Here is a 212,417-nt window from a genome sequence, read left to right as displayed (position 1 = left end):
ATGGATTTTAGAGGTGCATCTGTAATTCTACATTTTACAGTTGGAACTTTATATAAACTTTTTCATATATATATATATATATATATTTATTTATTTATTATTTATTTATGGAAATAGCTGGGGTTAGCTCATTAACTCATATGAACATATGAGCCTAACGACCCAGATTGAAAATGGGTCGATCTGATGATTGTGGATGTTCGATAATGTTTTAATTTTATTTATTTTTCTACAAATCCAAATCATTTGAAATTTTAAGTGTGTGTTCTTCTCATCAAGGCACACCTAATAAAAATATATATAAAAAAAATATTTGTAAAAATAAAAATAACCAAAATACCCCTCAAAACTTTTGGGGGTATTTTGATCAATTTATTTTATGTAAAATATTTTTTTGATATTTTTCGAAGATTCACTTATTTTTTATAAACACGCACCTAAAATTTCAAGTGATTTGAAATTGTAGAAAAAAAAAAAAACTAAAATTCAAACACTACCGGATATTTGTGATCGTCAGCTAGGTGCATATATATATATATATATGAAAGATAGTACAAAACACCTATAGGTGAAAATGAACAGTGATTTCGTCTACGCTCATCACCATCCAAACTTCATCGTACGATCACTATTGTGCGATAGTATTTTTCTTTTTATTTTTTATTTACTATTCATAGTGATATAAAATTTGGAGTGCGTGTACATCTTAGTGAGACGAACCTAATAAAAGTATGAAAAAAATAATTAATAAAATATAAATTAATCAAAATACCCTCGAAAAATTACGAAGGTATTTTGATCAATTTATATTTTACGAATTATTTTTTTATTTTTTTATTAGATGCGTCTGATGGAGGAGAGAGAAGGGCTAGACCTTGATTTAGTTGCATACAATACAAAGAGAGATAGACTCGGAGATGCTCTTTATCTCTACAGGATCATGTATAGGAGGGGAGTTGCACCCAACCTAGTTTCTTACGCTACCTTGATCACTTGTTTGTGTAAGGACGATAGAGTTAGGAAGGCCCATCGGCTGTTTCATAAAATGGTTGAAAGAGGAATAGTTCCTGATATGCAATTCGCTTATATGTGGGTATTGCAAGGAGGGGGAGATGAAGAAATCGAGGGCATTATTGAACGAAATGATTCATTCAGGTTTAGAGCCTGATGACTTCACTTGAAGGTCTTTTATTGAAGGGTATAAGAATGGGAAGAAACTGATTTCGGCTTTGAAATTGGTTGTATGGCTTCAGAAGCTACGTGTTCCGATCTCTAGTGAAATCAATACTTCTCTTATGTCTTCATTATGCGAATATAACGGGCCCAATGTTGCTAAAAGCTTTCTTAGAAGAATAATCGAAGATGGGTTTGAACCTGGTTTACCAATCTGTAACTTTTTAGTCAAAAGTTTGTGTGAAAATAATTACGTCACAGAGGCAGTTGGTGTGAGAGAGGAGATGATGGGTAGAGGTATAAAACTTGATTTTTATACTTACCAAACACTGATATGTAGCTTGTCTAAGGGAGGAAGATTCTTAGAGGGAGAATAATTGGTTAGTGGGTATTGCAAGAGTAGAGAATTGGATAAGGCAGAAATGGTTTTGTGCTATTTTTCCGGGAATTTTCAGATGCCCAGTGTGGAAAGTTACCATGAGATTATAGGAGCGCATATTAAAAATGAGAATGTCAAGAAGCCTTTCCAAATGCATGATGAGATGTTGAACTTGGGGTTGGTACCAAACTGTCAGTCATGCAAACTTTTGATAACTGGCCTATCCAGTAGAAAAAGAAAAAGGTTACCAAACCAAACTTATCCTATTCACTCATCATACATGTTTAAATCTTTCATTTAAGAAACTCAATAAGGAATTTGGAAATCTGAATGCTTCATAAGGAGCATACTTGTTGTTGGACCACTGTGGATCTTAATCGAGGGTTATGTTAGTCAATTCTCTGATGTAGAAATGTCAATAAAGGGAATATGCACCCTCGTCGTGACTGTGTCTAATTCCTCCACATCCAAGTTATTGTTCGTAAGACATTTATGTAAGCTATTGTTGGTGGGACATATTTATGAGTAGGAAGTTTAGGGTTCAGGTTTGGGCTTGATTAGCTAAGGCTATGTCCCAAGTTTGAATCTTACCTTTGAACTACCCAATTGATATGATACGAAAGTGATGACACCAAGGAGAAAGTTGAGAGCAACAACATATATCCCTATAACCACCTTAATGAGGAGAGATTTATGCGACAAATCACCCATTAGCCAATTTAGACATTAATCTCCCTCGCCATATGTTGTAAAGTGATAGGCCTGAAGCATCCTAGATCTGTGATCTAATCGACGATCATGAGAAGACCACCCACTTGCCCATCTATGACATTTCATCTGCATTTCATGAACACGGGTACATATTTCAGAGGCATGAGGCATCAGATTTCTCATGCAAAGGAAAAGAAGATTCTGAGACATGCCTATATTAAGAAGCGAACCAAATTGAATGTTGTTTTGCTTATATTCCATTTAATAAAATTCTGTATGTATGTTTCAAAGTCCATCTATGTGAAAAAGGGGAAAAAAACTGAAGTCTCTAAAATACTTAATTGATGCTTAGTCAACAAAAAGAAGAATCTTGAACAATTTGTGTTGATATGAGTCAGAGACAAGTACGACGTCCAAATAAAAGACTCCCATGCATAGTTAGCATTGTAGTTACCAACCTCCAATGTAATTGGTTCCCTGACTTCCAATATGCCAAGCTTGAAGCACCCAAGAGGTGTTTTAGAACTCAAGGATTCGAGTCGGGACTTGCCCGATTTGAAGCATCTCATAACCATGGGTAGTCTCGTGCTTTATGATGAAAATGGCCCAAGCCCAACCTCTTTAGGCTGTTTTACCAATAAACTCCCCGGCTAAGTCCAACAAGTTATTGGCCTTACTCAAGTTATTGTTCTTGCCAACACAAGGGAACAATCACCTGAGTCCACTGCACTAGGGTAGGTAGACCAAAGGGGGAGGATAAGAGTAGCTTAGTGAGTCTTTTCAAGGGCTATTCTAGGCTGCGTTTAATAACTGTGTAATAGGGCGAAAGTGCCTGACTTTCACCCCTACTGTACATTTCACCCATTTGGAAATGGTGTAAAGGGGTGAAAGTCAGAACACCCATTTCCCCCTTTTTCACTGTTGCTCCTAAAAAATTGTCTGTGTATGGGATGGGGTGTGCAAGAGTTTTCACTGAAAACTTGCATGCTATTTTCACCCTGTCAAAACCCTAGTGAGGTGCTCTTCTTTCCCATCTCCGCAATCTCCCTCTTGTTCAAACCTCCCTTCCCTCTGCTCTCTCTCTCACCCTCTATGAGCAAAAGCTAGAGGAACCTGTGCAAGCAAGATGAACCCCTGAGCGAGCACGAGCTGCAATGTCACACCCAAGTTCAATAATACTAACATTCCTGAGGTGTAATAGTCTATCCTTAATAAATTTGAAAAAAAATTAATGGAAAATCTAACAGTCTTGTGCAATATATAGAAGAAATTTAGATTTTGTTAAGGATATACTATCACACCTCAGGAATGTTAGTATTACCGAACCTGGGGTGTGACAAGCAACCTCTCAATCAGTGAGTTATATGCATATTTTTTTCTTTTCTATTTTCTTTTTTTCTTACTAATTTAGGTTGTCGGATCCTTTCAGGGTTTTCTTTTAGGAAACCCTGTAAAAAATGTAGGGCTTTCCTTATTTTTCTCTGTTTTGAATCTACTGTACAAAAATTAAAGGCTTTCTCAAATTTTCCTTGTTCTAAATCTCTTGGATTTTGTTTTGTTTTCTGGTTTCTTGCTTCATTTTTTTTTATACACAAGTGAACAAGATAATAAGATTTATTTCATTGATTCATACTATTTGATGCCCCAAATGCATGTCAAAAATCAACAACCTTGATTCATATATCCATGTATCGGTGATTCTAGTTTACTGATTCTAGAGAGCTACATTAGTTCTTTATTTCGTGGCTTGAAATGGGAATCACGAAATTTCAGTTTACAGCATGGAACTTTCATCTCTTGCTATTGTGCCTCCATAAAGACTTTTTGTTTTTTTTCCTTATTGTGGGTTAGATTTCTTCTGTTTATTTGGTGGTTTTTGGTGAAGTTCTGTACATAACAATGCTGAGATTGTTCCTGTTTAATCTGATTTATTTCCTTGATGCATAAAATTTGATGCCCCAAATGCATGTAAAAAATCGGCAATCTTGATTCATATATTTATGTATTGGCGATTCAAGATTTTCAATATTTTCTAAGTGTTGATAGAATTACTCAATTTGTTCTGTTTTTTTAATTTAAATTTCATAATTAAGGCTGAATATTGATATCCAAGCCATTTCCATCATAAAATTTCGAATACCGAAACTACATCTTCTGGCAAAATTTGGAGGTGCAACTTGGTGGCACATGATACAAACCTCACCCATTGAATGAATGTTGTAGAGAACCACAATCTTCTACATCAATTCAATGAGCTCACTAAAACTCCAAATGACCCAACTCTTGGGATTTTGCTAAACAACAAACATATAACCACCATTATACTTTCACAAGCAAAACCGAAATCCCAAGTCCCATTTAACACCATGAGAATACAAAATCAATATAGTCACATAATATTTCTTAACACAAATTTGAGCTCATCACTTAAACCAATAAATCCTCATATCACAAAACCTAAAACATCTATAGAGAGAGAGAGAGAGGCACAACAAGATTTCAATATTTCTGGAATAATTGGAAAGATTGGAAAGGGAACTCAACGCTTCTTCGAGACACCGACAGTCTTTCCCCTACAACCGGTTGTCTTTGTGTGCTGGCTTCTGACTCTAAGACCCCAAAAGTGCCTGAACCCATAGTGGTTCTTGCACGATACAATATTAAAAAGCACTCAAGATTAAGAAAAAATGAGTCACATTTTGTAAGTCGTGATCATGATTGTCAACACGCAACTTCATAGAGGAAGACACAAACAGAGACTACAAGAGCTTTTGGTATTGGGACAGTCAAGGGGGGTTAAAAGCTTTTGATGGATTTGGTGAGTGAAAAAACAGGACTCAAGGTTTTTCACACACATAACACAATACTCAATAGCAATGTAGGAAAAATCGAACAAGAACAGCTAACCAGACATGGGGCCGGAAGTGGTTCAACAAATGAATGATAAAAAGTTAAAAAGAAAAAGACAAAAAATGACATGCTCACAATTTTCATTGTGAAGAGAATCATAAGGAACCAAAAATAACAAAAGACAGGACACTGAAGACCATTAAACAATATCTTCATTACACAATAAGTCCATTATGACTCAAGCATGAGGATGATAAAAATGATGGTCCATACATAATGTAGCACATGGTAAAAAAAGTTTACATGCATATGACTCCATCTAAATGAATGCTCCAGTTGTAGATGGTTACATTGAGATCACAAGACTCAAGTGAATCCCAGAGTTGTTTAGAATGGTAGGTCCATGTGCTGATACACATGTTCTTGAAAAGGTTAAGACCTATTACCATTCCAATATCATTAAAACTACAATTATTAGAGCTATTGAGCATTTTAAAAGTATTATCAATGGGAAAATATTATAATCCTATGGACCACAAAAAAACCATTGCACATTTGGTCATGCCTCCCAATGAAAACATTGACAATGATGGACATGCACTGAAAATTGGGCTCATGTCATATTTTGGTAGGTCCCACTCTCTCCATATATAATTAGTAACTTTAAAAATTCAACAACCTGATGAACTATGGGTTTTCTATAGGAAAGAAGGGGGGCGAAGGAGCATAAAAAGATAATTATCTACAATTAGTGGAACATGAGCTTATTAGAATTATCCAAGACACCTTGCAAATAGTAACAATTGCATGATCTCATCGACATGCGACTTGGTGCTAAATAAAATAAAATTACATCATGAGTGCTTGGGCACATCATTTAAATACGCATCATCATCATCTGAGCTCTATCCCAACTAGTTTAGGATTAGCTACACGAATTATGTTCTACCATTATGCTCTATCAAAGACCATAGTATCAGTTAGAGCCTTCCACTTGAACCAAATCGTGGTCATTTAATTCAAAGCAAATCCAAAAATCTATATTCAAATAACTTTGCTTATTTCTCTAGAATATATTAAGTATTTAGCCATATGTCATTCATTTATCAGCCATTAAAAGAATTGAGCTATCACTTTGGCAAAAAATAGGGTTGGGGGTAACAAGTACAATGAATTCGAACATAAAAAAAAAAGGATCCATAAAACTATGTAGACTATCATCAATTATCATTGCATTTGAAATTCCAAATCCAGTATGATTTTGATTTACATCATAATCTATCTGATTAAAGAAACACTGAGAAAGTAGGAGTCAAATAAGCATTCCCATTTACAGTACATAATTGGACCACCAAATGCCAAATCCCTCAAGTCAAAGATAATCACCTCAAACTCACCAAATGCCAAATGCCTTAAGTCAAAGATAATCACCTCAAACTCACCAAATGCCATAAATGATAAGGAGAGAAAGGGGGTTGAGAGAGAAGTTAATAAGAAGAGGAGAGAGGGGAGAAAGAAAGGGGTGCATCTCGGCAATAAATCCGCATTCACTCAGGTCAAGATTCCTCACATGTTTGAAAGGTCAAGATAAAGACGGTTGGAGACTATCGAACCTACAAATCCTTCGTATGTCAGAACAAAACAACTTAACAACAAATCCAGTATACAAAGAGTTTCCGGCATTGAATCAAGAAACACTATGCTTGTTGCTCTTCTATTCAACAGGGGGTCAAGCTCCTGCCTTGAATGGAGATTGATGGCTCGTTTTGGCCCAAGAAGGTGTCTTTCGTGGCTCAATAGTTTTGATGTGGGATGGAGAGTAGTGAAAGATGGGGCTCTGTAAGACAAGGAGAAAAGTCAAATAGTGAAGATTGAGATAGAGTGGGCAAGGGTGAGAATGAATGATAGAGAATAGGGGAGATGGAGGAAGACATGAGGAGTAGGATGTCAAAGGCAATATGAGTGATAGAGCTTGGCCATGCTAACACATTCTATTATGAGACAAAGATCATTATTGTAGGACAAAAATCAACGATCATTGCTCTTTTAGTCCACCTAGGGATGACTTGAATGGATTGAGAGAATAGTGCTGTAAAACTTGGGGATCTGAGATAGTTTATAAGAAGATTCCAGACAATAGAACTTTGTTGATGCCAAGGGAGTTTTCAAGCCTGGAATTTGGAGGTTCAACAGTTCTTTAACATTATTGGGGCGGTGGTCTCCAAAATCAAGGCATTCATATTAACCCCTCAGCTATGTTGGCTAGGGATTGAACGCATTCCAATCCATGCTTTAGAAGTTTTTAGAATAATTGTTACTGAATGTTGAAAATTATTGTAAATGGATTAGAAAACATTGGGCGGCTATTATCTGGGGCTATTAAAGATAAATATTCAAAAGTTTACTGCAAAAGAGATAGCCAAAGACAGTCCTAAAAGGTGACACGTGGCTTATTTCAAATCCAAGTAAGGAGACTAGAAGAAAGAAGCTAAAGGTGTTTCAGAAACAAAGATATGGAAGGAATGGACGGTGTCCTAGAAGAACAGGGCTAGCTAAAGGTTTTTATAAAAAGAAGTAGAATTTCTAGCATGGGAGCAATGTTGAAGAGGGTACTTAGTGTCATCATTGTTGATCCCCGCTCAGCTTTTTTAAATGTCATCATAATATCAACATTATTTTGATGCCCTAATAAACCATTTGCATGGAAAGCAGGACTTGTCATTTTATTAATTTCTACATTGATAACCAAATCTTTTATTTTATTTATTAATTTTTACATTATAAATCATGTAATGTACTATTTTTCTTACAATTGTCAATAATACATTTTAAATTAGATAATATTATAAAATATTTTGAATTTGTTATTATTTGTATAATAAAATAACTATAAAATGTAAACTAAGAATTTTAATTTTAGTATATAATATTATAATTAGTTAGGTTGTAATAATTTTGGATTATAGTTAGTTATGTTGTAATAATTTGGGTTTTTTTAGCGGTTTAAGGTCTTTCGCCAATTCGAGATTTTAGTAGCCATTCTTTCATTGATTTTGTATACTCTTTATTATAGTCTATGTATAATTATATATTTTATCCATGGTAATTCTGTGATTTTTATTCTATGTCATGTAAATTTAATGGTTAACATAAGTTTATATAGGGAAAGTGCATCTCAATATTCACAAATTGATAAAAAAATGAAAGTTAATAATTTAGTACCCTCATTTCTTATTGGATTCATAAAAGAGAACATTTATAATGAATTTTAATAATTTTTTGGATTTTTTTTAAAGTTTAATCCTACCGATTCCCGATCCGAATTGCCAATTCACCGATGCGGATGGATTTTTGGAGGGCCCGATCTGAGGCATCGATCCATCGATCCATTTTTTAAACCACTAGTTTAACTAATAATAAAAAATAATAAAAAAAGGCATAAACCCCCTACTTAAATTTATAATTCCAAATAACCCTTTAACTCAAAACCTATCCAATGGAACTCCAAGTTAAGCAAAAAGCAAAAACCTTCCCTCACTACTTCCCTCAATACTTCACTCTCTTTCTAGCGACCTTCCCTCGATACATATAAAAGAAAATTTATTTTTTATGATATCTAAATGGTTTTTTATGTTTTTTTTATTCTTGATTTTTCTCATACTAAACATTAATAAATTTTTCCCTAATTTTTACCAAATTTTAGGATTTTTTTCATATTTCTGGGCTTTGTAGCCGGCTATTTATTAAGCTTGGGATGGTGTATGCCTGGGGGCTTAGTTTTTAGTCAGCTCCTATTAGCTCGGCTCAGCTAATATTGGCTTATATCTGTTAAATTTGGCTCAGCTCAGCTAAATTCGGCTCAGCTCGGCTATATTCGGCTCATCTCGGCTAAATTTTGATTAGGATTGCCTTGTTATAAGAGGAAATAAAAAAAGACAAGCCGAGCCGAGCATGTATAAGTCGAGCCGAGTTGATATGAGCCGAGCTGAGCTGACATAAAACGAGCAAAACCTATACAAGCCGAGCCGCACCGACCTAGCTACATCATTACCATTTTGATATTTAAATATAAAATTTGAAACTCCAAAAACAGTTATAATCATATGTCGAGATGTTTTTGAGGCATAAACTTTTACCTTTAAATTTTGTGGTAGAATGGATTGTTGGTTCAGCTCGATGAAGCACTCCATTGAAGGGCTCCATTCTCCCTCTGTAGTCTATTATACCTAGGCACATCCTCTTCTATCTCTCAAAACCCTAAACCAGATAGCGCATCGTGACTATCTCTTTTCCCCTGCTAAACCCTAACCCCTCTCTCTCTCTCTCTCCAATAAAAACCATTCTACCTCTCAACTTCGCACATCCTCAAGCACGTCTCAAAACCCTCACTATCTCTCTTCTCTGGTAAGCCTAACCCCTCTCTTTCTCTCTCTCTCTCTCTCTCTCTCTCTCTCTCTCTCTCTCTTTCTTCTCTAGCCCCAACCACTAGTTCGAAAATCAGCCTAGTAGGTTTTTTGAGTGAGTTGATGGTCATGACCATATAAGAGACTGCACGGGTTCTTGGTAAATTGGGGAAGTTGTCCAAGGTTTTTTGAGCGGGCTGAAAGAGATGCTTTATTATCAGATGATTATTGCAGCTCATTACTTCTTGTTTCCATTATGGAATAGTTATTTTACAACATATCGATCTCCAATAGGTCTTTTACGCTAGAAAATTGCAAAATAATCCATCTGTTTTATTCTTTAAAGTCTGATACACCGTTATTTGATTCTGCAACTAGAAAATGGAACTTTAGTGCCCTTCCATATGTGCCTGCAGTTTTGTGTTTTAGTATTTTCTTTTTTGGCTTCTCTTTTCTATGTTGAAGTGGAATCTGCGAGCATATGCCCTTTCATTCATTGGCTTGAAATTATATGCATGCATACACGTCTGATGCATGTGAGATGGGTTTCTTTTATTTGTAATGAGTAATTTTTTTAGTGCTTTTTATCTTTGGATATGGTAGTATTGTTCATGTGAGTGGCAAACCTGTTCTCGTGCATTTACTATTTGAAGAAGTTTCACAATGTGGGTTATGTATATATACTTATTATGGTTTTTGTTGGATATAGAATGATGTCTATAGATATAAAAGATTTGTTGATCAATCATCGTTTTTTCGTGATACCTTCAAAGCTAATTTAGCAATTAAAATGGAAGTGTGTTCCTCCACTAAAAACATCTATTTCCATACCTTCCATTATGGAAAATAATGATGCCATTCAATTATTAACTAAATAATTATAGGGAGAAGAGGGATAAATTTAACGCAGTATTTCCTAGCCGAAATGTCGGTAAAGCATTTCCCAGATTTCTTCCGCCAAACATTACCAATGTATTTCCTAGGTCGCACCTAGATGCTACCCAAACAGTAACAATCGATTTCCAGGTAATGTATTACGCCATTATTGTAGCCAGTAATATATTTCCCAGATAATATATTTCCAGGTATCAATCAATCCAATGGCGCCATCTGCCCTCAGAGAGCTCCAGCATGAGATCGAGACACAGGCCAACCTTCTCTCCAAGCTTCAAAAAGGCAAGTCTCGTCCAGAAAACCCTAGATCCCAACTACACTCTACACTGTCGTATATGTCTCCCCCTCAATAATAACTCATTTTTCTTTTTCCTTCTTTTGCGAAAAATATCAGACACAACTAAGAATCACCAAGTGAGGAAGCAATACACCATTCAACTGGGGGAAAACGAGCTGGTCCTCAAGGTATTATATTTTCTTTCAACAAATAAATAGTGAATTAGTGATGGTCTTTCTTTCGTGTTATTTGCAGCTTCTTTTACTACTAGTGTTTTTTTTCCTTTTTGTCATTATTTTCTGTAGGAACTGGATTTATTGAACGAAAACGCAAACATTTATAAGCTGATTGGGCCGGTGCTCGTGAGGCAAGACCTTGCAGAAGCCAATGCAAATGTTAGGAAGCGGATTGAGTACATAAGCGCTGAACTGTAAAACTCTTGCCTCTCAATTCTTCTGAATCATCTCTTTCTTTTATCTTTTGTATTTATACATTCCTTAAAACAATCAATTTTCTTCTTTATCTTTTTATTTTATTTGACATAATCTTGTTTCTTGGGTAACCATTTCATGGTAAGTTTATCTTGCCTGTTCAATTTCGAAATATCAACCTTGCTTTTATTTCTTGAAGGCCTTTTCTTGTTTGGAATATGCACAGAATGAGACCTACTTCTGAAGCTTTCGGTAATTTAATTAATAATTGCTATATCATCTTTTTTATTTGATTTATTTCTTAACTGTATTATTGTACTTATAGTTTGGTTTTTGGTTGATCATCTACTCACGCTTTATTTATTCAAGGTGTTCTAGCAGCAAGCTAGGAGATTCCAAATATGTGTCCTTTGTTCACCTTATGGATCTCCTTGTAAATGTGTCCAATGGGAGCTATATGTGGACTCCATTAAATTTGATTATTCTTTTAAAGATCTGCTGATTCACTGCTTGTAAATTGGGATTTCTAGTGGCTATAGCAACAAATGAGGGATTTAATAGAAGACTTCTAAAAAAAACCAAGCATTGAAGAGAAGATTGCTGCTTCCGGTTTGTTTACATGTTCTATGTGTTGGTTGGAAGCATTCAAGTATGTTATTACACTAGGCTGTTTTTAATGTTTGTTCATTTGAAGCCTTTACTTTTAGAATAAATTGAAAGATTGCTTCAAAAATTAGCGTCACCAATTTCAGTTTTCTTTAAAGAATTTAGAAACTGTCCTCAACCAATCAGGCTCCCCAACATGCATGACATGGTTTTAAAAAAAATGTGGTTGCATCATAACAGCAACACACAAAAGGCTTGCCCTTGGATCTACAGATAGAAACAACTCCAACCATATGGTTCTGTAAGATGGACCATTACTTTAGCGAGTGGATCTGCCTCAAAATTGGCTTCCTTAGAAATGGTGGATGGAACTGCATAACACCTATGGATTGACTAGTTTCATCTATCACAGCCAAGATGCAAGCAGTTAACCATAACGGATTGTCTTAAGTTGTTTACCTTAACAAAATTAAGTGTATCTCGATGCCAGTGGAGGTTCTTCATACCTGGATCAATTCACTTCTTCTCATTGCTTTCCTTATCCATCAAACCTGTATATCCCAGTGGAACAATATCTGAAGCCCGTGAATAATTGGTTGAGGCTTGAAGCCATGGAATTCATGACCCCAAACAAATATTCATACAAATGAAAAATGAATTTTCCCTCTCCTTGAGGATGTCAATGAATCCAACAACCTTAGATTCCATGTAGAACCTCCACCCCAATGATGCCTAAGCAAAACCTTCGAGCCATGCGCCTAGTAAGCTAAAGTAGCCAATTGACATTTTTAGGCTTCCTTGCGAACAGAATGCCTTAATGGAATTTAAGCTATTTTTTGCTTGTTCATTTGCTTAATTCATTTGTTGAAGTCCACACTTGCAAAGCAAATAACACACCCAAACATCCTGTCATGTATTCCCAATTTTTAATCATCCATCCATTATTCTCATGCCCATACTTTTATCTACCACTCTAGACCAGGGAGTGTTGTGATCTCTCCCTCAAAGCGCCAATTCATTTGCCCAAAGCTGTTCGATTCCCATGCCATCTTGATGTTTCAGTTTGTAAATATCCATCAACTTCATCAGTTAATGATCGTGACTCTTACTAATCTTCGCTTATATGAATTCCCCCTGCAGCCTCCCTAATGTCTAGTCGCACCTATGAAAGAACATGTAAGAGACTACAATATTATAAGATAATCATTCTACCAAACGGACAAGCTCTTTCATGACACTTTTACTCATTAAAACTTCTCAACTGTTAGGTCCCCAAGGCTTTTCTTAGGTATAGAGTGCGTAGGATAAACCCTAATATATTTTGTTGGAAGCTTCTCACCCTACAAGTAGCCTACCAACAAACTCCTCAATTCTTGATTCCTTGCAACTGACTTCAACACTTCATCCACAGCCTTGAGACTGACAATTACATCTTTGAGTACTCTGCTTACTCTTTGACTAGCATTGTTGAGATTAATCTATCAAATAGAACACAAATCCAAAAGTGGTCTGTGAGCTATTCTCAAAATCCTAGCAGGATGCAAGAGAATATTAATTAAATGTGGAACAATTTGAACTCATTAGTAATTGAGATTGTTATCATCTTAGTTATAAGAAGTTTTATGTATGTATCTTTCCTCTTAGCATAATAAGTAAGAGAGGTAGATACATGAAAGTGTACATTATCAATAGATTCATCTCTTAACTTTTACTTCAAATAATAGGATCACTAGACTCAAAATTTCCTAAAAGTACTTTTGATACTCATACAAAATTTACTAGCATTTAACTCTTTTAAAAACTTATACAATGTGGATTTCAAAACTCAAACACTTCAACTTCTTCAGTTTGTCTGTTTCATGGAATCTGGATTGAGAAGGGTGTTCTAGCCTTATATCACAATTTTCGAAGTGATGAGTCCCTCAATTGTGATGATGAAAGAAAAGGTATAAAGAGGATTTGGAATTCAAATATTGCAACACCATCCTTGGTCCTTCGTATAAACATTCAGAATTCCTGTCTTTCCTTGAATGAAATGGAGGGAAGGAAAACAACAACGCAATCAATTGTTGTATTACAGTAGACTATAGGAACGGGGAAAACATTTCATGGTGAGCCACTTATGGGCGCACAAGTTATTCTAGTGGTTGGAACATAAGAGTAATCACTCACAAGTGTGAGCTTGGTAGTAGAGAGATGAGAGAAAGCAGTCAAGGACCCAAAAATATCTTTAGAAGGCCTAATCAAAATACTAAGTGAAGTTTTCTCATTGTGGATTATTTTGTGACATTAATTGAATAACATGGTTCCCTTGTCGAAGAGTTCTGTACAGTTTGATTATGTCATGAGTTGTTGGTTTAGGGCAATGATCTTTTGCTTGGCAGCTTAGTTTTTCCTCCTTCTTACCATGGATTGTTTAGGCAGTGTAACATTAAGGTGTTGAGAGTCTTGAGCAAGATAGATGGAACTCCATGTAGGAAAGAACATTTTTCTATGATATCTTAACTTCTCGCATGTTGACCACATTGGCCTACTTAGGTTCCTGTTCTTTCTCTTCCTCTTTAATTGATATGATTTGGAAATCGACTTTTGCTGGTCTCACTCTTTGCCTTGAGCATTATCTTGAGTTGGAGTGCTCTTATGAGTGATGGCTTAATTTGGGTGGAGCTAATCTTCGATCTGCATGGGCAATAAAGTCTCCATCTTGTTAAATATTTTGTCCACTAAACATTTTCTGTGGCCTCCCCTTGAACAACAAGAGGCATAACTGATGCAGGAAAATAGTGAAAAGATGCCAAAAACAGTTCAACCACCATGAAAATATACCAACTTTTAGTGGATCTGGCTTTCCTTACCCAAAAAAGTGACCCCAAAACCCTATATAGGGCCTGTTGGCACTATTCATTGTCTGTTTTACTGTTCACACCCCAAAAGTGTAGAAGCCCTGACATCTAGGTCTTTCTATTATATTATGATAAAAAAGGACCAAATTTACCTCCATTTAAGTTAAAACATTATTAAAATACCTCAAAAGTCCCATCATTTAAATTAAAGCATAAAAGATTTTTAAACTGCCCCTAATTTTAATATAAGCACTAGAAATAACTAGAAAACTGTTAACAAAAATTAAGTTCCTTCAAAAATTCAGCCTTGTCATCCTAGATCCCCTTGTGACTTTGGGATGTGGATCTTCATAAAGGGGGTTGTCAAAGGATGGATTGATTGGATCAAAAGGCTTATAGGAACTTTCTTGACTAGTTGAAGGACTCCTTGGTGGATCAGTCTAACCCGGTTGGGAAGAACTCAACCTCGAGTTCGGCTATTCTTCAGTTGTTACTTCAGGTCCGTGGTACTCGAAAAGACAACGACATTGAACACATGTAACGTCTTCATCTCAGCAGGAAGGTCGATCTTATAAGTATTACTCCCCATCTTCTTTAGCACCCGGGGCAGTCCAAACTTCTTGACATTCAGCTTGTTGTATTTGCCCATACAATGCCTATCTCTGCGTAGATAAACAGTCACCGAATCGCCCACTTGGAACTCTTTTAATCGCCTATGTTTATGTGCCGCTTCCTTGTACTTCGTAGTGGCAATCTTGGATTTAATACCTTGAGTTGCACATAGCTACACCTTTATTTTTATAACCTTTCTAGGCCTTTAAAGCCCATAAAACCCAACATCTCCCACTTGGCCTTTGAAGGCCATATAATAACTCCCTCTCAATTTCTCTCAATCCCATCCCACGTACATGTTTGACAAAAACATTTGCCACCAATCCTTTTTGTCAAAGATCGGCTAACATAGCCTCTGTCAGGAGAAATGCAATCGTAATCTATCTTGCTTGGATCTCGTTGCGAATATGTTAGTTGCACGGCTTTATATGCCTCAATTTTTTGTGAAACCCCCGCTCTTTTGACATGCAAATAGCTGCCTGGTTGATGCAGAAGATTCTGACATACGGGCATTTCACTGGATCAAATTTGAGTTGATTTAGGGGCGTCTTCAGCTAGATTGCTTCTTTAGTTGCGAAATAACATGCCACATACTCGGACTCCATAATCGAGAGTGCAACAATATCATGTTTCTTTGAGCACCAAGAAACAACTCCACCTGCAAGCATGAAGATATATCCGGATGTAGACTTACTCTCATCTAGATCACCTAGATAGTTTGCATTAGAATATCCTTGTATATGTATATCTGAGCCTCCTTTATAAGTGAGTGCATAATTAACGGTTCCCTTCAAATATCGTAGTGCTCTTTTGATGGCCTTCCAGTGCTCCATGCCTGGATTACTCTGGAACCTGCTAATCAAACTCATGGCAAAAGAGAAATTCGGTCTTGTCCCTAACCTAGTATACATTAGTGAACCAACTACGCTTTTGTTTAGAATTTCTGCATGGCTTCCTTTTCTTTTGAAGTAGTGGGACACATGGCTAGGCTAAGCTTGGTCTTCTTATCAATGGGGGTTTAAAATGCGGGATGTGGCCAAAAGCTGTGGGGGGGCCGATGTGGCGATGCAGTTCGATGCAGTCTGGATGCTGGTGCACCGCGGTAATGCGGTCAATAAATATAAAAAAATTCTAAAAAATCTAAAAAATAGGTTAATGCATAGAAAAAAATATGGAGGTGATATATGTGATAGTAGTTATTTAGTTTATTTATTAACTCCAAAAGTATTAGCTGTCGGAGAGTTTGTATCCACTATCCTCTAATAGAAACTAGAAACTTGAAACTAGCTTCATAAAACATTCAACAATCAACAACCATAATCATAAATCTACAACCACAAACTTTAAAGTTACAAAATAGTAATACTACAAACTAAAAGTTCATGTCTCCATGAAGATTAAAGAGTTTTGAAGTCAATCTCAAGAAGAGTCATTACAATCATCACTCCATCATTTCTCAAGTCTTGAGAGTGAGATTCTACATTTCAATTTTTCAAATACTAATAAGAGAAGTCATCTTGAGAGTCTTCATGTGCATCATCATCAATATCATCCTCGACGGCCTCCACGTATTCTTCTTCCTCGGTCTCCTCTGAGTCATCCTCCTCCTCGACCTCTGGAGCTGATGTTTGAGTACAACTAGACCCAGCTCTACTCCTTTGTGCTTTAGTGTTAGGCCGTTCTTCTTCATTAGCCCCTGTTGCTAACTCGACATCAAGCCATGTAAGATCCTCACCCTCAAACACATGCTCTAGTCTTAGATCCATGGTCCACTTACTTGTGGAATCACCATCATCTTCATACAATTGAATAGGTTGACCTTCATGCGATTTTGATACCTCTCCCTAAGCCGCTCATTAAACCGCACGTAAACCAAATCATTCAACTTCTTCTGCTCCAATCTATTTCTTTTTTTGGTATGGAGCTGTGGTAGAAAATTGAAATTAGATAAATTAGATTTTAGATTAGAAAATTGAAAATTGAAATTAAAATTCAAGAAATAAGGATTAAGGAATAAGGACTTACATGTTCAAATGCACTCCAATTGCATTCATAACCAGATGAGCAACATGTGAGATTCAACACTCGAATAGCAAGACGTTGTGGATTTGGTGTCTTGCTTCCATATAATGCCACCATGCAGCTGTATAATATTTTATAATTTAGATTATAGATAAAATTTAAGGGTAAACAATGGAACTATACATAAAGTCATAGACAAGTAAGGGTACTTTTGGCCTTTATCTGGATCTGTAGTGTCCATATTTCGAGTAGCAATCTCTCTCCCAAAGTTTCCCAAGCTTAACTTGAACTTAATCAATTCATAGCTCTAGATCTCATATTGGATATTTTTTTTAGGCACCAACCTCTCAAGCACATCTAAGAACCCCCCATTTATTACACGATTTGACTCAATGGATGGGTGCTTGTAGTGAAGAGATGGGTTTAGAAAGTAACCGGCTAAATGGAGGTTTATGTGAAGTTGGGTATCCCATCTCCTATCAATAATTTCAAGTATAGCCTTGTGTTTATTTTCATCATCCTTTAAAATACTTTTTCTCTGCTCTTGCCCTAGTCATTGCCTCATGTCTGTGGCCCATGGCGGGCTTAACATCACCATCAACTAGTTGAAGCAATGTCACTAAAGGGCCAGCCACCTCCAATGCAAGAATTATTTGACTCCAAAATGATATATTTAGAATAATTTATTCAACCTTTCTCCCATCGCGATGCTTTGACCATTTACTTTGACTCCAGTGCTCTGAAGCAAGCATGGTCCTCAAGACACGTTTTTGCTTGGTTAGGCTTTGAAGAGTGAGAAATGACGTGGTAAATCTAGTGTTACCCGGTCTCACTAATTCTCTCTTCTTTGTAAAAGACCTCATCATGCATAGGACCATGGTGTGATTGCAAATAAATCCAACAACAAACATAGCTCTTGAAACCACCCCACTAAATAAAGATATTGTACCCATTTCCTTAAGCATAAGATTAACACAATGAGCTGCGCAAGGAGTCCAAAACATATGCGTCTTCTTCAAAGTCAAGAAATGCCCAACTGCAGCATAATTGACATTATTGTCAGTGACAATTGTACCACATTTTTCTCTCCAACAAACTCTACAATCTCATCCGTCATGCCACATAAGTATGTAGCATCATGTGACTTGTCTGATTCATCAACATACTTAACAAAAAAAGTACCTGATCGACAGTTAACCAAAAAAATTAATAAATGCCCTTGACTTCCCATCGGACAACCAGCATAGATAATAGTGAGAAATCAAAATTTTGTTGACATCAAATACAACGTCCTTCAATAAGGGCTCCCTAACCTCATGTAGTGACGGAGGAACAAGTCCTGGGCCATGTTACCCAATTGCTTGGACCATACATGCCAAACTATCGAGGGTTATCGTATTAAAAGGAATGTCGGTCGTGTAACGCCACTTTGCAATAAACTTACATACCGACTTCCTCTGTTCTTTCTTGTATCGATTTTCAATTGTAGTTTGTTTTATTTTTTTCCTCCTCTCCTGACCCACAATTTCGGGGTTAGGGGTGAAAAAAGCATCCATTGGCCCCTTAGAGGTTTTTTTTTTTTTTCCCAACACGGCCCCCGATATTTATAACCCTCTCTTTTGAGATTGGAGTTCCCCTTTGCCTCATTGCAACTTCTGATATATCATTATTATTATCATCAATATCATCATCAAATAATTGCATGTCATCAAGTAATTCTTTTTTTTCATTTTTTCTTCTCTTTTTCGGTTTTCAAGTTATCCATGTATTCTCTAATCTTCCTTTTTATCTCGTCAGTAGCTTGTGGGCATGCTCTTACATTCCTAGAAATACCTGCTAAGTGTTCTTTTTGTCGAAAAATACCACTCATATAAGTACACTTTCATAATAAATCACACAATTTCGATCTTTCGGAATTTTGAGTTTGGCATATTTCCAAGCCGGATTCTTATTACTAGAAGATTGGGAAGAAGACATTGCCCCCCAAAAAAAGTATTACTGTAGAAGGAAAAAAATGTTACCAATTCTTGAAGCAAGTATCGATTTCTTCATGGCCTTTGAAACCCTCGAATTGTCGTCACAAGTTCACCTAAACTTCCCCAAATCAACACCCAAAAGATACATCAATAACCAAGTATCAACAAATCCCCAAATCAAAGAACTTCAATAAAAAAAATTTTGGCTTAAAATTTTCTTTTGATCGATTTGATTGCAAAAAGCCACGAATGTGGTACAAAAATGTCATTTAGGGGGTTTAATACCCCCAATCCTTTTCCCCCAAATTTCAAAGGTCAAAATGACCTTTTTGCCCATCCTCAAGGGGCATTGTTTTGGAAAAAAGCTGTGGAACACTGTGCGGCCTGATGCGCCTTATGCGCTATGCGGCTCTGATGCGGAAAGATGCGGCGTGTGCATCTCTCCAAACCGCATATGCGGTTGTTTATGATGCGGTGCCCAGCGCATTACGCATGATGCCACCGCATTTTAAAATACCAGCTGACAATTATCATTTCAAGTCTTTGAAGAATTTTCTTACAATATGTCTCTTGAGATAGTTGAATAGTTCTCTCTTGTCTGTTCTAGGTAATTTGATCCCCAAAATATATGATGCTTCTCCAAAATCCTTCATTTCAAAATGCTGTGACAAGAAAGCTTGTCTCCAATATGAAATTCATCAAACTACTGGCAATTAAAATGCCATCCACATATAGAGAGATGAAGACAACACCACACCCACTAACCTTGACATATATATAGTAATCCTCTTGGTTTGGCACATAACCATGAGATGACAAGGTCTCCTGAAACTTAATATACGCCTTGATACTTGTTTAAGGCCATAAAGGGACTTATTAAGTTTACACGCTAGGTTTTCCTTTCTCTTTTCTATGAAGTCCTCTGGTTGTTTCATACAAATTTCTTCTTCTAACTCCTCATTTAGAAATGCAGTCTTAACATCCATTTTGTGGAGTTCGAAGTCGAAATGGGTGCTATAGCTATTAGGATTCTATGGAAGGAAATTTTGCTACAGGGGAGAAGGTCTCATCATAATCTATACTTCTTTCTGGGTAAAACCTTTAACAGCTAATCTAGCTTTGTATTTTCTAACTTCCCTTCTAAGTTTAATTTGCTATTATAAATCCACTTGCAGCCTATGGGTTTTCTATCAGGAGGTAGTTTCACTAATTCCCAAACATTGTTTTGTTTGATCGTGTTAAGTTCATCAATCATGGCTTCATCCCATTGGTTTGATGACAGGTTTTGACTTCTTGGTACGAACACGGTTCATGTAGGGATTCTTTTTCAATTCTCTCATAATATTCACCTAGGTAGGTGAAAAACTCAAGTTTTCTCCTAATTCGGTTCCTTCTCCTAGGATGCCGTGGTTTGGGATCCATGGCTTGACTTGTGTGATTTTTCATCTCATAAAACCTGGCTTGTTTCAGAGTGGCATGACCCTTGGGGAATTCTTCTTTAAGGAAATGAGCGTCCCTACTCTCAAGGACAGCCCCTGTGTCAGGATTATAGTTTTTATAATCCTTTATCATGTGGTGGGTATCCTATGAAGATGGATTTTACAGTTTTAGGATTTAATCTTGTCCTATTTTGATTTTTGTACCTTCAAGCTTTACCTTATTTTGATCGTTCAGAGGGTGATCACGGAGTCATTGAATGAAGTCCTTCGTTTCTTTCGGAGGTGCTGATTCGCAGCAAGGCAGAGATTGCTAAGTGACATGGAATATGGCGACGACAACAACATGTCGCAGTAGGAGATAACTAGTGGACGACTAACTAAGACTAACGTATCTGCTACTACATCCCCGAGTGACAGTTAAATGGGGGCATGAATGCAAGATGTTAGCGGAATGATCAGCCGGACAGAGGCTAGGGCTGCGTCCTTCCCATTGCATCCTTCCTTGTGTGTCGAAGATACAAAGCGAGTGCACCAATATTAGGACATGGGCAGAGCATTCCCACACTCTGAGGTGATCGAGGGACGAAGCACGACCAGTGTAAATCTCATGAGGAGTTAGTGGGACATAGTCCAATTAAGGATCTAGTTTGCCATTAAAGCAACTTCTCCTAAAAAATTTGGGGAGAGTTTAGCATGTCCCATCATGCTCCTCACTATTTCCATCAAGGTCCTATTCCTTGTCTCAGCTACCCCATTCTGCTGAGGAGTTTATGGCAATAGAATACTGATGAATAATACCATGCTCAGTACATAACTCTTTAAATAGTTTATGAGGAATATTCTACATCCATTTCAGGTCTAAGGACTTTAGTTTTTTGGTTTGTTTGGGTTTCTACCTTGGCTTTATACTCTTTGAACCGGTCTAAGGCTTCGGACTTTTCACTTAAAAGATAGACATTGCTATAATGGGAGTGTTCATCTATAAATGTGATAAAGTACCTCTTGCGGCCCTTAGTGGCTACATTCATAGGTCCACAAGTATCACTATGGACAACCTCTAATATGCTAGTAGCTCTCTGAGCTTTCGCAAAAGATTTCTTAACCAGCTTTCCTTGGACACATGATTTACATACTTTGGTTAAGTCTCTATTTAGATTACTTAATGGAGGATTCTAGGCCTCTCTCAACCCAAGAAATAACTGATAGATCCTCGGCCATATCTTTCTTCTCCTTGTCCTTAAAAAGGAAGAAACCTACTGGTCTAGAATCAAATGGCTAAAGGCAGGGGACAAAAACACCGTCTGCCACTACCCAGTTTTTTGTTGGACACTCTACCTTTTCCCACCCTGAGAAGGTGAATAGACTAATAATCAGTTACTTTAAAAAGCCCTTGGTCTTGATGGCTTCCCCATTGCCATCTTCCAAGATTTCTGGGACACCTTGGCAGCAAACCTTTTAGCCTTTTTTAATGAATTATTTCTTAGGAATCGTCTCAACTTTGCCATAAATTGCACCTTCATTGCTTTGATTCCTAAGATAGATGGGTTTGAAAAAATGAGACTTCTGCCCTATCAGATTCCAGAATTCATCCTATAATATTCTTGCTAAAGTCCTAGCCTCTCGCCTTCAATCTGTCCTTCAATTTCACCCTCTCAATCAACATTCGTCGCTAGTAGGCAAATCTTAGACGGGGCGTTCTCTGTCCATGAACACCCCAACCTCTTCCGATTAGCAGTCAATCAAGATGCCCGAATTGCACACTATGTGCGACGTATTGGCTCATCTTTTTCTTGGACCACAATTTTTGGAAGGAAACTCAACTACTCGGAATTCTTCCCCTTGAGCTCTCCCTTTCATCTTCTGTCTCATGTTTTCTCTCTTCTTGCTAGACAAGACTCAATTATTGGGACCCCAAATCCTTTGGGGTGCTTCTTGGTCGCTTCCTTTTACTCCAACCTCCTTCCTCATTTGACCCCCGTTCCTATTCTCCATAATGATTGGTCCTTAACTGTTCCTCATAAAGTTCAAAGCTTCTTGTGGATTTTGATCCACGGTAATACTCTTACCATCGATCAGCTGCAGAGGAGAACCATCTCCCTGCCCAACCAATGTATTCTCTGCCAGCATGAAGAGTACATCCCCCACCTTTTTATTCACTGCCCCTTCTCATTCTCAGTTTGGTCATCCTTTCTAAAACTTTTTGGATTCCATTGGACAATGTTTTAAAGTGTGGCCGCATTAGACGTTATGTGCTGCCCAGCGCATTGCAGATGATGGCATATGTGGTATGGAGAGATGCACCGCATCTCTCCGCATATGTGGCCGCATCGTGCATAGGGCGCATCACACCGCATATGCGGTCCATGAATTCTTTAAAAAATGAACCCCTTGGGCAGGGGTATTAAGGTCTTTTTGACCCCCGAAAAAGGGGGGAAAAGGTTTGGGGGGGTATTAAACCCCCCAAACATCATTTTTCAGCCACATCCGTGGTTTTCTTTGGATCAATTCAATCAAAAAATAAAATTGGCAGAAATTTAATTTTGTGAAGTTCTTCGATTTGTGTATTGGTCGATGCTTGGTTGTTGATTTGTATCTTTTGGGTGTTGTTTTGAGAAAATTTTGGCGAACTTGTGACAACAAATCGAGGATTTCAAGGGCCGTGCTTCAAGTAAAAGGTAACTTTTTTTTCCCTACTACAGTAATACCTTTTTTTGGGGCAATCTGGCAATGTCTTTTCTCAATCTTTTAGTAATAAAGATCCGATTTGGAAATATGCTAAACGTAAAAATCCGAAAAATCGAAATTGTGTGATTTGTATGCTTTGTGGAAAAACTTATATGGGGGGGGTATTTTTTGGCAAAAAGAACACTTAGCCGGTATTTCAGGGAATGTAAGAGCATGCCCACAAGCTACCGAAGAGATAAAAAAGGAGATTAGAGAATACATGGATAGCTTGCAAAAAGAAAAAGAGAAGAAAAAATGAAAAAAAGAAGATTTATTTGATGTGCAATTATTTGATGATGATGATGATGAGGATGGTATATCTGAAGTTGCAACGAGGCAAAGGGGTACTCCAATCTCAAGATAGAGGGTTATAAATATTGGTGGTTGTGTTGGAAAAAAAACACCTCTCTAAGGGGCCAATGGATGTTTTTTTCACTCCTAACCCCGAAATTATGGTTCAGGAGAGGAGGGGAAAAAACTAAAACAAACGATAAATGAAATCGATGCAAGAAATAAGAGAGGAAGTCGGTATTTAAGTACATTGCAATGTGGTTTTACATGGCCGGCATTCTTTTTAATACTATATTCCTCAGTAGTTTTACATGTATGGTCCAGGCAATTGGGCAATTTGGCCCAGGACTTATTCCTCTTTCACAGCATGAAAGATGTATTTGATGTTAACAAAATTTTGATTTCTCAAAGAGAAGGATGGGAGAAATATGTGATCACTATTATTATATGTGATGGTTGGTCCGATGGAAAGTCGAAGTTATTCATTAATTTTTTAGTTAACTGTCTAACAGGTACGTTTTTTGTTTAGTCTGTTGATGCATCAGACAAGTCACATGATGCTACATACTTATGTGGCTTGATAGATGAGATTTTAGAGTTTGTTGGAGAGAAAAATGTGGTACAAATCGTCATTGACAATGGCGCTAATTATGCTGCAGTTGGGCATTTTTTGACTTTGACAAGGATGTATATGTTTTGGACTCCTTGTGCAGCTGATTGTGTTAATCTCATGCTTAAGGAAATTGGTACAACATCTTTATTTAGTGGGGTGATTTCAAAAGCTATGTTAGTTGTTGGATTTAATTACAATGAAACCATGGTTCTTAGCATGATGAGGACTTTTACAATGAAAAGAGAATTAGTGAGACCGGATATCACTCTATTTTCCACATCATTTCTCACTCTTCGAAGCCTATGCAAGCAAAAAAATGCCTTGAGGACCATTTTTGCTTCAGAGCAATGGAGTCAAAGTAAATGGTCAAAGCATCGGGATGGGAGAGAGGTTGAACAAATTATTCTGATTGCATCTTTTTGGAATCAAATATTTCTTGCATTGGAGGCGACTTGCCCTTTTGTGAGAGTGCTTCGACTGGTTGATGGTGATGTGAAACCCGCCATGGGCTACTTACATAGGTAATGACTAGGGCAAAAGGAGAGAGAAAAATGTTTTGAAGGATCATGAAAATAAATGCAAGGCTATACTCGGACTTATTAACAGGAGATGGGATACTCAGCTTCACAGGGACCTCCATTCAGTTGGTTACTTTCTAAATCCATCTTTTCACTACAAGCTCCCATCCATTGAGTAATAAATGGTGGGTTCTTAAATGTTCTTGAGAGGTTGGTCCTTGACAAAGATATCCAAGATGAGATCCAGAGCCAAGAATTGATTAAGTTCAAGTTAGCCTTGGGAAACTTTTGGGAGAGATATTGCTACTCAAAATAGGGACACTATAGATCCAAGTAAAGGCCAAAAGTCTTGTTTACAAGTTTATGTATAGTTTCATTTATATAAATAATAAAATATTTATCTAAAAATCTAAATTATAAAATATTATACAGCTGCATGGTGGGTATTATATGGAAGCGAGACACCAAGTCTACAATGTCTCACTATTTGAATGTTGAATCTCACATGTAGCTCATCTGGTTGCGACTGCAATTCGAGTGCATTTGAGCATGTAAGTCATTTCTTGGATTTCAATTTCAATTTTCAATTTTCAATTTTCTAAAATCTAATTTATCTAATTTCAATCGTCTAAAATCAAATTTATCTAATTTCAATTTTCTACCATAGCTACATACCCAAAAAAAAATAATGTTGGATCATAAGAAGTTGAATGATTTAGTTTATGTGCGGTATAATGAGTGGCTTAGGGAGAGGTATCAAAAGCTCATGGATCTCAACCCTATTCAATTGCATAAAGCTGATGGTGATTGCACAAGTGAATGGACCACGAATCCACGACTAGAGCATGTGTTTGATGGTGAGGATCTTGATGTCGAGCTAGGCATAGGGTTAATGAAGAAGAAAGGCCTAATACAAAGGAGTAGAGTTGGGTCTAGTCGCACATTAGTTCCAGAGGTCGAGGAGGAGGAGGTTGACTCAGAGGAGACCAAGATCAGATGGTATCTTCCTTCTTTTTTTGGGCCCACTAGGAACTATGGACTCAAACATTGTTGAAGTCCTTACCTCATTGGAAGGTCTCAAGACGATACACCTAGCTCCTCGCCACTTTTTGGCAGTAGACATGGAGTGTGACTCAAGAAATGTAGTGTCATGGGCTACCAATCTGGTGCAGCCCCCTTGGAGACTAATGCCTATTTTTGACCTCATCACACGTATTGCAGCAATCTCCCAACTCTAACCTTTACTCACATCCATAGAGGTACAATGCCATTGCTAACGCTCTTGCCAAGGGAGGAACCCGAGGTACTTTCCCCACTTTGGAGTTTCTGTCACATACATTTGAGGATGTTTTCAGGGCCATCTAGCATGATTATCTACTTTGTTGTTGAAATCTTTTGGCTCTCCCCTCTTCTCTCCTCTCCTTCCTCAATTTGTCTTTCCCCCTCCCTCTTTGCTTCCTATATCCCTTTCTTCCCTTCCCAACCCATGTTTCTTAGATTTACCCCCCTCTGTTGCTAAGAAAAATGGGGAATAATAAAAAAAAAGAATGAAAAAATAAAGAGGGAAAAAATATATAAAAGAAAAAGAAAAAAAAGGAAAAACATAAAGAAAAAGAAAAAAAGGGAAAAAAGAAATTTCCTTCTAGAATGGTTCTCTGTCTTTCCCATGTTCATCTCTTTCTCTATTCTAGTTTCGTCCCTCCTCTCTCTCCTTTTCTTCTATCTCTTAACCTATATCCTCTTCAAACCCCCAATCCCCATGTTCTCTTTCCCCTTTTATCTCAGCAACCCCCTTACAACCCACCCCTTCTCTTGTTCTCTCTATATCTTGAGAGGATAATCCCTTTCTCCTCTCTCTTTGCAACCCCTTTCTCATTCCCTTTCTAAAACTCGAGAGGGGAAAAAAGAAAAAGAAAAAAAAAAAAAAAATAGAGAGGAAGAAAATTGGAAAAAAAAAAACCTCTCCATTTCTTTCCCATTTGACAAATCCCAAGCTACCCTATCCCCTCCTCTCTGTGTCCTCGATGGTCGGCCCTCCTTCCCGCCCCCCCTTCTTTTTCTTGTCTTTTCCCTCTCCACCACATGTCTTTCAGCAATGAACCAGCAACATATTGTCTTCATACAAGAGCTAAGTCGAAAGAGACACTCAACGGCCTAACTCAACCTAGGAAGCGTGCCCTTACCATTCGTACCTCAGGCCACTTGCAATCTCTCAACGATCACAATCGCCCTCTCTTGCGGAATGGGACATCTCAGCCTCGGGGACTTTAACAACGAACTTTCCAACCCAATCCCCCATTTCCATGGAGCTCCTTTTCCAACCTTGGATCCTCTTCACCCACCTCTTCCTCTTGGTCCCCTCCTCCTGTCTTCAACAGTTTTCACTCAGCACGTTTTTTCTATGCTCAATCTGCTTCGTCTTTATATGTAATTTTCTAGTTATTCTCCCCCCATGTAGTTTGAGCACCCAGCTTGTGGGATGCCTGTCTTTTCTTTTGCATGATCTCATGTAATTGAATATTTTTTCTTTCAATGAATTTTTTTTTTTTTTTTTGTTGAAATGTTGACAATTGTATTAGTATAAGAGAGGAGTTAAAAGTTGAGTTAGTCCGAGAGTACCCTCCTAGACGGGACTCTCGGCAAAAAAGAATAGGCCAGCAAGCCCTATACAAAATGGGGTTATAGGTTTTCCCCTTTACAGAGTATACAAAACTGGGTTAACCCCTTTATAGAGTAAAGAAAAAGTTTCCAAGAGAGTACAAAAAATTGCCCGTTCTATGAAAAGTGTTTCCCTTGCAGAATGATGTGTGGTCCGCCCAATGCAAATAGCAGATGAACGTCTAGTTTTCCTCATGGGCATTGGCTCTGTCCTTAGCCAGCAAATCCGCGAACGCGTTTAATGTCCTCGAGGTATGCATCCATGCGACGGGCATATCCCTGCAAAGATGTTCAATCTCACCATACAGAGGCATGAGGTACTAGGGGGGGTTAACTTTCCTAGAGGCCCAAGTGATGATATTTTTGACATCTCCCTCCACTATAAGATTTTGTCCTCAGGATTGATCGATGCTTTGCAGTCCTTTGAGAAGAGCCAATGCTTCAGCATACTGTGAATCTTGGACTCCTAGGTATTATGAGTAGGTGAATAGGATATTGTGTTGGTGGTCTCTAAATGCACCACCCGCACCTGCATGGCCGGGATTGCCCAAGGAGCACCCATCAAAGTTCAATTTGATTGCTCCTTAAGGGGGTGGTTTCCAGGTATTTGAAATTTTCGTCTTCTTTGGTTTGTGTAGAAGAATGTTCTCCCATTGAAATAGGAAGGAATTCATTGGGATTCCTTTGAAGTGGTGATGGTTTGACACTCAAAAGGCTACTAAGGATGTAACCTTTTGAAACAGAGCTGGGACCAGGTTGATTTTTCCACGAAAGATTCTGGTGTTTCTTTGCTTCCAAAGCGTCAATACTGTTGCTGCCACTATTGCCTTCCTCAAGATTTTTCTGGCTTTCGGCCATTGTGGGGCATGGTTCAAAGGCAACAAAAGCTTGATCGTTGGTGATATTACCCAGTGTACACCAAACAGTTACAACAGGAGACTCCAAAGTTTGTGTGCAACTTTACAATGAAGGAAGGTGGTGGTTGGATTCCTCCTCGCTTAAACACATGCAACACCTATTTGGAATAGGGATCCCCGTCTTTTGTAGATGATTAATAGTTAGTGCCTTATGGGATGCAGCTATCCAATTGAATGTTTGCACCCTGGGAGGTGCTATAGTTGCCATACCTGTGAAAGCACCAAATTGGGGCTGAGGGGGAAAGTAGGGGGTTGGGTGAGTTTGTTGTAAAAGGAGGCCACCATGAATTCCCTTGATGGGACGAGGGACCACACCAACTTACCTCTTCCCTGGATAGGGATAAAAGTACCGTGCAATAAAGCCGAGAGAGAGAGAAGTGGTGGTTTGTTTCCTCCTTTGACAGATTCCTTCTAAATACGGGCTGCCACCCTCTTCTATCTCCTTGTGAAATCAACTCTTCGTCAATTGTGGAGTCTCTATTAATTGCTATTGAGTAGAGAGAAGGGTAACATTCCCTCAATGGTGCGTGACCTATCCATAGATCAGACCAAAAACGCACTCTCGTGCCTTGTCTTGGGTGAAACCTAGTGAATTTCTTGATTAATGCGAGGGAGGAGAGAAAGGATCTCCATGCTCCTGGTGCATTGGACCATGGTTTTCTCTCAAGCACCCATGTATGGTCTGGGATGTTGTACTTTCTTCGAAGTACCTGAGCCCAAAGTGTATCCGTTTGGGTAGCGAAGCGCCACCACCATTTTCCTAGGAGGGCGAGGTTTTACTTTCTCAGAAGTCCGATTCCCAAACCTCCCTACTTCTTGGGTAAACATACTTTGTCCCAAGAAATGAGATGAAACTTAGTTTTGTCTGCCTGCCCTGATCAGAGGAAGTTCCTCATTAGTTGATCGAGGCGGTTGGCCACTGAAGCAGGTATTTGAAAGAGAGACATGAGGTACACAAGTGCGTTTGCAAGGATGGTTCTTCCCACTTGGGAGAGATGTCTCCCTTTCCATCCGGCCAACCTTCTATCTACCTTGTCGATGACATGGGACCAATGCCTGTCTTTCGGCTTTCCCAATCCCAGAGGTAGGCTTAGGTAGGTTGTTGGGAGGTCCTCCACTTTGCATCCCCAGGAAGGTATGAGCTCTCTGATTTGTTTGTTACCAATTGCTACACCCATCATTTTAGACTTGTCCATATTGACCTTGAAGCCAGTGGCCATTTGGAAGCACTTGAGATAGAGCCATAGGTTTTGCACTTCTGGTGGGGAGGTGTCTAGAAAGACTAGTGTGTCGTCTGCATATTGCAGCTGCGACACAATTGGCCCATGATGTGAAGTCCGATAACCCATAAGGAGTCCAGCTTGGTCAAGACGACCTAGTGACCGGCTGAAAACCTCAGCTGATATAGCAAATAGGAATGGGGATAGAGGATCCCCTTGACGTACAATACAATTAACCAGATTCAAAAAAAAAAAAATGTGTTTAATTTGCATTATACACAATTAAATTAAACTTTAGAAATAAAAAAATAAAATGATAAAGTTGATAATTTCAAATGTATATAGAAACTAAGATTGCAACGTATTAAATATCCCACTATATTAGATCCATAGATTGCACCATATTAGATCTTATATCCATAAGTACACCATATTAAATAACCACATTAAATATCCCACCATATTAAAAACTTTAAGATTGCACCATTTTAGATCAGGACGTGGGGCAATGTTAAAGACTTAACTCACTTAATTTGAATGGGTGTGTGTGTGTGTGTGTGTGTGAGAGAGAGAGAGAGAGAGAGAGAGATGTAAATGCAGAGAACAACAGAGAAAGAAACACATAGAACAACAAAGAGAGATGGGGGGGGGGGGAGCAAACGCAGGAGTGCAGGGACAGAGGAATAAGATGGTGAGATGGTGGACACAACCCCAACGAAGATGAAGACATTGGTGGACATGAAACACTAAACGAGGTTTTCTGTCGTGAATTAAGTTTGGGGATTGAGCCTTAATCTGGGTTCATTAAGCTTTTGTTTTAGGGATTTGAGATTTTGTATAAATTGTGATAATTTGGGTGGTCTTTGAGCTATAATCTAAGAGTTCTTTGAGCCCTTTGTCAACATTGGATGAAAAATCTGACCAAAATTTTGCGATTTTGTTTCAATAGTTTTTATTCTTTTTTATAACAATTTGTGAGGTGAAATTGTGTTGAGATTGTCAAATCTCTTTCAAGTTTCAACAGAGCTTATACCATAAACAATGTATTTCCATAATAACTATTAATCACAAATAAAATAAAATAAAACTAAAAAATCACAAATAAACCGTATTTCATCCCAATCCAAATAAAAAATAAAATGAAATTTAATTCGAGAAATTTGACCTTTATACAATGATTTCCATAATAACTAGTAAAATCTGCACCTATACGTTTAAGTTAAAAAAAATAAAATAAAATCCATACCTTTAATTTGCAGCATTGGCTTCAAAGAACACGATTTGAGCATAAATCCTAACGAGATAATAAATCCTAAATACATAAACCCAATACTTGGGGATAAAAATTTCTTTTGTAGGGAATATATATATATATATACATATATTGAAAATAATACGGTTTTTTAGAAAGTATGAAATAGAAGTTACATAAAATAGGAAAAATGTATACTTCTTTCAAAAATAAAAAAGTATACAAAAGTTTTTGGTTGTGTATGTGTTTGGGGGGCAAAGGGGGTGAGAGAGAGAGAGAGGCTTTGGGTTGCTGTGAGAGCAACTAGGTTTGTGGATTAGCAGATGGACAGATTGGGATTTATTTTTAAGAGCTGTCTCCTGAACATTGACGCAATTGTTTGAATTTGATTCTTGTCCAAGTGTCCAATATTTCAGACTAGATAGCCTGTATGACAAAGCACATCTCTAAAATAGGAAACTTTTGTGTATATATGATAAATAATTCATATTTGTAGATCACACAAGCTTTGCACAAGTTGTCTTGGGTTCAAAACCCCCTCTTGTTCCTCATAGCATTTTTCCTTTTATCCCAAAGTCCAGAAGTGTCTACACGTCGTCCAAGTGTCAACATCTGTCGATACGTGATGTGTCAGCATGAATGAAAATGCCTGCTTAGCAATGTAAAAGAGAGAGACAGATATTGGGTTTTATCTATTTGAGAGAAAGATTGTAATTATGCACGTATAGAACATTCTATTTTATATTATTGAAATAAATTGGGGGCTTTATGCTAGTTACCATTAGTCAGATTCAAATCCTATCCAATTCACTCTTTAAACATTTTTATATGTTTTTTAAATATGCCCTATATAAAACCAGGCTAGGTTCAGTCCTGTCTATACCCAAGCTAATAATAGGGCCAAGCTGGTCTGAGCCCATACCACCTAGTAACTATCAGGGCCAGCCCTAGTTCAAGGCCCTTGACCTCAGTACGGCTCTAGACAAGCCTGTAGGCTCCTGGGCCGGGCCGGTACAATTACCAAGCCTAGATTTGTGATAGAATGCTGTAAGGAAATTTACTTAGTATTTCATGTATACCAATTCACCTATGAGTGAACACCGTGGAATATTGCTTTCTAGAACATTTGATATATCTAATCAGAATCATGGGTGCTGATAATGATATTATTCTTTTTTTTCTCTGTATTTCTGAAATATGTGATAGAATTCCAAGTGTGTGTTAATTGTTTGGCGTTCAAGTTCTTACCAATTCTATGTTGTTTTTTAAGTTATTATTTTAAAGTTTGTTACATGTTCATTGAAAACAGAATCCTTCAAAGTGCCCAAACATTTCTGGCAACCAACAATACCTGACTAATGCCAATTGCATGACCTAATTCTGAATAGTACAATTGCCTTGCAATTGGGGTGATTTGGATCATTGACAAGATAAAAGAATTTTTGTTGTTGCGGATTAGTAGTCATGCATCTCACGTGCATCACTTTGAAGTTAGATAAAGGGAGATACTAAGTAGATAACTTTCGTATAGTTGTACTTGTTTCTTTAGCCCCTATCTCAATTAGACAAGTCAAGAAGAGGAATGCAGAACTTCATTGAAGCATTGGAATCATAACTTTCTAAATTATTATGAAACTATAATTTTAGTCATTATTAATAAAGAAGAAAAAAAAGGAGATTAGAATCCGCTCCATTCATTAAGAATGATACTTGCATAAGTTGTTGCAGAGAGAAACCACATTTTGGAGTGAATTTTTTATTAGACTCTTGATTCATTGTTAATCTTTTGTAAATTCTGCATTTGGATGGACTTTTTGTTGCATATACCAAACTTTGGTTCGGTTGCAAATGCTCTTATCAGTTTGTGTATGATATAGGAAGCGATTAGACGGAACTCTTCAAGGGCTTGAAGAACAACAACATGAAAAAAGAGAGGCGGTTAGTATTTACTGTATGACATCTTGCTGTGCAGTTTTCATGGTTTGTCATATCTGATAAAAATTTTCAAGAATTACTATAACAGTAGTGGGACTTTTTCTAATACCCACTACAACACCCTAGTACTATAGAAGGTGGAAGTTCTTTTCATATATATTAGCTCTTTTTTTCTGCAAGATGTGTCCAATTTCTTTGCTGATATGTATAAAATGTAATTGATTCTCTGTGACACTAAGCATATAGAGCATGCGAGATCTATATATTTTTCTTCATGGATATATGTTGTCGAAATTCTAGATGCTTTCATTTGCAATGTTGTAAAGCAGGACTTGCTCTCAAACCCCGTGGGTGTCCAAAACGTGTCAGCCCAGTGAGTCCTGCGTGGATTTGTCAAGTCTTGCCTGAGTCCCCCAAAAAAGGACTCATAAAATTCCCAAAATTTTGGGGAAAATAGGAAAACAATAAAAAAGTAAAACCGTGTAATTTTATGTAAAAAATAAAACAGCACAAAGATTGATGAAAAGTTCATCTCATTTTCAAAAATTTCGAACAAACTATTTTAAGATTCAAAGTCTTGTACAAAAACAAAAGATAAAAAAAATCAAAGTCTCGTAAATCTGAGATTTTGAGAGTTTCTTATGGAATATAATCTTTTTATTCATTAAAGAATAGAATTATAGGCCTAGGGTGAAATTTTGAAGTTGGATCGAGCTGTTGGGTTTCTATGGCCATTAAAGGCCTTATGTGAGGATGTAATCAATATGTAATATAGTGAAATATAAGCTCAGTGGGAGTGTGGTCCTTTGTGGGCCATGATAGACAAATGTTTTTTGCCAATACTCGGACTTGGCTTGATGAGCTAAGCCTGACAAGTTGGAAAACCCCTAAATACTTGAGCATAAAATAAAACCGATGAGGGTTTATGGGGTTATCCCTTGATGAGGTCGGAGTTGCCTAAGGGAGTGAGCTAAGGGACTATGTGACCCTTGTGTATGATTGATGGACTCTAGAAACGAGGGCGAAAGCTCATCATTGAACCATCACACGACATGTGCATATGATAACCGTATCGGGAAAGCAAGACACCATTGAGGGTGTAGTGTGCACATGTGCGAGAGATTACGCCTATGCACCATAGAGCTATGGTCGCATCCGGTCTTGGTGACTATGAGTTCGTCTCTAGGGGATAACATGTAATATTTAGGTTGGGATTATGTCTCTTTACCTATTGGATGACTTTAGTAGCCCAATCACGAACCCTTGCAGTGGTTTGTGGGTCATGGGAGCTGCTGAGCAATTTGAAAAAGCAAGTGTGGATTATAGTCCACAGTAGAAGATGGAGTGCTTCAAAAATATTAATTCCTAACTGTTAGGTCATGGGAATTGCTAAGTCAATTTGATTGGTGCAAAAATTCACAAAACTTACAGTTCTTGGATTTTGCAAGTTCAGGATTGGCACCTCAATGATGAGTCCATAACCCTCAAATTCCCCATGATCTCCCACTGAAATTTTACGAGAAGATCCTACTCTCAAAAACACAAAAAATCACTGAAGTATGCATTAGAGAAATACCTCGTCCTCTTGTTCATGTCAATACTCCAAAACAACACTGAATACCCTATTCTGCAGAATACCTTTTCGGTGTAGGAATCATACCATTAATCTTTCGAGAGGTTTCCCATACGACCACAAAGCCATTGTCTTTCAAATCTGTAACTTTCAACCGACCAAAACAATGAAATAAAGGAGAGATGGCAGCAAGAGACCTCACTCTGATACCAATGAAAGTTGGACAAATGTGATCTAGCACGGTGTATACAATTTTTTATTTTTCTTTTTCTCACCGACTAGAACTTGCCATGGTCCAATTACAATCAACTCAACTCAAAAGAAAGGAATAGATAAATAAATCGGCTCTTGGTTGTTACCTCTATTTACAACTTTATTTTATTGAGTAAAACCAACACAATACTTTATGGGAATAAGAAACTTCGCTACACTTGCTTCTCGTTACAGACTGGGCCTCCCTTTTTAGAGTACAGGTGGAGCGAGAGTTCGCTAGTCCCTTCCCCCGGAAGTGACTTCGCCACACTTGTTTGCTTTCTTACTTAAGAGAAAAAAAAATACTGCAAACCATAAAGCAAGATGCCAAAAAATTACCTCAACCGGATTTAGTACACCTCACACCGGGTCTCCTCCTCTAATGGTGCACGTGTTCAATGGTCAATCTCGGATCTTCCAAATATGGAAAAGCCCTGGGTAAATCACCACAAAAATATGAGAGCAAGAACTATTTGATCGAGCCAAAGCCTCAATTCCTTAGGCAATTTTATGAGTGAGGTGTGCCCATCTCTATGATCTCTTATGGGGGTGTGTCCCTCTCTCTTTAGAGAGGAGAGAACTTTAACAGAGAGAGAAGAAATTTCCAGAGGGTGACGTGCCACCTTAGGGAGTTTAGAGAGAAAGAGAGAGATATATATATTTTTGGTGGAGAGAATGAGAGGTGAGAAGGCCTCTATTTTATGGTCTTTTTAGGGGGATAAGGTTCCATAGGGATAACATTCTTGTAGATTGATCCTGACCAAGTGATCATAAGAGACCTATGGGTGAAAGATCTGAGTCATCTAATCATTGGATCAGTCATCATAATTCAAAGGATGATGTTGAACCTTATCCTTCAGTTTCCTAAACATTTATCCCATTAAAAATAAAATATAAAAAATATTTATTTTTGTATAAATCAGTTTTATTTATACCTATTCCTTTTAAAAGTCTTGATCTCTTTAGGATTCCATAAAGCATATATTGATAATTTATATTCCTTTAGAAGTACTAATCTCCTTAGAATTCCATAAGGCATATCTTGTTCTTAATTGATTTGGTCAACAAGATATGATCCAGATCAATAGATCCTAAATAAGTGGATCTCAAAATTATAGAGAATTCCCCACTTTAAGTAGGCCGTGCCAACTAGCGCTCCCATAGTGGGCGCACGCACATCCCAATGGGGTCTTGATGGCCCTCATCTATTGTATTAATTTCTTGAGTCTCTGAATATTTTATTTTTGTAAAATGAATTTATAAAATAAAAATTATTCAATTTTCATTATTTAAATAATAAGAAAAAAATAAAGTTTATTTCTCAAATGCTAAAAATCAATTTTTTATTTTAAAAATTAATATAATCGATGAGGGCCCATGGGGGGCCATCAAGACCCAATTGGGATGTGCGTGGGTCCTATTATGGGAGCTCTAGTTGGCACGCCGCACTTAAAGTGGGGAAGTTTTTACAATTTTGAGATCCTCTTATTTAGGATCTATTGATCTGGATCATGTCTTGTTTACGAAGTCAATTAAGAACAAGATATGCCTTATAGAATCCTGAAGAGATTAGGACTTCTAAAAGAAATATAAATAAACAAGATATGCCTTATGGAATCCTAAAGAAGTTAGGACTTCTAAAAGAAATAGGTATAAATAAAACCGATATATACAAAGATATATATTTTTCATATTTTATTTTTGATGGGATAATGGTTTAGGAAACTGAAGGATAAAGTTCAACATCATCTTTTGAATCATGATGGTTGATCCAAGGATTAGATGCCTATATCTCTTAGGTCTCCTATGATCAATTGATCATGCTCAATCTACAAAAATGGTTATCCCTGTGGAACCCTATCCCCTTGAAAAGCCTATAAATAGGGGCATCCTCTACACCAAAAATCTCTCTCTCTAGGGTGTCATGCCACCCTCTGGAAAATTCTTCTCTCTCTTGAAGGTCTCATCTTTCTAAAGAGAAACAGGAGGCACGCCCCCATAAGAGACTATAGAAGTGGGCAAACCTCACTCATAAAATTGCCTAAGGCAATGAGGCCTTGGCTTGATCACATAGTTCATGCTCTCATATTTTTAAAGGGGTTTAGCCATGGCTTTCTCATATTTGGAAGATCCGAGATTGACCATTGATCCCGTGCCCCATTGGAAGAGGAGACCTAGTGTGGGGTGTACTAAGTCCGATTGAGGTAATCTTTCGGGATCTTGCTTTATTGTTTGCAGTATTTTATTTCTTATTCCCATAAAGCATTGTGTTGGTTTTATTCAATAAAAGAAAGCTGTAAATAAGGGCAGCAAGCAAAAACCAATTTACTTATTTATTCTTTTCGTTTGAGTTGAATTTATTGTAATTGGACCATTGTAAGTGTTCTAGTCGGTGAGAAAAAGAAAAACTAAAAATTGTATACACCGTGCTAGATCACCTTTGTCCAACTTTCATGAGCTAGGGTTACTATGAAAAAGCAAGTAGTAACTGTTGCCTCATAGGTTTTTAGACAACCAGCAATGCAAACTAGTGACAACTGATTAGAAGGAAAATGCAATAGTAACAACTTAAAAAAAAAAAAATAGTGGAGTCATACATTGAATTGGTTATTGTTTGCCTCTTGGAAACAGAACAATTTATATTTCAATAGCATTTGAATTTACAAAGTGAACATAAGTTAGATTGCTAATGGGGAGTAAATGCGTGACCTTTTACATGGGTCACATTTAGGAGCTTGACATTGACGATAAGTAAACATTTACCCCTTTGGGAAATATTGAATTCATTTTTTCGCAATGACAATTGTACATATACAATAATGGGACTTATAATCGCGAGCATTATTTAAAAAACTGCATGTCGACTCCGAGTCCTGACTCCATTAAACTCATATGAAATCCCTGCAAACTCACATGCTTTGGTAGTGTTTTTGGTGTGACATGTTCAAGTAGCACCTGGTTGATTTGGCTCAAGTCTTCGTAAACTCCTAAGCTGGAATGTGTAGTTTAAGAGAGTGGTTTGCACTAGTTGAAGTGCAGAAAACATTTTTCTATGGAGATTTGTAGACCCAAAGGGATCGATTTGTACTCAATTGTTGTAATGCTTGTGACATTCAATTATAATAGTTTCACAGGTATTTGTCACCTATCAACAAAGAAAACTTGCACAACTGTCTGCATGTTACCCTCTGGTAGATGTCTTGAACTCTTGATAAATGGGGGCGCTTTGAAAAATTGGGACATCTATCCTCGACGTGAGCCGGTTCGCCTCAGATCCTCATTGAGTTTTATAAGGCTGGCTAGTCTCATTGATAAATGGGGGCTCTTTGACAAATTGGGACATCTATCCTCGACGTGAGCCGGTTCACCTCAGATCCTCATTGAGTTTTATAAGGCTGGCTAATCTCATTTATTGGTGGCGTTTTGGGGTGACTCCACCAAATCACATTGAGTTGACATAGGACTGTATCAAGTCCTTGGTTCAATTGGTATTTAAAATTTTCTCATAACAATTAAAAAAAATGGGGCTTGCATTAATTGAAGTTAAGAACACCTTTTTCATTGGTGATTTGTGGGAAGAAAAACAAAGGGGTTGACTTCCACTCAGTTGTTGTAATCCTTGTGACATAATGGCATCACAAATATATGCACATCACATGTTGGTAGATCTCTTGATTGAGGGGGTCCAATGGACAATGGAACTTCTATTCTCAAGATTAGTTATATTATGGCTGTATTGGCATTTTATATAGAAATATGAAATCTCAGCAATTTTTTTTACTGCAACCAAGAAGTAATTCAATCTACCATATTTTCTATTTAATTGCTGTTTCCAACGGTGCATTAGAATCATAGGGTGTATGAATATATCTATGGTCTACTTCCTCGAATCGGTGCATCTGTAACTACGTTGGGAAAAAAACATGTAAGGCTGCATTTAAATTTATGAGGTCGTGGAGAAGTGTAGGAGCTTAAGGACTTTGGAGAGGTACAGAATTGGGTAAGTTACAAATTTGGGGATAAGGAATGAGTTCCTCAACTTGAAACATTTTGGAATTTTTTTTAAATTAGGTCAACTGGTGAAGGTATTTTAGGAAAAAAAAAATTTTATTGTATTAAAATTCTTCTTTTTAAGATTTTGGAAATAAAAAAGATGGCCTACAGGTATTTTAGGAAAGATTTTTGTCTTTTTATTTTCTTGGTGAAAGGTTGATATTATTTAGTTACAAAAATGGAACCATTTTGTGTCCAAATATACAAAAAGGCAAAAGCCATGGCTCAAACAGTATATCAAGGAGGACAAAAATGGGGTGAGCCACCCACATCAGCAAAAAAGAGGGAAGGCACCCTTTGAAACAGCTCTAAAAGGGATATATGCTGCTAGCAAAGTTGTCCCTAGATCCCATTAATGGCGCCCTCCTGTGCGAGAGCATCAGCAATCAATCACGTTGGCCTCCAACCAGGTTTGCCAGAAACTGACTTGAAGGGGCCTGCAAAGGTCAAAATTGTTGTAAAAAATGGGCTTCAGTCTCCACAGACATTGAGCTAATTTTGAAGCCAAAACAAAAAAAATTACACTATGAGCTAGGTTCCCCCGGTAAGGTCTAATGCCTTTAGGCCTTCAAGTAATGCCTTTAGGCCTTCATGTAATGCCTATAATGCCCCATGGCCTTGAACTTTCCTGAAGGTTGTCACCAATGCCTGTGGGGCACGGATTACCAATGAAGCATCCAATAATTTTGAGTTTGATGGATCGTAACTAAGGTGGTTTTGGTAAGCTCATCTAAGGATCTCGGTTGGTTAGAAGGATAGAATCGTTTGCTAGTTCGTCGTGAAGTCCGCCACCAAGAAGGCAGTCAACTCTTTACAACTCTTGGCCTAAAATATTGTTAGCGATTTAATGCGGTCTACGATAGCATGTATGGTTTCTCCTTTGCCTCCAAAGGCAACAGTTTCTCTGAGCGAAATGGCCCAGACAGTAGCCATGGTTTGGGCTCTCCACAGAAATAAAACTTTCGGATAAGGGGAAAAAAGGGGGGAGGGGGGCGAGGGTGCTAAAATACGCTGAGAAGTTGCTTAACAGATTGAGGTGTTATCTAAATCCTTTTTTTTTCAGACCCATTAATGATTGTATTAAGTATAGAAAACGCATAAGTATTAAAAAAAAAAATAGGCTGCCAAAGATCAGGAGCTCTATACAAAGCCACCTAGGGAGTGGCCAGAGCCAAAAAGCGTTATACATCCATAGCTACAAGAAAATAAGAGCAGAAAAGCGGGAACCAAGAGCACAAAAAAAGGTGTCAAAAGGTTCCCGGACTGTCTGCCTAAGTAGCTCTTTCCTTAGCGAGTGTGTCAGCTCGAAGTCGGTGACAGAATTCATTGAAGATAGCAAGGATGTATAGTGTAAGGGCATCCCAAGATCTATTGAAAACGCCATAGAAACTGTCTTTTCCCTCGGAGGCCTTGTCCCGGCCAAGCTGTGTAATTGCTTGTCGAATTTTGGTCTTTGAGAAGTGTCTCTCAAGTGACGGCACCTTCTCACTAGGCAGTACAAGAAAGGAGAGAGCAACCATTTGAGGCTTAGCTCAAGTGTGACCTGAAAAGAATTTCTCCAAGAACAAAAAATGATCCTATTGACATCCAAATTTCCTCAAAGATTTGATCATCTGCCTTAATGGAGTGATGGTATTGCTCTGGCACCTACAATTTCGAATTTCATGAGGATGTGTTTTGGTCACCCACTTTATCTCTGCTACCAGAAGATCTTGTTTGAGGATAGAGTGGAATCTAGTTATGCGTTGGTTCTTCTATCTCTTTCCTCCTGTGTAAGATCTTTGCTTTCATCTACTGAGTCCAAATTCCTTATCTCTTTTAGTGTGGACCATGTGACCAGAATTCTCAAGCAGATTTTTACTCCATTGCCTTAGCGAGCCTTTCAGCAGTTACAGCTTTTGGCACATACTGAATAGGCCAACCCCTAACTGAATAAGATAACCACCATTGGTTTGAGAAAGAAGAGAGCCAAGAAGGATGTTGCCTATCCGTTGTGATTTGCGTAATTTTGGGAAGAAGACAGGTTGAGCACAAGAGACTTATGATGGTAAATGTGATTTCAGATTTCACTATATCATCTTGGAATGAGTTTTTATCGGAGGCTTGTAAGAAGCAATTATTTTCTATCAATATTGTAACGTTATTTTTATATCTAGTCTAACATATATTTTGGCAGGTTCTTTTTTATTTTCTTGATTGATTTAACCTAGTGTATTCTGCCTCATGAAAGCTGATATCCAACCTTTCGATGGTTTGCAGCAATGTTCAGAAAAATGAATTCCATTGCTTGGGCTGCCCAAAAGATAAAAGAGGAGGAGGGGGGTGGGGAATAGTTGTTTAAAGGGTCATTTTAATGGTATGCATGAAGGGGCTTTCACGCATTCACTATCTTAATTCAGAGAGAGAGAGAGAGAGAGAGAGAGAGAGAGAGAGAGAAATGGACATCAATCTATTCTGCATATGCGTGAAGAACCAAGCGACGCCCATTGGGGATGCATAAAGTATTATTCCCCTCCCTTTTCAAAATATTATTTTTCCCCAAACTCTTCCAATATATTACTTCATGACATCCACCAATAGTCTTTCCTCGTTTTCAGTTCCTCAAAAACACAATGTGAGGAATAGAATGTTAAATTGCAGTTTAATTTTTTTATCAGGCTGCTATTAGAGAAAAGATTGGAAGGAAAAGAGGGCATTGTTATAGAGGGTAAGAACAAGGAGGACAAAAGCTTGTATGTTCCATCATCAGAGGCACTGGAATGGGAGAAAAGGGACAAAAACCAACTTTTTTGCTGATCATATAATTAGTAGCCCCTGAATCAGTGATCCAAGATGCAGAAGAAGTGAATCGGAAGAGATGGTTTACAGATGCAGATGCTGATACACCACAACTTCAAGCCTAGGAAGAGAGGCAAATCTTAATTCTAGATTTGCTGAAAAACAACAGACACATTAGGGTGTGAAGTCTTGCTTTGATACATTTTTTAGTTTGAGTTAGAGAAGAGAAATATAACATTCCAGCACAACGATTGGGCAAAATATCTGTCTAAATCATGGGCAATGTGCCCTATCTATATCCATGTATCCATGTGGTTCTAGAATACATGCCAGCATACACAAAGGACCTTAGTCAACTCCGGCACAAATTGAGTTTCCTTTGTGAGGATTCTTGGTCAATTTGCCTTATCATCATATCCTCAACCATAGGAGCTTTCTTTAATAGCAGCATGGGGCCATAATAATCACTAGAGTTGGAGTGACCTGGTTTCATGATAGAAGCAGGGAAATTTCTGCTTGTTATTGTCTTTTGCCTGAGATCTGTCAATATTCAGCTTCCCTCTGTTGTTGTTGATTTTGATTGCTCGAGCTTTCAACAAAAATTGTTCTGTCAACGTGCTTTGACAGTAGAGTTTGGTGAGAATGTTTGCTCCAAGGGACCATCACTAGTACGGCTGGCCTATATTCGATTTGATTGAACAAGCATGCCATGTCATCAAGTGGAGCTTAGAAGGTGACTCGGAGCCTAGGAGAAGGTCGCTCGCGCAGATAGCTAAGACTCCTTGAAAGGAATAGCAACACCAACCCAGCTGGCTCGTCAATCTTAGTGATCTTATCAGCCGGCCAACCGGAGATGGATGACGATTTTTCTGGTGTACTCTTTCTCAGGCCTTAATTGTGGTCAAAACTCACAAGAGTGATAAGTCACGGTCAGAGTTACACTGAGAGTCAAAAACAGCAGGAAGTTGAATCAGATCTCGACCTCTATTAGAACAGTGTCTTATGAGGTTAGAGGGCAATTCTAGGCATTGAACTGTGGTAAAGCAGTTCAACTCAGTCTAAATCATTGAGAAGCCTTTCACTGCTTTAGTACTGTCTTCCACACCGCTTCAAATGCTCGAACCAGTGTAACATAGACACCTCATTTTTTTCCTGTATCATGTGTCGACGCAGCCAGACATACTATCAACATTATTCATACCTGTCATGAACTTTATTGCGACGACACTATGTAAACATGTATAACCAACATGTCTGATATCTAGACACAGAATCTTTTTTCTTTTCTCTTTTTCTTGTATTAGTTAAGAAGGCTGACCTCTGGTGGGGCTCGAACCCCCAACTTGTCATTGGGAAAAGTGCACAAGAATGCATTTATTAGTCATGGCAGTGCATTTGTTTCTTGAAAACTCAACTTGAATGAATTTAGGATGTTGTGCATTGGTTAAATTAAAGAACTCTCTTATATAAAATATTAAAGGGACTAATAAAAAGTTCTTTCTCATGCACAACACATTTGTTGAAATTGGAAATTGAAAATATTTAAATATTAATGTACTAGATTAAAAAAATATTTAATAAAATGTTGTATTATACATGCATATGCATATATTTGATATATGTATTTACTAATGTCATATTGTTGAGATTTTGATTGTGGTTTTTATTTTAAAATTTAAATTGCATCTTGTTGGATCCAAACTTGCACCATAATAGATATATGAAATTATAAATGGTTCTATTATGGAAGATGTTCAACATGTATTATGCAAAATATAGTTTTTGCATAAAATAAGGGTATATATTTTAATGGGAAAATTACAAAAAACCCCAAAGACCACACTTTCTATGCAACTCATGCCCAACCTAAGTTTTTCTCACTTTTTTCCAAAAAACACTTTCTATGCAAATACCCCCCAAGGGAAAAAGTTCATTTGTTTAGACAGAAATTCCCTTCTCGTACACAAAGTGTTGCACTGCCGGAGCGCGCTTACACGGTGCCGGAGTGCATCATCTACTGCCGAAGCGTTGTGACTCCAGATTCCACTACCGGAGCGTACTTACAGTGCCGGATCGTACATAGACAGTGCTGGAGCGTTGTGACTCTAGAGTGTTGCATTGTCAAAGCGCACTTATGCAGTGCCGGAGTGCACATCTATTGCCAGAGCGCACATACACAGTGCCGGAGCACTGTGACTCCAGATTGCGCTGCCGGAGCGCACTTACACAGTGCCGGAGCGCACATAGATAGTGTCAGAGCGCTATGACTCCAAAGTGTTGCACTGGCGGAGCGCACTTACACAGAGGAAAGGATAGGCATGGGTAAGGTAAAAGTAAGGGAGGGTAGTTTAAGCATTTTTTTATTTTTTATTTGGTTGGGGGTATTTGCATTGAAAGTGTATTTTTGGGAAAAAAGTGAGAAAAAGTTCGGTTAGGGGTAAGTTGCATAGAAAGTATAGTCTTGGGGGTTTTTGGTAATTTTCCCTATTTTAATTTGCTTGCAAACAATAAATTTATATCTTAACTTTTATATCTTTGATTTTGTTAATTTTAGTTTATTATTTTGTATATGTTATATTTATATATAATGGTTGTACGGGCGTGTTGGTGGCGTACGGGATATTTGGGCTGAAGTACTAGACACCCGAGACATGTACAAGATACGACTCCTGTGTCGTTGCCTATGTAATGCTCGCTCAAACTACCTGCAAGTTCACCAATAATGAGAACAGATTTTCGAGTTACAGCTTCCAAATTCTGTTTTGGTGGTGCATCACGACTACTGAAAAGACACTGCATCTTGTGCAATCTTTAACTACACAATCTTCAAGGCATTAGACGACCTCATCTTGGTGAACCCTGTGATTCAAACAAGTATTGATGAATATGCCCACAGGATATGACTGAACTGAGTGATGCATTCGCTCAAGTATTATCTGAGTTGTACCTGCAAGAGATCCTTCTGCAAGTACAGGGATCCTTTGTAGTTGCCACAGTTTGGCCCTTTGTTCTCACTTCTCAAATAGTTTAACAACAGCTTTTTAGTGAGGAACATTGAAGATCCAAGAGAAACTCATGAAGCTCTTCTAACTGCGGTCGAAACCCATAGGCAGGTTAGGGAGTCCCAATTTCTACAGTGTTTTCCCTCATGATGAATTTCTGTAACATTTTGAAATGAAATTGAACTGGCTAAATAAAGAAGAGAGATCATTTGCTATAGATCTGCTGTTACTGACTTGAAGTAGGTGATAAAAGTACTGGCAAAAGTACCAAGTGGTTGACAGCTTGTGTCAGCAATTAACTTTTGGGCTCACGTGAACCATGTCAAACTTTGTCTATGGTACGAGGTCAAGTGGCACCGATCAAATGACATCCCATCTATTGTGAAAGATCCGGTCTTGAAGCTGTTTGTGCTTGAAGATTCTTCTGCGGTCCAAAAACACAGGCACACAGTTTACTAATATTTGGGCTTCGGTTTGTTCTTAAATGTTTTGAAATCATGCGCAAACTAAAAAGTGCTAGCACAGGCATCGCTTTTTAAAAGTTCTACTAAGAGATTCGGCTCATTAAATTTAAACTCAGAGAGAGAGAGGTACTCGAGAAAAGAGGAGGCTTATTCAGCTGATGGGTACACCTTTTAGGACACGTTTAATGTTGACGGGCTAGCCATCCAGAAAGACTTCCCAAACTTTCTTTGGCAAACACATTTCTGTGTAAGTTGTCTTGGTTTTATCCCATTCTCAATCCATGATGACATGCATCAATTATTATTCTTGCCCTTAAGAAAATTATGCAACCCTTCTTTTTATTTTGAGATAGATGTGATCATTTATTTTTACCTGTGCATGCACACAAACATAGAAATGCTTGAGAGACTGAGCTTCTGGGTGCCATCTTATTTTATACGTACTACTCAGATCTTGAAGCTACAACAGAAGATCCAAGCTCTGCAGGCCGGAAAATCGAATTCCTAGCTCAGGCTTGGTGAGTAGCCATTCAGAATTGTATTAATTTTGTTCAAACTTCAAAGTTGAATTTGTTTCCGCATCTGATAGGAAATACAATAATTCTGACTGATTAAACTGGTGTTTTGCTATATCTATTTTCATAATTTGAGCAAACTATTTGAAATAAAAAAAAAAAAAAAATGAAGTGATTTGTTCCATTTTTCTTCTCCCAATGTGTGGAAAAGCGACAATTATCTGAGAAAATAGATCCCCTCCCCCTCTCTCTCTCTCTCTCTCTCAGACACACATGCAGCAGTGCCCTTTCTGTCCTTACGTACCCATGCTATAGTCTCTACTTGGAAAGTACTATTGAAACTAACTAGTTACATTATATATCAGTTTACAATGAGACGTGTTGTTAGAAAGGTTTTACCCACATAAAGCTATTGAAGCTGTGACAAAAGTTGGTAGATATCTTCACCAAATAATACAATTTTATTTGCCTTGTCAAATTCTGCGATGGCTAGTCCCAAGCTGATTATGCTTGTTCCAAGATAAAGGAGGCGGTATTAGGTGGACAGTCAATGTAAAATTTGACCACAACTTTTTATGAAGCTTGCTCCAAATAGTTGGGATAAGGTTCGGATGATAATAATTTTCCTTGTCACAATTTCATGTTATGTAATTGGTCCTTGTCACAACGTCATATTATGTAACTGCACAGATTATAGTTTCAGATTATAGTTTCAGCCAATCTGTAATCTGAGCTTTCTCCTAGTGATGAGGTAATTGACCTCTACATGAGAGAGGTCTTAGCATTCAGACTTAATAGGTTTGTGCCTCAAATCACACACAGCTGATTGCTCACTTTATATATAGTTCTGCTGGTTGCTAAGCTATATGGCAAAAGACAAGTTGAACTTGTTTGGCCTCTTGTACTCAAAATTTAAAAAAGAGGAAAAATTCAACCCAGTTGTCATCATCTTCTGTTGTTTATTTCTTTAATCTTCCCCTTTATGCTCTCACTGTTATGGATCACACGCTCTATAATGTTACAAATTGCAATGCTCATCAGATTAGCAGGAATGGAGGGCTTTAATGTGTTTGAAGATTTGGAGTATGTCACTTTCCTCGATATTCATTCTGGGCGGTGCTGCCGGGACTGTTGGTGGTTTCATTTCAATCTATTTACTTTTTGTCTTGGTGGGTATAGAGAGCAAACGAAGTGAAATTCGATAAGAGTGGTATGGTAGAGAAACGAAAGGAGGGGGTTTAATTTCTTTGGCTTGGCACCATTTTCTGGAATTGTTTTGATGGACCCTGCTCTCATTAGATCGCCTTGCCATTATTTCATGGGAAGGTGATGACATTGAAGTAATGCGGTTTAGATAATTTGTATATCCATTGTTACACGTATCTTCTTATTCGAGAGCTATAGGGCCAGGCGTGGCAGAAGGCGCAGATGCCTGGCCTAGGTCCAGTCTTGCCCCTGCCAAATAAGCACAAGAAAATTCTTATTCAAGAGCTATAAGGAAAAAATAAGAGTAATGATACTAGGAAAAATAAGAGTAATGATACTATGAGACCTTTCTACACCCATATGAATAAGATTTCAAATGATTATCATTAAATTTTGAAACGGATTTTTAAAAAAATTATAAAAATAAATCTATTCATCCAAATCTCATACTCGTGATAATTTTTTTAGAAATCTGGAACAAAATTTAATAGTGATATTCACTCACATGGATGTGAAAGAGTATCATAGTGTCATCACTCAAAAGGAAATTAAAAAAAAAAGTCTTGTAGATTTTGTGCAATAGGCTCTTGTTAAACTGATACATCTTTTTGGCATGTGTTGGCCGCTTTTTGTTTTTTTTTTTTTTTTATACAATCCAGCCACTCTAAACTTGCTTCCTCAGACATTTTTTTTTTATATAAAATATTGATATCAATTACCATTTGATCATCTTTAAAAAAAAAAAAAAAGAAGAAGATATGGTTGTTCAGCTTGAATTAGTATTTTAAAAATTGCCAATCTGAGGTGGAATTGTTGAATCCAGATTGAAAATCATCTTGGACATTCTAGTTCCCGTAATTTATCGGGAACCCACGATGTAAACACTAGAATTCTTAGTTCTTTGAACTTTGAACATTGTCGGGTTTACACCAGGGCAGCCGTGTGGCCCCATCCCACTTTTCCCTTGCGGGCTACTTATGCCACCGCGCGTGCCTCAACCTTCACTTTATTTACAGCCCATCTAACACCACTTCGATTTCATAATGTGGGATTAAACGTCCCTCTGTATTTTTCTAACGTCTCAATGGCCCTGTCCTCGTGTCTTTTAACATCCCACTCAAGGTTTAAAAACAGATCAACGACTAGGATTGGGCACCACAAAATTATGTCGGAATAGCAGATTGGTGATCTGAATCAAAGAATTGCGTGGATCAGTATGTTTAAGTCCCAAAAAAAATATCAAAATATCACAAAAAAATTCTAAAACTAATGTTTTTTAAGTTTTCAAAAATAATTAAGAGTGATGCATTATGAACTTTCATTATTTTATAAAAAAACGTGAATACAAAAATATTTTCTTATTTGGATGTTTATTATTTATTCATTCATATCATTGAAAAAAAAGAGAATTTATAATAGTCAAAGTTAGATATACAAAGTCTAAAATGACCATACAACAATTAAAATATAACTTAATATCAAAATGAAAGGCAACGCCGTTCTTCCTCGTCATCATGTTGATGCATCTCCTTGAATTCTCTTGACAATTCATTGGGTGGTCATCATGTTGATGCATCTCCTTGAATTCTCTTGACAATTCATTGGGTGAACTCATATACACTTCAAATTTTTGTTTTTACAAATCTCCCTATAACATGCAAACAAAAAAAATAGCATACAATAGTTCTAGACAAAGGAACCAAGTGTAACACTGATACTAGTACAGGTGAAAAATACTAACATATTCTCAACAAAATGGCACACTATAATTCTACACAAAGGAATCCCAATTACAAAGAGCATTGAGTGGAACTCATGACTGACACAGGCGAAAAATCTCAACTCTCATACATGCACAAAATCATACATGCACAAAATTTACATTTTATTACATTAAAAACAGTAAAGATAAAATTAAAAAATGCAAGTTTTTTCCCATGAAAATTGTAAATTCACGAGATAAAATTGAATACAACTACAAAAAATATGTATTCTTATACTGTATGTATCAAGAACCTATATTTGGCAAAAATCCCTAAATTAATTCAGCAAAATAAATTAAAAATAATTACTCTGAAAACCCTATAACGTATCAAGATGTATTCTCGCAAAATCGAACTAGAATGCTTATTTAATCAGATAAATCAACTCCACAATTTTGTGAAGAACATGATTTGCTTCAAAATGCCCCAAATTTTATAGAAACTGGTTCAACATCAAGCCCATAATCAAAATAATGGCGGTTTTTTCAAAACTCCATGAAACCACAGAGAAACTCATAAATAAATAAATAAAAAGGGAAATGGTAAATCATGATACACATAGATCTGCGAATTGAAGCAATGTGGATCAAATTACATACCTCAATTTGATTGAAATCGACCTAATTTGACAAAAATTTGCATTAATGCACCCAAATTTTATAGAAAATGGTTCACAATGGAGGCCTCAAATAATTTTTTGAAAGAGTATTTAGACCATCGATGTTATTTTTTTTTTGGCGGGACTACCATCCATCTTGGATGGATGGTTCATGCTTCGGGGGACACAAATGTAGGAACCCTAGCCAACCATATCTGCTGACTATCTTCCATTTTAACTACTAAGTAAATAAGAATAGACAACTTTTGAGTATTGAACTACTCAATGGGCCCCAAGAAACATTCAAAAACATTGTGAAATCCAGAAAACAAAGAAAGATAAAATATTATAATAAACAAGAATTCTTTTCATAATTAAAATAATTCATTTAGCAGAGATTGCCAGCTACATATTAATCCCAACGCATGATTAACATGTACCATTGTACTTGTATTCTTCAAGAACTGGCTACAAAAAAAAAAATGTAAATGAATTTAAGACATAAAGAGTACCTGAATATGGCAATGTAACATGGATACCAACATATGCGAGTATTTAGCATTTGTAGGGATACCTAGTACATAATCCCAAAAAGTCAAATACTTCCTAACATGTGTGTACAAATAATATTTTATTATAATTACTTATTGACATTACCGTGGAAACATCATAGTGGTTGAGGTCGCAGCTTGGCTCCACTCGAGCTCATGCGCAAGAGGTCATGTGATCAATCCCCAATGTTTTGGTATTTCTTTATTTTGAATAAGATTTTGTTATGTAAATTATGTAAATTTTGAATAAGATTTGTTATATTTTACATATAATACAATGCCTTCTTTTGCAAAGAATCTCAAAGAGATGGAGTGGTAGATCTCTTGTTTTAGGAACAAGAGTTCTTAGGCTCGAACCATGGCTTTGCTAACTTAAAAGATAATTGTGTAAATGATTTATTTTCTTTTAAATAAATTAAAATAATTAAAAGGAAAAAAAAGAAAAGTTTGTTGCCAAGATTCGCACGCCAATTCCTTAGCCCTTTGGATGCTCGCTCTACCATGTACACCATCATATATTAGCAACAAAAAAATTCAAGATACTTCTAACAAATATCTCAATACATGCTCAGAAATGTGACGACTTCAACCAACACATCAAATATCAATGACGTGTCTGTGCACGTCAATACGTGTCTAAGTGTCAACACGGGACGGGACGGGACAGGACGGGACGGGACGGGACAGTACGGGACAGCAAGCAAAAACGGAAGTGTCCAAGTAACACTGGAATCTGCTCTCGTCATAAATAATCAATAATGCCTACAATTTATCATTAGTTGGTTTACGATCTTGTCTGAAAGGAAATGGATGCTGCATGACAAGTCTAAAACTAAACTGCACTCAAGAAAGAGTGCAAATTAAACTCAACCTTGAGAGCGTGACAATTAAGATCTGTTCTTGGCAATGATTAGAAATCCTAATTTATCATATACTGCACAATCTTGCCATTAAATTGAACAAAAATAAAAACGCTTAAAAATAAAGAGGTATCATCTATTGAAGCACGAACATGATCTGAAAACAACACTATATCTTACCTCAACGAAGACCAAAGATCTCTTCAGGAGGATCATAAACATGTCTATCTGGAAACATCTCTTCAAAGTCTTGCTTGATTCTATTTCTTAATAAAGGATGTGGAAGAAGCCCTTTCAGTAAAACTCTATAGGGTAATTCTTCAGGTGGCTCAGGAGAGTTCTTCATATCCTCATATATATTCATTGCATCGGCAGGTGAACCATACCTTAGAAAACCCCTTATGACTTCAGTATAAGTCTGAGAATCTGGAAATAAGTCTTCTCTCCTCATACATTCCCATATTTGCATTGCATCCTCCATCCTTTTACTCCTGGCAAGTGCAATGATAAGGTCCTTGTACAAATATACATCAGGCTTGTACCAGTTTTCCTTTTGAATCACTCGGAAGATCTGAAATTGTCAAGAATCCAATGATGAAAATGTTTAAAAGCCCTCAGAAAATATATAAACAACAAGACAATGAAGCATTTTTAAACAAACCAAGTGTGCACCACAAGAGTGATTTGGAGAACCCACATTTTTCGTTTGCACACTTGCAAGATTCAGTACATAGAATAGTTATAGTCTTTTTTATAGCACTATGGGCCTTAGAACTATTTGACGAAATTCTCTGGTTATTTGCAGATCATCATGGAAATCACACATCTGGGACTAAAACAAGCGTAATCTAGATGGGGATGAATCAAGCGAACCGTCAACAAGCTAACTTGTTCTTTGAATAGATAAATGAGGCCAAATATTTCAGTATAATTTTTAGTATTTTATCAATTATCATCATCATAGCATTTTTCCAACTATTTGGCGTCGGCTACACGAATCCTAGTCCACCATTCTACTCTATCAAGAGTCATACCCTCAGTGAGGTCATAAGTCTCAATATCTTTTCCCAATACTTCCAACCATGTCCTTTTGGGCCTGCCCTTGCCCTTTTTTAACCTTCCACTTGAACCAACTCGCACGTCCTAATAGGTGTAGTACTGGATCTGCACTGCATATCTCCAGCCCATCTAAGTCTATTTTCTCTCATGTTATCACCTATTGGAGCCACACCTAAGCTCTCTCAAATGTATTCATTTTGAATTCTATCCATTCTTGTCATGCCACTCATCCATCTCAACATTGTCATCTCAGCTACACTCATCTCATGGGTATGTCATTTCTTAACTACTCAGCATTCTGCCCCATAAAGCAAAGCCGGTCTCGCAGTTGTCCTATAAAACTTCCCCTTCAACTTCATTGGTATATGACAATCACATAAAACTCCGGTTGCACATCTCCACTTCGCTGACCCAACTTTAAATCTATGTGCGACATCTTCGTCAATCTCTCCACTTCTTGAATTATTGACCCAAGATATCGAAAGTACGATTTTTTTGGTATTTCTTGGATGTCAATCTTAACTACTTCCTCGTTTCTATTCCCATTATTACTAATCTTGCATTTTATATACTTTGTCGTACTCCAACTAATTTTAAAACCTTTAGATTCTAGAGCATCACTCCAAAGTTCTTTGTATTGACACGGCGTCAGATCTCATTGATCAAAATTATGTCGCCGCGAATAATATACACCACAGTACCTCATCTTATAAGTACCTAGTTAAGACGTCCATAACTAAAAAAAGAGGTAGGGGCTCAACACTAACCCCTAATATAGACCTATTACCATTGAAAACTCATTCACCTTTCCACTAGTTGTTCGCACACCAACTCAATATAGTATTTGGAGACTCATTTCTTTTCCAATACCCATCAAATTAAATCTCGAGGTATTTTATCATAAACTTTCTCTAGATCAATAAAGACCACGCGGAGGTCTTTGCCCTTCGTCCTAAACTTCTCAATCAATTACCTAAGTAGGAAAACAACCTCAATTGTTGACTTCCCTGGCATAAAACCGAATTGGTTTTTTGATACACTCACTTCATTCCTGGTCATTGCTCAATCACTCTCTCCCACAGCTTAAAGTTTAGCTCATAAGTTTGATTCCTCGATAGTTCGCACAATCATGTTTGCCTTATTTGTCCTTATAAATAGGTATGACAATACTTTTCCTCCATTCATCTGGTATTTTCTTTGTAATCAACACCTCGTTGAACAGCTTGGTCAGCTAGTCAATGTTGATCTCCCCCATGCACTTCCAAACCTCCACATCATGATACCATCTGGTCCTAATGCCTTTCCTATCTCATCCTCTTCAGAGCTTCTTTCACTAATCCTACGAATGTACTATGCATTTGTACTATGCATTGTTTAAAAAAAGGGTCTGTCGAGCGCCTAGGCATTTTTTAACAAAAAATCGCACACCTCATGAAAAGGCGCCCGAAACGAGTATTTTACCTGGGCGCCCAGTGAAGTCAGGCAGAAATTGCTTTTTAAATTCGCCCAAATGGGCAGAATGGGTCATTTTGACCCCCACATCTGTATAAAAAGTTATGAGGTTTATTTTTGAACCCCCAAAGTAAAACGTATGTTGCGAAATGGAATAAATTACAAAATTTGACACAAATATATGCATATATGTACATTAGCATAGCAAATGTACAAGGCTAAAAATGAAAATTTTCCACTACAGGGCGCCTGAGGATCTGGGCGCCCGCTTGGGCGCTAGGCGCTAGGCTGGCAGCCTAGGGGCCACCTAGCGCTTCTTGATACCTTGGTACTATGACCTCCACCCTCATTTATGCCAATGGTTCATTTCACCACTATGTTCCCATTATTGTCATTTAATAATTTTTAAAAATAAACTCTCCACCTTTCATTGACGTCTTTATCCTTCACCAAGACTCTTTGATCCTTACTGATTAAATGCATTTAATATGGTCTAGATCCCTATACTTTCTCTCATTTTTGCTAATTTGAAGACATTTTTTTTTACTTTTTCTTGTTTCTAGTTTACTGTATAAATTATCATATACTTTAAATCTAGCCTTACTATTTGTTTAGCTTTTTCTTAGCATTTTCATATTCTTCTAAGTTTTGATCATTTCTATTACACTGCCAAGTTCAAGAACATGATCATTCTTCGCTAATGGCCTTCTTAACCTCATCACTCTACCACCAAGTTTCCTTATCGGAATTTTTTTCTCTCTAGTTTCTCCTAAAACTTCTTTTGCCACTTTCTTAATACATTGGGCCATCTCATTCTACATAACATTGACCTCATGTCCGGAGTTCTATTTTCCTTCTTTAACTAATTTATCCCTAAATAAGTATATTTTCTCATTTTTTAAATTTCATCACCTAGTTCATGGACACCTATTAATTTCATCATGTGTCTTCTATCTCTTTATGTAGACGTCCATAACTATGAGCCTACGGTGCGTAGTCAAACTCTCTCCTGGGATAATCTTACAATTTTTTTACACGATTTTCGATCTACCTTCTTAAATAGTAAGAAGTCTATTTGGCTTTTATATGATCCAATTTTATCAATTATTAAATGTTCATCTCACCTGTTAAAGTAAGTGTTTGATATTGTTAGATCGTAGACCATAGCAATAACCTCACCCATCTCATTTCTTTCACCAAACTTGTGTCCCTGAAATACCCCTTCATATCCTCTACTATCCTTCCCTACATGACTATTTACGTTCCCTTCTAAAAAAGTCCTCTCTCAATATCATCATAAAAAATTTAAACCTCCTCGGTTATCACTCAAAAAAAAAACTCAAACAATGTTTTAGTTACTCAAACAAAGGTTATTCAATGATCAGCATAATATCAAATTATACAGACAAATAATTATAATAGATGTACATGCATACAAAGTTACACACATAAAGCTATATGCACAAATAGTTGGGATAAGACTCAAATATCATCATCAACCGAGCCTTATCCCAGGTATTTGGGCTCAGTTACACAAATCATGTTCTGTCATTTTGCTCTATCAAAGGCCATACCCTAAGTCAGATCATAAGTAACATAACTTTTGTGGCTACTTTCATCCATGTCCTTTGTGGCCTTCCCCTTGCCCTTTTTAGAGCCTTCCACTTTAATCAAATCACCCCTCCTAAACGATGTGGTTCTAGGTCAATGTTGCATATGACCAGACCACCTAAGTCTACTTTCCCTCATTTGATTGCCTACTGGAGCTAAGTTACCTTGAATGTATGCATTCTGAATTCTATTCTTTCTTGTCTTGCCACTCATCCATCATAATATTCTCATCTCGTCTACATTCATTTTGTTGGTTTTTTTAATAATGTTAACATTGATCTCATCTACATTCATTGATGTGTCGTTTCTTGACCGCCCAACATTTAATCTTGTTAAAGATTAAACCATCATGTGGTTATGAGTGTTGAATGTACCATGGGATATCTTTGTCCTTTTTATAAATTTTAGGTTTTACTAAAGTATTTAAAGGGCATTTTTGTAATATTATCCTCCAATTATTACAAATAAAGTTTAAGAGGTGCATGTGGGCTATGCAATTAGTCTACACATCTCTCCCTCTTTTCTTTCATCTTTTCTCTCCCTTCTCTAGTTCTTACTGTTCATGGTACTGTTTATGACACTGTTCACATGGTATTAAAGCAAATATGAATTGATCTCCTTTCCTTGTACTTTTCAAAATAAAAAAGCGTGAAAAAATGAAGTAGGAAAACCCTAATCTCATTGGTATCCAGTTTTTTTGTGTGTGCAGGGCCAATATGAATGCCTGCACGTGCTGTGAATGTTTATGTTGTTCAAGTTTCCTCTCTTGGATGTCAAAAACAAGAGGAAGAGTTGCTAAAATATCTCAAAGTGTGTGACTGACGCAATTGGAGTCCTGTTGGAGATAATCGATACATGAATGATAAGTTTTCTCTTTATAAGTGATTGAAAATAGTTAGATGTGCAGTCCTTTGCCTTGCAAACTGCTGTTTTTGTGCTTCAGTGAATTTATAAAGTTCAATTTAGTGTTTTAGGGCTCCTAATTGTGCTCGGCCTGATATATTCTTGCATAACTTTTTGTGTTATTATCTTTCCCTTATAGATGAAGAAAGTAAGCCTGAATTTCTACTATTAGTGACATGATAGAAATTCCAGCAACTACTAAGAAATTAAATGGGCTTAATTACCTCTTATGGGCCCAGTCTATAAAGGTATTTCTAGGTGCAAGGGGAGAGATGAAGTTTCTGACTAAAGATAGGCCAAAAGAGTCAAATAATAGGTATGATAAATGGCTTAAGGAAAACTATCAAATTATGACCTGGTTATGGAATAGTATGGAACCCCATGTGAGGGCTAATGTCATTTTTTTTATATTGTAAGAGTACATGAGATGTACTCTTCTGATTAAAATATTTCTCGAATTTATCAACTCTATAAGAGAATGTTACTTTTACAGAAAGGTGACCAAAGTCTTAGTGACTATTACAGTACTCTTCGAGGTATGTGGGATGAGTTGAACATGTATCAACCTCTATCAAATAACTATTACAGTACTCTTCAAGGTATGTGGGATGAGTTAATGTATCAACCTCTGTCAAATGACACGGAGCTTCTAAAGAAACAAAGGGAAGAATTTAGAGTTGCAAAATTCTTGTCCAGCCTTAGTTCTGAGTCATTCTGTTCGTGCCTAGATCTTAGAGAGCAATGAACTTCCTTCTCTCAACAATGTGTACTCACGTTTTCAAAGGGTTACTGTATCCACTACCTCTACCAGTATGAATGATAGATCTGCCTTGACTTCCACAATGGGCAGAGGTGACAGTAGGGGCCATGGTGGTGGTAATAGAGGATGTGGCCATGATTCATGGGGAGGTCGTGGTAGAGGCCGAGGAAACCAGAAGCGCACCTATTGTGGACGGACCCATCATCCGGCTGAAAAATGTTGGGATAAGTTTTGTAAGCCAACTTGGGCTAATCAGGCAGCCTATGTTTCTGAGAGTGATGCAATACATACACTTGGCTCCAATAATCAGAGACAAGCACTTAATTCTACTAGTGATTCAATTTTGCTCTCGTGTGAAAAATATGACAAGCTAATCAAGAATAGTCAACAACCATCTACTCATCCATCCTTTTCCACCGCCACTCTGGCAAATACAAGTACTTACTGCATTTGTTGCGTCTCAGAGCATCTCCCTGGGTCATTGATTCAGAAGCCTCTGATCATATGACTACTGAATCTTTTGTGTTTTCTTCTCTCAATCAATTAGATTCCACTGCTTCTATTACATTGGCTGATTGTTCTTTATGTAGTGTGTCTGGGAAGGTATTGTTTATCCTACTTCTTCACTTTTATTAGCATATGTTCTCTATGTTCCTAAGTTTCCATTTAGTTTCTTGCTAGTCAGTTTCCATTTGGTTTCTTGCTAGTCGGTAAGTTACCAAATCTCTTTAGCGTTCAGTGACTTTCTTTCACATTGTATTTTTCAAGATCTAAAGACAAAGAAGATGAATGGTGGTGGTCGTGAGTTTGGAGGACTCTACTATCTCGATAGTACTCTTGTTGGTGTTGCTCTGCATTCCAGCGTTTCTCCCCTTCAATAGCATTGCCGGCTTGGTCATCCATATATCAATAATCTAAAGTTATTAGTTCATTAGAGTCTTTGTCAACCCTAGAGTGTGAAGCTTGTGAGTTAAGCAAGCACCATAGGATTTCCTTCCACCAAGAGTCAATAAACGGATGTCTATTCTTTTTGCAGCTGTTCATTCAGATATTTGGGGTCCTGCCAAAGTTCAAAGTCTGTCTAGTTACAAATATTTTTTAATTTTTGTGGATGAGCTCTCTCGAATGACAATGATATATTTAACGAAAGCCAAATTCGAGGCATTGTTTATTTTCCAATTGTTTTATAAAGAAATTTAGACTTAGTTTGGAATTAATGTTTGTATTTTGTGATCAGATAACGCTAGAGAATATTTATCCTAAGATTTTCAAAAATATTTAACCATACATGATATTTTGCATCAAACATCATGTGCACAGATCCCTCAACAAAATGGGGTAGCAGAGAAGAAAATTCGTTCTTTGTTGTTAAATATGCATGTTCCAAAAATTTATTGGGGAGATGTATTGACTGCCTCTTACTTGATAAATCGCATGCCTTCCTTTGTTTTGAAAGGAAAATCACCACACGTTACTCTTTCCTAATAGACCTTTGTTTAAAATTCCTCCTCGAATTTTTGGGTAGTGTGTTTTGTTCATGTTCTGAGCCTTGCGTTCCTTCATGGTGATCTACAAGAAGAGGTGTATATGGAGCAACCACCAAGGTTTGTTGCTCAGGGGAGTCAGACAAAGTATACAAGTTGAGGAAAGCAATTTATGGATTAAAGCAATCCCCACATGCATGGTTTGAGAAGTTTAGCAAAATAGTTCTGGCATATGGGTTTCGAAGGAGCCATGTGGATCATTCAGTATTTATTTGAAAACAATCCACTGGAATTATTATATTGGTGGTTAATGTTGATGATATCATTATTACAGGGAGTGAACAAGAAGGAATTAATAAATTGATGGGTTATCTGTAACCGTATGTTCAGACAAAAGATTTGGGACAGCTGAGGTATTTTCTTGGAATTGAGGTAGCTAGGTCCCAGTATGGTATCAGTTTGTCTCAAAGAAAATGATGCAGGGAGAAATAGTAACACGAATAATACAAATAATAAAAAAGATAAGGGTTGAGAGAATCTACGCTCTCTCAAGGTCTGCAAGGGAATCCACCCCAAAAACGATATTTTCACAAGATCAACTTTACGCAATCTTTTCACAAGTTCAACTTTACTCAATCTTTTCACAAGATCAGATCTATGATCTCTTTACAATGAGGAACCTCTTCCCTTTAAATACACTTCAAATAAAATAAATAAATAACTAAAAAAATCCCAAATAAAATAAAGTCTCCCACGAAAAAAATACGTACTTTCCATATCTTCTCTCTCTTAACCTCACGTGCCATCCTTATTTTCCATCCCCTCAACCTTTGATAAATCCAAAACATACCTTCCAATATCTAAATCTCATATCTTTCTCATATTTAAATCCCCCTTAAATCTCTCACTAAATCTATTTAAACCACCCTTAAATCTCTCTCTATATCTCCATAAAATCTCCCATTTAACAATATTTACCAAAAATCCTCCCTCCTCCTACTTAACTTTATCCTTGTCCTAGCTTTCTTCCTATTCCTAATTAAAAATAAATAAATAAACTCGAATTTTTATTTGCATCATTCACCCCGGGTTGGGAAAAGCTCGACCTCGAGCTTATCGAACTCAAATCTTTTAGGGGCCTTCTCAAAAGTTGGTGATGTAGTCCCACCATGCGCCTCGGGACTTTTCCTTCAATTTGTTCATTAAGCTGATTCATTGAATGCTTCGTGCTTATCGCGAAGTAGAACACAGTGATCTCGGGCTCAATCTTGACTTCTCCTTCAGACTCACTTGATTAGATTTTGAATACTGCATCACACATACCTTCTTCTTCATATTTGATTTTCAAAATTTCTTGCACATTGGGGTTATCGTCGTCATCTATTGTATCAAGATCTACCTCTCCATATTCTTCTTGCACATTGGGGTTATCGACATCGTCTATTGTATTGAGATCTACATTTTCATATTCTTGTTCCTTTGGTTCCGACTACAATCTATGAAATACATCTTGTAGATATTGTCCTACTACTTTGCTAATACTCTCTCTACTAGGTCTTCTTTGATTCTATCAAATCTTTGATCGAAGCTCTCCATAACTAGATCAAGGATCTTAGGGCTCTGATACCAATTAATGCAGGGAGAAATAGTAACACGAATAACAATAAATAAATAGGGTTGAAAGAATATACCCTCTCTCAAGGTTTATTCAACTCTCAATCTCTGATCATTCTCTGATCTTTTACAGTCAAGGGATATCTCCCTTTAAATAGACTTCAAAACAAATAACTAAAAAAACCCTCTCTCTCTCACACATTCACAAACTTTTTCCATCTCTCTATTCATCTCCCTATTTTCTCTCTATTTTTAGTCTGAAAGACCAATTGATGGAAGGAGAAATAGTAACACGAATAATAATTAAAAAAAAACAAAAAGGTTGAGAGAATATACCGTCTCTCAAGGTCTGCAAGGGAATCCACCCCAAAAATGATTTTCACAAGATCAACTTTACTCAATCTTTTCACTAGATCAATTTTTCTCAATTCTCATTCCTTGACAGTGTTTCAAAAAGCGGACCGCCCAGCGCTTGGGTGGCCGCCAGGCGGTCCAAAAGGCCTAGACGCATTGCGCAGGCCTAAGCAACCAAATTAGGCAGGTATCTTCAGGCGGCCGCCTGAACCCGCCTAGGCAGCCGCCCAGGGTTTGCACCCCGCCCAGGGGCAGAAATGCCGCTCGTTGAGGCCATTTTTTGGTCATTTTTTTTAATATTAAAGGTGCAAAATTGTGGGTTTTAAGTTTCAAATGAACCTAAAACCCATTAGAGGCTATTTTAGATAGAGAAAAACCCCAAAAGAAAAAATTTACTGGGTCGCCCAAGTTCTGGGTGCCGGGCGGCTTAGACCCCCCCGACCGCCTAGGTGCCACCTAGTGCTTTTTGAAACACTGTTCCTTGATTAGATCTGTGATCTCTTTACAATGAGGGACCTCTTCCTTTTAAATACACTTCAAATAAAATAAAATAAATAAATAACTAAAAAATAAATAAATAAAGTCTCCCTCTAAAAAAAATCTGTTATTTTCCATCCCCTCAACCTTTGATAAATCCAAAACATACCTTCCCATATCTAAATCTCATATCTTTCTCATATTTAAATCCCCCTTAAATCTCTCATTAAATCTATTTAAACCCCGCTTAAATCTCTCACTAAATCTCCATAAAATCTCCCACTTAACAATACTTACCAAAAATCTTGCCTCCTCCTACTTAACTTTATCCTTATCCTAGCTCTCTTCCTATTCCTAATTAACAATGAATAAAAAATAAACTCCAATTTTTATTTGCATCAGGAAATATGTAACAAATTTGTTGACAGAAACACAGATGTTGGGTGTTAAGCCAACCGATACACTTATAGATCCAAGTATTAAACTGTCAAAGGATCATTGAAATTTATTAAAAGACCCTAGCAGATACAAAAGGCTGGTAAGAACACTTATCTGCCCAACAATCACTCAGCCAGATATAGCCTTTGCTTTGAATGTAGTGAGTCAGTTTATGCATTCGCCCAAAGCACCACATTGGGAAGTCATTAGAAGGATTTTGAGATATTTGAAGGGGACTCCAGATCAAGGACTCATCTTCAAGAAGAACGGCCATTTCATTATTGAAAGCTATTCTGATGCTAATTGGGTAGGATCTCAATCAAACAAAAGATCTAATACAGGCTATTGTACCTTTGTTGGAGGAAATTTGGTGACTTGGAAAAGCCGGAAACAAAATGTGGTAGCAAGGTCTACTGCAAAGGTTGAGTATAGAGCAATGGCTCACATTACATGTGAGCTAATGTGTTTGAAAACCTTGATGAAGCAAATGGGATTCTTGATTATTGAACCGATGAAGATGTTCTATCATATTGCTAGCAACCCAGTTTTTCATGAGAGAACAAAACATATCAAGGTCGATTACCATTTTATTCAAGAGAAAGTGACAAGTAAGCATATACCACCTCCATATGTGAAGTCGAAGGATCAATTCGCACTTGGTCATAGCTAGACTCAACAGATTTGTTCCAAGCAGGGCATGGGTGATATATATGCCCCAACTTCAAAGGGAGTGTTAAAGATTAGACCATTGTGGTTATGAGTGTTGAATGTAGTACTGGATATCTTTGTCCTTTTTATAAATTTTAGGGCATTAAGTTTTACTAAAGTACTTAAAGGGCATTTATATAATAGTCGTCCAATTATTACAATTAAAATTTAAAAGGTGCATGTGGGTTATGCAATTAGTCTAAGCACCTCTCTCTCTCACCTTTCATCTTTTTTCTCCTCTCTTTTCCTCTCCTTTTGCCTCTCTCTCTCCAGCTTTTACTATTCATGGTACTGTTCATAGCACTATTCACAGACCTGTTAACAATACTATTCACACATCACATAGGGCGTGTTTGATAACAGGAAGTGTATTCCTGGAACTTGGAACTTACCTAATACTGTTCATGTTTTGTGTTAGGTAAAAAAACGGAAGTCAAATTGAGAACTCCACTATATTATTCATGTTCCCATCTTTGTGTATTAAAAAAGTTCCGACCAAAAGGTCAGAACTTGAAATTGGAAGTTTGGTTAAAACTTCATCCCCAGAAAAAAATTTGCCCTAGGATTTCTTCTTTTGTTCTTCGCTCGCACTGAGCCACCCCTCTCTTGGCACCGTCTCCTGTTCTTCGCTCACGCTGAGCCACCCCTCTCTTGGCACTTACAGCCAGAGATAACCCTCAGCTCTCGCGGCTTAAAGCCAGAGCTAAACCCTCATCCCTCGCTAGGGTGAGAAGGAGGTCAAAGCTAGAGAGAGAAAGAGCGTAGAGAGACAAAATGAGGGAAAGAGCATCAACATAGGGCAGGCGGGGATTCAAGTGGGGAATTCGTGTTGGGAGCTTTACTGTCTCGAGTATGGGATTCAGCCTGATGGGATCATGCCTAGGTTTATTATACATCTTCTTTGGTTAATAGATGATGAATGGTGGGGATCCTCTCTTCTCTCTCTCTCTAACTCTAACAAAACCCAGGGTTTCTTTCATCACTTTGGAGAAAAAATTGGGGTTTCTCTCAATTGAAACCCATCTCTCTATCTCATCTCTCTGTAATTTTTTTGTTTTGCAATGTGGTTGTTAACGATTATGTATCAGCAGTGAGGAAATTGGCTTGTGAGCTTCTAGATTTATTGGCAACAAAGATGGGAATTGAGCCAAGGAATGCATTTAGTGGGTTCTTACGAAACAAGAAGAGCAAGAAAGAATCAGTGTTCTGGATGAATCACTATCCTCAATGCCCTGAGCTTCAGTCCTCTTCTTACAACCTGATTGGCTTTGGAGAGCATTCAGACCCACAGATACTTTTAGTGACGAGATCAAATAGCATATTAGGCCTCCAAATTTGCCTCAAAGATGGAAGTTGGGTCTCAGTCCCTTCTGACCCTCATTCTTTCTACATCAATGTAGGTGATTCGCTTGAGTTAATGTCAATACAAAAACTTTCAAGCTTTTTAGTTAAAAACCATATGATTTTCCTTTGATTTCCACTCCTTTCCTGTGACAATTTTGGTGATCCCCTTTTTTATTATAAAAAAAAAACATCCACTAAATTTTCAGTTTTGGAATTGGGGAGCAAGCAAGAGTGAAGGTGGTGAAAGTAAAGGGTTGTGTATGGATATCAAACATGTCGTTGCCCTTTCTAATTGGGTTTTTTTCTCATTTTGCTAGAGAGAGAAAGAGAGTTCATTTCTTATTGTTTTTTTTTTTTCATTTTGCTAGAGAGAGAAAGAGAGTTCAAACATGTAATGGTTTTTATCACTGAGTTTTTCTTATTTTGCAAAAAGTGGGAGCAAGGGTTTTGTGTCAAATTCAAACGCGTTATTGCTTTTATGCGTAAAGCGCTTTGTATCAAATTCAAACACGTTTTTGGTTTCCCTCGTGAATTTCGTCATTTATCATTTTTTTCTTGTTTTAGGCTTCTGGGCGATAATACCTCAAGTTTGGATAAATTTTGATTTTTTGAGGTCTTCTTTTTGGGTTTGGATATTTTTGGGGAGATTGGATTTCTAGTCAAAATTTACTGATGGCCAACATTTTGTTTGTTCATTTCGGACCCACAATACAATTCAAATGGAATAAATTACAAATGGAATTCAAATGGAATAAATCCTGATCCTATATAAAATTTTGGATTCGGATTGGATCCAAATAGTCAAGATTCGATCATATCAGGATCTAGATCTGATGCATACTATTCGGATCCGGTGGATCCGAACTCGATCCTAAAAATTCTCACCGCTACCTATGATCAATGGTCTGGATTTATTCGCCATAAGGATGGCTAACCCTAATAAACCCTAACCCTAATAATGTATATAAATAGGCACCATGGGGACCTTATTCTCTACACCTTGAGCTCTCTCTCTCTCCCTCACGAGGTGGCACGCCACCCTTTCTCTGTCACTCTCTCTTGATCTCTTCTTTCTCTAGCCCCTCTAAGATAGAGAGTTATTTTTTAGAAAAGAAAAGAGGGGCACGCCCCAAACCCTAAAAGTTTAAGAAAAGGGGCATGCCCCAAGCCTGGGTATTGAGACCTAGCCTATCTAGCTTAGGTATTGAGACCTAGCCTACTAAGTCTAAGTATTGAAAGCTAGCGTACCATACTAGATATTAAGATCTAGCCTACCATACTAGATATTGAGATCTAGCCTATAGTTCCACTGTTGCTCTCTGATTTGAAAGGCTTGATAGCCTGAGGTTTCTCATACTTTAAAGATCTAAGAAAGACCTTGATCCCGTGCACCATAGTAGGAGGGGACCCGGAGTGGGGTGTGCAAAGTCCAGCTGAGGTAATCTTCTCGCAATTTATTTTCTATATATGCAATTATGTGTTTCATGATCCCAAGATCAAGTTTATGCAATTTTGTTGTGTAATAAGGAATTAGTAAAGTGGCAGCAAGTGAGAGTCCTTGGGATTCTTTGTGTTTTTATTGTTTTTCGCAAGTAATTCAGGTGGTGAAAATAAAGAAAATAAAGAAAAAATTTAATCAATATACACTTGTCCGAGTTACATAGTCCTACTTTCATATACCATCTCTAGTCTCACCAATCAAAACTGTCGCCCATAAATAACACACCACGGGACCTCATCCTATAGATGCCTAGTTAACTCATCAATAACGAAAACGAAGATATACAGGCTCAATACTAACCCTTGATGTAGGCCTCCTATCACTAAAATTCACATGCCTCTTCACTAATTGTCCTCACATTAGTTAGCAATACCTCGTACATATCCCTAACCACGTCAATGTATCCTCTTAAGACTCCTTTCTTTTCCAGCACCCACCAAATTCTCTCTCTATGTATCCTATAATATGCTTTCTCTAAATCACTAAAGACCATGTAAAGGTTTTTTCTTTTCTCCCCAAACTTCTCAATCAATTGCCTAAGTAAAAAATAGTGTGGCCCATAAGTTTGATTCCTTGGTCATTCGTACAACTCTGTATGTCTTCATTGTTCTTGTAAATAAATACCACAATACTTTTTCACCATTCATATGGCAATTTCTTTGTTCTCGAAATCTTGTTGAACAGCTTGGTCAACTAGAAGATGCCAATATTTCCCTTGCACTTGCAAACCTTTCTTGGTATTACCATCTGATCCTAAAGCCTTTCACTTCTCAAAACTTCTTTCACTTCAAATATCCAATACTACGTAAATTCTTCACCTTTCATTGACCTCGTCATCCTTACTAACACCCTCTAATCCTCGCTCCTAATGCATTTAACGTGATGTAGGTCCCTTGTCCCTACACTTCATCTCTCTGATTGTTGCTAACTTCAAGACATCTTTTTCACCTTCCTTTGTCCCCAATTTATTGTACAAATCATTATATGCCTTAAAGCTTAGCCTTATTTACAATTTTCTCAGCTTTCCTCTAGAAATTTCTTTGTTCTTCTAAATTTTGATCATTTCTATTCCCCTACCAAGCTTTATAACATGATTACTAGTCCCTAATAACACTTTGAACCTCCTCACTCCACCACCAATTTCCTTATATAAAAATCTTTTCCCTCTAGATTCTCCTAAAACTTCTTTTGCCACTTCTTTAATACAAGTAGTTATCTCAATCCATATAACATCATTTCATTAGAATTCCACTTTCCATCTGTCCTCAATTTAATCACTTTTTAACTTCCACCAACTAGTTCTTGGATACCCATTAATGTCACTCCTCTTCCATCTCTTCATGCAAACATCTATAACTATGAGTTTATATTGCATGATGAAACTCTCTCCTAGAATAATCTTACAATCTTCATATGAAGATCATTCGGTCTTCTTCTTAAATAAAAAAAGTTCATCTGGCTTTTATATGATCCACTTTTGTAATTTTAAATGTTCATCTCGTTTTTTAATTTTGAAATAATCAAATATGAACAAGAAAAATGAAAAAATCAAATTTACAAAAATCGAACAATGCAAAAGCCAAATGCCTGCTGTAGATCGACCCACGACGCTCAAAAATCAAACACCTAACTGAAAATCAAATTCGTACAAATGCGCGAAAATTGGTTGAGCACAGGGCTGGCAATGGGCAGGGCAGCCCAGCCCTATAAATGTAGGGCACCATAAACTGTGGCCCAAGGGGCAGGCTTGGGCCAGTGCTGGCCCGGTTCAGTCCGGCCCTCTTTTATCATTTTTTTTTTGTTATTTTTTCCTCATTTGTTTTTGGCCCGGCCGGCCTGGCCCTAATAGCGCTAGGGCCGGCCCTATGGGGACAAGGGCTGAGCTAGGGCTAAGGTTGGCCCGGCCAGTTGCCACCCTTAGTTGAGCAATTTCAAATAGGTTTACAGTTTTAAAAGAGTATGTAATATCCCCACCTAGGGCTTAAATTTGGTGTTGAAATGCCCCTAAATAAGCTCAAAAATAAAAGATACACAAATATTTTTGACAGACAAGAGAGTAAGGAAACAGCCTGACTTGCAAGTCTTGGCAAACTTGGCTAGGACACAAGACTCAAGCCAAATCCGACAAGAGTACTGGTGAACTAGCCAAGTTAGGGCGTTCATACCCTATTTGCTTTGGGACCCTCAAGATCCACCACCTCACTGATCCAAAGTAATATGACTGGATCTCAGACCAGATGAAGAAGACGGTGGCATCAAAGGAATGGGATTTTGTACCCATATCAAGGAGTTATTCTAGACGAAGTGTTCAAGAAATAATCAACCACCACCAGTTTTGGGATAGGTGCAACTAGATTGTTGCTGCCACCAACCAAGTTGTAGAAGTCTTACGGGGCGTTTGATAACAGAGAAAATAGGGAAAAGTCTCACACTTTCTCTTGTACTATAGTTTTCACCCATTTGAGAACAATAAAATTGGGGAAAGTCAGAACTTATTTTTCCCCATTTCACTATTCCCTTGAGGGATGTGGAAAACCATAGGCACCCTTGTGCTGCCACTTTCAGAGAAAGTTACAAATCATCAACACATATAATAATATTATATTTGAATGGTTACCTTTATTGAATAAAATAATAGTAGTACAAAACAAAAGAGAGAGGCAGCCCACAAACTGGGTGCTCCGAGTACAGAAAAGAGAGAAGAAAAAGAAAAGAGACGCAAAGAGTAAAAGAGGGCGAAGTACAAAAAGATGGGTAGCTATATCTCTTGACAAACAAAAAAAAACTTAAAATCGAAAAGGTGTTCTTCAGAAGGTAGCGGAAGCTGTGAAGCACGGAGCAGAGGGCAGCTTTGCAGGTCAGGTTCTATTTGCAGGGGCAGGCCCGCTGTCTGTCAGAAAGGGGCAGCTACTCAATCCAAAAGGGGTAGGTGCTTGGAGTGTGCACTCAACCCAATTGTTGCATGAAGTAGAAAGAAAGGTGGAAGAGAAAGACGTGGGGGGGGGGGGGGGGGGGTGGAAGGCCAGGCGAAAAAACGAAATGAGGGAGGAGAGGAGAAAAGGAAAGACACGAGGAGGGAAGAGAGCGAGGAGAGGAGGGAAAGGGTTGAGAGGTCAGAATAGTATGCGTGGCGAGGTGGAGAAGAGAGTAGGAAAGGAAGGTGAAGAGAGAATAGGGAAAGCAGGGACGAAGAAGAAGGGTAGAGCGGAAGAGAGAAGGAAAAAGAAAAGGATGGCTAAATTATAAAACATCCCCCTGATCATAATACAATATTATTATATTATATATTATTATATTATATATAATATATTATAGGGTGTGGTTTGCATAAGGTTGCAACCTTAACACAATCTAATTAAGGCATACCTCTAAATTTTATCATAAATGTAATTTTGATATTAAAAATTCTTAGGATTGCTTGAGAATCTATTTTCATCTCTAATTATAAAATTTTAAACTTTAAAAATGGTTCAAATCAAGTAGATCTATAAGCACATGAAACTCATGAAAAATGGACAGTCTACATAATGTGTTGCAAGATACACTATTTTGCGGACTCCAAATCCTTTTTTCATTTAATTTTCATACATCTTGATGTTGAGATGATCAATTAGAGGGTTTTCCAATATCCAAACAACCTTATATAATGGATTTTTTAGGTGCATCTTTAATTCTACATTTTAAGGTTGCGATCTTATTTAAACATTTTCCTATATTATAATATATTAATATATTACAATATACCATAATATAACATTATAACATATTATAATACTATTACAATATATTATAATATGTAATATTATAATATAATATATATTATATTATAATATGTAATATTATAATATAATATATATTATATTATTATATGATATATAATATAATATATAGAATAATATAATAATTTATTATATTATATTATAATTTATTATAATATATTAATGTGATATGATATGATAATACAATATAATTAATAAAAATAATATAATAATATTATATTATATATATTATATTAATGCGATATAATATGATAATATATTATAATAGATTATTATGATATAATATAATTATATATAATACTTTATTAAATTATATTATAATTTATTATATTATACTATTATTTATTATAATATATTAATGTGATCGATATGATAATACATTATAGTCAATAAATATATCATATATTATACATAATATTATATGTTATTATATATAATATTATATTATAATAACATTCTTATATATAATCTATTATATATAATATAATATTGTAATAATATACAATAAATATAATATAATATCATAATATTATATTATAATATAATAAATTATCTATAAGAATAATAATAATACATTATATTATAATTATACGGTGATATATAATTTATTATATATAATATAATATTGTAATAATATACAATAAATATAATATAATAACATTAATATTAATATTAACATTATATAATATTATGATATTGTAACATAACAATATGATAATATTTTTTTTTTATGAAGTTAATGGTTGCATTAAGTAAAAAGGAAATATTACAGTTTTCCATCGAGAGGGCCCACAAGCCAGGCCTCTCGGCAAAAAAATAGGCTACCAAACAGGAGGAACCCAATATAAAAAAGGGTGGGGCTTATAAGTTATCTATTATAATAATATAATATTATATAATTTAACATAATTTATGATATTATATAATATTACATAATGGGAGAGTATGAGGTCAGTCTGCTAGCTAATAGCTATAGTAAACGCCCAATGGGTCAAATTGAATCTAGGCCGATCCAATGGCTAGGATCATATTTCATAATTGAATTTTAATGTCTTTTCTACAAATCCAAATCACTTGAAATTTGGAGCAACTATTCTTAAAAAATACGACATCTAATAAAAATATCAAAAAAATAATTCATAAAATTTAAATGGATCAAAATACCCCTGAAAAGTTTTCAAGGGTATTTTGGTCAATTGAATTTTTTATAATAATTTTTTAAATATTTTTATTAGGTGCGCCTTGATGAAAAGAGTGGATGTACCAAATTTCATATGATTGGCCCTTGGGCTTTACACTAGGTTGGCTTCCCATGAGTCATAAACCCAATATAATTACCATAAGCGATTGTATTCCTATTTGACTAATTTATTCTCTATGTTCAGCAAGATGGTGGGAAGTGCATGACAGTGGCATTCCCCATTTAAGGAGTCCAATCAAATCCTCCTTCCTCAATCAAACTTGTTTGCCCATGGGGTTTTAAGAGAAATTGGAGTGCACTGTAGTGGATCCATGCCAAGGATGAACAGGTTGAAAACTAAGAGGTTACACAAGCTCCTCGACATGCAATATAATCTACATTCAAGGATGAGGCAGACGAAGAGGGAGGTGACGAATTATGATCCTATCTACTCGGACTACATAGTCAAGGAGGATCCAATAGAAAAGGGGCAGAGGAGTGAGAAGAACCGTAATCAACAAAGCAGCCATTGAAGATCGAGTTGGTTGATTAGCCAAATGACGTCCAAGGAGAGAGGAGTTTCGAGGAGACTCAGCAGGAGCCACAGCCAGAAGGTGAAGAGGACAGTGCCAGTGGGGGCTCCCATGAAGAGAAGGGCCAAGGTGCTGGGCGATGAAGCCAACATAGTGAGCAACAAAGCCAACATGGTGAGCTACAAAGCCAAGGTGGCAGGGAACATGAGGGCTACACTGGTCTTGGTGACTTTGGGTTAGGGACCACTCCCACAATGACACAGATGTTTGGGAGGGACCCCTCCTTGACACGGAGGGTCCATGTGCCTCCAACGCTCCTTTTGTTGCTGGAATGTAGTGTGATTTTTGTGTTGGAGTGCTCTGTGAGACGGTGAATCTATGTCTCTGAGACTGTCAATCTAGTATGATTGTAGAGTGTAGAACGATGTAGTAACTTAATCTTTAATTCTTTACTATTCAAGTTGAGGTGGAAATTGATGGTTCTCATTTGAATTAGTACTAGAATAATAGAAAATTATAAATTACACTGTCATTTAGCAATGCATTCTAATCTTAGATATTTCAGTTGAGTACAGACCAATAACATCAATTTTCTGTCATTTTCCATGTTTTATGCTTAAAAATTTATTTTTTGTTTTGTAATTTTTCTTATTTTTCATATGTTTCCCAATTTTTTCAAGATTTACTTGGCTCCTTGGGTGGCTGGGCATGGATGTGGGTGAGCCAACTCAGATCACTCAAGCCACTCCAAATCTAGGGCCTGAGTTCTGCATCCGAGCCACATTTCCTAACACATATGAGACTGTGTGCCGGAGTGCGCACGTGTGCAGGAATGTGCATAGAAACATAAACTTTTCTATAATCTAAGAAAAGGAAGATGTTTCAACACAGTCACAAATATGTGCTTAGACATCTAACCACACATACAAACATGCAGACATACACAATCATCATCATATGAGCCTTATTCCAACTATTTAGGTCGGCTGCAAGAATCCTATTCCACAATTCTGCTCTATCAAGGGCCATACCCTCAATTAGACAAACATATAAAACTAAAATGTATATCATTGAGATTGAAATGAATTAGGATTGCATGTCTTCCAAAGGGCATTGCATCATACGATAGCCATTGTTGTCAACAACCAACCGGCAAACACAGGAGTTGAAAAAACAGCATTACGCTAATAACTAGAGAAACAATATGGATACAAAGCTGAAGAAAACAGGCACAGAGAGAGATCCCACTTGGAAAATGCCCATTTAGCTTCCAATGCCATGGTATTTGCAATCAATAAGCGAACAATAATTGAAGAATTCAAAAAATGGGAAACTGATGGCAATTCGGAGAGGCAAGAAAGCATAATTTTGAACTGAAATTATTGGATCTGATTAATAAATGATTAGCTATCAGTTTCTTTAGAAAGACAGCATCGAGGACAAACTACATATTCCCTCATGCCAAAAGACATATTGTAACACTAGAGATCTCAAATATGCACTACTAGGCAGCACTAACATATATCAATGTTAGACAGGATGATTCAATACAATTCAGTGTAGTCACCATTCACAAATAGCCCCCCTTGCTAGAGCAACAATGGTTACATCTTAAAAAGGTACCATCTTTTCTTTAAGCATCCCAACAGGCAATATTGGTATAGAGCTATAGGCATGTTAATAAATAATGGTTCTTTAGACATTTCAGAAATAAGATAGAAAATTGCCACGTTCTCATACAAACAACCACAGAGAGAGAGAGAGAGAGAGAGAGAAAGAGAGAAAGTAGTCAATTCAATCAATTAAAAATATATAGGAAAGAAAAAGAAAACAATCTCATCCATGAAAAGAGCATGACTGCACTCCAGTCAACACGAAGTAGAAAGAGAACAGAAGGAAAATGAGCTTTTTCAGAAAAAAAAAAACAAAAGAAGGAAAATGAGATAGAGATTTACAAGAAAATCCCTAACCTTGAGTGCAAGTATGACTTCTTCCTGACGTTCAAGCTCACAGAGCACAGCAACCATGTCCATCTTCAAGAGCCTGGAGACATGAGATTTTACAAACTTGTCAAGCTGTCCTTCATCGTCTTTAAACCTTTTGAGACCTGAAATAATAAAGAGAGCCTCTTTTCCTATTAGTTTCTTCCCTCTCCATAGAGGCCCCCTAGGCCTGCCATCATGATAGCATCTCATTGCAAACCCTAGAAATAGTTCGTCATGATTCCTCAAATGTTTCAGAGATTCTTGAGAAACTGCTAGTACATAAGCCTGAGATGGTGATAATGAAAATGGAGCTGCATCTGTCGATTTTAGTATGAAAGAACGAAGTATGGGCAAAAAAAGAGGAGGGAATTTAGAAACGGAACGAACCGCCATGAAGAAACGATATTGAGCAAGCAAGAGAAGAGATTTCACTTCACTTGTTGAGCATAGAGTACAAGTGTATATACCAACCGGCAAAATCTGGGCTCACCGGCTGTTGCCAGCAGATATCAAACACAATCAAAATGCGGGCCGAACTTTACCTTTGCCTGGCCACAGGAATAAGCATACCAACACTTCTCCCTAAAAAATTACTTTCTTTATCAGTAGTCTAATTTGGCTCATAAAAAGCAACATATTATTCACGAAGTATATGCTTCAAACAAATTAAATCCAATCCTCATTAGTACCAAGGTTTTGAAAAATGCCAATCATAACATGAGATTTTGATATCTATCTAGGTGAATACTCTCTTGGAATTAATTGCCCAGTTTTAGTTTCTGATTTTTCTTATAGAAAATTGTTTCATGCGGGCTGCACCACATTTCTACATATGCCGTCCAGAATGTGTGAAGCGTACATCTTAAAGATGGATGCAAGAAAGTGTTCTATCTAAAAACAATGGAAACTAATGTTTATTTCTAGTTTTTAAAATTTATTTATTTTTTCATATTCATGATCACCATGTTAGAGATTACATGTCCTTAAAAATTAAGTCTTAAAATCCATCTCCAAAATAGATTTAGTAAGAGGCCCGCATTTGTACATATGCAGGCTTGGCTGCATAGAAACCGGGTACTTTTCTTATTCAACATATCCAATATAATTTTATTAATATTTTCTGGTTTTCTCCAATTGTGCCCTTTCTATCTCTAAGGGCCTGTTTGATAACTGGAAGCAAGTTCATGAACTATAAATTGGACGTTCCTCCTTGCTGGGAAGATAGAAGTTATTGTAAGAAGTTTTTGGTTTCTGTGTTTGATAACCTCCTGGGAAGTTAAAGAAGTTCTTGGTTTTTTTGTTTGATAACATGCTGGAAGATTAGCAAGTGATAGTGAAAGTTGCAAAATGTAGAGCACAGGTTTCCCATAACAATCATTCAAGCCCCAAAATGACAATAGAGATTAAATGAAAAACTCCCTAAAAAATTAAAAACAAGTACTTCAATAAATTTCACGCCATAAACTATCCATTCCTTCAATTGTCAATAGCAAATCAAATACACCAAATTTTGGCAAAAAAACAACCTTGAACAAAACAGATGATATAGATTGTGATGAACAGAAGCACTTATACCCATCTAGCAAAGAAAAAAGAAAGATCTTGGACATCCACTCATCAACAATCTGAAAAAAAATAAATAAATAAACAAAGGACTAATTTTTGTCCAAATGACTACATTCTTTTGATGTTGTGAAGGCCTTGATAACAAATAAAAAAATCCAAATCAGATTGTGGCAATCTTTAATGTCCATCGATACAGTAATAAGAAAGAATCCATTCACACAATTAAAGAATTGCATGTTTAGTGCATCTAGCAAGAGATTGAAAAGCAAGACTGCTTAGGCATCCATTCAAATATCCTAAGAAAGACTAAGAATTTCATCTAAAAATCCACATTTTCATAAGAAAACAATCTCATAGACATCCATTCATAAAATATCTGCAAAAAAAAGTCTGAAAAAAGCAAGATGTCTTAGGCATCTATTCATCATTAAGAAGGTGTTCTCATAGACAGCAGTTAAAAAACCCAATTCAGTTGGGCGAGGAGGAGAATACAGTCTGCAGGGTTAGTCAACTTCCTTTGGAACCCTAAAATGTTACTAAAAAAGAAAAACCACATTTCATTCACAAATTCTTCTTGAAATTTAATATGTTTGGTACTCAAAAGGAAAAAAAAACAGAAATATGTGAAGAAAATGCATTGTTTTTTTACTAACAGTCCCTTGTCCTTACAGTCCTAGAAGTTCAAGACTCATTCATAGCATTAAAACTCTAATAACTCTCAAACTGGTACTCTATTTTCAGAACTCAACAAAAAAAAATAGTAAAAGAAAACAAAAGAGAGAGAGACAATGAAAAGAAAATCAGAAAAAGCAATATACATCATTGATTTAATCTGAAACCCTAAAAGATAAAGCACACTCCAAAACCAATGATTCTAATAATTTTCAACATTCTGGTTTTATTGTCCATGAAAGAAGCCCTAAAATGCCCAATAAAAGAAAACCATAAAAGTATTCTGCCATATCCCTAAACATAACTTTAAAATCAGAAGATGATATTTTCTCCATTAATGATTCAATCTTTGAAACCCTGCAAGATAAAGCACACCCAAAACTAATGATTCGAATAATTTTCAACATTTCATTATCCACAAAAGAACCCCTAAAGTGCCCAATAATGAAATTTCTGGGGGGAAAAATTTAGGGGAAAAAGAAAGGTACCTGGAGTTAGGGAGAGGGAGAGGGAGAGGGAGAGGGAGAGGGAGAGGGAGGGGGAGAGAGAGGAATAGGGGTTAGAGACAGAGGGAGAGAGAAGAAGAGGGGTTAGAGAGAGAGAAGTACCTGATGAAGAGGAGCAGTTGCGGAAGAGGAGGAGGTGGAAGTCGACGCAGAGGCATGGGATGCAGTGGCATGAGGGTGCGAGAGGGTGAGGTAGGGATGAAGTTCCTTCTTTAAGTTCCGTGGTTTAGTAGAGAGCTACTGGTGGCATTCCCTCTCTTGTGCACTTTCTCTCTCTAAGCTCCTCTCTTCCTCGCGAATTTTATCTTCTTCCTTTTTTCCCTCGTTCCTTTTTCTAACTCCGCCCTCTCTAACATCGGCCTTTATCTCTCTCACTACTCTCTCTCACACGTCGTTTTCTTTTTATGAGATAGGCATTCTAATTTTTTTAAAATGATCCTTCAATAGAAAACCATAAAAGATATACATGCAATTTTTTAAAAAATGATCCTTCATTCGATATGTATGCAAGATTCTTTTTTTTTCCAACCCCTCGTTCTTTTAGCATTCCTTAACATTGGATAATGATTTCATGCAACGGTTGTATAGTAATATGATACAACAACCTTCAAAAACCATGTCATGGTCATTTGTTTGATCCAAATTGAAAACACTACCTATAAAATATTTTTTTAGCCCAATTAACATAGGCCGTTCATTTTGGTGAGATGCTTAGATCTAAATCTTTGAAGGATTTTTCATTTCCCGTTTTATTTGATGGCTTTATTATCATTAGATGAACAATGTTAAAAAATAACAAAAGGATTTTGAGTTTATGAAGGCTAAGATCTTAAAATTCACCAAATGAATGGTCTAAATTTGTTTTTGGAGAGAACTCATTTTGACCATATCTAAGGTTCAAATTTAACTTTTTTTTCTTTTGGATTAGTTATTGAGATGAAGAGAGTGTCTATGCAAAATTTTGGGCCATACAAATACCACAAACATAGTTTATTAAAAGTGTCGTTGTATATACTATGATACAACCGTTGCATGAAATCACTGCCCTTTAACATTTTAAACTAACCTTTCCTCCTTTCTTAATGTGGTCTATCTCTCCCTCTCCCTCTCCCTCTCCCTCTCCCTCTACCTCTCAACGTCGTCTCTTACTCCTCCTCTCTCAACTTGGTCTCTATCTCTCTATGCATTTAATATTTTACTTATTGCTCTCTCTCTCTCTTCTCATTCGATTGTTTGGTTTTTTTTTTAGTTTATTGGGTTTATTTCAATTCCTTCATTTTTTTATTGGTTTTCTCTCGAGTTTTGTTATATTGGTTCATAGATTAAGTTTCTTTTTTGAGGTAATGGTTCCCTGTTATGCTTTACTTTTGGTTTTGTGTTTACTATGTTATGTGTTCAAATGGTTTACATTTTTTTTTAGAGAAACTTTACGGGTTATAGTCTAAAGAGAGCAACTTCTTTATCTCAACATTGTTTACCTATTTTAATTAGAGAGATAATGCACAAGATAGAACGATTTCCATATCCATCATTATCTTAATATTGTTTCTCCTATTTTTTCTAACCTCTTAAAGTTGGTACCAATTAGATTTTACAATTTTTTTTTTTTTTATCCTAGGCTGGAGAGGGGGGTGAGAGAGAGAGTAGAGAAGAAACCACCTAATCACAAGAGAGTTTTGAGAGGCTATATGGAGAGAGAGAGAGAGAGAGCGCAAAAAGAAAGAAAGAGATAGGAGTAGAGAGAGGAGGAGGAGGAGAGGTGGGCATGAGAAAAAGGGGGGGGGGAGTGGGGTAGAGAAAGAGATGTGGGTTTATGTGGCCTTTAAAGGTATTATGAGTGATTGTGAGGATACATCATGAACTCAATCGGAGTGTGGTCTTTCGTAGACCATATTATGCAAATGAGGTTTGCAGATATCGGACTGTGTTTGATGATCTAGGCCAGCCGGTTGGAAAAAACCTATGTTACCCGAGCATAAAAAATTAATCGAGAAGGGTTTTAATGGGTCATTCCTTGATGAGGTCGGAGTATATGCCAGGATGAGTGAGCTGAGAGACTGTGTAACCCTTCTGCATGATGGTGGCTTATGGATACGAAAACCAAAACCTCATCCATGTACCATCACATGACATGCATATTGATAGACCGTTCGAGAAAGCGAGCGAGCCACCTTTTAGGGTGAAGTGTATGCATGTACAAGAGATACCTCTATGCGTCATAGAGCTATGGTCGCATCAAGTTTAGGTGACATTGACTCGTCTCTATGGGAGAACTTGAAATCTACAGATGGGGATTGTAACCCCTTGGCTCATCGGCCAGACTTTGGTGACCCGTTAATGAGCCCCTGTTTGGACTGTGGGTCATGGGCATAAAGCAAACGTGGTCTGTAATCCACAGTTGAAGGTGAAGTACCCCATTATTGATTTGGTTCCTTGACCATATGAATCATTTTTTCATCAAATTAATTTAATTATGTTTCTTTTATGAAAGATATTACTTTAAAAAATTTATTTGAATTTTTATAAACCCCTGTATATTTTATTTGGGTTTATAAAATTAAAGATATTGATTTTTTAATGATTTAAATATTCAAATAATATTCTAAATTTTATTTTTATTATTTTTAAATATATCAAATTTTATGGTGACCCATTGTGCACATGGGCCCACTATATTCTAGAACCCGAGGCCCATGAGTCCCTATCTTGGGTGGCAAGCTACCCATTTTTGGATTTGTTTATATTATATCTTAAATTGGTTTGAGTTAATAGAGTGTTTTATCCTTAAGGGCCAGTTTGGATATCGAATAAAAAAACCTTCCCATTGAAAAAAATTGTAATTTTTTTCAAACTTATTAATAAATATTATCATATTTTTTTTATTATTTTGTTGGACTGTTTGGATGGTGTGCACATATTAAAAAAAGTTTCGCGGAGGGACAGGGCGCTCAAGCAGGGTGGACGGGAGGCATATTTGCACTTCTCTCACAATAACGTACGCTCTCTCCTCATACAAGTCTTACCAGCTCCATTTGAGATAAAGAGAGGAAATGCTTGCCTCACTCAAAGCTGGTGTTGTAGTTATGCAGTTAGCCAAGCATGGTGGTGGAGTGGAAATGAGTTGCAACTGACATCTAGAGAGAGAAAATGGCACCATGGCCAAAGCCCAAACCCTAGTTTTTGCAACTCTTCTTTACCATTTTCTTCCATTTCGGACCATACAACTCTTATTCCTCAGCCATTTTATTCAATTCAATTTTTTAAACTCTTCTTCCTCATCCATTTTCTTCCATTTCTGCAACTGAGGTCAGGCTTAGAATCAAAAGAAAAGGTACGCCGGTTCAGAGATAGGATTTGGGGTTTTTTTACAAAGATTGATGGTTTTTTACAAATATGGGATTTAGGGTTTTTTACAACCAAAATGGATGGTTTTTTTTACAGAAATGGGACTTGGGGTTTTTGGTTGTTTCGATGTTGAAGCTTGGAGCAAATGATGGATATTTTTTACAGAGATGGGATTTGGGGTTTTTAACTCTTTATGTGTTGAAGATTGGGAGCAAAAGATGGATGGTTTTTACAGAGATGGGATTTGGGGTGATTGGTTTTTGGTGACTCAAGTTTAGAAAGAGAAAGTAGAGAGATGGGTTTTAGGTGTTTATGTTGTTCATGAGTTAGTGAGAGACGACCCATTTGAAAAAATTCAAGTTTTTGTGAAGGGAGTGCAACTATGCCTCGCGTTCTTGTTGCTTCCTTCGTGCTTGGTCTTCTTGACTTGATTTCTTCAACGAGGGGAGGGATGGGGTTAGGGCTTTTGCTTGCTCTCAATGTGCAGAGAGGTGAGGAGAGGGAAAATGCTGAGAAATATGGGAGAGAGTGAAGAGTAGAGTTAGGGCTTCAATGTGCATAGAGGTGAGGAGACAGAAGAAGGGGCGAGAGATGGAGATCAAGGTTTAAATGTCCATGCTACAACTCTATCTCTCTCTCTCTCAAGTTTCTTCTCTCGCTCAACACCAAAACTAGAGAGAGAAAAGGCTTTGTCACTGAGAGAGATAGAAGGCTTTGTCAGTGAGAACAGAGAGGTGATAAAGGAGAGAGAGAGGCGAGATAGAGCAGCGAGACGATATGGACGTAGAGCAGAGGGTTGAGAGAGAGTGAGGCGAGAGAAAGCATAAGAGGCGTGGAAGGAGACGAAGGAAAATGCCATCGGAAAAAATTCAAGTCTGACTTGAATTTTTTTAAATGGTGATTTTTGCCTTGACACGATTTTTTTTTTCTTCCAATCTAAAATTCTGGCAAAATCGTGTAGTTGTCCAAACGGTCAAATTTCATTTCACAAGATTTTTGTATTTCAATAAAAAAATAGTCCAATTTTAAGTACATCCAAACTGGCCTTAAGAAATTTGAGTAAATATTTTAGAAGGCCTAGAAGGCTTATGAATATATATTTTGGATAGAGCACAATATTTTATCGATTAATTTTTATTTGATGGGATAATGATCAAAGGAAATGGGGATAATGGTTCAACACATTCCGTGATGTTGATAGCCCATTTATGGAATGAATGATTCATATCTCTCACCCCACAAATCGCCCTTAATTGACGGTTAAAAATTTAATCTTGTGAGGCAATCAATGAAAATCTAGATCCAATATTATATTTCTCTTTTCTCTCTCAAATTTTATCTTTTAACGAAAAAAAAGGGGAAAAAAATATGGGGCTCACGTCATCATCTCTCACTCAACTTGTTTCCTCTCTCGTACTTTTATCCAAAAAATATTTCTCTCTCATACTTTATCTAAAAAATATTTCTCTCTCATACGTTATCCAAAAAACCTTTCTCTCCCATACTTTATCCAATGAACTCTCTCTCTCTCCTCCCTCTCACGTAACTCCTACTTTAGGTCCTCCGTTTTTATCTCATACTCTCTCTCATCATGTTTTATCAAATAAGATAAGGGGGCACACCCCATTCTATCTTTCCCCAACATTATATAATGGGAGGGTCACGCCCCATTCTCAATGCACTATTCCCTCTCTAGTTTTAGGCTTTGCAAAAAAAATTAGAAAGGAGAAATTTTAAAGCAAGTGTTTTTGGGGGATTGTTCCTAAAGAGTCCTAGGTGAGCATAAGGGTTATATTGAAGAGTTTGATCGAAATTGGTTTTCCCGGTTGAGATTGAATGAAGACCGTCAATCCCACACCATCGGATGATGGTGACTCGGTGCGGGGTGTACTAAGCCCAGTTGAGGTAATCTCCAGTATTCTCTTTTGTTTTTTGCATATTTAATTGTATAGTCCTTATATTATCAAGCACAAGATTTGTGGTTTTTTTTTTTATTAAATAAAAAAAGTTCAGTGGCATCAAAGTTTTTAAGATCTTGAATTTGCAAGTTTTTATTTTATTTGAAGAAAGAGTTGTTGTAATAACCATTTGTATGTGATCTTCGCCAAAAGAAAATAAAGTAGAATGGGTGAGAAAAAAAAAAAAATCCCCTCCAATATCACATTAGCTTTTGTTTTAAGAGGTACAAAGAGCAGGGTATAAGAGGGAAAGGAGGGGGTGAGAAAGGGTGTAGAAGAGAGAAAAGAGGGGGTGTGAGAGGGAGGAGGGGGTAGAAGAGAGAGAGTGGGAGAGGGGGGAGAGAGAGAAGGCGTGAGAGAGCCTAGAAGGACGGCAAGGAAGGTGATACAGGGAGGAGACAAATATTTTCCTAATTCTTCACATTCTTTTAAACAACATTTAACTTTTTATATAATTTAATATAATATTTTATAATTATTTTTTGATTATTTAATAAGATATTTTTCCTTAAAATTTGTTAATTTGATGTATCAATTCTTGACCAAATTTTATTGATACATTATTTTAGTGCATGTGTTTTCACTTAGGTAAAGTGTGACAAAATTCAGTTTCACTATGGTACGTTGCTTTATAATTCTATTGTTTGTTTTTTGGTTATTTATCCTAAAAGTTCACATAAATCTAATTATAACTCTTCGTAATATTAGTTTTTTTTTGTTATAAAATGACAAATGTGAAGCACGATAAAATTCAAATTCACTTTGAGATGTTGCTTTATAATTTTTTTATTTTCTTTTTAAGCTTTCATCTTATAAGTTCACATAAATCTAGTTGTGTCTCCTCCTAACATTATGTTTCTTACTTTTAAAGTAATTGATCATACTGTCATAATCAACTTTATGCGATCAAATATATATTTGCCATTTTGTTTTTGTCAATAAAGTTTGTGTCTATTATATGTTGATTTTATCTTCTCTTATCTTTTTTTTTTTTTTTCCATATATTTTATTTGTATCACGTGGATTGGTAACTTAAAGTAACTGAGGAGATCTTTTATTCTATCTAAATCCAATATTTAAATAAGACATGCCCATCTTTTAAATTTTATCGTGAGGATTTTATATTTTTAGTTTATCATTATTAGAAAGCTAATTGATTGAATTTATTTTAGATTTATATTCAATTTTATGGTGAAACATTTATGCATGTAAGCTAAACCCTTTTTTATTTTTTTGTCAATAATATTTATTTTTCTTCTTTTTCAATATCATTCAAAATTTATTTTGTAAGGAAATGATTTCATTTGTTTTTCTTTTTCTTTCTTTGGCTTTCTCCTACATGTAAGAGGCATGCTTGGAAAGCTAAGAACATTAGATTATTTTTGTAGTTATGTTTATGAATTTTATTGTAATTTGTTTATATTTTTATGTATATAATTCTAACTTTTTTTATTTTTATTCAATGACATTTTGGGTCTTCTTTCCAATTTTCAAAAAATTTAATACTTTTAAATGCTCCATAAAAATTATGTATGGCATTTTACAAATATTTATGATTCTTAAAATTCTTTATTATGATTTTTAGCATTTTTATTAATAAATTATAGCAAACATTTTCTATATAAGTATTTTACGATTTAGTTTTTGAGGTTCTATGTTTTGAGTACTATTTATTATCTATGCTATGTCGATAAAATTTGATGTTGTAGTTTTTATTTGAATTTTTGTTTTTGGTGAACATGGAGTGTTCCATAAAACAAATATCTTTTGGGCTATATTAAGTTCCATGGATAGATATGCTTTCTATTTTCTATAATTTCTTTTACTTTAATTGTTATTCAATAATTTGAAATACTTTATATTTAGTTTTGGATTAGTCTATAACTACCAAAAACATAATATCACTTTTAAACTATTCCATTATCTTAATTCTAAAATGTTAATAGTTAAAATTATGTAATTATAAACTACCAAAAAAACAATATCACTTTTAACTAAATTTTAAATTAAATAACATTTTCAAATATTTTATATGATATAAATTTTTACTTTTTATATTTTTTTTCTAATTTCAATATTTTCAATGGTTTTAAAAATATATTTATAATTGATTTAAGAGATTTTCAAAGCTCATAAAAAGTTAATATTGTATGCTACTCATGTATGCTTTATTTTGATGGGTGATTGCATTATTTATTGATTCTACGCTTATATAGTCCTTGCAAACTAAACTTTTCTTAAAATTTGAAATTAGAAGTAGAAATTTAATGTATCTCAAATAAATTAGAAATTTATATTATTATATTTTTATATATTTGTATTTAATTTTTTAATGGTTTGAAATTTCAGTTATAATTATTTTTTTTGGAGAACTTTTAAAGTATAAAAATTGATATTTTTTTTTAGCAAATTGTACATATTTTAAATAGTTTATAACCAATTTCTAAATATCAAAGCATGACTTTTTATAAACACTAAATGCTTTATGATTAATAATTTGGTATAATTTTATGCAATGTAAAATAGTGAGAGATATAGGTAGAGACATAACGTTTAGAGGCTAGAGATGAGTCGATCTAAAAAAAACCTATGTGCTCTCCGTTGCATATTTATATTTATATGAATGCTTATTTAGGTGCCCTTCCCGTAATTCATCAACTAGTGTATTCATAATTAAAGTATTATTTCCCGTACTATACTTTTATTATTGACCTAACTACGCAGAAACCCGCGTGGGCATGGTGAACAATCAAAACAAACCACAAGGAAACATTTCCCCGATGTTTCAAAGTTCAAGCACATTTTCCACGTAAACAAACGCGGCCTCTTTTTTTTTTCCGCTTAGGCTGCCCTATATTTTCACCCATGCACCAGGGGAGAGTTAAAGGAGGCTGGATAACCAGGGGAGAGTTGAAGAAGGCTTGATCGTTTTTTTCTCTCTTCTCATCGCACCATCGCAGTTCCAGTATATATTTGATCGAGGAGGTTAGCCCTTTTTTCAAATCATCTCACGCAAGAGCACTTCTTTCTCTGCATCATATGAATCCAATTGAGTAGATCTGTATTTACCTATTGTGCTTTCTTGTCAAAGTGGATTGTATCGCTCGTTTCGATTTTCCCTGTTTATTTAAGGTCTCTTGACCTTCTTTACCTCCTTGGGTTTTTTACTATCCTTATTTTTGTGATGTATTCGACTTCTTATCATAAAAACCAACAAGAGGAATATCTATTTTTGATGGCCGTTTTGTTTCTGTTTTCTATGGATGGAATTCTTAATTTTTTTTTTTTAAACACCGTTTGTTTGTCATGCGCCTTTTATTTTTTTAAACACTATGAGTGCTTTGCTCCTTTTTCGATTCGGGTTATTTTATCTGAGTTGTTCTTCTGATTACAGTGTGATAGTGGGAAGAGAAAATGGCAGATCAGCGACTGACTCGTATTGCTATCGTAAATTCTGATCGCTGCAAGCCCAAGAAATGCCGCCAAGAGTGTAAAAAGAGCTGCCCTGTTGTTAAAACGGGTACAATTCCTTTCCTATTAGTAGGAAAATTTGCAATCATTTGCAGTTGACATTCTTTCACTTTTAGCTTGGGCATCAGTTCTCTGACATAGATGATTCAAAGGACAAAATTTTGCTTTTAATTAAGGGTGTGGTTTGCATAAGGCTGCAAACTTAAACAATCAAAGTAATGTGCACCTCCAAACTTTGTTATAAAATGCAATTTTGGTGTTGAAAATTTTTAGGATGGCCCAAGAATCTATTTTTATCTCTAATTATAAAATTTTAAACTTAAAAAATGGTTTAAATTGAGCAAATATACACAAGAATGAAATTCATGAAAATGGATGGTCTAGATAATGTCTTGCAAGATGTATTATTATTGGGATTTGAAATCTTTGTTTTCTTCATATCAATACATCTTGATGTTGAGATGATCAATTAGATACTTTTCCAACATCAAAATAGGCCTTTTCGACGGATTTTTGAGGTGCACCTTAATTCTACATTTTAAGGTGTCAACCGTATATAAAATTTTTCCTTTAATTAAACTCCAATGATTCAAGAGTGCTGTCTAGACCAAGATTGAGATTTGGCGCCGTGTTACTATGGATATCTAATTGCACCTTTCCTTATTAGGGCTACATTTTTCAATTTGTGGTGTCCGAGGGTGTGATGCTTGGTATTGGTTTTAGTGCCCAGAGTTTGCATTGTTTCATGTGTGTTAGTTTGTGATGTTGTGACCCATTATGAGTTCCAATAATTCTCTACATCATCTTCCTCAGTCTTCTGTCTTACAACGACCACCTCTGTATAATAACTATCGTCACTTAATCCTACCTACTCACCATAAATTTCTTACTAGAAGGTCCGAATCTAATGTTACTGCAAACCCAAGGACAACTTTTTGTAATCGTCAATCATTAGGTGAGTAATGCTCATTCTCAGGCCAATAGATCGCCTGGTCCACTAAAACCTACCTCCTCTCAGTGACTACAAATACCTTTTGATGGCTCGGTTCCTCAAATTACTTTTCCCCAATCATAAACTGGAGGAGTGTCTCTAAATGCTTGATGATTCCTTTATAGCTACCTTTAAATATAAGAAGTATTACGAAATGGTTAGAGTTCTCTTGTGATATAAAGCCTTTGCATATTAGCTTAATGCATAGTAGTAGCTACCTCATTTTTTTTTTCCGAAAAAACTATTGCCTACCTCATGACTTTGAGAGGAAATATTTTCTTGCATGGGAGGCTGCGGCTGCCTATATCCTAGGAAGTGGGATATGTCCCCTGATGCACAAAAAAGGGAAAAAATTAGGATTGCAGCTGAAGGGATACCTGCTCATGTAAGGTCTCAACACGTTTTTAGAGATATTGGATATTTTTTGAGAAAGGTTAACTTTATATTAATACAAAGACCACATGATGTGGTAAAAGGCAGCCCACAAGATGGGAGCTCAGTGAACAAAAAAGGCAAAGGAGCAGAGAACCAAAACAAAAAACAGAAAGCTAAAACTGTAATTTATAGCAAACAGGGGAAGGAAAGAGGTTTATTAGTGAAGTATGTCGAGAGAGGTGAACAAAAGAGAGAGGAAGAGATAACAAAATGACAAGGTGAGAGTCTTCAAATCCTTGAGTGAGACAGTTTTAAGAAAAATGCTAGGTAGTCCTGAAACCGTGGCCTTCTTTAGTTGTGCGAGAGGTCTTAGATGTCAAACATTGGTTCCATAGCCGAGGGTTTGCTCTGATGTCATGTTCCAATTGCAGGGGAGGCAACACCCACCGGCCAAAAGGATGAGGTAGAGCACATGAAACCAGTTATGAGCCGCCTAGCTTGAAATACTTGTGGAAATAGGTTGTAATCTCACTAATGTCTTGAAGATGGGTCCATATGAGGGGGGGGGGGGGGGGGGGGGGGTGAGGAGGGGAAAAGGTATTGGAGGATGAGGAATATCATGTCTGGAGAGTAAGGGTTAAGAGAGAAGGGGATATCACCTCCAGAGAGCAAGGGCTAAGAGAGAAGGGGTGGGGAATAGAATCAAAACAGAATAGGTGTAGGGGGAGAAGAGAGACCGAGATGGAGGGTTAGGGGGAAGGAAGGTTGGAATGGGGGAACTGACTGAAAATAAAGTAGAGACGAAATATCTCTAAAGGGAAAGCTTTCTATGTTCCCCCTACAACATAGAAGTTCTATCCTCCCCCTTATCCAACCGTCCATTTTTGAATGGAGGGCTAAGATTGCCCCAATCACAATGTCATGTTTCTACACTATTTTATTTTTAAATTTTTTTCTATGAACTATTTTGACACCAAAGTTTGGACGTCCATTCCCCTATTAATCTCGCACTAACGAAACATATAGAAAAAATATTTTCAATAAAATAAAATGACCAAAATACCCCTGAAAGTTTCAAGGGGTATTTTGGTCATTATTTTTTATTGAAAAATTATTGTTAATACTTTTTATAGGTGCGTCCCAATGAGAAGATGACACGTACCAAATTTCATATTCAGAAATTTTGTATTAAAAAACTAAAAATAAAATGCTTTGAGACGTCGGATCTAAGATCAAATGGTGAGTGGTTCTCTTGATAAAAAATGGACGGCTGGATGGTAGGGGAGGATAGAACTTCTATGTTGTAGGGGGAACATAGAAAGCTTTCCCATCTCTAAATTTTTTTTTTTTTTTTTTGGTAATAGTTTTTCTTTTTCCTCTATTCCCTTTTTTTTCGTTGTCTTTTTTTCTTTTTTCTTTATTTTTCGAGGGGAGGAGGTGAGAGAGAAAGGGTAGAGGGAGAAAAGGGGGAGGAGGGAGGGTTTGAAGAAGAGACCGGGGAATGAACGCACCTGTTGAGAGAAAATAAGGGTAGGAAAGGAAAGGTGTTGTAGGCACCTTCCTTGGCGAGGTGATCTGCAGCTGAGTTGGTCCCTCGGAGAATGTGTTTAAATATCGCATGCGATGATTCATTGCAGATGAGGTAGATGGAATCAAAAGTGGAGGTAAGTGGCCACAATGGTAGAGGGAGGTTGGATGCCAAGCTAACAACGTTATTGGAGTCGCATTCAACCTGAATTGCTGAATAAAGAGTGTTGTAGTGGATTATCTTCTTGAGTCCTTCTAGCAAGGCTACAACTTCTGCATTGGTGGAATCAGTGATTCCCAGGGCCTTGAGAAAGAGAGGAATAGGCCATTGGAATTGGCCAGAGTGCCCTCATATCCAGAGGGACTGGGATGCTGAAAGATGCACCATTTGTGTTAAGTTTTGATATTGCTATGGCGTCTTCATCTCAGTTCATGGAAAATCATTCGGAATCCATGCCTGAGCTTTTGTTGTTCTCATGATTGAATCAACTTATGTGGATTCCATTTCTTCGGTCATCAATCTTCTATCCAATGGTTTGTCTTACCAAGTTAGGATTTTGGTTTAACATTTTGCCAAGCTTAGCAGCCATGCCTACACTAGAGTGGACCACGAAGGATGGACTATGGTGGTCTATAGAAAGACTGGAAATCTAATGGTCCTATGGTCCATGCTAGAAACCATACTCTTGGGACTATGGCTGGTCGCAACCCTAAGGTGGGCCTCGTAGGCTGGCCCCAGGCCTGGTACGAAGCTCATCTACTAACGCCTCGGGATTCCCTCTTAGCCATCCATCCTACGATTCCATCTCAATCCATCTCTCCGCCTGCCTATTGAACGCCACCTCTCACCATTGCCCCTAATGCTTCTCACCACGTGTCATCTACCGCTCAACCTTGTCTATTTGTTGGTCCACCCTCACTCTTCATCTTCCTCTGAGTGTCTTTTGCTGACCTCTTGTCATGTTTCCATGGGGGAAATTAATGCTCACCTTAATCATAAAGTTTCAGGCCCATCGCATGTGCTATCAATCAGTTTGATATCACTCCATCCTCTTATGAGGGGAACTTCTCACTTTGGACCAACAACAAAACTGAGGAAATCAGGTTCCTGATAGATGTTCCTTATGTTAGCAGGATGAAGAGTCAGTCAATCACCTCTTCCTTCATTGTCAGCTCACCCATTCTGTTTGGTCGCCTTTTTTTTCAGCTTTTTGGGGATTCTCTTTGCACTTCCCCTCTCCATTTTCCAACTGTTTCAGGTCCTTTTTCTCTCCCTTTTCCAAAGCCAGTAGATGCCTCTGGATCATAGAGTTTTAGCTTTGTTGTGGAGGGTTTGGAGGGACAGAAATGCGAGGATCTTTCGTAACATGGCTAGACAGTCTCGGTCTCTTTTCGACGGCATTGTAGCTGAATTATACTTTTGGGCACAAAAAATACCAGTGCAAGTAACTTACGGTTGTCCAACTTCCAAGTAATTGGATAACGTTGATGTCCCTTGCTCCTGTTGGGCCTATATACCGAGCAGTTTGAAGAACCCATCCACAGGCTTTCTCAAGCTCAATACGTATGGCTTCTCCATAGGTAACCCAGGTCAATCAGGCATAGGGGGAACCATAGCCGACTCTGACAGGATCGTGCTCTTTTTCTCTGGTTCTATGGGTTTAGGGGACTACACAACTGCTGAAACCATGGCTTTACTTGAGGGCTTGTTAAGAACCATACCTTTTCTCTCCTCTTAAAGGGGTCTTTTGGTGGAAGCGGACTCTAGGAGTGTTATAGCATGGGCATCCAAGAGAGCTCAGCTCCCGTGGAGGCCCACATATATTTTTTATCACATTTTCTTTTTATGCAGGGGTACTAGGGTGACTTTGAATCATATTCAGAGTGCTGCCAATGCAGCAGCAGATAGATTGGCAAAAGGAGCCCTGGGAATAGTCAGAGTGACTGTTAAATACTTCTTTTTCACTTCCCTCATCTGTTATGTAGGATTCTATTTTGCTTCTGGAAGCCTACCCTCTTCCACTCTCATCTTTTCTCATCCTTTGATAGCCACTTATCTCTCTGTGCATGGTTGCTTTTGTTCCCTTTAGGTTCTTCAAAAAAAAAGAGGATAAAAAAGAGAAAAATATAATAAAAAAATGATTGAGAAAAAAAAAAGAGAAGAGGAAGAAAAAAAGGGAAGCATGTTGCTGGTCGATGATCTTGGATTTTATCTGCTGTTGTTATCTCCCTTTCCTTTTTTGCATTTCTTACCATACTCTTATATCTTACCCTCCACTCTACAGTTCTTAGAGCTCTGTTTCTGTTTTGGTTTCATCTCTCTCTCACTCTCTCTCTCCCGCCCTCTCTATGCTCTCTCTATCCCCCTTCTGTTGCTGTCTTTTGCATAATTTCTTGCGCCTTTTCCTGTAGTCTTTCCCTCAATCTCTCTTTCTCCTATCTTTAGCAAATCTCTTTCACCTCCAACCTTTTGGTTTTGAACTTCTTTTCCTTCTGTACCTAACTTCTTTTCCTTCTGCACCTACTTTTTGCTAAGTTTATGGTCCTTTTCCTGTAGTGTTTATATTTCTTGCTTCCATCCTTGTAAAGTCTCTTCTGTCACCATTAGCTACACTCGTGCTATGTGCTTTCATCTTGCTTCTTCTTCGGTTCAAATCCTTTGATCTCTTTTTGCCTTTGTAGATACTTTTTGGTAAGTCTAGGTTTTTCATTGTTTTTTTACAGTCTAAGCACCCATCTAGTGAGATATCTTTACTACTTAGGTGTGGTTTTTATAATTACTATTATTATTAATACAAGTTAACCTTTTCTCCAAAAAAAAAAAAAATACTTGGAGGAGAATTTGGGCGGTATGGATTATTGCCACAGGATATGATGAACTTGACTTTTCTCAAAAAAGATATGATGAACTTGACTTTACCAAAGTAGACACTAAAGAGACCGTGTTCCCATTCTATTCTGTAAGTATCCAAATCGTCTTCAGAGCTTCCACAGTACAAGTCTCTTATCAGCCACAGTACAATTTTTGTAAAATTGGCTACGAATTGCCTCACGCACCATGTAAGGTGTTACTACCAAGATGGCACCACCCCTCAACTCCTTCCCTAAGCGACAACTACCCCACCCCAACCAACCAAAAAAAAAAAAAAAAGAAAAAGAAAGAAAGAAAAGAAAAGAAAAGAAAAGAAAAGGAAATCTCCTGCACTAAGCTATTCATCACCATTCAGACAGCTAGTTGATGGGGTGACTGGTAAATCATGGGCATCAGGGAAAGTTGTGGGCTTGCAACAGGATCCTATGAGATGGGAATAGCTTACTTGACAATTCTCTTGAAGGCAATGAACTCATTTCTTAGAAAATAGGAACTGTTGACTATGGGTGTGTACGGTTTTCTGACAATCAAGTAAGAAAATTGCGGCAATGTTCCAGATAGATATATTCTGTTATGTGATGCTAGGTGCATGGCCTCTCTGGTCTCATCCAAATGTTCCAGATTGGTTTTCGTCGGACAGGCATTATACTTAATTATTTAATGGTGCCAGGATTAACCTGTTGTTTCTGTCTTTTTTCAATTTATATTTGGCAATGTGCAGCTTTTCTCTGTCTTCATGACAGGTGTAATTTATTGATTCCCAGGTGATGAATGAAAATAAATGATTAATATCCCTATGTGAGCTACTTGTAGGTAAACTTTGTATCGAGGTTTCGCCTGCCTCAAAGATTGCTTATATTTCAGAAGAGTTGTGCATTGGATGTGGTATTTGTGTGAAGGTTTGTATATTGTCGTACATAATTTCTGGGTGAATTGATTTACTTTAGTGAAATGAATCAAGCTTATTATTGTTTTTGTTGCATGTAGAAATGCCCATTTGATGCTATCCAGATAATCAATCTGCCCAAAGATTTGGATAAAGATACAACTCATCGATATGGCCCAAACACGTTCAAGTTGCACAGGTTAGTGCACTTGCAAAGCTCTTTTGTTCAGAAGTTATTTGTAGGTTATCCTATCATACATATTTCTGATATGTAGTTTTCCAGGTTGCCAGTTCCAAGACCTGGGCAAGTCCTTGGACTTGTTGGGACAAATGGCATAGGGAAGTCAACTGCTCTCAAAGTTTTGGCTGGGAAATTGAAACCTAATTTGGGTCGGTATAATGTAAAGACTTCTTCTGGAACCTTTTCTCCTCTTACAATTTCTTGTGAACCTTATGGAAAATTTCTCATTTACCTTTGTGAAAAAAACATTTCTAGTGTACCATAGGGAAATGTTTAATGCTAGTTGTTTCTGTGCAGAATCCTCCTGATTGGCAGGAAATATTGACATATTTCCGGGGATCGGAGCTTCAAAATTATTTCACTCGTATATTGGAAGACAATTTAAAGGTGCCTGGATTCACAATATCTTTATCTAATCGTTGTAAAGAGTGAGTGTGTTTAGTTATTATATGACACTACTACCATCATTGAAATGCAATTTGTGTGGGATGGAAGTGTATGTCACTTGGCGAAAGAGATTTACTCGCCTATGGTAATATATTATATAGTAATATATATTAATATATATTAATATATATTATATATATTATATAGTAATATATATTAATATATATTATATATATTATATATAATATTATAATATATACCTTGATATAATGTATATAGTATATTATATATTTACATTTATTTTATTAATGTAACTGTATTATATATAATATATATGTATTGTGTATAATATGTATAATATATAATATTTATAAGATATTATTATTAATATATATATATATATATATATATTATACCTTTTCAAGGTATATAATATATTATATATTTATATTTAGTTTATAAATGCAACCGTATTATATATAATATATATTATGTATAATATATATAATACATATTATATATTTAATTAATATAATATATTTATATTTCAAAATTTTGCATCTTTTGATGGGGTACATAATATGAAATGCATCAAAGGCTTTCCCGTTTGCTTACTATACCAACATGTATGAGGGGAATAGCGTTGGAAGTGATCCTATGAGGCTTTCAAGTTGAATATTGATGGGCTTAAGACAAGACAATAGAAATTGAAGAGATGTGAGGGAGCAGCCGGATCGCATTGATCTTGTTCTCAAAAAGCCTAGATTTGGATTGTGCACTGTGTGATAATCTCTTACTAGAAGCTAAATATAGAAGTGACGAGGTAGGGTAGTAGGTGAGGACCTGCATACTCTTAGGTCTTGGGTGCTTAAGAGGGATTTGCGGAGTTTGGCTAATAGTTAATTAGGGAAGGGAAAATTATGCACCCATTGAAGCTTCACCTGTCGATTTGGTAAATACCCTCCCAAAATCAATTATCTAGACATCCTACCCCCCAATACTTTTTCTCACACCCTAAACCCCAACACTATTATTTCTTGCATTTACCCCCCTAGTCAAATAGTCAAAGGATTTTGGGACAAAAATGCCCTTACTTTCTACACCTAGTCACGTGTCATTGGGTCTATTCTCTCTACCTCTATGCCCATACTCTCTCTCTACCCACACTCTCTTTCTCTCTACAAAAAAACCCATTTTGCTCTCTCTACCTCTCTCTATCCATCCTCTCTTTCTCTCTCTACTCGCCCTCTCTCTCACTTTGTCTCTCTATCCATCCTTTGTCTTTCTCTCTTTAACCGCCCTCTATCTTTCTCTCTGCTCGCCACCTATCTCTCTCCCCATCTGTTGTCCATCGCTCTACTTGCCCTCTGTCCGACATTCTCTCTCTACCCGCTCTCTCTACCTGTAAAAAAGAATTTCTGTCTTAAGTGGTTATTTTCTGGAATACCATGTGGAGTGTCGGACCGCAAAAAAAATTGTGGTCCGGCAGCCACAGTGCCAGACCGTATGGTTCTCTAGAAAGATATTGTCCTATAATGCGGTCCGGCACTGTGGTTGCTAGATCGCATAGTTCTCTAGAAAGATATTGCCTTATAATGCGGTCTGGCACTGTGGTTGCCGGACCGCATAAAATAGACTTTTTGAACTCAATGACTTCATGCCACTAATTATGTTGGCAGCCAGATGTAGCCTTTTAAGAACTCAAAATTGTTCTTTTTTAATTGTTTAATTAGTGATGATGGGGGCAATTTATAACAATTATGGCTTAAAATCTCATGAGCATCGATTTAACACCATTTTGCGGGTAGAGAGAGCAGGTAGAGAGAGAATGACAAAGAGAGGGCGAATAGAGAGAGACAATAGATGGAGAGAGATAGATGGCGGGTAGAGAAAGGGAGGGTAGAGTGAGAAAAATGGATAGAGAGGACGGGTAGAGATAGAAAGAGAAAGTGGGGAGGTAGAGAGGTATAGAGATAAAGTGAGACAAAGGGCGAGTAGAGAGAGAATGAGAGGACGGTAGAGAGAGCGAAATGGGTTTTTTTTGTAGAGAGAGTGTGTGGGCAGAGAGAGAGTACATACAATTAGAGGTAAAGAGAATAGACCTAATGACACGTGACTTGGTGTAGAGAGTGAGGGCATTTTTATCCCAAAATTCATTGACTTTTTGACTAGGTGGGGTAAATACAAAAAAAAAATAGTGTTGGGGTTTAGGGTGTGGGAGAAAAAGCATGGGGGGGTAGGATGTCTAAAAAGTTGATTTTGTAAGGGGGGATGGGGTATCTATAATTTTCCCATTAGGGAATTTGGTTGACAGTTAGTAATGATGGTAGATATTTGTTTTGGGTGATCTTTGATTGGAGCATACTGCATGCCATAGCTGTTTGATGGTTCTGAAGATCCAATCAATCTTTGTTGTCTCATATAACTTACATTTCTTACATTGACAATGACAATGACTATATATTAAGTGTGGACTATCATTGTTTGACACCTTGACTTTGACATCTAAAATAATCAACATTTTGATAACTGCGATAAATCAAGATCATCTTGTTTCATCATTATAATTTGGATCCTCAATGGAGGAATATTTCCGGTCCAACACTATACCAAATTGTTGGCATGGCTAGATCATTTTGCTAACAAAGGAATCAGTCTGATTGGAAATAGATTCTTTCATATTCTTTTCTAGAAAATTTCTTTACTTACTCTCTTGGTATTAAAAGGGAGATATGTGGCACAAAGTCCGATAATTATTATCTTTTTCTTCTAATAGGCATCTCCGAGATTGTATTGATCTTCTGCCTATGAAAAGAATTACGACCAACATCAGACATAATACTCGAGTATGGATTTTGCTTTATCCTGTCGGTGTGGTCGCGTCAAATTGACGTGCTATTTTCTGCACGTGAATAGAAAACTGGTTCTCATCTATAATTTTTTGAAAGTTGGTTAAAAAAACTTTGTTTTTTTCCGTTTGTAGAACTAGAACTAACTTTTAGATGCAATTGTAATGTTCACCTCTAACCTCTCTGAATAATCAAACTTTTGAAAGCACTACCCTGTCACATGTTCTTATGACTATGGATACATATGAGAAGTCTGTGGCACGTTCGATCATTATACTTCTGCTTTTTTTTGCTTTCTTTCTTGTATCTCTCGTTGAGGGCACGAGCTAGTAGACCAGAGTTTTTAATGCACAGTTATGTGCGCCTCTGTATGCAGCTCAAATTGCTTGCTGCTTACTCACTGCATGCTTTATGATTTATATGTCTTTGTTTCTTTGTGCTCTCACTGTGTTAGCACGAGTGGTTCATTAGCGAAAGGATAATGGAAGCAAATCATGTGGCTCTTATTTGCTATACATGGTTCCTAATTTTCTCTGCCTCCTTACGTATTTTTTGTTGCTTGGATGTGTTACGAAGAAAATTTGCAACGTAGTGCTATTGTCCATACTCGATCAATGACTATTGTGATGATTTGACAGGCTATCATAAAGCCTCAGTATGTTGATCACATACCTAAGGCAGTGCAAGGGAATGTTGGTCAGGTGCTTGATCAAAAAGATGAGAGGGAGATGAAGGCTGAACTCTGCCATGATCTAGAGTTGAATCAGGTTATAGATCGAAATGTTGGGGACCTATCAGGTGGAGAACTGCAGAGGTTTGCTATTGCTGTTGTTGCAGTTCAGAATGCTGAAATATACATGTTTGATGAGCCATCAAGTTATCTTGACGTAAAGCAAAGGCTAAAAGCCGCACAAGTAGTTCGATCTTTACTCCGTCCGAACAGGTTCCTTTAATGCCCACAACTCCATTTAAGTTTCACATTGCTTATCCATCAAATCTTATTCTTACTTGTTATTGGGTTTGACAGCTGAGTTTCTTTCTTTCCTTTCCAGCTATGTGATCGTTGTTGAACATGACCTGAGCGTCCTTGATTACTTATCTGACTTCATTTGCTGCCTTTATGGGAAGCCTGGAATTTATGGAGTTGTGACACTTCCATTTTCTGTCCGAGAAGGAATCAATATCTTTTTAGCGGGATTTGTTCCTACTGAGAATCTTCGTTTCCGGGACGAGTACCTGACATTCAAGGTTATGATAATTGTTTTGTATTATCATCCATAGTCCGCAAAACCTATACCCAAAGCCAGACTCGGTTAGTCACTGGGTCAGGTCTATCCGGGTCTTCGCAGGTCAACTTAGCAAGTTAACCCAGATTTTCAGTATTTTTAGAGGACTCCATATTGTCAAAAAAACTTCACAAAAAACTTCACTTGTGTGTGCAGGTGCTCACAGGAGCATGTGTGTGTGTGTGTGTGTGAGAGAGAGAGAGTATATAAGGTAGTAAATTTAATACATAAGGTTTATATCTTTAATATATTTGTGCATGTTTGGATATATTATAGTCTATATATAAAGGGGAAACAAATGGGAGGCAACTTAAATAAATCTCACCATTCTAAGTTATCCGTCCAAATTTTCGGGATTTCTCAATATATTCTTCTTTCTGAACTCATACCTGAAATCTTTTTTTTTCTTAAAATTTCTTTTCTATGTATAAATCGAATGAAGTTGCCAAAAAGTTGTATCCATCCCTCACTAAAAATCTCTTTTAGGTTTAATTCAAATATTGATTTAAAAGATATTCTATTGTGGATAAGAAGAAGGAATGAAAAAAAAATAAAAAATGTAGCTAAATATGTCTATAAAAAATAGGAATTATAAAAAGAGGAATTTCTAGAATTGTACTCATCTATCCAAAAAAAGAAAACTCAAAAAGGAAATTAGAAAATATTGACATTATTCAGCTAGAAAAATAGTCTTGAAAGAATTAAGAGTGAAATTGAAATCTCAAATGTTACTTTTCTAGTTGAAATGTTGAATATTTAATAAAAAATTCTAATCTTTCAGCAGGAGCATCATGCAACTCGCCATTTACTATTGAATTTATTCTTTTTCTGTTACAATGTTAGAGTTGTTGAATAAAGTTAAGAAAATCATTTTTTTTCTTTTGTCAAAAAAAGGATACAACTTAACTCGTTTAACCTGGTAAGACTGTCCGGGTTGAACTACTCATGGTCTGGATTCAGCTAGGTCAGTGTAGTCCAAAAGCGGGTCGAGGTCTGCTAGGTTAAGCACTAGTGCGACCCAGTTTGGGACCTGGCCTTGACCAGACCTGGTTTGGAACTATATTATTATGTCATTGTTATATGATATTGAAAGGCTTGCATTGCTCAGGTTGCAGAGAATCCACAGGAAAGTGCTGAGGAAATTCAGACCTATGCACGATATAGATACCCAACCATGAGTAAAACTCAGGGAAATTTCAAGCTTACAGTGGTTGAGGGTGAATTTACCGATTCTCAGATTATTGTAATGTTGGGTGAGAACGGGACTGGGAAGACAACATTTATCCGCATGCTTGTAAGAAGTTTTATCATTATTTTTTTGCCTGTGTCCTAAATCAGTCCTTTAAATGTTTCGAAGTTTTTGAGGTTGATGCTAATAATGTTGATGGCTACTTGTACTTCGATATTTTAATATAAAGATTAGAGGGTCTGCAAAATAATGACAAACTGAAAAAGGCTTTTATTTTCTTAGCCTTTTAATAACAAAAGAAAGGTTTTTTAATATGTCATTATGAGTTGTGGCTTCACCTTTAATATATCATTATTTGTTATTCATTGCTTTTTACCATTTAACCAGGCTGGTCTACTGAAACCTGATGTGATCGAAGGTTCAGATGTGGAAATTCCCGAATTTAATGTTTCTTACAAGCCCCAGAAGATTAGCCCTAAATTCCAGCACACTGTCAGACATTTACTGCATCAGAAAATTCGGGATTCATATATGCATCCTCAGTTCATGTCAGATGTCATGAAACCCCTTCAAATTGAGCAACTGATGGATCAGGAAGTTATAAATCTATCGGGTGGAGAGTTGCAGAGGGTAGCACTTTGCCTCTGTCTCGGCAAGGTATGCTGTCATTGTTCTATTGATCTGTTTATGGTTGAATGAGATGGTATGATCACGTATGTATCTCTTCTCTTTTCTTAATTTCCAAATTATGATGATCTAGAACTTAATTTAGGATGGTCATGTGTTATAATGGACCATATCGTGGAGGGGCTGTTATTTTAAGCAATGGTGATGGCTGTTATAATAGATATGGAGTAGAAAAAGAAATAACTATTATGAATTGAAAATTATTGTTGTGATGAACATAATTTTAAAATTGCCATACATAATGATATTATAACAGAGACATGAATGTTGCACTGGATACTATGCTTGTTCTTTTCTGCAAGTTTTGAAGACTCTTGTAACAGTTCTTATGCTGTTATATAATGGCTGTTCTATTCAATGTTCAAACACCCAATATTTGTGGATAGCTGGTGTTTTGCATGGTACACCCATTATGTCTCATAATGATAATGTAATTGGCCTGGTCTGTTTACATTATAATGGCCGTCACAATCGTTCATTTCACGGTTTTCTGGACCATCTTGTTAGACTTGATTATTCTTTTGTTTGAACAGGTTGATTGTTTATTGGCTATCCTGAGTTTCCTCGAGCACTGAAAGTTTTTTCTCTTTGGGAGTGTTTTAAGAGTCATCAATATCAAAGTCGTATAATGTTATATGAGTTAAATGCGCGGTTTAGAGGTTTCTTTTCAGCATGTTTATATAAATTTCTATTACACATGGAATCTCTACTTAGACCACGTTAAGTAAACAAAGTGAAAGCCCTAAAAAGAAACATTGTCTATCCATTTATGATACTCTCCTCTTGTGCACTCATCTCTATGTGAAAATTGTAAAGATTGATATTTCTCTCTTGAGAGTCAACACTTATGAATTGTGATATCCATGCAGCCTGCTGACATCTATCTAATTGATGAGCCAAGTGCATATCTGGACTCCGAGCAGCGTATTGTGGCTTCAAAGGTCATCAAGAGGTTCATCCTTCATGCCAAGAAGACTGCTTTTGTTGTGGAGCATGACTTTATAATGGCGACTTACCTGGCAGACAGAGTTATTGTGTATGAGGGAAAGCCATCAGTGGATTGCACTGCAAATGCTCCTCAGTCCCTGTTGACTGGAATGAACTTATTCTTGTCGGTAAGGTTCCACTCTCTTCCTACTGTTTACTTGATTTGCTTTCTTTATGTTCATCTGTCTTTAATGGCTTTCTATTGGTTTTACTGCAGCATCTGGATATTACATTCAGGAGAGATCCGACCAATTATAGGCCTCGAATCAACAAATTGGACTCTACAAAGGACAGGGAACAGAAGTCTGCTGGGTCCTATTACTATCTAGATGATTGACAGTTTTTTTCACAGGTCTGCTTTCTTTCTTATTACCGGTTGATGAGATGCTTTTTTCTGACCTCTGTTTCCTCTCATCTACATTGCATCAAAAACCATTGGAAAATAAAATCAAATGAAAACAATTATCTAGGAAACTTGATGGCATTGATTTTTTTTTGGGAAATTGATAAAAAAACTCATTAGAGATGCACTATTTAACATTTTACACAATTGCTACTTTTCCAACTTATCATCTTGTGTTTTTTCATGGGTATTCTGAAATAAAATAAAAAAATTTGGATAAATTGTTAAATATTTCATATCTCATGGATAAATTGAACTTTGAGCTTGGTCAATGGAATAAATGCAGCCACCCAATTTCACATCCAATGGTCAAGATTAATTGTGACCACGTTGTACCAAATGTAAATGGTCTCATTGTATACTTTTCCTGGAAAATTGTTTCATGCGGCGGGGACCACATTTCTACATTTGAGGCCCCCGAAGTATAAAGCATCCATCTTAAAGATGGACGCAAATAGATGGTCCATCTAAACACAATTGAAACTAATGGTCCAAATTTTTTCTTAATAGAATTATTATTTTTTCAAAATATCTTTATTTTTTTCAAATTCATGTTCATGATCTCTATGTTAGAGATTACAGGTCCTTAAAAATTAAGTCCAAAAATCCATCTCAAAAATAGATTTTTTTAGAGGTGACTCATTTCGACATGGACTCGTAGAAACTGTGTCCTACTTTTCCTTTGAGAAATTTCCCCCTTTCTTTCTTTTTTATAACATTTGTTGATGGCATTGATTGAGTATGAAAAATAACTTATGAAGATGAGGGAGAGAGATTGTGGTGAGGAATTAATTACGAAGCTTAATTGCATTAATTTTTTTTCGAATAGTTGTTGATGCATTGATTGATATGAATAACTATTTTTTTTTGGTGTGGGCTGGGGGAGCGAGTCACTAAAGTTGCTTTCTCTCTGTCTCTCTCTCTTTATCTATCTATAAAGAGAAGCCCAAAAACGCACCCAAATAATGTAACTTACCAAAATGCCACTCATCATTTTCGAAAGACAAAAAGCCCTCCTAAAACTGGCCTAAATAGGAAAAATGAAAAAGGAAATGGCATTTCACTGTTTTTACTGTTTTATTCCATGGGTCGTTGGACTGGCTGGTTCAATCTAGACGGGTTGAACCGGCTGGTCCAAGCATCGAACTGGATATTCTTTGTTTCTATGGTGCTTTGAAGCGCCATGGTTCAGGACCTTTGAACTGATTGGTTAGGGCAACGGTTTACCAGTTTCTGGTCCAAACTAGCCAGCCTAGTCCAGTCTTAATTTCATTGGGTTTCTGTATCTGTGGTGGACTCTGTAAGTGGATATCAGGATGAAAAAAACCTTCGTCTGATGTGAGATGGGGGAAGGGGGAATTGTGACGGGAATTCTGGGGGGTTAGGTCTCGAGGTCCTTTTAGAGAAGAGATTGCGGGGGGACGTTGCTACCTCAAGGGGGTTACAGGAGAGTGATAGTGGTAACATCTGGTTTTCTAGTTGCTACACCTCTCTCTCTCTCTCTCTCTCTCTCTCTCTCTCTCAAATGCATACACACGTACATGCACAAAATCGTGCATGTATCTTGATGATTATTTTGTTTGCATTTGTTGATTAAGCTTGTATGGCTACTGGTTTTGTTTCCTTTCATCTTGTAGTAACTTGGAGTAGATGGATAATTTGGAGAATGCAAAATTTGTTTTGGTCATTCATGTACTGAATTTTCTACATGCTTCCAGCTGTTTGTGCAGGTCCTTGAGGTTTCAACTTCCATCCAAGCTGTGGAACATCTCAGTACTGAGAGGAACTTCTATTTATTTTTTGCATGCTGTGTTTGTGTGTTCTTCTTGAGCTCATCTTCAGTGGCGTGAATTAGGAATTAAAATAGGATTTTTTTTTGAATGGGCTGTCTAATAGTTAGTTACAATCAACTTTCAAGGATTTTGGAAATTAGTGCTACCTCTCATTTTGTGTGTAGTCGACCCCAGTGTATTATGTTCAGTTCATCCAGGATGCAGACCTTAGACCCATCCCTGGCCTTTGAAGAGGTTGGTTATATACTGTATGGCCCCAGAGGTTTGGGGTTGCAGAAGAGGATGGTTTTTGGGGGTTGCAGAAGAGGATGGTTTTGAAGTGCTCTCTTTTTTCTATTCGTTATATTTATCTATAGAAAGTTTAGACAAATTGATTTGAAAATTTGATCAAACTGCTGTGTAAGTTAATAGTTTGGGAAAGAGTTCTTAATCTTCCAATTGAGTATTCTAATAAGGATTGAAATTACTGAATCGTAGATTTCAAGAGTTTCCCTGGGCTTCTCTGATTCGAAAAACTGTGGGATGCACTGGGTGTCAATTCATTGTTGTTCACTTCTTGACCCACTTCCTATGGTTGGTTTTCATGTTTAGGTGCTAAGGTGATTTAGTGCTGTAAAAAGTGGTGGCGGATATCTTCTTATGAAATCTTCATATCATCTTTTATTGAGCTTACGTACAATTATGTCCAAGAGTTTAAAAAATGTTCCTAGCCAGGGTGAGTTCTAATCCAGGCCTATTTTCCCTTTATCTAACATACATTTTCCTATATGACCATTCACTTTTAGTACATGGAGGGTATGTGCAATTAAATGTAGTTTTTATTTTGAGTTTGTGCCTAATGAATTACATGCCTCTAGCCACTCGATTTCACTTCTAAATAGTATATGGTCTTATTGTGTACTTTTTCTTGTTATTTTGTCAAATATGCCCTCATTTTTATCTCTAGTAATTGTGTGCTTGGCAATTGGAAACTTGTGTCTGAGGCATTAGGCCATCGGCATCTGTAGAAACGGGATGGACATGGGCACATGTTCAATGTTTTCTATTTTTCTTCAAAAACTTGAACGAACAAAATCCTATCTATATTTGGACTCCATATCAACCCTACGTAGACAATGAGAACTTCTAAATTCTTTAAAATGGAAAGCAATGGAAAGCAGGAAGCTCATTCCCAAACTAAAGTAAATAAGTCCAACCAACATAATAATTAACATAAATTAACCTAATCCCAAAAGAGTCCTCGTTGAGGCCGATTTGGCGTTTTCTTTTTTCATTTATTTCATATGGTTAGGACTTTATATAAATCACATTTGGTTTATTGATTCGTTGCTTCTAATCATATGTCTGGAGTGTACACAACTTTATTTACTAAACCATATCAAGGCAATGGTCATAATTTCACAACTAATGGGGAGAAATTGGATATTACTAGTATTGATTATCTCTCACATTTGTGTTTTCCATGGTGTACATTTTTATTTACCATATGTGTTATTGGTTCCTAAATTAATTATTAATAAAATATTTGTTGGCCAACTTGTTGATGTTGGTTACAATGTTTAATTTTCTCATAATGGTTGTGTGATATCAAATCTACACACTAAGATATTGAAAGAAAATGGGTGTAGAATTGGTCGTCTGCTTGTTTTGGAGTTTGAGAAACCAAGACGTGACGTTTTTTTCTTTCTCCTTCGAGTTTTGATTTTTATGTTTGGCATATGTAGCATCAGAGATTTGGTCATCCGAAAGTAAATAAATTAGATACGCTTTGTTTCGTTCTGGTTCTTTGTCTAATAAAGTACTTGCCTTAAATTTTGTAAATAAGTCTTGTATTAGTTGTTCTTTGAAAAAAATGCATCGGTTTGCCTTTTTTCGTTCGAGTAGATAAAACGACACCACCTTTATCTTATTCATAGTGATGGGGGAATACTTATCACATGATGTTCAATAATATTTGAAAACTTAAAGTATCCAATCATATAAAACTTGTCCATGTGCTCTATAATAAAATAACATAGTCGAGAGGAAAAACCGTCAAATCATGGAAGTTGTTAGGACCTTTACGCATGACTCTCATATTCCTCGTAATTTTTGAGTTGAAGTTGTATCAATAACTGTTTATCTCATAAACCATCTTCCATCTTGATTATTTATTGTTCATCTTGATTATTTTTTTCTTGTATATTTTTTTATGTGCTTGGTTTGTTTATCTTCCCGCACATGAAAGGACAATTTTTTTTGTTCAAAACAGCCACTTGTGTTTTTATAGGTTATTGTCCCGACCAAAAGAGATTTTTATGTTACGATTCAGCAGCTCATCGTGTACATGTTTCTCACAATGTCGTCTTTCTAAAAAGCCTATTTTATTATTCTTCAATTGTTAAATCAATTGGTCCTATGCTACTTTATTATCAGATTTCTCATATGCTAGTTTCATTGATAAATCACTACATCTTTTGGTACATCAACAACATGGCAAGCAAAACCAATCCATACCTCTTTAACTCATCAACCAGAGCAAGGTTAGACTTTTGCCCTACTTGTAAATGATTTTCTTCCCTCTTCTTTTTCTCCTAACCCAAGTTCTTATGATAACTCTACCTAATTACGATGTTCTTCATGTGTAACTCTCCCACTTGACCGATATTAGTTTTTTCTGGTGATTTTGACCTTTCAATACACATTAAATATTTGTTTACTGTTATTGATATTGTTGATATTCCTTTCAAGCACCTAGATCCTTGTTTGCCCCCGTATATACCGTTGATATTCCTTCAACCTACCAGCAAGTCTCTATTATGTCATGTTGGAAGGAGGCTATGGATGTAGAGATAAGTTCCTTGTTGGAAAATGACACTTAGGAGCTTGTACATTGTCCTCATAACACATCTATTATTGGAAGTAAATGGATCTTTTTTATGAAGCTTAAATATGATAGGGAGATTGAGCGATATAAAGCACACAACAAATTGCTCAAGGGTACTAGTAAGAGTATGACAAAAGCTATGAAGAAACATTTTCTCCAGTTGCTAAAATGGCCACTGTACGTACAAAAATTGCGCCACTTACTCGTCAGTGGACTATCTCTCAGATGGATGTGAAGAATGCATTTTTTCATGGACATTTGAAAGAGACAGTATATATGCGACCTCCTCCTAGGTATTGTCATGATAAGTCTAAGGTCTATTGTTTGCAAAAATCCTTGAATGGTTTAAAACAAGCTCTTAGAGCATAGTTTGGAAATTTTTGATAGGTAATTCTTGCTGTTGGGTTCACACAAATTGCTCATGACTTATCACTATTTACCCACCATTGTTTCTAAGGGATAACAATTCGTCTCTTATATATTGATGACATCCTTGCCACATGAGACAACCATGACAATACACAATATTTGAAAGAGCTTCTCAATCATTCCTTCAAAATGAAAAATTTAGGTCTATTGACTTACTTTTTTGGCCTAGAGATTTATTACTCATCTGATGGATATATAATTACCCAGAAGAAGTACACCAGAGATTTAATCAGACTAGCCAACTCCACTGATGATAAATGGGTGGATACATAAATGAAGGTGAATGTAAAATATAAAAAAGATAATGAGGACAAACTTCTAGATCTCACTCTTTATAGACAACTGGTTAGCAGTCTACTTTATCTCACTTTAACTCGTCCTGAAATATCATATGTAGTGCAAGTAGTTAGCCAATTTGTTTCAGATCCCCACCGTATGCACTTCTTTGCTGTCTACTATGTCATTCATTATTTGCAATGTACATGCGATAGAGGGCTGTTCTTTTCCTCTCACTCTTCTCTACAGTTACAAAGCCATGTTGATGCGAACTGCTGGATGCCCAACTACTGGATGTGTGTATTTCTTGGAGACTCTCTCATATCATAGAAATGTAAGAAACAACAAACTATGTCGAAATCTTCTGCAGAAGCCGCATACCGAATCATGTCCTGGGCTTGCAGTGAAATCACTTGGTTGAGAGGTCTCTTAGATGACTTAAATATTCTTCATCGATCTCCCATGCAGTGTTCCATGAGCGCACAAAGCATATAGAAGTTGACTGTCAATTAATTCGTAAAAAATTCCTAGCTAGAGATGTTACACTCACACACATTTTCTCACAACAACAACTTACAGATATTTTCACCAAGGCAATGACTCAGGCTCGTCGTGACTATCTCATTGACAAAACCTTAGTTGGTGGAGGGAGTGTAGAGATCATTGAAAATCTTGTAATTACTTTGTATATTATATCATAACCTTAGTTGGAGGAGGGAGTGTAGAGATCATTGAAGATCTTGTAATTACTTTGTATATTATATCATACATAGAATGTGTAATATTTACTATGTATATTACTTAATATACTCCATCTTGCTTGGCAAGTTAATTTGTTGTGCAAGTTGTCCCTGGTTGTACATCTACTTGTTGATATTAGTGAATGGATACACAAGTTTTTCCTTTTGCCTCTGTGTGTATGCCAATTGTAATTTGGACCTTTCGAGTCTTGTTTTCTATTGTAATCTCCATTCAATCAATAAGTAAAGCCTCACACCATTCTCTTGTGAATGTAGGTCACGATTTGTGGCTAAACCACATCAAATCCTTTGTGTTATGTGATGTGGTTGCTGTTGTAGTTTCTTTAATGTTATTGTTTGAATTCCATATTATTTCCATTGGTTGTTCTTGTGATCCTAGATGGAGAATAACTGCAATGCTCTCCCTTCTTTTTGTTTCTATTTCGGACTTTATAATTACATTTGAGTTCAATAAAGTTGTGGAATTTCTATATATATATATATAAAAAATAACTGCAATGCTACACAACCCACGATGATTTTTCCATCATCAACAAGCCCTAGGTAGTTTAAGTTTGGTTTTAGAAGTTTCTATGTTTGGCTTTCGTTCTCATGGCTAGGGAGACACTTTTTTTTATTTTATTGGCTATTGGGTTTGTACGTGTTAGTGCCCGAAAAGAGCTTTTTTTTTTTGTTGCTTCTTATTTTTATGAGTGAGAAAGTAGAGAAGAGATGGTGTAATTGTTGGGCTCTTTTAGGTTAGTAAATTCTGAGTCTCACTTCACTATTCTTTGTAGGGGAAGCTTTCTATACTTCCCTTATAGGATAGTACTTATAGGGAAAAGTTTATATAGAGCCAAGGCTCTAAACAATTAAATTGGAGCCTATCACAAAAATTTCACTAGAAGATATTATTTTTATGTTCAAATATCTTCAAATTAATCATCTCGATATCATTATGTATGGATATAAGAAAAAAATAGATTTTAAATTTTGGAAATAGTGTTTTTTGTAACGCATTTTTGGACTGTCAATTTTTAAGATTTTCAATTTTTCATAGATCTGTCGATCTACACTATTTTTAAAGCTTTAAAATTTTATAAATAAAAATAAAAATATATTTTAAAGCTATCACAAAGATTTTCAATATTGAAACCACGTGCCAAAATATCATCAAATTAATCATCTCACCATCAAGATGCATGGACATAAGAAAAATATGGATTTCAAGTTTTGAAAATAGTGCATCGTGTAACGTATTTTTGGACCTTCAATTTTCAAGTTTTCATAGATCTACTCGATCTTCACTATTTTTTAAGCTTTAAATTTTATAAAGATGAAAATATAATTTAAGACTATCACAAAACTTTCCAGTATTGAAATCATATTTCACAACACTATTTAAAGGTAGGCTCTAATTTGATTGTTTAGAGCCTCGGCTCTATACAAACCGCTCGCCTTACATATTCCCCCTCTTTCCCAACCGTCCACTTTAAATAGGTGGCTGAGATCACCCCACACAAAATTTCACATTTTGAAGGTCACGAGATCAAAGGATAGCCCTTCAAACTTGCTCGTAATAGAGAGAAAGAGGTGTGTGGCAAAACAGAAAAAAGAGGAGGCAGAAAGAGGCCCGGAAGGAGAGAGAGAGAGTAGGAGGGACCGCCCGTCTGAGATAGAGAGAGAAAGAGAAAGGTGAAAGAGGGGAGGGAAGAGAGCGAGCGCAGTAGAGAGAGGTCGCAGCAAAAAAAGATTATGGCTTTTCTCTGTCTACTCTTTGTAATCAAATTCATAAAGTTTTTCCATTATTCACGATATTTTGATTGGGGTGATCTCAGCCGCCCGCCCATTTAAATTGGACCGCTAGGAAAGAGGGCAGTATATTGTTATTTGCCTTAGGAGTAGTATAAAAAGTTTTAAATAGTACCGTTTGCTTGAGCAAGACTTGAGACTCATTTTTCTCTCTCTACTTTCTCAACACATTTTTGTCGCTGGTTTTATCCCGTGGATCACATGCAATTCATTTGTAGATGTAGGATGAAGTTTCTAGGCTTTATGAAAACATCCTCGTCAGGAAAGTACTTTCGGCAATGGAAATATATATGATGGTTCTAAAATCAATTTTCAACACCAACAATAAAATTTGAAACTCAAAAAATAGTACAGATTTTGAGGATATGTGAGCACTTAATTTAAGGGCGAAATGGAAGGCTTAGATAATTTGTTGCAATATACATTATTTTTAGAACTTTAAATCTTTTTTTTTTTTTAACAACTATAATGTTCAAGCCGACATAATCAATATATAGATTTTCAAATACTTGAATTGCAACTTTTGATGAGTGATAAGATGAAGTCTTACTTTAATAAATATATATATATATATATATATAGAGAAAGTGAGAGAGAGTCCATTTGTGAAAGGAAATTAGGAGGTGGTGGGAGTGTCACGTGACGTTGAGTGTTGTTGGTGGTCAGCGGTCAACACATAGCAGCAGTATTCGTTCAAACTTTTTATCAAAAGGAAGGTAGCCGAGAGTTGCACTGCAACTTTTACATGTAATATAATCACTCTAAAAATAACGATAACAATAAAGTAAGTAAAGGATGACCATGATTGATTTAGATAAATGGAATTATGGAAGTGTTTGTGCCTCAAAACATAGGCATTACGACCACCTTAGCCTTCGAGTCTATTAAGTCCGGAAGAGGGCCAGGAGTGAGATTTCTCCTAAAAACATTCTTCATATCTCATTCTCATCCGCTTCATCTTCTGCTACTAAAATCGGTTACTTTGTAGATATTATGTATATATGGAAATGCTGGCGTACATCAAGTAGCTTATAACTACATATAAGCCCAACAATCTAGGTCGATTTAATAATCACGATTGCATTTTATATTTTAATTTTAATATTTTTTTTTTATATAAATTCAAATCGCTTGAAATTTAGGACATGTATTTTTGAAAAATATTATAATCCAATAAAAATATTAAAAAAATATTTCGTGAAAAATAAATTCACCAAAATACCCTCGAAATATTGCAGGGGTATTTTGGATAATTTATATTTTACGAATTATTTTTTAAATATTTTTATTAGATGCAAGATGATGAAAAGAATAGATGCCTAAAATTTTTCATAATTTAGATTTGTAAAAAAAAATTAAAATTAAAATACAAAATGAGGTTGTGTCTGTCAAATCGGCCCAAATTCAATATTGGCCGTTGGGCTTATATGTAGCTATAGGCTAGTGAGCCTATATAACGATATGAAATTTTGTATGGGTGTGCACCTTAGTGAAAAATACGTAAATAAAATATAAAACAAATAATTTGAATAATAAAAATTATGCAAAATATCCTTATAAAGTTCAAGAGGTAATTTTTTTATTTTATTTTATGGCTATTATTTTTTAATATTTTATTTGTTACGACTTGATGAAAAAAACAAAGGGTGTTTGCCGCTCCCTGTGAATATATCGGAAAGAAACTCCCCGTTGGTCTTTACGAGTGGTGTTTAAGAGAGCATGAGTTTGATGTGGAGTCCAAGGCCGGCATGGAACGAGTCATGAGCTTCTCTTCAACTCCCATCTTCCATAACAAATTGCACGCACGTGCACGTGCACCGCACCTTCCCCGAAAAGCCAGGAAAAAAAACTGGGGCTTCACACCTTTAGGGTTTAGACTCTCATTCTCTCCCTCTCTCTCTCTCTCTCTCTCTATATATATATATATATTATATTCTTCATGATTCTATTTATTTAGAATAGAAGGTGAAGCCACCTCGATATGAAGGTCATCTACCAAACTCTTGATTCACACGTGCGATTATTAATATTACCCTACTAAAATCTCCAGTGAGGCAACCCCTTGGTCAAGAAAGGAACTCTGTAGCTATGTATGAAGATTCACACGTGCCATTATTTATATTACCATACTAAAATCTCCAGTGAGGCTACCCCTTGTTCGAGAGAGAGAGAGGTACTATGTAGCTATGCATGAATAAAGTTGGTGGACCTTTGCCGGTTCATACTTCCTCACTCACCCCTTGCATTGGATGCTTCTTTTCTTTTTTGTTGGGAAGGGGGTGGTATAAAGGTGCAACTGCGTGATCCGGAGAGACAGAGAGAAGAAATTTTAACTCCATATTTAAGAGAGAGAACGAAAAAATCCTACATGAAATTCTAACGGCTTTATTACAATTATTTAAGGTCGTTATATATATCTTGTTCATCCATTCTTCTCTATCGAGGGTGATATCCTCAGTAAGACAAAAAATTATCATATCTTTTTTCACTCTTTCTATTCATGTCCTTGTGGGCTGTCCCCTTGCCTTTTTAGTGCTTTCCATTTGAACCAAATTGTATCTCCTAACGGGTGTTGTATTAGGTCTACCCTGCACACGGCCAGTCCATCATCTTTTGGCCTATTGAAAACACACCTAAGTTCCCTTGTATATAACCTTATGAATTCTATCATTTTTTGACTTGCAACTCATAAATCTCAATATCATCATCTCAGCTATGCTCATCCTATAGATATGTTATTTCTTGACCGCCTAATATTCCATCCTATAAAGTATGGTTGGATTACGACCGTCCTATAAAACTTTTCATTCAGTCTCAATGGTCTACGGCAATTACAAGAATTTTCAGATGCATTTCTCCACTTCACACACCTACCTCTCATTAGGGATGGTAAAGGACCTAATATGTTGGGTCCGGATCCAAGTCCAGTTGGACCTGACCCAAATAATATGGGTATAAGTTTTGTGGGTAGTCATAAATGTTGCTAATACACTTGTTTCTTAGGAATTTTCAGTTAGGAAAATGATCTTGTGAGACCCTCCCACACCCATGTGTCTAGGATCTCAAAGGATCACCATTAAATTTGACACAGATATCTAGAAAAGTCAAATCCCGCACCCTTGTGATAACATTTTTAGAGATCTGTGTCAAATTTAATGGTGATCCTTAGGGATCCTGCACATATAGGTGTGAGAGGGTCTCATAGGATCATTACTCTTTCAGTTATTATGTAAAACAATAAGGAATGTGGGTATTCATAAATGTTGTGCAATATAATAAATATTGCCAATAATATGGGCATATGAAAGTAAAAAGAAGATAAAACAAATAGAAGCTCAGAGTCATAGAGTGGCAATGGACCCAACCAGACCCGAGACCCGACAGATCTGGGTATGGGTCTAATTTTTGGGCTCGAAAGGTCGGGTTCTGGTCCAAAACCTGGACCCGAATACTATTCGAGTCTGGGTCCGGGTTTAGCTGGACCCGATCTACCCGACCTGCTACCAACCCTAGCTGTTATTCTATGTACGATATCTTCCACAATCTGTCCATTCTCCTAGATTATCGACCGTAAACATCGTAAACAATCTCTTTTAGGTATTTGACCATCATTCTTAACGACTTCCACATTTCTGCTCCTGCTATTACTAAAATTGAATTCCAAATATTCTTAGTCCAGTTAATTTTAAAACCTTTTGATTCTAGAGCATCCCTCAAATGTTCTAACTTTACGTTGGTGCCACCTCTAGTCTCATTGATCAAAATTATGTCATCTGCAAACAATACACACCAGGGTATCTCATCTTATAGGTGTCTGGTTAGCTCATCCGTGAATAAAACAAAAAGATAGGACTCATAGCTGACATGGTGTAGATTCATTGTCACTGAAAACTCACTTGTCCCTCTACCAGGTGTACGCATTCTAGTTAGGCTTCCTCGTACATATCTCTCACTATATCAATATAGCCTCTGGTGACTCTAATCTTTTTCAACACCCTCGAAATTAAATCTCTAAATAGCATTTCGTATGCTTTCTTTAAATCAATAAAAACTATGTGGAGGTATTTTCCATTTGCTTTAAACTTCTCAATTAGTTGCCTAAATAAAAAAATAAACTTCGATAGTTGACCTCCCTGGTATAAAACTAAAGTGATTTTCTCTCTCTCACACACACACACACATAGACACACACACACATATGAGTTATGTTAAAGTGCTCACACTATGGAGTAATTTATCATAGTACTCAATAAAATTTGGAGATACACACACAGATATATATATATATATATATATATATATATATATGAGTAATGATCCAATGAGACCCTCCCACACCCATGTATGTAGGACCTCAAAGGATCACCATTAAATTTAGTATAGATCTCTAGAAAAGATATCACATGGGTGTGAGATTTGACTTTTCTAGATATTTGTACCAAATTTAATGGTGATCCTTTGAGGTCCTACACACATGGGTGTCGGAGGGTCTCATAGGATCATTACTCTCTCTATATATATATCATCATCATCATCATCATCCGAGCCTTATTCCAAATACTTGGGGCGACTACACGAATTATGTTTTGTCATTCTACTCTATTAAGGACCATGCCCTCACTTAAACTATTAGTCATCGCATCTTTTTTCACTATTTTCATTTATATTCTTTTGGGTATTTCTCTTGCTTTTTTAATGCTTTCCACTTGAATGATATCACCCATCGTAACCAGTGTTATGCTTGACATTAATATTCCAAAAGTAAAAAAACAATAGAAAAATTATAATATAATCTATACTTTAGCGTGTGCAAATATGTTGATGGATGGATGGATGAAGGTTCCACTATTGATTATGTATGAAACGCATGTTCTACTATTAGGGTTTTGGGGCTGAAGTCAAAAGGTTTGAATGCCAAAAGCTTTATTAATTATTAATGGAGTTTTTGGAAGGATTAGGGGGCAAAGAGGGGCACTTAGGGTTTGATTGGATTCGATTGTGATGTATAAGGGATTGGGGAAGAGACAACCCTAGACAGGTGTGGAATAAAATATACATGAGCCCAAATCCCACGCTCATCCCATGCCTCAACCTACACGGGCTACCTAGTTTCACCATGCAAAAAATTAAAAAAAATAAAAGAAAGAAGCTTAAGGGGAGAGAGAGAGAGAGAGAGATTTGAACCTGGGCTGTCTTGGAGAGATAAGAGAGAGGAGGGGAGGGGTAGAGAGAGTGGTGTCTGCCGCAATGAAGGAAAAATCGGGCGGCCTAAGCCTGGTTAGGTTTCGGCTGGTTTTGGTAACTTGTTAGGTATTTAAAAAAAATTTAAAAATTAAAATAATGTACTCAAAAAATAAGACATTTAGTTTGTAATGTATTTTTTAAAAAAAAAATTCAAAAAATCCTTAGGCGCAAATCGATTATTTAAAATCTTTATTATTATTATTATTATTAATTTTCAACTTCATTTGGATATACTTTGTTTAATCGCTTTTTAAATTATACCTTTCATGTTTTATTACATAAAATTTGTATTTTATTTATTTTTTTCAACACTTTTTTGACGCCCGAGACTTGCTTAGTTAGAACGGTTGAACCGATAGGTTTACCGGTTGAACCGCTTCCATACCCTTATCCGGTTGACCAGTCCGGTTCCATTTTTCCTAGTTTGTCATCTCCTTTTGTTTTAGAGAGAGAGAAAGAGGAAATATGGTGGCCCCCTTTTAAATATAACTTCCTAAGTTTAGGAAGAGAGAGATTTTATGGCTTATTATTAAATGTAAAGGGTGCATAGGGGTACGTGCATGGCCATGGCAATATTCACGTATTGCATTCGAGGAGGCACGGGCGCCCCCCGCCGATTTCTCCTAGGTTCCCCCCTCTTTCTCTCTCTACCTATTTCTGTGCATTCCTTCTCTTTCTCTCTCTAAATAATATAATATTTATTATCGATTGCTGTGCTTAACTCACTGGGTTACCACTTTCTCCACCTGAGTTGGTAACTGCAATGGAATTGAGAGTGAGAAAATAGCAAAGTACAGTGAACAATTAAGCCCTAACACTATAATAATCCACTGCTTATATTGTTTGAAAAAAAATTATATAAGTTGTGAACCTTATATTGTAGAACACCTCAAAAACCTATGGAAAAAGGTTGTTCCATCACTAGAAAAAGTTTTAATTGATCATCTTAACCTCGATATATATATATATATATGATGAATATGAAAGAAAAACTCAATTTTAAGTCTTAAAAATAGTGTATATTGTAACATATTATCTAGATCATTCATTTTTAAGGTCTTTGAGTACTCACAAATCAGCTAGATTTAAGCTTTGAATTTCATTACGAAAAATCGACTTTTAGGTCATGATAAGAGTTTAGGCACCAAAAATAAATACATATTTGAATGAGATTTGAAGGTACTCCGGCACCTTATACAAACCTCACCCAATATATTTTGCTAATAGTAAATATATATTATATAATGCACGTAGCTCCTTTGCCCTCCCTAGAAGCAAAGCAACGACGTCGATCACTCCTAGGCGCCAACGCTTTGGCCACTTGCTACCCACCAATTTACAATTTTCATTTTCTATTTTATTTGTTGTATTATTTTTTCCTTGTTAATTAGTTTAGGGTTTAGGGTTAAAAGGAGTTTTTGAAGACCGAAAACCGCCCAACCGGCACTTGTCGGTGAGTGTTGGGAGGACACCCACCCCGAACTTGCGTTCTTTCACCACTCACCCTTGTCGCTTCTCTTCTTCTCTTCTTTCTAATTAACATATGTACCTTCTTCTTTGATCTTTCAAATTTTTTTTTTCTTTTTCTTGTTCTTGTTCTTGTGTGTGAACAATCAATATCAGAATTACAGAAATTCTTATTCATGTTGCTTTCTCTCTCTTCCTGTACTGTACTTTTATCTTTCATTCGAACCTTTCATATGTATCATTTTTATTTACAATGTTTTTCATTTCCATCGATTGGATGGGGTTTTTAAGTTATGATCCATACCAGAGAAAAGCAAACTGCACTCTTCACATTACACTCTCTCTTGCATTCTTGACATGGGTACTGTACATAGCATCTCTCTTGACATGGGTACTGTATATAGCATCTCTCTCTCTCTCTGCAAAGCAATATGAGGACACACATACATGAGGGTGGGATACATGTAGACTGAGTTGTGGGCCATTGGATTTGTTGGTGATGGCTCAGTTTTTTAGTGTAGGGTTGAAAGCAAAGAGGTGGGCATGTATTTGGATGAAATTAGGGTAGAAAATAGGACATGATTGTGATTAGGTTACCGAGAACATTTATTTTTACAGTGGGCAGTAGACAATAAAAAAATAAGAGAGCCATGTGTTTACTTTTGATTCCCTTGACGGTCAAACTTACAGTTGCATCCACCGATGAAAATCAATCTCTTTTTTCTAAATTTCACACCTTTAATTTTGAATATTAAATAATAATATTATCATAATTACTGCTTCCTTCTGCCTGTCTATATTCACACTCCCTTTATAATCTCACTTTTATCCCTTTTTTCCATTTTTTCTTTTAAAATAGAGAAATCCACCCGTCCGTACGATTATTAAATACCTCCAAGTATTATTTTATTATTATTCGTATACAAATTAAGGAAAGATCGAATGAAAGGTATGTGAATCATAGGAATTCATGAGGAATTCTGATTTTTTTTTCTTTTTGTGTTATTCTTATTTTTCAAATCAGTCTGAAACCCGCAAGACATGGGTTATGCCTGCGAAGATGGATGCAAGAGCATTTCCCATGCCACTTCTGCTCCTCCAACTAAACCCCATCTTTTACTCTAGTTTTATATATAAGAAAAAAAAAACACACCCACTTGAGATTAAGCCCCATTATTTGTTGACATTGTTATTACAGGAGATAAAGGAGGAGGAAGTCTTGAAGTGAGAAGGATAAATGAGGTTGCTAAGAAGGATTAAAAAAAGAAAAAGAAAAATAGAGATAGGTGGAATGAATTTTAGTTTGACTGTAGATATTGTAGGAAAGGATTAGAAAGCAAGATAATTCATTTTTATAGACATGGGCATGTGTGTGATTGAGTTGCAGTGTAGTCTAGTGTAGAGAGAGAGAGAGAGAGAGAGAGAGGTGAAGAAGATAGTAATGAGGTGGAAAATGATAATGAAAAAAAAGGATAAGTGAATAATTGAATAAGGGAAGGATGGAGGGGTCTTAGTTTATTTTCCCCACCCAAGAGAACCAATAAGGGGTTTGGAGATTGCTGACATGAAAAGACAGATGGCCAAGTGGGTATGAATAAATGGGTGTGGAGGTCGGAGGCCAGCGTGTGGGTCTTTTGTCAGACACCCCTCCCTCTCCCTCTCCCTCTCCCTCTCCCTCTCAACAGGGATTGTTATAGAGAGAGAGAGAGAGAGCTTTTTAAGCTTCTTGTCATGAACCTAGGGTTTATGGTCTCCATGTAGATTACGAGTCTCTCATTTCCCATTTAAAAATAAAATGGTAAAAGAGCCCATTGTCCTAAGTTTTATATGACAAAAGAAATACCATCTATGTTCTTTGCCCATTTCGAAATGAAAAAAATTTATATAAGGCTTCTAGAATTAAGGTTGCACCTAAAAATCTATGAAAGTGTTGTTTTAATGTTGAAAAACTCTACTAATTGATCATCTCGATATTGAAATAGTATACTTGCCACACATTCTTTGAAGCATACACTTTTAAGATTTTCATATGTTAATAGATCTACTTGAACTGTTTTTGGAATTTATATTTTATAATTAAAATTAAAAATATATTTTTCCAGGCAATCCTAAAAAAATTTTACACCAAAATTATATCTTACGATAAAATTTAGAGATGCGCTTTAATTAGATTGTTTAAGGTTGCCACGCCACACCCACTTCGGAATAATAATAATAATAATTGATTTTATTTTTTCGATGGGGAAGAGAATGTAGAGATGGATTTTTGTTATATAAAGGGAGTGGTGCCTTCACAGAAATGTTTTCCTTTCTCCTCATCCTTCTATTTGACCTTTCTTTGGCCTCCTTCCCAACTCGAATGCATCATCCTCAACCCTTGGCCACTGTAACACCTCAAAAAAATCTCTCCTCTCCTCTCTTCTTGTCTGATGGCGGCCTCCCCTTTTATTGAGCTCAGCAGCAAAGGGAAGAAGAAGAGGATAGTTTAGGAGCAGTAAGAAGCAAGCAGAAAAGAAAGTGAGAAGCCTTTGTGCCTGCCTCTCTTCATAGTTTTGTGTTTGAGTGATTTGATACAGAGACAGAGAGAGAGAGCAAAAGAAATGAGCTCCTCCATAAACAATTGGTTGGGTTTCTCCCTCTCTCCTCAACAACAGCAGCAGCAGCAACAGTCTTCTGACCATTCTCAATCTCAGCAGCACCACCATTCTGGTTTTGCCTCCTCCTTCAACAACAACAATGATCTTTCAGTCTCAGGAGAAGGAGGAGACTGCTATATGGGGCTTGGTGGTGGCGATTCTCAAGCCACCACCCTCAGCAGGCCAGACGGTCCTTTTGGGATCTTAGAAGCGCTCAACAGACCTCATCAAAACCAAGGTTTCAATCTCTTTCTCTCTCTCTCTCATCTTTGAATTTGATTTTAATCGTGTTATTTCTTCTTATTTTTCGTTTTTCGTTATGATGCTCTTTCGAATCGAGTTTTCAGTCTACTTATATTGCCCTTACAACTGTTATACTACGCTGTTTTTGATCTGCTTATATTTTCCATGTGAGTTTTAGATGATCTTCATTCCTTTCTTATTCTTCTCACAATAATGTTTTTACCCCCTCCACCACCACCCATGAAAGATAACAGGAAAAAAGGATAGCATTCCTTCAGTGTTCCTGTCTTTTTTTCTCTAAAACGTTATTCAATCATATTTTCCAGATGTTCATTTTTTGTTTGTGTCTCATCTTAGAGTGTTTTGGAATTTGTTTTTGTTGAATGGGTGGTTAGATTGGAGCGTGAAGAGCTTGAGCGTGGGCATCATCAACTCCGACTCGAGTTGTTACGGTGGTGGTGGCGGTGGAACGACCACCAATGTTATAGCAGAACGGCAGCATCAAGATGGAGTAGGAAGACCAAAGCTTGAGGATTTCCTAGGCGGTGCCTCCCTCGGAGGAGGAGGAGGAGGGAGCACCACCCACTATACTGGTGGTGGTGAGAACAACAACAACAATAACAACATGCTATTCTCAATGGACTGCTCCTTGCAGCTTCCTTCCAATGGGAATGGGAACAACTCATCGTCGTCGTCGATGTTAGGGCTGTCGATGATAAAGACTTGGTTGAGGAACCAGCCACATTCATCTTCCACCGAGAATGATGGAGGAGGAGCAGCGGTAAGCAACACTCATCAGACACTGTCACTCTCCATGGGCACTGGTGGTGGCAGCACACATCATCAGCAGCAGCAAGGCCCCATTCAAATCCCTTTGCCTCTCCCGGCGCCTATGGCAGTGCCCGGTGAGAGTTCGTCCTCCGACAACAATGTGAAGCAGCAGAAGCCTCCTCCTCTCGACCAGGCGGGTGCCATTGAGCCAGTGCCAAGGAAGTCTATCGATACATTTGGCCAACGAACTTCCATTTACCGTGGTGTCACAAGGTCTCTCTATCATCACATTTTCTAACCCACCTAACGAAGGACCTCAGTCGTTACATTGCTGATTGTTCCCATTCCATATGGTTTCTTTTCTTTTCTTTCTATTTTTTCATAACAAATAAAAGTTGGAATTTTGAGATCACCTGAAACTAAAAGTTTCCCAAACTATCCATTTTCTATTTTTCCATAACAAATAAAAGTTGGAAATTTGAGATCACCTGATGCTAAAAGTTCCCAAACTATCCATCCTCAGTTCTGTAACGTGGTTTTGATATTTCATAGACTTGAGAGCAACATATTATTGCATTTTTATCTTTCTATATCTTTGTAAAATGCACGACCTAATTGCATTTTCCTCTTCCCTTTTATTGGTGCAACTGAAATGGAAGTTTGTTTGGTGAACACAGGCATAGGTGGACTGGGAGATATGAAGCTCATTTGTGGGACAACAGTTGCAGGAGAGAAGGGCAAACCCGCAAGGGTCGACAAGGTATGACACTTTTGCCATCTCTTTCTCTCTCTTTCAAAAACTCTTGTGTGGTTTTCTGATATACATGCTGATGGTTCTAATTGGTTTCATGTTTGGGGATCCTCATGATTGATGGAATTGGTGTTTCTCCTTGACAAACAGTTTACTTGGGTGAGTGGAACTCAAAAACAAAAAGCTCTCATCTCTTTAACTTGTATTTTTACAACTCTTATCTCTCTCACTCTCTCTCTATTTGGAAACAATGGATTTGGAATGAATGATGAGCAGGTGGTTATGACAAAGAAGAAAAAGCGGCAAGGGCTTATGATTTGGCAGCTCTAAAGTACTGGGGAACCACTACCACCACAAATTTCCCGGTTCGTCTCTCTCTCTAGATATTTGAATGAGACAATCCCTCTCTGTCCTTTAATCTTCTGATTACTACTTTTTTACAAAATGTTGTTTTATTAGTTTCATTATAGAAGCTTGAAGAAACTTTGTTCTACTGTGATTGATAGATAAGTAACTATGAGAAGGAGGTAGAAGAGATGAAACATATGACCAGGCAGGAGTATGTGGCATCCCTCAGGAGGTAACCAACACCAACATTTCCCAAGATATCGAATTTGAATCATAAATTTAGAAAAAAAAAAAAAAAAAAAGAAAAAAAAAATTTAATTTTTGTATGTATTTATTTATTTCTTCTCTGTTGTCCCCTCACAGAAAGAGCAGCGGTTTTTCCAGGGGAGCATCAATTTACCGTGGTGTTACAAGGTACCCCATCCTTGTAGATTTTTTGTGTTTTTTTGTTTTCTCATTAAATTTCATTTTTTTTTATAATGTCTTTCAGTGGGTCATAGTTTCATAATTCAATAATCACACCCTTTAGGTCATGAGAATTTTTTTTTAGCCCTCACGATTTTGCGCTGTACATTTTACTAACAAGAAGTTGCCGAAAGATAAAAGCTGAGGACTGATACAAAATGTTGAATTTTCATGCAAATACAGTGTGTAAGTGGAGCGATCATCATGTCTTCATTGCATATATTATTGGGCACGCATTTATGTTTTAAATCAGGAAATTTATAACCATATGTTTACCTAACAAATGATAAGTGTTCTAGTATAAAATTTTATTTCTTTTTCCAGTTGGTCACCTTTTTTTTTTTAATAGATTGTTGAACGATTGGGACCTCTACCTCTTAACATAGTTTTCTCAATACTTTTCTCATTTCTGCTGCATATTATAATTGGATAAACTATTTATCATTTCTAATTATCATCATATGAAATGCATAACATTTGTTTCTGCCAGCTTTTTTAAGCAATATGCATGCCATGGGCTATTATTGGCTCATGCTGGGTATGGTGTGTCCTAAGAATTTTCACTTGAAAGTGAATCGAATTAAGTAGTTTTGATTATGATTTTTCTATTTTCTGGATAATTACAAATTAACTAGTTTTGATTATGATTTTTCTATGTTCTGGATAATTACAAATGAGTGAAATTTCCAAAAATGTACTGTTTAAAAAAAAAGATTTACACGAGGGAAGAGTTTATATAAGGTTGCAACCTTAAAATGTAGAATCACATATGCACCTCAAAAATCTATCGGAAATGTTGTTTTAGTGTTGAATAAACCATCTAGTCGATCATCTCAACATTGAAATGTATGAATATGAAAAAAAACAGTTTTTGAATCTCGAAAATAGTGCATCTTGCAACATATTATCTAGACCGTCCATTTTCAATATTTTCATATATTTATATAGATCTACTTGATTTTAACCATTTTTGGGATTTAAAAATTTCTAATTAAGTATGAAAATAGATTTTAAGATAATACTAAAAATTGTTTATAACAAAATTACATGTTATGATAAAATTTGAAGGTGCTAGATTGTTTAAGGTTGCATCCTTATAAAAACCGCACCCTTTAAGCAATTATCATTGGTCTGGTATACATTTAGGCTTTAGCCTATAATGGTGGAGTACTTGGAAGATAATGGTGCAGTGCAATGATTAGTCTGCTGCCAGTAAACTTTATGATGAATGGATTAATGTGGCCTCTAAAGTTTGAGATGCATATGAAGCAGATTTATTTTTCTAGCCAGGCTGGGGCACGCTGAGCAACTAGTTATGGAGCTTTAAGAGGTTTCGTGTTAACTGTGTATTTTTCCTTTTTTGCGTGCGTCATTTTTTTTCCTGCACCAGTTATTTTATTTCTTCAATGGCCATCCCGTTTGCATTGCTTTTAGAGCTCCAGATTCATGGATTAGCTCACTTTTTAACATCATTATTATTTTATGGGATTTGCAGGCACCATCAGCATGGAAGATGGCAGGCAAGGATAGGGAGGGTAGCAGGGAACAAAGATCTTTACTTGGGGACCTTCAGTAAGTTAATCCAAAATAAAAAGAAATTAATTTCGACAAAAGAACTGACCTTTCCAAAAATAAATGCCAAAAACAAAAAGTTAATATCATCACTATTTTTAGAACTGCACCAATTGATATGCCTCTTGTATATACTACCACCACTGCTATATCCATGAAATATGCCTTAAGCCAATAGTAATCTAACTTTTGCAATTTCACAGGCACTCAAGAGGAGGCAGCGGAGGCATACGACATTGCTGCGATAAAGTTCAGGGGTTTGAATGCAGTGACAAACTTCGACATGAGCAGATACGATGTGAACAGCATTATGGAGAGCAGCACTTTGCCCATTGGAGGAGCTGCCAAAAGATTGAAGGAGTCATCTGATCAAACCACCAACCACCCCATGCCATTGCCATTGCCATTGCCATTGGGGGAGAGCACCATTCCCATGCCCATGGCCATGCCTATGGCCATGCCATTGCCCATGAGCATGAGAAGAGCAACGGATGAAGACAACATTATCTCCATGGCTAATGCTGCTGCTTCACACATGACGACAAACGAGGGCATCGCTACTGCTGCCGGTTATGGGTGGCCCATATTAGGATTTCATCATCAGCCATTGACCACCCAACACTTTCCCTACTCCCACTCCCAAAACCCCCAGCAGAGGGGAGGTTGGTGCAAATCAGAAAGGCAGCAGCACGAGGAAAGCAACAGCAATAGCAATAGCAGTAACATCATGCAAGAAGCCCACCAACTCCATCTTGGGGGTGGCAGCAATAATACCCACAACTTCCTCCAACAGCAAGCATCTGTGTTACACAACCTCATTAGTTTAGATTCTCCGTCGTCCTTCGATCAGACTTCCGCCTCGAATTCCATCATATACACAGGTAGCAGCGGCTATCAATTGGGTGGGCCCATTGGCACCACTATAATACCAACCGGTGTCAATCCCCATGTTGCAGATCATCATCAAGGAAGCCTTGGAGAAGGAGAAACCAAGCAATTGGGTTTTTATGAGAATGGTTATTTGTCAGTTGCTGCCGACCCTTACTCAGCAGGGGCAAGGAATGTTTACTATCTGCAGCAGAACCAGTCAAAGGCAAACAACAATGGCAACTATGATGATGATAGCCACCATCAGACTAATAACAACAACATCAGTAGTTGGATGATCCCAACAACTTCCCTCCAGGCTTTGGCACCCACCAGATCATCATCAAACCTTGCAGCAGTTTGCCATGCCACTCCGATTTTCTCGGTGTGGAACGACACATGATGATGATACACCCATGCATGCTCCCTATCAATCTTATTGTTCACTTGTTTCTCTCCACTGAAACAGTAACAACAGCTCCTCCACACCACCCTCCCCCTCAACAGTATCAATGAACAAAAAACCAAAAGGAAAAACAAAAAGGAAAAGAAACTAAGAAATAGCAAGAAAGATGTACACAGCATAGCATAGTATAGCATCGTAGCTTAGCTCCTGATTTTGATTTTTTCCTCAAGGAACTAAGGTGACAGGATACAAGGTGGTTCTGAAGTTCAGATGCTGTGGATTTTGGGAACTTCAGAGGGATACAAGATGGATACATCTCTAACAACCAGCTGGCTTTGTAAATTTCAAATTACAAATAAACAGAACATTGGATTAACTTCCTCCCCTTTTTGTTTGTATACCTATAAATTATGATTGGTAGTTACAATGGAGAATCATAATTTCAGATTAGTCATTGTCTGCTGCAGTCATTGTAGAAGAGAATCATTAACTGCTTTGTTTTTGTTTTGTTTTCATTTTTGTTTTTTTTGGCCTGAAACTGGATTCTGCAGATTCTTCATTCTTCAGGACAACATTTCTAGTTTTACCTTAAAACATCTGATTCATCAGTAATATGTTTGTCTTTCCTTCTTTTTTCCCCCTTTTAGATTCCTAACCTGAATTCTCAATACCATACATTCTTTGAGATATACAATACTATTTTATTTTTCCTCACTAAAACATTTGCTTGATCTCCTTTTCTTTTGTAATTAAATTAATATATGATAAAAGTTAATTAAATGAGAAATTGTGGTACAACTTCTGAGAGCAAACAAACCCACAGAGAGTTAGCAAAGGGATAGCCTCTCGCCTCATAATGGGATTAAAATACATAAGAAGCAAGGAGCTCTATTATCTCATCAAAGATATCCTCCACACCAAAATTTAGTAGTAGACTCAGTTTCAATGAAGGCTAACCATGTTCTCTGCAGATTTAAAAATGGTTCATTGTACAATTGACACTTCCGAATGCTTCAACCGAAGGCCACAAAATAGGCAAGCATAGACTTGAAATTGGATCCATGGAGCTGATTTTTCATTAACAAAAACTCTTTACATTTTCACATTTTGCAACACCTAAAAGTATATCAAGCTGCTCTATGTTTACACTTTTTGAATGTTAACGACTTCTCATTAAAAAAAACAGAGTACAGAAGAAGAAGTAGAGACAGGGGTCATCAACTTTCAAACAAAACCAACCAACACCTGAACATCCTAACCCTCAATTACCCTACACTACAAACAAACCAGAATCCCTACTAACCATAGTCCTCTATAGACCCCACAAGCTGATCCCTTATTCCTCCCCACCGAGCCTTAACGTCATCCCATCGACAATAAGAACATAGGTCGGGGTTGGGGCAACATGCTGACGGCACCCAAACTTCTCATAAACCTTCTTCACATGGCAGCATCTAAAGGTGTCGGCTCAACCAGCAACTGCAAATTAGGGTATAAAAAATAAAGCAAGAGAGAAGAGGACGGAATGAAGAACCATAGAGATGGAAAGTTGGGAACCAAGACAAGTCGATAGGGAAACGGATCAAGAACCTCCTCTAGGACATTGTAAGAGGCCAGAATAAAAGAGATCTTACTCCTAAAAAGGATCAGACCTCCATGACAGGGGTCAAAATTGCCCACAGCAAGGCTTACCCTGCCTTAGGCGTTAACCTTCACTGACCTAGTACAGGGGAATTTCAGGTCAAAGAGCTAACTCATGAATCCAGAAAAACCACAATAGAGTTCCGAACCCTAGAGGAAGGGATAACTCTATTTTAGACATTAAGGGAAAAGAAGGTCACCAGGAGAGGTAGATCTCAGACGAAGGTGAGGAAGAGTGAAGGATGGAGAGAGACGAAAGAAAGGAAGAGAGGAGGAAGGGAAAGGGAGCGGGGTGAGCCACACCTCGGATGCTCTCTCCCAGGAAAAAGAACACAAAAACTACCTCAGGGGACAATACACAAGAGAGAGAGAGAAGGGAGGAAGGGAGAGAGAGTGGAGGAAGGAAAGAGTGTGACAACTACGAGTCACAGATCAGGGGACAAGGTCCCAGATTTGGAAGAGAGAGAGAGAGAGAGAGAGAGAGAGAGAGAGAGAGAAGAAAGGTAAAGAGAAGATAACAATGAAAATAAGAGTGGGAGTGCGAGAGAAGGAACAGACAAATCACAGATCTGTGACAACCTAATCACAGATCTAGGGAGGAAAAAAGAATGAGAGAAAATAAATCTAGATATAGAGAGAGAAAGGGAAGTCTCGCCGCTTGCTAGTAGTGTTCGCTTTCCCCTTGCTGGTGGTGCTCTCTTCTCTCTATGCAGGTGGTGCTCCCTTAGGAATCTTGCCTTGCTGACCGCCTACTAACGATCACAATTAAGATCCAAATGAATTTTTGGCCTCTTGTTGCCCCTTAGAGTGGCTAGGAGCGATGCCCGTGGGAATCAAGATAATCCGAAAATTTAAAATTCATGATCCCTTGTATGCAGTCCCTATCCTAGAATGCTGGAGAGAGATTCCAGAGCTAGATCAGCCCCAAGGTAGGAGATCCTGATAACTATAATCCACATGTTGCAATCAATTGTAGCAATAGCAATAGTATGTGTTGCACTAAGCACGGTCGAACTAGATCCAGATTAGTAGCTGATCAGTTACAATATGTGTTTTCTAGGTAGGTCAATCTCATGATTTCATAATTTCTAAAAGAATTTTATATTGCAAAAACAATTTGAGAAATAGATAACACGCTCCATGGCAGAGGTTGTCCAGGTGGCAGGTGCCACTATGTGATGTCTAAGAGAGAGAGAGAGAGAGAGAGAGAGAAATTGAAAGATTCAAGTAATGTTTAAAAATCCAACAAACAAGAACACTCCTAAAAATTCTGTTCTAAAAAATAAATATTTTTGAATGCTATTTGAAAAAAATATTGGGAATTTCCAATCACGCACATTTTTTTGCTGTTCCCACTCATCAAACTATATATGACAATATGCCCTAGCACATGCTTATATACCAAATGCACCAACAAACATAATAAATGAGCCTAAAAAATTTGTATAGAAAAAATGCCTCAAGTTTCAAATAGCAAAAAACGAAACAAAACACGAACATAAAATATCATTTGCTGTTTCAAATAGTGAATCATAGTAGCGTTTACCGGTGTTTACAACAACAGACTGAGAATAAAATGGTCCAATTTCATGGAAGTATTTCAACCCAGTCCTTGTAATTCATGCAAAGAGGGTTGCAAGCGTTGGCAAAATATAATACATAGTAAGGCAGGTTTTCAAGTGGGGGCAAGAGAAGGATCAAGGTCCTGATATCACCTAGCCTTTCTTGAAGTTTGAACACCACACAAACTGGCAGATTGTCACTCCAACTCAAGGAAGGCTCAGTACAACTCATCTAGGCTCAATACAACTCATCTATCTTCTTTCCCCACAACTAAGCTGGGGTTATTTCTCTTCCCCTTGCTTCAGGGCAATCTAACACAAAGAATACAAGTCTTCTGCATGTTTGTTACAACTTGCCACAATATCATCGAATCAACATGCACACTCATGCTTGAACAACAAACCAAGAACAACAAAATCACAGGTAGGAATAGGGACGGCCAACATCACACACATGCAAGCACACACTTCACATTTACACTTGCACACATGAATGTACAAGCACACAAACATTCGTTTTTTTCTTCTAGATTTCAAGTACAATACAATGAAATATAGCAACTGTCACTGAAATCAGTAACTCCCATTTTCTTATAGGTATCAGAAATGTGAAAGGGGCTGATGAAGCTCAAACTACCAATGAAAGGATTTTATATCTTCACTGTATGGATGTCAAGTCTTTCAGTGTGAAATTTGTGATGAATGCATCCAGTCAACAAATTCTACAGATGTATTCCAATAGAAGTCCACTATATGGGGCAAGTTAATCCTTCTCCCATTTGTAGTACATGAAGCTTAGCAATCCTGCTGCTCTATGAGCTCTACCTGCTACTAGCTATGCATGGACAAATCAGAGATCGAAGTGTGACAATATCACATTCTCTTCCTACTTGTTTCCTCTCCACTGGTCGAGTCAATTTTCAACATCAGTGTAGGATGTGCATAAACAAATACCATCAGCAAATCATGAACCACTTTTCAGCTTGAAGCGATCAAAAAACTGTAGGTACAGGTTAAAATGAGTAAATACACAGAAGGCCCCTAGTAGCCCAAACCAAATGCTAGCCACAACTACTTATTCTTACCAGAAATGAATACTGGAACAGCCAGCCAAGAATTGGAATGTGGCACAGGAAAGCCTTACAAGCTGGCCAGAAACCACTGCAAAAATAATGGAAGATAGGATTAGGACCTTTAGAATTGATGGGATGGTTCAGCAATAAGCAGCTTATAGAACAAAACCTGACCTGAAGAGAACGATAGAGCCATATGATTCCAGGATGACCCCAACTATAGGCCAGCCGATAAATATGAGGAAAAACCCAACAAGGAAGGATACTGATCCCTGCAAAGAAATATAAAACAATTACTAGAATTGCCCAAATTATAATAAAATATTCCACTTCGTGCCCACATAAGTTTAATAGAAAGTTCTATGTTTTCTTTAGGTTGGTGCGTAAATATTTACCCAGGAAAAATATTTAAAATACTAACGTATGTAAACACTTCACACGAAAAACTTTTGCAAACTTTCTTTTCACCATATTTGTTAACATGTTTAAAAAGCACTGTGTAATGAATTACATATGTTTTTGTAACTTCTTGGGTATTTAAATATATTTTGTAAATATATTAAATCTATACATGAAATATTTAAATATTACAACTAAAAATATAGAGTTATATTATTTAAATACTATTTAAACATTATTTAAATATTATTTCTATATTTAATATAAAACATTTTGTAATCATTTAAATATTATTTTAAAATTTTAAGTATAAATATTATAAAATATATTGTATTGTAAGTGCCTATTCCATATATTAAAATATTATATACTAAATAATTTAAAATATTAGAAAATATATTATAGATTATATAATAAAATATATATTATGTAAATAATTATATTATATAAATATATTATATTACAGAAATATATGTTATATATATTATACTATATTATAATAAACAAATAATATATATAACATAATAATAAACAAATAATATATATAACATAATATAATATATAATATAATGAATTTTAAATTTATTTTATTAATGTATGTTTTTTTGAGAATCTGTTAACTTTGTAAATGAAGAAGAATTATATACTATTTAAGAGAGCTAAAGGCAGCTCACGACCTGGGTGCACAGTGTACATAACAAAAGAGGGGGTAAGGGGAGAACAAAGAAACCAAAACAAGAAAGAACATATAACCAGAGCAAAACATGAAGAAAAGAGACAAAAAGAAAACTTAGAACTAGAAAACCTAGATGAGACTAAGAAGAGACATTGTAATTGTCTCAATCTCAACGATGGTGAGGCAAAAAGATCGCAGAGCAAACCAACAGTAGCTTGTAGCAAGGGCTGCCTCATAGAGTGACAGCAGCAGCTACTAAAGAGGTAAGCAACTTGAGACCAGCATACAGAAGACCTTGTAAAACCTCTTCGCTCTTGTATCTTTGATCGATCACTGAGCAAGTTGATGCAAAGAGAGAAAGGAGGGAGATGTAAACATTGTAGACCCTCTCCTTGCTTCTTCCATCCTAAGGAAGATCACAAAGCAAGCAGATGTAGGTGAGAAAGAGGGATACTGCAATGAGAAAGAGGGGAGGGGCGTAGGTAATAAGAGTGTGAAAGGAAAGTATATATTGTCTACCAGGAAATATGTAAGGTGCATATTGTAATCAATGTATTTTATGGTAAGTCTGGGTATAGTATATTTGTTTGTGATTTAGTTTCTATTATTGTCATCTATATTTGTCTATATGAGACAAGCTTGTATATTCATACAGTCAATGGACACTGAGTCTCTTCAGAGAAACCTGAGACTCTTTACATGGTATCAGAGCAAGGTTCATATTCGTTGTGCCCATTCCTCGTCCCTGAAGTATCGTCGCCGATTTTCAAGACAAGTCTCTTGCTCACCCAGTCGGTGCATTTTTTTCCTTGGGTCATAGACCCTCAACCTCAGATCTGAGTTCACATCTCAGATCTGAGCTCTCTGTTGAGTCGTGTTTCGCCTCTCTGCTGAGTCATGTTTCGCCTCTCTGCTGAGTCATGTTTCGTCTCTCTGATCTGTCTCTCTGCCGAGTCGTTTTCGACCCTCTGATCTGTCTTTCTTTCTGGGATGCTTTCTCAGTAATTTCTCAAATCCACTGTCTCTTTGGGATTATCTGCATTTTTTCTCTCTCTACCTCTCTGCATCTGCTAAAACCCATTGCCATGTTTTTCCTTTGCACCGTCTTACAAAAGGTGGTAGTTTTGTTTTTACATTGTGTCAACCTAAATGCAAAAGTAGGAGAGACTTTTGTAAAAAGTTTTTTTTTAACTTGACAGACCATATTGTTCTCTTTACCTTGAAGGACCTTATTGTGCTACATCAGACCTTGGGTTTCTCTTCACCTTTTTCTAAAGGGGCTTTTGTGCTTAGTTTAGGTTTATGTTATGGTAAGGGGTTATGATATTAGATCTATGGTGTTCTAGGTCTATATGTGAATGTGAGTGCTTTGTTATGGTAAGGGGTTATGATATTAGATCTATGGTGTTCTAGGTCTATATGTGAATGTGAGTGCTTTGTTCATCTCACTGCTTTACCTTTTTTTCTTTACCTTTTGGCTCTTTCATGTAGAGTTTTACATTGAAAGAAAGTTACATGTAGAAGCATTATATTTTTGTCAAAAACAATAAAAAACAAAAATCCCTCTGAAAATTTGTCAAAAAAAAAGTAGTTTTTCTGAGTTCATCTTCGCATTGTCTATTCTTATTTGTATGATCGAGTTTGTTTGTTTTGTTACTCGATCATGTCTATTCTGGTCTGTGAGCTGCTAAATCCGTCTCGGATCCACACCGAATTCTGTTGGCTCTTCCAAGAGCCATTTTGTTCTCTCAGCTGTCTCACCTGTTTTGTCTGGAGTTTTTGTTTGATTGGTCGAGCCTACTTTGATATGGCCCTTCGTTCCTGAGGCCATATGTTCTTGACGCTTGTTGATCTACCGCGGCTTTCTGTGCTTATTGATCAAGCAATCTAAGCATAGAAACCACTACATCTACTGGTCATGCTATGCACCTAAAGATCCAACTGCTCATTTATGCAATTAGTGTTCAACTTCAAACTCCAGCTGCTCTATCTCATATCATCTTGAGTCTGAGGGGGAGTGTGACAGGAAAATACATATTTTCTATCAGGTAATATGGAAGGTGCATATTATAATCAGTGTATTTTATAGTAAGTCTGGGTATAGTATATGTGTTTGTGATTTAGTTTCTATTATTGTCATATGTATTTGTCTATATAAGACAAGCTTGTATATTCATACAGTCAATGGACATTGAGTCTCTTCACAGAAACTTGAGACTCTTCACAAAGAGGAGGGGATGACCCCAGAAAAGAACAATAAAGAGAGGAGAGATTTGCGTGGTTGAAAAAGTAGGAAGAGAGAGGAGGAGAGAAAGTTGAGAAGAGGTGAGTGGGAAATGATTGGTGAGGGAGCAGAACGGGGGATGAAGAGAAAAACATAATGGCAAAGAAGAAATAGAGACAGGGAACTAAAGGTTAAGGGATAAGATCATGAGGAAGAGAATAGGGGCAAAGGAGTGAAGACATGAGAAGAGAAAGATGAGAAAGAGGGGTAGAAGTGAAGAGAAACATGGGAGGAAAGAAAAAAAAGAGAGAAAGCCAGAAGAAGTATAGAAGCGGGGGGGAGGAGGGCATTCCAGAGCCCCTCAAACTAACGTAGAGAGGTGTACACATTTTGGGGAATGTTTTTTTTCTCAGAGGGACAAAAAAGCTAAAGGCCGGGGGGGGTGGGGGTGTGGTTTGGAGGAGGAAAGAGCAAATAGAGAGATGGGGGAGAAAAGAGCAGAAGGGAGATCAAAAAGCATGAAGCAAAAGGGGGTGCACCAGAAAGGTTTCAGGCGCCCTCTTTCGCAAGTCTATCAGCCTCACAGTTGGCTTCTCGGGGGATATGATTGAAGGAAATCTGAGGCAATGAGCTCAAAAAGAAAATTTCCTCAAACTTTTGGTGAAGGTGCCAAGGGGCTGTGAGGAATGGGTTGCCCATGAGACTGTATTGCTTGAATCAGACTCCACAATTAGGCCTGCAATGGTCTTAGGTCTTCCCTTAGAGCCAATGCTTCAGCTGCAGTGGAATCAGTTATTCCAATATACCCTGAGAAAGATAGTAGAATACCATCTGAATTTGCTACTGTGCCTCCATATCCTGATGGGCCAGGGTTCCCTAAAGAGGAACTATCAATATTAAGTTTTAAGAAACCAGGGGAGGGGGTGGACCATCTCATTCGACTAGCGACAACTGGGGATGAGACAGCCAGCAGAGAATTCCAGTTATTTAGATAGCAGTCAATGGGAAAGTTAGCAAGGATAGGGATAGTCTTAGACTAGTAGGAGATGAGGGAGGTAACAGAGTTGAAGATAGAGGTATCTGACCTTCCCCTAAAGGTCCTGGGGTTCCTTTCCAACCAGGTGACCCAGAGAAGAGCAACCACAGAGATCTGCCACAGCTTCCAGCCAAGTCGGGGAAAAGGCGGGGTGAGAAGGGTGGAGAAAAGGCTATGGACTGAGGGGGGGTAACCCGTTGAATGTCAAAGAGATTCAAAAGTGAGGACCATAATGCTGAGGCTGTAGGACTGTAAAAAGAGGTGAGGGTTGGATTCCTCCTCTTGAAGGCACATTATACATCTATCAGGTAAAGGTAAGCCACGCCTCTGAATTTGGTCAAGGGTAAGGGTTTTACCTTGGAGAAGGACCCCTACAAAAGCTTGTAATTTGTGAGGCACTGGCAAGGACCAATATTTATTCAAAATGGGAGAGGGGTTTAGATTTGGAAGCAATTCCGAATAGAAAGATGAGACTGAGAACATGCTAGAAGGGTTTGGTGACCACAGCAGGGTATATTGTAGTAATAATATATAATATAATATGATATATATTGTAGTAATATTATATATTATATTATACTAATATACATTATCTAATGTTATATAAATAGTATAATATAAAATAATATATTAGTTATATAAAATAGTATTTATATATTAGAGTACTGATACTATGAGACCCTCCCACACCCATGTGAGTAGGACCCCAAAGGGTTACCATTAAATTTTGACACAGATCTCTAGAAAAGTTATCAATAAACCCATTCACCCAAGTCCCACACCCATGTGATAATTTTTCTAGATATCTGTGTCAAAATTTAATGGTGATCCTTTGGGTTCCTACTCACATGGGTGTGGGAGGGTCTCATAGTGTCATTACTCTATATATTATCTATTAAATATTATTAAATTTTAATTTATCTATTAAATATTATTTAATACATAAATAAAATATTATATAATATATTATATTGTAAATAGTGAATGGCGAATAGTGCTTCCGCATGTGAAAATGAAAGCACGGGAATGTTTCCCCACCTCAAGAGGTGAGGTTTTGTTTTACTATGTATTAGACCATTTCATAGTAAAATGTTTTACCATGAGATTTATTTGCATATGCATTACTTACCAAACAAATGTATCAAATGCAATTTTCATGTGAAAACATTTACGCATGAACCAAACAAAGCCCTTAGTCTTTGTCTTTGGTTCATAAGAGTTCAACTATTATCTTTAGAAAGTAGAACTTATTGCCCTGAACGAAATAATTATATAATTCCAATGAGTACAAGCATGAAAGAAAAAGCAATAGGAGGCAAAGATCCATTTACGCTCAGTTTGGAGTAGACACATATGTGGAATAAGACTAGTATACATTTGGGGAAAATCTTATTGAACAAAAATTTGCCAAATCAATACATCCAAAAGATTACCGGAATACGTGGGACAAAAGTAAATCTTAATGAATAGAAACATTGCCAAATCAATACATCCAGAAGATTACTGGAATACGTGGGACAAAAGTCCTAAAATGGCTTGCATATCGGAAGCCTCTACATGATCGCTCTTCATTCAACACCCAGGATTCCTATAGCTTGTAGTAAGTAATAAAATATGACTAAAACTATTGAGGTTAGAAAGTGATATTCCTCATCCACACAGATTTCCAGTGGTCATGAAGATTACACTATACATTAATCACTGGCCAATTATTGATGACAAGAATAAAAGATCTCAGCAGCATTCATCAAATGTGAGGAGAATCATGATTTGAATCATAATAACATTAGATACAAAATTCTCCAAATCTTCGGGCCATGCAATGGTGATCTGATAGAGAACCAGTCAAAGGTGATTAGAGTGAAAGAACCATTCAAACATGATCAGAGTGAAAGATCTAAGGAAAAAAAAATCAATTGTGAAGAACATTCGAGATTTGAATCAATGGTAATGGCAAAAAAAGAGCAAACACTGCTGAAAAAATATAAGAGGTTGCGATCTTTAACCTTGTAACTCGTTCTCCTGGTGAAAAGTTGCCATGTTGAATGCCAACCAAGCAAAACAGCAACACCAGACAAGCAAAAAATCTGGATAGATCGATACAGGTATAAGACATCCATCTTAAAAGTAAGGGTGAAAGAAGAAGGTACAAAGATGATAATCACTCACATTTCCAAGTGCCAGCAAGCCCATGTCAAAGAAGAGAATAACACCAAGAAATGTGAATGTGATGCCAAATCCTATAAGCCCAATGCCAATTTCTGTTTCATTTTCCAAGATGAAATTTATTATGACTAAAAGACTACATACTTCCCATGGAAGGGAGGCAACAGAAATAATATAAAGTAAAATCATGCTCAAATGTTTTCAACAGTAAACCAAAAACAGGGGTAATGTAACTGATGCTAACCAAAAAATAAAGAACATTCACAAAGATAAATTTAGAGCAGAATATATGAAAGAGGCTTAAGATGCTTTGGAGTTCAGAGAGAAGCAGGCACTTGATCAACAGCGATGAGATTACAAATTGTGTACCTGTGTGCTACATCTTCCCTTGAAAAACAAAGAAGAGATTACAAATGGGGTACCTGGGTATTCTGGTGCTTTTTTGATAACCCAGATTTTGAAAAGAATTCAAATATGGCAAACAGAGGTCAAAACCAAGGCCAAAATGCTCAAATAGAGGTCAAAATGGCCCAAACCGAGGTCAAAATTTAAAAGAACCTCTAAACATCTAAAATATGGCAAAAGGCTATGAATTCAGCCCTATTTGAACAATAAGGTCAATAGAAAAAGCTGAAGAGATTAATCCCCAGTAATGGGTGGATCAAACCCGCAAACATAGGCCATACTGGCTCAAAAGGCCTATAGCACTGTCAAAAAGAAAGCCTTATAGCAGTCAAAATATATAAGGGGTCTTTGGCCATCTAAGACATGGCAAAACCCTGTGAATTCAACCTTATTTAACCAATAAGGTCGCTAGAGAAGGTTGAGGAGATAAAAGACCCAACTTGCAATGGATTAAGATCAAAACAAAGTCATTAAGGCCCCGCTGACCCAGACCATGGTCAAAACTTGGCTCAACATGTCAGATCATGGTCCAAAGTTGATTTGGCCCTATTGAACAGATTTTAGGGTGCAAAACTCTAAAATAAGCATAAAGTGGGTTAAGTGACCAAGGGAAGGAAATGGTGAAGAAACTATTCTATCAAGATTATGCAGGTGTGCTGGTCCGGCAAGGCTTATTGCCTTGGCATTTTGATTGGCTGGAGCCCGAAGACACCCTCTCGAGGGATTGGCCTGGCTGCTGTCTTCCTGAATTATCATCCACTTGGCGGCAAGCCTACAAGTTGGCCTGCGTAGCAGAGACATGTCTTGGACTTCACTGGACCTACCAGCTCGTTTGTTCACATGGTGATATGCGCTATATCCTGACCCGAAAGAGCATCATTCTAAAGATCCGAGTTTCAAAACCTGAAATAAAGTCTTAAGGGACGGAGCCCTATATGAGCCTTTGGCACCCAGAACTCTAAGGTATACACTAGAAACTTGGGATTTGGGCTTAGAGGATGTCGATGGTGCACGGACCTTATGATGGGCACGGGCCGAAATCGCTGCAATGGGAGAGCTGCCAGTGGAGGATGAAGCCACTAAAGGGGAGGAAGGACCTCCGGCTGCATGTACCTCGAAGTCATTAGTGTGAACACCCTTCGAATGAACCGAGGACCATGACTGTTCTAGAAAACACATGTTGTGAGGGATTGGGTTTTCAGTACACGTGCACTTGAAGTAGAGACCTGGGAAGAGGTTGAAGCTTCTTTCTTGATATAGAAAAACCATTGTATAGGAAGGGGAGACCATTGAGGTCATGTCTTAGGTTTCTTGATGTAGGAAAACTGATGTGGAATAGAAACAACAGTAATTCCGGCCAATGACACACAACAAGTATAAGAAACCTAGGGTGTCTTCCTCAAGCCTACCTGAGTCTTCGAAAGCCTAGAGCTTTTCTTTTTTTTTCTCATAAACAAACCACATGAATGAGCCCTCTAGGTCTCATGCACCACTTTTATTATCATCATCATCGAAGCCTTTTTCCAACTATTTGGGGTCAGCTATACGAATCTTAGAGAGGCTACAAGTCCCCATATCTTTTCTCAATACTCACAACCATGTCTTTTTGGGCCTACTTTTTGCCATTTTTGAGCCTTCTACTTGAACCAACTCACAAGTCCTAATAGGTGCTTGTACTAGGTCTGCGAACATGCCCAGTCCACCTAAGTCTACGTTCACTCATCTTATCACCTATTGGATCCACACCTAAGTGCTCCCGAATGTATTCATTTCGAAATCTATCCCTTCTTGTCTTGCCGCTTATTCGTCTCAACATCCTCATCTCAACTACACATCCTATAGGTATGTTGTTTTTTGACCGCCCAACATTCTGCCCCATAAAGCAACGCTGGTCTCCCAGCTGTCCTATAAAACTTCCCCTTCAGCTTCATTGGTATGTGGCGATCACGTAAAACTCCGGTTGCACATCTCCACTTTGCCCACCTAACTCTAATTCTAGGTGCGACATCTTCCTCAATATCTCCAATATTGTGAATTATCGACTCAAGATATCGAAAGTGCGCTCTTTTTGGTATTTCTTGGCCATTAATCCTAACGACTTCCTCTTCTTTACTCCTATTGTTATTAAATTTGCATTATATATACTTTGTCTTAGTCTGGCACAGCAGCAAAAAGCAGCAAAAATGGGCCCACATATGTCTCTTGTGTTGAATACTCCTCATATTTTTGTAATCTTTGCGAACTTCCTATAAACACAGATCAAAGGTGTTTTCGCCTAAAAACATGTCTGATGTAAATAAACAGGGCATCTATGGGTGCCCTAAAACTCTTGTTCTCAGGAAATATAAAGCTCCTTAGTGGGCATGATTTGGATGCCTCATTTGTATCTATACCCAGAATTTTATTGTTCTGGTTCATGTGTTCGTTTTGACACAAACACTAGGATCAGCTGAACCTGTGGAAATACCATTGAAGGATGTTAAGCCAGGTGACCCAGAATGGGGATGATCATTGATGATGTGAAGGAACCAAACAAAAGGAAATTTTTGAAAGAGCAACTGCACAGGAAAACAGCTTGCTCCCAACAGCTGGAGGTTCACATGTTAGTTTATGTCCATCTCTAGCACAGATCCTAGAGAAATCTTATGCTCAAACAGTTGCAGGGTAAACAGTACCTATGTGGTCTAATAGTAGTGGCATTAAGATGGATAGAGAAGATATCTCTCATGCTTGGCAATGACATCTCTCTCATCCTTCTGTTCTCTCTGCTCTCTACCTCAACCTCCTATTTTATATGCCTCTGTTGGTATGTGCTCTTTAAGTTGGAGTACTTCATTCCTATAAATTTAAGGTCACTATCAAGAAAAGTGAACTGACGATGTATTTCACATAAAATTCCCCACACCACCCATATTTAATTTATTAAAAGAGATAAAATCAATGTTGTGATCTTCACTTCGCTTTGGCCAAAGGGCCGGAGACGTTGGCAGGGCAAGACAAAGGAAAGCAAAGAGTAGTATAGCTTTTTCTTAAGGAAACTGTGTGCTCTTGCGTGGTAATGCAGTAGATAGCCTAGTCCAGAAATCATGCACAATATACAAAAAATCCTGATGTGGCTCCATCCAAATTCATCCAAAAAAACAATGTAGCATGCTGAACAAAAGTAACTAGTGAAATAAGAAATATCCAGTAAGCCTAACTATGACAGAGAAGACTTCACTTTTCTGCTCATTGATTTCATATGCCATCCTAGAAACCAATTTGTCAAGCCACAAATACAATCAGCTTCAAGAAACCTGAAATTATAACAAAGTTAGTGCCAGTATGATTCTTCGCATGAAACTAGTATAATACTTAAGAATATGATTGAGGATATGTTGAGAAATATGAATATACACTAATTTTGCTCAACAGAAATAAGTTTACGAGACCATACACTTACAAACTCAATTGAACGGCCAGCTAAGGAGTAGAATGAGAAAATAGGCACAGAGATACCGAAAGTAAGACCTCGATGGCCATCGCACTTGCGCATGTGACAAATGATTTGATATTGGAACAAGTAAGATCCTCTAAAGAGAGATCCACTTATGCTTAACATTTATACTGGTAATTAAAGTAATTGTAGTCAACTAGACAGGAAACAAGAAATAGATCATGAAATACCATCTGAGCTAATATTGAAGAAAGACAAAACCAAATTTACCTGATTCAATAATATGTTGATCAATGACAAAGTTCAGAAGCCTAACAATTGAGTAACTTAGTAGTTATGATTGAAAAATACCAACTTAAACTCCATTTCTAAACCAAAAAGACAATTTCCAAGTTCTATAAAGATATTTCACTAATTTATATATAATATAATAAGTAAAATATTAACACATCTGTGAAGCTTATGGACCAAAAAAATTTATCTAGGATCACAAATCTGACTAGTTAAGATGTATATGTCAGCTGCAAGTTGCAAAACCAGATACATATATCTATAGGAGCTATTAGGCCCATAGCTATAAGAATGGGGGTTCATTACTTGCTAGGAGTTCCCCAGCTTGGGAGCGCCAGTAATAAATATATAAAAATTGAGAAATTTAAAAACCAAAAGATTAATCACAAATTTATATATCATATTTAAATGCAAAATTGAAATATTAGGAACATTTTATTATAGCTAATAACAAATCCTCAGAAAAGACTTGAGGGTGATAACTATTATTTATTCACTTGAGTCTTCTCATAAATATGCTACAGATATTTATTTAATCATGATACAAGTGATAATATAGGATAATATTTCAGTCAAAGCATATTCAAGTCCTGCCATTTTCTTCATATATCCACCTTCATCTAAGAACAGACAGAAAACAAGAATAGCATGGAGGGAGCACAGATAAAAATATAAATATAGGGAGAGATGAGAGAGATATCAATTGGAGAGATGAGAGAGATATCATTCTCTCTCGCTAAAAAGATGACATCAAAATTCTATAACTTTGTGACAAAAGTTGGCCTACCATAATGCTTACTTGTTTATAGATATGCATTTATGGCTATACTTTTTATGGATATGCACTTATTGCTTTTTTCTTTTAAAAATGTAAACAATATGGATGTGTTAACTTGTTGATCGACTCCTATTGGGTTCCCGAGAAAAAATTTATGTGTTAAAAAGGTCTCAGGTTTATTCGCTGAGAAGCAAGCATCGTGTTCCCGAGGTGGGAACGCCACCCATATAAGGACATCTTGGTAACTAAGATTAGGCCTAGTATAATTATGTAATCACATATCAGCCAAATTAATTCATTTCATAGTCAATTAGATAGAGTAAGAGGAACACACTTACACATCTTTTTGCAAAGTGCAAATTACACGATATCTAGGGCTACACAAAAATCCATTGGTCAATTATCAATAAACCAACATGTGTAATTATGAGAAGTCACACATATTGATGTATCGTCTATTTGTCACTTGTAAACCCTGGTACCTTTGCGTACTCAACTCAAAACAATAATTTACACCTTACTATTATTTGTTTCTCATTTACTAAATGAATATAAGGGTTAAGCCTCATTGCTTTGCGCATGATGAAAATTATTCTACATCGAGAGATCATTCATAATTTATTATTGCTAAGCAAGGCTTCTATGGCTCAAAAAACACAAAAGCAACAATCCAGAGTGTTGATTTCAGTTGTGACATCAAATTCATCACAAAAAAAGTCATACCAAACAGCATAACAAACATGCAATTCAATTTCAACGACCATAAAAACTCCATCTGAGAAGGGACTTTGATGTTACAAGGACACCGATACGAGAATCGGTGTCTAATGCCGATTTGAAGTATTCAACCCACCAACTTATATTTTGCCAACTCTAGTACAATAAACCACAAAAGCCTTACATGCCATACGTGTTACAATATAACAAATTTGTGCTTCAATAATAAAACTCACTTAAAACCTAAAAAATTGTTCCCAAGACACATATATGTCCAAATCATAAGACACATGCACCCACATTGTAAGGGACAAACATGCCTTACTAGGCAGACATGTGGCTCACAAAAATGGACATGAGTGTCATGTTGGTTCCAGAGAACAAATATTTTTCCATGTGCAACATGGATTTCCCATGTCTATATGTGCGTCATGCATCTTGACACACATGTCTAGTGCATTGGAATGTCGGATTCTTCTAAATGTAAGTGACAGAAGTGTTTTTGTTACATAGGGAACACAATGATGTGCAAGTCAACCACTACAAAGGCCATGGCTCCTCGCGAAACTTAAGTCATTGCATAGAATCAATATTTCAGGACTCGGCATTCTGCTAGGACTCAACCAAATTACTCGACCTTGGCCATGCGCCGAGTATATACGTACACCTCTTGGATTTAGGGAGATGTATAGTACTCACCTCCTAGTACACCACTACACGGCCTAGTAGTGTTGAACTCAGCTGAGTAGATGCAAGCTCGGGCAACCAGCCTGAGTCAGGTTCGATTCCCAATTTATTGAGGCTATGCAATGCAAAGCATCTTTTGCAGCTTTGGAGCTGCTTTTTTTTTTGTTTGACTTGGCAACAATTCATTAAATGAATTATTGTGGAGCCTATGTCAGACCTTGTTGGATGACAAATCAATCAATTTAGCTGTTAATTCAGAATTTTACATGGTTTTCATCCAAAAACCTGGCTTTCTTGGTACATCCACCATTAGTGGGATATCTCCATCATTTTTCAGGCAAAAAACTTGAAATCTAATTCATTATGAAGCTCATTCAGTCCACCACAATATCCCAACATTGATTTGTCTTCTTAAATGCCCCATTGCGAAAGATCTGGCCTGAAATTAGTAAGTTTTGCTTAAGTACTATTAATCTGTGAAGAACCACCGGATCCACCTTTTTTATATACCCTCTAATCTTTTTCGGCTAAAATCCTCGAAATCGAACTCATTTTGAAGCTCATTCAATCGTCCACAATATCCCCACGTTGATTTGTTGAATCAAAGGCCTTACTATGAGATATCTGGCCCAAAATGGGTTAGTTTTGTTGAAGAACTACTAATCTATGAAGAATCCTAGCCCAACCCACCTTTTTTATCTACTCTCTAATTTTTAAGCCAAAATCCTTGAAATTTGATTCATTTTGAAGCTCATTCAGTCCATAATATCTCTATATTGATTTGTTGTATTAAAAGTCCATTATGAGAGATCTGGTCCAAAATGAGTCGGTTTTGTTGAAGATAGTCTATGAAGATCCCTAGCCCAATCCGCCTTCTTGATTTATTTTTCTAATTTTTTAAGACAAAATCCTTGAAATTTAATTCATTTTGAAGCTCATTCATTCCTCCACGTTATCCCCACATGTATTTTTTGGATTAAAGGCCCTATTGTGAGAGATCTAGCTCGAAATGGGTCGGTTTTATTTTTAAAAAAAAATCAATTTTTTGGGGTTTTGACTTTTGGGGGTTTGAAGCTAGTCCAAGATAATAGGATTTGCTTAGCCAACACGGAAAGTGAGAACTCCAAAAGGTCGGAGTATGGAGCTAGTGGATACAATGAGGTGAAGGAGAGTTAACATGGCTTGCCTAAAGAAGACTAAGTGGAAAGGTAAAAAAGCTAAATAAATTGGTGAATATAAATTTTGGTATATATGAAAGGATAATAATATAAATGACATAGAGATAATAATAGATAAAAATTTAAAGGATAAAGTAGTAGATGTTAAGAGAGTAGGTGATAGGCTCCTATCAATTAAGCTTGTGTTAGGGGAGCAGATAAGTAATGTAAGCTTATGCAGCACTGGTAGAACTAGAGGATAGTATTAAAAAACAATTTTGGGAGGACACGGATAGACTAGTCTAAGGGATACCAAATGGAGAGAGGATTTCTTTAGAAAGGGACTTAAATGGTCATAGAGGAAAAGATAGTAGAGGATATGAAAGCACAGATGAAGGATAAGATTTGGGGAGAGAAATGAGATGAGTGACGCTATCTAAAGTGAAGAAGCTTTGAGAAAGATGAAGACATGAAAGGCTTTAGGATCAGATGGTATCTTAATAGAAGTTTGGAAGTGCATGGGAGAGATTGGTATAATTTGGTTGACCAAGCTGTACAACAAGATGGTGAAAACAAAAACAAAAAAATGTCAGATGAATGGAGAAAAAGTACTATTGCACCTATTGTACAAACTACTGAAGGATCAAACTTAGGAGCCAAACTGTGAAGCCGTGGTAGAGAGTGATCGAGCAAAATCTAAGACATGAAACAAATGTATCAAAAAATAAATTCGTTTTTATGTCAGGGAGGTCAACCATTGATGCTATTTTCCTACTTAGGCAATTGATTGAGAAGTTTGAGGAGAAGAGAAAAGACCTCCATATGGTCTTTATGGATACAAAATAAGCATACAATAAGGTACATAAAGAGTTATTTCGGTGTGCATTGGAAAAAAAAGGGGCCTTTAGGGGCTATATCAACATGGTGAGAGATATGTATGAGGGAGCATTAACTATTGCAAAGACAACTAGTGGAGAAACAAGTGAGTTTTCAGTAACAATAGGTCTATATCAAGGATCAATGTTAAGCACATACCTCTTTAATTTGTTTATGGATGAGTTAACTAGGCATTTACAGGACGAGCTACTGTGTTGTATGTTGTTCATAGATGACATAGTTTTGACTAATGAGACTAAAGACGGCATTAATGCAAAGTTAGAACTTTTGATGCAAGAGAAGATACCTCTTATTTTCTCTTATTGAACTTTAAGGATGTTTTTTTGGAATTTTCTTAGTATTTTTTGGGCTTTAAGGTTTTCAGGGATTCTAAGATTTTTTTATATTCTTTAGGATTTTAGGAGATGTTTAGAAAAGTGGTTGAATCATCATCATTATCCCCCACCTTCAAGCCTTATCCCAATTAGTTGGGTTGGAATACTTATGAAATTGCTTGTTGTATTAAGGTAAAAGTGTCATTACAGATTTTCTTCTAAGTGAAAGGACTTATGGGTATTTTAATAATGTTTTAGCTTGTGGGGCTAGTTTTGATTTTTTTTTAATTATAATATAATAAAAGGGCCCGGGGTGTTAGGGTTTCTATCACTTTTGGGGTGTGAATAATAAAGAATAATAAAAACAAGCTGTGAATAGTAACAAGAAGCCCTATCTAGGGTGTTTCTTTGTGCAAGAAAAGCTAGATCCACCCAAAACTAGCCTGTTTTGATTGTTTATTCTTCTTTTTTTTTTTGCCTCTTTTTCTCTATTTTCCTACAACAACTTTGGAGGGATGCTTTAGAATTATAGGTTTTAAAATTAGCCACACTAAAACATAATATATGGAATGCAAGCTTAGTAATAATAGGAGTAGAAACGAGGAAGTAGTTAAGATTGATGGTCAAGAAGTATCTATACGAGATTATTGTCGATATCTGGCGTCGATAATCCATGAGAATGGAAAGATTGAGGAGGATATCTCACATTGAATTAGAGCTGAGTGGGAGAAGTGGAGATGTGCTTTTGGAGTTTTATGTGATCGTTGCAGTGGAGTTTTATGTGATTGTTGCATACCATTGAAACCAAAGAGGAAGTTTTATAGTACGGCTATAAGACCAGCCATGCTTTATGGGACAGGATGTTGGGCAGTCAAGAAACAACATATCCATAGATGAATCTAATTGAGATGAGAATATTGAGATAGATGAGTAGCAAGACAAAAAAGAATAAAGCTCGGAATAAATTTCAAGGGAACTTAGGGGTAGCTCCAATAGGCAATATGATGAAAGAAAATAGACTTGGGTAAGCTGGTTATAAGCAGCATTGATCTAGAACAGCACTGGTTACGAGGAGCGATTTGGTTCAAATGGAAGGCTCTAAAATAGAAAGGGAAAGGCCCAAAAGGACATGAAAGGAAGTAGTAACAAGAAATATGGTGGCTTATAGTCTGAGTGAGGGCAGGGCCCTTAATAGAGCGGAAACGGCGGGAACATGATCGTGTACCCGATCCCAAAGAGTTAGGATAAGCCTCAGATGATGATGATTACGATGACAAACTCTTGGGGGGGTTTAATTTCCATTAGTCAAAGAATTTCAAAGTCAGAACAAAAAATTTGTTTGGGGATTTTAATGTTCATTAGTTTGAAAGTTTCAAAGCCAGATACAATTACCCGGATTTTAGACTCAAAACTTAAGGTAAATGTTAATAGTTTATTTAAATTCATACAATGTTTTATATTACTAATTATTTTGCAATTATTAGAGATTTTAGTTACATATATATATATATATATAGGGTGTGGTTTCTATAAGGTTGCAACCTTAAACTATCCAATTAAGGCGCATCTCCAAATTTTATCATAATATGTAATTTTGGTGTAAAAAAATCTTAGGATTATCTCAAAATCTATTTTCATATCCAATTATAAAATTTTAAACTCCAAAAATAGTTAAAATGGTGTAGATCTATAAACATATGAAAATCTTGAAAATGGATGGTCTAGACAATGTGTGTAAGATACACTACTTCTTACATTCAAAATCTTTTTTTTTTTTTTTTTCATATTCTTACATGTCGATATCAAGATGATTAATTAGGAGGTTTTTCAACATTAAAACAACCTTTTTGATGGATTTTTGAGGTGCATCTGTAATTCTACATTTTAAAGTTGCAACCTTATATAAACTTTTTCCATATATATATATATATATATATATATATATATATATATATATATATATCCTCAATTTTATTATGAATTTAATTATGAAATGGGTTAAATTTATAATAAAAAAATAGAATTACCTTTGGTTTAGACAAATAAGCACAAATGCATATTGTGAATTAGTTCCACAATAAAGTACCATAATAATTAATTCCATAATGAATAAGAATTTTTATTGTGGATTTTATTGCGAAATGGGTTAAATATGCAAAAAAAATGTATAAATTCTAATATCATATTTTAATTTTTTCCTCTGGGAACCATTTTTTCTACAATAATATCAATTACCTTTGGTTTGAACAATCATGTAAATTTTATAGTTTTTGATACCCATTACCAGCTGATATTTTTTTTTATTAACACCAATTTCCTTATCACTTTTTTTTTTTTTTTGTGTGTGTGTGCGTGTGTGGGAAGGGGGGGGCATAGACTCCCAATCAAGAATTTAGGTGATTAGGGACAAAAATTCCCCCGCAATTTAGGCCTCGGCCTCCAAAAAAAGTTAGAAAGGAGGTCAATCCAACACTTGGAGTGCGGGACTGGCCTTGGCCCCTAAAAAAAAAATTAGAAACAAGGCCAATCCAACACTTGGAGTGCCATACCGACCTCAACCTCTAAAAAAACATCTAGAAATGAGGTACCATATTTCCTCTTTTGGAGAGGTAGCTAAAAAAAATAGAAGGGTTAATGGCGTGAATAAAAAAATTATAGGGAGCCTGTATGTATAAAATTTGACATCAGGGGTTTATTTGTGTATATGTCCTATTGTAGGACTATGAGATAATGAGGGACGATCTAGCATGGGGAGAAGTTGCCTGAGAAGGGGAAGGGGTGGGTATGGTGTACCTTCTATGGGAGAGAGATGATAGGCAACATTAATCGAATGAAACATCACTTAACAAAATTTAGGTTAGTATTCAGCCATGTGTCAAAGTGCATGTGGCAGTTAACGAGCAGATCTAGAAAGAAATGGAGGCGGCAAAAGGGATTATTAAGGAGATGGAAAAAGAATATTATGCACCCACTAGAGATGATGAGGATGTAGAGTATGAGGCCCAGATGGAGCAGGCTAGGCTCGCTAGTCTAGTAGACATTCAAGAGAGACAGATGCAGATTGATGGGATGTTTGCTAGACATGCAAAAGCATCTAGCAGTCGCGCTCCTGAAGTACCTCCCAAATTATAGTGCCTGGTATGGGAGGTTGTTGGTCGAGGTTCCTTAGGTCTACTTTTTCTAAATTGAGACGGTGATTCTCATCCCGACCTTCTACTGAATCCTGGCGGTCTACTACTTACCAACCCGAACCTAACCCCCATCCCCGATCTCCACCCGGACCCTGATCACCCTGACCCCCACCCCAAGCCACAAAGCCCTTTAGACTTCACCCCAATAGGCCCAATATCACAGAGGTGACCCCCACAGGCCCAATATCACAGAGGTGACCCCCATAGGCCCAATATTGCCAGACAACCTTTAATCTCTCATGAGAACAAAGACTCAAGGATAAGATGAAGAGGGCAATTGCAAGGTGGTGGTTTGATAGTGCCATTCCATTCCACACAGCTAATTCAGAATGTTATTAATCTATGAAACAACAATAGTTGAAGCCAGGCCCAATGACAAGTAAGCTTACAGAGAAATGCCTAGATGATGGGTGGTTGAAATAGATTTATTCTTTCAAGATTTAAAGCAGCCATGGTAGGCAACTGGGTTGACAATTATGTCAAATGGTTGGCAAAATAGGCCAGGTAGGTACATAGTGAATTTCTTGATCTATTACCCTAAAGGGACTTTTCTCCATTCTAGTGTAGATCTATGCCAATAAAAGAAGACCACAAAACTCCTATTTAGGAAGTTTGATAAAGTAGTATAAGATATTAGGGAAGCAAATGAGGTCCAATTAATTACAAATAATCATAAAAGTTACATAAAGGCAGAGAGGCTGCTTATAAAAAAGAGACAACATTTAATTTGGAGCCCATGTGATGCTCAATGTATAAATCTCATGATGGAAGCTGTGGAGAAGTTGAGGAAGGTGAGTAGTTGTAATAAGCGGGCAAAAAATATCACCAGATTTATATGTCGAATTTCCTTTTTTAGCTTTCTATGTACCGTAGATGCTCAAGGTGATTTTGAGACCAACATGGCTAGAAGTACATGAGATGAATTAGAGCCAGTTGGCCAACAAATTTCATGAGTCAGTTTTTTCTAACATAACTAATATGTATGGTTGCATTTCTAACTTTTAATCAACAGATTAATCTTTCTTCTTATTTCCTTTCAGCAAAATAGTGGTAAGGACTTCGAACCCCCCACTTGCAAAAGATAGAACTCACATATCCTGCCATAGAGTGTGAGAGAAAGTGGACTACATTCTAGTGGATTCATGCTCCGAGGAGGAACATATTGAAAACGGAGGCTGAAAAACTTAGTCCATGTCCACTATAATCTTGACTTGAGGAAGAGGCAACTAAAGAGGAAGGCCACTAAGTATAACTCGATCAACCTCAACTACCTATTCAAGAGGACCCTACAGAGGAATGGGTAGTGAAGTAGGGGCAACCAGTAGTAAACTAGAGGGCCCTAGAAAAAGAGGTTGCAAATGATCCTGATAAATGGAAGTAGAAGGGACCAACCACAAGGACGTGCAAGAGAGACTTTTTTTTTTTTTTGGGGGGGTGGGGAAGCACATGGTGGTAGGAGCTCCACTGAGGAGGACTGAGATGGTCGGTCATAGGCCAAGAGAGAGAGGTTTAGCTATTGGATAGCATAGCCCATCTGGTAAGCGACGTAACCAGCGATTGAGCCAACGCCATGGCCAGCTACCCAACCAGGGTGTTGAGAATCATAGCAATTTTGATGATGGAAGGACCCCTAGCCAAGGTGGGGGGAGCATTAACGCTGGACGAGTCTTAGTGACTATAGCTTAGGGACCAATTCAACGAACGTTCCTATGTGGCACGAGGGCATAGTTGGAATAGGTACCGCTCCATCAATCTCATAGATTTTTGGCAGCCCCCCCCCCCCCTCTGATAGCAAGACCAATGAATATCCCGAACCCCACTGACACTCCTATTCTCTCAAAATTAATCTTGTATTTTGTTGTGTTGGGCTGATATATGTGAGATAAAACTACATTTCATAGACATATGTACTCTATGAGCTTGAATTTCAAAACATTTGTTTCAAAGTCATTGTGTATGCATTTTTTGCTCCATTTACGTATTTAAACACAAATTGGAATTCATAACACAAAAAATGCAAATAAAAAAAGTTATAACTTTTCTATTTTTCAGGTATTTTCCCTCTTTTATATTTTCCTGAGCCCACTTAGGATGCAGGCTTGACTCGGGCAAGTCCAAACTCCGCTCAGGCTATGGCAGAGTCAATGGCCAGAGCCGAGCTTTAAACTACTGCTTAAAATTTTTCAAATCAATCACATAATGGTGGCAGAGAGACATTCAGAAAAGGAAGAAAAGAAATGGCTGGAAGATGACTCTCGTTCTATAGGCATGATCAAAAGAGTTATTGTTGTTGCATACTTGCATTACATCATTATTATTACTGGTTTCTGCCACATACCCTATAATTGGACCATAGACAAAATAAAAATCACAATTTTCAACTGTTCCAATTTTTTTCTTACAATAATTTCTACAGATGGAAAAGCAAACAAACAGCATATAAACCATTAAATACATCATAATAATGCAAATAAAAAACTTATATATTTTTGCTCTCAAAGAACCAAGTGATGGAAAGTGTCGCTCAACCCAGAGAATCGAAAGCCGCCATTTCCACAAATAAATAATAACCAATAGCACAGAGAGAGAGAGAGAGAGAGAGAGAGAGATGGGGACTTTGGATCTGAGGGCTTACCTTTTCCTCCGAAGAGAGAGAGAGATCGATCTTGGTTCACCCCAAATTTCAAAAGTGGGTGTTACTTATAGGTTAGCGTAGGTCACTCAGTCTACGTTCCAAATAAATGGACGGCTCACGTCTCAAGCTTTGGATTATAGGATTTGAAAACAGTGCCTTTCTTCTACTTTATTGTTGGGACATTTTACCCACTTTACACCTCACCCAACCTTTCCCTATAACTCTCCCCCAGATGTTTTCTTGATAATACCCCCTACATAGAAGGTTCCATGAACAAAAATACCCTTCCCTCACATAAGAAATTATTTTCCATAGAGAGGGCGGTCCGGCATTTTGAACAAGCGTGATTTTTTTTTGCTGGAATGGACAGTCCGATATTTCATAGTGGCTGTCCGGCAATTATTTTTTTATTGGAATGGGCAGTCCGGCATTTGGAAGTTACGGTCTGGTATTTTGAAGTTGTCGTCCGGTATTTTGAAGGGGCAGTCCGGTGTTAGTCTGAAATTTTGTAGGGGCAATCCGGCATTTTGAAGTACGCCAGACTGAGCATTCTGGCGTTGTACAAATGCGGTCCGGCATTTCCTTTTATTATGATCCGAAAATGATTTGTCATGTGAAAGGAGGGTATTTTTGTCAATAAAAGATGTGTTTCCTTTTATTGGAATCCGAAAATGATGTCATGTGAAGGGAGGATATTTTCATCAAAAACGATATAACTTTTTGAGTTAGGGGTATTAGTTATAAAATATGGTTTTTGAGAAAAATAAGTGAAAAAAGTTTTGGGTGGGGGTAGAGTATCTAAAAAGTATATTTTTGGGGGTTTTTAGCAATTTCTCAAACAAAAATATTGGAAACTTGGAATTGGGAGGTCACGTTATAACTCCGCCTAGCCTCATCACCGGGCCAAGAGCCCCCTTTAAAAAGGAGTTCTTGCCTTCTTGGCAGGGGTGGCAATGGGTATAATTATATTTAAATATATTTTATATATTAGGATTCGAAAAATATTAATGGACTCATATCCGAATAGTGTTCAGATTCAAGATTTGGACACAGACCCGACCCAACGGGTCCAATTTTGTAACCCTTACTTGGACCCAGATCGGATCTACCCCTCAACTCCCAGGTTGGGTCCCGGGTCCATTGCCACCCCTACTTCTTGGTCCGTAAATTTAGCAAATGACACATAACAATATAATTATTTAACATCATGTTAATAAGTGTAATTTCATGAATCTTAGAATTTATAAGGGTGTGGTTTGCATGAGGTGGCAACTTTAAACAATCCAATTAAGGAGCACCTCTAAATTGTAACTTAAATATAATTTTGATATCAAAAGTTCTTAAGATGGCTTGAGAATCTATTTTCATCTCTAATTATAAAATTTTAAACTCTAAAAGTGGTTCACATCAAATAGATCTATAAACACATGAAAATCTTGAAAATAGACGGTCCAGATAATGTTTTGCAATATATATTATTCATGGACTCGAAATCTCATTTTCTTTTCATATTCATACATCTCGATGTCGAGATGATCAATTAGAGGGTTTTCCAACATCCAAACAACCTTTTATAATGGATTTTTGAGTTGCATCTTTAATTCTATATTTTAAGGTTGTAACCTTATGTAAACTTTTTCCAATTTATAATGCTATGTCATATTTGACAAGACCATTTGAAATTAGATCAAATTTGATAGGCTATTTGAAAATATATCAATGCATATGGAGGAATGTTAAATAGTTGATCTTTCGATTGAATATAATTTTCCTTCTGTTTTTCTAATTTGAGAATATAATATTCGGAGTGTTAGTCCTGAGTTGAGGCTCAAAATATCTCTTATTTCAAATTAGACCTACTGGTCATTCTGTCCATATAGCTGTCTCGAATTTGAGTTATAGAATAAGAGTAGATTTGAAATATTCTTTTAAGATTTACTGCCCAAAAAGTAATATTCTCTTAAGATTTAAAAGTTGGTTGGTGTTTGTATAAGTTGTCAGCCTTAGATAATCAAAGGGTCACCCCCAAATCTTGATAGAAGATGTGGTTTGGGTGTTTGAATTATTATGGTGGAAAAACAACAAGAAGTTTTAAACATAAACAGTTATTGTGCATCTAATCCGCACAATATTTAATTTGGTTAAGCCACAAATCGTGAGTTACATTTACGAGATAATAGTGTGAGGCATGACTTGATTCAATGGAGATTACAATGAGAAACAAGGCCCAAAAACTGTCAAAGAAAGGGCTCACTCTCTATAAATCTTTTTTTTTTTTTAACGGTAACGTACGATTTATCATTAATTCAAATGTCAATCTCTATAAAGTCTCATTTCCAACACAGCTAGCAAAATGCAATCTCATGGGCTCTTCTTCCTTACTATCTCTCTCTTTGAAACATAAGATATAACGCACCCACAAGAGAACTCTCTTTCTCTCCACTCTCTCTCTCTAACTAGAAAGTAGGGCAAAAACAAGGCATAAAACTATGGGAGCTCACCTCCTCTCTTCTTGTTCATACTAAAACAAAGAAAACAAAATCCTTTCAATATGGGACTCTCAATGCACCACAACCCTTGGATCAAAACCAATTCAATAACCTAGAAATAAGGAAAGAAAGTTGAAAGGAAAATATAAACATATGAAGCCCCCAAACCCACATGTGTGATTTGGCTTCACACATATAACAAACTTCCACGTGAAGACAAATTACTACGTCTCTAAAATAAACACAAATGCATCATTCTCCATCCCCACAGGATTATGTCTCTTCCGACGCTGTAAGCCTTCTACACATCTTATTCTTCTAAGTTGAAACAATATTTGTTAACATTTCAGCAAGTTTCTTCTCCATATGGATATTGTCCACCTACAGATCTCCACGTTCATGGGCCAACCTAATTAAATGGTATATGAACTCTATGTATTTTATTTTAGAATGATAAGTTGCAGTATTAACAAGATAAACTGCACTTTGATTATCATAAGGCAAAACATACTTCTCTTGTCTCACCCCAAATTGGTCAAGCGACTTCATTAACCAGATCATTTCTTTTGTTGCATTTGTTAATACCACATACTCAACTTCAGTTGATGACAATGCAACAATATCTTATAACCTTGACATGCAACTAATTGCATCACCACCAACCTTGAAAATGTAGCCAGTAAAGGATCTTCTAATGTCATAGCACCCTGCATCATCTATATGTCCAAAACCAAATTCCAATGATGATTTTCTAAAGCACAAGCATATAATTTGTGTCCCCTTTAAATACCAAAGGATCCACTTCACTGCTTGCCCATGTTCCCAATCAGGATTATACATATATCTAGAAATAATTGCTATTGCATGGGCAATATCAAGTCTAATACGAGCCATTGCAGACATCAAACTACCCACTGTAGAAATATATGGAACATTCTTCATTTTACTTTTATTTACCTCACTCACTGGAGAGTAATTTTAGACAACTTAAAATATGCAACCCATGGTGTAGAAACAACTTCCTAGAAACATATTCAAATTGTCTTAACCAAGGTCTACTTTGCTTTCTATGTCTATTGATGTGCATGCCCTATATCTTCTTGGCTGGTCCAAAATCCTTGGTGGCAAAATGACTATACATGCTAACGCTTGATCTCTTTCATCTCATTGCTAGTAATAAGTATATCATTAATATAAAGCAAGAAAACAGTAAAAGAACCACATTTTGATCCATTAAAATATGCACAAAGATCAAATTCATAACTAGTAGATCCTTCACCCTGCATAAAACTGTCAAAATTCGTACGTCATTGCCTATATGCTTGCTTCAAACCATGTAATCCCTTTTTCAAGTGAATTGGTTGTGCCCTAAAAAACTTCAGGCTGACACATATATATTTATTCTTTAAGATCACTATGCAAGAAGGCAGCATTATCGCCACAAGTCTAACGTTAAATTGCATAAGATCATTTGCCAACCACTTCATTGCATACACCCACAAATTCTTCAATGCTTTCTTCTCATGTGGAAGTTCCACCAACTTCCATGTATTATTGTGGTGTAAAGCATCAATCTCCTCCTCCATTGCTTTATGCTATTTTTGAGCATTAAGGCAATAAATCGCCTCCTAAAAAGACTCAGGTTCACCACCATCAGTATACAAAAAGGAATGCGAGTAACTTTGTGTGGACTTGTCAGGGCATGTGATCTTCTCAATTCTTACACAGGTGTAACTGGTAGACCTTCATTTTCAATCGATTCATTATCTTATTCATAGCTAACATCACCTCGATCTACATCATCTGGAGCTTGAGGTTGAGTTTCTTATATTTGTCAAGGTGAAACAATGGGATATCGAGCTTGCTTATCTACATCAAGTCTCTCTTTCTTTTGCTCTTCTTGTTTTTTTTTAGCAAATATCTCATTCTCAAAAGAGAACATCCTTGCTCCTTATGGTGTTCTTTGCAATAGGATCTGAAGCCTATAACCTCTAACATCACCATTATACACAATAAAAGTACATTTTATTGACTTGGCATCCAGCTTAATTCTACTTTTACTTCGTATTTGAACATAAGCTTCACATCCAAATGTTCTCAGGTGATCATATCACACATTTTTATTTCTTCAAATAATTTTAGGTATTTAACCACGTAAGGGCACACTGGAAGATATCTTGGTCAAATTTACAGTTGTATTAGCAATTTTATCCCAAAATTGTTTGCCAAAATCTTATTATGAAAGAATATTTCTTACAGGTTCAGTGATGATCCTATTCATCATCTCAATGACAATATTATGTTGTGGTGTTTCCGGAATAGCCTTTACTCTGCAAATGTCATTCTCTTTATAAAAAACATCAAAAATGTTCCATCAATATTCACAACCAGTATCAATTTGCAGACATGTAATAAATCTCTCGATTTCTTTTCAACCTTGGCCTTGAAAATTTTGTAAACATAAAAAACTTAATTATTAAATGCCAAAGATAAAACCAATACTTTTTGGAATAATCTTCTAAAAGGCGATAAAATAATAAACTCCACTAAGAGATTTGACATCAACAGGGCCACAAACATCATAATATATCAATTATAACGCTTTGTCTTTTCTATGAGATTCATTTCCTTTGAAGCTAAGGCTACATTGCTTACCAATAGTACAATGATAAAAAAACACACAAAAGAAATGTTTAGAAACAGGTATAAGTGATTTTATAATACCTTCATACTATGCTTACTGAGATGCCCCAAGCGGCTACGTCAAATCAACATATTCTCATGTTTACTAGTTGTAGCAATGATATTTTGTAGCATCATTCATTTGAGTCGTAATATGAAGAATATAGAGACTTCTATCTTTTTGTCCCTTTAACATTCATGCAACCTCTTGAAATCTTCCATGACCCACTTCCAAAAGTCATTGTAAAACCATAATCATCCAATTACCAAGCTAAAATGAGATTTTTTCTATAAACGAGTTCATGCCTCACATTTATCAATGTGTGTTTCTTTCCATCTAATTACTTAATGAAAACATCTCCAGTGCCTAAACTTTTGAAAGCACGATCATCACCAAGATAAACAAAAGCATCATCTACACTTGTGTATGATGGAAAATACGACCTATGGGTAAACATGAAATGGAACACCAGAATCCCAAACCCAATTGTCTTTAGTAGATAATGCTATACATGCAACATTAAAAGTAACTGGTACTTGCTTGGGCAAGCCTATCTTTGCTTTTGTCCTTTTGTTTATTCTTCAAAACGTAACAATCTTATATTGTATGGCAAAAAAAATTTATTGAAGTACTCAAAGTTTCCCTCCTTAATTACTTATGTTATTTTAATAATAATATCACGAATATCATTTACAATGACAAAAATACCATTACACATTTAATATTAAAAAAAAACCTTTACTCATTTTATAATTATCAAATAAAGGCTTGAGTGGTTAAATTTATTTTGACAATTCACACCCCTTTATAAATAGAGTAATGATCCTATGAGACCCTTCCACACTTATGTGTGTAGGACCTCAAATGATCGCCATTAAATTTGGCACAGATCTCTATAAAAGTTATTACATGGGTGTGGGACTTGACTTTTCTAGAGATCTGTGCCAAATTTAATGGTGATTCTTTAAGGTCCTACACACATGGGTGTGGGAGGGTCTCATGGGATCATTACTCTTATAAATATAACATGTAGAATTTCATGTGTTGTAATATGAATTTAAATGCAGTAAGCAATGTTATGGAGCTAGGCCTACCAATTGTCTGGGCCAGGCTTTGGGGGAGCCTGGTTTTAGGCCATTTACCGGGTTGGGCTTAAAGAAATCAATTTATTCATGGGTCAGGGCCGGGCTTCGGAACCCGGATTATGGCCCGAAAGCCCGAATCATATAGCTTTGAAGGACACAGTTTTTATGAGTTCATGTAGAAATGAGTCACCTCTTAAAAATCCATTTTTGAGATAGATTTTTGGACTTAAATTTTAAGGACATATAATCTCTAACATGGAGATCATGAATATGAAAAAATAAATAAATTTTGAAAAAATTAAAAATAATTATTATATTAAGAAAACATTTGGACTGTTAGTTTCAATTGTTTTAAGATGGACTACCTATTTGCATCCTCCATCTCCAAGATGGATGTATACCTAGAGGACTGCAAATGTTAAAATATGGCCCCTCGTTGCATAAAACAATTTTCCAACTTTGAAAATCTCCCTCTCTCAACTTTACCTTCACTCGAAAAAAAAAGAAAAGGAAAATTGTTTCATGTGGGCTGGACCGCATGACTGCATATTCGATCAAAAAATTGTAAAGCATCCATCTTAAAGATGCACGTTAGTGTTTCATCTAAAAACAATGGAAATTAATGATCCAAATGTTTTTTTACTAGAATTATTATTTATAGTTTTTAAAATTGACTTATTTTTCATATTCACGATCTCCATGTTAGAGCTTACATGTCCTTCAAAATTAAAAGAAAATTGTTTCATGCGGGTTGGACCATATTTCTACATATACGGTCCACAAAGTGTAAAGAATACATCTTAAAGATGGATGCAAGTAGGTATTTCATCTAAAAACAATGGAAACTAGCGATTGAAATGATTTTTAACTAAAAATATTCATTTTAGTTTTAAAAATTTATTTATTTTTATATTCATGATCTCCATATTTGAGATTACACGTCCTTAAAAATTAAGTCCTAAAATCCATCACAAAAATAGATTTATTAGGAGGCCCGTATTTCTACATACACGGGCTGGGCCGCATAGAAACCATGTCCAAAATTAAATCCAAAAATCCATCTCAAAAATAGATTTATTAATTGGAACGCATCCCTACATATGCGGATCAAAAAAACATAATTCATCTTCACCCGCCTGAAAATTCCCAAGTCTCTCCCTCTCTTCTCTCTCTCTAAACCTGAGGAACCCCCGCCATCTTTCTCTCCTCTCGGCCTCACTCACAAAGACTTTTCTACCCCTCTCTCTCCAGAAGCAGATCGACCACCTCTCTCTCTCTAAAATCAGATTATCAACAAAAAGAGCAGATCGACCACCTATCCCTATGTAAAATCGGATTACGAACAAAAGGTATGCATTTTTTGTTTGGTTTTCGTTTTCTAGGGTTTCTTATCTATATTATGTCTGTTAAGAATTTAATCCATGCACAGATAGTTGTTTTTCCCTTTTTTGGGTGCGTGATTGTTCTCTGATAAAGAGGTGAAAGATTGTCTTTGGATGATTATGTGAGCTGATTTTCTCAGCTTTAATATTGTTAGGATTCTTAATATAAGCTTTTTTTTTTTTGTCTGCTCTTTTGGGTTTTTGTTTCCATTCTTTAGATAGATATTAAAAAATGAGCGTTTTATTTATTTTTTATTGTTTTTTCAAGGCTTTATTTATTGTTTTTCCAAGGGTTTTATGTTGGTTTTCTTAACCTTCCCATCTCTTTTGTTGGAGCTTTTTTTTAATGATCCATCGGATTTATATGGTTTGGTCTGTTCGTTCTATCTAATTTTGCATAATATCCACTGTGATTTCGCCACATTTAATATGATCTGCCGCAAGGGTAAGAGATATTACCACAGTGTAATTATTTTAGAGAGATCAGCCCTATTTATTTGGACAAGAAAGGAAACGTGTGGTTGGACCACTTTGAAATCCCAATCTCAATCACTTGGAAATATGAAAATCCACCTTGTTCACTTGCTGGACTACTTTTGAGTAATGTGGGTTGTTATTCATTCTATATTGTTGTTATTGTTTTTTGCATGAAGATTCTGTTTTGTCTAGTTTTATGGTTTATGGATTACAAGGGAAAACTTTATTTGGGCCTCAAGATTTTTACTCCCTTACATTATAGAAGCTGTGAAAGAATTCAGGATATATCAGTTTAAAATTCGGAATGAAATTGAGTCCAAGGTAGTGAGTGGTTAAACATTTGAATTTTGGGTTATCCATTACTCTTCATTGTTTGGTGACTGTGATTTTTGAAATCTTTTCTTACTTCCTTCTATTTCTTGTTTCCTTGTGTATGTGACGACCTTATTACACTGCAATGCTAAGCTTTGAAACAATTTTATATTGTTCTTTAGATAAAATGGTGAATATCAAAGGTTGCATTTTCTGATTAATATTAGTGCTCGTATCTTGTTGAACCTTTGATGTAAATGTGCTTAGAGAGAAAATGTTCGTAGCAAATTAGAACATTTGTTATTGAGCATGCCAACTATCCTAATGACAAGAAGAGAGAAAAACAATATCAAACATTAATCTTCTATTCCTAATTAGATAACTAATAATACCCCACAAGAGAAGTTTATATTGCTGCCATAGAGAGGTTCATAATTCGGGCTTGTGTGAGGAAATCAAGCGTCACTGATCAAATGATTTAATTCTCTAGATTATCCCTTTTAGTGGATAGAAAGTCTGCGACCTTTGTCTCTTCACTTTAAAAAGTGCTTCCATATTCCCTATACAATGTGAAAATGTAGATGAGCTTCATGGGATTTCCCAATTAGGGAACAAGTGGCTTTGGTCAAGTGGACTGCATATTCGAATTGTGGTATATTTCAGTAGGAAAGATTCCATAATGCATGCTCAGTTGATAATTTTCATGTCCAGCATTTTACTTAAACATACTGAATTATCCCCCCTTTTTTTTTGAGAATGTTAACTTTGGATTAAAAAAAGATAATTACATGAAGAAAACGCTATATACGGCATCCCACATAGCGGGTGCTCAAAATACAGATAAATAGAACAGAGAGAGCAGAAGCTCAGGGGGAGAGGAAAAATGGAAGCAACCCCACATATCAGGTGCTCAACATAAGAGAAATAGACAAGAGAGAGCACATAAGCTCAGGGGGGAGAGAGGAAGTCCAAAAAAGGAGCGACCTCAAAAGATACAGAGGTTGTGGGTGGTAGTAGCAAAATACATAAAGGAAGAGCTGCTGAGGGAGTCTTCAAGCTGATCTGGTGGGATTTGAAATAGCCATCTGATGAATGTTCATTGCTAAATCATAAGAAAGTATAGAAAGCGGGAAGTTAGTAAATTGAGCCTCTCCTTTACAATTTAATCATATGTGGCATTTTCCATGATATGCCAACCATGAATACCATATGGTTCTTGGGTGTGCATGACTTTCCTGTGTGCTAATCTTTGTTATTGGTGTTGCATTGGTAGATCATCATTTGTATATGGGCTTATGTTAGTTGCTTATTGAGGGTTTCCTTTACTGTTATTAATGCTTATATTTCTCTGCTCGTATTTTGTCATGGCAATGGTGGACACATTGTTAGTGATTCTTTGAGTTGCTTGTGCTGATTTATTTATAAAATCCCAAATCGATCTATGTGTGGTTGTGTGTGTGTGTGTGTGTGTGTGTGTGTGTGTGCTTCTGCCTGTTTTTCCTTTTCTCTAGGCGGTGGAGAAGCTGCTGATTATAGAAATTTATTTTATAAGTTGAATTATTAAAATTAACAAGTGTGGTCCTCTTTCTCTCAGTGGCTTGATTTTGGGTCTTTATGATGGCTGGCTTGTGCTTCCACTTTCTTTAGGTCGTTTACTGCCTTTTCATGTTCTTTTTAAGTTTTTGATATTGTTATCCATCATGGTATTGAAGAAATGGGATTGGCTAGACTTGTTTCCTTTCAACTTCCAAATCATGATTATAATATTGCTGGCTGATCTATTGGTTTGATGTTTTGAGTTCTTTTTGAGTACCAAAGAAGTGACAAAGAACTATGGAACAACATTCTCTCGAATGGAAACCATGTGATCTTGGATTCATTATGTTATAATTTAAATTTTAGATAGAGATATAGGAGTTGTTTTGATGAGGAAAATTCTTGTAGTTCTCGACTTACACCAATAAGCTTTAATATTAGTATTGTTATTTTGTCATGGTTTCATATTGTTGTTATTGTGCTATGTTTGTGGTCACACACACACACAAATATACTCATGTAAATGCTTCCAAACTTCATGAATTAGTTTGCTTGTTTCTTTTGGGTGCACAGTTTGGCGTTAAATAAAGAGTTTTAAGAATTGGCATCATTATGTTGGTTTGCAAGTTAATTGTTAAAGATGTCTGCATTTAGTGAGAATGAAAACACTTTAGAAAGCCGATCGGCTCCAACAACTCCAACTCGAAGGAAGTCAAGATCTAAAGTTTCAGACGATTTTACCCTAGAAACTAGACAAGATGGAACTAAAAAAGCCATATGTAAACATTGTAATAATGCCTTTGTGGCAAATATTAGTGATGGGGCAGCTGACCTTTTTCATCATATTAAGGGTTGCCCTAGGCGTGGACATCAGGATTTGCAGCAATCATTAGCTAGGGAGCTTGAAACTTTTAAGTTTGACCAAGACATTAGTCATAAAGTTCTTGCAAATATGCTTATTGATTAAGAGTATCCATTTCATATGGTTTAGTACCATGTTTTTAAAGAATTTGTTAGGACCCTTCAACCCAAGTTTAATATGGTAGGACGAACTATAGTAAAGAATGATTGCATGGCTATATATCAAAAGGAAAAAAAAGTAATTTTTGATGTTTTAGAGAGATTAAATGGTTGAGTGAGTCTTACTACTGACCTTTGGCATCCAATGAATCTCTTGGATATATGTGTCTCACGACGCATTATATAGATAGTGATTGAATTTTAAGGAAAAAGATCATAGATTTCAAATTGATACCATATCCATACACAGATTTAGTTATCTTGGATGCAATTGAAGGATGTATTTTTTATTGGAATTTGGAGAATAAATTGTGTGCTATTACTATGGATAATTGTACTTTTAATGATTTTGTTGTGAAAAAATCAAAGGAGAATTTATCTGAAAAGCTTTTACTTGGAGGGAATCACTTTCACATGAGATGTTGTGCACTTTTGAACATCATAGTGCAAGCATGCATGGAAGTAATACATAATGCTATTGAAAGTGTGTGTGAGATTGTTAAATATGTGAATGTATCTCCATCTTGCATACAAATATTTAATGAAATTGGACAACAATTAAGAGTGCCAAGTAAAGAGGGTTTAGTCTTGGATGTTCCCACAAGGTGGAACACCACATTTGACATGCTTCAAAGTGCTTTGACCTATAAAGATGTATTTGTTCGATATGCAGATAGTCATCATTATAATAGTGCTCCATCTGTAGATGATTGGAATAAAATTGAAGTGATTTGCAAGTTCTTGGAAATTTTTACGGAAACTATGAATTTATTTTCTGGAATTAAGTATCCTACAGCACATCTTTACTTTACATAGGTTTGGGGCATTCAAAATATGTTGATGGAAGAAGCTAATAGTCAAGATGAAACCATAAATTAGTAACTTCTGTGATGCAACGTGAATTTGTGAAGTATTGGCAGCATGAAAGCAACTTGACAATGGCAATAGCAATGGTTTTGGATCCTAGATCTAAGTTAAAGTTTGTAGAATATTGTTTCTTGAAAACATATGGTGATGAAAGTGATGTGAAACTCAATATTGTTCGGGATAAACTATAGGAGTATGTGGGTTTCATGCAGCAACTATTTCTAACATAGAACAAGAATCATGTAGTTTAGACCTCAATCAATTCCGCAACCAAACTTCAGGATATCGTCCTAAAAAGTCAGATTTGGATCATTATTTAGAGGATGATTTGGCCTTTGACATCTTGGGTTGGTGGAGACATAATGCATCAATGTATCCTATTTTGTCTAAAGTGGCTCGAGATATTTTGGTTATTCCGCTGTCCACCGTCTTTTCAGAATTGGCCTTTAGCATAGGTGGCCGAGTACTTGATCAGTATCATAGTTCCTTGCCTCCAGCTACTGTGGAGGCTTTGATTTGTGTGCAGGATTGGCTCCGGGGTTACTACCCTAAAGGTAAATAAATATTCCAAGTCTTAAGTATTAGTCTTATTTGTATATTTATTATGCATTTTGGTTATGGTAATTACCAATTGATATTTGTGCAGCCGCTGAGAGCTCTTAATCTTGTATTGACCATGATATCGACGGGTGTGACTATTTTTGGTATAATTCTTACTTTTCTTTATTCATGTAATTACTTAATCTTCCCATTCTTTTGAAATCACTTTAATGACTATTTTTAGTGTAATTCTTACTTTTTCTTTATTTGTATGATTGTCTAGATTGGGGCATTCGGCAAGAGGAGGGCGTGTTCAGGTTCACATTGTCTCCTTTCTCTATGGGTTAGATTTTTGTGTGGATTCTTTTGCTTTTAGCAAGGGTGAATATGCGCATGAATATTTCTTAAACTTCCTTTGTGGATGTTTATAGTTGGAATTTTTCTTGAAATTTTAATGGTTCTTCTAACTTGGTCAACGTCTATGACCTGGAGTTTTTTTTGCATGGATGGGCTTAATCGTAGTCAATGAACGAAAATTTGACCTCCTTGCCGCCTAGGCGGCCTCACCTACGCGGCATTTTAAAAAAATGCCTAGTTGTAGGCAAGGCGGCCTGTTCTAGGCATTTTCTTCTAGGCGTCTGCCTAGGCAGTGTAAAAGGTGGGCGCCTAGGCGCTACTTAGACCATTGGCAGAAAAATTTCTCGGGAAAGGACAAAAATTGTAATTTTACCCCCTTAAAAGGGTGGTTAGGGTTTAGGGGGTCATTCTTGCCCCAAAAAATATTTTTAGTGAAGTTTAGAGTGAGAAACAATTTGAAAAGAACTAGATTTGAAGATTTGTTGAGAGATCGAAATTTTGTCGACCTCCTCGAATGGTCACGATATTAAAGGATATTCATCCCCAATCTTTTTGAGGCTTATAGTGGTTGTAAAAGAGGAGATTTGGGAACCGAAACATTTCGGTTTAGCTCAATAATGAATCCACTTCAAGAAGGTTGGTATATTTCAATAATATTTAGTGGGTTATGTATTTTTTTCCACAATGTCTAATGATGTTATTCTTTGCTATTTGTATTTTTTTGTGATACTTTGTAATATATATTTGTCTATTTGTATTATTATTTTCTTGTTTTGATATGTAGTTTGGGTCTTTGGGGAAACAATTCAATAAAACAGTCCATTGCCCCCAAACCAAATGAATATTGTTTTTTGCTTCTTTTTTATAGTTTTATACATGAATTTACTTGTATAATCATAAACCATAATGTTTTTATTAGTTAGTTTAATAATTGCTTTATGCTTATTAAATAATTGCATGTGTAATATGCTTTTTCGATTTTGTGTTATATCATTGCAATGTTCTTTGATTGTGTTATATCATTGCAATTCTATGTACAATAAAATGGGGGGAGGTGTGGGGAATCTAACTTTTTTAAAAAAGACAACACAGGCCACCTTTGGGTCTGGGCGCCCTCCTAGGCAGCTGCCTTAGTGCCTAAGCGGGCCAGAGCCCAAACCACCTAGGTGGCCGCCTCTGCCTTTTTGAACATGGATCATAGTCATATCTTGCCACTTTTGCATGCATCGATGCATATGATGCAAAATATATGCAATGATATATTATGTATACATTGCTTTTGTTTTATGAATACTAGTTCATCTTAAATATGATAAATAGTTTCATTTTCAATATGACAATCTGAATTTTGGTATTTTTTTTGTTTATATATATACATATACATCTATTGTTGTTGTTGTAAATTTGGATCAACTGTTGCTAAAGTGAATGACCCACTGAGTTTTAAGTTCATAACAGATGGCAAAAAGGAAATGGGTTAAGTCTAGTGAAAAAGTTTATATAGCGCGGAGGCTCTAAACAATCAAATTAGAGCCCACCTCAAAAATTCACTAGAAGAGGCTGTTTTGATACCCAAATATCCTCAAATTGATCAGTTCGACATCAAGATGTATGGACGTGAGAAAGAAATAGATTTCAAGTTTTGGAAATAGTGCATCTTGTAATGCATTTGTGGATCGTCAATTTTCAAGATTTTCTAAGTTTTTATAGATCTGCTCGATCTACACTATTTTTTAAGCTATAAATTTTATAATTAAAGATGAAAATATATTTCAATTCTATCACAAAGATTTCTAGAATTGAAACTACATTTCTCGACAATATTTGAAGGTGCGCTTTATTTTGATTGTTTAGAGCCTCGACTCAATACAAACTGCACCCTAAGTCTAGTTATGAGATGTCCTATTGGTTGTTAGCTCTTGGAATTTATCAAGCATGCCTGTACCATCATATAAGTATTTGAATCACTAAGTTGACCCAGGATGTGAAATCTCAGATATCTCCTACTGTATTTTGTACTTTTTGAATCATGTTGCACATGTCTTATATCCATCCAATTTAGCTTTATGTAATTGTTGATGTGACGAGGCTTCTATTGAATTGGAAAAGCATTAAAATCATTGCTAGCGTAGATTTCTTTCTCACAAATCACAATATCATCTAGATGCAGTGAATGCATAGAAAGGAAACTCCTGAATTTTGCAAATATAACTGCTAAGATTTGCCTTCCCCGAAATAGTTTTGGTTTGATGTTCTCAGGTTGCATGGATGGCATCATGAAGTTTCCCATTCTCCTTTTTTTTTTGTTTTGTTAATGATGGAGCTTGCATTGCTAACGAGAGCTCTAGAACCTGATTTGCAGTTTTATAGGTGGGCTTTGCCAGCAGGTCTATCAATTCCTTACTACAAACTTTAGTTGCTTTTGAAATAGAATGCAATAAAGTTCCTGTGTGGATTCTATTATGAGCTTTTGTTGCATTTATTTTGGTTGTCTAATTTTTGGAATTGAAATGATTGCATTCCTCAATGATAATGATGAAGTCCTTGTCAAGATTGGCTACAAACTTTTTTCCCTGTATTTCCTTTGTTTGAGGCCTAAGGTTCACAGTTTTCTAGTATATGGACTCTAGAAATGACAGTTGTCTGCTGTATTTTGTACAGGAAAAAGGTTTCAATTCATGAGATGTTTTCAAAAGTTGTGGTTTCTTCTGGCTTGAAGCTCAAAACTCTATCAGTTACTTGAAACCCCATCTCTAAATCACCATAATAATACAAGAACTCAACAAAATTCTCCAGAATAGAAAACCAGTGTCAAGTGGTGAACCCATTTCTAGAAAGGGAATTAATAACTCCGGATACCGGTTGTATTTTGAAATATTTTTGGGTGATTAATTGTAAATCTAACTCTTTTAAGATGTCTAAGTGAAGAATATGAGCTTCTTGAATTTGGTTTCTTTGGAACATTTTTGCCATGAGAGGAAATTGGAAGGAACACGTATAGATAATATTTATTTATTAGTCAATATGCAGTGTATAGGTGTATGTTTTAGTAATTAATTTGAGATGTTTTATGTAATCCTGGCATGTGAGCCCTTTAGTTGTCAATCTCAAGTTGTACTATTTTAATTTTTCTTATGGAACTTTAGATCTAATATGAAAGTTCAAAAGCCCCAAGTGTGATTGTAATGAGGTTTCCTTGGCTACTCCTCTTATCTTGCAATATTTAGAGTGTATCAGAGGTTACAGGGTTTTGGTGAAGCGCCTTATAAGAATACCAAATCATAACTGGAGATAAAGGATGCCATGTTAATTCTTGCTTTACATCTCTTATTTTTTGTACAAAGTTTTATCTTATATTTGAATTTGCTTGAAGGGAATCTATTGTAGTTGTCTTCTTCAATGTCCGGCAAAAGTGGATCTGGTTGGCATTGTTTTTCCTCTCTCAGTAATTTTTTTTTTTTGTGAATTTGAAGCAGGATTGATATGAAGTTTTGTTAAAATCCTTATGTAGTAATATCTGTTATTACTATTATTATTGTTGTTATTATTGTCTTCATTTTATGCAGTATATAATGATTATCACTTGTGACCGCTAGATAGATTTTGGTATTTGATGGTGTGGTTTGATCTATTTAGACAATTATTTATGCCTCCCTGTGTGTGTGTGTGTGGCAGCTTGAATGTATAGTTCTATCCAGGAACTTTACTTTTGGCCCATGGTCGTAGGTATCAATGTAATTGCAAGTTTTTCTTGGCTACAAATTCGATGGACATTAATAATTTTGGGTTATAAATGGTCTTACAAATTCGAAGAATGATTTAAAAAAAAAGCCTTTTGGGTTGGGCATGGGCCCAAGCCAAGCCCAACATTTTTGAGCATGGCCAGGGCTTGAAGAGGAAATTTATAGCCCACCCGGGCCTAGAAAATAATTTCTGGGCCACGCCTTACAGGACCAGGCGAAAATTGTCCGGGCTTTTCTGGGCACTGTGGCAGCCCTATATAGAGCTATGGTCAAATAAAATAGTAGAGCTATGGTCAAATAAAATAGTAGTGTTATGGAGCTTTGATTCCTTTGCCGTTGGTACGTGTGCCCGCAGACATCCCTGTACATGCTCGCATAGAAGAAGCTAATGTTACATCGACCTATATAAAAGGTCGTGGCTCTTTAAATCGGGCTTGGTTCACTTCAAAGTTTAAATAAACAAAAAAAATCAATTGTTCACAAAATAATCAATTTTTACTTTGAAAAGTAGCAAAAGCAAGTCTTTAATTATATGGAGTTTCACCATTAAGAAACTTTTAAATTAATTTGTTTGTTGGGTTCTCACAATAATAAATTATATATTATAATTGATAAAATCTTCCATATTATTGATACCAAATTAAGGGATTTGGAGGCATGAGATACTTTTGCTTTCTTTCACGTGTTAAACATCTTTAACTCGGTAAATTTTGCGGTGCAAACGGGTCTTTCTGTATATACTCGCAGGAGATAGCAAGATCGGAAAATTGTTTCTCAATCCCGAGTTGTATACTCATGAGATCCGTATGAAACCATGGTTTATAAATATTGATATGTTTTTCCAATAGGAATAATACAACAAATGTTAATGGAAAACATAATTCCCTCTCTTACGACAAAATCATCATCCAATCGGTAGTAATACAAATATAGATTAAAAATAGGCTTTTCTTTCATTACAAAATTATTACTTTTTAAAATGGAATTCTCACTTAACTAAATGACTATCATCTAGTCAGTATACTACAATTATACATCGATTGAAAACATAGATTGCTCTTACATCGTAAAATAAAATAATAATTGTAACATAAACTTGTTACCTGAAAATTATGTGAGGTCATCGTTATTGAATATCTTCCTCATGCGCATGATCTAGTGAACCAAATCGTTATATATATATATATATATATATATATATATATATATATATATATATATATATAAAAGAAAAAGTTTGGGTGAGTCTACTAGTTTATGGAATAGTATAAGTCCAACGGTCCAAATTGAATCTAGGTCGATCTAACGAACATCGACGTCTAGTAGTATTTGAATTTGAATTTTATTTTTTCTACAAATATAAATCACTTGAAATTTTAAGTGTGTGTTCTTCTTATCAAGCCGTAGTTAATAAAAATATAAAAACATAATTCGTGAAAAAAATTGATCAAAATTACTTGTGAAACTTTTTGGGGGTATTTTGGTCAATTTATTTCATGTAAAATATTTTTTAGATATTTTTTGAAGATTCACCTATTTTTGATGTACACACGTTCCAAATTTCAAGTGATTTAGATTTTTAGAAAAAAATGAAAATTCAAAACTATCAGACATTTGTGATCATCAGATCGGCTCAGATTCAATCTGGGCCGTTGGGCTCATTTTTTCCTGTGAGCTAGTGGATTCACCGTAGCATCTTCCATATATATATATATATATATATATATATATATATAAGTTTATATAGAGCTGAGGCTCTAAACAATCAAATTTGAGCCTACCTCCAATATTTCACTAGAAGAGGTTGTTTGGATGCCCAAATGTCTTCAAATTGATAATCTTGACATCAAGATGCGTGGACATGAAAAAAGAATGGATAACAAGGTTTAGAAATAGTGTATTTTGTAACACAAATTTGGTTCGTTAATTTTTTAGATTTTCATGTTTTCATACATATGTTGAACTACACTACTTTTGAAACTTTAAACTTCATAAATAAATATGAAATTATATTTTAAGGCTATGACAAAGATTTCCAATATTAAAACAACATTTCCCGATACTATTTGAAGGTAGGCTCTAATTTGATTGTTTGGAGCCTAGGCTCTATACAAACCGCACCCATATGTATATATTGAAGATATCACAAAAATGCTTATAGGCGAAAATGAACAGTGATTGCGCATACCCTCATCACCATTCAAATTTCATTGCACGATCACAGTTGTCCGGTAGTGTTTTATTTTTCATTTTTTTTTACTAATCGAAATGATCTGAAATTTGGAGCGTGGGTACATCTTAGTGAGACGCATTTAATAAAAATATAAAAAAAATAATTCGTAAAATAATCAATATATATTTCATGAATTATTATTTTTTATATATTTTTATTAGGCACGTAAAGCCTTCCCAAAGCCTATAGGCGAAAATGAACAATGATTTCATTTACCTTTATCACCGTCCAAAGTTCATCGCACGGTCACGATTGTCTGGTAGTTTTTCAATTTTCATTCTTTTTTTACTAATCGGAATAATCTAAAATTTGGAGTGTGTGTACATCTTAATAAGGCGCACCTAAAAAATTTTTGACCAAAATACCCTAAAACTTTTTGGGGGTATTTTGGTCAATTTATTTTTAGTAAAATATATTTTTTATATTTTGCGAAATATTTTTTTCATATTTTTTTTTATGTGCCTCACTAAGATGTACACACGTTCTAAATTTCAGATCATTTTGATTTATAGAAATAAAATAAAAATTTAAACACTATCGGACTACCTTAACCGTGTACTGAACTTTGGACGGTAACGAGCATAAATGAAATCATTGCCTATTTTCACTTATAGGCGTTGGGAGGACTTTTCCATAAAGAAAACTCTTCCCTATGCCTATAGGCGAAAATGAACAGTGATTTCGCCTACCCTCATAATCATCGAAACTTCATTGCACGGTTACGACTGTCCGGTAGTGTTTCATTTTTTTTCTACAAATCTAAATTCGTGTGTACATCTTAGTGAGGTGCACCAAATAAAAATATAAAAAAAATAATTCACAAAATACAAATTGACCAAAATACCCCGGTAAATTTATGGGGGTATTTTGATCAATTTATATTTTACGAATTATTATTTTTATATTTTTATCAGGTGCGCCTCACTAAGATGTACACATGATCCAAATTTCAGATCATTCCGATTTGTTAAGCAAATTGAAAATTGAAACACTACCGGACAAATGTGATTGTGTGATGAAGTTTGGATGGTGATGAAGATAGACGAAATCATTGTTCATTTTCGCCTCTTGTAGTATCTTTTATATATATATATATATATTATTTGTGTTCATTTCCTTTATAATAGGAACCTTTGATAGTCAAAATGTGAGAGCTAAAAGCACACTAAAATACTTCCTGTAATTTATATGATACTTGGAGAAACTTTTTATGCACCTCACTTACATTGTCTTAAAAACAAAAGGTGGCTATTTATAGTTGAAAAAATAATGTTACACTAATATAATCACACACGTTATATAGCTAAGTATATTGATGCCACTAGTGCTAACTTTGCATAACATCATATTATTTTAATATTTTACTGTTCATCACTTTAATTTAATTATTAAAGTGGCGTCGATGCTACAGTGTGTGGTCCTCTCTGACCATTTTAAATGGACCATATTATTCACTGCAGTCTTGCATGTGGTATTCATATGGTCTTGCATAATACTATTCATTCGTATTGCATTATTCACAATACTATTTGTAGTCCTCACGACCACAAACTTAATTAGATCAAACATTATTAGTTTGAAACACATTAAGCCAAAATGCTTATATGGTCATCTTGACCTCGTTCCAACTAGTAGCACTATTGGTCCATGCATTATTATATATATGGGAATAGGAAAGCAAATTTTATTTCTACAATGATGGGAGAAGAACAATGACGCCATTTATTAACCTTACGCAAGGGTGTCATTTTCATGAATCTTGAATCTACATTATTTGTCCTGATGATGATCATTATATAGGAGATAGTATGATTATGGCCAATTACCTTGTGCACATTTACACTTACTATTAATATTAAAATTGTTTCAACATATTCGTATCTTGGTTATTTATCTTTGATTTTTTTTACCATACGTCATAAGAAAATACCACAAGTTGAGTAACTTGGTTATTTATCTTTGATTTTTTTTACCATACGTAATTAGAAATGAATGGGAAATAAGAGAAATATTGTGATGAAGGACCATGATGTCATTTTACAATTATAATTTACTAGAAAGGCTCTTCGGACGTGAAAGAAAATTATGATCGGATGAAATTAGCAGTCCATATGACATTTCTCTTTTTCTTTCATCTTGAATGTTACCGGACTGGACGGCTCTCTTGTCTTTTTCTTTCTTCTTGGATGTTACGGGACTGAACATAAGCTCTCTTTTCTTTCTTTTTTTTTTTGTTGGCATATGGATGCACCTACAAATTTTATCATGGCATATAATTTTGATATAAAATGTTTTTAAGATTATCTCAAAATATACTTTTATATCTAATTATAAAATTTTAAATTTAAAAAATGGTTAAAATCAACTTGATCTATAAACATATAAAAATCTTGAAAATCTTTTTATTTTTCATGGTCATACATTTCCATGTCAAGATAATGAATCAAACGGTTTTTCAACATTAAAACTACATTTTCCGGTGGATTTTTGAGGTGCATCCGTAGTTCTACATTATTAGATTGCATCCGTATATAAAAGCCTTGTTTCTGAAGACTTTTCACCGATTCACCTATTACCGTGCGGATGCATCCGTAGGTGTAGAGGTAAGGTGCACCTTCAAATTTTATCATATATATAATTTTGATGTAAAATGTTCTTAGAATTATCTCAATATCTATTTTTATATCTAATTATAAAATTTAAATTTCAATATTCTACTAAGTAATAGTAGTTTTGGGTTATATTGATAGTGTACAAAATTGATAGTGTACACTGTTTGAACAATTTGGGTTATACAGCAATTTTGTGTTTGGTCCCCAATGAGGTGAGGAACACTAACACTAACGAAATCGTTGTACCCTGCTGAAGAAAACAACTCAAATAGTCTACAATTGTTTCCCCAATCGTTGTACCCTGCTGAAGAAAACAACTCAAATAGTCTACAATTGTTTCCCCATTGGGTCTAGGCTTGATCCAGGTGGTGTGGATCCTTATATCCACGTATATATATATATATATAACTGGGTCGAGTCTAGGAAGCCTCAGATGTGCCCAAGATGGACCCAAAGCTTGGCACAGGGTCAGGGTTTGAGTCCCGATCAGTTCCCAATTCAAGATTTGACGTCCCAAGCTATTTTAGGAGATCGGATATTGAATGTCACAAGTCAAGTTACCATGTACAAATTCAAATACGGTTGCCCATGTTCAACTTTTACTTTATATATAGGAGTTTGACTTCAAGCCATCAAGATTTAAAATCATAAAATAAAATAAAAAAGCTTGAAGATTAAAAATTTGATAATAAAGATAAAAATAAAAAAGAAATATTGTAAGGGATTTCTTCAATGACAGGGGGTTATTAATGTTAATATTTTATTAAGGAAAAGGTCAAAATAATGCCTAATATTTATAAAAAAATAAATAAAGCCTTACTTCAAAACTCATAAAAAAACGCAGTTGAGGTGTCGGAAAACCTTCAAATCGATCATTTCGACTTTGACCAATATCGTTGTGAAAAAAAAAAAAGATTTTAAACCCTTAAAGTAGTTTATATTATAACACATTATCTAAACTAAATTATTATTAATTTTTAAGCCATAAATTTCATAATTGGTGGCAGAAATTAATTAAAGAGCTATCTTCATAGGACCAAATTGTTTTTTTTGGACAAAGTTTTAAAATAAATAAATAAATAAATATTTATTTATTTATTTTGCATAGGGGCAAGGAGTGATAAATGGCCATCCCTTCAATAATAGGATTGGGGTCTAATGAGGGTGGTACTAGTATACAGAAACCCAAATAATGATAAATAGATTATTGGCTCCACGACGCAATTTGTGGGCAACACGCAGTTGCGGGACGATGATCAATTCAAACCTCAACTTTTAAAATTTTCAGAGATTTTATTGATCCAAATGCGCTGTACGACAGAACAGGTGTGGAAGGGATTTGAGTATTGGGCCCCTCTTTTTGTCACCTCAAATTGAGTAATAAGTTGAATGGAAGCCCTCATTTTTCTCCCTTCCCAGCTGGTGCATGACTGTGATCAGGAAAAAAAAAGTGGGTCAGGGTCAGGGTCAGGTTCAGGCACCTTTTGAGATTACCCATCCCCCTCTCCTCTCCTGCTTCAAGACTTTTTGTTATTTTTTTATATTTATTTAGTGAAAAAAGTTTATACAAAGTGTCAACTTTATACCGTACAAAAAAAGGCGCACCTAAAAAACCCGTTAGAGAAAGTTGTTTTTATACTGGAAAACCCTCAAATTGATCATCTCGACATCGAGATTCATAGACATGTAAAAACTTAGAATTTTAGTCCTAGAATAGTTCATCTTTTGACACACTATCTGGACCGTTTATTTTCAAGATTTTCAAATACTTATAGATCTGCTTGATCGTCACCATTTCTAGAACTTTAAATTTCATAATCGGGGCCAACAATAGATTTTCATATCATCGCAAGGCTTTGTGGCACTAAAATTGTATTTTTCGGCATAGTTTTTAAGCGTACGTTACTTCAACAATATAAGGTTGGCACCTTATACAAACCTGACCATTATTTAATTTTCACAATCCAATCCAGATGTGGCCTTCTCCCTGTACTCCTCATCTTCTCACACGTGTACAGTCGTGGATAAAGACTTGTACCTAAAGTGAGATTTGGACCCCCTCCCCTATTTGACTACGTCCTCTAAGGCCCTTATATTTTACAATAGTAATATGATTTAGTATTAATTGACAGCTATTTCTTACATACTATAGAGTGCTTGCTTGAAGCCCTTAGCCTTGGATTAAGGGTCTCCACCTCTCTAAAACCATTTTCTTTTAAATCTTATTAGAGAAAGAGAAAGAGAGAGAAAAGAAAGAAGATGAAGAGCAATATGAAATGGAGATAGTCCATAGATGTGATGTAGATAGCGTAACAAATGGATAAGATTCGGTGGTGTGAATTATGGATTTTGAATCAAGTGAAATAATGCACAAGCCTTTAGAACAAGTTTTGAATAATAATTGATGATGGTTCTAGTGGTTCAACTCCAATCCATGCCTCTCTAATTTTGGACGCCCTTTTTAATTTTAGACCGTTCCACATTAAAGTAAACCTATTTAATTGTAAATTTTGTATTATTTTTTAATTACGGGTACGGGACCTTCTTCCCCACCAATTCACCCCCTAACCCCACACCGACAAAAAAAAAAAAAAGGTTTTTGGCCCACTCCACATCAACGGCCTTTCTAATTTTGGACCATTCCATATTAAAGCAAACCTATTTAATTGTAAATTTTGTATTATTTTTTAATTAGGGGTATGGGACCTTCTTCCCCACCAATTCACTCCCTACCCCCACCCCAAAAAAAAAAAAAAAAAGACTTGTAGCTCTTAAGCCGTGTTTGTTTCAAAACCTGAATCGAGAGGATGAATTGTCCACTCCATATATCTGTATGAGATTAGCCAATTCGGATCGATCCCAATCTATGATCCAAGAGATATTAAATAAATAAATAAATAAATTAATTAAACCAAAATTTAACTAGGGGTTTATATGGAGATTTAGGGGATCTAAGAAAATGATAGATAAGCATAAACGATGGATATTTTAGAGGGGGAATAGGCTATTATACTACTAATCCATTTTTGATGTAGATCAAAGATTCTCAATTGGAAAGAATGAGTTTTAAAAACATTGCTCTCGAGTTTTCATAGAGGGAAATCTTTTTAGGACGAAGGGAATGGGAGGTGCGATGGAAAAGGAACCCACAAGGAATGATAACAGATTTAATTAATTAACTAAAGCCACCGTGCATTAAATAAGTACATGTATCGATGGCCTTTGAATTATTATAAACAAGAGACACACTACATGATAACAAATCACGTGCTGGGCTGGCGGGGCATCCGGATCTCATGAGACTTTATTGTTTTTTTTTTATTTTTTATTTTTATTTTTCTTTTTTTAATTTAAAAAAATATTTTGATGGGGTTGCAGCCCCTCAAGATAAGTAAAACTTCATATCAAAACTAACTAGAAATGATAATTTCAATATCAAAAAATCTTTAAATCAATCATATGGGCTTTTACCATTATAGTTGTATGAAAAAAATTAGGACTTCAAGCTTTAAACAGAGTATAACACATTATCTAGACAGTTTATTTCATTCCAAAATTTTTTTTTCATAGATTTGTCTGATTTTTTTAGCTTCAAATTTAATAGTTGCTGTAAAAAATCGATTTTAGAGCCAACATGTTTCCGAAGGAGGATTCGAGATGAGACTTCAAATTTGTTTTCATAAAGCTTGGGTCTAATCGAAACTACATGAAATAATTCTCAGCCTTTCTCACCAAGTAATATCTACATTTTTCAAATAATTCATTAAAATGGGGCAGGATAAGATAGAATTAAATGGAGGGAAGGAATAAATAAAAAGAAGAATTGACTTTTAGCGTACCACGTGGGCCACGGCTTCCATATGCTACGCTCCTACAGTAAACTGCATTGTATTAGCATGTGCTTTGCAAAACTGTGCAACATTCAACGATCAATCACATAAATTGCACGACGTAATTTTGGTATAAGAAATTCTTAAAATACAATTACCTAAAAAAAATAAAAAATGCTCAATAATTTATTTTCATCTCTAATTATAAAATTTTAAGATCCAAAAATAGTTCAAATTAAATAGATTTATAAACATATAAAAATTTTAAAAATAGACGGTCTAAATAATACATTGCAACATATACTATTTTTTTTTTACTCAATCGCTTATTTATTTATTTTCACATATCCATATATCAAAACAACCTTTTAAAATAGATTTATGAAAAGCACCTTAATTCTATAATTAAATGTTGCAACCTTACATAAAATATTTTTCATACATAAATAAATATTGTACAGACACAATCATCATCACACCCCACCCACTTGAAGTTGTTTGCCGCCATATTATTATTATTACTATTTAACAATAGTAAAGCCATGAATGAATGACAAAATTAACCCCCCTTTAATGTACAAATGGCTCCCACATCCTTTCCCCTCGCTCTTCAAAAATGGTGTTATTGAGAAAAAAATCTTCTTAATTGACAACACGTGCAAACAACACGAGGGCGGCTGCAGTGAGGCTTTACCCATATTATGTGTATCTTGTTCGCGGCTTTTATAGGACGCCTTAGCTGTTTTTTTTTTTGCCATTTCATGGTCCAAAAAGATTGCAATGAAAATCAAATTGTTGTTATGTTCAGTGTTTCGAACCAAAATATTATGATGTTTGATCTAGATTTTTATCAAATAATCGATAATAATATGACATATTAAGTACAACATCAACAATCATTTTGTTTTATACGTTACACAAAATTATCTAAACATAAATAAGTATAAAAAAAAAAAATATACCAGTTCATTAATGTTATAAAAAGGAGAGCAATAACTCACACTAGGTGGCTCATATGAAAGGAAATAATAGTTTTGTGATATGAAGTCTAGTCAAATTTGGCTGGACACAGCTGTATTCAATCAAGTAACAAGTTAAGTCCTTACTTTAAAGTTTTGAGCAAAAGAAATAAACTCAACGGTTAAAATGAAAAAAAAAAGACTTTTGGTTTCTTTTATCTATGGGGAATTGGATCCATTTATTTTATACCTTCCCTTTCATTTAATTCTTCTCTCCTCAGTAATATGAGAGAGAGGGAGAGGTTTACTTGATGTTTAGAGAGAGAGAGGGAGAGGTTTACTTGATGTTTAGAGAGAGAGAGAGGTTTACTTGATATTTAGAGAGAGAGAGGTTTTGTATGACACGTATGGAAGATAACGAGAAGGATGTGTTGCTGTTTGATAGAGACATAGACGCAATGACCTAATTGGGAATGACGTGACGCAGTTGTCGGTGCCCACGTTCTGACACATGGGGCAGAGCGTTATAACGGCTATCACATTTGAGTTGTTTTTCTTTTACTTGATTAAAAATGTTATACCATGTGAGTAAATTGACTTTTTCTTTTACTTTTTTTTTTTTTAAAAAAAAGAAGAAATTGACTCACTAGTTTTGCTCAGACTTTATAGGGATCCACCCTAATCAGGTAAGAAAACAATCACTCGAACCTTCCTATTTATTTAGACCTTTACAATGCTTTTGTTAATAACAAAATTGCACGAAAAAAAAAAGAAATGGACCTCTTGTACAAGTGGAGGGGGTCTCCAGGTTCATTTTGTAGTTAAAAAAAGGACCAAGGGTACGCTTGTCAGAGCATGTGCATGTATCCTTGTTTCTTCTTTTTTATTTTTTTATTTTTTTTTTAATATTTAATTTTAAATTTTTAAGTGGTATGAGGTACATTTCCCTTTATTACTAAGAGATTGTGGAGGGAACAACTATATAAGGATTGGCTTTCATTTTGTACTATGCTGCAGAAAATGAGCAATCAGGGGATGCCTTTTTGTACTGGTCCCTTGTAAGTTTATCAACACTCGACCTCTTCTTCATGATAAGGAAACAATTTTTTTTTTTTAAAAAAAAAACATAAGAATTTTCTCCTTTTTTTTGGGCTAATTAAAACGGCCAACCTAAACAAACTTTCTTCTCTTTTTTTTCTTTTTTCTTTTATATAAATACTTCCATTATTTTTATTCACTCCTAAAAAAAAAAAAACTCCTCATCCACAAATCATTCCTTTCTTGTTTACCCAAAATGTTATTTATATATAGACAAACAAGAAATCACATGAAATGTAGATATATACTAAGTAAATACAATTATAGCTTGTTTACGTTTCTTTTTTTCCTTTTTATTTGAACTTATGAGATTCTTAAAAGAAAAAGTGTTTGGTGAGTCAGCAAACTCAGTATTACTACATGGTCCCCCTGTAAAATATACCTTACCGCAAAAGATGTATTTTCAATCCAAAATTTTAGAGTTGGACAATCAATCTCTAATAATGATCTCAACGTGGTTTGTTATTTTTTTAGTTCCTTTATTCAAATTTATTTTAACTTTTAGTAGATGTAACATTTTTGGACATCCATCTCAGAAATGGACGGCACCGCACGGTAACAGGTTAGGTGACTGGGCGTAAAGTCTTCAAAGACAAAGGAATCCAATGATACGTTAAATATGTGTCTAATAACAGTTGGATAGATGTAACATGTCTTTCTTTCTACCGATTGCACGCATCTCTTCTTTTCAAACCTGAGGAAAATGACGCGTGTTTTCGAATGTGATGAACGTTAACTAATTACATTCATTTTTTCTTCTCTTGAAAATGTAGAAATATGGGAAGTCATGAAAACCAGTAAAGCCAAAGAGAGAAGACAAAATGGTAAAGACAGTGAAATGACATCAATTTGTAAACCAAATGTTCAACTCTGCTTATATTAGAAGACATTTAAAATAAGCTGAGGCATCTAGAAAATCAGTACTTTTAGCTCAATTTCTCTTTTAACAAGGAAAGGATAAAGGCACGGTATGAAGTAATGACAGATGTAGGGGTGGCAATGGTCCCCGACCCGACGGCTAGATCCATATTTGGTTATGGTGGGTTGGGTGGGGTCCAAATCGAGGCTATGTTTATGAAAATATATTTAAATAAATATTTTAATTTTTTGAGTTGGGTCCAATCGGGTCCCACATTATATTTTCGGGTCAAGTGACCCGACCCCTAAACTAATATAGATATATTTTGTGATTTAAGATTAATAATATAGGATATGGGCTCATAGGGGAAGATAAAGAAATGGAAGAGAGGCCTAGTTTAATAATGAGTAAAAGGCAGCATTAAATATTTAATGGGGCAGGTGAGGCTCCCTATGGTCCAAAACGCATCCAAAGATTCTCTCTCTAACATTATATTAAAAGAATGCAATTAAGATTTAAACATGTAATTAATAAAAGTAGTGGTTCTAGGAAGGGTCCACTTTAACGGACCCTCTCTCTCTATAAAGCCCAAGTTGTATTGGGAGGGACACAAACCTGCTCCTTTGCTTCACAGGCAAAGCGAAGCTTCTTCATTAACAGTAGAAAGAGGAGGTGCTCATGCTGCCAAGACCAGGCGGCCCTCCAATGGGGGTTCGTCTTTTCCCCATTGCGGTTGCGGCATGGCTTGTGGCCGTTTCTACTTCTTCTCTGGTTTCTGCCGACCCCTACATTTATGCTTCTCCTCCTCCACCTTACGAGTACAAGTCGCCGCCTCCCCCGCCTGTTGAGAGCGAGCCACCTTACCTCTACAAGTCTCCACCTCCACCTTCTCCTTCACCACCACCGCCTTACGTCTACAATTCACCTCCTCCACCGCCTGTTAAGAAGGAACCACCTTACATTTACAATTCACCGCCACCCCCATCACCTTCTCCTCCTCCTCCATATGAGTACAAATCACCACCACCCCCATCCCCTTCTCCTCCTCCTCCATATGAGTACAAGTCACCGCCACCCCCATCTCCTTCTCCTCCTCCTCCATATGAGTACAAATCACCACCACCCCCATCACCTTCTCCTCCTCCTCCATATGAGTACAAATCACCACCACCCCCTGTTAAGACAGAACCGCCTTACCTCTACAAATCTCCGCCTCCACCATCTCCCTCACCACCACCTCCATATTACTACAAGTCGCCTCCTCCACCACCTCCATATTACTACAAGTCACCTCCTCCACCATCTCCCTCTCCACCACCTCCATATTACTACAAGTCACCTCCTCCACCATCTCCTTCTCCACCACCTCCATATTACTACAAGTCACCTCCTCCACCATCTCCCTCTCCACCACCTCCATATTACTACAAGTCCCCTCCACCACCTGTGAAGACAGAGCCACCTTACTACTACAAGTCTCCTCCACCACCCTCCCCATCTCCACCACCTCCCTACTACTACAAATCACCACCACCACCCTCTCCTTATCCTCCACCTCCTTACTACTACAAATCACCTCCACCACCTCCGGTTAAGACAGAACCGCCGTACTACTACAAATCTCCACCTCCACCATCTCCTTCGCCACCAACCCCTTACTACTACAAGTCACCACCTCCACCACCTCCTTACTACTACAAATCACCACCACCGCCACCAGTGAAGACGGAGCCACCTTACTACTACAAATCTCCTCCACCACCGTCTCCCTCTCCACCTCCACCATACTACTACAAATCCCCACCTCCACCATCTCCCTCTCCTCCACCTCCTTACTACTACAAGTCTCCCCCACCACCCCCAGTAAAGACAGAACCACCATACTACTACAAGTCGCCACCACCACCAGTGAAGGCGCCGCCTGCTCCATACTACTACAAGTCGCCACCACCACCAGTGAAGGCGCCGCCCGCTCCATACTACTACAAGTCGCCACCTCCACCGTCGTATCCTCACTATCGCTACCCGTTGCTAGTGGTTGTTGGAAAAGTGTATTGCTATAGGTGCTACGATTGGCGATACCCCAACAAATCTCACGACAAGAAACATCTCAAGGGTACGTGATTGATGTTTTTCTTATTTATATTATGTGTGGCCTAACTAAAAGATTTACTTGTGTTTTAGAACTGTGTTTGCTAGTAAGATAATTTATTTGATATGTTTAGTGGGAAAAATGATTCTTATGCATTTCGTTCCATAAGTGTGAACAAATGGTTTTTTTTTTTTTGGGGTGGGGTCTTACTTTATGAACATGGGTGCAAGTGTGAGTATAAATTCATTATCTTTTGTTTTCAGGTGCCATAGTGGAGGTTAGCTGTGATGCTGATGGAAAGAAGGTGATGGTGTATGGAGTCACAAAGAATAATGGCAAATTCAGGGTAAATGTTGAAGGATTTGATTATGAGAAATGGGGAGGTGCAAAGGCTTGCAAGGCCAAGCTTTACAAGGCCCCTAAAGGTTCCCTTTGCTCCATCCCCACTGATCTCCACGATGGAAAGAAGGGAGCATCTCTCAAAGTGAAATCAAAGTCTCATGAGGAGATAGTGCTCAAGGCAAAGCCATTTGCTTATGCGCCCAAGACCCCCTACCACGAGTGCTACAAACCCAAGCCCAAGCCCATTTACCACTACCCCTCTCCTCCCCCTCCAACCCCCACTTACTACTACAAGTCCCCACCACCTCCATCACCCACGTATTATTACAAGTCACCGCCACCTCCATCTCCCACTTATTATTACAAATCACCACCACCTCCAACACCCGTTTACTCTTACAAATCCCCACCCCCTCCAACACCCAAGTACTACTACAAATCCCCTCCTCCCCCACCTGCTGAACCCAAGTACTACTACAAATCTCCACCACCACCAACACCCACTTACTACTACAAGTCTCCACCGCCACCAACACCCACTTACTACTACAAATCTCCACCACCACCAACACCCACGTACTACTACAAGTCTCCACCGCCACCAACACCCACTTACTACTACAAATCTCCGCCACCACCAACACCCACTTACTACTACAAGTCTCCACCGCCACCAACACCCACTTACTACTACAAATCTCCACCACCACCAACACCCACTTACTACTACAAGTCTCCACCGCCTCCCACACCCACTTACTATTACCAGTCCCCGCCTCCACCATCGCCACCTCCGCCAAGTGAACCCAAATACTACTACAAGTCACCACCCCCTCCTTCGCCAAAGTACTACTACAAGTCTCCGCCTCCTCCAGCTGAACCCAAATATTACTACAAATCTCCCCCTCCACCGTCACCATCGCCCCCTCCACCATACTACTATAAGTCCCCACCACCACCATCACCATCGCCGCCACCTCCTTACTACTATAAGTCCCCACCACCGCCTTCACCATCGCCACCACCTCCTTACTACTATAACTCCCCACCACCACCTGTGGCAACCAAACCCATATACTACTACAAATCACCACCTCCTCCATCGCCGTCTCCTCCGCCTCCCTATTACTACAAATCCCCACCACCACCATCCCCATCTCCTCCACCTCCTTACTACTACAAGTCTCCACCACCACCCTCACCCTCACCCCCTCCTCCCTACTACTACAAATCCCCACCTCCACCCTCACCCTCACCCCCTCCTCCCTACTACTACAAGTCCCCACCTCCACCCTCACCCTCACCCCCTCCTCCCTACTACTACAAGTCCCCACCTCCACCATCCCCATCGCCGCCACCTCCTTACTACTACAAGTCACCACCACCACCCTCACCCTCACCCCCTCCTCCCTACTACTACATGTCCCCACCACCTCCACCTGTTGCAACCAAACCCAAGTACTTCTACAAATCCCCACCTCCTCCATCACCATCCCCCCCTCCTCCCTACTACTACAAGTCTCCCCCACCACCATCTCCATCACCACCGCCTCCTTATTACTACAAATCCCCACCTCCACCATCACCATCACCCCCTCCTCCCTACTACTACAAGTCGCCACCTCCTCCAGAACCTTCTCTTCCTCCTCCCTACTACTACAAATCACCACCTCCACCGTCGCCATCTCCACCTCCTCCCTACTACTACAAATCACCGCCTCCACCGTCGCCATCTCCACCTCCTCCCTACTACTACAAGTCCCCACCACCACCTTCACCATCTCCTCCACCTCCTTACTACTACAACTCCCCACCTCCCCCTGTAGCAACCAAACCCATATATTTCTACAAATCCCCACCACCACCTTCACCTTCTCCCCCACCTCCCTATCACTACAACTCCCCACCTCCACCATCGCCATCTCCTCCACCTCCCTACTACTACGTGTCCCCACCTCCCCCATCTCCCTCACCCCCACCTCCATACCTCTACAAGTCCCCACCACCCCCAGAGCCATCTCCTCCACCTCCCTACCACTACATATCCCCACCCCCACCATCACCATCTCCTCCACCCCCCTACCACTACATATCCCCACCACCCCCTTCACCATCTCCTCCACCAACCTACTACTACAGCTCCCCACCCCCTCCATACCTCTACAGCTCTCCCCCACCTCCCCCTGTCTACTAAGCCCGAAACCTCCACAACAAACTCCGTCAGGTAAATTTTCCGATAACCGTGGTTGCATTGTTGGATTTGAATCTTAATATCACATTGGTGCCTAAGTCATTTTTGTTTTCCCTTGCAGGTTTTAATTCGTTTAGTGCAATAATGAGATCCTCTAGAATGTGGTGGTCATCTTATGGAAATAAAGGCTCACACGATGAAAATCTTATGTGTTTTGAATTGGGGTGCAGAGGATTTCTCGAGAGTTCGGTAGTTGTGATCTTGCACATTTTGCTTGTAATTTATTGTAAGAGTGAGATTATTGGTTCCCATAGAAAAGTCAAACTGGGGTAAAAGGTGGGCTACCCGGCCAGCCAATGTCTTGCTCATTGTATGTTTGTTACATATGTAAGCCTATTCGTTTTCGGGCATTTGTTTGATTGAGAGCTTCTTTGTTTTATGTGCTCACACATTTTCAATAAAAGCAAGATTTTTGCATCTCATTCTCTCTCACACTTTTGTTTTCACTTTTCATCATATGCTTTGCCTTCCTCAATAGTCAAAACGGTAAATATCAAATACATTTTGCAGCAATTTGCTTGTGTCAATGTGGTCCCACGCTAGCATGTGACTCTCTCTCCTTTCCATCTTATAAAGTTAGGGTGTAGTGTATGGAGAGAAATTTCCATTTTTGTTTAAGAAATTACCAAAAGGAAAAGGACTCACATGCGTGGCATCTTTTCCTTATCTTGAAAACCCATTAGTTGAGCTTTTGAAATGAAAAAACCTCCTCAGCCATTTGCGTGTAGGTTATCTTTGGTACAAAGAAGTCACAATTGCAGTTAGCAATAAGATGTCGGCTTAAAGTGTGTCATTGAGTTCAATTTTATTTTATTTTTAAATTTTGAGTTTAGTTAAGAACACACTAACAACCCCCAATCCCATTTTTAAATACGATGGACAAGAGCGTTTGACCTCCTTATATTAAAAACCACAATATTTGTATAAAAGGATGAGCACCTATTTTCACCTGTGACATGGCTATCAGCACATCCAAATAGGTCTTGTGGCCAACAATACGTAGAGTAATCAAATTTCAAAAATGCGCCTTCCTATCTCCCTCGTCTGCTTTTGGCGTTTAAGGTTAAGCAATAGGTTTCATGCAGGATGGACTATATTTGTACAATTTACGATCTAGAGGTATAAAACATTCATCTTAAAGATGGATGCAAATAGGTGGTCCATGTAAAAACAATTGTATCTAACCATCCAAATATTTTTTTAATATAATTAGCATTTTTAGTTTTTAAAAATTATATATTTATTTATATTTATGATCTTTATATTAAATATTATATTATCTCTAAAAATTAGGATCAAGTTATAATTAAAAAATATATTTATCACCAAGCCAACATTTGTACATGTACAAGCTTGCCTGCATGCTAACCGCCTCCTAAGCAATAATAGTAGAATTTCAAATGATTGGTGGATTGAGAGTTATGATCATATTAACGAATTACCTTCGATATAAAGATTTTGACGGGCGATAATATAGGCGCAATAGGAGGCTTCTATTCCCATTGACAGTTTCAAAAACCACTAACTAATCTAAAATTGATAGGGCCAGTCATCCACACCGAATTACCGAAAAAAAAAAAATGCTGGAATACCATAGTAAATGACTTGGTACTTTTCAGGAAGATATAAAGTGTGTGTCATTTTTATTTTTATCTATTTATTTGGTCACCTGGTTAAGGATGTTAAATTCCTAAAATTTGGGCCCTAAATAGCCCTTTCTTAGTCATGTTGGAAAATCAATGAGAACATATGAAGGCTGGTGGCTAAGGAAAAGTCATTTTGGTATTGCTTTCTTAAATGCTTTGGATGCTCTTTAAAGTTGAGGCCACATGTCCTAATGCAACCTGGAAAGTCCCTGCTAAGACAAAAGCATATCTAAACAATACCTAAAGGCAACCTAATTATGAGAGGAATAAAAAGTAGCAAATGTATGTTATGTACATAGGACGAGAGACATGTGGTCCACATCCATCCTCCTTTCTTTTTTAGGGATAGGGTGGTCCAACCCCCTCCTCAGTACGATGTATCTGGTCCATCATCCACATCTCTTTACGGTTTCAAATGTAAGTAAATCCTGATGTTATCATGCTCTTTCTTTTTTTTTCTTTTTTTTTTTTCTGAATGTCTAGGATAAACGGGTAAGCTTTCTAGATGACTATGTGTAATATTTGTGATTTTTGTGTATATGAAGACATCCAACTGCCAGGTCAATATTGGATGGTTGAAAATGAGCTAGCAACATTCGTTATAATGTTATAAATACTGTAAGTGCCAATTTTGTGACATTGTTTTTGTTTTATCAGACAACTATAGATCTCCAAATACAGTATATGTGTTTGTTGGGCCACACAGAGATTTTCTCATTATAGAGTACCATAATAGGATCATAATCAACATTTAAAGCATAAGTTATGATTTATGGATAGATCACATTGGTATGGTACCTTGCCCCAACTATGAGTTCTTTAGCACAATTTGAAAGGTGCAGTTTATATAAAGTTACTTATAGAAGTAAATTTGTGATGTTCAACAACATTTATTTTAATTAAACGGTATACATTTCATACATCTCGTAAAACAATATAAAAAAAGTAATGGATCTTTTAAGATAGCGTCAAATTTATAATGTTAAAATAAAATAAACGACGTACATATAATGCAACCCCACCTCTAATTGCAACCTTGTGTAAACATTTTTCAAATTTTTATTTTTTATATTTGAAAAAAAGAGGTTATTAGTGAATTATTGGTCTAACCTTTTCCAAAGCCTACTGTAGGGAGTCCGTACCAAATCCGTTGTATTAACTTTGCTTGTGTGGGTAAGAGAAAAGGGTCGGCATCCTTTCGATTAAAGCAAAAAAAAAAAAAAAAAGGTGGTGTCTTTGAATATATATTTTATGGGGAGAATCATTCCAAAGCATATGCATTGGTCAAGCAGGGACTATAATTATTGCTGAGACCTACACACTTTAATAACCTCGACCTATTAAAGTGAAATATAGGGATTAGAGTTTAGGGTTTAATAATTATCTGCTTTAATAAACAAAACAATCATGAAAGATAAAAAACATTATCATGAAGTCACATAGATTTGGATATAAAATTATTTGATTCACTGATTGATTGACAAGGAACTATGACCATACACAGAAGGGTGATTGAGACAACCTAGAATGAGAAGAATAGACAGCGTGTTAGAGAGCCTAGGGGTTGAGCATTCAATTCTTCTTTGAGTGTGGACCTATCTCATCTCTAACACCAACTAATCTTCTAAGCATGGGGCACCAGTGAGATGCAAAAATCCTTAAAAAAAAAGAAAAAAGCGAAAAGAACATGTGCTCTCGCGGGATCCTATCATGCAAGCAATCCCCCATAAACATTATATCTTGGAGTATTTTTAGGACCTTGAATTTTGGGATGTTACTTTCTCAACTGATTGATCAAATTCTTGAAAATGAGAAGGACACGTGTGTGGCCATTAAAAGCTTTATGAGTGTTTGTAAAAATAAAATATATAGTGGAATATGAACTTAGTGGGAGTGTGGTCCCTTGATGTTTGCTAACATTGGACTGCGCTTGACATGCTAGGTCGGTCTGGTTGGAGAAAACCCATGTGACATGAGTTCAGATAAACAAACTGATGAGGTTTGTATGGTTTATCCCTTGATGAGGTCGGAGTATGCCCAGATGAGTGAGCTGAGGGACTGTATGATCTTTGTGTGTGATGGAGATCTTTAGCGACAGGGCTAAAACCTCATCATTTGTACCATCACACGGTATGCACATCGATAGTTGCGTTCGAAAAAGCGTATCACCTTTCAGGATGAAGCATGTTCATGTGCGAGTAATACCCCCTATGCTCCATCGAGCTATGGATTACATCAAGTAAGTATGAACTTGGTTTTGTCTCAAGGGGGACATGAAATCTATATACTGGGACAGCGACCGCGACCCTTTGCTCATTTGCTAGACTTTGGTGATCCATTAATGATCCTATGTATAGATTGTGGGTCATGGGCAATGTTCAGTCGATGTTAGAAAAGATACGTGGTTCGTAGTTCGCGGTTGGACATGGAGTGCCCTAGTGGATATTTGTTCTTAGATCATATGGATCATTTTCCCATCAAAGTATTTAATTTTGTTTATTTTACTAATATTTGATTTTTAAAATTGTTATTTTAATTTTTTTGATTCTATGGATATTTTATTTATCAAATTTGGATTTATAAAAATAGATTTATGGATTTTATAATGATTTAAATATTCAAATAATAATTTTGTGTATTTCTAAAAATATAAAAATAGTATAATTACGTAGAAGGCCCAATAGGTCTTTTATCCCACCATTCCATATTGGGTGGGGCCCATTATATGCCACTATGGGTGGCACGCCCCACTTAGAGAAAACTTATAATTTTGTGGCCATGCTTTGAAGTTTGAGAGATGAGTTTGTGTTGCTTTAGAAAATTTTAAGCCTTGAGAAAATTTAAATGATATTTTGGTATGTATGAGAAGGCTTATGCATAAAATAAAAAAGGATAATACTATGATATATTAATTTTTTATTTGAATTAATTGATGAAAAAATGGTTTAGAAAGTGGGGGATAATAGTCTAACATTTTCTATAGGATGTTGATGGCCCATCTATGGAATAGAAAACTCATATCTCTCACCGAACAGGTCACCCAAGATCAATGATATATATTCAATCTCACATGACTGACAAGTCAAGCTAAGGAAAACCCTAATCTTGTTCAAAGCACTATAAAAATAAATTAATCTCTACCCAAATCTCTGCACCTTATCTCTTACACATAGTTTATATCTTTCTCTTCCTTAACTTATCAAAGGGGGCATGCCTCACTTACAATATCTCTCTCTCAAATAGAAACTCTCTCTCTTGAAGCCCTAAAGGTGGCACCCCCCACTCTTTCTCATCTTATGGTTCTCTCTCATGGTGTCTCTCTTGATCTCTAATCTATCTTTGGGGTTTAGAGTTTAGACTATAGGGTTGGTAGAAAAGAGAAGTATCACTCTCAAACTAAGTTGTTAAGGGGATTCACCTAAGGTTGGAGTTTTGTAATAAAAAAGGTGTTCATGTTCCATTTGTGCGACTTGTCCAAACTTGCTTTCTTAATTGAGATTGAAGGTTGGCCATTAGATCCCGCATCATCGAAAGGTGGTGATTTGGTGTGAGGTGTAAGATACTTGGTTCAAGTAATTTCTGACACCCTCATTTGTTTATTCTATATTTATTTATTACATCTTTTATTATCAAGCATAGATTATGTCTTTTCTTTGTTTTTGAAAGAAATGTTTTGTAAAATGACTATTTATGAGTGATTTAGGCCGTGAAGAAAAGAAAAAGAACGGAAAAAGAAAGGAAAAATAATAATTATATACTTCGGCTAGATCACATAGAGTCTTTCTTTCAATAACCTCATAAACCACCATGGATCAAATTGTAAAAATAAAATAAAATAAATAAATAACACTCTATATATATGTCTAGAAGAGAAACCCTCTTAAGATTGAATAGAGAGGATGGTCAATTTAAGTGCTTTGAAACTTAAAATCTAATATATTTTTTCTTAAGATACTCATGTAGATCTCAAATTTTCATACTGAAAAAATCCTCCTCAGTTTTTATACGAACGATTAAGCATACAATGTGATCCCACGGAGACAAGAAATGGGACAATTGGCATTTGACAAAACAATGGGTGGGACAAGGAGACCAATAGAAGAATAACTCATGGCTCATATTTGTTAGAACTAACACTACGCTCATTACCTGCTCCTTCCATATTTTGTACCATCAAAACTTATGGGGTCCCAAGAGCTGGCAAAGTGCAAGAAATGGAACTTTCTTTTTGGCCTTTTATCTTATTTTTTAACATAGTGTATTGCCTTCACCTCCACGTCTCTCTCCCTCCTTTCCCCCGGTTTTTTACATAAAATTAGACTACAAAGTTAGACAAAAAAAAAAAAAAAAAGACAAAAATCATTTCTACTTCAAATATTTTCTTCTAAAACTTAAATCATATCTAAGAATTTGCCACGTGTACGATCAATCATTACTTTTAGTATTACTATTAGTATTTTACGCCATTATGAAAAAAAAAAAATCAAATCGTTCGTAATTGGATTTACAGCTAGCAACTCTTATTTCTTTCCTCGCTCGTTCATCTCTTTTTATTCTGATCTAGAGAGAGATTCATGTATAGGTGTAAAGATGGTAGAGTATCAGTTGTACTCAGAAATGACGCCAATGCTAACAAGTAATTAACAGGCATTTCCATATGCAGAATAGATAAAAAATACACCTAGTCTATTAGAATTGAAGAAATTATATCCCTATTGCTCTGTTTTCTCTTTTGGATCGTTAACTGTATATTCATTTTACAAGATATAATATTTGTTTTATGGGTGTACCGACATCGAAAGAGATGGGAAGAAATGACACATTATATATGAACAAAGAAGATCAACCAAGATTCTCTTATCATCTCAAGTGTGGCAAATGGCTATCAATGTTCTAGGCTCTTCCTAGAGACTATTGCAAGTATATATACAGCATGGGACCTGTTCTTGAAATTTAAAATTAGAGCTCTTTGAAGCAAATGTGCTTTAAATTGGAGCTCCAACATGAAATGACACAGTAGGTAGGTCCCACAGTCTTTCCATTGCTATGCATCCATTGATTGGGTGGAGATGATGCTAATGACCATTCTGTCTCTGTGGTAGTTGATCGAAGTATATTTCCCAACAAATAAAGAGACAAAAAGTGTACGTGCATTTCCTTATGACACAAATTTCATCATGTATTTCTTGACAAGGAATTATCGGCAATTATCACCATAGGAAAAAAGTACAGGAGGAAAATAATGTCAAGAAAACATAATAATTTCTTCTTTTTTTATGGTGGGGTAATTTTTTTTTATTTTTTATTTTTATCTTTTATATTTATTTTTAATACATTTCTATATTTTTTTTGGTTGTTTTTTTGTTTTTTTTATTGCCACAAATTTGCTCATTTCGGTAAATAAAAGATACTAAAGGGCTTTTTTTTCTCAAAAGTCATAATTAAGGTTAAGTCAAATGTCTTGACTTCTAACCAGTTCAATTGAGCACATTCACAACATCAGCTAAATATATGTGCAGACTGCAACTGAATCATTTCACAGGCAACACCAAAATGATCTGCAGACCGTTCCCACAAACTCCGGCGGCCTGCGCAGATGAATGGTCCCCCAGTGTACCAAAATATACAAACACTCTTGGACAACAAATTATTTCAAAATTATCACCAAATTAGACCTTTTTCATGTTGGAAAATTTGAAAACTCCACAAAACACATGCTCTGACACAGAGAGGCTGGCTTCCATCTCTCCATTTCCATCTGAAGTTGCAAAGTTAAGAGGACCACTTAGTTTCCACCCACACTACACTCACCAAACTCACTCAATTATAGAGTGGTCCTTTTTTTTTTTCTCTTTGCTCTACTGCTTATTATGCTTGGATCTGCCTTCAAAGGCCTCACACATGTAGGGGTGGCAATGGGTCCGGTCTGGTCCGGACCCGGACCCGACTGGATCCGATCCAAAAATAAAAAATATATATTTAAATATGTTAAATATATACATGTATTATTTAAATATTATAACTAAAAAAGTTTCTATAGATATATTTATTAATTAAATATTATAAAATAATATTTATTAAATATTATTTATATAACAACACTATTCGGGTCTGGTCCACACATGGACCCGACCCAAATAGTGCTCGGGTCCAATATTTGAACCCATACCCAACCTGCCGGGTCCAAGACTTGGACCTATGCCCGGACCCCAGTCCATTGCGACCCTTTCCCACCTGCCAACTCTAACATTGATGAAAACTGCAATTGAGAGAGAGTGCCTAGCTTTCCTCAACAAACAAGCTAGTGTGAGCTGGATTGTTCAATTGTATTGCACAATTGTTTCCATCACCTGCAAATCATATCACCATGAGACTGCTGGTGCTACAAGTACTGCTACATCATATCCATGATTCCGAGATGTGGCCAATGGAAATCATAAGGCTGTCAGGTCATCTCATTTCTTGAGTTCATTACCTTGCTCTACTTGCATGAGGCAGAGTTGCATCATGATACACATGATGTATGCACAAAAGAAAGAGTTCTTGCGCAAGACACATCGACTGAATCTGGTGCAAGCACCAGTGTTCATTGATTGTGCAGGTCGTTAGCCGTCTGCGCCAAACGAAAACTTGATAATTTTGTGGACAATATGCTCATATTCTTGAATCTTCGCTGAGTGCTTCACATGTGGATCAAGAGTAAACATACTACCAAACAACTTATAGTGTCTTGAGATGAGTTGCTTTATAGTAATAGTGGATTATGAGCGATAATGAGCACATCCAAGCACCCACTTAATATCGTGTCCTAATGGTTTATTGCTACTTCTTGTTTACGGTTTAAAGGAAAAGGTGCCTCAGTTCAAAATTACACATAGGGACTGTATGCTATGGCACATGATGCATACAAACAACATGGTACATGTAACATGAATCAATTATTTTCACAATGATCATACGTGATGAACAACTCCTACATTCGAGTGGACATTGAGGGCCTTGAGCTTATCTAATACAAACCCTGTGCGCATCTAAAGGTGTCCATATTATATGCATCATAGTATAGAAAAGGGAATTGGGTTGGGGCATTGGTGGTTAGGAGGGCATATGCGTCAACATAACATCCCACCCTCCATTCCCACCATTAACAAATCACAGGAAAAAAAAAAATAGAAATGCCAAAATGCAGCACAAATATGGAAATGGGATCTGAACCTGGGATGCACCCAAACCACCTGAGTACCCAAATCCCAAGTTTTGGTAATTCAAATTGTATAGTAAGAAGAAAAGTAAATCAATTTCCCTTGGGGCCTGTCTGGCTCCTAGTATCAAAGTATGACTGAATGCAGAAAAGTACTATTTTCTAATTTCACCACTCTTGTTTACGTTAAATTTTGATTATCAGTGTCTGTGATTCTGCCCTTCTATGCAGCACCTCAAATATCTGATTATCATTTGAAATTTTGAACCCTTTAGTCTTGCAACTTGTTCGAGAAGTCTTAATTTCTACTATGCTTCATCAAGAGGCTGAAGCTAATTTACTCAATTTCTACTATGCTTCATCAAGATGCCTTTTTGTTTTTTCATGCAAGCATGCATAATACTTTTACTCAAATGTTCACATATCACATGCAATAGTGAAAACCATGTTTAGAAAGTTAGATGCAAGCTCTGATTTTCCAGGGGCCTGAGATCGAGTTTCCCTTGTCTGACTCAATGAGTCTAAGTACGATCGGGCAATTTTTTACATGAAAATTTTAATAACCCTGAAAAGATTGAGAGATTCGAGTGATTCTTGGCTCAACAATTTACATATAGCTGTCCTAGATTTTGTAAAATCTTGTTACAACTCAGCTAGCAAAGTGCATGACTAATAGGCATTAACTGGGAGGTTCAAAGATGCACCGCTTATCAAGTACAGAGAGCAAGGCACAAGGGCCAGGTCCACTACAACTTCCCAAAGGAAAGTTTTAGTATTGCAGGCAGTACCACAAACTCAGGTGGGACTCAAAAAAAGCTCTAAGAAGCCTTAAAATGAATATCCTCATAATGAAGTTTGTTTTTTGAGCTTCAAAAGAGTTTTAAATATTCCCGAGTTTCAATAATGAGCGGCGGTGAACATAGCGCAATTCAGAGCTTAATTTTTTGAGGGGATTAAACATTTTCATTTATTAAACAGAGGCCTCCAAATAATTATTTCAAATGTGCCACAGGTCTTTTGCTCTGTTTCACCTACTCAAATGTGGCTACAAGACTTTTCTTGTGATTCATATGCTTGCCAACCTCATGTTTATATTCAAAGAGACATGATGCTTGTTTCATGAATGGGGCAGTATCTCATTTGTAAATAGCTAGGGACTTGGGATAAGCATCTACTTGCCACGGTAAATTGAGGCTAAAATGGGCTGAGATGCTTACTTCAAACTTAAAACTCTTTAAGTAGTCTCAGTCAGTATTAAGAACAAGGTTCGCGATAATCGTCCTACACACAGATAGCATCTTAGTTATCTGTATAAACACCCAGTGTCATGGTGGTTGGATGTTGTTGTGGTGGCAATGGTAATGTTGATGATGGGGAGAGAGACTGCTGTTCGCAACGGTACTGTTGGTGTTGGGGGGAGAGAGAGAGATTGATTGATTAAAATTTTCAGCATTACAAAACTCCGATTAGGCCAAATTACTTACGCTCGTCACCTTGGTGAGCAGAGTTCCTTGTACAACTTGGGGTATATAAAAAATAGAAACAATTTTGAAAAAATATAAAAATGTGAGATTGTTCTATAAAAGAGAAATAAAGAAAAACAGAAGCAAAATCCGACTTGCCGAAATCTAGATCTGGCCCACAAGAGCCTAGAAACAACAGCTGCAACATGACATATGCTTCCTTTTAACGGCGGTGGCAGCTACAGCAGGGCGGTGGTAGAGGATGCTATGCTCCTCGGCTGTGGTTACATGGTCCGGCTTGACTGTATAGAAGGGCTTTTGGCCATGTGCAGTACGCCCCAGGCAAGGCCAAGTACCTGGCCCAAGCCAAGTTTGAAACATTCGAATTTTTCATAAAACAACTTGTTTTTACAAGAAAATTATTTGGGAGCCCAATTGGAATTAGAAAACAATTCAAATTTCTGAATTAAATTTTTTGCGATCAAATTATTCACGAGGAATTTTTTAATTGGCTCAAATTGTAACTTATCCTCAAAAAAAAAAAAAAAAAAAAAAAAAAAAAAAAAAAAAAAAAAAAAAATATATATATATATATATATATATATATATATATATATAAATTGGTTGGGAATCAAGCATTCATTTTCACGAACCTTTCTTTTTGATACCGAGACAACCCGTTACCATGCACAAAGATATCGGGTGTTCCGCGCATGCCAAAACCAAAATCGTACGGCATGAAACGGCAATTACGACAAGTTGACTCACCTGTGATATTCGGTACCGGCTCTACTCAATAATCCTAGAAAATTTTAGATCAAATAATGAGTAAATTATTAAATTGTTCATCTCTAATAGGCATTTTGATAAATTACCTTTAATAAAATGATCAAAATATTTTTAAATTTTCAAATTTGTAAGAGTATTTTGATTATTTTTATTTAGCTCAATTATATTCTTAATATTTTTTTAAAATGTATGTAATGAGACCATTTACTTTTCATATAAAGAAGTCACAATCATTATTGACATTTGGATTTTACTTTTCATATAAGGAAGTCACAATCATTATTGACATTTGGATATAAAATTGAATGTTCAAGGATGTATCATTGATTGGGTACATAATCCAAAAGAAAATTTCTCGAATTTTGTGACACTTCAATCTATTAGATTTCATATCCCATGATAAAATAATTTTAATCTCATTGTACAAAAAGTAAATAGTCACATAATATACAACCTCTTCTTCTTTTTTTTAATGTTATGATGATAAGCATGGATACCTACAATGTGAGCTTAATTGAATATATTGAAAAAAATACAATTGAAATATAACATTCACGAAAGAAAAATGGGTCTGAAGTATAAAATATATGAGTATTTTTTAAGGGCGTGGTTTGTGTAAGAGTGAGGCCGTAAATAATCATAGTAAGGTACCTTCAAATAGTGCCGAAATATGTTGTTTTAGTACTGGAAATCTTAGTGATAGCCTCAAAATTCATTTTCATCTCTAAATATAAAATTTAAAGCTTCAAAACTAATGTAGATTGAGCATATCTATGAATATTTCAAAATTTGAAAATTGACCGTCTAGATAATGCATTACAAGGTGCAATAATTCCAATACTTGATATCCGCTTTTTCTCATATCCATGCATTACAAGGTGCAATATTTCCAATACTTGAAATCCATTTTTTCTTATGTCCATGCATTACAAGGTGCAATATTTCCAATACTTGAAATCCATTTTTTATCATGTCCATGCATTATAAGGTGCAATATTTCCAATACTTGTCCATACATCTTGAGGTTAAGATGTTTGATTTGAGGAATTTTAGACATTAAAACAACCTCAAGGTGATCATAATTAATCATGGCCATTGAATGTGAAACTGAGTGGCTGCATTTATTCCATTAACCAAACTCAAAGTTCAAAACAAAAAAATCTCAAACTTTGCATCTCATTGTATACAATCCCTTATAATAAAATAATTAATAAATTTTAATATATCCAAACATGTGTTCAGATGTAGAAACTTAATGGCAGATATCTTACTAAAGGGGCATCTACACTCTACCTCGTTCTAAACTCTTGCAGAGTTTTCACAAACAATTTTGTACAACCCACTACAATGGTCCATCAATTTTGTTAACTACCAAAAATTGTAGCAGTACTTCAAAAAAAAATAAAAAAAATTGAAGCAGGTGATTATGACAATTAAAAAAAAAAAAATTGAAGCAGGTGATTATGACAATTGAAAAGAAATAAAAATTTGCACGAATATTCTCCATGATTCTTGTTATTTAAAAAATTCCCCTAATTTTTCTTTGTTTTACATGCATATCCCTTTTTCTTTATTTCTTTTTTACTTTCAAATTGCCGGTGCATCGCATCAACAATATTTGAAGTGATAAAGTTATTTTATAATTTTGGATCTTGACCCATTTTTTTATTCCTAATGTGGCCATATGTTGAAGTGGTATATGAGGACTAAGTGTGAGTCTTAAGGATATAAGTCAAATGTGACTTCATATCTAGAGGATTCGAAGCGGTAATAAGTTTGGTAATTAAAAACAATAATAATCCGTGTGGACCTTTTTTTCCCACCCTCATTATGGTCTGCTCCACATTTTTCTCAAAAATATGTCTTGGGATTGCTTTTTGTTTTTTATCTTCCTAGTTTTACCCCATGTGGACATCTCCAATATTAGATAGGTGGGAGTTTACCTCTATTTTTTTTTTTTTTTCCGCGAGCTTGCCCGATGTTAGAAATACCAAACACCCTAGTTTGTTTGATATTGTCAATATTGGGCAGCTCTAAAACCCATACGATGTCCAATGTTGCCAACACCAAACACCTTGTCCCTCGGCAAGAGATATGTCTAGTGTTGAAAACAACATATAGCACAAAGGCAAGGATTAGATATGTTAGGCCCCATGTGGTTAACATCATATCTTTGCCCCTTGGCAAGAGACCTATCAAGTTGAAAATATTGGAATACCTATGGGTTTTAAGGTTGTCTGACATTTCTAATATCTGCCAAGTTTTAAAAAAAAAATAATAATAAATTTTCCACCTATTTAATGTTGGAGATGTTGGACCCTTGGGAGTGTGGGGATCGGCTTGGTCTCTATGAATTTCGAGCCAAATGTGAAGCATATAGTAATATAAGGGGAAGAACCAGTATGTATAATTTTCTCTTTGAAAAAAGAAGTTGAGGAAAGAAGTATGTGGGGTTGTGACTTTTTATTTTTAAGATTAAAGTTTACTTCAAATATTGAAGATTCAACGTAACAAAATTTTAGAAAGAGAATAGGGTATATACATAAAATAAAAATTACTAAGATATTTTTAAAGGGTGCGGGTGCGGTTTGTATAGGGCCTAGGCTCTAAATAATCAAATTAGAGGTTACCTTCAAATAGTGTGGAAAAATGTAGTTTTAAAATTGAAAATCTATTTGATAGTCTTTAAATATGGTTTTATATTTATTTATAAAGTTCAAAGCTTCAAAAATTGCGTAGATCCGAAAACTTGAAAATTGACGGTCAAAAAATGCGTTACAAAATACATATATTTTTCAAACTTGAAATCTATTTTTTTTCTCATGTATATGCTTCTTGATGTCGAGATGATCAATTTGAAGATATTTGGACATCAAAATAACCTCTTCTAGTGAAGTTTTTTCGATAAACTCAAATTTGATTGTTTAGAGCCTCGGCTCTATATAAACTTTTCTCATTTTTAAATAATGGTGATTATGGGAGATATTGGAAAAAACTCCTCTTTATCCACGGATATTAAGATGGACATTGGGTAAAGTGCAGTGGACCAAAGTAATTTATGGATAATGCAACCCAAAAAAATATATTTTAAAATTTAAAATTTTATTACATATATTTATGATCATTTTGGCCTAGATCATAAATCCCTAGAAATTAAAATAAAAATTACTTGTTGAGATGGATTTTAGAAGGGGAACGCACTCATAAAACCCATCGTTTGATTACTCGAAAGGAAAAACAGAAGGGCAGTCTTGTAATGTCTTGTAAGCTCCACCAACTGCTCAGTCTCTGAGTTACAGCTTCTTCTTCCTAAGAAGGAGAGAAATAGAAAACAAAGACATGAACTTCTCCATCTCCTCCCAAATCTATCATCATCTCTCCATCAATAACTCTAATTATAAGCATCTTTCCCCCTCCAACTGTTGTTGTTGTTGCAGAAATGGGGGTGGCAATGCACTTCCATTTAAGCCCATTTCCAACCTCCCCTTGTTTCCACCCATCTCTCAATCTTATTCTTCTTTGTCTCCAAACTCCCATCTCATTGGAAAGGGAAATGGAAAGGGGAAGCGATCAATGGTGGTTGTTAGGGCAAACACAAACACAGAGGTTGGACTATCGGCAGCGAAAGTCCTCCGTCGGATATTGCAGTCTCCGGGAGTCGAGCCGGGTCCCTCCTGCTTTGATGCTCTCAGTGCTAAGCTCATCCAACAAGCTGGATTCAAATTCTGCTTCATGAGCGGTACTCAAATACTTAATACTGCTTCTGTTTTTTTTCCTGTTTATCATATATCTATTGACTTTCTCTTCTGCGGAAGTGGTTTGATTGATTAATCTTCCTCTTGAGTATATACTATGCTTATTTGGGTTTTTGATTCGACAAAGCTTGTGCTTCTTTATCTGCCCACCCATGGATGTGGTGGTTTCTATTTGCATTTTGTTTGGGTTTTTCTGTTTCAAATTGCTCGTGCAGTAAATGAGTGACCTTTTTCTTTTTTATGTTTACTATGAACTTTTTGTTTTTAGTTGCATTTTATATGGGTTTTTCTGCTTAAAGTGGCGTATGCAGTAAATGAATGGCCCGTTTTTCTGTCCCCCTCTCTCGCTCTCTCTCTCTCTCTCTCTCTCTCTCTCTATTTTGTTTTTTGGGTGTTTTTGGGGCCCAAGTGAATGAATGATTTAAGTGATTCAATTAGAATGATACGCCCCATTTCCTGATTTTGAATTATTCCCAAGCCTGTTCCGTCTGTTCATTCTTGGTTCATGGCTTCTTGCATACTCTCAGCTCGCTGTGTTTTATTAATTTTTCCCACTCTCTCTACCAACGTGTGCTCGCTGCTTCTCCATCCATGCTCTATTTTTGAATTTTTAAAGTTTTCTTATACGATTAGTTAGTTTGAAGACCAACACATTCGTTCTTGTTTCCGGAAGCTATGAAGTACTCCTTCTCATCATTCCAATCCTTTCAAAGCATGGTCTGCATGGTAGAAATTACCTGTCCAAATTTCAATTGGATATTTTTTCTTAATTCTAGTACCATCAATGGACAAATTGAGACCACCCACCATTTCAGAATTTTGTACCCATTCATCCTCACATTTGAAAAAGACACCTTTTATGAATATTCAACTTCTAGACTCTTTTCCCAATTAGGAAGTTGAAAAGTGATCTGTTCCTTTGTATTTTTTTCCCTTCTAAATTTTTTTTCTTTCCCAATTTTGAGTATCATGGGGTTATGTAACTACCCCAAGAAAACTTATTTTTACTGCTTCATTGTAGTCTTAAGTAAGTAACTGTAATGCAATAGGCATGCAGTTTTCTTTTCATTGCCTTGTTATGCTAATCTGAGAGGATAGAGCCAGTGACCGATGGTGGTTTCCTATCCAGGATTTTCAGTTTCAGCTGCTCGATTGGGATTGCCGGATGTTGGTCTCATATCCTATGGAGAAATGAGAGACCAAGGATATCAAATAACTGAAGCTGTATCTATACCTGTAATAGGAGATGGAGACAACGGGTATGGAAATCATATGAGTGTCAAGAGAACTGTCAAGGGTTATATAAAAGCTGGTTTTGCGGGCATTATTATCGAGGACCAGGTAAATGGCGCTATGTACATTTTTTTTTTAGAATTAAATTCTTTTCTAGCGAGGGCTTTTCCTTTTCTCATGATCCTAGTTTTCACTGCAAATAATGTGGAAATCTGTGCTGTTTTTTCTCCTGCTGCTTACCCTTGTTAAACATTTGTAGTGCATAAGATGCATAAGAAGAAGAGATTATTAAATAGTTTTCATGTTTGGATTTATATGTCACAACACCAATTTCGTATTATACAGTTATTGAACCCCTTGAAGTTCATAGAGAGACAGTTGAATGCTCTAAATTTTAGTTCTTGATGTAGAACTTGAAGAAACATAGACAATCAGCAAGAAAGCACCTTGACAAAAGGCATTGCATGCACGTTCAAAAGGCATGTGAGACCTGAAAATGCATATACAAAGAGTAAGGTTTTTTATATAACAGTCAAAACAAATTGTGAGAGCAAATCTCTTTAGGGAATGCACTCTTTCAAATGCTGAAACTTCCATGAATATCCAGTGTCTCAATAATGGTGTAAAAATTGGAAAAAAATTAAAAAGAAGTGGGGGCCGATTTTGGCCGGTTCTGTGACAGAACCAGCCAGCTCCTGCTATTTAGTAGGACTTGTTTCATGGGGCGAATTGGCCAGTTCTCGATATTTAGTGAGAACCAGTTCACCGCCAATGATTCCCGATCCAGATCTGCTAGTTCCAAATTGGATTGGCATTTTTTCAATACCTTGCATACCGTAATGCTTGTTCCCTAATTGTCCTTGCAAGTGCCATAACAGGAATACCAAAATACAATAATAAGGGAGTCAAGCAAGATTTGTACTGGCTACATGTAAGGAAGATGTGAGGATTACACTTTCGGAATTTAACATGTTTATGATTTGTTGAGAAATATCAACACAAACTCGTTAGTTTCTTTTATTTTGATGATAACTAACTATATTCTTATTTTTTAGTTGTTTGGTTCTTAGACATGTACCATTTGAATTCCTTGAGATTTCAAATGAGGATTTCTGCCACTTAAGCCTGTGATTAGCAAACTTGGTCCTTTGGGTTGCTCTCCCTTTATTAAAACTAAAGCCTCTATGTGGTTCCTATTTCAGAATCCTTGTTTTCATTTGCTTTATTCAATTGCTACAGGTGCTTCTTTGATGCTTTTTCCTTTCAGTAACTCACTTGTGGCACTCAACCATTTCTTTGGGCAGGCCATCCTACCCCCATTTAATTAACTCTGCCATGGCCGGTTCGAAGCCCAGATAAAGGAGGAGGGTTGTGTTAGGTAGGAAACTAGGTAAAACTTTGCCGTATCTTTTTATGAATCATGAACCTATGTTATATGCTTATACTAGGGGCGTTCCCAATAAGCGATGCATTGTATCGACACCTTGGTGCAGGGAGAAATGAGCAAGGGTTAGCTAGGGCATTATGTGGAAACGATGCACCGCACTGACTCCTGGTTGCAATGACAGGCAGGCAAGGGTTCCCGTACCATTTTGAAAGAGCATGGGTAAAGAAACCAGTCCAAGTGAATAGGATTCATTTAGCCACATGGAATGTAGGAACTCTAACAGATAAAAGTATGGTGTTAGTGGGTACAATGAGACGAAGGAGAGTTAATATAGCTTGTCCACAAAAACTAAGTGGGAAGGGGCAAAAGCTAATAAATTTGATGGATATAAACTTTGGTGTATAAGAAAGGATCATAATAGAAATAGCATAGGCATAATAGTGGAAAATGACTTAAAGGATAAAATAGTTGATGTCAAGAGAGTAGGTGATAGGCTCCTATTAATTAAACTTATATTAGGGGATAAGATAATTGATGTAATTAGTACATATGCGCCACAGGCAGGACTACAAGATAGAAGATAGAATGAATTGACAATTTTGGAGAACATGGATGGACTAGTCCAAGGAATACCAATTCGAGATGACTTTTTTTTAGGAGGGGACTTAAATGATCTTGTAGAAAGAGATAAAAGAATATATAAAGGGGTACATAGAGGATATGCTTTTGGGGAAACAAATGAGATGGGCGGTGTTATTACGGATTTTGCTATGGCTTACGACTTAGCAATAGCAAATACCTATTTTAAAAAAGTGTGACGAACATTTAGTTACTTATAAAAGTGGATTATATGAAATCCAAATAGACTTCTTCCTAGTTAGGAAGGCAAATCGGCCACCATGTACAGATTGTAAGTTTATCCCAGCCGAGAGTTTGACCATTCAATAGAGGCTCATGGTTGTGGATGTTTGCATAAAATTATGGAAGTGGTGTAAAGTTAGTAGGTGTCCAAGAACTAGGTGGTGGAATTTAAAAAGGGGGAAAATAAACTTATTTAAGAATAAAATGGTAAAAGAAGGAACATGGAATTCTGAGCACAAAGTTAATGTTATGTGGAATGAGATGACTGATTGTATTAAGAAAGTGACAAAAGAAGTTTGAAGAGAATATAGAGGAAAAATAACTCCAAAAAGGAAACTTGGTGTTGAAGTGATGAGGTTCAAAAGGCTATTAGCAAAAAATGATAATATTGTAAAAGCTTGGCAGTTAATTTACTCAAATAAAAAAAATATAATAGAAATGATCAAAACTTTGAAGAATATAAAAATACTGAGAAAATACTAAGATGAAATAGTAAGTAAGGCTAAACTTAAGGCTTATGATGATTTATACTATAAATTGGGGACAAGAGAAGGTGAAAACGATGTCTTTAAACTAGCAAAAATGAGAGAGAGGAAGTTTAGGGATCTTGATCATGTTAAATGCATTAAGAGTGAGTATCTAAAGGTCTTGGTGAAGGATGACAAGATCAACAAAAGGTGGCGAATTTATTTTCGAAATTGTTAAATGATGAGTACTATGGGAGCATAACATTAGGATATCTAAGGTCATAAATACATTCACAGGGTTAGGATATCTGAAGTGAAAGAAGTTTTGAGAAAGGTGAAGATAAGAAAGCCTATTGGAACCTATGGTATCTTGATAGAGGTTTGGTAGTGCATGGGAGAGATTGACATAATCCGGCTAACCAAGCAGCTCAACAAGATGTTGAGAATAGAGTAAAAAAGCCAAACATAATTTGTGTAGCCAACCCCAGATAGATGGCATAAGACTTGGATGATGATGATGTTGAAATGGAATATTCAGCTCTCGTTTCGTTTGAAAATTCTAAAAATGCCATGGATAGATTATGTGATGTTTAGTTAGGTTCATTTGTCAAAAACTATGGGAAAATTTCATAACTTGCCTATTGTAATTATCTCAAAAAATTCATTGTTTAGACATATATCCAAGGCAAGACTTATATCCAAGGCAAACTAGTGTGTCATACAACCCAAATATTAGAAATGAATTTGTGACTTGTATTAGTCAAGAAAATCATTTTGAAAATTCCATTCAAATGTAATGGTTATTTTAAAGTTTTTGTTTCTGCGACCCAAGCCCGTAAAATATGCTTGCATTTTTTTTTTTTCCCTTTAAAGAGAGAAAGAAACAACTTAGCAATTTTTTATCCTAAAATTCTTGGAACTTTAAAAAGGGAATGTCTACTATGGGACCATTTATCTTTGTTGCATAAAGGTCAATTGCTACTAGCTATTAGATGTCAAATTGGATGGCTTGGGGTGTGACACAAAGTTCAATAAATTTTTTGTGAACTGAGTCTAGTCAATGACATACTCACAACCGCCTGATTTGAAATATGACCGACAAGAGCGATTGTGTTCTCTTTGTATTAAAAGTAAATAGTCTCTTTGTATACTTTTCCTTTTGGAAAATATTCTGCCACGTATATCATACCATTCTTTTGATATTAATGTCAAAAAGTGAGGTACTTGTCTATAGACATTTAATTTACTAAGGGGTACGAGAACCCAATATACCACAGCTGCATAATGGCCTATAAACTAGGGCTGCTAATCATGCTTCATGACCGTGTGTGTTATATTGCCCATGAGGAAGCTTTCCATGGAAAGTACGACAAGCAAATGGATTCAAGGTGACTGACAAGCATTGCCTTGTCCATCTGCATATCCATGTTTTCACATATTTTCTTTTGCAAGCAGCCAAGAACATGCAGCTCTTTTATTGTGAATAGAGGACATCATGTTGGGAATTTCTGCTGAAAATCTGTTGAAATTCCGCTTAAGTTTGCCAAATATTTGAATTTTTTGGGTAAATATGATATTTGTATTGATTTTGCAACCAACCTCCCCCCCCCCAAAAAAAAAGCACACACACGCACACAAAAAAAAGAACCACCTAAAACCACTATCAAAATGTCTGAAACCTTGTTGGGTTCTGTTTAATGTAACTTTGCAATACATATTATTTCGTACTAACTTCTTTTATCATCGTGCTAGCAAGTATGTCTTCTCCTCGTGTTCTTATATCTATGCTGGGAACATAGCTCCTATTGAGCACAGCAATATTTCCGTTCTTTTTTTATATGTTTAGAAGTTCTTTTATATGTCCAAAATGGACCATTTGGTTTGGATGCTAGAATGCCAATACTTTTAATGGATGATACATCTTATTGAAGTTAACGATATGCCATTTTTGTAAAGGACTCTCCGAAAGCTTGTGGTCATACTCAAGGGAGGAAAGTGGTCTCGAGAGAAGAGGCATTGTTGCGCATAAAAGCTGCTATTGATGCTCGGGAAGAAAGTGGCCTGGACATTGTTATAGTTGCAAGAACAGATGCTCGTCAAGCAGTTTCCTTGGAGGAAGCACTTTGGAGAGTACAAGCTTTTGCTGATGCTGGAGCTGATGTTCTTTTTATTGATGCACTTGCTTCCAAAGAAGAAATGAGAGCTTTTTGTGAGATTTCTCCACAAGTTCCAAAAATGGTACGTAATCAGATGCCTTAGGATTTTTATTAATTCATTGGCTAGATTGAAAAATGTTTGCCATATCATTGTTTATATGATTTCAGTTAGCAAAAATGTATTTATGCCCATGCACGGTGTGCATTGTTTCCCTGTGTTGTGTATAGTATTTTAGTATTGCCTTGACTAGGTTATTTACACCATTATTTTTCATACATTTTTTAAATGTTATGACTTGCATTAGTATTTTCATTTTTCATCTGTGCTGCATTAAATAACTATTCTCATATTTAATTACGGTATGTTTGCATTTTCCTGATCTGTCTCCATATCTTAGCATCGTATCAAAACTTGGTTGTGTTATCCGAGAAATTTAATCTTGAGGTGGAGGACTTTTAAATAAGTTATTGTTCCTAGGGTGTCACATATTGAAGTCATTCCATGGTCTAGCTTATAAACGTTTCACCTTAAAAAGTTATGAATGAATAGTGTCTATAGTCTGGGTGCATATGTGTGTTGGTCGCTCAACCGCTTGCCCTGTACCTTTATCCTTTGTCTTGATCATTTCTACAAATTTATACTATGTCTGAGATTGCCTCGTGCTACTTAAGGTCCATCTTTTAAATATCAGCCAACGTATCTCTAAAATCTGAAGTAAGATGTGTAGTCAACAAAAATATGTTGGTGCAGACCTAGTAGCTTGGAGCTAGGGTTTAGCAAAGAAGAAGATAGGAAAGATCCAAAATTAGAGAAAGATGCAAAAACCAGAGATAAAAGAAGGAGCACTTGTTGCTCTAGGGTTTTGAATAAAAGTTTATAACAAGAACATCCATTATGCTTTAGTACATCCCTTATGTAAGAGAACCCTAAACAAGACTTAGCCCTGGTCATCCATCTAATCTGATCATGGCTATTTATTATAAAAGACTTTAAGTGAATGAAAAGACATAAGACTCTAAAAATTTCTATTTTATGCCCCTATGTAAATAAAAAGACTCAAGAAATAAATAACAAACATCAAAGGATAGTCTAATTTGCCATTCTACGGTTCCTCTTATAAACTTTAAGCTTGTCTCTTTTATCTAGATATTCGAGAGCAATATTTTGGCTGCATCATATGTTGAATGGATAAAATATCCCTCACGCCATCTGATTAAGTCTCTTAAATTGTTCAAGTTTTCCCAGTGGTGAGAATATTCTAGGGACTGTAAATCTCAAAATTTGATTAAGCCCTGGCCAGCGGTGAAAGAGGCTTGAAGCCTAGATTTGGCTAAGTGGTAGCAAGCAGTGAGAAATACACAGACACTTGGAACTACAAAAATTATTTTTGAAATGTAAACTTCTATTAAATCAGAAGAATTAATTACATCTAGTTATTCCAAAAGGAACAGCCAAACATAGACATTCCTGACGAGATGAGATAGAGAGTAATGGGCAGAAAAGAACCAAAAAAAGGGGAGAAGAGTATGGAGGAGATGGAGTGAATCAAGGTGGAGGATGACCCTACCCGGTGATGAGGTCGAGCTTATGGTACCCAAACCCATTAGCAGCCCTGACTTCATTAGCAGCCCTGGCTACATTTCTATAAGTAGTGGCTGTATGATGCATGGTGTTTAAGATCCCTTCCATGGTATCCGCTAGTCCCTATGCGATGGGTGTATCCCATCTAGCCCATATCTGATTACTTTAATCCAATCTCATTCCACCTCTATGGACCCGAAAAGGATTGAGGGAAGATTCTCTAAGCCATGAGCAATTTCCAGCCTCAGCAGTGTTAGTATCACCGTACCTAGCTGGCCCTGAGTTTACAACTCAAACATATGCCAAGTGATCTCTAATGATGCCACGAACTCCATACATTTGACTTAGTGGCAACCAACAGTAAGAAATACCCAGACACAAAAAATATTCTAATCTACCTAAGTTTGAACTAGTGAGGAACAACCAAACACTAAAAACCATCAAATCTGGCTAAGTGTTAACCAACCATGAGAAATGCCCTGAAATTAAAAACCATTGACGTCTAGCTAGTTTTCAGCCAAAGGCCCAGGAATAGCCTGACCAGATATTAAGGGTGGTCAGAATAACTTGCGCCAGTACAGGGCCCTACTCATTGTATGAGGGGCCGACAGAGATAAACATGGAGAGACAAATGTCCCAACCTCTTTGAGAAGGACACCTCGAAGAGAGAGAGAGAAAGACTTCTATTCTCTACAAACATAAAGCCTAAACTCTGTGATACTTGTCATGTAGAGAGATATCATTATACCCCGTTTTTTTTGTAAATTTTTATAAAATAGGAGCATGCAGCCCATCTCCATATTTAAGAGGCAAGTGAGAAGACTACAGAGAGAGAGAGCGAGAGTGGTTACACTCCATTCTCTGCAAAATACGGTAATAAAAGCTCAATTACTGAGATACTCAGTCTATCTAAGGGACTCTAAAGAGAGAGGCACGGGATTTATACTCCACTTTTGACAAACTAAGGCCACAATGCCTGATCTCTATGAAGATCTACAAAGAGAGAGATGTGGTTAATGGTTATGACCCACTTCTAAAAAATAGGGGCATAAAACTCAATCTCTGAGACACTCGATGTGTCTAAGGGGCTCCTGAGAGAGAAACCCAGTGGTTATACCCCACTCTTTACAGAGTAGGGGTACAAAGCCGATCCGTATGACTCTTTGTTTTGGGTAAATGATCCCTGTAACACTTGGTGTCCATATAATGCTTAAAAAGCCAGATGGAAAACCCTCTTAAAAGGGAACTTATGAAATTCCAAAGAGGCAACTCTGAGAAACCCTTTAGAGGTCTAGTGAGAAGACTCTATAGAGACTTTACTAAATTCACATAGATAAACACTAGAGCGGAGAAGGCAAGAGAAGCTGGGGGGAGAAAGAGAAAAATTAGTAAACAATGGCCAATCGATAATATTTCTTTATTTTCCTTATGTGGTTATAGGTTTTTCCTTTCTATGTAGAATCAGGGGTTATTCCCATGGATTTACTTCACAGGACATTGAATAATGCCACAGGAGAGTGTATCCACATCAATAATACCCATAATATGGAGAAGTTAGACTCTAGATTTTGTGTTTGCTTGTTAAGCATGAAATTTGGCTTACAAGCAATTGCCAACAAGAAAAATTGGTTGAATTCTAGGAAATCAATTTAATATAATGTAAAATAAGATGGATGTGTCATCAGTAGGGAACAAGTTCTGATCACGGAGAAAAGTGATCCAAAAGCGGCTATCTCTGAAAATAAAGAATGGAACTTGTATATGGAAACATAACTTTAACTGGTTGACAGTGATGTTCATCTAATGTTTCCTTTATTGCTTGTTGTGATAAAATTTCCTTCACCCTATTAAAATACATTGTACCCCAATAAGACCCCTAAGGATCAAGAAGTTCCAATGTACCCTAAGAAGCAAAAGTCATAGTCGATATACATCAACATTTGGAGTGAGTTTTGATGGTTATTAAACCTCGCAAAACTCATAGAAATAGCGATCATAGATCTTTAATTGAGCTTAAAGGATTGAAAATGGATACCTGGACTCAATTTTATGCCTCTTGGAGTTTTTTATGTCGATTTGATTGCAGAATCACAGTATCAATGACAAAGTCAGTATCCTTAAACCACATTGCGCAAGGGGCACATGATCATTGCTCTTAATGATTATTAGCAAGTAATATCCAAGAAGAAATAAAATGGATAAACTCAACTGTGTGCAAATGAATTTTGAACATTTTTCTTATTAGAGAAATTTCCTTGTTTTTCATAAGTCAAACATGGGACACAGACAATATGTACACTGTCATGTGACCCTCATGCAGCACTGTTCAGAAACCTCATCATTATGATGAACCGTTATATGAACACCATGGACCTTGGGGAGAACCATGTCTGTACAGCTGTTCATCAACATTGAACATTTTCTGAATTTGTAGATGTGCTGCCTTGCCTGTGTATATGGAACAGCAGCATCCAAATGCGTATATGCATTCCACTCATTAATAATTCAGGAAGTTAAATTGATGCATTTGATGGCATGGACACTTCTTAGCTTCCCATTGTTTTGGCACCTCAATTTTGAAACAATACATGCACAGTTGATGAATTGAAGTTCTTTGATCTTGAGGATGATTTAACATTATGTGCGTGTGCAGCATTCAATAGTACTGATTTCTACTGCAATGCGATTATGTATTTAGGCAAACATGCTCGAAGGTGGAGGAAAAACACCAATTTTGAATCCTCTAGAACTTGAAGAGATTGGTTACAAATTGGCCTGCTATCCACTGTCCTTGATTGCAGTGTCCATCCGTGCAATGCAGGTGAGGATGGTCCTTTACATACTTCCTATGCTACGTTTTAATTTGAAGGATTTACATTGGGATGTGAATGATAACTCACTATATTGATGATTTTGAGATGTTGTCTGTTGTAGAAAATGATCGTCTTTGTTATTGATATGCCCTCTCTTACAAATTTGTCAGTGACTGATTTTTGAAAGACAGAAAGTTACTAAGTAGATGGGACAGTCGTGAATTCAGACCGATTACGACTATCCTCCTGGGTTAACTATCTTGACCCTGGGAGAGAAATCAAGCTCTCATTGGTATATTGAGTTCCTTTAGATAGGGTAAAATGTGGTGATTCTTGGATGAGACCACTAACATCTCATACTACAGGTATTCTGGTTAAAGGAACTCATCAGTTTGTGCATGTTTGAAAAATTAAAATATACTGTACAATATGCTGATGAACTGCTGACCTAAGTAATGAACTCTTCAAAGTATCTTCACATGACTAATAAATTTTTTTTTTTAATACTGTTAACATTGCAGGTAAATGTCACGCGGCACAATTCACATCACTCTAATAATATGATACAAATCATTGTAATTGTTTTAAAAGGTAATGCTGCTTGCTTATTTGGTAGTCTACAGGATGCACTTAAAGCCATAAAAAGTGGTCGCCTCCCTCCTCCTGGAAGCCTGCCATCATTCGAGGAAGTCAAGGAAACTCTAGGACTTCCTGCCTATTATGAGGAAGAGAAGCGATATCGTACCACTGGTACTGAATTTTTTTGGTATTTTTAGTATAAAGTTTCTTTGTTAACCAAATTTTTACTTTCAAACAGTTGTTTCTTGTGTTTTTCTTGTCTTTATCAACCAATGGCTTATATTCAGGTTATTTGCCTGAATGCGGCAACCTTTCTAATATCTCAGAGGCGGCAACACAAAAAGAAAGAGATGAAAGGCCAAGCAGTCCAGTTGTAGAAGTTTTAACTCCCTATGTGTCTAATGACCAGGAAGCTGATGATCAAAAGGGCCCCTTTTCTGGAATATGGTCGCGATCATTGAGGGTTAAGATCATTGCAAGTGATGGGTTTGAGAAGCTTGATGTTAGAATCCCAGTGAGTTTTTCTCCCTTCTTACTGGGAATTTGTCTGCTATGTTTTGTTCATTTTTCACTGATAATATATTTATATACAGATGAGGCTAATAATAGAGCAATTTAATTTTTTTGAAGGTTATGACATATGCCGAGGATGTTCGTATCCTTGCATGGGTTCTGGCATTCTCAGAAGGAAAACGTTTATATAAGGACGAAGCTCTAAACAATCAAATTAAGGCGCACCCCCTAAGGGGTGTGCAACAGTTACATCAGGCGGTCTTATAAGCCCTTTTTGTATATGATACACTGACTGTATTTTTCCAGTCCATCCCTTAGGGGGTGAACTTGGCTTTGTCTCTCTTGTACACTTCTTACCCAGTAATACAATGTTAACCTTTCTTTAAAAAAAAAATCAAATTAAGTCGCACCTCAAAAATGCACTAAAAGAAGTTGTTTTGATGTCCAACAATCCTCAAATTGATCGTCTCAACCTCAAGATGTATAGACATGAGAAAAAATGGATTTCAAGTTGTGGAAATAGTGCATCTTGTAATGCATTTTTGGACTGTCAATTTTCAAGTTTTTCGAGTATTCATAAATTTGCTCGATCTACACTATTTTTGAAGCTTTAAATTTTATAATTAGAGATGAAATTTAATTTTCTAGCCATCACAAAGATTTCCAGTATTGAAACATCTTTGGACACTATTTGAAGGTGTGCCTTGCTTTGATTGTTTAGGGCCTAGGCCTTATAGAAACCACACCCTTCTTAGAATGCGGATATCTTGACTGTGAAAGTGGAGAATTTTAACTTATGCTAGAGATAGTCACATCAGATAAGAGGAATACATCCAAAAGTTTACTGAGCAATCCCTGATTTTTGCAGGCTGGGTTCTTGGAAGGGATCACAAATATTGTCCCAGGTACCATGCGACTCCCTCTAATGAGCCGAACATGAATCATAATATTTACACTTGGGACTCTGAGCCTCAATATTTGTATGCTCGTTCTACAGGCTTGGGTGGCGTAAACCTCAAGGCAATGCTGTATGAAGCAGCCAACGAGGGAAATGGCAATCATCAGAGAGGGAAAAAACTGCTTGATTTTAAGGACAGAATGGGAGATCAAATCCAAGTCTTCTTGGAATAGATGGGAAAGGAGATTTTTTGGTCTTGGTGTCACAGATTAGCACTCTTTACCTGACAATTGTAGTATTATATAATATTTGGAAATCTCAATATGAACTTGCTCCATTTATTTGTTAGCGGATTGCGTGAAGAAGAGGCCGTCCTTGGATCTGAAGGGGATGAGGCAGCAAATATTTCGGGAGAATTGGCCCTTAAGAAGCATTGGTAGGTAGAATCCTCCTGTGAAGGTTGAAATGAGGGGATGGGAGCCCCCATGGGTTTCATTGGTCTGCACCATTTATTCTATCCTTCACCACAAGAGCTTGCATTCACTATGCTTTAAGGAGTGATTTCTCTTTAATAGTCATTTTGTTGCTTTTCTGACTTGAGATCTAAGCATTACCTCACCATCTTTGCATTGAATACAGCTCAACTCAAGAAGGCCTTATCCTTTTCCACAATTCCTAACGGAAAAGGGGAAATTGGCAATGCCCATTTGGCCGCGTGATCATCTCTACTTCAAAGTTATGATTGTGTTAATTGCAATTTAACTGCAGTAAACATGGTACTTTTATGAGTCCTAAACCCATGGTTTCTGGTATGTATTATCTGTTGGGACATGGATTTGTAGCAGTGTTAACCATAATTGGACTGAACTGGCTGTATGAACTGTTGGACCACAAATCTTACCCCAAATGGGCTGCAGTGATCAAAGTCACCATATTGAATTAGGCTTGGGCCGGACTTGGATGGGTTTGACCGTTCAGAGATTAGAAATGGGTAGATAAATGGTGAATGAGAGAAGTCCCCCAAATTGTCAAAATTCACTGGAAGTGTCACGGGGTGGTGAGAGATTTTGGGTGTTTCTTAGTATTGTTGGTGATGAGTCATAATGATAATAAATGTTTGGAGTGTTGTTAATTAATTAGGACTTAGGATATGATGCCGACCCCCCCACATTTGGATTCCATGCTATTCATATGTCCCATCCACACCGTTCGATTTTGTTTTCTTCTACCTTGTTTCCTTTGGTTTGGAGTGTTGTGAACTGTGAGCCATACGTGATATTATGGTCAACATCTACGAGGTCATAAGATTGAGTTTATTCAAGAATAGACCATTAACTTTATGAAAACTGACTGCTACATGATCAAGTTGAATTTTGATGGAAGTTTTTCGGGTAACTCAGGCCAACAGGGACTAATAAGAGATCGTATTGAAGGTTTTGTTGCAGCCATGGCACCGCAAATGCAAATGCAAATGCAAATGGAGCTGAGATGTTAGAGGGATTGTTGAAAGGTAGATGAGCTCGTCGGCAATTGTAGAGAGAGTCTCAATCCACTTATTTAATATTTGTTTGGAAGTATGATATGATGTTTTGTTGGAGAGGAAGGCAATTGGAATCGCAATCGCATAAACCAAAGTATATCCATGCATTGCCTTGTCAGAAACGCTATCACAAACGACGCTACAACTTTCCCGACTTTTGAATTTTTTAAATTTTGTGTCCTCTATTGTCATGCTATAAATTTTTCCTTAACAAATATTTTTGGTAAAATACAATGATCAAAATACCCTCATAAACTTTTACGGGCATTTTAGTCATTTTATTTTATTGGGAATATTTTTTTCATAGGTGCAAATTCAAGGGAGGATGAGATGCTCAAAGTTCGGTGTCAAAAAATATTAAAAATAAAATAGTATAAAGGGTGATATTGTGATTGAGGCCAGCCAAGCCATCGATGGTTGGATAGGAGGGAAGTATATATAGAAAACGCGCCCATATCTTCTTCTTTTCTGTTTTTCTTTTGAAATACTCACATTTTAAAACTCCCATGTTGTAATCGAGTGTCTTTTCTTAGACATGGTTCAGAACTTGAAGTTATGAAGTTCCAATTTTTTTTGCCTTTTGAGAATCATCTACTGTTTTTTATGTAGTTCACGAACTTTCAGATTAAGCAAGCCTTTCAAGTAGACTTCTGACCAAGGGAGTAGATGAACACTATGCTCCCATAAAAAGCAGTTTATGTATTTCTACATTTTCACACCCCCTGGATGTATAAACCATCAATCTAAAGATAGATGTAAGTGAAGGTCCCCCAAGGAAACCGTAAAATTAATGGTTCAAACCTTTGCGATAGCCTTAAAATATATTTTGATCTTTATTTATAAAGTTTAAGCTTAAAAAATATTGTAGATAGACTGAACTATGAAAATTTTGAAAATTGATGGGCGAAAAATGTGTTATAAAATACACTATTTTCAAAACTTGAAATCTATGTTTTTCTCATGTCCATGCATCTTGATGTCAAGATGATCAATTTGAAGATATTTGAGCATCAAAACAACCTCTTTTAGTAAAATTTTGAGGTAAGCTCTCGTTTGATTGTTTCGAGCCTTGGCTCTATATAAACTAATCCTCTAAAAAAAATATCAGTTTTATATTATTATTTTTTTACACATTAATGATTTCCATGTTAGAGATTGTATATTCCTTAAAAATTGGAGTCAAAATTTATTTTAGAAATGATTTAGAGAAAATTATATAAATATCCATTATACTTTACGTTATTACGGATTTACCAAATAGTTTATGTTATTACATGTATATCAGTTTTTTACCTTTTATAACACACTTTTTAAAGAGAGACGACTTCACCATTTTTCGGATGTTGAACACCCTAAAGTTTAACTTTCAAATTCTCATATTTAGGCGTTGAATATCCAAATTGAATGGTTATGTCGATACATTGTATTCCTTGTGAAAAATGGTTTCGGATGATGGACGTCCGAAAATATCCCATTTTCTAATGTTGAACATCCGAAAATATGACATTTTTGGATGTTGAACATGCAAAAATGGTTCAGATGTTGGACATCCTAAAATGTCATATTTTCGATGTTCATCATCCGAAAATGAATGTGAAATTCTAGAAACTTTCAGGAAATTCAAAGTCATATTTTTAGATGTTGAACATCCGAAAATATGACATTTTCGAATGTCCAACATCCCAAACCAGTTTTCGGATGTTGAACATCCAAAAACCCTTCAATTCGGATGTTCAATACCCTAAAATGGGAATGTGAACATTAAACTTTTCACCTATTTTCAGATGTTGGACATCCTAAAAACCCTCCAATTCGGTTATTCAACATCCGAAAAAGGGTAAAACCGTCTTTCTTAAACAAATATGTTATAAAAAGTAAAAAACGGACATACATATAATAACATAAATTATTTGGTACATTCGTAATAACGTAAAGTATAACAAATATGCATGTAATTTTCCCAATGATTTATTAAGGGGAGCCGCATTTCTAGGTATGAATATCGGGCTCATAGAAACCATATCCAATACACAATATGTATGTTAATAGTAAATAGTTGGAAATTAAGTGTATTTTAATATATTTTTCTATATTTATTATATATAAGGTAGACATTTTAAAATGTATAATTAAAACACACCTCTATAATCCTTCAAAAAAGGATGTTTTGAAGTTGGAAAAACATCAAATTGACCTTATAAACATTTAGATGCGTAGATATGGACAAAAAGATATTTCAAGTCCTAAAAATAATATATATAGTAATATATTATCTAGATAGTCCAATTTCAAAAAATTTATGTGTTTATAGATTTGCTTGATTTGTACAATTTTTGAAGTCTAAAATTTTACAGTTAGAGATAAAAAAAGATTTCTACACCATCCTAAAAATTTTGGACACTAAAATTGTATCCCATGACATAGTGACAAAGTGCTTTCTCGATGAAGATTGTAGATGAGATTTAAGTTTAGTTGATGGATGAAGGTGACGAGACATTTGGTTCAGGTACAGAAACGTCAAAATTATTTTTACACGTTACTGAAATTCAATAAATAAATTAAAGTACGTCGTGACATTGTGGAGGGGCACCACCACCCGTCGCTCAGCTCCGCCCCGCTCCGCTCCTTTGACTTAGCCACCTACCCCCTCTATGCCTTTCCCTTTAACAAACCTCCTGCTGCCATTTCGAGAAGAAGAAGAAGAGTAGCAGAATGGGTGGTAGAAGAGGCCGCTGCTTTCCGTGCCTCTTCCATGGGAGGAGGAGAAGTAGGAGGAGGATCAGAAGAACTTCTCCCCTCAATGAGGAGGAAGAGAAGAGGTCACCCGTGCTTCTGGTCTCGGGTATAGGAGGATCAATCCTCAATGCGAGGAAGAAGCAGAAGAATAAGAGCGGTGGTGATGCTCCTGCGATTAGGGTTTGGGTTCGCTTCTTTTTGGCTTCCCTCGAGTTCAAGAAGTACGTCTGGTCCATCTTCAACCCCAAAACTGGTACCTTTCTTCCTCTTTCCCTTCCCCCACTCACTTGTTTTCCTTTGTTCCCTATTGACAATATTTTATTTTTGTTTCCTATTGACAATATTTTATTTTAATTCATGGATATTCATCGTTTGTTGGTTATGGGCGTTTTACCTTGGCCACACATGACACAAATAATCTGGGATTTTCTTTGTCTTTTTCTTTTTCTTCTTTTTTTTTTCTCATATTTTCTTTCCGTCTTCTTCTTCTCGTGTTGTTATTTACAAATTTTCCACTATGTGGGCAGATGGATTTAATGTCTCTTTGGCCATTACTTTTTCTTTAATTGCGGCTTAAATCTCGTGCCCTCGCTTCTTCAGTGGATCCCTGGCTTAACACTTTTTGACTGATTTTTCCATCTCCCAGAATGTTAAGAAATTTAGAAATTAAATGGAAAGGGGAGGTCATCTCCCTCCTGCTTCTTATGAATATCCTACAATTAGGTCAAAATTATGGAACATTGATTTATGGGAAAATGATCAAATTATGGAACATTGATTTATGGGAAAATGATCAAATTATAAGATAGAGATGAACGATTTAACGCTTTACTTATATGTTTTGATTTAATTTCAAAATACACATAAAAACACATGGTCATGAGTTGGAATAGTTGCAAATAGATAAAATAGTTCATCTGTTATGGGTATTTTGATAAATTTCCCTTGATTTATCTACTAGAGCATAGAGGCAAAACTAGAAAACAATGATAATGTCATCTAATTTATGGCCAGTTTCATGCATTAGACTTTGATTTTAAGGTTTCCGTTACTTTATATGCAAGTGACATGGCAATGCATATTGGGCTGTAATAATCTTAAACAACTACAACTGGTTTGTAAATGTTGTTAGAGAAATAAAGTTCTCTTCCACACATCCAGCAACACCATCAATAAGCAGACCATTTAATCTGGAGTTATGCAGCTGCGTACCATTTAGGGGTGCCATATATAGCTTTGGTGACTCGATATGAGTTTGAGACGGACATGGTAACAGACACACAAATGGATGTAGAATATGGGTGACCCCATGGTGAATTTTGATACTTGAGACACATGTGCACCAAACCACATGCGTGTATCTATACATCGTATGTGTGTGCATTCATAAATATTATATGTGGGGGTGTTCAAACATTGCAAACACATGCATTTTTTTTTATTATTGACATACATAGGTATTGTGTGTTGTTTTATATGCAAATAGGAAATAATTCATAAAAAATATACCCAAGTAAAATAAGAATCAACATAAGCAGATTCGTATAAACAAATTAAAATGGGACCATAAGAAAAGAACAGAAAGAACAGATCAAGTTTGGAGCATACAAGCTTTCCTCTTGGAAGACTTGAAATTATAGTTTTTAAAATGATTCTTCTCTTTTCCTCATTGGAAATGAATGTCATCTTTCCACATGATGGAGATGATTGATGTTTGGGTATGAAGGGAGGATGCAGTATCCCATATGATGCCTTCTCTATGAGGTGACCATCTCTAGATCTTTATCAGGTTGTAAACGATTGGCATTCTATTTCAAGTTTATTATTAAGTTGTGATTTTACAATTTGCATGTATGACATGTTTTGATGTTTCTGTGTGTGATTAAGCTAACAAGGTTTTTGCTTTTCTTGAGGAAATTGTTATAGCATTGACCCAAAATAATATCGTAACAAATAGGCGATGTCTGGGGGAAATCATCCTAGGTTGCAGCAGTATACTTAGCAGAGGAATAGTCTCAATAAGTGCAGCGTCACACTGCTTATGTCAAGTTTTTGTTTCCAGGTTACACAGAATCTTTGGATCCCGACATTGAAGTGATTGTCCCTGATGATGACTACGGGCTCTATGCAATAGACATTTTGGATCCCACATGGGTAAGCGACTGTTCTTTGAAGTGAAAGAAATTTAACTTAGAATTAATAATTTAAAAATCTTCATTGCAATCAACCTTTCAGTCAGAATTGGTCATGACCTGCTTTGATATTAAAAGCTACTTATCAAAGAAAGAATTACTCAATGCACCTCCTGCTACCCAATGCAC

General features: G+C 36.4%; 8 protein-coding genes, 1 long non-coding RNA gene and 1 pseudogene across 43 annotated transcripts in view; 8 read left to right on the top strand and 2 right to left on the bottom strand.

The window, feature by feature from the left end:
- The first annotated feature begins 9,284 nt into the window (after positions 1-9,284).
- On the top strand, positions 9,285-46,761 carry PFD6 (prefoldin 6). Of its 6 annotated transcripts, none has more exons than XR_016057498.1 (8): positions 9,285-9,517; positions 10,602-10,692; positions 10,805-10,875; positions 10,993-11,117; positions 11,318-11,370; positions 32,687-32,747; positions 45,318-45,384; positions 46,423-46,761. XR_016057498.1 is itself a non-coding variant. In XM_011630356.3 (7 exons), the coding sequence occupies exons 2-6, from the start codon at positions 10,617-10,619 to the stop codon at positions 45,372-45,374; spliced, it is 390 nt and encodes a 129-aa protein (XP_011628658.1). In that variant the 5' UTR covers positions 9,285-9,517; positions 10,602-10,616; the 3' UTR covers positions 45,375-45,384; positions 46,423-46,761. The 6 variants fall into 6 exon arrangements, 4 of the variants coding, with proteins under 4 accessions (XP_011628658.1, XP_020531890.1, XP_011628659.1 ...); XR_016057499.1 differs by having other exon boundaries at positions 10,587-10,692; XM_011630356.3 differs by lacking the exon at positions 11,318-11,370.
- LOC18448497 (Pentatricopeptide repeat (PPR) superfamily protein) lies at positions 46,696-74,621 on the bottom strand. 16 transcript variants are annotated; one of them, XR_016057494.1, is made up of 6 exons: positions 74,388-74,621; positions 71,929-72,123; positions 71,527-71,663; positions 49,606-50,930; positions 49,461-49,522; positions 47,941-48,235 (listed from the first exon to the last, which is right to left on the bottom strand). XR_016057494.1 is itself a non-coding variant. In XM_088869488.1 (5 exons), exons 3-4 carry the CDS (start codon positions 71,587-71,589, stop codon positions 50,541-50,543), a joined length of 453 nt encoding a protein of 150 aa, XP_088725614.1. In that variant the 5' UTR covers positions 71,590-71,663; positions 71,929-72,123; positions 74,388-74,621; the 3' UTR covers positions 46,696-46,836; position 50,540. The 16 variants fall into 16 exon arrangements, 10 of the variants coding, with proteins under 10 accessions (XP_088725614.1, XP_088725610.1, XP_088725616.1 ...); XR_016057495.1 differs by having other exon boundaries at positions 72,084-72,123; XR_016057496.1 differs by having other exon boundaries at positions 50,540-50,930; positions 72,084-72,123.
- A 7,850-nt stretch (positions 74,622-82,471) lies between these two features.
- On the top strand, positions 82,472-99,970 carry LOC18448509 (ABC transporter E family member 2). The gene is made up of 13 exons (XM_006858560.4): positions 82,472-82,573; positions 82,983-83,108; positions 89,638-89,723; positions 89,812-89,909; positions 89,994-90,111; positions 90,249-90,338; positions 93,826-94,130; positions 94,240-94,435; positions 95,582-95,767; positions 96,050-96,319; positions 97,219-97,464; positions 97,554-97,688; positions 99,458-99,970. The coding sequence occupies exons 2-12, from the start codon at positions 83,003-83,005 to the stop codon at positions 97,671-97,673; spliced, it is 1,821 nt and encodes a 606-aa protein (XP_006858622.1). The 5' UTR covers positions 82,472-82,573; positions 82,983-83,002; the 3' UTR covers positions 97,674-97,688; positions 99,458-99,970.
- A 14,722-nt stretch (positions 99,971-114,692) lies between these two features.
- LOC18448510 (uncharacterized) lies at positions 114,693-121,700 on the top strand. Its single transcript, XM_011630451.3, has 9 exons — positions 114,693-115,240; positions 115,641-116,289; positions 116,694-116,776; positions 116,918-116,926; positions 117,044-117,132; positions 117,274-117,347; positions 117,479-117,529; positions 119,076-119,152; positions 119,356-121,700. Exons 1-9 carry the CDS (start codon positions 114,967-114,969, stop codon positions 120,420-120,422), a joined length of 2,373 nt encoding a protein of 790 aa, XP_011628753.2. The 5' UTR covers positions 114,693-114,966; the 3' UTR covers positions 120,423-121,700.
- Positions 121,701-124,083: 2,383 nt separating this feature from the next.
- On the bottom strand, positions 124,084-145,755 carry LOC105421750 (Got1/Sft2-like vescicle transport protein family). 5 transcript variants are annotated; one of them, XR_016057491.1, is made up of 8 exons: positions 145,711-145,755; positions 134,828-134,903; positions 131,206-131,297; positions 131,043-131,123; positions 125,982-126,182; positions 124,876-124,973; positions 124,714-124,789; positions 124,084-124,628 (listed from the first exon to the last, which is right to left on the bottom strand). XR_016057491.1 is itself a non-coding variant. In XM_088869479.1 (8 exons), exons 4-8 carry the CDS (start codon positions 131,074-131,076, stop codon positions 124,593-124,595), a joined length of 441 nt encoding a protein of 146 aa, XP_088725605.1. In that variant the 5' UTR covers positions 131,077-131,123; positions 131,206-131,297; positions 134,808-134,903; positions 145,711-145,755; the 3' UTR covers positions 124,084-124,592. The 5 variants fall into 5 exon arrangements, 4 of the variants coding, with proteins under 4 accessions (XP_088725605.1, XP_088725604.1, XP_088725606.1 ...); XM_088869479.1 differs by having other exon boundaries at positions 125,986-126,182; positions 134,808-134,903; XM_088869478.1 differs by having other exon boundaries at positions 125,986-126,182.
- Positions 145,756-153,091: 7,336 nt separating this feature from the next.
- LOC110008510 (uncharacterized) lies at positions 153,092-161,644 on the top strand. 5 transcript variants are annotated; one of them, XR_016057486.1, is made up of 5 exons: positions 153,092-153,316; positions 158,208-158,265; positions 158,385-158,418; positions 160,718-160,828; positions 161,120-161,644. It is a non-coding gene; the product is annotated as an uncharacterized LOC110008510 (long non-coding RNA). The 5 variants fall into 5 exon arrangements; XR_016057488.1 differs by having other exon boundaries at positions 158,385-158,444; positions 161,120-161,403; XR_016057490.1 differs by lacking the exon at positions 160,718-160,828 and having other exon boundaries at positions 161,120-161,403.
- Positions 156,724-157,644, top strand: LOC148781879 (zinc finger BED domain-containing protein RICESLEEPER 1-like; annotated as a pseudogene).
- A 12,753-nt stretch (positions 161,645-174,397) lies between the features above and the next one.
- Positions 174,398-178,897, top strand: LOC18448500 (uncharacterized). The gene is made up of 3 exons (XM_088869477.1): positions 174,398-175,908; positions 176,148-178,450; positions 178,539-178,897. The coding sequence occupies exons 1-2, from the start codon at positions 174,471-174,473 to the stop codon at positions 178,418-178,420; spliced, it is 3,711 nt and encodes a 1,236-aa protein (XP_088725603.1). The 5' UTR covers positions 174,398-174,470; the 3' UTR covers positions 178,421-178,450; positions 178,539-178,897.
- Positions 178,898-192,807: 13,910 nt separating this feature from the next.
- LOC18448502 (Phosphoenolpyruvate carboxylase family protein) lies at positions 192,808-206,715 on the top strand. 2 transcript variants are annotated; one of them, XR_016057485.1, is made up of 8 exons: positions 192,808-193,315; positions 194,461-194,672; positions 199,236-199,517; positions 203,716-203,838; positions 204,447-204,580; positions 204,697-204,923; positions 205,791-205,827; positions 205,920-206,715. XR_016057485.1 is itself a non-coding variant. In XM_006858566.4 (8 exons), the coding sequence occupies exons 1-8, from the start codon at positions 192,916-192,918 to the stop codon at positions 206,051-206,053; spliced, it is 1,542 nt and encodes a 513-aa protein (XP_006858628.2). In that variant the 5' UTR covers positions 192,808-192,915; the 3' UTR covers positions 206,054-206,715. The 2 variants fall into 2 exon arrangements, 1 of the variants encoding a protein (XP_006858628.2); XM_006858566.4 differs by having other exon boundaries at positions 204,454-204,580.
- A 3,135-nt stretch (positions 206,716-209,850) lies between these two features.
- The window catches only part of LCAT3 (lecithin:cholesterol acyltransferase 3), a 6,247-nt gene continuing 3,680 nt past the window's right edge, over positions 209,851-212,417 (top strand). For 3 of the 6 annotated variants that reach the window (XM_088869475.1, XM_020676353.2, XM_088869474.1), the window contains exons 1-2: positions 210,230-210,349; positions 212,159-212,250. Coding sequence is in view for 3 of the 6 variants with exons in the window: in XM_088869473.1 (XP_088725599.1) it covers positions 210,073-210,349; positions 212,159-212,250 (369 nt within the window). In the remaining 3 variants the exon portion in view is untranslated. Of the gene's footprint in view, positions 210,350-212,158; positions 212,251-212,417 lie in introns of all 6 variants that reach the window. The other 3 variants (XM_088869473.1, XM_006858567.4, XM_088869476.1) reach the window with 2 other exon arrangements.

Source organism: Amborella trichopoda, chromosome 6, assembly GCF_054954075.1.
Source record: "Amborella trichopoda isolate Santa Cruz 75 chromosome 6, AtrichopodaSantaCruz75HAP2 v2.0, whole genome shotgun sequence".
NCBI lineage: Eukaryota > Viridiplantae > Streptophyta > Magnoliopsida > Amborellales > Amborellaceae > Amborella > Amborella trichopoda.
Note: the sequence above shows the minus strand (reverse complement) of the source record. Positions and strands in the feature narration are given on the sequence as shown.

What these genes read in the sequence shown, in the direction of transcription:
- LOC18448497 (XM_088869484.1), bottom strand. Translation starts at nt 71,934, where the DNA reads ATGGCGGTTCGTTCCGTTTCTAAATTCCCTCCTCTTTTTTTGCCCATA. An exon ending in AAGTCATACTTGCACTCAAG is followed by an intron (nt 50,931 to 71,526) that starts GTTAGGGATTTT and finishes TGACAATTTCAG; the next exon opens with ATCTTCCGAGTGATTCAAAA.
- LOC18448502 (XM_006858566.4), top strand. Translation starts at nt 192,916, where the DNA reads ATGAACTTCTCCATCTCCTCCCAAATCTATCATCATCTCTCCATCAAT. An exon ending in GCATTATTATCGAGGACCAG is followed by an intron (nt 194,673 to 199,235) that starts GTAAATGGCGCT and finishes ATTTTTGTAAAG; the next exon opens with GACTCTCCGAAAGCTTGTGG. An exon ending in GATCACAAATATTGTCCCAG is followed by an intron (nt 205,828 to 205,919) that starts GTACCATGCGAC and finishes CTCGTTCTACAG; the next exon opens with GCTTGGGTGGCGTAAACCTC.
- LOC105421750 (XM_088869479.1), bottom strand. Translation starts at nt 131,076, where the DNA reads ATGGCAACTTTTCACCAGGAGAACGAGTTACAAG. An exon ending in CCAGGAGAACGAGTTACAAG is followed by an intron (nt 126,183 to 131,042) that starts GTTAAAGATCGC and finishes GATCTTCCTTAG; the next exon opens with GATGGAAGAAGCAAGGAGAG. An exon ending in AGCCCTTGCTACAAGCTACT is followed by an intron (nt 124,974 to 125,985) that starts GTTGGTTTGCTC and finishes ATTTCTTTGCAG; the next exon opens with GGATCAGTATCCTTCCTTGT.
- PFD6 (XM_011630356.3), top strand. Translation starts at nt 10,617, where the DNA reads ATGGCGCCATCTGCCCTCAGAGAGCTCCAGCATGAGATCGAGACACAG. An exon ending in GAGTACATAAGCGCTGAACT is followed by an intron (nt 11,118 to 32,686) that starts GTAAAACTCTTG and finishes TGTATGATATAG; the next exon opens with GAAGCGATTAGACGGAACTC. An exon ending in AACATGAAAAAAGAGAGGCG is followed by an intron (nt 32,748 to 45,317) that starts GTTAGTATTTAC and finishes CGTACTACTCAG; the next exon opens with ATCTTGAAGCTACAACAGAA.
- LOC18448509 (XM_006858560.4), top strand. Translation starts at nt 83,003, where the DNA reads ATGGCAGATCAGCGACTGACTCGTATTGCTATCGTAAATTCTGATCGC. An exon ending in CTAATTTGGGTCGGTATAAT is followed by an intron (nt 90,112 to 90,248) that starts GTAAAGACTTCT and finishes GTTTCTGTGCAG; the next exon opens with AATCCTCCTGATTGGCAGGA. An exon ending in TCTTTACTCCGTCCGAACAG is followed by an intron (nt 94,131 to 94,239) that starts GTTCCTTTAATG and finishes TTTCCTTTCCAG; the next exon opens with CTATGTGATCGTTGTTGAAC.
- LOC18448500 (XM_088869477.1), top strand. Translation starts at nt 174,471, where the DNA reads ATGCTGCCAAGACCAGGCGGCCCTCCAATGGGGGTTCGTCTTTTCCCC. An exon ending in CGACAAGAAACATCTCAAGG is followed by an intron (nt 175,909 to 176,147) that starts GTACGTGATTGA and finishes TTTTGTTTTCAG; the next exon opens with GTGCCATAGTGGAGGTTAGC.
- LOC18448510 (XM_011630451.3), top strand. Translation starts at nt 114,967, where the DNA reads ATGAGCTCCTCCATAAACAATTGGTTGGGTTTCTCCCTCTCTCCTCAA. An exon ending in CTACCACCACAAATTTCCCG is followed by an intron (nt 117,133 to 117,273) that starts GTTCGTCTCTCT and finishes TGTGATTGATAG; the next exon opens with ATAAGTAACTATGAGAAGGA. An exon ending in ATTTACCGTGGTGTTACAAG is followed by an intron (nt 117,530 to 119,075) that starts GTACCCCATCCT and finishes TGGGATTTGCAG; the next exon opens with GCACCATCAGCATGGAAGAT.